This window comes from Neomonachus schauinslandi, chromosome 8, assembly GCF_002201575.2.
Source record: "Neomonachus schauinslandi chromosome 8, ASM220157v2, whole genome shotgun sequence".
NCBI lineage: Eukaryota > Metazoa > Chordata > Mammalia > Carnivora > Phocidae > Neomonachus > Neomonachus schauinslandi.
The window spans coordinates 54,154,319-54,442,676 of record NC_058410.1 but is presented as its reverse complement, the minus strand read 5'-3'; the positions used below and the strand labels follow the sequence as shown (position 1 = coordinate 54,442,676).

The window sequence follows — 288,358 nt, the reverse complement described above, 5'->3', positions numbered from 1 at the left end:
GAATGAAAATAACAATCAACTCCTTAAATGTTTACAAGCCTCCTGGGCGATTGCACATGTAATTTAGAGCCGCCATCTTGTCTCCTTCTCTCTCTCTCTCTCACTGGAATGGAATGTCCTCTCCCGCAATGTGGTGGCTGTCGGAACACGAGGAGGAGAAGGCCCTTTGCCTCCAATTTTCTAATGGAACCTGGGTTGCAGTCATCTTCGGTAGCAGGTTGTTTGGGTTCTCATGGCTCCGAGACACTTCCTCTTACAAGTTTGCTTCTAAACAAATCCTCCCTGCAAGTTGTGCTTGGAAATGGGGCAGGAGGAGGCCGGTAAGAACTCTCACCCAATCAGCACAATCAATTTGTCATTCCCTGAAAATAGAGTCGTCCCTCCAGTCGGTCCAGTTCCTGGCCCCAGCGCTTGGTGTTGGGGATGGGGAGGAAGGCTGGCCTTTGAGCAAGGCCACATTCCAGGGGGAGTGGTTCCTCCACATTCACCACTGCACGCACCGAGAGGGCCCCGCCTGTTGGGCCTCCTGCCCTGTAGCCACCCTTGAAGTGTTGTTGTTACACAACAGCCATGAACTCTGGAATGTCTCTGGTCATTTACAGAGTGACTGTGTCACTCTGTAAATGACACTGTCGAGCTCCAAGGCCCAGAATGAGGTTGGCTTGTTTTTCAGTAGACCCATTTTCTCCCGCCCAGAACAAAGCTTCCAGGTTTTTACAATGTACTTCTTACTCCTTGAGAGCGTAGAAATTCAGGGGAGGAAAATCCAGAGAAAGATTATGAATCATACTCCGATCATCACACAGACACTTTAAAACACACCAAACGATTTGACCATGCTATTTGCTGATAAGAAGCTTTCTAGAAATTAGCTGGTCACTTCTTAGAGTAACTTTTTGTCTCCTCTCACTCTTACCTTGGCTTTTTCCTTCTTTGGTTCATTTCCTTCGTGAGATAAATGAAGAAAGCAACAGATTAAGGTTCCAAAGAGCATATGATTCATGAGTCATGTCTTTTTTCTATAGTGTTCATTTTAAATGGCATTGTTCCAGCAGAAGAAACAGAAAGTAAAAATGTATGCTAAATACTAACCTTGGTGCTTCTGTAATACATTCATAATTATGAAAATAATGCCTTGTATTTGGTCTATACTGTATAGGATATGATGCCCTGCTAGGGTCATTTTCTCATTTTATCCTTACAAATACCCTCTGAGGTAGGTTCTACTGTCCCCATTTTACCTACAAGAAAGCAGAGACCCAGAGAGATCAAATAAACTAGACGATGCAGGAAAATACTTTCACTCACTGCACACAGAGTCTTCCAAAACACTTACTATTCGTAAGTAACTTGCTTAATGCCACCCAACTAACGACTATGACCTGAACCTTCTTAAACCATGGCTGATCACTTCTCTCTGCCCCTCAGCATAAGCAGCCTTAGTCCACAAGATATAAGAGATATCGTTTTCAAGATGTTCTAGAAACTCCACTTTATCATGTACTAGCTACAGAATTAGGGGGCTTGTTGAGGACTCGTACATGTAATTCACAGTCTCGTGTATTTTCGACCCATTTCCCTCCAAGAAAAAATACTTAGAAAATCTTCCCTACTGTTCCTCTTATTTTTACACTTGATCTTAGCCAAAAGGCCGCGAAGCGATCCTCTTATTTTTAAATCCATTCATCAGATGGATGATCCAACATACCAATCCTGAGTTTTGTGGGAGGTTTTTTAGTCTCAAATTGTGGGGTTTTCATCCTAACAATAAAAGATAAATCCCGCATTTTAACTCATACATTCACTCACTTATTCATTCTTAGGACATTTATGGCTTGCCTTCTATATCTCAAATATCAGGCCAAGCTGGGGGTGATGTTCAGGTATGAATAAGACCAAGACCCTATCTTAAAGAGTTACTTGCTTCCGGAGAGAGAGAACTATGTATAATCTGTTTGTTTTGGTTTGGTTTTTAAAGATTTTATTTATTTATTTATTTGACAGACAGAGACATAGCAAGAGAGGGAACACAAGCAGGGGGAGTGGGAGAGGGAGAAGCAGGCTTCCCACGGAGCAGGGAGCCCGATGTGGGGCTCGACCCCAGGACCCTGGGATCATGACCTGTGCCGAAGGCAGACGCTTAATGACTGAGCCACCCAGCCTCCCCCGAACTATGTACAATCTGATTGCTGTTACTCACCTCTTTTAAATAAATTATTTCTATTATTATCTGCTAAGAGGGATCAAATTGAATTAGAAGCAATAATTCCTAGTTTTTATTTTGTAGCATTTAATTTTATAGGTAATTTTGGGTATCTTCTGCATTTACCTCACCTTTGGCTCAAAAAGTTTATTTAAGTAAGAAGAGTGTACAATTTTGGCTATATTTGGGTTTGGATGTCCAGATGAAAATTCCATGTTCCTCTTGTTATATTTGTACTAGCCCCCATGGGGCAATGATAAAACAGAGTATCAGCAAAACTCATTGCTAAGTCTGGCTATGCCTGCAAGGAAAATTTTTAAATTTTTGTTATAAATCAGTAATAATTTAGGAGTTGGTGGTTAGATCCTTGAAATAGGACTGATGTATCATTTCAATATACACCTCCAGAAATGTATTTCTCGATAAGGTCATAAACAAAAAGAGCTCTAAGTCACGGTAGTTTTTTGTTTTATTTTGTTTAGTTTTGTTTTGTTTTAACATTATATAACATACTATACTGGGGCACCTGGGTGGCTCAGTCAGTTAAGCAGCCAACTTTTGATTTCGGCTCGGGTCATGATCTTGGGGTCATAAGATCTAGCCCCACATCAGGCTCCATGCTCAGCGGGAAGTCTGAGCCTGCGTGAGATTCTTTCCCTCTCCCTCTGACCCTCCCCCTGCTTGTGTGCTTGCTTTCTCTCTCTCTCTAAAATAAATAAATAAATCTTTTTAAAAAGATTTATTTATTTATTTATTTATTTGACAGAGAGAGAGCGGCAGGCAGAGGGAGAGGGAGAAACAGACTCCCTGCTGAACAGGGAGCCCTATGCAGGGCTCCATCCCAGGACCCTGGGATCAAGACACGAGCCGAAGGGAACCGCTTTAAATCTTTAAAAAACAAAAACAAAAGAACAGTCTATGCTGAGATGTCCTGGGTTTTATCTTCAACTACCCAAGCACCTTATAAGAATTCGTAAAATGATGTCAGAACATTATTTTATTTCAGAAGAGTTTACTCCCAGAACAATAGCAACAATGCAGGGGGAGGGGAGTTATTAGCGTCATGAAATGGAAAGAACACTCTGCCAGGGGCGGGTAGATGGGGGACAGGTCATCCAGGGATTTAGGCTTACTCCTGGTTTGGCCAGCTGGGTGACTTTAGCAAGAGGTGTGACCTCTCTAGGTCTGTTTTCAGGTTTGTAAAATGCAGTAGTTAAGCCCGATGCCCTCTACGTCCATTTCTACAGATCAAAGAATGTAAAAGCATGTTGCTTATTTTAATAAAGCCGTATTGACATTAAAGGTCTTGTTGAAACCTCAGCTGGTGGCGCTCCCTTCTAGCCACTCTGCCTAGCACAGTGTTTTGGTCAGGGTGCCCAAGGAAAACAGGGTGGTGTTGCCCTGCAGCTCCTAGCCCAGAGCTTTGGGAAGTATTTATTGATGACTCGGCACGTGGCTCTCTGCCCTGTGGGCCAGGGCTCCAGGTGCCCAGGTGGGCCTTGTTATGAGCAAGCTGCCAGCACTTTGGGTGAGGCAGGAACTTGAAATGCAGACCATTTATAACCACTCAGATTCCAGGACACTTTACTCAAGCTTAGGAGTGTCAACCTCCATCCCTTTACCATCTGCCACCTTGGATAATTAATGCTCCTCAAATGATTCTTGCATTTCAGTGCCGTGTGGCATCGATCCTTCCTGTCCCTGGTGCCATGTCATTTGGTTGTTGTCTTCCAACCCATAAACCCAATGACAAGGCTTTTATTGGTTGGGGGTAGGAATGAGGGTGAATCTGGGTATTCTTCCTAGACCCAATGACTTCGGTCTTTGGAGACCCAATGATTTCGGTCTTTGGAGACCCAATCACTTCGGTCTAAGGAGAAAAGAGAGAAAGGGCAAAGAAAATAAGCACTCCAACACTCTTCCCATTTTGATGGCAAAAGACACTTCCTGCCTTGAAGCACTCATGTCAACACTCGAGTCACTCTAGGTAGTTAGGGGGTCTTAGAAATCCTGGAAAAGTTTCCAGGGACGCCTGGGTGGCTCTGTCGGTTAAGCGTCCGACCCTTGGTTTTGGCTCAGGTCATGATCTCTGGGTTGGGAGATCAAGCCCCCTTGGGGTGCCGTGCTCAACGGGGAGTCTGCTTCTCCCTCTCCCTCTGCCCCTCCCCCACCTCTGAAATCAGTAAATTTAAAAAAAAGAATACAACACTCACCTGCATGGAAAACTTTTTGTTTTTAGGGGGTAGTAAGTTGTGAAACTACAAAGCTGTATAATCTTTAAGTTATGAGATGTTGACATAATTGTTTTGAGATCAACCAATCAGACCACACATTTCATACTACCAGGTTATAATGAGTGTTCATGAAACATCATGATAAACATGCCCGCCTTGTTTGCTAACAAAGGGGCATTCTCTTCATGTATCACTGATGACAGCCGATGCAGCCCCAAATCATCTCCTCAGTCCCTCTTTGGCCTGATTGATTCCAGAGTTGTCATACGGTCAGAGAACATTTTTCCTCCACCTGATTGTTTCTCCTTTTCTTCTTCTTCTTCTTTTTTTTTTTAATCTTCCTCTGGGCTGAACTAGATTTCCTCTTGTGAGGAAATGTCTCCCTATTGAACAGTCAGGCACCTTGGGTGATGCTTGAATTTTCCAGGTCACTGGGACACCATTTGGTGAACTGGAGTCAACACTTATCAAGTGGAATTGCAGTAGTTGGAAATGCCTGCCTCCCACGATGGCCGATGTTTCCAGAGGAGTTATTTACTCACCTTGTAGAGTTAGCCAATGGAGTTATCTCTTCCAAGGGTGCATATAAACTTGGAAAAATATTTACTTTTGGAATATATTCTAAATATCTAAAGTATTATTTTCATCTATTTTATTTATTTTATTTTATTTTATTTTATTTTATTTTAATTTATTTTATCAGTGTTTCCTATGCCTGGTCTCTGTGATTTTAAGCAAGTCATTTAACCTTTGAATTACCACTTACTCATCTCCTGAAGTATCACTGGCACAACTAAGGAGCTTTAATTCATTCACCCAGTATTTATGAAACCTGAACCACGTGCATGATGCTTCGCTTTGTGTTTTTGCCATTACAGGACAGCACAATGTCTGCTCCTATTCCCTCGGGATTTACAATCTAATTGAAAAGGTAGACATCTACACGTGCAAATAAAACTAGTAGCACAAGGCGATACGTGATAATGCCCAATGAGACAATGTGTGTACAAGAATATTCACTGCAGCATTGTTTGTTATAACAACATTTTGCAAATGTCTGACTATCCATTAATAGAAGACAGATTAAGCAAATTATGATAATCTATACAGTGGAATACAATGCAGCTATTCAAAAGAAGGAGGTGGGTCTACCTGTACTAGAGTGGAAGAGCCCTAACCTATAGCTTTAAGGGAAAAAAAGCAAATGTGTAACAGTGTGTATCACACTACCATTAATGAAAAGAAAAAATAGCAATATGTATGCAAAGTCTTACGTGTGCATTGAATATCTTAGAATATATACACAAGAATTTGGAAAAAGTAGAAGCCTCTAGGGAAGACAAGGGAGACTAAGGAATGGGGTAGGAGGAAGACTTACTGGAATATCTCCTTGTCTCTTGTGAATTTTGCACCAGCTACACATATTATCAAAATTTTTAATAAAAAATAATATTTAAAATGTGCCTAATCTCAACAGTGAGGGCTGGTAGTCATTAAATAAGGGACAAATAGAGAACTTTTTCCATAGAGGTCTGAAAATGGAGCAAATTCTCTGCACGCAGTCTGGACATAGCTTTACTGGAAGTTCTACAGCTCTGTCCCCTTCAAATCAGTTCCAATCTGATGCTTCTGACATGTAGAACAGGACTGAAGGATAGGATTTCTATAAGCTACCAGTACATTGGACTTGGAGTTATAGGTCACAGTTTCAACGTGGTTGCTCGAAAGATGTGGGAAGGAGGACATTTGGGGAACATGGGAGAGCAGGCTGGAAGCACCATGAGCAGTTCCTCCCCTAAAACTTCTGCGGACTCTCTCACACTCGGGTGTCCTCTGTCTCCTGAACACATGTGGTCACAAAGAGAACTGGCAGCCCTGGCTCTTGTCATATGGAGAGTCATGTCTTCTTGGTTCGAAGTACTTTCTAGCACATTCCCAGAGGGTATGGCAGCTTGTCAGACCTCAGCTACCATCGATGATAGCTCTTCATAGACTAGTAGAATCTCAGAAGGAGGAGGAACTGTGGCCATTGTCCCCAACTCCCTGATCTCACAGGCCACGGAGAAGAGTGACCCTTCCATGGACACATCAGGCATCAGCTGCAAAGCTGCAACTATACTCTTGGTTTTCTAACTGAGTCTAACCCTCTTTTTACGACCCTTCTATGGTCTCAGTCCTCTTTGGTTTTCAGTAGGGGTGACGCTGGGGCCATGACAGCTGTTCCCCCAAAACTGATCGGTAACTGAGGGCAAACTCAACAAGTCAGGCTCAGGGTTTCCCTAAGTCCAGGCTGCTGAGACAGGTTTTGGGGGTGGGAGTAGGGAGACAAGAGGTTCCCTCTTTCTGCTGGAGAGAAGGTGAATGACACAGACCTCCCAGCAAACAGCCGGGACAGATACTCTTCAGGAAACCCAAGCCCCCCACCGTGAATCAAGTCCAACCGAGAAATTTTGGCATCAAAAATCTCCACCCCAAAATGTTTTTCAATTTTTGTCAGTGATGGGTTACAGAAAATCTCCTACAAGTCTCAGACCTGGAAACCATATACTGCAGGACTAAAGAAAGCACTAAGGAAAATAGACAACTTTTGTCCCCTTTTTCTGTGGGGAAAAAAAAATAAAACCTCAATAATTGTAACAACTTTAAATAATGTAATAAGGGCCAAATGTCCTCCTCATTTGATACCATTTCTCTGTTTGCTATTCATATCTCCCTAATCAGTGGGGGCAGGCGTTTGGGCATCAGAGCCGACTGGGTGGGGTGGTGGATGCTCATCATGCCTTGGCTCATCACCTCGAACCCTACTGACAGTCTCACCTGTGGAGCTCTGGCGCCTTTTACTTTCTATTTACTAAAATAAATTTCCCCTTTTATAATGACTGCAGAAAATGGACTGTGGACTTGGTGTTTATAAGGAAAAGAAGCAGCTTATCTTCATCCTGGCCATGAGTCACCGCCTCTTCCCACCCATTTCCACAGACACCTGAGTTAGTTTAGTCTCATCTAATTCCTCTGCTGTTTGCAGTGGGACTTCCGCCACTGAGGCAGCATGAGTCAAAATGGATCATCCCCCTTATCTGACTGCTTAATGAATTGAGGTATTTGTTTGGAGCTGAATGTTTACAACGAAAACCACCAACCATCTTTTTTTTTCATGTTATGACAGCCTGGAAACTGAGAAGCAGGGAGAGGGCCTCCATTCCTGTTTAGAAGGCAGGGGTCTTCTTCTTTCTTTTTTTTTTTTAAAGATTTTATTTATTTATTTGACAGAGAGAGACACAGTGAGAGAGGGAACACAAGCAGGGGGAGCAGGAGAGGGAGAAGCAGGCTTCCAGTTGAGCAGGGAGCCCGATGCGGGGCTCGATCCCAGGACCCTGGGATCATGACCTGAGCCCAAGGCAGCCGCTTAACGACTGAGCCACCCAGGCGCCCCAAAGGGGTCTTCTTATTTCTTGATCTTCCTTGACTACCATTCAGCTTTCATTGAAAGCTTTGGAAGTTCCACCTTATGTCCAGTGTCCCACGTCTTGATGAATAAAGAAGTGTCAGCACCTAAGCTAATCATCTTCATTTCCAGCCACAGTTCAAGGGTTTTGCCGTCTGTCTTTGGAAATGACTCAAGTCCCAGATGGGGGGGGAAGTGCACCACGAAATTAATTATGCCACATCTTCAGGCTTTGTCCTTTCATTTACTGAATCGGTGTTTAATTAACAACTCAAGACTGCACTTCCTTGCACATGAGTTTGCATTTCATGAGATCATAAAATTAAAGAAAAAGTCTGCCAAGCTCGCTGCTTCCTGGCCCTTGTCCCTGGCCTGACCTTGGTTACTTTCATGTCTGACTCTATTTCTCTCGGACTTCCCTCCAGACACTGGGAAAGGATCCCAGAAGGAGCAATGAGCTCTCCCTGCTACACAGGTCCTTTGGGGTATTTGCTTCCTTGGTTCTGTTCCGGTGACTATTTTCACCATCCTCTCACTCTCCCTTTGTCGTTTCTACAGGTTGTTTGCCAGATGTTGGTGGATGCGTGAGTCAACATTTCCATTACGCTTCTGTTCAGGCGATGGTCATTAGACACGAAGAGTCACAAAGTGCCTCCATGGCTTCTTGCCTTCATCCATTTTCACTATCCTCTTTTCTCTTTTTTCCCCTTCCCTGAGGAGGAAGAAGGGGGCAAATGTACTCTCGTTCTGATTCAGAAACTGTCTTCAGTCTTGGCTCATTCTTCTCCCTGCCTAAAAATAAGAGTTCATGTTCACCAAATACTTTACAAATACCAACTCCCATGGCACCCAACAATCGTGGGCTTGTCCCCACTTTACCACTGAGGTGGTCTAATACCGTGCTGCCCTGCCTCTCACCACCTATGCGCTGCCTAATCACCTCTTGGGCAATTAAAACACACACACACATACATACACATACACACCCTTAGATGTAAAAATAATAATTCATTTGGTGTAATTTGGATCCATGGACGTTAACTCCCTTCAATAAGTTGACATCTTTGAGTCTGGGCATTGTCTATTGTGTGGCAAAGTCTGGTGTGGAAAACACTAAAATGTTAATAAATGAGAAAAAGCAACATAGAGCCTAAAATATGACACAGAAATGTTATACTTACCCAAACCATATAAGTTATTTTGATGGGAAGACCCTATCCATTCAGTATACTAGCCTCTGATCCACCAGCAAGGGTTTTCTAGAAGTCCAGTGCTCAATCCCAGTATTTGGCTTATTAGGCAAACCCCTCATTCAGAGTCATTGAGATTCTACTTACTCCTAATTTCTACACAATTCTAAAAGGGCCAGGGATCTTTTTTCTAGTTCATAAAAGGCTAGAAACAACAAATGAAAAGGCAGAGCCCAGAGGGAAAGACACTGGAAACCTGCATCCTGGAGTGGATAGAAGAGGGAGCTGATACCTGGACAGACAGAAGAGCTTTATGAAGGCATAAATGTGAGATCAGTTCGTGTAGGACATGATAGCCCAACCACAGCCTCCTTGACATTGAGAAATGCAGTAATTGTGTAGGGATGACATCCCTTAGTCACTGACACATGATCAACTGTAACATGTTGGAGAGCTTCACAACTTTCCCAAGAAATTCCTGTACATAATGGTTAAAGTTTTTTTACCTGAAGGATATCGGTATCACCAAAATAACAAAAAAATGACTCCCTCCCCAAGATTTCTGGATGGTCAAGTTTTACTTTGTATATTTACAATGCAAGATATCCCTGAGATAATCCACACTGTCACTATTAAACTAGTTTCTGATGACCATAATTTTATATCATCCAATGACAAGTTCTCAGATTATGGAACAATAATTAACCTTAACTTCATGAGTCTCTAAAGTATGTATGATTATTTCAGAAGACCCTGCATTTCTGCTAGTACAGGTTTCATGAATGACTGTGGCAAGAGTTGGAGTCAGCCTGGACCTGTGGTTATTTTTCATACAAGAAAAGTTTGGTAAATTTTTTTGGAGGGCCTGCACTGTGTACATAGATCCCTCCCTTTTTTGCATAATGGTGCTTTACTTCCTGGATTATAAAAATAGTATTTTACTAAAGAGAAAGGAACTGGATTTGTGGCATATTTTTGTGCAATGACTTAATTCCTCATGTTCAAAGTGAATTTGTCAGTTATGAACTGACTAAATGAAATTATATATTTCGCTCTTTTTTCAAATCTTTTTACTCACTCTTCCAATCTGCACAAAGTCAAAAGCCCAACATAATCACCAAACCAGTTTTTGATTAAACAGCATTTTTCAACTTTGTATTATGAAAATTTCCAAGCATCCACAAAAGTAGAGACAATAGTATATGAATCTCCATGTGCCAATCATCCAGCTTCAACTGTTAGCAATATTTTGTCAGTCTTGAACAGTATGAATTAGTGTGCCTACATGAAATGCTTTCTATTTTAATTTTCCAGCAGGCAGCAATATCTGGGGCCAGCCTCCAGCAGAGCAGAGCAACCAGGCATCCAAACAACCACAAAGTGTGATCGGAAGGATGTCAAATGCTCTTTACCCCACAGATGATGAATGCCATCATTAGTGGTTCATTCTTGGTGCTAGCCATTATACGCTCTCTCTGTCTCTGTCTCTCTGTCTCTCTCTCTCATTCTCTTTAAAAATACCCTCCTACTGGAAAAGTCCTAAAATCTTGTTAAAGGTTGGTTTTGTTAGAGTAAGTTGGTTTTTATGAAAGTATTTTTATCAGAAAAGACTTGGGAAGGACAGTATAGCATCCCTGTAGCCTAGGGGTCTATAGACAGGCCCTGAAATGGAGAAAGGGAATAAAATAATGTGAGGTAAGAAAGCCAGGGCTCTCCAGGATTAGCCCCGGTAGTATTTCCTTTAAGAGGCTGCCTTGGAAAAAAGAAACAAACAAACAAACTATAATTCAAACATTTTTAGGAATAATAATCAGGATTTGGCAGTGGTAGAAAGGATAAAGCAGAAAGTCCTTATATCATTAAAAATAGAGTTTAAGTCCACATCATTTTCATACATTTTAAGGTAGGATGACATTGGAAAGTTTCCAGCCACCTTTGAGCAGCTGTCCATTGGTGGGTCACCTTGGGGAGAATCACTTCAGGGGTGATTTGGGGGTTAGTAGGACTTTTGAGTTGCGGGGGGGAAGGCTTGACAAAGGTGGTCCCTGTCCATACATTTTAGGACATTCCTGTAGCAAGGAGTGGACACATTGTCAGAACTACCCGAGAGGAAAGAGATTGAGGTGTTGGCTGTTATTCTTTGAGGTTCGATATTGTAAGAACATCTCTGATGAACTGACTGGCTTCCTAGCAGTGTTATGGAGTTCTCCCGCCTCAGCGGCCATGTCTAAGCTCTTGTTCCAGCGGGGGTATAGAGGCCACCTTTTAAAATCAAGGAGACTGACTGCAGGCAGGCAGCAACAACACATCCCAACAGCTCCGCATCAAGGAACTAAGACCAGAACTGAACAATAGCACTGGGACCAAGTAAACTTCTTAAAATTATCACAGGAAGCTACAGACGCATTTGCAGGATGGGGGCCCAAATCTGATTAATCTTAATGTTAAAAGAGCTGTGATCATTTTGTAGTTTGAACTGGTAAGATAGAACATCATGGTCACAAATACATGAAAAGGAAAAAAGATTTGAAGGGAGTTTATTCATATGTTCATTATTATGTCCATAGCGTGAGTTTGTGGTAGATTTTTGTTTTCTTCCTCGTTCTTTTTTGGGCCTTTTAAGTTCACCTTTCCTACAATAAAAAATGCATTGTTTTCTATTTAGGAAATACAAGGACTACAGGAGTTTTGTGGGGTTTAAAAAAAATTTTTTTTAAGATTTTATTTACTGATTTGACAGAGAGAGACAGCGAGAGAGGGAGCACAAGCAGGGGGAGCGGGAGAGGGAGAAGCAGGCTTCCCGCCGAGCAGGGAGCCCGACGCGGGGCTCGATCCCAGGATCGACCCCGGGATCATGACCCGAGCCGAAGGCAGACGCCTAACGACTGAGCCACCAGGCGCCGCTGAGTTTGGTGTTTTTAACCCAAGCATCCTGTTATAGTGGAATCCCCTTGTCCCCATCATGGCACCCGTACCCTCTCCCTCCAGGGCCATAGCAGAGGCCAGCCCCCACTAGAGTGGCCACTCCCTACCAAGAGGCAACTCTAACAACTCTGGACAGTTTGCGGTGACAGCAGGGTGGGTAGTTTTGGTGGCAGACCATAAGCTCTGGGGACCAGGGAAAGCAAACCGCCACCTCCAGTGCAGATTAGAGGGAGGCAGGGCCGACAGCGAGGGAAGGAGAGGAAGGAACCCCGGGAAGGTTGGGGCTGCGCATGCTCAGCAGCCGTTCTCAACCCTGGCTCAGTTTGCACAAGTGCCCGGGGGCACCCTGGCGACAGGCAGGTTTTGGGTTTCACCCCAGACCTGGTTTGGAAGATTTGGGATGAGGCACGGGAATCCCCAGATGATTCTAACCGGAAAGTAGCCTGAGGGCCTCTCTTTAAAAACCTGCTGCCCAGCCTGGTGAGTACAGTATGAGGAAGAAAACGCAAGTTATGATTTCATAAGCTCGTGTTCACTTTAAATGATGAAACGCCTCACAGCAGCTAGCAAGAAGCTCACTCCTTCTTCTGGTTCCACAGAAACTCCTCGTGGATTTGCATGATGTAACGCTGTGTCTCGATGGGCGATGGCGTCACATCGGTTCTTGCTCCCCATGCTCCCCAGTTGACAGCCGAGGGCGGGACACCATGACTTTGACAGGTATCACCCACCACACTCCGCTGGTGATAATGCTCCCCGTCAGGACAACTTCTGGGTGGCGTCTGAGTCCCTCAAAGGAGAAGAGGAGCCATCGTTTCCCTTTCAGGGCCCTCCCTCTGGAAAGAGGGTCTTGCCAGAAAATCTCAAACATGTTTTTAAAAGTGTTGCTCCTAGGGGCGCCTGGGTGGCTCAGTTGGTTAGGCGACTGCCTTCGGCTCAGGTCATGATCCTGGAATCCTGGGATCGAGTCCCGCATCGGGCTCCCTGCTCGGCGGGGAGTCTGCTTCTCCCTCTGACCCTCCCCCCCTCTCATGCTCTCTCTATCTCATTCTCTCTCAAATGAATAAATAAAATCTTAAAAAAAAAAAAAGTGTTGCTCCTCAATCAAAGAATTCTACTGAGTAAATTTGTCTCTACGGTCTTGGGAGGAATTCACGGGAAGGCTACTGCCATTGAACGCCTTGCACAAAGCCTGGCGGGGGTGGGCCACACCCCGTACCTCGACTCTCTTGCGGCTGCTCAGGCATGGAAAACCACTGACCACGTGGGTTGGAATAGCCCATCCGCTTGTGATGTTTTGTCACCAATAATCTCTGCCTAGACGTCCCTGAGCACCCACCACATGCGGAGCTGCATGGTAGGCCCTCTTGGGGAGGTAAAGACGTGACTCTCATCAGGAGCCTTCACCCGAGGTGGAGAACAGGGTTTAAGGAGAGCTAAGTTATGCTTCTCTAGCCCCGTTCTTCATAGCCATTTCCGAGAAAACAATTATTTGTATAAATATTTCCTCACCAGACAGTAGACTCCAGGGGGTAGGAATGGCGTCTGTTTATGTCTCCAAAGCATGGTAAAGTGCAAGACACATCCTCGGCCTTCAATCTATGTCTGTGGAATGAATGAGTGACCCATCAGCTGGGCTGAACTGTGTGGAGTGTTAGGCAAAAAAAAAAAAAAAAAAAGTGAGGGAAGGAACTGGGGATCAGAGTGAGGAGGGCCTTGAGTCCTGTGGAGTTTGGGATTTATCCTTCGGACAGCAGAAACTCACTGAAAGCTTCTGAACAAGGGAGCCCCATGGAACCTTCCACGGTTCAGGAAGGTGAACGTGCAGTGAGGCTGAGAGATGGAAGAAAGGAGGTCTGCACACAGCGACAGTGGGGGGCTGCTCCAGGAACAAAGGCTCAACAGGAACTCCCGCCTGACCTCCCAGGAACTGTGGTAGAGTCGTGAGCCACAGAGGCAGGTTTTCAGCCACGTCTGCATTAGAAGAGATGTCCCTGCTGGAACTACTTCTGATGCCCAAAAGAAAGGGGTTGCACAGACACATTGCTAGCAATTTTTATATCCCTACACGTGTGCCTCTGCGCATCTGCGTGGAGGTAAGGATGACATCGCCTGGCAGCATACTCCTTCTGCATTAACTCTTTCTGAATTCAAGGTATCATTTCGTTCCCAGACGAGCTCGTTTTACACACACACACACACACACACACGCACGCACACACTCTCCAGCGCCCTGAGCTAATGGGTGCGCATCTCACTTGCAGGGGATATTTCACTCACTCTGGCTCAACAGATGATTACTATGGCTATTATTAATATTGGGCCTAATAATAGCCACAGTAATTAACATGTTTCTTGGGGGCCACTACACTGATAGCAATTAAGGCTTAAGAAAACATAGTCCCTGGGGACCTGTAATATAAGCTAATCAGGCAGTTAGGAAGGATTTAAAAAAAAAAAACTTTTTCCTTTTATCCAATCTTCATTGTGTGGGTGGAACTCACCAGTTGAAGGCTCAGCCTTAAGGCCATGTTCTGGAGCTATTTCAAAGAGGCTAAGGTGAGGCCTTGTGGTCCCCAGGAGCCCTGTGAAGTAATGGCCAGTGTCTCACCCTAGATGAGCACTGTCCGATAGCAAGAGAATCCAAGCCACACGTGTAGTTTTAAACATTCTAGTAGCCACATTGAAAAAAGTGAAAAGAAACAGGTGAAGTATTTTTAATATTTCATTTCACCTACTATGTCCAAAATAACATTTCAACATGTCATCAACACAAAACCGATCAGTGAGACATTTGGGATTCTCTTGTTGTGGAGGTTCTCCATCATAGAAATCTGGTGTATATGTCACACTGAGAGCACGTTTCTCCTTGAGCCGGCCGCTTTGCCATTGTGGCTCCAGGCTGCTGGAGCGGACAGTGCAGGCAGGGCCCCTCCAGCAAGATGCTGGTGTGTCACTCGGCTGGGAACACTGCACACCAGCGACTTGAGGAGGCCCCTTTCCGGCACTGACCACAGGAATTTAGTGCTGGGAGTCAAAGTAAGAAAAAATGTCCAATGCTTGTCCCTCCGGGTGCCCGCTGAGCAAAATAAATACTCTTCCAGTAGAGAAGGGTCGACAATGGAAGAAGTGTTGGGGCAGAGAGGGGACAGAAAGGGTGTGAGCGCCCTTTATGGGTTCAGAGATTCTGAGACTTTGCAAATCTAAGTCACGCAAGCCTTTAGGACCCTGGGCGGTCAGGGAAGAGGCTGACAGGCCCAGGCAGGGCCAAGAGAGGAAGAGGAAATGAGGCAGGGCATTTGCTGCACCCGGAAGTGGCGGGGAGGCCTTTTACTGACTTCAGGACTTCCTTCGAGATGATCCTGACCACTTGGGCTCACAGAGCCTGACAGGGAAGGGAGCAGCCACCAACTGCACCGGAGAGACCCTCATCTGAGGGATGAGAGGAATGCCACTGACCAAGCCCCAGGGGAAGAGCTGGTCAGGGGGCTTCCTTAGACACGACGAGCAGGTGAAGCAAACCGACCATAACTGACCAGTGGCCCATGCTCCCAGTGCCCCGTCTCTAGGGATGAGGCCTTGGCGATGGGTCTCGTCTCCCCTCCAGCTTTCATAAATAAAATGTGAAATAACACAGTGTAAAACAATCCAAATTATGTCAGATGATTCTAAGTGATCAAATGTGACAAAGAGGTGTGTAACAGAGAGTGGCTGCCTGCTTTTCCCATTCTCTGTATCACTGGAATGAATCAGCTTTGAGACTCTGAGTAATGCAGGGCAGGGCCCCCGCACCGAAGCCGCCGTTTCCTACAGTGACCTGGGATCCGTCCCAAACTTCCCAGGCTCAGCCCGGGATCGCTGCACAGGTCAAAGCCACGGCATGCCCTGCAAACACAAGATCTGCCTTCCGCTGCTTGGGAGGAATTTTCCTGTCAAAGGCCATCCATATAAAATGAGGCTTGAGAATTATGCCTATTAAGGGGCGCCTGGGTGGCTCAGTCAGTCAAGCATCTGACTCTTGATTTCAGCTCAGGTCATGATTTCAGGGTGGTGAGATCGAGCCCTCTGTCAGGCTCTGCACGGGGCGTTTAGCCTGCCTAAGATTCTTCCTCTCCCTCTGCCCCTCCCCCCCAACCTGCTCATGCTCTATCTTCTCTCTCTAAAAAAAAAGAATTATGCCTGTTAAAATGAAAGTAGAGTTCCAGGGTCACAAGGTGTTAACCATGGGGACAGAGAGACTTCTGGTCAAACATTAGCCTATAAACTGTCAAGATGACACAGCCTGCGGGCCTGGCAGGGCATGACTCACTTGCCCCCTTCGCCCCCGCCCCACTGCCGGGGGTGGGGGGCATTAGCTCTTTGGGACAGCCGGTATGTTTAGGTACCTGTCTGTTTTCAGGTCCATTTCTAAGAGAAATGACACATTTCTGGTCGTTGGGGTTGGCAAATGACCACATGACCAACTTCCTGAGAGCCCAAAGGAGACTCTCCGGTCTCGCGGCGCTGGGGGTCCCACACAGAGGCCCACCTGGGCCGTGTTAGTGATGTAGCCCTTCCCGGCCAGATTTCTCGGAAGCCACACATATGGTAAACAAACAGGAGGGAAATGTGTTCATCCTGACTCTGCCCCTCATTTCTCTCCCACAGAGGAAACGGCCCACTCCTGGAGTTCAAAGCTACCAACCAGACTGCTCGGAAGCTGGGACAATATGTATCAGCTTAATGGGTGCTCTGCTCCAAATCTGGACGTCTGCACACTGAGGACTGGTCACTCCTCGGGGAGGTGACAAATGAAGTCTGCAGCTAAGCACCCGAGAACAAGGTAGAGGAAGGTTGTTCTGGGGAGCCTGGCTGACCCGACGATTATTTTTTATGACCTGGCACGCATTATGTTGATGGCTTCATTTCTGGTTATTGCCTTCTATTAAAAGGCATCTTGAGTAAGACGATGATGGGGACACCTTATTCCCGCCTCAGGAATCTACTCTCAAATTTTTAGTGACCTGTTGTTTCTCCTGGACATATTATTATTATTGTTCTTGTTATGGTTGTGATTACGTAAACTGCTAGTTGTCCAAATAGCTCTTTTTATTAGCCACTGCTCACAAGCCAATCGCTTTAAGGTAAACTCATATGGGGTGATGCCCAGACAGGGCACAGAGAGGTCAGGCGCCCCAGAAAGTTCTCTCCTGGCAAGAGTTCATCTCCTAGACTGCCTCCCCCATCCCACCCCTCAGAAGTAACACTGTTAATAGTTTAATAAGCATCACTCTAGGTATTTTTCTATGCAGCCAACACCTATTTTCTTTTGTCACAGTTATCTTTGACCTTACGCTTGCCTTCCTTCTAATATCCGTAAGTCATGAACTCCCACTAATTTTTCCTTTATGTTTCTCACATCTGTCCAGTCTTTCTTCCCAAATTCCCATTGTCTTACGCTTAGAATATCAGCATTCCATAGTGACATGAGCAAGGGCTTTGGAACTGAATGACTGAGGTTCAAATCTTGGTTTCTTCACTTGGTCCAATAACTTCCCTTCTTTGCACCTCAGTTTCTTTATCGGCTCAAAGGAGATAATATAATCTACCTGCGAGGTTGGTGAAAATAAATAAGGTTGTAAAGGGCTAGGACATAGTAGGTGCTTAATAGATGTGCACAATTAATATTCTCCTCTGCGTGGCCTCAAGCAAGCCCATTTCAGTTCCCTCCAAGTTATCTTGCATACCATGGTTAGATTAATCTCTCTTAAAACACTTATTTGAATAGTTTCTTGCTCAAAACCTTGAAAAGGCTTTCTGTTATTTATAGTGTGAGTGGCAACTAGTCTTGAACTCACCTATCAACTCCAGCTGATTGGGAGTCTCAGTTTGAGAGGTTGCCCCCAGGTCTTCCCAAGGGGACCTGGACTCAAGGCCGAGGATGGGGTCTGATTTTTCTGGTCCTTGCCACATGTAGCCTAGCCTGGCATATGAAATGTGCTCAGTAAAACCCGGATTGGCTGATCGCTGTGGCCTTCAAGAGGAATCTTACTAAGGCATTTGGGCCCATGAATTGCATCAGATTTGTGCTCAAAGGCTGTGGGTGCACCTCCATCCAATCTGCCTCATTATGGGCCACTTGGTACCCCTGCTGGCCTTCTCCTTCGTAGTTTTCATCAAATCGCATGTTGCTGAGTTTCCTGGTTCCCAGAGACACCTGATGATGGGCTGCTTACCTGTGCTGTTTAGATCTCCACTGTTAGGCCTTCCTACTTTCTGTCTTAGTATTATGTGTCTGTAGGAATGAAAGCATCTAAAGGGCCTAGAGTGTTAAAATTCATCCTGCAGAGGAATAGCGTGGCCCTCAGAGAATCCTGCAGCACAGAAATGATGGGTAAGATGGAGTGTTCCATCTTTTCTTGCCAATGTGGGCAAACTTCCAAGGGAGAAATGATGAAACATTATTAAGTCCCCTGTGTTTAAATAGATTTTTCACTGGTCATTTTTCTACTCACAGACATATTGTTTTAATTGAAGTTTTTTCTTAAGTTTATTTATGTCTGAAACCACATAACATCAACATTGAAGAGCACATTATGAGGGGAAAAAATGTTTTTATATTCTGCCACCCCAACAACTGTTTTCATTTTTTGTGTGTGTTTCCTTCCAATGTCCCTGCTTATGCATATTTTTTCACATAGTTATAATCAGACTTATTTGAGAAAGATAAACATTTTACTGCTAAGGCCAATAATAATAAATGTAAGAAAACCCCAAATATTCTTAGTTCTTACAATAATAGGCTCATTTCCCCCAAATGCCTAGGTTTTAAACTGCTGGGCCTTGAACAAAGTCCAGTGGTATAAAATACCAAGGAAGGTAAGAATGGAAATGCCCATGCCTTACAGAAAGACATTTTACTTGTTCCTAGTTTAGACAAGTCCTTATGGGCTGCAAAAGATAAAACACTTCATTCTGCTCCAATTCCCATTGGATTGGCTTCCATGGGCTTTGAATGCCCAGAAACTATATACAGCCAATCCTCATTTTTTGCAGATTCGGTATTTGCAAATTCGTCTACTTGCTAAAATTTATTTGTAACCCCCAAAATCAATACTCATGGCACTTTTGCAGTCATTCGCAGGCATGCACTTGGGCAGAGCAACGAAGACTTTCAGTCACCTGGTACGCACATTGCCAGCTGAGGCTGAATGAGGCAACGCTCTGCCTTCTTGTCTCAGCTCTCATACTATATTTGACAGAGAGAGACATAGAGAGAGAGGGAACACAAGCAGGCTTCTTGCGGAGCAGGGAGCCCGATGAGGGACTCAATCCCAGGACCCTGGGATCATGACCTGAGCCGAAGGCAGACGCTTAATGACTGAGCCACCCAGGCGCCCCTCAGCTCTCATACTATAAACGACGGACTTTTCGCAGTCTCTTTAATTCCATGTTATTTGCCCTCGTGTGCTTTTTGTTAGTGATGTCCCCAAGCGTAGTGCTGAAGTGAGTGCTGTCTCATGTTCCTACGTGAGAAAGCTGGGATGATGCCTTACACAGAAAATATGTGTATCAGATGAGCTTCAATCCAGCAGGTGTTCTAGCGCTGTTGGCTGAGGGTTCAGTGGTAATGAATCAAAAATATATATATTTAAAAAGGTGTCTCTAAGTAGAAACACACATAAAACAGTTATATGTTGACCAGTCGATGAAAATGTTGTGACCTTGCAGGAAACTAATTTTGTATTTTCTCTAGGAGCCATGATTCAGTGTTCTCGAATTCAGGACTCCCGGCCACTTTATAGAACATAACCCCCCCCCCCCCACCACCACACACACACACACACACACACACACAGCATTGACTGTATAAACTTTCTGTACGTGTACATTTTTTGAGAGGGAGAGAACTATGACTTTTATCAAATTCTTAAGGGGGCACTGAAAAAATTCCAGTCATTGCTTCAGACCCTCTATTAAAAGAAAAATAATGCTGATCCCTCTTGAAAAACCATGGGAGGGGGCACAGGGACTGGATGGATTGGCCCCAAGACCACACTGGCTGGCGTCTCGATCTGTGCTTATCTCAAGGAAAATTTTTAAAAAGAGAGGGAGGCCTTCTAGGCCAAGCCAAACCAGTCGCGCCTCGTAAACTTGGGTTTAGAGGACACACTTAAGCAGCTTGCAGGAATGGTGTGTTTTAGAGCTCTAAGGAAACACAATGTTCCAGTCATCACTCCAATAATCTAGAAAAGATATCCATTTATTTATTTGTTTTTGTATTTTTTTAAAGATTTATTTTTTTTTGAGAGAGAGAGAGAGAGAGAGTAAGAGCCGGGGGAGGGGCAGAGGCAGAGAGGGAGAGAGACAAGCCTAAGCAGGCTCCGGGCCCAGTGTGGAACCTGACACGGGGCTCCAGCTCACAACCCTGAGATCATAACCTGAGCTGAAATCCAGGGTCAGACACTTAACCAACTGAGTCACCCAGGCACCCCACAGAAGAGACATCCTTTTAGTAAAGAAAAACCAATGTGCAAAACTTCAGCATGTGATAATAGATGCTGTTCATTGAATGCTTATTAGGGACTAGTGTTATCACACGTAATCCTTATGACTGCCCCAGGAGGGAGGGCACCATGAGCTCGGATTAACAAATGAGGACATGGAGGCTCGAGGAGATCAGGTGGCTTGCGTAGGTGACATGGCTACGGTGGCCGGCGGGGGCAGGGGGCCAACTGGAGCTCAGCTCGGCAGGACTTGGAAGCCTGCACTCCTGACCACTGGGCTGGGCAGCAGCTACACAGGTGGAGAGGTGACGGTGTGCCTTGATTTTCTGCCCAAGTCCTTAGCCGTTAGGAGCCCCCATGTGTTCAAGGTGCGATTCCCTTGACAAACATCTGTTCGCTACACACTTCTCAGAAGCCCATCAGCCCAGGTGGAGAGCCATGTGACGCTGCCCTGCAGGGTGATGAACTGCAATTCTTTGGGCGCTTCTCGTATCGTGTTGAGGTGGCAAATTCTAGGAGCTTCTAAAAATAGGTGGCAAATTCTAGGAGTTTCTAAAAATAGCAATGGGACTTCTGCTTTGCTAGAGAAGGGATTATTCTGACCTTTAGCTCCACCTCCTGAGGGTGACAATTTCACTGCTTTACATGACATTTGGTTTCCCTCACATGTGGCTGGTAAGATTGTACTTACAGGAAGTCAGAGAGAACCTCTAACCTCCTTCTGCGCTATTTATTGCTTTTCATTCTCTTTCTCTTCTGCTCCTCACCACAGCCCCCCTCCCCCTTTGGTTTCTTGCATCTTTGAGACTCTTCTTAAAACCCCCCCTCCCAGCCAGTAGCCACAGCTAGCCTGTCCTGGGGAACACGAGTCATGGGGAGGGGAAGGCGACCAGGTGACAAGGGCCTGACTCCCACTCCCTGGGCCTGGCATTCCTCTGCTGCCATCCCACCTCGGAAGCAGAACTGCCCCGTGGTCCAGTCCCGGCGCTTCCAGGAGGGGCCCCCTGCAAAAAGTCCTGTATGAGCACCATGGGCCTCTGTGCCCCAATCTAGAAAAACAAGGTCATCACACTTACCTACCAAGGGCAGGTGTTGTGAGGACTGATTAGCGTCCACGGTGCCATGAGCTGGTCAGATGAAAGGCGTTCTCAGGTAGATGTTGGTAGGGGCATGGTTCTTTTCTTCAGCTCTTGGCTTCCCAGCTCGTGACATCCACCGGAATAACTCCAGAGAGGGGTGTTACCATGTTGTTGAGGGAGAACGAGGACCAATCTCCAGGCCAGAGTCCAAAATTCTTAGCATAGGTTGTGCAGCATTTTCTGCTGACAGGACGAGTGAGTGACCTGCGTGATTGGGTGGCAGTTGGCCCCGAGGCACAGCCAGGTGAAGCCTAGCACAAACACCACAGCCTGCACAAAACCCTGCAAACGAGTGGCTACCGTCGCAGAAATCCCTTTCTCCCAAGACCTAGGCCTTCCTTCTTGGACAGTGAGACTGAGCAAAGCGGGGTCCATCAGTGGGTTTTAATGGAGGTGGAAATGAAATTGAGGTTTTCGAATCATGGGCAGCTAACATCGTTCTAAACTAGTCTCATGGCCTGCTGGGAAAGCCTGGCTTTCTCTGTCCTGAATGTGGGGCTTACACACTGACACCCACCTGGATCCTGCTCTCCTGGCAGCAAAGCCCTTCAGTGTGCTTCCTTCTCCCCCCAAGAGCACCGTCGCTGGCTGGCAGGAGCGCCCCCATCACGTGCCTCCACCAGCCGGCCTTCCTCACCTCTCTGGGGCAATTCTATCAGGAGGATGAAAGACCCTGGAACATTTTCACTTCCATTCAGCCCTTAGACTGAGAGGGCTGCCGTGATTAGAGCAACTTAGATGGGATTATGGTGTCTCAATACCCAAAAAATGAAAAGCATGGGCTTCGGAGACAGGAGGACACAACTCAAAGCCCAGCTCTCCTCTCGGCCTTATGTCCCGGGCAAGCCCCTAACCGATCTGTGCCTTCATCCCCCTCCTCTATGAACCTGAGCTTTGAGGCTTGAATGAGAGGCTGTAGGTAACCGTGCTGGGCGCACTGGAGTGCTCAAACCCTGTTAGCACTGCGGAGAAAAGAAGTGGGGGACGGCTGTGATCAGTGATGGGTCCAGGTTTGAGAAGCTAATTTTCTTTTTTATCACCCAGCCATGTGAATTATGCCATGCTCACGCCAGAAAATGCCAAAAGGCTGCTGGTGTCTCTGGGACACGCTTGCCTTACTTCCCACTTGACCGGCGCATCTGCTGCATCTTACCCACCAGTTAGCCTCATTGGTCAGTGGTGTCTCTCCCCTGGATGCTGTTCTCTGCTTTCTGCAGACACTCCAGAACTCTTCAGGATAAAGCCCCTGCTCAAAAGCAAGTGAGGAGAATCAAATCTGCTGGCAGTGCCCACCTCCCTCCCCCACCCCTGCGAACAGAGCCGTGGCCCCAGGAGCGCAGTTCTGAACTGAGAAGGGGCAAGGGAGGCTTGGCGCCAGGCTGCTCTGCTTTCGAGCTCCAATCCAGGCCAGGACCATGCTCTTGCTGCACATTTGAACTTTGATGTATTTGGAAGCTGCAATTTTTTAAAAACTTAGTACATAATAAACTCACTACTTAAAAGAAATCCCACAGCACCTTCGGCCACAGTGCTAGGCCACAGACCTTGGTCAGAAGCGTGTACCGAGTGTGGTGTTAGCTGGATCTCATGGTCATTGAAGAGCCCTTGAAATGATTTCTGAGGCAGCTGTCATCACAACAGCGGGGCCCCTGCTGGGACAAGCTCCCCCCCCGGGTCTGTCATTCAGATCAACCCCCCCCCCCCCCCCAGACCCCACAGCCCTATCTTTGATGGCTTAGAGCTAGAGCCAAGCTGGGCATCTCTTGAAATGCCTGCTTTTTAGGAACTCAAATGGGAGAAGATAACCAGTGTGATGGGTTGAATGTTTGTGCACCCCCAAAAATTCATATGTGGAAATCCTAATGCTCAATGTGCTCCCATTAGGATGATCCTGGGAGATGCTTAGCTCATGAGCATGGAGCCCTCCCTGAAGGGGGTCAATGCTCTCAGAAAAGACACCCCCCTCCCCCAGGTCTCTCTTGCCCCTTGCCCTGCCACAAGAAGGTATGACAATCTGCAAATTGGAAGAGGGCCCTCACCCGACCATGTGGCACCCTGATCTTGGCCTTCCAGCCTCCAGAACTGTGTTCTTTCTGTTGTTCAGAAACCACCACCTGTGGTGTTTTGTGACGGCAACTGGAAGGGCTAAGACCACCAGCAACGCGGGGACTCTCAAATGAGTCTCCTTTGAGGGAGTATCTATCAAAACAAGGAAAAGCTGTGTGGTTGGGGAAGAAAAAGGCAGACTCCACGCTTGTGTGCATATTCACATTTATACACCTATAACAGATCTCTTGCTTTCTGATTACTCTTATCATTTATTTGAAAAGGAAATGTTGGAAAATACAGACAAGGACAAAGAACGTGAAACCACCCGAAGCCGTCACCGCCCGGCAAGAGAGACCTGGTGCTGGCTGAGGCGGGGCCTCCTAGGAAAGCAGGTCTCAGGCTTCAAGCCTCTCTTCTTGACCGGCTCTGCCTGCCGTCTCGCACGAGTAACTGGACTTCTCTGGCTAGTAGCTGTGTCGTGTGTGATGCCGGGGACGGATCCTGAGGCCTTCCTGGTCTTCACATTCTATAGGATGTCAGATTCTAGGATCACAAGCCTCAGGCAGGGCATGGAGAACTTCTCGATGTTGGCCAGTGGCTGGGCCGTCCAGTCAGACCGCTGTGCGGGAACCCGGTGCTCCTGAGGGTGTTTGCTTCGCATGAACACTGTGGAGCCTCTTCACATTTCCTAGCACATTCTGTCAGGTGTCTGGAGTCTGTCACAACCACCTCATGTGTCGGAGGGCACCACTCAGCCCAGGGCTCTGGAGAGCTGGGGTGAACTGGGGCCCCTCCCCAGATTCTAGCTTCCCTGGGGCCCCATGCAAGGCCTCTAACGTCCCTGAGCCTCAGGTGTCCCATCTATAAAATGGGGACGAGAACGTCTGCCTTCCCTAGCCAACAGAGTTACTCTATCAAATCAGCAAATGTGCACAGAGGCATTTAGGAAAAAAAAAAAAAATACAGCCCTAAAAACATGTGAAAGAGATATGATCAGGCGTGTGAGTGAGTCCGTCCGCTAAATGGAAAGTGGGGCTCCACTCTGGGCTCCATCCTGTGCTCAGATAGGGACAGTCTAATCACCACAATCAAGAATTCAAACATCAGCGAACTTACTAAACAGGTGAATGGGAAACAGAGAGGCAGTTTCAGGCCCTGGCTTTCGGTAAATGCTAGCATGACAGCCACAAGGCAGGCAGTGCTTCGAGAGCAGGTGGGAGATGAGGAGAGGTTTCCTGGCCCCTGCCCTTCACCTTGGTCACTGACTCAGTGTGAAACAGCGCCTGCAGGGAGGAGGAGACTTCTCATCCTAGTTCACAGATCAGCCTGCGGCCACAGTGGGGGCAGCGAGCTGAGTTCACGGCAAAGGATGACTAAACAGCCTCCTCATCATTAATAACAATAATACTTGGCATTTATCTAGTTCTTTATGTTTTCAAAGTGCTTTACAATCATTAATTAGTTAACCAGCACTCGCTGCCACCCCGCCGTCTGCTGGCCTGCTGAGCAGACAAAAGAGCCAGGCAGGACCTGCCAGTTTGCCCCTGGGCGGTGGGGGGGAACAGCAGAGCCGGGGAAAGTGAGGGCCAGGGCATGTGGGGTGAAGCGTGGGGGTGGAGAAGGGGCATGCACATCAAGGGCTACATCAGGAAGGAGACAGGACGAATCAGTGCAAGTGGATGTGGCTATAGACTCCTTGATAAGGAGGTCAAGCACAGAGGCAGGGACGTGACCAGCCTTTGAACCATGGGCTGCCGTCCCGGGTGGGTAAGGACAGGGCCCCACAGGGGGCTTAGGATTCCCCTAAAACCAGATTGCTCCTGCCCCGGTCAAGGCCACTGATACAGGAAGTAGGTTGCACCTGGGCCCTGGACAGTCGGTTTCAAACCTTCCAGAGAACGTGGACTCCCTGTGCTCCTCAGAACGTTTGTGGATTTGGGAGTTTGTTTTTCTAAATTCCGGGATTCTGCACACAGCCCAGATCCAGACCTGCTGGGACGGTTTACCCCACTTGCACTGGATACGCAGGGACGAAGGTGAGCTTTCTCCCCTCCACCCGTCTCCTAGACTTCAAATGATGGTGAGGGAAAATGCAACTGAGCCCTGTGGACTGGGGGGGACGTGGCAGAACCCACAGGCGTATTCAGTGAAGCAGGAGTGCCGAATGTCAGCCACCTGCTTACATGGAAATCTGATAACTGTTGTACTTAGAGAGTAGAAACCAAAGTCATAAGCCAAATAAGTGACCAGAGGAAAGCGATTAGTCATCTTTCTTCATGAGTGATCACAATACTCCTGAAGCTTCTCCACCTGTAACTTGCAATTTAGGGCCTTGTCTAATGACAGGGTGAGTGCCTCTTATTGATCTTCAGACTTCTCAGTAAATTAAATGGCAGGGACACAAAGAGGCAAGGGACAGGAGTGTGGCAGCCGCTTCACACCCTTGCTCTGTGAAAGTGAGGCTCTTAAATGAAGCCTGTGGGTCTCTGGGCTTCCCTCCCGAACCCCAGAAGCCAGGGCCTGTGGCTGGCAGGGCCTTCTGGAGCCAGTCCCTTGCAGTGAGATATGCATAATCTACTGACTAGCCTTGATTTATGGCCCTCCTCAGGGCCTTGGGCTGTACCTTGTCAGATCTCAGGAACTAAAAGGAAGGCAAGGGCTTGGCTTAAACTTGGCTGGAAGACCCAGAAATGATAATAATAATTAACACAGCTCCATTCCACTTACACTATAAACAATAATTAATGCACACAGCAGTCCAGTGAGGCATCTAAGTTTGGAGTATGAGCCTTATTTTGCAGACAGGGAAACTGAGGCCAGGAGGTTAAGTGGCTTTTTCGAGGCCACACAGAGACTCGGTATCGTACCTGAAATGAAAATTTGGGCTTCACTATCTCCTGATCTGGGGCAGGGATCACACCTGCCTGTCAACAAAGACTTCAGAGCAACATCAAACTTACACCCCAAAAAAGGCTCCTGGAGAGGAGTTTAGGGGGAAAGAAATGATAGGTGAAGTGTGGCATTGGGCTTCCAGTCCAGATGAAGCCGATCACCTGCTGTCAGTAGACACCCTCCGAGCCAGACAAGAACTGTGTCCGCTCTGGGTAAGGAAAGGGGGTGTTCCTGACAACCGAGTGGAATGTAAATGTTCCCAGCCTGCTCTACTTCCCTTCTTTGCCTCCTTCACTGTGTAGTTGGTTTAAGGAGTTGATAGAGCTAGTTAATTACCTTCACTTGCTACCCACTGAACAACCGGTGATGTTTTCCTGATGATCTAGACACTACATGGGAATCCCTGTTCCTTGTGCTTCCTTTGCCCAGTCGTTGCTTGAGTATTATGAACCTTGCATCAACTTAAAACGCTCAAATACGGCTTGCATGATAATTCTGAACAGCCTCCTTTGAACTATCTCACTCATGTTCATATATCTAATTGATCAATTCAATATAGAATATGCAAAACTACCAAGCAAGTTCTTTTTTTCCAGGAAGATCTTTTTTTTTTTTTTTTTTTTTTTAGTGCAGTTGCTAAAAGGATACCCTTATTGTGGCCTCTTAGTTGTCAGTGACAGGAAATCCTCAAAGTGGCTTAGGCAGTGAATTCCAGGGACAGCTTCAGGTATAGCCGGGCTCCCATAAGAAAACTATGTCTCTCCCTCTCTTGGCCTGGCATGGTCCTGCCTGGGGGCGAAGGTAGTCACCGGAGCTCAGGCTGACTTCCTCCAGTGGGGCGGTCCTACAGGTGGAGAGCCCTTCTTTACCGATAGCGCAGCCCGCAGGTCCCGGGGTTAACCGCGGCTGGCCTGCCGGACTCCATGACCCTCTCTGAGGTCACCGTGACCAGTGGCTGTGCCACTCTTGTTTCCTAGGTCTGGGCCACATGCTTGCTCGTGGAGCCAGGAGACGGGGGTAGCCCTTCACAAACCACTGGTTCCCCCAAAGAAAACTGGGGTACTGCTTGCTAAAGAAGAGGAAAAGGAAGTCAGGCAGGTGAACGAAACAAATCTCTCCTACCTAATGTGCAGAAATTTAAAAGTCAACATTTTACCATGTACACTCATAAAATATTCTTCTAAATGTTATTTCCATGCCCCTCATAAAACCTCGCTTGGCCCTCAAATACTATTGCTAAGTGACAACGCTGCCTTGAGGAACTTAAAAGCAAATGTGATTCTCTTACTAGTCTGTCTCCAGCTCCTCTGGCTGCTCCTGGTCACGGAGCTCAGGTGCACACTCTGGACCCGGGAGAGGCAGACAAGAAGGCAGGTAGCATATAAAGCCCACGGGCACCACATTACCTAAGACCACTGGCAAACGCCATGGGCTTGGTGCATCTTGATTTTAATATAACATTTGACAAAATGTTTTCCAATGTACATCTGCATCATTTAGCTTTTCGTGAGGAGCACAGATTATTTTTGCAATTTAAAAGAAACCAAAAAAATCCACAGAAAATAAAGACGTAGTGGGTAGGCTGATAATGATGTGGCTAGAGGAAGGCTGGGCTGTTTGAATAACCCAGGTGTGAATCCACACCCAAAGCATGTTACTCAAATGCTCGTATTAAAACGTTAAATGTTAAATTGATAGCATCTGAACTCTGTCCTCTTGTGGCTGAGCTCCTCAGCCTCCGTCTGCTGCTCACCGTCAGGCATGTCTCGTGTACCCTCGGCGTCCTGTGTTTTCCAGCCTTTTAGGTCATGCTTTCCCGAGTCATCCATCACTGCCCCCAGCCCCACTCTCGCATTCCAGGGACTCCATGGGCGTAAGACCTTGTTTTCCAACTCCATCTTGCTGCCTTTGTTGTCTCTCACTCTGCTCCTCTAGGCCAGCACCTGCTGCCCCTCTCCCCCAAGGACCCAGCTGAGGACTTAGGCCTAACATAAGGGAATTACAGAGCAGAAAAGGAAACTTCAAGTAGATAATGATCTGCCCTACAGGCCACTGACCTTCCTCATCGCCACTATCTTTTCCTAGCTACCTCTCACTGAAGCACTGGTCCACCACCATGTGGCCGGGAGGGACCATCTCTCCTGGATGGTTGTCCCGTAATATGTAGCTTTATACCTGATATCTTTTTTTTAAGACTTTATGTATTTATTTGACAGAGAGAGACACAGCGAGAGAGATGGAACACAAGCAGGGGGAGCGGGAGAGGGAGAAGCAGGCTTCCCGCGGAGCAGGGGGCCCGATGCGGGGCTCGATCCCGGGAGCCTGGGATCATGACCTGACCCGAAGGCAGACGCTTAATGACTGAGCCACCCAGGTGCCCCTATATCTGATGTCTTTTTAAAAAAGAAAACCCTGAGGGTACCTGGGTGGCTCAGTTGGTTCAGCACCAGCAGGGAGTCTGCTTCTCCCTCTCCCTCTGCCCCTGACCCTGCTCTCTCTCTCGCTCACTCTCTCTCTCTCACTCACTCTCTCTCTCAAAAATGAATAAAATCTTTTAAAAAAATAAAAAAGAAGAAGAAAACCGTCAGGGCGTCTGGCTGGCTTATCGGTTAAACGTCCGGCTCTCGATTTCGGCTCAGGTCATGATCCCAGACTCATGAGATTGAGCCCCAAGTGTGGCTCCTGCTTAGTGCGGAGTCTGCTTGAGATTCTCTCTCTCCTTCTGCCCCTCCCCCTGCTTGTGCCCAAGCTTTCCGTCTAAAATAAATAAATTAAATCTTTAAAAAAGAAAACCCTCACCTCATTAAAAGAGTTCCTTCCAGGGGCATCTGGATGGCTCACCTGGTTTGGCCACCAACTCTTGATTTTGGCTCAGGTCATGATTTAGGGGTCCTGGGATTGGGCCCCACATCAAGCTCCCTGCTCAACAGGGAGTCTGCTTGAGGATTCTCTCTGCCCCTCCTTCTGAGACAGCCCCTGCTCTTGTGTGTTCTCTCTCTTTAAAATAAATAAATCTAAAAAAAAAAAAAAAAAAAAGAGTTCCTTCCAGACAAAAGGACAAATTAAGTTCAAGGGCTAATTTCCTTCTTCCCTAGAATGCAAAAATCACTCACAAATCCAAAATGGAAATTTTTTTTGATTTCAACCATGTCAGGGTCCAACTAATGGTAACAAGGAAAAACTCCTGGCAAATTTGAACATAGAATTGTTGGTTCCTGTCACATCAGGATGAAGACCAAAAAAAAAAAAAAAAAAAGTATGTCTGCCAAATCTGTGGATAGCCAAACATGGAAATAAAAACCTCTGTCCTGAATGACAGAAAAAAAATTTTGACCTGAACATTGTGAGTCAAGTCAAAGAGGACACACTATGTCTCCATGATGACAAGATCTTGAGTGGCTCAGGTAGAGATTGGGAGAGACTGGCTTAATTTCAGTTGGGGGGGTGGACAAAGAACTAGGGGGCCTAACTGATCACGGGTTAGGGCATGGTGGCTGTGGGATCTATCTCATAATAAATGATCCTGGTTGAAGGGTAATGTTGTTGCAGCAGAGGGAACAAGTGTGGTCAGATCAGACCCCATCAGGGCCATTGGTCCTTGTCCAGGGGAGGGCATCTAGCAGATGAGGGGTGTACAAAAAAAAAAGTACCCACACAAGACCATGGGTACTTAATCTGGGGCAAAGAACTTGAGCTGAGGTATAGCAGTGACACAAAGGGGTTGTCTTCAAGTATTTAAAACTAGACTTAAAACTTGCTCTGTGTTGGTCCAGTTGGACAGAAATTGGAGCAGTTGGCGAAAAATTACAGGGATGCAGGTTTTTATTGGAGTTCAGTACCCAAAACTGGCTTATTCATAGAGAGGCTGCTTGGATCCCATGCCTGGAGGTGGAGACTTCATGATCCCATCTTGAGGCTGCCTTAGTGGGATTCCTGCCTGCATGGGAGGGGGCACAGGATGACCTGAAAATCCCTTCCTGCTCCAGGAGAACAAGCCCCAGAGGAAGAAATAGAAGATGGTCTGTCCCAGTCCCTCCCAGGTTATGTGCAGTAGGCCCAGTTCTATCACAGAGATACTTGCAGGGGCCTATGAAACTGTTTTAATCTTGTTCTCATATCAGAAAAAAAATGAAAATTTTAGGGCCCATAAGAATCAATTAAATTTTGATAAGGGGTCTGATTTGAACCATCAAATGAATTTCCCAGCTCCCCCTCAGGAGTGCAGAGCAGAAAACCACCATCGCTAGAAAGATGGCCTGCTGGGCTGGGGCGTTCATTCACACAGGCCTGGAGGTGCTGGGTGCTGGAGGCAGGAATGGTGGGGAGGGGAGCGGAGCCAGCATGGGCATGCCACGGGACTCAGCATCTAGGCATCCATCGGTCCCCAGTCCGGGCAGTGTGGGGATAGGACTGGACTGGGCCACAGGACTTGACTTCACCGGAGTACATACCAAAAAAAAAAATCAATTAAATTTTCCCTAAAAGAGATACAAATATTGAAGTAGTTAAAGTTATATTAAAAATAAATTTTTATATCGATACTATTATGGTGGGAGGGGGCCACGAAGGCAACAATGCCCAAGGCCGCCCCTAGGTAAGGCGTGACTGCATCCATGTCCTGGCTCTCTCAACGGGTCCCTTTCTGGTGTAGGCCCAGCCCCAGCTGTACATTGTTACTTCTAGCTCAAAGACTAACCTCCCCAGTCACCATTCTGTGGATCTGGGGATGATCTTTTCCTCTTTTTTAAAAAAGTAGGACTTTCTCCAAGTCAGAGGCAACCGCTTGGTCTCAGCAAACTAAAAGAAAATATAGGGCGCCTGGGTGGCTCAGTTGGTTAAGCGACTGCCTTCGGCTCAGGTCATGATCCTGGAGTCCCTGGATCGAGTCCCACATCGGGCTCCCTGCTCGGCAGGGAGTCTGCTTCTCCCTCTGACCCTCCCCCCCTCTCATGTGCTCTCTCTCTCAAAAAAAAAAAAAAAAAAAAAAAAAAAAAAAAAAAAAAAAGAAAAGAAAATATAAAAAGGACTTGACCACACACATTTTTCCTTCTCCTTCTCATCCTCTGGAACACTGAACATCAGCCACTGAATGCAGCATTCACTAGTTGGGGACACAGAACTACAATTGCTCGCCACATTTCTGAAGTAGGCTCCACTGTTAGGGCCTCTCACCCCACCCCCTGGCCTACCTCTAACCCCTAGGCAGGTGGAAGGTCAGGGGCTTGCTGAGCCCTGGGCCCACGGGCTTGTTTCCAGCAAAGACAGGACCCCATGACATCACACTCCATGAGGCACGCATACGTTCTTATTCTGTTGAATTGAAAATATTGCTAGAAATGGTGGTCCTAGACTACAGGAGTAGATTGGAAATAAATTGATGTTTAGTTACTCTGCAGGGAACTAGCAAAAATCATTTAGAAAGAAATCTCAAAAAGAAAAAAGGATGCTGTGCACTTTTCTACCTCTCCCCGGTATCATTTTCCTCCAGATACGTGTCCTCCCTAGTGCTCTGCATTGTGTTTCCTTCTAATTGGGGTAAGATAAACATAACATAATATTCATCATTTTAACCATTTGCGAATATTCAAGTTAGTGGTATTAAATATATTCGCGGTATTGTGTAACCACCAACAGCTATCTCTACCCAAAATTTCTTCAATCATCCCCAACAAAAACTTTGTACCGTTAAACAATAACTTCCTGTTCTTCCTCCTCCCAGCCTTTGGTAACCACCATTCTACTTTCTATCTCTATGAAATTGCCTATTCCGAGGTATCTTACATAGGTGGAATCATATAATATTTAGCCTTCCAGGTCTGGTTTATTTCACTAAGTATGTTTTTGGCATTCCTCCACAGGTAGCTTGGGTCAGAACTTCATTCCTTTTCAGGGCTCAATACTATTCCCTTTGTATGGACATACCATTTCTGTTTATCCATCCACGTGTGGATGGACACTTGGGTTGTTTCCACCTATTGACTATTGTGAATCATCCTGCCATGAGCATCAGTGTGCAAGTATCTGTTCAATCCCTGCTTTCAGTTCTGGAAGAGTTGAACTGCTGGGCCATATGGTAGTTTCTGTCTAGCCATCTGAGAACCTGTCAGTTTGTAATGTGTTCTGAGGGCAATGCTCAGCAGTTAGGTAGATCTCTTGGATGGAGAGAGTTAGGATGTCTGGGCTGGGAGCAAAGATGAATAATTGTTGCAGCTTGACATCAGGCCAAAAAACCTGTGAAAAGCATGGCTGTACCTCAGGCATTCTCAGCCCGCAGTGCTGACAGGCCACCTCCAGACACTTCCCTTGTCAGGGTGGCTGTCCCATGGACAGAAACCAGAAAATCGTTTGACAAACAGAATTACTCCCTATCCTTCCCTGACCACATGAGCACAATACCGTTGGCCATCACCCAAGACCAGGAAATGGCTTCCTTAGAACTCTTGCTCAATGGCTTATATTTTTGTAAATTCCAAAATATGTCACATAAACAAAAAAGGGAAATAAGTATAGATTAAATAATAATAAAATGAATGCCATCAAACCCCCCACCCAGCTTAAGAAATAGAATGTGACCAGCCCTTCCAAAGCCTTCCATTGCCCTCTTCCCGAGCACATTCTCATTCTCTCCCTGACAAGTAACCACTGTCCTGAGTTCAGTCTCTCATCCTCTCATTTTTCTGTATAGTGTACCATATGCATCTGTAACTCTACATAATATGTTGTCCAATTTTGCATGTTTTTGAACCTCACATAAGTAAAATCATCTGGTATATATTTTTCTGTGACTTGCTTTTTTCATGCATCATTATACTTTTGAGATGCATCCATACTGAAATATGTAGCTGTAGCTCATTAATTTTCACTGCTATGCTGTGGGTCCCATTTTATGCACATTCTTAATGTATTTATTCTACTGAAGATGGGCCATTTCGGTTGTTTCCTCAGAGTTCAGTCTAATCAGGCTTTTTATCCTCACAGTAATTGGCACTAAATGAGCTTAATTGTCTGTCTTCTACATGTGCAGGTTATGTCTTCAGATTGTGAGCATGAGGGGGAGAGGTATCACATCTCTTTTCTTTTGTTGGATTACTAAATACTGAGTGGTCCTACTCCATCACCCACATACTTTTTCTGAACATGAGCTCTCTCTGACCCAGCAGTCATATTTACACTCATGACCGCAGCTGATTGGGCCAGATGAGGACACTTAACTCAAGCTGGGCCAACCCTATGTTCTCTTTTGAGAATTTTAAACTAGTACCAAAAGAGAGTGATTTCTGTTTCCTTGGGGTTGGCCCGGTTAAAGTTGAAATTGGGAAGCCTGGGTTAACTATTTTTTCCTTACCATGTGTATGGAGGGGAATAGGAGGACAGGAGGGAGGGCTAGAATATAAATGAGAGGACAGAAAAGGATGGATAGTTTTGTTTTGTTTCGTTTTTTGTTTTTTTTTTAAGGTGGAGGGGCAGACCGAGAGTCCTAAAGCCTTCCAGGCCTCAGCCCCAGCCCTTTGAGGAGGGCTAGCCATTGGGTCCCATGAGATCCCCCTGCTGACTCTCTATAATCAATTGACCTTTCCGACTTAAATTAGTTTCAGTTGTTTTCTACTACTTGTAATCAAAGACCCTAACTTATCTATTCAATTTGCTTCTTCCCAGCCATTCGAAAGAACTGCAGAGCTGTCCAAGGACCCCTATTAACCTGAGAATAAGTTAAATTCTTTCCCTGCCTACCTAGAGATAGGAAATTCTCCACGTCCAGAGGCAGCTGGCTTCAGAGAGTTAAAGAATGGAGTGGTTAGTTAGTTGCTATGCTACTTTTATGTCACCAAGGTATAAATTAGCTATACTAGTTTTATCTCATCAAGTGATTTTGACCAGCTCTTAGAAATGACTGAAGAATTTTGCTTTTACCTTCCAAAAACAAAAAACAAAAAAACTATAATAAAGATCCCCCCTCCCCATTATCTTCAGGTGATTGGAGGGTAACCATGAATAAATGAATTTTACAGGTAATCCCCAAACCTTATCTAAACTCTTATCTTGACTAATAGCTTCCTCTTCTGCTGTTTACCAGAGCTGTGGACAAGAAGCAAATGGACTGTGACAAGCCGAGTTTTTATCTCCTTTTATTTCCCTCACGTCTCCAGTAGAGATGCTAATGAACAATGACAAGGACAACAAGACAGGTGGCAGGAGGGCAGAGAGAAGAAACAAAAGCCCGGATGGTCTGAGCCCTAGCCAGGCAGCTCCCAGGACTCATATTAAGGAAGCTGGGGGGCTTCAGGAACATCTATCCCTGAAGGCGGGGAAGAGAAGTGACGGGAACCTAGAGTGTGATCTTGCCTGGGAGCCTTGCTCCACAGCTCACAAAACGCTTTCCCCAAGTTTGGAACAGTGCACCTACAGGACAACATACTCCTTCCAGGTAGCTGAGATTCTGAAGATGGGGCCCTCTCTAAATGGAAGAGAAGCACGCTTTCCTCCTAAATTCAGTGTTGTTTAGAAACTTTTATCAGTCTGTGCAGCCCCCCAAGGCACTGGAATTTTGATTCTAGCCTCTGCCAAGTGGTAAAGCCCATCCGCACCCCCATCTCACTTGAGAGGTAGCCGTTTGGCTTTGATGTGTAATTTGAGGCAAGCTATCTTCTGCCTCCCCTTTCTTTTTTTACTGAAAACCACTGTACAGCCACAAAGCTGAAGTACAGAGCCGGGGTGGGGGTGGGGTGGGGGGGGAATGGCTGCCCAGAAGTGCCATCTTAGAACGGGGGGCGGAGGGGGAAGGACTCGGTTGCTTAAACCTCAGACAACTGAATCAGATAATCCTTTGTTATATTCCAAATGTAATATTTCAAACTTGCTCTGAGAAATGGTTAGGTACTCAGTGCTGAGACCCTGAATTTGGCAGGTGATAGCGGAACATAAGACTGCTAGCCGAGGAAGACAATGGTGTTTCATTATTCATGGGAACATGCTGCTGGTGTGCTTCAGATTGAGCTTTTGATGAACAGAAAGTGTGCTCCAAACTTCTTTTCCTTTTTGTGAAATCCTGACACAGCATTTCTGGTTTCAAAGGGAGCTGTATAAAAAGACCAACAGAAACCCCACAAAATGAGACCACCTTAAAATCAAGTTTACTGGCCAAATGGGATTAAGCTAGAGTTGTGTTTTAAAAAGAATAAACCAGAAAAAACAAGTCTTTGCTGCATGGTGCCCACTTCTATCTAAACAGCTCTGAAGTCCAGATGCAAGCTGTCACTGGAGCATCTCTGGAGAGAGCGTGGGAAGTTAAAAGTCAGTGTTTTTGATTAATTAATAATCATCCTCAGCTGTGTTGGCAAATGATAAAAACAAATTGTCTGCCTTTAAAGTAAGGGTGGAAGATGTGTGCTTACCCAGAACTGAGGGGGAAGGAGGAAGAGCCTTGTTGGCCTAGTCTGCCCTTGACTGGTCTCGCGGTGGTTGAACAAAAACGACGTTGTATGTCTCTTACCTTATAAAACCATGATAACAACCATAGCCTGGGCAGTCAGGGAGGGAGGCGAAGGAAACCAGCGTCTAAGGAATGGCTCAAAGGACAATTTTATGGCTACCAATTTGTCTTCTAGACTAACCCAACTAAGCATTTGCAGGAATAACTGTTGCTCTGTTTGTCATTGTGAAAGTCATACGGGCATGAGTCAGCAGGCTCCCTCTGAGTGTGTGTGTGTGTGTGTACCGGGACGAGATGAAGTTTTGTTGGTAGCCTAGAGGAGCAATGCACAGCCCCCTCTCCTTTTGGATATTCTACCTACAAGCAAAACAATGACTCCATGTCATTCTTTCCTGAAGACTGTGGCTGTGACTGGGTGCCATCTTTCTCCCTCTTGAGCCTGTGGTTCATCAGCCATGTTTCTCTTATAGGACTTGCCCTTTAACCCTGGTACCACAGCCATTCTCATCTCCTCAAATGTAGTGACACTTTGCCTTTTGGGCAGCACCTCCTACAGGCTATTGGCTAGAGCAGACAGATCACACATCTGATATACTGTAATGAACGAAGGCAGGCAGGACCGATGGGTGGACCTGCACTGGATGCTGTATTTGTTCTGTGGTTTGGTCAGTGGAAGTTCTACCTTCCCCAGTGGCTGTTAGTTCTTCTCCTTCCTTCTGTCCCTACTGCCAGAGCCATGATGCAGGCTCTGGTTAATTTTTGCTCATTCTACTCTTATGGTCTATAAATAATCCCCATCTCCTACCTGTCTCTACTTTAACCCATCCTGCACACTCAGTCCACCTTGATTCTATCCCACCCAAGCCTCCAAACTTTCCATGGCCCTCATTTATCATCAAAAAACCCCCACACACTACTCCCAATGATTCAAGAGCCTTCACATTGTAGACCCAGAATGCTATTTCCATCCTAACCATACTACCCCTGATTCGTCAAATGTCCAACACAGTTTCTCTTATTCACTTTTAATTTCCTACTTCCATCCTTAAGGTAAAACCCCACTCAGCCTTCAGGGCTCTCGACAAATGTCACTTCTTCCATGAATTTTTTAATTTCGCTCATTGGATATGATTTCCATTCTCTTGATCTCTGAGCATTCTGCTCCATGTCTCCTCCTCCCTCTGTATTCGACTATGTGCTCACTTAATTACTAGATTAGAAACCCCTGTGGGCAGGAAGGCCAAGTTCATCTTTGCCCCAGAGCAGGCAACAGAGTGCTGGGAATCAAGCAATCCCACTTGCAGCTGAATTATATTCAGAGGGAAACCAGGTGGCCAGTCTCTCCTCCTGCTGGGAGTCTGTAACCGATGGCTGACAGTCCACCCAAGTGTGACTGCAGCCCCTCAGCTAAGACTGGTGCCAGGATGAGCACGGAAATTCCACAACTCTAACATGACTGAATGACTATTCACTTACATTAGTTTCTTACTGCTGCCTAACAAATTACCACCAACTTATTGACTAAAAACAATGCCCATAGATTAGTTCACAGTCCTATAAGTCAGAAGTCTGGCACAGCATGCCTGGGTTCTCTGCTCAGGATAACACAGTGTTGAAATCCATGTGTTAGCCTTACTGGGTTCCTGTCTGGAGGCTCTGGGGAAATAGTCCACTTTTAGCACTTTCTTATTTGTTGGTAAAATCTACTTTCCTGTGGTCATAGGACTGAGGTCCCTACTGTGATTAGGTTATGGTCACTGATAAATCTCCTTTTCTTAAGGTCAAAAAAAAAAAACCTGTGCCATTAAACATAACCTAATCATGGGAGTAAAATCCATCATATTCAGTGGGGGTGCACACAGGAGGGGAAACAGGAAATCTTGGGTCCATTTTAGAATTCTGCCTACCACATACTGTAAGTAGCAATTTGAGGCCTCGGTAAGAGTTGAGGCCAAATCCATTTTGATCAGTTTTGTGGGCAAATGGTGGATGGAGAGATCACCATGTTTCTTTAATGAGTATAGAAAGATATCACAGAGAAGGGAAACAGGAATTCTGGAAAAGTTGGGAGAGGTCTAGAATTCCTGAAGAGCCTTGGTGGTCTGAGAAGGGGAGAGCTTTCCAGGCAGAGAACGGACATAAGGAAGAGGGTGCAGGAGTGGATGACGTCACTGCTGAACCAGAGAGACCAGTGTGGACAGCAGAAGCAGTAAGGAAGGAAACATGCCTGGGAGCCCCAGTCAGAGCTCTAATTCTGAGCAAAAGTGTGTGGGGAAGTTGCTGGCATGGCCAAGGCCAAGGGCCTAGGGGATCACCTTGGTGGATGTGCTGGAGCAAGTGGGCAGTCCAAATGGGATGAGTCAACAAGAGGTCTTTGGAGTTGGACAGCCCATGAGATGGCCAAGGGGTGGTATGAAGGGAGACTGAGGAAGGCAAGGCCTTGGCTGTTGAGCAAACCTGCAGAGAACAGGCAGTATTAGGGTAAGTTTTCATTAAACGGGTATCACAAAGGACTCTTGCTATGGATAAAGCGGGAATTATTTTCTGAGACCATGGAGCCCAAGGCAGAAACCAGTGCTGGCCCAGGAGGCACAAGGTTTGAATTCTTGGGCCCAGTTTACTGCTGACTCACCCTGTGATAGTAGGTGCCTTACTGGATTTTTCAATGCCTTTGTTTCCTGATCTATAAAAATGAAAACAGACAACAACCTGCTGGCTGCTTAATTAGTGCATAGAAATACCTTGCCATCCCTGGCTCTTGGGAACAGGCCTTTTCTCCTTCCAGGGCTCTGTGCTGTGGCTTCTGTTAGTGAGTTAACGACTCAGTGCTGAGGAGGAGCACAGCATGGGTGCAGCTTGGCCTCTTACGGCCCACCTGTGGGTCAGAGACCTCCTCCCAAGCGGGCCCTGGCCCAAGGAGATTTACCTCCAAATCTGATGTGAATCAGCTAGTAATTCTTGTTCAGGGGGCTCCCTTTAAGCTCTATAATAGTCCCCTTTCTAGAGGAACTCTTCCAGGGTTTCCAGGGTGAAGAAGTCTCCAGAAGTCACACTGACATCACCACTCTCTTTCAAACCCTGTCATTCATGTTGGCACAAGAGCCAAGCACTAGCGTTTAACCCATGTGTCCTATAGATGTACTTGGGACATCACTAGCGGTATTAATAGGAATCTACAGAGAGGCAGAAGTCCATTCCTACACCAGGCCCAGATCAAATCCTAAAACTCTCAAGATAATATCAAGAAGTCATTGCCATGTCCTAGCATTTTCTGGCCTCCAACTAAGTACTTAGAAAGAGCTGGGCTGCCTTTTCAAGGACTTTAAGGAGCAGTCAGTGATTGGAACTGAGGAGAAACCCAAAGTTAAAGGGTTCGATGAGGGCTGTGACTTCCCAGAAGAATCCAGGACAAACCCTGACCGAGAAGTGATGTTGCCGAGGCTGCCTGACAATGCAACCAAACCTCAGAGAGCAGTCAGAACCAACCCATGGGATTCTGCTCCTACCTGGAGGGCACACAGTGTCAGGGGCTCCTTCAGTCCTAAGCAGAAAGATCCTTCTGTGACAGAACACATCTTGTGGCCTGAAGGTGCTCCATGGAGTGACAAACATCTCCTAAGGTCTGGTCTTCTCCCAGAGCACAGTCAGGCCAAGTAGTTAGGCAGTGGGTTCCCAACATGGGACTGCTCTCTGTGGGCCCACCTGCCTCCCCCTCCCCACTCTAGGATAGGCCATGGGTCTATCCTAGGAAGTACTGATTTGTTTGGATCCTGTCCAGAATCTCCTGTGGTTTCCAGGTAGATAGGCTTATCTTGATCCAAGGTCTCCCAAGGTCTCCTGTAGATTCTCAAGGAATCTCTGAATGCAGTCAGAGCTTATGTCAGAAAGGATCCTCCTCTGGCCTCTCTGTCCAACCTGGGAATTTCTTTCAGTATTGTTCTAGAATTGATCAGTGTCTGGCCATGTCTTCAATTCCAAGTGGCTTTGCCTATAATAATTTTTGGTGTCTGTTTTTGTTTCTGAACACATTACCTTTGACATCTAGAACTCCATTATACCCCTGCTCCATGAGTAGCAGGAATTCACCTTTTAACAGAAGGCCCTTCTGCAGCTTGGGGCTCTGGTTTACTGACTTTGGGGAAGTCACTGAGTTGCTTTGGACCTCAATTTCCTCATCTACATAATGAAGAAAGTGGACTAGAACAGCTCTAAGGTGCATTTGGGCCCTAACATCCCATCATCTATGATGTAATCATCCTGGGGCTTCCTTGGAGACCTTCAGTGATTCATTCACACATGTTCATTCAGCAACTCTTATGTGACAACTTCTGTGCTAGGTCCTGGGGATATGCTGTGAATAAGATATGTCCCTTGCCCTCAAGGAGTTTATAGTCTAGTAAAAAAGTCACCAAACTTTATTTCTGTAAACATATATAACTACTTATTAAACAATGTGAACTCAGTGTTGTAGGCTAAGGCAACTGGAGAGCTCACCTCACTAGTTCCCTGAATTTCCAGGATCTCTTCATTACCTGATGTGTCGTGTCTTAAAAACGGTTGTTTCATATATTGCTTTTTTAATTTTTTTTTTTTTCAGACCAGAGGGTGAATTTGGTCTCTATTATTCCATATTGGTCAGAAGGAAAGGTCCCCCCAAACATTTTTGATAATCCAATCCAATAAAAAAAAAAATTAGAAACTGCATCCCAGTAAAATTTATATTTCTTTGTATATTTTATATACACATATACTTGTGCATTAGTAAATAGTCATATTTATTACTAATAGTAAAGCTTAACTTCTTTCTTCATTTTTAGATTAAAACATAGATATAAATAGAAGTTAAACTATTTTCTTCTTGCACTTCATTGGATCTTCCGGGTACCCCGCAGGTCCTGACGAGAGGGCTTCAGGAGTCTAGCTCTGTGAACTATCAAAATCAATTGAAAAAGATATCCAAGATACTTGGTATGGGTAACATTACACATTTAGTTCTAAAATAAAACAGTCAGAAATAGGGCCTGGGCATACTTTGGCTGAGACCAACTAAAGCTAAGAGACAGTTCTTTAAAAATAGAGTTCCTAAAAATGGCATCCCTTGATCCTGTTTGGCAAGTTTCCTTTTATATTTTCCCTTTACCTTGGTCAGGCCATATTTAAATGTCAAAAGGGTCCGGAGATATTAAACACATTCTCAGCACTATACTAGGTAATGTGGGCGGCCCTCTGTGTACAAATGCCCGTCTTGAGTTTAGCTCTATTTGCTTCCCCACCTGTGTCATGGCTGAGCTGTCCCCGTGGGTGGGCTTTAACCACTTGCACCTGAAGAAAAAGGAAGAGCACCGGGATTGGGTCTGCATTTCCCTCCCGGTGCTTGAGAAGGTGCCATGAGATGTGGCTTACTCCTTCCCCCCACCGGCCAGCTCAGCCTGGCTCACAGGGTGGCGGCAGCAAGCTGGCAAGAGGGGGTAGCGCTGGGGCAAGGGCGCCTGCAGAGCTCAGGTGGTTCATCACTTTCACCCTGCTGTTGGTGCTCAGCGGCTGCAGCCCCCGCCCCCGCGCCCCAGAGGGTCAGTGCAACAAACCAGTAGGAAATAGAATGGTCGGCAGAAAGGGTAAGAAAGAAATTTATCCTTTCTCAGACAGGAGCTGTGTTTCCACCCTGGTCCACGGCTTCAAAGGGCAGCTGTTTCACAGGGAGAGTATTTGATCAAATCTGGTTTGCATGTTTGAAATAAGAAGGCCATTTTTCTACCTCTGAGGCTGAGTCCTAGAAGGCCATCATTCCCAGCAGCCTTGACACTCTCCCTCACGCTCTGGCAGTCCGGGCTGTTCGGGCTGTCCCAGCTGACTGCGGACCCTGCAGGAAGGACGGGGTGGTGGAGAAGCCCAGACCCATCCTCCACTTGGACAGTTTTGCAAACCTTTGCATAAGAACAGATTGCACAGGGCGCCTGGGTGGCTCAGGTGGTTGAGTGACTGCCTTCGGCTCAGGTCATGATCCTGGAGTCCCGGGATCGAGTCCCACATCGGGCTCCCTGCTCGGCAGGGGGTCTGCTTCTCCCTCTGCCCTCTTCCCTCTCGTGCTCTCTGTCTCTCATTCTCTCTCTCTCAAATAAATAAATAAAATCTTTAAAAAAAAAAATCACAACACCTAAAATTAAAAAAAAAAAAAAAAAAAAAAAGAACAGATTGCACAAGCCTGCATGTGTGAGGTTAAGGGAAGAAAAAGGGAAGAGTGTTTTCTGCTTATGACTGGGACCCTGTTATTCATTGGCTTGGCTGTTTCAGCTGAGTTTTGTGGATTAGGAGGCCAAGTCATGCAAGCACTAGAAACCTCCCTGGTCTCAGTCATATGCGCTACCCCACCTCTTCCCCGCAGCCCATACCGTTCCTTTAAGAGAACCCTCCTTGTTTCACGCTTTCACAGAGCAGAGCTGTTCTAAGTGGTGTCTTGGGTGACACCCCGCTCACGCTGCCCAACAGAAGTTGAGAAGAGGTCCGGGGCCCAGCTCTGCAGCCTCCATCTTCTGCCAGGCTCTGGCTTCCTGGGCTGGGCAGGAAGCAGGACTCACTGGGAGAGCCGCAGCTTGTTGTCCGCGCCTCCATCCTGCCTGGTGGTTCGGGGAAGGAATGTTGGTCACATGGAAGCCGGGGTGGCTGTGTAATGTGGGAGACAGTGAGTGCCATGTTCCCACACTGAAAGTCATGATGACACTGTTGAAAATGACTGGTGGGTGGGGGAAAGTGAAAGAAAAAGAAGAGGGGGAACAGAAACCAAAGTGAGCCAGAGAAGGATCCAGCAAGAGTAACGGCCAATGCATGAAGAGAGGCCAGGGACGGGATGGGCCCAGAAAAGAAACAGGGAAAGGCAGGTGATGAGACGCTGGGTAGGAGGTAAGAAATTAGATCAAGGAAAGCACAATGAGACGTGAAGAGAGAACACGTTCACTTGTCTGAAGAAACGGTAGGTAATCTGGCAACACATACACCAACACGGTGTGTTGGAGGCCAGGTTCAGGGACACTCTTGGGTGCGTCAGCCTTAAGGCCTCACATACCCAAGAGGTGAGACCCTGACAATAAACTCTGTGTCTCTGCTTACTCACGGCCTAACAACATTCAGGCAGAAAGGGCCCGTGAGACTCTTGGGAGAAAAGAAAGAGGATATGAGTGAGGGGAAATGTCAGGGAGAGCCATATATGCAGTCACACCCTTCCCAGAGCCAATCCCCACGCATCCCATCGTGTTGCAGGTGATGAGAAGTAGAAGCCATGGCGTTTGGCCTCAAGACGTTCACAGTCCAGGAGAAGGGACAAGATGTCATACACAAAGCCATACAGAGCGGCAAATATTCCTGGTACTGCTCAGATGAACACGGTCAGAGAAGGCCGGTTGAAAGAATGAACGTATAAGATAATCAAAGAAATGAAATACAGAAAGGCTTTCTTAACAATGTCCCCTTGTGGAAATAAAACAAAAAAATGCAGGAATTAGGTTAAACGATGTGGATCAAATTGGATGAAAAAGCCAATTTTCTTCCCCGAGCTGGAGGACAGCACATCACAGGCTCCAGGTCCAAGCAGAGAGCCGGGGGCCCAACTGCCAAATCGAGTCTTCCAGGTGAGTCAGATCTACAGAGATATGCTATTCAAGTCAATATTCAACATCTTTTTTTTTTTTTTTTTCAATTGACACCCCTAGGAGTCCTATTGAGCATTAAAAGGCCACAAGGAAAGACTGGTGAGAAGGCCCCTGGAGGGGGACAGCTTGCTGGCATGGAAGCAAGACTTGCCTTGGCCTGAGACACATGTTGGAAGACAACCTGAGATTAAAGATCAGATGAGTAACTGAGGTTGGGGGGCGGCCAGGTAGGGGAGGAGGGGGGTTGTATGTATCTGAGTCAAAGAGGCAAGGGCATTCAACTTGCAATTGAGAAAAATGGATAGTGAAGGTGATGATAATTACAACATTTATTGAGTGCAGACTGTGTGTGTGCCAGGTGCTGTTCTAAGCACTTCACATGCATTAGTTTACACAACCCTCACTACCACCCCATGAGGTATTTACTATATTGTTATTTGCATTTTATACGTGAGGAAGCTCAGACACAGAGAGAACAGGCAATTACCTAATGGAAGTTAGCCCAGGACTCTAATTAATTTCTATAACACTCTCTCTGAAGCCACGGAAAATTCAATGTCTCTGTTTCTCCATCTTCAAACTTTGGTATCTAACCCGATCATAGAGACCTTGTGGATGATAAAGACTTTGTGTTGGCATTTTGAGAGTATTGGCATTATTATTAAGGCACTGCTTTTTCCAGCAACACTGCATGCATGCTCACTTTCTCATGCAATACCACAAAGCCTTTAAGAAATTTACAGAGGCTCATCAAATAAAGAACACTCCATGTTCACCACAGACAATGATACCAAAGGAATGTTCTCTCAAGAGAAGAGAGGTCTCTTTCTGACACACCTTTACAACTCTTATAAGGTTTAGGGGATGACACTCTTCTTTCTTATAAAAAGTGTCCCCACTGAGAACAGCCAGCTTCTTGTCCTCCCCAAAGCCTCTCCCACAAAGACCAAACCAGGGGACCAAGCCAACTCAGAAATCAGGTTTTGAGTCTAAAAGGTAGCAGATAGAGAAATAGATAGCAAATACATCTGTTTTCACAGGAGCCTGTTGTTCTCTGTACTAACTGCTATAAAAACGACATGAAACTAGCCACACATTAGTTTTGGTTCTCGTGACTAAATCAAGGAATGGCATGATGGTGCTGTGTCATTAGAAATGAAACCAGTTCTTAAACAAGAGAATAGGGCCGACATTTTAATAACATGAACGATTTCATAGAAAAATCAAAGCTGAAACTTCAACACCCCAGCCCTGAACACCTGCTGCTTGAGTTTGGTTCTGAACCAGTGAAACTTCTTTCTTGCATTGAAGATATGAGATGGGCCCTGACTTGCCCAGTACTCATGGTGGCCAGGGAAGTCTTCCTTCCAACTGCTGTTCTGCTCGGCAAAACATCAGCTCAATCTTGGCTATGACGGGACTGACTAGATTTGGTACTTTAAGGAAATACAAAAAAGTACCTCATGTTTTACTTTTATTTTTTCAAATATGTAACCTTATATATTTTGATATATATATATATATATCTATGACATATTCAGATATATGAATTTGACCTTCCCTGAGGTGTCATCCACATCTTTTCAGATAAAGAAATTGAGACCCGAAGAGGTTAAGTGACTTACCTAGAAGCAGGCAAACTGGGGTTCTGAACGAAAGTTTTCTTATCTCTATCTGCATTGCCTCCAATTTGGCTTTTATCACAATATTAATGATGTTGATGTGCTAAAAATACCTAGGTTGCCTCCTCAGGGTCCATTTCCCCCTTCTCCTGTAACAGCACCCACATTCTGCCTTAAGGGAACCTTAATTCCTCCCCTTTCTCCAGCACGTGGATACATCCAGCTCCCAGGTGTGCACCCTGACGTGCTTAAGCCAATCAGAGCGGCCATCACCTGGCCACAGTGATTGGCTCAGAGGTGGGCATATGCCCCAATTCGGGCCAATGAGGTTTGAGGAAATGTTTGCTAGAGCTTCTGGGGAAAAGCTTCCTCAACCTTCTGTTGGGTGACCCCGGGGAACCGTCCTTCTTTTCCTGGATGGTGTCTTAGAGAACACAAAGTCCAAAATTCCCTCAGTTGTCTGTGCCACCAAGAGCAGCGCCTACCGAAGGATGAAGCCAGCACGCAGAACAGGCATTGCCATGAACAAAACAGATATGGAGCTGGTACTGTGAGGAGGGTGTCAATTTGAGATTGCACTCTGGAGTTTTCATGCTACAAGCCAAGGCTTGATGCCTTTGTTTGCTTAAGCCAGTTCGAGTTTGCTCTTCTGTTATATGAAAAATCTTAACCAATGCAAATACCACTGGCATCACTTCCAGTAACATCGGATTATTGCTCTGGCGTCTCAGTCAACAGCGTAAAACCCATTTGACCAAAATGACCAATCCTTCAAAATTAATCAGCATTTCTGGAGCATGCCCATCTCCAGTGCCAGACTTTTCAGAGAGGACTCACAGTTTTCTGTTCCCAGGATGTGGCTCTTTCACCTTTCTGCTCCGTGTTCTCTCGGTCTATGTGCTTCCAATACCCTCCACAGTGACAGGAGCTGCCTGAGCTCTGCTGAGGGAACCAGCAGGGGAGTGGGCAGCCAGCTGCAGATCTTGGGCACCACCACTGTCAAGAATAGTAGTGCCAAGGCAGGGTTTTGCCACAACATATTTTTAATATAATGTAAAATCAGATGGGAGGTTCTTTGGAACACAGTTATATAAACGATTATCTTGCCAGTTCTTTGCCAGAATGCCAAATTCCAAGGCATTTTGGCACCCCTCTGAGGATCTTTATTTGCTAGTAGTTGACTCTCACAGGGGTTCAGAGATTGGGCATCAAAGATTATAAAGTCCCATGGGTCTGAAAATCTGATAGGACTGGTTTTGCAATTCTACTCAATCTTGGTTTCTCTTGAAAAATTCTGTTATTGCCAGTTCTGGCCAATATGACTAAGCAGAGGCAGAACCACAGTCTAAACAGTTAGAAGAATCCTGTAGCTATCCTACGTAGTCCAACAGTAGAGAAAGAAAGCATAAGCAAGTGCAGAGGGATTAGGTGTGGGAAGGAGGGCTCTCACTCTCTTCCCCCTGCCCATTTCCCCCACACCCAATACAGCAGCAAGACTTGCAGTATGTCTTGACTTAAAGATTCTCTCCATCTTGACTACAACCATGTAACTTATTCATTCAACAAGTAATACTGCAGGTATGCTGTGTTCCAGGCATTGTTCTAGTGGTTGAGAGAACAAAACGGACAGTGGAATGTGTACCGCATAGTCCAGCGACCCTTGTTGCTCAGGCGACTGTAGGAGCCTTCTCATGGACTGGCCCTGCTTCTTCTCTTGCCCTCTCCTTCCATTCTCCACATAGTAGCCTTAAAGATCTCTTTGAAGTGCCAATACTTCCCTGTTTAAAACCCTCCAATGGATTCCCATCACTCCTTAAATAAAATCTTGTCTCCTCAGCCCCTCTGGGGGGCTGCATGCCTCCTTGCCTCTTTGGCCTCTTCTCACATCCCATGTGAGTTCCTCACAGGTGCATTGGCCCCCTGGCAGACTCTCAAATATATTAAAGCCTTTTCTCTTTTCAGATCTTTCAAGCTATTATTTCCTCCTAAAACAGGCTTTCAAACTTTTTTTGACGATAATCCCCAGTAAGAAATGCATCTTATACCATGAACCAATAGATACATCAGCCTATACCAAAAGGCAACATTACTTTTATATGATAATACTTATGGTGTTTTCTATTCCTTTTTTAAAAAGCTAGTCAAGCCCCACTAACCTGCAGTGTGAGAACACTCCTATCTTCAATTTTCTCTCTAAATGTTAGACAGAACATTCTGTGGCCTTCGTTGGCCCCCTGGTCTAAACCAGGCCTGATTTAGGTTACTTCTCATCTGAGTCCCTGTCCCTTCCCTTCACAGCATGGATCAGAGTTATAATGATATTCCTCATTGAGACTTGTTCACCATCTTGCACACTGCACTGCTACCTTCTGAAGGCAGGGAGTACTTGTTCCCCATCGTATATCAGCATCTGGCTCAATCTGTATCAGAGTAGAATATACATAAATATTCACTGACCAACTGACTGAGTGTCCAAGTGGGTGGGTGGGTAGGCGATGCTCAGGCCTGCGTTTCGAAGTAAGCCTCTCCAACAAAAGGGAACAGTGCTTCTTGGAGAAATGACTGATTCTAGGGTGAGGGCAGGAAATACATAAATTGTGCCAAAAAGTAGAGAAATGCTCAAAAAACAAAAGGATGGGGCATGTCAAAAGGGACACAGGAGCCAACCGGAAAGAGCTACCAATGGCCACAGCTGGAGTAATTTGAACAAATAATTTACTATCAGATTATAATCCAATGCATTCAGTAAATATCCATACACAAATCTACACTGATAAAAGTAAGTGGTTGACTAAATAAATACATAGGGTAGAAGAGATAAGTCTTCCTTACAGAAGAGTTTCAAATAATTTATATAGCTACTACCCCCACACCCAGGAAGTAGAGCTTAATTCTCCCCACCCTGCCTCCACCCCCTTAAGGGGCTGAGGTGTGCACGAGTGACTTGCTTCCAAACAACAGAGTAGGGGAAGGGGGAACAAGATCACCTTCTGGGGGGGAGTGGCAAACAGTTCTTGCCAGATGTTCAAGGTTGCCGTCTCTATCACGTCCCCTGCTTGGCACATACCCCCTGCCGTGGTGTAATGCCAAGGGCCCTTCACTTCTGTGGGCTTCCTCCATTACCCGTAGCCCTGGTGTAATCCATTGCGAAGAAAGCACCAGACAAACCCATATAGAGGGACACTCTATAAAATACCTGACTAGTCCTCCTCAGATCTGTCAAACTTCATGAAAAACAAAACTAGAGACTGTCACAAGGCCAGAGAGATTAAGGAGATATAAAAGTCACCTGCCATGTGGTGAGACCCTGGAACAGAAAAATGAAATTAGTGAAAAATCTAAGAAAATCAGAGATTCAAATTTTAATTACTATTATTGGACTTTAAAGTATCAGTGTTGGTTTATTAATTAAGCTATTATAATGTAAATATGCCATTATAATGTCAGATCTGTGCTAACAACAGGAGGAACTGGGTGAGGATAGGTATGTGAGAACTCTGTATATCTTTGCAACTTTTCTGTGTATATCAAACTAGTCTAAAATTCAAGGTTTACTTAAATAAAAGTTTAGGCTTAATGCCAAGAGCAGGGCCTCCATTCAGTTGGTTTTATGGAGTACTCACAAAGCACTTCAAATCCTGCTGGACACAAGGAAGACACTTAAAACCCTTGGAAGATGAGTAGATGAATATAGACGTGAAGACCATGAGCAAAGCATTCAGGTTTACAGGCTGACTACAGAGGAAAGAGGGGTGTGTGTGTGTGTGGGGGGTGGTTATGAGAGAACGTGAGGCCAGGCTTGGTGGACTCAGATATGCCCCCCTGAAACATGAGTTCCTTGAAGGCAGGAACCTTGTCTGCCTTCCCATCATTATGTCCCAGCACCTTGAACTGTGCCTGGAACATAATGAATGTTCAAAAGTGTGTGAATGGGGAGTGACTGGATCCACGGACAAGGAAGGTCATGCTGGAACTCCAGTTGAACCCTAGAACCACTGTTGTCAAGTCAGGTCTCCCAGGTGCCTACTGGATTTGCATTTTTGTACATGGTGATGATTGTGTTTGCATCATCAGAGGTCCTCTGGAAAACATGCAGATGTTAGCCTTGGTTTGAATGGTCCTAATGTCATCTGCAAGCACCGAAGGGCCAGGATATAAGCTTAGTTCCTTGAAGCATGTCTTGATGGTATCAACTGGTAGGTCTGCTGACAAGCAGGAGCAAATGTCATCTTCTCCTTACCCTGTTCTGGTGTCTTGTTACACCCAGCAGGGGCTCATAGCACTGTGGGAATGGCTAGAGTTAGCAGGGGCTTCAAGCTTGCAATATGGTCTCAGGAAGTGTGAAGAGATAGTTTAGAGGGATATTGGATTTTCCTGTAAGCATCTACTGACATTCCTCCTTAATGGTCCTAAATGCTCAATATATTTATTTGCATATATCCTTGTTTATGAAAAAATTCACATTTGGGGAAAATTATGGAAAATCATACCCAATTATGTACCGATTAATAAAAATAGAGCAAACTGGGTATTTGTATAAAACAATATATAAAGTAAAAATAGGAATTACAGAACAGTGAGTATAGCATGTCACCCTATATATGTGGGGGGTGTGTATATCACACACAGGTGTTATAAATGTCTCACAAGAAACTGGTGAACAGGGGGGAGTTCTGTGAAGGAGACACAGGAGGAAGGAGAGAGACCTTCACTGGACATTCTTGGAACTTTTTGAATTGTGTACATGTACATTGTATTCGAAACTAAAAATGAACTTTAAAAAAGGATCCCAGAGGAAGAAAAATTTGAGTTTTGGCTACAGGTTACAGTAATCTCTTTTTCTGATTTATGCTTGAATTATCTCTGAGCCTTTTGCTTTCTGCAGGACCTGTCATCACATGTCCAGTGATGGGCAGGAGGCTATTCTGCCTCACAAGTCCTAGCTTTTAACATCCTCTTCAAATAAGGCTTTCCACGAAGTGGTAGAAGTACACGAATGGATTGAAAAAAGGCGGTGTTCCTCATAGTTCATTAATTCTAACGTAGGAATTAATTATAAAAATAAATCCTACAGTTATTTTGTAAATAGCACACTTGTATTATATTGTGGTTTTCTATTAAAAAGCATTACTCTGTTAAATGTAAGCATTTAAAAATCATCTCAACCATTAATAATTAATCATACTAATACATCTGTAGGAGATTTCCCTTTGAATGAATGAACAATAGATCCCTCTAATAAATAACTGATCAATAATTTACTATGGATAAATATTTCACTAAGATCACTTTCTGCTTTTAAGCAATTTTCTGTTTTCTCACATTCCAAAGCAATACGGTTTCAAATTCCAAAGGTAACTCCTTTCTTAGTTCTGAGGGAATTAATGCTTGAGATACACATAAGCAAACTGAGTTATTTAAAACTAGAGAGTATTTATGAGAAGATATATTTCAATCACAGTTCAGCTAACTTCAGGAGAAAGGATATTCAATTTCTCTTGCATAGATTTCACTACTAGGTTAAGCCAAATGTAAAACATTTACATTCAGCTGCCATTAAAAAAAAAAAAGCTTCACAGAGCAAGGACGGCGATCTAAGAACAGTAGCAAGAGCACTCCCTGGGTGTTTGCTGGAAATGCAGAAGCTCAGGTGCTGGCCTACCTACTCATCACAATCTGCATTTAAAAAAGAGTCAGGTGGTGATCACTATCCTGTTAAAGTTTGAGAAGCTCTGGACTAAGAAACCTTAACTTATGTCCAAATTCAGGTTATATCCTTCAGTGAACGCTATATAATCTTAAGCAATGAAGACAGTATAACTTTTTTGAGATGAGAGAGTCACAATCAGAAAAGACTGTAATAGTCATTGTTCCCACCCTCCTCTTACTTGTGAAAACATCCTTCCTCTTTTCTGAATTCATCCCCTCCATGCCTTCCTAGACCATCTATTAGCCCTTCTACCAGGATGACCCCCTCTTTTTCCACTGCTTCCTTCCCTTTCACCAATGACACAAAGGTCTCCCTCTTGCATAAAACATACACATAAGCACACATTTCCTCTCCACCATGCTAACAGCTCTGCTACAATCTTTTTTTCCCCATCACTAAATTTCTCAAGAGCGGTCTGGTTACCCACCAGGTAATATCAATATGAAGCAATTAATACAAGTGAGATAAATACCAAAAAAAGTAGAGTGAGCTGGGGGCGGGGGGAGTGTACAATAATCCATCCCTTATCCACAGTTTCACCTTCCATGATTTCAGCTACCTGTGGTCAGCTGTGGTCCAGAAGCAGATTATCTACTTTCTGACCTAGCCTCAGAAAGTCAGTAGTAGCCTAACACTATGGCGCAATACCTATATCATTCCCCTCACTTCATCTCATCACGTCATCACAAGAAGGTTGAGTACAGTATATTAAGATATTTTGAGAGAGGGAGAGAGACCACATTCACATAACTTGTTATTACAGTATATTGTTATAATTGTATTTGATTATAATTACTGTTAATCTCTTACTGTGCCTAATTTATAGATTAAACTTTATTATAGCTATGTATGTATAGGAAAAACATAGTATACTTAGGGTTCGGTACTATCTAGTTTCAGGCATCCACTGGGGATCTTGGGATGTATACCCCGTGGATAGGGGAAACTAACCAAGTTTAGGGAATAGTGTTACCAGATAAAATACAGGACATCGAGTTAAAGTTGAATTTCAGATAAACAACAAATTCTTTTTAGTATAACTATGCCCCAAATATTGCATGGGATATACTTATACTAAAAATAACTTATCTGAAATCCAATTTTAACTGGGCATCTTGTATTTTTTTTAGAAGATTTTATTTTTATTTATTTGAGAGAGAGAGAGAGAGAGAGAGAGAGAGAGAGAGAGCATGAGTTGGGGGAGGGGCAGACTCCCTGCTGCGCACAGAGCGCAACGTGGGGCTCAATCCCAGAACCCTGAGATCATGACCTGAGCCAAAGTAAGACGCTTAACCGACTGAGCCACCCAGGCATCCCAGGCATTTTGTATTTTTATCTGCTACATCTGGCAACCCTACCAGGAAGAGATTGGTCAATTGGAGAGGAAAGTCCTTAGGAATTGAGAGAAAGGATGAGTAGGAATTAGCAAGCAAATGAGAGTGATAAGAGAGGGGAGATATTCCAGGAAGAGGAAGTAGTTCAGGCAAGAGTTTGTAATAAGAGAGAGTTTCATGCTTTTCAGAATCTGAAAGAGCTATAATATGGTTGGTTCATGAAGAAGAAGAGTATTGGGAATTAATCTAGTGAGGAGAAGCCAGATCTTGCAAAGACAGCTTCATGGCAAGGATTCTGGAGTACCCTAAAGACAACAGGAAACCATTTAAAGATTTCAAGCAGAGGAGAAAATGGACCTAAAATGGTCCTGGTTACCAATTCCAATGTGGTGCTGTTGGATGGGGGTTTTTTGCCCACACCACCAAGAAGCAATTCTCTGGACACCAACAGGATGTCAGTACAAGTCCACTCAATTCTGACACTATCTATACTGCATCAGATCGTGTCATATTCCACAGGTTAAGGGTTTATCCCCACAAGACTGTCTCCCTACCCTGACTTCAGATGCCAGTCATAAGCCCAGGTTGTCACCTGTTCTTCTGACAAACCAGCTGTAGATGGGAGGTTCCCATGACCCCCTCCTCACTGGATTCAATTAATTTGCTAAAGCAGCTCACAGAACTCAGGGAGAAATTTTACTAACTACATTACCAGTTTATTTTGAAAAACTAGAACTCAGGAATAGACAGATGGAAGAGATGCATAGGGCAAGGTGTATGGGAAGGGGTGCCTCTCACCCCCAATCTCCATGTGTTTACCAACCCAGATGCTCTCCGAATCTCCTTTTGTATTTTTATGGAGGCTTTATTACATAGGCCTGACTAAGCCTTCGGCTATTGGCGCTTGATTCAATCTCCAGCCCCTCTCCTCCCTGGAAGTTAAGGGAGGTAGGGCTGAAAGTTCCAACCCTCAAATCACATGGTTGGTTCTCTTGACAAGCAACCCCCCTCCTTGGGTGTGGTCGCCTCATATAACAAAAGACACCTTTGGGGTGCCTGGGTGGCTCAGTCGTTAAGCGTCTGCCTTCGGCTCAGGTCATGGTCCCAGTGTCCTGGGATCGAGCCCCATGTCGGGCTCCCTGCTCAGCGGGGAGCCTGCTTCTCCCTCTCCCACTCCCCCTGCTTGTGTTCCCTCTCTCGCTGTGTCTCTCTCTGTCAAATAAATAAGTAAAATTTAAAAACAACAACAACAACAACAAACAAAAGACACCTTTATGGCTGTCACCACGTAGGAAATTCCAAGGGTTTTAGGAGCTCTGCGCCAGAAAGGGAAGACCAAGCATATATTTCTTATTATAAATCACAATACCACAGGACCAGAGCTAAAGTTTTCAATGATCTTTCCAGCTACCAGATGAAGAAAGGAATTGCAGGGGCAAGAGTGGATGTAGGAACTCCATTTCTGAGGCTACTGTGATAGTCAAGACATGTTAATGACTTGATCATGGCAGCTTTCTCTCACGGGTCCCCAGACTCAGCCTGTTCTAAACCTCCCTACACACTGCCATCAGCATCATCACCTCAAAAGGTTGTTCTGAACATATGCTCTACTGAAAATATTCAGTGGCTCTTAACTGCACACCAAAAACAATCTCATCTCCTTAGCATGGTACACAAGACTTTCTATAATCTTGTCAGAGCAGAACATATCTTTCCTGTCTTATCTTTCCCTCTTTCCTGCAAGTGACAGGTTCCAGCCTTATTGGTCATTTTAGCTTTTATCATGCGGCTCTACCTGGCTCACTGTCACTCACTTTCTTTCCCTCTCTTCCCAATTTCTTTTTTCTTTTTCTTTTTTAAAGATTTACTGTAGAGAGAGAGAGAGAGCATTCACAAACACATTAGCACAGGGGGAAAGGGCAGAGGGAGAGAGAGAATCTCAAGCAGACTCCCTGATGAGCGCAGAGCCTGAGGCAGGGCTTGATCCCACAACCCTCAGATCGAGACCTGAGCCGAAATCAAGAGTCAGATGCTTAACTGACTGAGCGACCCAGGCACTCCTCTTTCCAATTTCTTAAAGAATTTCCCTTTCTTTAAGCTCCAGGTCAAAAGCCTTCTTCAGTGAAGGTTTTCATAACCTACCCAGATAGATGTTATAGAAACTTACACATTCAATTCATATTTAGTAAGGCCTCGTGATAGGTCAGGCAGTGTTAGAGGTATGAAGCTTACATTCTGTTGTGAGACCAGAAGCAAGCCAAGGCTCCTGTAGGAAATGGACCCTGGGCCCATTCTGCCTGGGTTTAAATCCTGGCTCTATCACTCACCTCATAATGTTAGTAAAGTTACTTAAATTATCCCATGTCTCAGTTTCTCCATGGGGATACTATCAGACTATCTCCTAGAGCTTTGAAATTAAATGAGCTAATGCTTGAAACAGTCCCTGGGACACTGTAAACATTCAATAACTGTTAACTACATAGCCATATATATGTGGAGGCCCTAGAGGAATGAACTTGCCATATTCAAAGGACAAGATGAGCAAGGAGGCCGGTGTAGACATAATAAAGTAGCAAAGCCTGAGTGATGAGGTCAGAAGCAGGGACCAGATCAAGCAGAATTTGGTAAGGATTTTAGATCTATTTTGTGTGTCACAGAAAGACCCTGGAACATTCTGATCAAGGAATGGCCATGATGTCACTCATGTTTTGAGGTCACTTTATTTTGAAGACTGAAAAAGAGCAAGAATGGAAGCAATGAGACCAGACGGGAGGCTCTGCAGTAGTCCAAGTGAGACGGGTACTTAGACTTAGGTGGCAATGGTGGAAGTGGTAAGAAGTAAATACATTCAGGGTATATTTTAAGGTAGGCTCATTAGGACTTGCTGATAGATACGTATGTGAAGAGGAGAGAGGAAGTAAAAATACAGGCTTTGGGGCTGGATAGTGTTTATTAAGATGGGAAAGGAAGAATACAGGTTGAGGGGAAAGTCAGAAGTTCTGCTTTGACCAAATAAAATTTGAATTGTCTATGAGACATCTAAAATGGGTGTCAAACAGGTGGTTGGGTGTTAAGTCTGGAGCTCATGGAAGTTAGTATCAGAGAGAACATACGGATGGTGTCAAAACCATGGGATGAGCTCATGTATTGACTGTAGCTAGAAAAGAGGACCAAAGCCTGAGCCCTGAGACATTTCAACACTTAGGGGTCAGGAAGAATCATCAAAAGAAACCGAGAAAGGGGTTTGAGGTAGGAGGAAAACCAGGAGGGTGTGGTGCCCAATGAAGAAAGTGTTTCAAGAATGGAGATGTAATCAACAACTGCCAAAAGCTTCTGAGAGGTCATGCAAGATAGCATCTAGTTAGCTTCAAGTAAATCAGTTTTCTCAGCTCTATTTTCTCATAGTGCTTTATTTGTACCTTTCTCATTGCAATTTCTAACTGTTATGTTCTATTGTTATTTTTGTCTTCTCTTCTCTTATAGAGGTTCCTTAAGGTCAGACACCGTGTTTGATTCCTCCCAGAGCATCCATGATTTATTGCTCAATAAATGTTAAATAGATGAATGAATTGTGTGGAATTCTATAAAATCTGGGAGATTACACTAATACAGAATTAGCAATTAATAACTGGTTTTAATGAGATGTCCTAAATATTCTTCTTAAAAACTAACGTGTGGGCTTTGGTCTGCCTATAACGAAGTATGTCTACCATACATCTGGGTTGGATTATTACTAATCACAACTTATCTGACATTTCTATTTTTTTTTTTTACTCTAATGGTAAAGCATGGTACAGTCCAAAAGTAACTTAATTTTTATTTGATTTGCTCCACATGATCTTTGTATGTATGTGTGTACACACACACCCAACTTGGCTTTTCCTCATCTAAAGTTGGCTCCAGTTGATACCTTCAGAGGTCTTTCTCTGTCACACCTGAATCTGACCATCATCACAGATCAGAGAGACCAGGATAAATTGATATTTCATATTAAAATTATAATTCATTTCAGAACCATGACAAAAGGAGCTATAGAAATACGGGCACTAGGAATGACCAAATTCTTAAGGGAGGTGTGGTTGAGATGGCATACCCAGAAAAAGGCCAGCAGTCAGGGGATGAAATTCTTCTCTAGGCCTGCACAAAATGGATCAGATACAGTTAATAGGTCACTGAGTTACTGTCTCTGGAAAAGAAAGCTAAAAACCAACAATTCTGAGTAACAAAAATACCAACAGCTAGGTTAATGGATGTAAGCTTTCAGCAACATAACTTATTTGGAAAATGTCCCCTAGACAACACAAAAAGACAGTTATCCCATCCCACACAAGTACAGTATCCCCCTAGAAATCAGAAGTGCCTGCCATCCGCCAGGGCCAGATACCCACGAAGCCAGCCTTCTCTGCTTGGCCTTAGGCATCCCCTTTGGGGCTGTTAGTGATTATGTTCCTAGAATGCCACATTTCAGCTCCATAGCTCTTTTGGCTAGCTCTATGGTGGCTCCTTGAGAGAAATTATTCACCTCTGATTTCTACTTAACTCATACCTAAGGACTGAGAAGTGAGTTTTCTCCAATCCATTGACCACTTATCTTAGTTTTTATATTTGAACATTTTGTAGAGAACTTTACGGTTCTCGGCCATTTTACTAAATCTAACTTTGAATGTGCGCTGCCAAATTATAGCACTGACGAGCAGCTGACTGCCTACCCTGTACTGGCATTATAAATCCTAAACTATCGCATCCTCTCTCTGCACACACTTTGACATGTATTAGATACCTACTATATGCTTGCTGACTGAATTTTAAGAGCAACACTGACAAAATGGGGGCATATCTAGAGGAAGGAATGAATAGTCTAGTGACATTTTGTTTGTGGAGTCAGAAGCTTGAGAGCTTCTTTCAAACAGAGTTGTCAGAAAAGGAGGAATAAGCCTTCTGCTATAAACTCTAGGTCATTACATTTTCAAACTAGTTTTCAATATGATGTGGTACTGGGCCGGGGGGGGGGGGGAATCCTATAGTGAAAAAAGTTTGGGAGATGCTGGATCAAATAGCTCTCATAACCTTACAACTTCTCACTGCCTTTAACATGGCAATGTATTTTGGACTCTAAAAGTGAGATATGTCATACAGGTTTTTCCTCAACAAGTATTTTCCTCAACAAGTATTTAGTACAGTCCATTGTTTCAGGTACAGTGCTGGGTCTTGGGAATACAATACTGGGCCAAACAGACCTGGTCTCTGTTCTTATGGAGTTCATGCTCAAGTGTGAGAAACAAATTCCACACAGATATTTATTATAAACCACAGTAAATGTTATGGAAAAAAAAAAAAGACAGCATTTTCTAAGTAAATGCTAAAGCAGGTAGACCTCTTCTTTCACCCAATTTAAAAGATTGAAAGCTATGTATTTCTTTTAAAGCTTTTCATGAACAGGGTTCTAACAGTCTACCTTGCTCACAGGTCTAACATTTCCCTTGCTAAAAATGTATTACATTTTCAGAAGTAAAGACTGGAGGCAAGAGCAAGACACAAACCACTCATCTATGAAAAGGTCAAAATTAATAAATACGTCCAGATGCTTGATGAGAATAGCTCCAGCTTTAGGGGCTGCTTAAATTAGAGTGATGTAGAAACAAAAGCTATGTACTGTGGTCTACTCTGCAACTAAAATGAATGTGGACTGATGCAAGGATCTGATCCACAGTGGTTCCTGCTGAAAGTAGCTGGTTTGAGTCAGCAAGTCTTCACAGTAAGGCAAACCCATACCAACTGTACTTTGTATGTTGATTTCTGAACGACTAGGTTCTTCCTATTTTTATAGTGGGTATTTTTAGCAGAAAAATACAACACTGATTTTAAAGTGTCATTAAATAATCCTGAGTTAATTTTTTCTTCTTTTATATACATTTGCAAAGCACCAACTATGTGCTAGACACTCTGCTAAGAACCAGGGAAAACAAAGAGGAAACAGCCTGGTTGTGTTTTATTTATCCTTGTGAAGTGGGGGTGGGGATGCTACAGAGGGAAAGCCAAATTCATCACTTTCAGAAGAACCAATGGTTATATCAAAGCATACCGACATTCCTAAATCTTCAGATTTGTCTTTATCTCACTGTGGATCATTATAACACACTCTCAGTTAACAAGAATAGTTAAGTATTTAAAAACCTAAACACTTAATGAGCGCATTTAAAGGATCTAAAAATTGAGTCCTTTTACACTCTATGATTACTATGCTTATGAGATTCCACAGTAGTATTACTTTTGCTAATAAGTATAAAGAATCAAACTTTGTGGGGGCCTGGGTGGCGCAGTCAGTTAAGCATCTGTCTCCTGGTTTCAGCTCAGTTAATGATCTCAGGGTCATGAGATGGAGCCCTGCATTGGGATCAGCACTCAACAGGGAGTCTGCTTAAGTTTCTTTCTCCCTCTACCCTTCTCTTCTGCTGCACGCACACACTGTCTTTAATAAATAAATCTTAAAAAAAAAAGAATCAAACTTGTAATTCGCACTTGAGAGAATTTAAAGGATTCTTTTGTCAAATAAAGCTATATGGTAAATGAATTTTTATAATTACAAAGTGTCATTCAATCTCAAATTATCTAAAAAGAGGCATGCTTCTCTCATTTTCAAGACTCCCATGGGTAATTTTTAATACTCTCAGACCTGGAAGGGGATAAATTTAGAAAACACTTAGGAGGATAGAACTCAAGAGAGACAGATAAGTATTTTGACTTGATTCCATCCCACTGACTATGAATGGGATTGACTACAAATACCATCACAGTTGATTTTTTCCTATCATACCCCAAGATTCTACACTTCTATTTCAACGTTAGCACATCTAACAGGAAACCAACTTACCTCAGACCTAAATATCAATAGTATGATAAATAAAAAGCGAGACTGTCATTCTTTGGCATGACCCACATAAACCAAGTTTCTGAAAACTGAAAAAGTTATCTCATCCAGCCTATAAAAAATAAACACACCCTAGAAAGATTGCCAATAAAAGTTACTATCACTCAATATCAAATCTTGTATATTGTTTTCTTAGCAAATGAGCAATTCCTATCTAGTTTGCAGCAAACGGGGGATAAATACAGCAGGACTAATGCATTCGTTGGTTCACCTTTGGCTGACTGGAATATGGTCTATACATTACCACACTATAGACTGGGAGGTCAACTTTGTTTAATTACAAGCAGGCTACTTTGGGTCTCTAGATACGTAAGGTGCTTGTCAATTCAACTCTATCCATGGTCAGAACTTAGGTCATCCAAATGAAAGTCAACACTATGACAGACAAGCAATGATTTACTTTATTTAGGCTGAATTTATACCTTCCTAGTTAACAATGTCAATAATTTTAAAACATATTTTCATTTTCTTGGGGGGGGGGTCACTACCAAGAGTGAGTTATAAACAAGCATATAGAGATCTGTGGCCCTCTCCAGTTTTCTTTCATATGTTCTTCCTTACACCTCATAACTTTTACTTCTTTGAGAAACTTCTAGACAAGCATGAGACTAAGGAAAGTTAAATCAGTTCGCCAATAGGTAACTTGCTTTATATAAATTCAATTTCCAACTTCTGGAAATAATGACAGACACAAAATTTTATTTAATTTTTTAATAAACCATAAAATTTAAATATTCAAATAAAAAGAAACAAAAATAGATATTTAAGCCAGCACTAATTTCTGTGTTTATTCTTCCTCTGGGGATTGGGGCTTGACTTACCTGGGACAAGAGCAGAGTATTACAGTTATGATGCTGGTGCAATAATGAACTAGTAGCAACGGGTAATGGCTTGATAAAATTTACTTTCAAATCTGGAAGTAAAGATCAGCAGCTCACTTGAGTCCACTGCAGAAACCTCAAACTAGTTTTGTCTGTGGAAAACTACTATGGCTTACCGTTCTTACCACACTTTCTTCTTCAGAGCTTAGCACTCCCTGGCATTTTGATCCTTTTGTTCACTGAAGCTCACTTCAGTCTGTCAAAACATCAAGGGGGAAAACCCCCAAACTGAATAGACGAATAAACACTTTTAATGTGAATAATCATATTCAGATCAACCTCTTTTGAAAAAATACAAGTCAGTGGGTTTTTTGTCCTTAAGCAGCTCAAATATTGTTATTTTTTTCTGCCTTTGCTAAAATGGCACTTTTCATTTTATTGACATTTGCCAATTATGTTGAATTTTCTCACGTTGGTACCCTGTTTCTCTTGATTGAGGCTTATCCATTCCACTCCAGAATATCTGATCTTTGACTAACTTTATCCCATTCTGTGAATAAATATACTATTATTAATCAGTGGAAATCACAAAAGGAAAAAGGAAGCAGTGAGCACTAGCAGGATCTCACTTTGACATTTGTACAATTTTTATAAGAAAAACATTCATTTTTATTATGGAATCTAAAACCATTATTGTATGATACTATGTCTTTTAGCATATTCAAATGGGTAGACATTCCATGTGGACAGCAAGCTAGCTCACAAGAAACAGTGTGATGCACAAGTATGTTCAGCTGGTAGAACCCCAGCAGCATGGTAATAAAGTGCAGCAAAAATATCCTTATACTGAATAAGAACTTCAGGAACCTCTGAATATTTTTGGTAAAGTTGAGGAAAAGCTACTACAGTCAGGAGATTGGTAATCTTTAGACGTCAAAGACTGGCTGCCAGGGGACACAGTGAAATATTAGACCTGAAGCCAATGAAAACCACTAGCTTGGAAAGGACTGGGTTTTCCCAAAGAACCAAAATTATCTTATACAGATGCTTAGCATACTATGATTTGACAGGTTTACAGTGATAAAACAGCAAAGATAAATGATAACATTTATACCTTTAGCATGTAAAGAACACAGACTTAAAAAGTGGCAGCAAGAAATTCTACGACAGCTCCTGAGACAAGTTATCCTACGTCCTCCATCTACTTCATGTCAGTGACGACCCGCCTGAATGGTAACACAGAGTAAAAACAGTGATCTACTGTATGTGAGTCAGAAAGTACTGGAAAAGTGACAAAATCGTATGTTATTAAATGACAAAACATATTTAGAGGCTTTATTTAAAAATCTCTCACTGTTCATTATCAAAGTTACAAGATTGTTTGCATACCAATAGACAGACTGTAAACATAGGAAATTTTCATTAAGGAAAGATGGGTTTACTGTAATTGGATCTTTTACAAAAAATTACTGCAAGTTATTGGTAACAGAATTTCTCTTTTACTTTCTTAAGTCTAATTCTCTAGAAAATTAAACCAATGTTTCCACTCCCTTGAGCTCAAGTTCAATCATGGTCACCTTAGGAAATACCCCTGTTTATTTGTTAATCAGAAATACAAATCAAGTGGCACATATTTCCATTTTCTTCTTAGGCCAAAGGTTTCGGCTTCATTATATTTTACAAGAAAACAGAAGACTTGCAGTGGTCCTGTGAAGTCTTTCATGTCGCAGCTGAGGTTTAATGACGGCAGTGGAGGAAAGCAGTGGTGATGCAAAGTAAGACCAGCCCAAGTGCCCTTATCTGACATGGAATCATCTTCCTGTTTGGCTTGTAGTAGTGTTTCTGGTCAGGTTGCCTCCACCAAACCTGACTGAAACAGAAGGGTGACATGCTCTGGTAAATCCTGTTTAAGGGTGATTCCGTTCAGGCACAGAGTTGATCCTTCAGTCTGTTGGTTGTGGGATGATACTAATATGAAGAAAATTATCTGGGTAGCTCAGATGTTCACTCAGCCACTGCAGAGGTGTTTCCAACATTGGCTCAATTCCATGAATCATCACTTGATTCTTTTTTTCTCCATCTATTCCAAGAAAGAAATCCAACAGTAATGAGGAAGGGTCAAGACAGAAGAAAAAATAATCTGTTGCCTTTTGAGAATCCTTGGTGAGGTAAATGGGTTTAACAGCTTTAACAAGTTAAACGTGGTCTGTCTCCTGAGCAGGAAATGTGGACATGGAGAAAGTTCAAATGTTGCAATAGGTATCACCCAAAACAGAAACCTGAGGGTTGCAATGAATTCTGATAAAAATTCTGTTGCCATATGTGAAAGTATTCATTCTTTCTTAATTACTGTGCTTACCTAAGATTGACGTTAATGAAACTATAGTGGAGAAAACAGCCCATTGTACCCACTGACCAAAATTTATTTTAGTTACACATTAAAAACTGTACTATATGGTTATTAAATATGACAGGTATATGAAGTAGGTCAATACATATTTAAAATATGTAAAATAGAAATATGACTAGAAATCATCAAAAATAAGATCAGTGTTTAGGAAGATGTTTAATGAAACAGATGGGAGCTGTAGGTTAATTTTCAATCAATTTGTTCAAATATATATCAGAAAGTTTTAGAGACACGGAGTTACAGTTCTAATGAGAAGGAACTAAGAGTCTGACTCAGGATTCCTGTTTTAGAGTCACGAAAACTGATTGATTTCTGTTAACACCCGTTTGCTAATTAAAAGAGTGCTGCAATTCACACTTTTCTTTCAACTTCAAATTTTACTACAGATTTAAGGTAAATTGTGTGTCTTTTATGATTCTGATATGATGTACTAACAACTTTTACAGTAAACAGCAGTTCCCTCCTAACCATTTCTTTGGTTGTTATAGGAAAACAAAGAAAGCAAAACCAAATTCCCTTTTTGAAAGCAAAACAGAACCTTCAAGAAACTTTGTGTCACTCCTCCAGCACACTTCTTGGTTTGTCTCTCTTAATCTCTCCAAAATACAATGTCTAAACCTCTCAGCTTCCTGGAGACAAGAGACAAGGAAGGAAACAGAGCTCAGGGAACTGCAGGAGAGGGAAATACCCTCCTTTCCCCCTTTCTTCTCTGTTCATCCCTAGTGCTCTAATGCCCAGGCAAGATGGGCTGATGAGGTATGGTGAAAATGGCGTGGCTGGCACCTGAAACAAGAGACCCTTTTAAAGAAGTATTTAAACTTCCCCTTAGAGGCAGCACAAGTCCTGGGAGGTGACAGTCAACAGATTGACAATAAGAGAAGACACAAAGACACTACAGGGAATTGATAAAATGATGCCAAATATACAAAGCTTTTAATAAACACACTCTCAATCCCAAACATGAGCAGAAGTCCCAAAACAAACCCCTGAATCACTGCCATACTTTAAAACAATTTTGGAAAAAAACATGGCCTCCTAATACTTCTCCCCTAAAAAAAGGCTTTCAGGTTTTGATTTTTCTGACAATCTTTGTTGTATCTACACATACTTTTTACACAGCTGCGATCACAGTGCTAATACAATGACTAATTTTCATAATGATGGGAATCATCTATAATAAAAGATTAAGCAATATACTATAGACTATAGAAAGCATGGTATTCGTACTCTGAGAATATTTTAAATTGTTGGTATTCAAATGGGTAAACCCTCAGCTATCTGGAATGATTCATTCTTTGTAAGTTCTAGATTGCCAAGGTTTCACTGCATTAAATCTTTCTTAGAATATTTGAAAACACTTCCGGTATAGTTCTCTTCATATTCTTATGTATATTTCTTTGAAATATTTTAATATTCTCAGAATCTTCCTCCTACTTAGCACTGAGTCAAAAAATGAAAGAGCAGTGGTATAAGAGTTCCTTAACTGTAAAATTTTTCCTTAAGCCAGAGCTACCTTTGGATACTCTGAAACAGAGTATAAGAAACAAGTCTCAACTCAAGATCCAAAATATTATTTCTAAGGCAATATTTAAATGTGAGAGCAAATACAATATGGCATACAATCCACTCATGCATAGTGTGTTTGAAAGGCAAAAGACCAACCCTGTTACAAAAGTATCGATGGGAGTCTGAGTTGTACAATATAAGGTGGAGAACATCAGCACTATTCAAATACCTTGTAAAACAAACCTAACAAATCATGTTATCAGAGACCTGAATAGGCAGCACTGATTCTCTGGTTTAAATTGGGGCCACTTTTAATATGTAACATAGAAGTGTCACTAAACTCAGACAACTATGGAAATGCATCTAGGACTGTCATATTTCCCAACACAACAGTTTAAGATCTTAAATATATATTTTGTCACTGCCTACATTTATCCAAATACTTCACTGTGTATATTTATCTTTGTTGTTTTCAAACTTCCCCCATTAACACAACTGCCACCAGAGGAATACCTAGAATGGAAGAGCAGTTCCCTTGGAACTCTTAACTAAATTTTCCCTCTTATCCATCACTATATCCCCAGTGCCTAGCATGGTGCCCAACACCTAGTAGTAATCAGTCAATGTTTTCAGAGCTTGGATAATCTTGTTGCTGGCAGAAGACACCACCAGAAGACACGACCAAAATTAATGTGTAGAGAATAGTTTCTGATGGCTGCCACTATTAAGTAGAAGAGCTCTACCTATAAAGACTGTTTTGGTTATTAAAATAATAAAAAGTCAAAATGTTTCCAGATAAGCCAAGAAGTACATACACCATCACCTGAACTCATACTACCATAAAGAACAACAGAGCATGATAGACATTTTGGTGATAACAGAACAGAACAAAGCAGTGAAGAATTGGCAAGATGTTTCTTGTTTTCCTAAGAGTAGAAATGAAACACTTGATATTGTTAAAGTAAATCATGTTTTTGGTAAATATGTTTTTGTGTTTCAAAATGGGAATCTAGAGAATTTAATACTTGGGAATTAGAAATATATCACTACAAAGCAAATGACTCAGGAGAAGAATGTTATACCACACCTCACCCACTCAGATTTTTTTAAAAAGGTAGCGTGATGCTTTAAAAGTAGGCAAACATTTGAGACAGTAATCAAGTGAACTAGTTCTATATGAAATTCTCTCATACAGAGCACTTTTGGGGGGTAACTCTGATTTTGATATAATTTCAAACTCCTGGAAAAGTTGCAAGAGTAGTACAAGGAATTCCCCTTCACCCAGATTCATCAACTGCTTACATTTTGCCCCATTTGCCTTATCATTCTGTATGTATACAATTATTTTCTGAATCATCTGAGAGTAAATTAGAAATACTGAGCCCTTTCCCCCTAAATGTTAGTGTGTACTTGCTAATAAGGATATTCTTTTACATAACCATAATACAGTCATCAAAATTAAAAAATTAACTGATATAATATTACTGTGTAAGCATTTCAAATTTTATCAACTATCCCAATTATTTCTCTCACCTATCTAGGATCCAGTCCAGGAATCACACATGCATTTAATAGTAGATAGTTTCTGTTTTCTTAACCTTGACAATTTTGAAAAGCACATGTCATTATTTTGTAAGATGTTCACGTAGCAATTTTTAAACCTAATTGTTTTAATTCATCTTGTAAATGTAAGGATAGTCTTCATAAATACTTTGGGTTTATAAATTAAGGAAAGGACAGAAAAATAAAATCAGAGACACTATTTTCATTAGTTAGAGGAGGAATTCAACTTACTTTAAGAGTTAGATATTAAGTCCAAGAAAATCATATATCAACACAAAGAATATAATAAAATTTCATTTCTGGGGCAACTTGGTGGCTCAATCATTAAGTATCTGCCTTTGGCTCAGGTCATGATCCCAGGGTCCTGGGATCGTGCCCCATACTGGGCTCCCTGCTCCGCGGGAAGCCTGCTTCTCCCTCTCCCACTCCCCCTGCTTGTGTTCCCTTTCTCGCTCTGTCAAATAAATAAATAAAATCTTAAAAGAAAAATTCATTTCTTATATTTATCTTACTTATAAATCTAAGGATTCTAAAAGAAGATAAAAATGTAAATATATCACATAATTTTGTATTATCACCAACAGCCTAATAAAAACAAACCCAATTCTTAACTACCATCTACTTTAAAGTGAACATTTTTAGAGCTGTGTGACATTTTAAGAAAAATATATTCAGACAGATGTTGGTTGTATGATTAGAACGGTAAAGAATTACATATGGAAATAAAAAGAAAATTTGTATTAGCCACACAAGTCATTAATGAAAATTATGAACTTAAAACAATGGTAACTTACGTATATATAAAAAAATGATGCCTATATACAGGTGTGTGTATATACAAAATATACACTATGACTATAATGATATACATAATATAAATGAGACATAAGGGCACCTGGGTGGCTCAGTCGGTTAGCATCCAACTCTTGATTTTGGCTCAGGTCATGATCTCAGAGTCGTGAGACTGAGCCTCGGGTGTCAAGCTCCATGCTGGGGGTGTGGAGCCTCCTCGGGATTCTCTCTCTCCTTCTCTCCCCCTACCCCCCCCGGTCAAAATAAATGAAATTTAAAAAATAATAAAAAGATTAAAATATATATATAAATGAGCCAGAAAGGAACAAGGGCCAACTCTGCACTGTTGGTTAACAAGGTGCTACTGGAAGATGAATCGGGAGGCAGGCAAGCTGAATTCCCCTTCTGGTAATGAAGGACTCTTGAGTAGGCCTCAGATCTCTTTCAGGATGTCTCCTTATATATAAAATGAAGGAGTCTGTGTACATCCATGGTTTGCAAATCTGGTTGACGATCAGAATCATTTGGGAAATTTTAAAAAATATATAAGCTGGGCCCCTCTCCAGACCTTCTGAATCAAACTCTGGGATAAATGTACCCTTAAATAAATCTTACGATAATAAGGGTGTAGAATTGTCCTTAAATAAAATCTTATGCAGAAACCCGGTATATAATACAGGGGAGGGTGGGGCAGCTTTGGCTGATGTAGGATTGCGCATCTCCCAAATCCTGCTGCTTGCTGACTTACAACCCATGGTTAATTCCTGATATGACTCCATGGGTCAGTTTGTAAACCATGTTCTACAATAGAGGATCACTAGCATGTCTTACAGTTCTAGTATGAGTCTTTTATGCTTAAACAGCAAAATATTTCAGAGTTCAAACTAGCATAATTCACTAGTTTTGAATTTTTACACAAATCATTTAATCTTCTGAGTCTCAGTTTCCTCCTTTCATAGTGTGGATAAAGAATTCTAATCTCCAGGGTTGCATGGAGATTAAGTGAGATATCCAAGTAGAGCACTTAGCACACAGCCTAACACAAGGCTTGGACCCAGTAGGAACCCAGTGAAATTACTGACTTTCTTCCCCACTCCTCCCTCCTGCTCACTCCCCCAAAACACAAGAGTGTTGAAAATATTATAGAGTAAGTGAAGACAAAAGACTAGTTTTTAAAAGATCATGGTTTAGTAACAAAAAGTAAACACTCATTGTAACTCTTTTCCTATAATACAAAGTCATGGGAATAAGGTAATTCTTTCAGTACTAAGAGGTATCAAAAGATATATAAAAACCATGGATTCAATTATGTGATTAGCATGCAAAGTGCTGTGAGAATTTGGCCTAATGTTAATATACACTCTGAATTATTCAGTCCCATTATTATGCACTGTGGCACATAAATTTTATGAATGTGCTAAAAAAAAAAGATTACAACAAAAACCCAAACACTCAATTATTATGCAAACAACAGAATGACAGTTTAAAAAATTCCTTAAGCACTGTAAACCCTCTGAATTAAATTAGTAGTGCTCTCAACATGTATATTTAGTAAAGCATATCACTGACAAGTCAAATGAGCCCTACTGTGTTACTGTTATGTTATTTAATAGACTTCAGATAACATTCTTATTTTTTTATTTTTTAAGAGGCAATTATTCAGGTAGGGGGAAAAACTTTACAAAAAAATCTTTGTTATATATCTAAAAATATATTATTTGAGAACTGACAATATGTGAGGAATCTGCCTTTTAGAGATTTCTATTAGCAATGGCTCAAATCTTCCCCATCTTGATCTGCATTTTAGTCCTTATATTTTGGCCAATTTTCAGTAAGGAATATGACCTAAATGTCTTTAAAAATAGGTTAGCTGAGATTCTAGAGAGATGCATGGGTTTCATTTTTCCTTTTAACTAGTATACTAAATATGTATATCTAATTGAATTTAAAGGAAGCTAAAGAAATGGATGTTATACCTTCAAAGGTAAATGCTTTAATCAGAAAATTTCAGTTTAATTTTCTTAGCTCATATTTGTGAACATGGAATAGTAGAAATCTAAGGCTAAATGCTATAACCATTGTGTTTAGCTTTGTGGTTTCACATTTATATTTTATAATTCAGCAAAACACGATTTGTTATCTTGGAATGTGTGATGCTGAAGATAAACTTTGGAAAAATACTTAATACTTCTGAAAAAGTTTTAAACAAATGAAGAGATGAGCTTTTGGATTACCACTAGTCTGAACAATTTTGTTCCGTCTGACAAATTCTTTAACCTCTGATATGTTCATTAGTAAACGCCAACTAATTGAATCCATCGACATGAAAAACCACAGGCAGAAATCTGAAGTGCATACATCATGCTGAAGGATTTTGACTCAGCCTCAGCAGTAATAGTCAGTGAGGTCAGGTCAAAGAGGGTTAAACCAAGCCAGGATATAGCCAAAGGAATACATCAAACGCTGATTTTAAAAGGGCAATTAATCTTAGACAGAAATGCTTCCTGGGGAATGAGATCTCAATCTTAAGAGCACACTACATGATGTAGCAGTAAAAATGAACATATACAAGCTTACAGAGCTTTTATCCTATGATCACAAACAGAAGGAGAGTGCTGTTTATCGGAGAAATATAAACCCATTTAAAAATACTTACATTAACTTCTTCCGGATCTATACTCACTTAGCAGTACAGGTCTTAATGAATATATAATATCACAGTTAATATATGCCACATATCTCTTTCCATGTGTAATTTTTATATTTCATATATTTTAAAAATTATTTCTGCCCCAAATATTCCCAGAACATTCTAAACAAGATTTTCAAAACATGTCCATGTTAATTTTTTCATGGACTTTTGCTTATAATCTTTATATTTCTTAATGAGGAGAACATAAACCAAACTTTAAACAAAAGTAAATTTGCTAGATAATTAAAAGAAAATTGCATTAAATTAAGAGACTGTTAAGACCATCTTAAACTGATTAAAAGCCTCCTGGTAATTAGATAAAAATGTGATAAAAGTTAGAAATTTAAACTTATTCTTTTAAACTCAAAAAACAAAACAAAACTTTAAAAATATAGGTTCAAATGTTTTTGATCTGCTTTCATAAAATGACCCAGTGTAATTCTAGCTGAGTGTAACAGGGACCATTAATATTTGTCAAGTATGAATTACAAGATAGTTCATTGTTTTATTTAAAATGTAAGCAATAATTACACTTATATATGGTTTGAGTAAGGTCTCACAGGACTGTATTAATGAAGAGATAACTAGTTTTTTTTTTTTTTTTTTTAAGATATTTATTTATTTGACAGAGAGAGACACAGCGAGAGAGGGAACACAAGCAGGGGGAGCGGGAGAGGGAGAAGCAGGCTTCCCGCGGAGCAGGGAGCCCGATGCGGGGCTCGATCCCAGGACCCTGGGATCATGACCTGAGCCGAAGGCAGACGCTTAACGACTGAGCCACCCAGGCGCCCCGAGATAACTAGCTTTTAATCACCTGCATGTGTTATTATTTTGTTAAGGGAATTTTATTTTCTAGTGTTAAAGATGAAATTGTGCAAGTGTCTACACCCACTTTTTAAAAAGTCAGGTTAATTCATTTAACTTCTTGAGATTTAGATAAAGAACAATAATTGAGAGGAAATCAGAAGCATCTTCTGACAGGTACAGTAATCTCATCTCCACTCAGGGAGAATAAGGAAAATTAAGTTAATTATTTCTTTGACTTCAGAAAAGATATAGGTCAATGGACTAAGTCATTAACAGATTCTGTATCACCAAGATTCGTCCATACTGTCCATGTGGTGGGAAAAGCACAAAGACAGAGGGAGAGTGAAACAGTCAAGGCAAAGAATTTCCCTCATTTTAGTTTAGAATTTGATGGCAGAAAAGAAACTATATTATAACTACCAAGTTTAAACTGAGCCTAACAAATTGCTTCTGTCCAAACTTGAGTACAGTAGATTTTTGCCCAGGAGGGCTGTATTTAAAAGAGCTTCTTGGGCGCCTGGGTGGCTCAGTTGGTTAAGCGACTGCCTTCGGCTCAGGTCATGATCCTGGAGTCCCGGGATCGAGTCCCACATCGGGCTCCCTGCTCAGCAGGGGGTCTGCTTCTCCCTCTGCCCTCTTCCCTCTCGTGCTCTCTGTCTCTCATTCTCTCTCTCTCAAATAAATAAATAAAAATCTTTAAAAAAATAAATAAATAAATAAAAAATAAAAAAAAATAAAAGAGCTTCTTGAACTCCCATTGTGAATGCACTAGGTCACTCTTTCACATAAAATCTGCATCCAGTGAGGGAGAGAGAACAATGAAGAGCAGGGAATGTCAGGATGAGACTGAAAGAGCCAGTGACCAGTGACTCAGTCCCACAGACCAGACTCACAGTATCTCAGCAGAGCTATGAATGGGTCTTCAATGATTACTTGTGATTCGCTGAAACTTCGAATAAATGTGGGAACTACTGCTTAGGGTCTTCAATGAAAAACTTTCACCAACAGCAACACTTTCAGACCCTGCTACCTTTAGATTTTTACATTAAATATATTTTAACAAGCGCATGATAACTGAGCTGGCTGCAATGATTAAGTAGATGCCCTAGCTTCTTTCTTTCTTGCCAGAGCCAGATTTTGGGCATATTCTAATCATTTATTAAAAAAAAAAAAAGTAAAAATCACTGGCAGAGAACTCTTGCCATAATCTGATATATAAGCAGTTACAATATCAGTTTACATTTAAAGGTCATCATAAATTTATACCTTCTATGCATACATCAGATATCAAGTACCTGTCTTTGCAGAGTGGGATTATCAACAAACAAGAAAAAACTGCTTCTTTCTAACTCTACTTTGTAACAATTTCTTATGAGTACAGTTATTTAAAACAAAAAAAAGAAAAAGAAAAAAAATTTAAAAAACTGCAGGAAAAAGATGTTAACTGGAAAACCCTGGAAAAATATGATTATTAAATCTCACTTCAACAAATTCATTGTTTAAGCCCTATAACCAACCTATGAGGCTGGTAGCAGGAACTATCATCCGTATTTTACAAAATAAGAAACCTGGATCCATTAGAAGAAAAAAAGAAAGAAAGAAAGAAAAAACAAACAACTCAATGATCTTCCAAATCAGTGTGAAGGTAAAAGGGATATTACAATGAAAGCAAATTCTAAATGAGTGAAAAAAGAAGTACTGAAATTGTAAAACCTATTATTCTTACTCCTAAACCCTAGTTCTGATGAAGTTTGGGGGTTTGTAGGTTTTAGGTTTCTGTGGCATGAATTTGAGAACTGAAATACCACCTCTTTTGGAGGGGGTCAACATCAGCATGCCAACGGAAGTGACTACTGCTGGCTCAAGCCTCAAATCACAAGATATCAATCAACCAGCTTTAATTCTAACACTCAAAGGGTCTGCCTCATATGAATAACATGAGATTGTGATGTTTCTTTTCTCTAATTGCTCTATGTCTGAAAAAAATTATAACCTCAAACAGTTAATTCACTTTATAAACAACCTAATCTTAGGTTACAGAGCAAAGGAGAAAAAACGGTGAATGCACTATCTTCCTTTACTTTTTGTAAAGATCTATTTTGCTGCTTCTCATAAAAATAAAGCAATATAACTTTTTAAAGATTTTATTTATTTGAGAGAGAGTATAAGCAGGGGGAGTGGCAGAGGGAGAGGGAGAAGCAGACTCCCCGCTCAGCAGGGAGTCAGAAGTGGGGGTTTGATCCCAGGACCTGGGGATCATGACTGAGCCAAAGGCACTTAGCCTTAACCGACTGAGCCACCCAGACACCCCTAAAGCAATATAAGTTTTAAGTTAGACTACCTAAATGGAGTATAATTACCCCAACCCCAGTTGTTAACATTATCTTCCAATGTACTAACCAAGCAAATAGTCAATCACTTAGCTCCTCAGTGCTTTTCCCACATCTCTGACGTCACTGAAAATTTTCTTCACATTTATGGGAGAGAAGCAGAAAAATTTGGCTAGTCCCTCAGTAAACAGAGTAGGGAAATTTTAGACGAGCATTTTTGACCAAGTATTACCCCTAGCAACCAGCCCCAGGTAGCTGGTGAAGGATTCTACTTCTATGGTGCTCCTGTGGTATGTCTGACCTGGTCTCTCCTTTTCATCTAATTTCTGCTCATCTTTTAAGACAGCTCAGTCTTCACTACCTCATCCAGAATAGATAAGAGCAATTCCAGGTGCTTCCTAATATTCTTTGCGTATCTCCAGTCCTGCACACACCACATCTGGGCATCTTTCTGCCCATTCCAACTGCACCAAAGTTTCATAAAGGCAGGAACTATGTCTCATACCTCTTACTGTCTCCAGCGCCAGAAGTCAGTATGACGCAAAGGAAATGACTGACAAAGAATAAAATCCACAACATAAGATGGAAACCAAAAGTTAAATGGTAGTCTGGAAGGGTCTCAAGGAGTAAATAAATTCCCAGGAAGCAGAGCAGAGATGGAAATGCAAAAAGCCAAGCGGTTACAGGATTGTACTTGTTGCTAAGAGAGATGCCGGGAACTTCACCGATTTGCCATGGAATGTAAGCCTTGACCTACACATACACTCTATCTGTACAATAGCATGTATGAATTCAGGTTTGAACCAGCCCAACTGTGACAGAGGACTGATCACCTGGAACCCTGATATAAACTTATCAAAGTGAAAATGGACATTTTTATTCTCGTAAGCCTAACTTCCTAGATTCTTATATATTACATCAGAAAACTGGGAAATAAAATATGATTGGGCAAAAGCTTATCGGTGTTCTGTATTCTCTAAAGTAAAAGAATAAAAGCTATGTTTTTAAATTTCTGTTATTACTTTTTTGTAAGTTGTTTTTAATGAACAAAGCAAGAAGTATTTCACTTCAGGTCTGGTACAGAAGCTTAGCTCTGAGTCATTTTAACTACAGCTGACACCACAAAACAAATTTACCTGAGCTCACCTTTGGTTATCTCCTGTGACCTCTAATTTGGCTAACTCCTCTAGCCACTTACAAAACAAAACAAAAAAAGGAACACACAAAGCAGCTCATCATTAGTTACCCCACGAGAACAATGACCTAATAAGCACGTCTTCATAAATATCAGTACATTCTACTTTCATATGATGAAGTAAGGCAAAATTCCTTCACGCATGAATCACTTGTTGTAAGGAGCAGTAGACAATGGTGCCACATAACATTTATGAAATACTTTCTCTTTTTATCATGTGATGACAGCCACTTCTTATCCACACACACCCAATCTTAAAGTCTTTCGCTTTCAACTTAAGTCGGGCACAGGTGTTTCAAAATGCTTCACATTTGACAATACCACAGGTGTACTGAACCAGACAGTAAACAGTTCTTTACTGAAACAGTGACTTGATGTTTTGGATACCCCCACAGATCCTGAAATGACAGTTATTTTCCAATATGAGGTTACAAAAGGAAGAGGCAAATAAAAGTTTTTCCAAAGATAAGATACCGGTGTTAGAAACGTGGCCTCCTCTGGTATGCAAGGTACTATCAAAAGTACCTCAAAAGTATAGGTCTATTTATATCATTTCAATGAAGCATGTGTATAGTATGTGTGTGTACTCTAATCAATGTAAGCATGTGACAGCTGGGAAGTAGTCTGTCACAAAATTGCCTAAAAGGCAGATTTGTGGATTACAGTTGTGACTGGCTACCTCACTGGCCCCCTTCAAAAAAAATGTAAGGGAAATCACACTGTCTGTTCTCCAGGGATGGATGTGCAGGTTGGGCAGGCTACACATTTAGGAGACCTAAAGAGCCTTTAAAAGAATAAAATGCTTCACAAATTTGTGTGCCATTACTGTGCAGGGCCACACTAATCTTGTATGTATAGTTGTGATCTGGGTGTAGGAATGGTAAATGAGCACAAACATACATTCTGACAGAGTGTGCCAGCTCAAAGCACGTGACTGCTTTTCATTTTCATGTCTGAGTGTCATAGCCACCATTTTATAAGTTCAACAAGAAAAGTGGCCAGAATTACATACAGGAACAAACAAAAGAACAAAATGGACAAAACAACAGTAGAAGTTCAGGTTCCTAAGATCATACCAGTAAATACTATAGGAGAGAACAGCATGAAGGCAAGATCAGGTACTCAAACATAAATCATAGAATAAAGAGTTAGGAAAAAGCAAACATTTCAGAATGTTATTTTAAAGTAAACAAAAAAGTTAAAAGGTTGAAAAAGTGAAAATGAAAACAAATGGAAGCACGCTAAAGCAAAAAAAACCCCACGAAACCAGAAGATGGAGATTTGAGTTCTAAACCTAGTTCTGCAACTAAGAAGCTAAGAGATCCTTAGCTACTCATCTAAGAAATCAAGAGACTGAACTAAATTAACTTTAAGGCTTTATAATTAAAGATTCTTTAAAGATGTCAAATACAAAATTAACACCCAACCAATTTCTTCCTGTTCTCTAGTAAATCTCCCCTCATCACTCTGTGTCTTTGTTAATTTCGCTGCTGTCTGGGGCATACATCATTACAGAACAGTCTTCTTCCAAGGGTTTGAGTTTCTTTGTGATGTTCTCACTCAGTAGGCAAGGATCTTTTTTTTAAAGATTGTATTTATTTGAGAGAGAGAGAGCACACAAAAGCAGGGGGAGCAGCAGACAGAGGGGGGAGGAGAAGCAGGCTGCCTGCTCCCGATGCGGGGCTCGATCCCAGGACCCCAGGACCATGAACTGAGCTGAAGGCAGACGCTTAACGACTGAGCCACCGAGGTGCCCCAGGCAAGGATCTTATAAAGAAGTAAATTTTAAATGACATAAAGTTTTTCAAAGTAGACTGTCAAAAAATATCTAAGAAAAGAACAGTAAAGGGGCATCTGGGTGGCTCAGTTAACTGTCTGACTCTCGATTTCAGGTCAGGTCATGATCTCCTGGGTCCTGCGTCAGGCTCCATGCTGGGTGTGGGGCCTGCTTAAGATTCTCTCTCCCTCTGCCTCTCCCCCTGCTTCACTCTCTAAAAAGAAAGAACAGTAAGGTAGCCATTTCAATATAAACTTAAATTTCAATTGCTCTCTCTCTCTTTTTTTTTTTTAAACTGAAGTAGAGTTAACATAGAACATATGAGTTTCAGGTGCACAACACAGTGATTCAACATCTATATACATTATGAAATGATCATCACCGTAAGTCTAGGTACCATCTGTTACCATATAATTTCAATTACTCTTAGCTGATAAAAGCATTCTAAAAAAGAACAAAAAAAAAAGTACAGAGAAATGAGTAACTGAAAGCCAATGCTTGCAGATGGGACAGGTATGAAGTCTATGAGTCCGATTTCTGTTAGGAATAAAAACGATTAGTACCTTAATTATATTTCAAATGGAAAAACTAATCTATATTCCCAAATCCTCAAGAATGTGGCAAAAGAGACATTAAGCAGATTTAAAAAGAAAACAAACAAAAAACCAATCCTTATGGCATGGAGAAAATCAAATGGAATGGTAAGATTATTCCTGAATCAATAAAAGTTACTGGGAGTTTCTCAGTGAAAATTTCTGTAACCTTAGTTCAAAAATAAAAGTTTACTTAAAGAGCTCTATAAGGAGATACAAGAAAATGGCAATACTGGTTGTCCCTGGAGAAGGGAAACTGAATTAGGGTTTGGTAGATATAGGTAGGGTGAGAGACTTTTCAATAAATTCCTTTATGTACTTTCTGATTTGGGAACAATATAAATAAAATTTTTAAAATTATTTAACTGAAGATAATACATAAAAAACTTTAATAGGGCCTCATGAAAATGAAATACTTTTACTTTTCAAAAGAAAATTAAGACATGTCATAGACTAGGAGAAAATAATTGCAAATCATATGTCTGATAAAGACTTGTATCCTGGGATGCTTGGCTGGCTCAGTCGAAAGAGTCAGTGAATTTTAATCTCAGGGTTGTGAGTTCGAGCTTCATGCTGGATATAGAGATTACTTAAATAAATAAGACTTAAAAAGAAAAAAATACTTGTATCCAGAATTTACAAATAACTCTCAAAACTCAGTAGTAAGATGAAAACTCCATGAAAAAATGAGAAGGGCATCTGAACAGACATTTCACCAAATATATCCACAAATAATAATAAGCACATGAAAATATATCAACATCCTTAGTCATTAGGGAAATAAAAAATAAAACCAAGACATACCACTACACAACCACTAGGAAGGCTATAATAAAACAAAAAATATGTTGCCAAGGATCCAAAGCTGGTAGGACGGTAAAGTGATGCAGCCACTTTGCCAAAATTTAGCAGTTTCTTGAAAAATTAAACACAAACCTACCACACGACCTAGCAATTCCATTCCCGGGAATCTACTCAAGAAAAATGTAAACGTATGTCCACACAAAAACCTGTACGCAAATGTTCATAGCAGCATTATACATAAAAGTGAAAAGCTGGAACAATCCAAATACCCATCAGTCAGTGAATGAATAAACAAAATATGATATATATACCCAACCAAATACTACTCAGTAATAAAAAGGAACAAACTATTGATACATGCTACAATATGGATGAAACCCAAAAACATGACACCAAGTGAGAAGAACCAGTTGCAATGTCATACGATTGCATTTATGCAAGACACCCAGAAGGGGTACATTACAGAGACAGCAAGCAGACCAGTAGTTGCCTACAACTGGCAGTAGGGGCAGAGATGAGCTGCAAACAAGCACAAGGGAATTTCTGAAGTGATAGAAATGTTTTAAAACTACATTACGGTGACAGCTGCACAACTTACAAATTTATTAAAACTAAAAATTGAAATGCAAAAAATTATTTAACTGAAATTCTTACTGAAAACTAAAATTACACAGCAATAAAGACAGACTACGATTCTCCAATAGTATTCTAATCAACTTAATGTTAACTGTGCCAGATCTAACGATCCTAAATAGGGTTTCAGGTAATGACACAAGGAAAGAATTCAGTATGTGAAATACTGAGTAAACATTTTTACCCTAGCACAAGAGATATGAGGATGTGTAAGACACCATCCAAACCCTTGCCTATGGAGTGTAGTAGAGCACAGTGATGACAAATGATACAGTAAGACCTTATACAGTAATATTTATAACCTCTTAAACCAATGAAACTTTTTAATTTCAACAATTCTGAGTAGCAGTCAATGATCTTTTTCATCAATCCCTTCTGGTACTGGTTCTGATGGTATCTTAGATGCCCCCCCCTTTACTCCTCCTATTGAGCATTTGTGCACTTTAGAAGAGCTAGATACAGGAATGCCAAGAAAGGCAAAGCAAATTTGATAAAGGGAAATAGTTACAGTCATAGACGAAATGACCTATTTTGAGTTCCATATTCTTTGTTTGGTCATTTAGGCTGAAATACCAACATTCCCCTAGTCCCACTTTGTTTCCAATTGTGGTTGTTAGGCAAACTATTTCCTTAGACACTACATGCTTCTTGAACTGTGTGATATAGTTAATTAGTTACATAAGTAATAATACAATTACCCCAACTTAGAGTATGTTAATAATATTAGAAACATACCATTATCTACTGAAGTTATACTGTTATAATAATATTATTTATTATGCCTTACCTCTTTCTATAAAGGACAAAGTAGCAAGTTTAAAAATTTCTCTGTATAATAAATACAAGTCTGTACAACATATTAACAAATATAGTAGCATTCCACTGAAATTTCCCCAATAGCTTGGTAACCAACAGAACTATGATTGCAAGTCATTCAGTTAACAGGGTGATGATCATATTATGGTACATTGATACGAAGGACCATAGTGCTGCTATTTAAAAAACAGCTTTAAAGAATTCTTAATGACTAAACCTATGCTCATGTTGTTAGGTGAAAGATGCAATAGGACATACAATTTTACAAACACATGTACACCCCTCTCAAATAGTCAAGTGTCCAAATGCATGTGTGTGTCAATTGTGGTCTCTATGAGTTAGGGGACGATAGCATTTTTCTTCTTTTATTGTTTTTGCATTTTCTTTGTCTTCCTTATATTGCAATTAGGAAAATAGAATCCAGCAATTTTTATATTTTTCCTTTGCCTACAGGAAATTAACTTTAACCTAAGCTACAAAATGAGGACTACAAAATAGGATAAGTTCTTAATTGCACATATGAAATGTCAATGCCTAAGCGAACAATGCTGAAACATTAGGAAGTGGTAGAAAATTCAAATAAAATACTTATCCGTTATTCAGTATTTTGAACTTTAAAATATTAACCAAATGGAAGAAAATTTTTTTACCATCTCTTATTCCTTTTGAATGAGGAGACACAATGCAAACTGTAAAATAGTACTGACCAGAACTGAACCCATAAATGAAAGACCCAGGACACCAGATATGTGGTAAGAGAGTAATTAAAAAGCACTATTATTTTATTTTGCCAAAGAGAGTCAATTCCTTATTTTGTTAGTGTCAATAATTTATAAAATAATAAATAAAATATTAAGCGTTTCTGTTTCAAAAGATTGTTCCCTACGAGATAATGAAAATATTTTCCTCAAGTAACCAGTAAATGTTATTTATAAATGCAGAATGCTTATGTTATACCTCAGTAACAAAGAGAAATGAAAGAAATGTTTTCATGTTGCTGACTATATTACCTTCAGGAGCAATTGCAGAAGGACAAACTTCTTTGAGGAGATCGCCTAGTGTATGCAATTGTCCATCTGCAGCCACAGGACGAAAAAGCTTCTGCATGAAAGGTCGTTCGGTTGTTGTCTATTTAAAAAATGAAAAAAGAATTCAAACAATTAAGTCTTTGTTGCTGTGAATTACAAATTAATAGATCAGAAATTTAAAGCTGGCATCAGATGCCTTCTGATATAGTGTAATCAGAAGCATACAATATCACAAATGTGGTAATATTACCAAAAATGCTTAACATAAAATCAAGTAAATCTAATCATGAGGAAGCAATCAGACAAATCCAAAATGTGTGACCCTCTAAAGACAACCGGCCAAAAAAGAAAAGGAGAGAAAAGAAAACACAAGACAACTGGCTTCAACTCTTCAAATAAGTCAAAGGCAGAACAAAACAATACAAAAAGATTAAAAAGGATTGGTGAGATATAACAACTAAATACAAAAATAAATCTCGACTGAATACTGGGTTGGAGGGAAAAATCAGCTATAAAAGACATTTTTAGAATAACTGAGGAAATGCAGAATGAACATTAGATAATATACCGAATTAACATCAAATTCTTAATGGTTATAAGGACAATATCCTTTAAGAAATTCATGCTTACATATTTAGGGATGAGGAGCATGCTGTCTGAAACATACCTTCAAATGGTTGAGAGAGAGTGCGCACGAGCGCGCATGAGCACAAATGTGGGATAATATTAACTACTGGTGAATCTAGGTGAACGGTATACAGTCTTAGTTGTTTTATTATTTTTTCTATACATTTGAAAATTTTTAAGAATTTTTTCTCATAGAGAACAAACTGATGGTTGTTAGAGGGGAGGAAAGTGGGGGAGTGGAAAAAGTGGGTGAAGGGGACTGGGAGATATAGGCTTCCAGTTATGGAATTAATAAGTCACAAGGATAAAAGGTACAGCATAGGGAATACAGTCAATAGTACTGTAATAGCATTGTGTGGGGACAAATGTAACTACACTTGTGGTGAGCACAGCATAATGTATAGAATTGTCAAATCATTATGTTGTGCACCTGAAATTAATGTTAATGGTGTGTATCAACTATACTTCAATTTAAAAAATTAAAAAGAAAAATCAGAATCCAAAAAAATTTTCAAAATACCAGATATAGCATTTCCCCTGACAACTGTTATTAGCACTATGTCAAAATTTACTGCTAATACTTTCAATGTATTGCCCACTTTTAAAATTCAGCTTCATTTACAGGAGCATGACAGCAACGAGGAAAGCATCAGGACACAGTGCAGAGGCCCTGGAATCAGCCAGTGTACGAATAGTACTATTATTTATGCACTCTATGATTCCACATCCAGTTTCTTTGGAAAATTGGGACATTCTGTATCTCTTAAGTTTGTTGTGGAAAAGAGTGAAGAACTATGCCAAACACACAGAAAGACAGAGACATACAGAGAGAGAGAATGAATGCGCTAATGTTAAGGATAATAAACACCCTGCCTCCAACTGTTATTTTATTTTAAGATGTTAAGTTTTCATATTTTAAGTTTCCAGGGATGAAAAATCATAAAAACATACAAGAAGAGAACAATGCCTTATATTTTATAAGTAAATATACTCATATACTCATATTTACATATAATATTTACATGCAGCATTTAAAAAAATTTTTACATTTTTATACATTTTCATATAGTGCTTTATGAGAAAATGATTTCAAATACCTAACCATTAAAGACAAGTTTGCTTGTTTTTTAATCACAGAGTGTAGCTCAATTTCTTCAATGTAACTATTATAGATTTGGTATAAAAAATAATGTTTTTAAGTATGGACATAAACTAAAATGTAAGAAAAATAGACATGATACACTACAGTGAGCTACCTTTCCCAGCTTTTTTTTTTTCCTTTTTAACTAGGCTCCACACCCACAATGGAGCCTAACGCCAGGCTCAAACTCACGACCCTGAGATCAACACCTGAGCCGAGATCAAGAGTTGGACGCTGGGCGCCTGGGTGGCTCAGTTGGTTAAGCGACTGCCTTCGGCTCAGGTCATGATCCTGGAGTCCCAGGATCGAGTCCCGCATCGGGCTCCCTGCTCGGCAGGGAGTCTGCTTCTCCCTCTGACCCTCCTCCCTCTCATGCTCTCTGTCTCTCATTCTCTCTGTCTCAAATAAATAAATAAAATCTTTAAAAAAAGAATAAAAAAAAAAAAAGAGTTGGACGCTTAACCAACTGAGCCACCCAGGCACCCCTACCTTTCCCAGCTTTATGCTGTGTATTCAGTGGATACATAAATAAATGTTAAAAATTGTATTCCAGTAATAGTTAAGTATCTGTGGTAAGTATGTAAAAAAGCCTTGATACTTGATAAAATCTTAATACGCATTAAATATAAAGCAATTCATTTCACTAATTGAATTCTTTATGGATTTTTTTTAAAAAGTATGACTGATAACCTTCAATTTAGGAAGTTCATACATTTTACACAAGATGAAACTGAGAACGATGTGATGCACAATCAAGGATTAACTATGTGAAGATAATAAGGGTTAGGGGAGTTCAGAGAAGAAATAAATTGAATAGAGGACTACAGTAATTATTTAAAATAGCCACCACCCACTTAGGGCTTTCTATCTTCCAGGCAATGAAGAGGCTTTTAAGACTTTTTAGCAAAGGAAGTGACGTGATGAAAGAGGCTTTTTCTGAAGGCTAATGGAAAGCAAGCACTGTGTACGATGACTTGGTTAAGAGGTAACATCAGGAAGACGGGTGAGAGGCTGTCTGAATAATGCAAGCCTATGTGATGACAACTGGGGCTGGGTCAGAGGAAAAGGAGGGTCAGGACTATACCACCAATTAAAAAAAAATAAAGTTAACATGTATCATCCATGGTCTGATCTGAAAACACTAAGATTTTCAACAAAGTCAAAAAACTTTTCAGATTCATTCACCCCCTACTTAGTGACAAAATTGTGAGGTGAAGGCTATAATAATACATATTAAAACAACCTGAAAACAATAGGCTAAAAAGGCCCCAAGTGGGCTTATTAGCTAGATATTAAAAAAGAGAAAGTGTCCTCCACTCCCATTCCTAGAAAAATGGCCTATAATTTCCCTGTAGCTCTCTTTCATCTACTCTCCCAAATCTGAGTAGTGATAATAAAGGTATAACTTCAACAACCTCTGTAACGATGTTACTTGCTTGGGTGAAGGAGAAAAGGCCATGTACTATTAACATATTCTAAGTAAGTTCTGTAGAATAGTAACCAAGAAAACTCTCATTAAAGTGCTGTTTCTCATGTAACAAAAACCTTACTGTAAAAGAACAATTACCCAAAATACCTCAATCAAAAATGTAATAAGCATCTTCTATTTAATATTTATCAGACCTTTATATTCTTATTCTTTAAAATTTAGTATTCTAGAAAAGAGCAGTTAAGTGTCTGAGTAAGTTACACCAAAGATTATGAAAACTACTCAATTTTGGGAGTTACTGCGCCTTAAAACAAAAGCCCTTCACATATAGATCATGCCTTCAAGTACTGTACAGAGGTTCGGAAGGGCAATGGGAATGGAGGGTAGATTCATGCAAATTTCTTGGCAGATCTCATTAAACCTAAGCTGAAGTTCAGCAGAGAAGATTAAATTATGCTAGAAGTATTTAAAAGCAATCTTCATCTTGAATATAGCAAGAATTTTAAAGATAGAAAAAACTCCACAAACATGAATTCTGCAAACTTTGATTTAGTATACATGAACTGGACAATGCTAACAATATCCATGTAATCTGAATCTTAGCCTGACAGACAAGAAAGCTGCTCTAACAGTAATATAATACAATATTTACTTAATCTAGCCATTTACTTGTAAATATGCAAACTATTTTCAGTGACTTCCAAGAAGCAGTATTGCTCTCATAAGAAATAATATGACTTCAAAAAGTCATCTTTGAAACTGCCCTTATTACTTTAACAAATATGTTACTCATTTCTTAAATACACCAAATAGAATATAAAATTGGGGTGCTACTGGCTGGCTGCCCCTCCTCCCTCCTCTACTCATGTACCCCCACCAATTAAACAATAACTTTTCCTATATGGAAACGTTATGTGGTTGATTTGCCTTGGAGATATACTGAAGAGAGGCAAAGGAATCAAATTTATAAAAATGATAAATCTGTAGAAGTTTAGTGAATCTTATATATTTTCTTCAAGTGACAGTTCAAGAGTTACACTCAAATTCTTAGAGAGGATGTGTGTTACAACTATAGTGTAAACTGCAGGCTAATCATATTACTAATCTTGTATCTAAGGAACAAGAGACAGAGAAAAGGTTTATTTCCAACACAGCCAAACAGGTTAACCCAACAGGTTAACATTAAAACTGATAAAACAAGAAATGCTGACTTACTATGTTAGGCTGAAAGATAAGATAATGTATGAATGTTAAGAGTAACAGGCACAATGGATATATCATTAAGACCAAGGTTGATTCTTATGAGTTACATAAAGTACATACTGCAACAAAAACGCAAGGCAGTTGTTGAAGAGTACAGGCTTTGGAGCCAGAAAGAACTGGCTTTAAGTCCAGGTTCTGTCATTTATTATAGATCCATTGGCACAGTTAGCTGACTTTCCTGAGCCTCAGGAATAATTATATGTATGTACACATACATGCATGGGCATAAATGGAGATAATATCTACATTGTAGAGTTTTTGAAGTAATAAAATGTAAACATAGCACAATCGTGGTACATATGATTACCTAAATACACATCCTAAAACATGTCAACAGTTTTAGTTTTATCCCAATTTAGCAGACTTAAGTTTATTCAAATCTTATTTTCTCTTAAGTTCACTTGTCTGGATGCTAAATCATGAAATTCAGCTTAAAGGAAATATTGATACACTAGACCTCATGAAAATAATTTAAAAAACCCTTTTGTTCTGTAAAAGATCCTATGAAGAAGATGAAAAGACAAGCCACAGATGGGGAGAGAATATCTGTAACCACATTTCCAATAAAGTTCTTATATCTAGAACACATAAAAAACTCTAAAATGCGGGGCGCCTGGGTGGCTCAGTCGTTAAGCGTCTGCCTTCGGCTCAGGTCATGATCCCAGGGTCCTGGGATCAAGTCCCACGTCTGGCTCTCTGTTCAGCAGGGAGCCTGCTTCTCCCTCTCCCACTCTGCCTGCTTGTGTTCCCTCTCTCACTGTCTCTCTCTGTCAAATAAATAAATAAAATCTTTAAAAAAAAAAAACAACTCTAAAATGCAACAGTAAAAAAAAGCAAAGAATTCAATTAGAAAATGGGCAAAAGACAGACATTTCACAAAGAGGATATACAGACGGCCAGAAAAGCACATGAAAAGATGTTTGACACATCATTAGCCATTAAAGAAATGCAAATTGCAATACCCCAATGCATTACTACACACCTAAAAGAATGTCTAAAATAAAATGCTGGTGAGCTTGTGGAGACACTAGATCATTCCTACATGGCTGGTGAAAATGTAAAATGGTAAAGACCCCTCTGGAAAAGAGTATGGTAGTTTCTTACAAAACTAAACATGTATCTACCATATGACTCAGCAATTGTACACTTGAGTATTCCCAGAGAAATGCAAACTTATGTTCTCAAAAAGCTCATACATAAATGTTCATAGCAGCTTTACTTGTAATACCCCCAAACTGGAAACAATCCAATATCCTTCAGTAGGTGAATGGTTAAACTACCTATGGTGTATCTATACCATGGAATTCTACTCAGCAATAATAATAAAAATAATAATAATAATAGTAATACCCTATTAATATATGGAATAACTTGTACGGAACTTGAGGGAGTTATGCTACATGGAAAGAGCCAATGTCAAGCATACATACTGTATGATTCCATTTATGTAACATTAGTAAAATGATAAAATTTTAGAAATGAGAACAAATTGGTGATTGTCAGAGGTTAGGGAGAGGAAGAAGTGAAGTAGGTGGCTGCAGCTATAAAAGGGTAGCCCAGGGGTGCCTGGGTGGCTCAGTCGTTAAGCGTCTGCCATCGGCTCGGGTCATGATCCCAGGGTCCTGGGATCGAGCCCCACATCGGGCTCCCTGCTCAGTGGGGAGTCTGCTTCTGCTCCTCTGCCACGCCCCCCCCCCCGCCCAAATGCGCGCACGCGTACGCTGTCTTAAATAAATAAATAAAATCTTTAAAAAAAAAAAGGGTAGACCAAGGAATGTTTGTGTTGGAACAAAATTAATGAAATATGAAAAAGGTTTGTGGGTTGTATCAATGTCACTTTCCTGGTTATGATATCATACTATATATAATTATACAAGATGTCAAGAATGGAGGAAACTGGGTGAAGGGTATAAATATCTTTCTGTATTATTTTTTAAAACTGCATGTGAAGATTATACATGCTAAAATGATGTAAAGCATTTAGAACAATGCCTAGCACATAGTAAATGCTCAATAAGTGCTGTTAATGTTCTCATTAAATGGGACTTGACACACTCAAGAGAAATTTACTGAACACAAATATGTATTTTGTATTGAGTCATAATACAAAACATGCAGGATTATAAGATACACTAATCTCACAGCCATTCTGTCACTACATAGCATTACCAATAATTTTACTGTTTTGGTCATATATATTATATTAACACATAATACGAATCAGAAATGTCGGTTTTGTCAAAAATGACAATTCACAGCTAGAAGGGTACATATCTGGCTCACTGACCATGGAGTGAGACCATGGAGTCAATGACCATAAAGAGGAGGAAGAATCCCATCAGACAGTAAAAGGAGATTCTATTCACTGAAACAAAGTGAGATTAAAGTTATGAAAGAGAAAAACAAAAATTCAGCAAGGATACACAACCTAAAAGATGCTCAGTAGGTGCATGATGATTCACTGGGTTGTGAACCTTAAAAATGGCCTTAATTAAAAGGCAGGAAGGTGGGGAGGAATATGGGGTTGGGGGTCTCCCACTGAAACAGCAGGCAGAACCTGATGACAAGACACCTGGTTGTTATACAAGTTGGAAGAATCAAGGGCACCTGCATGGCTCAGTCGGTTAAGTGTCTGACTCTTGATTTTGGCTCAGGTCGTGATCTCGGGGTCCTGAGACTAAGCCCTGTGTTGGGCTCCTTGTTCAGTGGGGCATCTGCTCGAGATTCTCTTTCCCTCTCCCTCTGCCCCTTCCCCCACTCATGCTCTCTCTCTAAAATAAATAAATAAATCTTAAAAAAAAAAAAAAGTGCTTGGACAGAATCATCCTAGAAGTAGTATCCAGGTTCAGGATCTCCAACCACTGACCTCAATCACTGTAAACTGATCATTTGCTCCAGTGAGCCTTAGATGGGTATTCTTAAACAAGTATTTTATTTATACTTTATATATGTTGCATTTTCCCAGGTGTAACAAGTTTCTATGTCATCAGTTACTTTGTGTGTATACTTTGTAAGTTCTCTGAAATAGGATGATTAATGATTCACCACATTTGTAAGTATAATTTATTTGATTTATAAGAGTTCTATAAGTATAGCAGAGGGTTTCATGTGTTAGATTTGTAGGTATTTTTTAAAAGTCAGCTATACTGAACTATAACAAATTAGCAAAGTCTGTGTTGATTAATAAAGAATGTAATTTGATTTGTTTCATTAGCTATATAAGTAGTTCTATGTCTTATAGAAGAACTGAATCTGAAGAAGGATAAATTAGACAAATAGTAAGAAGTAAAACAGATTACTCTCATTTGTATATAAAAATTACTATATTTATAACCAGCATAAATTAAACTGAAAGACATTATAAAAACTAGATTTTACAATTTACAACTCTAACATAATGCAAATAACTCTTAAGTATGTCATCCACACACAAAAGCTACCTCCAATATCAACAAGCTCACCAACAAAATCAGTGTACCTTCATTTGACACACAATTTTAAAATATGAACTAAATTTAATATTTGAAAAGCTTTACATGATAAGTAGTGAAAGTTTCATTGGTAACAATGATGAAGACCAATATAACTTTTCTTACAGATCCTGGGGTAAAACAACAACAAAAAACCAAATCCACAATATAATACTTCACAGAATCACACAGTCACTGATACTCCATTAACAGTAGTGACAAGCATTACAAAGATATAAAGATAAATAAATTACAATGAAAAATACTGTATTTATTTCCTGCCTATGTTTAAAAAAATTGAGAGTGCTTATAACAAAAGCATGTGTATAGTGACAAGAAAAACTATTAACACATATGCAGTTTGAATAAAATTATCCCAATAGCAGTACCCATGTACAGGACCTCTGACTAATGACATTTACTGAGTACTTACTAGGGCATTGCTGTTGGTAGGAACAAAACGAATAAAGTACACATAAATAATTGTAATACAGTGTTAAATGATAACAGAAATATGTACAAAGTGCTATGAGAGAAAATTTAAAAGCCTGAGCACAAAATTTAACCGCACTTTTTGGGCAGCTAGATCAAAAACAAAAATAAAAACAAAAACGCTATAACCGGTTCTGTGATTTCCATCTTCTAAGAGTGGAAGATACATACCAGTATGTACAAAGGAAAAGATGCTAAATGTGGTAGAATGTAACGTATGAAAACAGTAGGGAGTTTCAAAAGAGGATGAAAACAAAGGAGGGAATATAAAAGGTTCTGAAGCTTCCAATTTGAAATACTAATATTTTTTTAAATAGAGAAAGAGATAAAGCCATTTCAGGCAGAGTGCAGTATCAATCCTTTCTTTCACATGTCCCCTCCTCACTAAAGGATTCAGAGAGCAGCTGCCGTATAATGATACCTGTGAGAAATGAGTGAATGGGGGGATAAAAGTGGGCTAAGAGCTTAGCATCTAGAGCTTAGAATTCCAAAGGTAGTGAAAATAACAAAGCCTTGGTGGAGTACCAACTCACAACATGACTGACTGTATACCTTGGGCAAATTACATCAGCCTTTGCGAGTCTGTTTCTGAATTTGAAAAATGGCAATAATATGTATCTTTGAATGATTGCCGTGATAATTAAATAAGATGAGATACATAAAACACCTACTGCAACAGGTGCTTAACAAGAATTGATTTTCATTCCTCCCTTTTAAACCACTGGTAACTGTGGAACCAAAGAAAGGTAACATTAGTCCTCATAGATTCAGTAAGAGAGAAAATGAAAAATAATTGGTATTCAAGCATCAGTTCCCTTTGAAGTCTTGTTAATTAGAATAAATATGTGGCAGAAAGAAAAAGAAAACAGGGGTTTACACAGGATATGCTGCCAGATATTACCAACAATGACACATGATATGTGCTTCAAACTGTCACATGCATATTTGGCCTAAGATATATTCATGCATGTCAAATTTTGTATCACAAGCTTTACAAAAGAAGCCTCATATTAAAATTAGCTTAAGAATATACACAATTATAATACCTCATTAAGTAAAAAGAACAGACCATTTTCAAATGAATGCTTTTAGACCTTTACAGTAAACGGTCTTTTGGGGGGGGGGAGGGGGGGGGGGGGAGGGGGGGCAGGAATTCTGTAGTCTTAATCAGACTGCTTTTATCCTCTATGTAGGGATGTAGACTTGAAAATAAGCACTTTCTGTAGTTATGATACCAGAGTCTGAAGTCCACTTTTAATATTCCCAACAACACTAAAAAATAATAATTAACATTTGAAAAGCTGTCATTATTACAGTCAGGGACACTTACTCCTCAAAGCAGTAGTATCTTAATTGAGACTATGATTAAATGAAAACACTCATCAGAACTATATCCATACATCTGGTTTGAAGTTTGTGTTTTGTGTTATTTAAATTGTTGTCTTTATTATAATTCTGTCTAGACGATGCCAAGTATATTTTGTCACATAAATGGTTAAGACAAATTTTCTTCAAATATAAGCAACAGTTTGTGTCTTCCTCATATCCATTCACTGAATAAAGTATGTTACAGGGAACCACTATTTCCCTCTTACTCAAGATTGAGATCAATTTAATGCTACATAAGAATCGATTTATTTATTTTTAAAGATTTTATTTATTTGACAGAGAGAGACAGAGCAAGAGAGGGAACACAGCAGGGGGAGCGGGAGAGGGAGAAGCAGGCTTCCCGCCGAGCAAGGAGCCCGATGCGGGGCCCGATCCCAGGACCCTGGGATCATGACCTGAGCAGAAGGCAGACGCTTAACAACTGAGCCACCCAGGCACCCCTAAGAGTTGATTTATAAAACAAGTTATGGCTTTTAAATTTTTTATATGAAATTATCAGTAGAGTGGCCAAATGAGAAGCTTCCTTCATGAAAGTGCTAGGATTAATGTTTTTAGTAATAATTATCTTACTTCTTCTAAGGTTTCTTCCAAAAGATTTCAAAACATACCAAGGGAATCATAGTTTAAATTTCATGATCTATAAGAGCTTTAAAATATCTTTGCTAATTTTATCTAAAGCCACACTAAAAAGGTGCATACAAGAGTGATGCAATTAATAAACTGTTTTCTACTGAAGAATAAAAGGGCACTTATGTATACAGACTATTTCTATCTTTACGGTATACTTACATAAAATAATTAGGTAGCACTCTTAATTTGTGTAAAGAAAGAAATCAAAGGAGCAAGAAAAAACATCTGAGTAAAAGAGGTTGTACTGACCAGAGAACTGAAATTCTGTTCTCCTGATGCTCAGTCAAGTGTCTCATCCATTAGAAAAGTGCTTCTAACACTGGGCCAGAAGCTAGTGAAGCTCTACAAAGATACTTAACCCTCTTAGCATGGTCTGTGGGTTTTACAGTGACTGCTAAATAAAGTTTATAATAAAATGTGGGAACGTGGATAACTATGTTTCTGACACAAATAATTTAAAAAATTCGTCTCACTGAAGTATCATCAAAAGTAGTTTTTGTAGGAGCACCTGGCTGGCTCAGTCAGTACAGCGTATGACTCTTGATCTTGGGGTCATGAATTCAAGCCCCACGATGGGTACAGAGTTTACTTAAAAAAAAGCAGATTTCATAAATTCTGATTTTTTTTTTTTTAGAAGTAGCAAATGAAAACAAGTGACAAATATTTCACAGATCTCCCTGCTGAAGTAATCTGGTGATTAACAAATTCAAAAAACATAGCACTTGACTACGCTGACAAATAAATGAAAAAAAGCAATGTAGTAAAGCTATAAAACTCTTAGAAGAAAACACAGGCGGAAATCTTTATGGCCTTGAATTATGCAATAGGTTCTTAGATATGACAACCCAACAGCACAAATGACCAAAGGAAAAGTAAGCTAGACTTCATCAACATGAAAAAATCTCCATACTTCAAAGATATCATCAAGAAAAGGAAAAGAAAACCACAGTATGGGAGAAAATATCTGCAAATCATGTCTCTGATAAAGGATTCATAACCAGAATAAAGAAAGAAACTCTTGGAATCAATAGCAAAAAGACAACCAAATTAAAAAATGAGCAAAGAATTTGAAGATATTTCTCCTAAGATGACATACAAATAACCAGTAAGCACATGAAAAGATGTTTAACATCATTAGTAATTAGGGAAGTGCAAATCAAAACCAAAAATATATACCCCTTCATACCCCATTAAGGCAGTTATACTTAAAATGATAGAAAATAACTGGTGTTGGCAAGGATGTGGACACACACAAATGGGAACCACTGAACGTTGTTGGTGAGAACGTAAAATGGTTCAGATGCTTTGGAAAACAGTCCGGCAGTTCCTCAAAAGATTAAAAACAGAATTACCATATAACCCAGCAATTCTACTCCTAAGTATCTACCCAAGAGAAATGAAAATATATGTCCACACAAAAACTTGTACATTAATGTTCATAGCAGCAGTTATTCATAAAGCCAAAAGGTAGAAACAATCCAAATGTCCATCACTGGTGAATGGATAAACAAAATATAATTTTTTCAGGCAATGGAGTATTAGTTGGCCATAAAAAGGAATGTACTGAAGCATTCGACAACACTGATGAACCATGGAAATATAATGCATGTAAAAGAAGCCAGACACAAAAAGCCATATATTATAAGATTCCGTTTACACAAAATGTTCAGAACAGGCAAACAGAGACAGAAAGTAGTTTAGTGGTTGCCATGAGCTGGAGGAAAGGGAGAATGAGGAGTGATGCTAAATGGTATAGGGTTTCTTTTTGGGATGATAAAAATGTTCTAGAATTATACAGTAGTGATGGTTGCACCAACTCTCTGAATATTCTAAAAATAAAAGGGAAAAAAATAAATGAATAGTACACTTTAAAAGGGGAAAGATGATATCAAACTTATACCTCAATAAAGCTGTTATGAGAAAGGAAATAATGGAAAAAGACCTCATATGGATTGTGAGAGGAATCCTTCTGAGATTCATCATAGTTTGATTTATAAGTATTTATAAGTATTCATCATACCATATGTTTATTTCATGATTTTTTAAAAAATGATAATTATATTTCCTCTCAAAATTAAAAAAAAATTTTAAAGGAGGTCAAGAGCCCCCAAACAATAAGGATAAGAGAAATATTCCCACCCTCATTAATTAAAAAAAAATTACAGGTTTTTCTTTAAAAAAGAAAGCTTTTCTCTAAAAGCTGTAGAGCATAATGTCAATTTTAAAGTTGTCCATGGAAATTTAAAAAACTTTGCCTTAAATGTTCACCAAAACTCATTTAAAATTTATGCTCTGATACTTAAAATAAAGCCAAAAGGTTCTGAAATTTAAAAATGCTAGTTAAAAGGGGGTAAGGTTTACTGAAATAGATACAGAATTTAATAATAAGGGGTTATATAAAATAGAAGTAGTCTATCTTACCAAACACAGTGTCTGGATCATAAAAAATGCCCTTATTGATAAACTGCTACCCAGATTGTAGACTCATATGTCTACTGTTTCTGAGCTTTTTCAGAAACCTCTCTACCAGTCAGGGTAGCAAAGGAACTGCTCATCTTCCTTCGTCCTTCCTTACTAGCTTGGAACCCCTGATTGCCATCCACACTGCTATGACCTGAATGGGGAGGAGGGACTCTGCAGTAACTAGAGGGAACTCTTCCTCTTGCAAATTCTTGACTTAGAATCTAGAATGGTGGGGCACATGGGTGGCTCAGTCGGTTGAGCATGGGACTCTTGGTTTCGGCTTGGGTCATAATCTCAGGGTCATGAGATAGGACTCTGTGCTCAGTGGGGAGTCAGCTTGGGATTCTTTCCCTCTTCCTCCCCCCCACCTCCCCTGAATACAAGCCCCCATCTCCCAAAAAAATGTGAAATTCTGGGAATATAAAATGTGTAGAGAACTGTCTATAGAATCCAAAGTAGGCTGATGTATTCCAAGAGTATTTTATTTCAAGATAGTAAATATTCCAATACCCCCAACTCAGCAAGTCAAATTACAGGTTTCTTTTTCATAAATGGGAGTTTTAAAACAGCACAAACATTTATTTAGTACACTGAAGTGGTGATTTTTAAACAGGGTTCTAAGAGGATCATATACGTCAAAGATGAATTCTTGTGTAATTTAGGTGAGTTTATCTAACTGAGAAATGGAAAGGAGACTGGTGAGGGTAGGCAAGAGGCATTCTGCTTCAAAGAATTCACTAGCAAAAGAGAATACACTGTGGCTAACAGCTACAATCACTGTACTTACTTTGAAGCCCTCTTAGGAACCAGGTCTTAAAAAATGATAAACTTGGTGGGCCTCATGAAAAGTATTAGCCAAACTACAAAATGAGTGAGAGCACGGTATTCCAACTTAAAAATACAGTGCTTTATTTAAGTAGTTTTATTTACTCTTCCAAAAGCAGCATCATTATTCCCCAAAATTATAATTATAATTAAAGGAAACTTTCCTTATTACACAGAATATGGACTTCAATAATATTTAATATGGGCATTGTTAAAACACTCCAAAATAACAAAACTATTCATTTGTATATGATATGACTTAGGAAGTCATGGAAGTCAAAAAATTTTTAAACTTTACAATGATAATATGTTAGGGGGAAAAGCAAATTTGTTACTTCTACTCCATTAAGGATTCCTCAAGCAATGTAAAAACTGAGTTCAAGTTACACTTTGATGTGTACATCCTTTTGAAAGCTACTCTACCCTGTTTTATATGAAGCATCCGTCGCTAAAATGAACACCTAGTGAAGAGTATGGATGCTGCATTACATAAGCAGACGTCAGAACTGGCCCAAGCTGATTCTAAGTTACTTTAAACATGGACACAGAGTCAGAAATTAGCTATGGCTTACTTCTTAGAAGTAAGAGATAATTACCCTCATCACGATGAAAAGGATTTTCAATGTAAGCTAATAGAGTTATTTTTCCTATAGCAAAGCTCTCCTTTTAAAAATAAACTTCAAAACTTTAATTAAAATAGGAAATGCTTTACTACATAGTAAAAACACTTCTCAGTTTAGTGAGGCAGAGAAAAGGAAGGACTCTGTGAAGGAGTAAAAGTGGGACAGAAAGATGAAGAAAAAGAAAAGGGAAGGAGGAAAAGAAAAGGGAAAGGAAGAGTAAAAGGACCAGACGGACCTATTGAAATATATTTCTCTCAAATTTTAAACTAGCAGGAGAAATTCTTTCCTTTTATACACATGAAAAGTTCCTCTTATATATGCTTTGAAAAATCTAGACAAATAAAATGTTAAGAATCTTATTACACTAGATTTCTGAGTCTTCAGTTTTGAAAGCATGCTATTTCTTAATTAATATGTTAATTGTCTACACTACAAATGGAATTTCCATTAACAACGATGTTTTAAAGACAAGTTTAATATAGTGTAAAACATGGTTAAACTAAGTTCAATAATAAGTAACATATATTAGTTTGACTTCTCAAATTTTTATGCACATTAACTTAGCCATGTATCTAATATACAAATCACTTATTAGTGAACTCAATAATCATGTGAAATCCTCAGCTTATTAATTCATATCATTTCACAACTAGTACAATTTTATGTTGTGTACAAAATTGTGTCACAACATATGCATGTAGATAGGTGACTTTTTAAAACGATTTTGTTTCTTTGAAAGAGAGAGAGAACAAGCAGGGGAGGGGTAGAGAGAGAGGGAGAAGCGGGCTCCCAATAAGGGACTCAATCCCAGGACCCTGGGATCATGACCTGAGCAAGAGAGATGCTTAACCAACTGAGCCACTCAGGCGTCCCAACAGGTGACTTTCATGAAAAGATCACAGCCAAGGTATATCTATGGTTTATCAAATATGGTTTCTAAATGTAGACTCAATTCTGTTGAGCTCATGATCAGATACATCATTCCAGTATAGAGACCTTTCCCTCCTACCTGCTCCCTGCAAACAATACACTCAAACTGCTGAACAAGCACTTAATTTCCTTTAAATTTTTAGCCTTTTTAGAAGCAGACCTGTGAAAGATACACCCTGTTTAAAACAAGATATATTCTATAAAATGCCTCCAAAGCATCAAAGTAAGATAATACATACAACTGAATGTTTATACTTGATCATATTTCTTAACTGAGAATTAACATTTCAATTTATCACAATCAATCCTGTAAAAGAAGTAACTTGCCTAAGGATTTAAGGAGTTTCAAATATGTATACATCAATATCTGTATCTATATGTAATATCTATATAATCAATACACATATCAATATACCTATATGGGTTTTTCTGAATGTGTATTATCTCCTTAGTACTTACTACTATAAACAATATGCATGGATAACAAAGATTATATAACCCCCAATAAAACCTTGAAAATTAAAAACAAAACAAAACAAAAGTATGACCCAACAACTAAGATATATACCTCATCAAAGACTATGATACCAGGAAATGAAATGTCAAACAAAATTTGCCAGGCCCAGGGCAGACATAAAGAAGAGGAGCTTAGTCTTGCATTTTTCCTCACTGGTTTTTCCTTCTAATATTCCTAAGTATTCATCCTATTTGTTACCTACTTGAAATTACTAGTAAGTAGTTATTTTAAAAGTATGAGTAATTAAACCAAAAGCAACTGTCATATTTACCCAAAAGAAGGAACCACTACTAAGAATCAAAGCCTAGTAATTCTGTTCTTAACAGACAGGTGTTGTGTGTTCTGGCATGTTATATGAAAATCATTTATGAGAAGAACAGAAAAAAAAAATCAGAAGGTAGTTTTCACTATTGGAATAGATACGTGATTAAGCAAATTTTTTTACACTGTGAAATTATCAACAGATTAAATGACCGCCCTACAGGGCATCATTTCTGGATGCTGGCATTCTCTGAGATGGAAGGAAAGGGGACTGAATGAAAAATGTGATAGTCACACAAAGAAACCAATTTGGGTCTCTGATCTTTTTCAAATACTAAGTTAAAGGAACATTATTTGGGACTAAGTTCAGGCTTGCAACTGCCAAGACCCTCTTAGGTCAGCAGTAATTTGGGACGCTAAAACCCATGTCAGGGAAAGTTAGGGAAAGATGGGAAGACAAGTCAATCATTAAAGCAGCAGTAAGACTGTGGCTGACCATCCTAAGGTATAGGTTATGTCTGGCATATATTACCAAGGTTGACAATTTCCCCAAGAAACTCAAACATTAACTGTAATCTGAGGTGCCTTAATAAATACATAATAATAATCAAAGATTTAATTTGATATAAAAGTATTTTCTTAAAAGAGTTATATATGAAAATCATAGCTTGTGATATAAATACTACTGAACTTAGGTATGAAAAAGCTCTATTTTCATTTTAGCCAATAATTATAACTTTTTAAGCCATCTCACATTTAACCCAAGCTTTTGTCAAATTTCAAACTTACCAACTGGTCAAATTTCAAACTCACTAAACTAACTTATTTTTACTAAATCTACTCACATTCTCAAAGAGGTATTAAGGACAGGTGAAATTATCAAAAGCAGAGAATGAGTTATATACCAATAAGTGACAATAAGGCTAATTTTTATAACATTATCATAAAAACACTAAGCACTGTATTACAACCAAGAATTCCTTTGTGGAGGAAGCTAAAAAATCATTTTTAGGGGAATAATTAAGACCATCTTATCACAATCCATCTCTCTTTTAAAATGATGTGTTTAATATTTTGGCTTTTAAAATTATCCATACTACTACATGCTTAAGCATGGGGAGTAAAGTTCATTCTATTCCTAAATTTGAGAGTTCAGGTTTTACTAAATTTTACTAATTTCACTAAAAATTGCTTAATTGGTAATTAGAAAAAGAACATTCTAAAAATAAAAGAGAAAGAAGACCACACAATTTTGGCTATCTGTTTCAATCACTTCACACTAAATGTTATGTTTTTACTTTCTGTCCATGCATTTTCTCTATTAGAAGAAAAAAAGGACTAAAGGCAGGAAACAACCAAAAGGGTGGAGTAATAAGACACATGATGTGTGTAAAAACTGGAAAACAGTCTCAAATGGAAAGTTACACCAGAACAGAGTAAGAAAATAAAAGAAATGAATTTAACATCTATCACAGGGAACAGTGATTGAGAGTTTGGGCTCTGGAACCGGGCTACCGGAGTTCAAATCCCAGGTCTTCCACTTACTGAGTGACCTTGAGCAAGTTTCAGTAACCCAGCTTTATCTCAGTTACCTCATCTACACAACAGGGACAGCACCAGCACATATCCCAGAGGACTGCAGTGAGAACTAAATGAATTAAAAATGTAAAATATTTAAAATAGTATCTGGCACATAGCACTCAGTAGATGTCAGCTATTACTGTTATTTGTCTACAGTTTAATTACCACCAATATTTTTTAATCTTGAAAGTATTAAATGAAACAATGACCTAGCTCAGTGCAACAAATTAGTATTTAGAAAATGCTGACTTTATTTAATAATAACTTTAGTAGCTTAGGATAACAACAATTTTGCATATCTTAATTTCTTTAGCAATAAGTTAGGGACATTTGCCACCAGATTATCTGTGTAAGAAATTAATAAATAAAGCAAAATTTTAAAAAGCTCAAATAAATATCATTTGCTCTCTCATCCAATGCTTTAAAAATAAAACCGCAAATCATGTGCATCAAAAAGTTCCCATTCCTATAAATGACAATTGTTTTAAAATATATCCACCAAATAAGCTTATAATTTATAGTTGCTTTCATTTTTCAAAAATCCACATAGGAAGCAATTTAAGTCTAAGATGATCTCATAGTAGCTAGCTTATTTAGCAAGGGCAATCAAAACTTGCTGTGTTGGGCTGCCCCCTACAGGCCTCAATTCACCAATATCTTTTAAAAGGTGCGTAAGTAGAGAGTATCATTTGAGTTTTAACATTAAGAATATTAATACTAAAGGAAAGTATTATGTCTCCATTCATTTATTCATTCATTAATTCTAGCAGGAAACAGTCTTTGAGAAACATCTGTAAAGATACAGTGAGAAATTAAACAATTCCTTGTCCTTCAAGAATTCAAAGGTTACTGCTTACAGAGAAACTACACAGATTTCAGGATCCACAGTGAAATATTGCAAAATGACTTAAGAAATGTCTATGTTATATCACAATGCTGTGTATAGAAAAAGAACTAGGTTCTTAACCATTAAATTTAGATACATGGATTTTGTAGAAATTTGGGGAAGAAAGTAAAGACTGAAGAGTTTTCTAAGGTTAATTTTTTAAACTCCTATCTCTGCCATCAAATATCCATTTGAACTTTGGGTAAGAGTTTTGCGCAAGCTGTCTTATTTCTAAAATTAGAGGTTTGAATTAGATGATTCCTAAGCCTTCTGTTGGCTCTAATATTCTATAATTGCATTTGTCATAATAAAAAGTAGAAGGAAAAAAATTTTTTAGAAGGATGTTTTAAAACAAAGTTGAGAGAAAGAAAAAATAATTTCTACATGATACGAAGGGTTGAAGCACATATAGAGAAATCAAGAAAGACTTCTTGGGGGAGATGACATTGAATTGAGTTTAGAAGCACTCTGGGAATAAGGCCAACTCCCAGGACGAGCGAACAGAGTAAGAAAATAAAACATCAAACATGTTTTGAGGAACAACATGTGATACTATTTGGTTGGAGTTTAGCTATGTTTTACGAAAATCAAAGTAACAGAAACTAGAAGTTAGTGAAAATGGCCAGAAGGTAATAAATGCAAATGGTTCTGGTACATTACAATGTACAATTCTAGAAATGGATCAAAAGTGATTCCAAGGTATTGAGTCTAGGACCTTGAATGAAAGTGGTAAAGAAAGAGGGAACTGAAACAAAAAGAGGAGGTTATAGGAGTATTTGGTAGTGAGGAGAAATAGATTTTGAGGGCCACGTAGAGCCTCACAGAGAAGACCATGCTAAGACCAGAAATACACTGATAAATGGAATGAGCTATTTGTCAGATATGTCACACCAATCATAAAAATAAGAGAACACAGGAGGCATGGCAAGCCATCATCGTTGCTGATAATTCACAGCAAAACTAATGACTTACATCAATAACATAGTAACAAATTACCTACTATGTATCAAGCAGAATACTGTATTAAAAGTAATACATTTAATCTTCACAACTCTGAGATTATTATCCCTATTTTACAGATAATAAAATTGAGGTCCAGAGATGTGAGATGAAATGCCCCAAATCACACAGCTAAGATATAAACTTAATAAAACTGCCTAACTGAAAATTCTCCATCTTAATGTTACAGATTCAATTCTTTCAAAGTTATTTATCAGAAAATCTATGTGGGAAATTTCCGAAATAATAAAAAATGTACAACTTTACAAAAAATAATCATTTACAGCAATATTCATGCTCAAGCAATATACTGGGTTAAAATTTTTGTATTTAGAAATAATTAGGAAGAACAGATCTCTTTTAAAAAATAAAAACTTAGAAAACTCTTCAGTCTTTACTCTCTTCCCCAAATCACTTTCCCAAATTTCTACAAAATCCACCTATCTAAATTTAATGGTTATGAAAGGGCACCTGGGTGGCTCAGTCAGTTAAGTGTCTGACTCTTGATTTTGGTTCAGGTCATAATCTCAGGGGATCAAGCCCCACATGGGGCTCCGGGATCTGTGCTCAGCGCAGAGACTGCTTCATCTCCCTCTCCCTCTGCCGCACCCCGCCCTCTCTTAAAAAAAAAAAAATCATTATGAAGTGGTCATGTCCCCAACAATGGTAGAATAAGGATCTCAAATATCATCTTCTCCATAAAAGTAACAAGAACACTGACAAAAACTGTCAAAAATCTGAACAGATCTGTAACAAACAAGAGAATGAATTAGTAATTTTAAAATCTTCCCACAAAGAAACACACAGGACATATGACTTCAAGGGTGATTTCCAACAATTACTTAAAGATTTAACACCAATCCTTCACAATCTCTTCCAAAAACTTAAAGAGGGAACACTTCCAAACTCATTCTATGAGGCCATTATTACCCTGACATCAAAACCAAAGACATTACAATGTAAGAGTACTAGAGACTAATAATCCTTATGAATATAAAATTCTCAACAAAATTCTCTATATTCTAAGAATACAGAATTCTCTACAAAATTCTCAACAAAAACTAGCAAACTAAATCCAGTTACATATGTTATATACCATGACCAAATGGGATCTACCCCAGGAATATGAGGGGGGTTCAACAAAGAAACTACATATAGAAAAAATATCTGACAAAAATCCAACCCTTTAATGATAAAAATACTCAATAAGATAGGAAAAGTAGGGAACTCAATCTTTTAAAGGGCACCTAAGAGAAACTTACAGGCTAACATCATACTGCAAGTGAAAGATTGTAAGCTTTCCCCAAGATCAAGAATAAGACAAGGATGTTCAGTTTTGCCATTTCTATTTTGACACTATACTGGGAATTCTAGTCAGGGAAACCAGGCAAGAAAAATAAAGAGCTTTAAAATTGGAAAGGAAGAAGTAAAACTATCTCTTTTTGTAGTGACACGATCTCCTAACAAAGAACATTCTAAGGAATCAGAAAAAAACTATTATAGGTAATAAACAAGTTCAATGAGGCTGCAGGATATAAGATCAATATACAAAAGTCAGTATTATTGGGGCGGCCTGGGTGGCTCAGTCAGTTAAGCATCCGACTCTTGATTTTGGCTCAGGTCATGATCTCATGGTAGTGGGACTGAGCCCCGTGTCGTGCTCCCCACTTGGCATGGAGTCTGCTTGTCCCTCTCCCTCTGCTCCTCCCCCAACTTGAACTCTTTCTCTCTCAAATAAATGCATAAATAAAATCTTTTAGGGGCGCCTGGGTGGCTCAGCCGTTAAGCGTCTGCCTTCGGCTCAGGTCATGATCCCAGGTCCTGGGATCGAGCCCCGCATCGGGCTCCCTGCTCCACGGGAAGCCTGCTTCTCCCTCTCCCACTCCCTCTGCTTGTGTTCCCTCTCTCACTGTGTCTCTGTCAAATAAATAAATTAAAAAAAAAAAAAAGAAAGAAAATAAAATCTTTTAAAAAAATCAGTATTTTATATACACTAACAATGAATAATCTAAAAATGATAAAAAAACAATTGGATCAAAAGATATAGGAATAAATTTAACAAAAGAAGTATGAGATTTATATACTGTAGACTACAAAACCTTGCTGAAACAAACTGAAGACCTAAATAAATGGAAAGAAGTCCTGTGTTCAAGGACCGAGATTTAATATTGTTTGTTAAGACAGCAATACTCCACAAATTGATCTACATGTTCAATACAGTTCCTATCAAAGTCCCACATTCCTTTCTTGCAGAAAATGATGAGCTGATCCTAGAATTCATATGGAAATGTAAAAGATCCAGGACGGCCAAAATAATTCTGAAAAACTGAACAAAGAGGACTCATGTTTCTCAATTTCAAAACTTACTACAAAACTACAGAATTCAAGACAGCGTGGTAATGGCACAGATTAGATATCAGTGGAACAGAAAGGAGAGTCTACATATAAAAACCATACATTTGTGGACAATTCATTTTCAGCAAGACTGACAAGATAATCCAATGAGGAAAAGAGAATTCTTTTCAACAAATCATGTTGGAAGAACCAGAACATCCATGTACAAAAGAATGAAGCTGGACCCCTTATCCCACACTATGTACCAACATTAATTCAAAATGGATCAAAGATCTAAATGGAGGAACTAAAACTATAACACTTTAGAAGAAAACATAGGAAGAAATCTTGAAGATTTTTACAGGAAATCACCTTGTATTAGGCAATGGTTTCTTAGATATACAACAACATAAAAGCATCAGAAACCAAAGAAAAAATGAACTGGATTTCATCAAAATTAAAACCTTTTGTGTTTCAAAGATACTGCCAAGAAAGTAAAAAGACAATCCACAGAATGGAAGAAAGTATCTGTAAAGCACGTATCTAGTAAAGGTCTAGTATCCAGAATATATAAAGAACTCTTATAAATCAACAATGAAAAAACAACCTAATTTAAAAATGAGCCAAGGACTGATTGTTTTTTATTAATTCTATTTTATTATGTTATGTTACTGACCATACATTACATCATTAGTTTTTGATGTAGTGTTCCATGATTCATTGTTTGCGTGTAACACCCAGTGCTCCATGCAATATGTGCCCTCCTTAATACCCATCACTGGGCTAATCCATCCCCCCACCTCCCTCCCCTCTAAAACCCTGTTTGTTTCTCAGAGTCCAGAGTCTCTCATGGTTCGTCTCCCCCTCCGACCCCCCCCTTCATTTTTCCCTTCCTACTATTTTTTTTTTTAACATATATTATTTGTTTCAGAGGTACAGGTCTGCGATTCATCAGTCTTAACAATTGACAGCACTCACTATAGCACATACTCTCCCCAGTGTCCATCACCCAGCTACCCCATCCCTCCCACACCCCACCACTCCAGCAATCCTCAGTCTGTTTCCTGAGATTAAGAGTCTCTTATGGTTTGTCTCCCTCTTTGGTTTCATCTTGTTTCATTTTTTTCCTCCTTTCCCCTATGATCCTCTGTCTTGTTTCTTAAATTCCTCATATCAGTGAGATCATATGATACTTGTCTTTCTCTGACTTATTTTGCTTAGCATAATACCCTCTACTTCCATCCACATTGTTGCAAATGGCAAGATTTCATTGTTTTTGATGGCTGCATAATATTCCATTGTATATATATACCACCTCTTCTTTATCCATTCATCTGTCAATGGACATCAAGGCTCTTTCCATAGTTTGGCTATTATGGACATTGCTGCTATAAACATTGGGGTGCATGTACCCCTTCGGACCACTACATTTGTATCTTTGGGGTAAATACCCAGTAGTGCAATTGCTGGGTCGTAGGGTAGCTCTATTTTCAACTTTTTGAGGAACCTCCATACCGTTTTCCACAGTGGCTGCACCAGCTTGCATTCCCACCAACAGTGTAGGAGGGTTCCCCTTTCTCTGCATCCTCGCCAACATCTGTTGTTTCCTGACTTATTTTAACCATTCTGACTGGTGTGAGGTGGTATCTCATTGTGGTTTTGATTTATATTTCCCTGATGCCGAGTGATGTTGAGCACTTTTTCATGTGTCTGTTGGCCATTTGGATGTCTTCTTTGGAGAAATGTCTGTTCATGTCTTCTGCCCATTTCTTGGATGATTTGTTCTTTGGGTGTTGAGGTTGGTAAGTTCTTTATAGATTTTGGATACTAGCCCTTTATCTGATATGTCATTTACAAATATCTTCTCCCATTCTGTCGGTTGTCTTTTGGTTTTGTTGACTGTTTTTGCTGTGCAAAAGCTTTTTATCTTGATGAAGTCCCAATAGTTCATTTTTGCCTTTGTTTCCTTTGCCTTTGGAGACGTGTCTAGCAAGAATTTGCTGCGGCCGAGGTCAGAGAGGTTACTGTCTGTGTTCTCCTTTAGGATTTTGACGGATTCCTGTCTCACATTTAGGTCTTTCATCCATTTTGAGTCTATCCATTTCTAATTTAAAAATCTAAAAGGAAATTCATTTGATCTGATAAAGGCTATGTATCATTCTAAATGATGAAATATATTTTTTAAAGATTTTATTTATTTGGGAGAGAGAGACAGTGAGAGAGAGCACAAGTGGGTAAGAGAGGGAGAAGCAGGCTCCCCGCAAGCAGGGAGCCCGATGCGGGGCTTGATCCCAGGACCCAGGGATCATGACTTGAGCCGAAGGTGGACACTTAATCGACTAAACCACCCAGGCCCCTCCAAATGATGAAATATTAAAACCGTATCAATGAATACCAGAAACCAAGCAGAAATGTCTGGTAGGACCATTATTGTTCAATAGTGTCTTAGCAATGTAATACTAGCAATACAATGAATCAAGAAAAACAAATGGTTGATAGAAAATAGTGGGGAGAGGTGTTTTTTGTTTTTGCTTTTTTTGGCTGATGCCATAAAACAATATGTAGAAATGGAAATGAAAGAAAGAAAGATAACACCTACAAAACACCTGAAATAAATTAAAAAGAAAAGTACAGGGCCTATTTGAAGACTTAAAAATGTAAAATTAAAAATAGAAATTTAATGTATTTCCACTTATAAATGAACAAGAGGCTATGGGGAGTTGATAAAATTATTTTAAAAGTCATGTGAAAAATTAATGATAAAATAAACATGAAAAGTATTAAAAAAAAAAAAAAGGTAAGGGGTGAATTTACCCAGCAGGTATCAGAGGACTAAGTAAAATCAAATAAAAATAATATGGACTTAAGAATAAACAAATATACCAATAGAACAAAACAGCGAATCCAAAAACAGATCCCAGTAGTCAAAATATTTTAATGTAAAGCAGAGGTGGCATTTTTATCTAGTAAGAAAAGGATAGTTTGTATCCGGAGTCAATACACTATGGCCTGCAAGCCAAATTGTGCCCTACCCCTGTTTTTGTAAATAAAGTTTTACTGGAACACAGCCATGTCCATCATCTGCAAATTGTCTGTGGCTGCTTTCAGGCTACAGAGTTATACAGGTGCAACAGAGACCATCGGGCCTGCAAAGTAGAAAATATTTACTATCTGGCTCTTCAAAGTTTACCAGACCCCAGTTTATTTAATAAATGATCTTATTACAATAAGCCAGCAGATGGAAGGAAAAAAAGATGTACCTCTGTATTTCACACAGTACATAAAAATAAATTCTAGATGAATTAAAGATATACATATATAAGAAACATCTATCTTACAAGAGAAGCTAGGTCAGATAATGATGTCCACAACCTGCAGAGAGGGGCTACTTAACAAAAAAATACATGTACTACTAATTTAAAAAAAGATAAAACTGGCTATCTTTCATCTAAAAATATTATCAAAAACAAACAAAAACCAAAAAACAAAATAGTAAGTGCTGGTGATGATGTAGAGAAATTGGAACTCTTGTGCACTATTAGTAGGAATGTAAAATGGTGAAGCTGCTATGGAAAACAGTATCCTGTTTGGATGGCAGGTCCTCAAAACTTAAAAAACAGAAGTAACCATATGATCCAGCAATTCCACTTGAGTATATATACCCAAAAGAACAGAAAGCAGAGTCTCAAAGATACCCACACACCTATTGTGATGGTAAATTTTCCGTGTCAATTTGGTTGGGCTGTGGGGCCCAGATAAATACAGTTAAATATATATTATAAATTACTCAGTATTTTTTTTTGAAATGACTGAAAAACAAAATTAAAGGCAAAAGGTTTACCACCCATTACGTCCCTGCTCTTTTTCTCTGGCCTCTTCTGTTATATGTTACTGTAAGATATCAACTAAAATGGAAAATATCGGAAGAAAAGAATCTCAATTTCTCACCCAAACTGCCACAACCCTGGAGGAGGAGGAATCCTAACAAACACCACCATAATTTGCCACACAGTTTTACTGTTCTCACTTTTCAAAATTCATAAATCAGCATTTCTGAAAACAATCTAAAATTCTGACTCCTTCTTCAGTCTAGGAAGTGCCAAGTTAATCTCTGACATCATTTAACTGATAAACAACTTCCAAAAACAACTAAGAATCATGTTAACTTTCTTAGAAAACAAGTACTATTTATCAGCTTAAAACTAATACCGTTAGGTTGTTTCTAAGAGGATTCTCTGAATTTATTTATAACCTCTAGAATAACATACAGAACAAAGTAGATGATTAAGTAATCTTTATTGAATAAATACGAATGGATATTCAGATTACTAAAAATCTTCAGAGGATAAAAAGAAAACTTAATATGGTCTAACCCTTTCATTTGCAACCTTATTTTCCCCAAACTCTGGGCTCAAGACTTACAATGTCCCCTGTGCCTACAAAGCTCTTCTCATCACTCTTTGCCTTCCTTAATTCGACCCATCCATCAACTCTTCAAGAGACATTACACTTCATCAACAAAGCCTTCTCTGCCCTCCCAAACTAGATCAAATTCTCCTTAGAGGATTTAGGCTTCTGTTGTATTATACACCTCTGCTTCACAGCACCAATCATTCATAGTGGTGATTTTACATTTGTTTGTATACTTACTTGATTAGTTTCTTTCCACCTTTGAACTACAAGCTCTACAAAGGGTGATGTATAATATTAATCAACATTTGTATCTCCCATACTGTGCTTGCACAGAGCATGGGATGCAAATATCTATGAGTCAATGAACTCGTTGAATGAATAAATGAATAAAATAAACTTCTCTTACACGAAGTATATTGGCAGCATAACATATATGAATCCATTGCTTCTTGAAAGACATAACAAAATGTGTCTAATTTTCACTCTACAACCTAAATACCAATGCCTGAGGACTTCACGGTCACTTTACAAATCTTTTTAACAGATATCCTCATTCACCATCTGTTTACATGTGCTATTCTAAATAACATTTAGGTTACATTTCTGAAACACTTTGTGCCATCAACCTCATCTCTAGAATACCAGCTAATATGAAGCACCTGGATTTCAGGAACACAGACCCGAAACTCATACACCAAACTAAACTGTTATGTAAATGACAGAAATGACACATTTTGGTCCATAATTGATCTCTAGACTACTTTTGTACCTATTTTACTTGTACCACTAAAAAGTCTGTCACTAGATTATAGTCATTTTGAGCCCATACAATCAAACTACAGATGAAAAACAACTGAAGTTTTCCAACAATCTGAACACAAGGCAGCCTTTAGAGAGTCTTGACAGTTAGAGGTCTTCAAGGTTTCTATCAGTTTATTTGGTCAAGGTGGACTTCACTTTATATGATAAGTATGTCCTGAAAATTCTGTAAACTTAATTATACTTTGTAAGTCTTACCTAGGTCTGATTTCTAGTTCTTTCACGTTTCATTTGTGTGCCCCTGAGTCAATAACTTAAAATCCCTCAGCTTCAGCCTCCTCACAGGTAAAATGAGACAATGATCCCTACTTCATATCGTGGTTCCGAGGCTTCAAAAGATGTAGTGAGCCTGACTCAAGGATGCTCAGTGCCCTTCCTTTTCATACCCCTTGCTACACAGGAATTTTATTATGATTTTGCAAAGAAAAATATTTTAGTAAAAGTGGTGTCTTTCATTTATCTTAACAGACCTAGATTTTCAGGTTCTGCTTAAATTTATTATTAATTTAAGGTCTCAAATAGCACAGAGATTTATATCTAGTATGTTAAAGAAATGAAAGGTTCAGATTCATCAAAATATTGCATAAGTAAAAGCTACACTGAATGGAATATCCTAACCATACAAACGAATCTGCTATAAAGAAGTCAGCAACAGAAACCTGCATTACCCTTTAGACCATATAATTACAAGAAAACAAAGCAGAGCCCATCTTTCTTTGGTCAAGGCATGAATGAAGATTCAAAAATATAAAATAGAGAAATGGAAAAAGCCAAGAATGGCAAAAGAAAGGAAATGGGCAAAAACTAAGACTTCTAAATTTTTATATTCACATCGCTTCTCGGCCTTTTGGCTAAGATCAAGTGTAAATTCTTATATTCACTTACAAACCTTACTCCTAAAATTTTAATCAAATTCAAGTAAGAACCTAGCTGGAAAGGCATAAAGCTAACAGGAAAGTTGGCTCCTCCTGTTTGAGGAAAAACTACCAACTTCTTGGCACAGGAAAGATCAGGCAGCAAGCTCTTTCCTAACAGAGTCCCCACCTGGCAGCCATGTTTTGTCAAGCACATTTTAAGAATTCTCTAGCTTCCCACTTTCAATCTAATTATAGAACTTTATAAAACCATTTTTTCTCTCTCTTACACACATTCTCTTTCTTTTCCCTCTCCCCTCACATTCTCTCTCTAAATCCTTCCTCTGTTGTGATACCACAAAGAGAGGTATGAATACATCTGACAATTTTTCCCTGAACATGTTGATAAATATTAAAAGAACACCTCCACTCTGTGCATCTGCACCATGATTCTAACAATAATAACCCCTACAGAATAAGTAACGATAGTATGATATACTTTCCCTATAGGAGCTTAAAATATTCACAGTATAAAAACCATAGTAAAGTATATATGCCAGAACCTGCCTATCCAAGTAAGTACTAGGAGGTATATAGCTCAGAATAGTTTGGAAACTACTCTTTGGGGAATGTCTTTAGAGTTTGTGTTATATTTTATTCCACAAATAAGCTATTTTGCTAGGATCCGGGAATGCATTATAGTACATTACTATGGAACTCATGGTACAACAGAATAGCCCCAAATCAACTACTGATGACAGATGGAATGATTTAATGAATTAACAAATATTCACAAATGCCTATTACATGTCAGGTTCTTTTCTAGACCCTGGACAGACAGCATGAACAAAACAATTACCCTGCCTTCATAAAAAAGATAAACCACCTTCATTTTTAGAAGTGATTAAAAGTCATAAAGCACTGTAAAGGAAATGTTTGCTGTAAAAACAATACATTTGCTCTGAAGTCAGGAGTTTAAAAAAAAATAAGAGTGTCACTGATAGAATTATATAAACCTGTAATATGGCTTCTTTGAAGAAAAACTTTAACCAGATACATAAATTCACACAGTCATGCCCCTTTCGTTTTATGGATGAGGAAACAAAGGCCCAGCCAGGCGGAGTAACCTGCTGTGGATGCACAGCTTGTCAGTGTCAGACCTCCCACAGAGCTGTGGAGGCCCTCCCTTCTAGTTCAGTGCTCTTTCTGGAAACACAACTTTTTTTTTTCAAGGACAAGTGCTTTAGCCTTTATGTCTCCAACATTTTCCAACCTTCTGAGCTCAATGAGGTTTACATGTAGTCACAAACTGTCAGACTAGGAAACACAAGCAGAAAAAGGTCAAAACAATTTTCTACTAAGTGAATAAAACAAAATTGTGATATGGACACTATTGTACACTGTTTTTTTTTAAAATTTTATTATGTTATGTTAGTCACCATACATCATTGGTTTTTGATGTGGTGATCCACGATCCATTGTTTTCGTATAACACCCAGTGCTCCATGCAGTACGTGCCCTCCTTAATACCCATCACCGGGCTAACCAATCCCCCCTCCCCCCTCCCCTCTAAAACCCTGTTTGTTTCTCAGAGTCCATAGTCTCTCATGGTTCGTCTCCCCCTCCGATTCCCCCCCCCTTTTTCCCTTCCTTCTCCCAATGTCCTCCATGTTACTCCTTATGTTCCACAAATAAGTGAAACCATATGATAATTGACTTTCTCTGCTTGACTTATTTCACTTAGCATAATCTCCTCCAGTCCCATCCATGTTGATGTAGAAGTTGGGTATTCATCTTTTCTGATGGCTGAGTAATATTCCTTTGTATATATGGACCACATCTTCTTTATCCATTCATCTGTTGAAGGGCATCTCAGCTCTTTCCATAGTTTGGCTATTGCGGACATTGCTGCTATGAACACTGGGGTGCATATGGCCCTTCTTTTCACTACATCTGTGTCTTTGGGGTAAATACCCAGGAGTGCAATTGCTGGGTCAGAGGGTAGCTCTATTTTTTTTTTTTTTTTAAAGATTTTATTTATTTATTTGAGAGAGAGAGAATGAGAGACAGAGAGCATGAGAGGGAGGAGGGTCAGAGGGAGAAGCAGACTCCCCGCCGAGCAGGGAGCCCGATGCGGGACTCGATCCCCGGACTCCAGGATCATGACCTGAGCCGAAGGCAGTCGCTTAACCAACTGAGCCACCCAGGCGCCCCAGGGTAGCTCTATTTTTAAATTTTTGAGGCACCTCCACACTGTTTTCCAAAGTGGCTGTACCAACGTGCATTCCCACCAACAGTGTAAGAGGGCTCCCCTTTCTCCACAACCTCTCCAACATTTGTTGTTTCCTTCCCTGTCCATTTTGGCCATTCTAACTGGTGTAAGGTGGTATCTCAGTGTGGTTTTGATTTGGATTTCCCTGATGGCTAATGATGATGAACATTTTTCCATGCGTCTCTTAGCCATTTGTATGTCTTCTTCAGAGAAGTGTCTGTTCATATCTTCTGCCCACTTTTTGACTTGATTATTTGTTTTTGGGTGTTGAGTTTGAGAAGTTCTTTATAGATTTTGGATACCAGCCCTTTATCTGTAGTGTCATTTGCAAATATCTTCTCCCATTCTGTGGGTTGTCTCTCTGTTTTGCTGACTGTTTCCTTTGCTGTGCAGAAGCTTTTTATCTTGATGAAGTCCCAAAAGTTCATTTTTGCTTTTGTTTCACTAGCTTTTGGAGATGTATCTTGAAAGAAGTTGCTGTGGCCGATGTCAAAGAGGTTATACTGTGTATGTTCTCTTCTAGGATTTTGATGGATTCCTGTCTCACATTGAGGTCTTTCATCCACTTTGAGTTTATCTTTGTGAATGGTGTTAGAGAATGGTCGAGTTTCATTCTTCCGCATGTGGCTGTCCAATTTTCCCAGTACCATTTATTGAAGAGACTGTCTTTTTTCCATTGCATGTTTTTTCCTGCTTTGTCAAAGATTATTTGACCATAGAGTTGAGGGTCCATATCTGGGTTCTCTATTCTGTTCCATTGGTCTATATGTCTGTTTTTGTGCCAGTACCATGCTGTCTTGGTGATCACAGCTTTGTAATATAGCTTGAAATCAGGCAACATGACGCCCCAACTTTGTTTTTCTTTTTCAACGTTTCCTTGGCGACTGGGGGTCTTTTGATTCCATACAAATTTTAGGATTGTTTGTTCCAGCACTTTGAAAAACGTCATTGGAATTTTGATCGGGATGGCATTGAAGGTATAGATTGCTCTGGGTAGCACAGACATTTTAACAGTGTTTATTCTTCTGATCCATGCGCATGGAATATTTTTCCATCTTTTTGTGTCTTCTTCAATTTCTTTCATGAGTGTTTTGTAGTTCCTAGAGTATAGATCCTTTACCTCTTTGGTTAGGTTTATTCTGAGGTATCTTATGGTTTTTGGTGCTATTGTAAACGGAATCATTTCTCTAATTTCTCTTTCTACAGTTGCGGTGTTAGTGTATAAGAAAGCAACTGATTTCTGTGCATTGATTTTGTATTCTGCCACATTACTGAATTGCTGGATGAGTTCTAGTAATTTGGGGGTGGAGTCTTTTGGGTTTTCCACATAAAGTATCATGTCGTCTGCGAAAAGAGAGAGTTTGACTTCTTCTTTGCCAATTTGAATACCTTTTATTTCTTTTTGTTGTCTGATTGCTGTTGCTAGGACTTCTAGTACTATGTTGAACAACACTGGTGAGAGTGGGCACCCTTGACGTGTTCCTGATCTTAAGGGAAAGGCTCTCAGCTTTTCCCCATTGAGGATGATATTCGCTGTGGGGTTTTCATAGATGGATTTTATGAATGTGAGGAATGTTCCCTCTATCCCTATACTCTGGAGAGTTTTAATCAGGAAAGGATGTTGTATTTTGTCAAATGGTTTTTCTGCATCAATTGAGAGGACCATATGGTTCTTCTCCCTCCTATTAATGTGTTCTATCACATTGATTGATTTGTGAATGTTGAACCACCCTTGCATCCCGGGGATAAATCCCACTTGATCATGGTGGATGATCCTTTTAATGTATTGTTGGATCCTATTAGCTAGGATTTTGTTGAGGATTTTGGAATCCATATTCATCAGGGATATCGGTCTGAAATTCTCCTTTTTGATGGGGTCTTTGCCTGGTTTGGGGATTAAGGTAATGCTGGCCTCATAGAATGAGTTTGGAAGTTTTCCTTCTGTTTCTATTTTTTGAAACAGCTTCAGTAGAATAGGTATTATTTTGAATGTTTGGTAGAATTCCCCAGGGAATCCATCAGGCCCTGGACTCTTGTTTTTTGGGAGGTTTTTGATCACTGCTTCAAACTCGTTACTGGTTATTGGCCTATTCAGGTTGCCAATTTCTTCCTGTTTCAGTCTTGGCAGCTTATAGGTTTCCAGGAAGGCCTCCATTTCATCCAGATTGTTCAGTTTATTGGCATATAGTTGTTGATAATAATTTCTAATAATTGTTTCTATTTCCTTGGTGTTAGACATGATCTCTCCCTTTCATTCATAATTTTATTAATTTGGGTCCTTTCTCTTTTTTTTTGGATAAGTCTGGCCAGTGGTTTATCGATCTTATTAATTCTTTCAAAGAACCAACTTCTAGTTTCGTTGATCTGATCTACTGTGTTTCTGGTTTCGAATTCATTGATTTCTGCTTTAATTTTAATTATTTCTCTTCTAATGCGTGGCTTAGGCGTCGTTTGTTGCTTTTTCTCTAGTTCTTTAAGGTGTAGAGTTAGTTGGTGAATTCGGGATTTTTCTATTTTTTTGAGTGAGGCTTGGATGGCTATGTATTTCCCCCCTTAGGACCACCTTTGCAGTATCCCATAGGTTTTGGGCCGATATGTTTTCGTTCTCATTGATTTCCATGAATTGTTTAAGTTCTTCTTTGATTTCTTGGTTGACCCAAACATTCTTGAGCTGAGTGGTCTTTAGCTTCCAAGTGTTTGAATTTCTGCCAAATTTTTGTGATTGAGTTCCAGTTTTAGAGCATTGTGGTCTGAGAATATGCAGGGAATAATCTCAATCTTTTGGTATCGGTTGAGACCTGATTTGTGACCCAGTATATGGTCTATTCTGGAGAAAGTTCCATGTACGCTCAAGAAGAATGAGTATTCTGTTGTTTTAGGGTGGAATGTTCTGTAAATATCTATGAGGTCCATCTGGTCCAATGTATCATTCAAAGCTCTTGTTTCCTTGTTGATTTTCTGCTTAGATGATCTGTCCATTGCTGAGAGTGGAGTATTGAGGTCTCCTACAATTAACATATTGTTATCAATAGGACTCTTTATTTTGGTTAACAGTTGGCTTATATAGATGGCTGCTCCCATGTTGGGGGCATAGATACAATTGTTAGATCTTCTTGTTGGATAGACCCTTTAAGAATGATATAGTGTCCTTCTGTGTCTCTTATTACAGACTTTAGTTTAAAATCTAATTTGTTTGATACAAGAATTGCTACCCCAGCTTTCTTTTGAGGTCCGCTGGCATGGAAGATGGATCTCCATCCCTTCACTTTCAGTCTGGATGTATCTTTAGGTTCAAAATGAGTCTCTTGTAGACAGCATATGGATGGGTCCTGTCTTTTTATCCAGTCTGCAACCCTGTGCCGTTTTATGGGAGCGTTTAGGCCATTCACGTTGAGAGTGATTATTGAAAGATATGAATTAATTGTCATCATGTTGCCTGTGAAGACGTTGTTTTTATAGATTGTCCCTGTAAATTTCTGTTGTGGATCACTCTTGGGGTCTTTCTCCTTTTATAGAACCCCCCTTAATATTTCTTGCAGGGCTGGCTTAGTGGTCACATATTCTTTCAGTTTCTGCCAGTCATGGAAGCTCTGCATCTCTCTATTCATTCTAAATGACAGCCTTGCCAGATAAAGTATTCTTGGCTGCACGTTTTTCTTGTTTAGTACCCTCAGTATGTCTTGCCAGGCCTTTCTGGCTTGCCAGGTCTCTGTGGATAGGTCTGACGTTATTCTGATGTTCCTCCCTCTGTACGTAAGGAATCTCTTCCCCCTAACTGCCCTTAAGATGGTTTCCTTGGTTCTAAGATTTGCAAGTTTTACTATTACATGCCGGGGTGTTGGCCTGTTTTCCTTGATCTTGGGAGGGGTCCTCTCTGCCTTTAGGTTTGTTTCATTCTCCAGATTAGGGAAGTTCTCAGCTACGATTTGCTCAAATACATCTTCTAGTCCTCTCTCTCCACTCCCTCCGGGATTCCCATTATTCTGACATTGGGATGCTTCATGGTGTCACTTATTTCTCTGATTCTATTTTCATGGATTCTGAGTTGTTTTTCCCTGGCCTCCTCTTTTCCCTTTTTATCTATTATATTGTCTTCCAGGTCGCTTATTCGCTCTTCTGCCTCACTTACCCTAGCTGTTAGATTATCTAGATTGGATTGGATCTCATTGATAGCATTTTTAAGTTCTGCCAATTCACCTTTCATTTCTGCCCTTAGAGACTCTATGTTGCCATTAATTGATTTCTCCATTCTAGCCATCATCTTCACAATTGCTAGCCTGAATTCCATCTCCGACATCTTGGTTATATCTGCATCCATTTGTAAATCTGCAGCATAAGTCATAATCTCTTGAGTCTTTTCTATTTTGGGGGCTCCTCCTCCTAGTCATTCTGTTGATGGGTGTTTGAGGGAACGCATAGAGTCCAAATTATTGACCAGAACCCAAGCAAGATGCACCTGTTTTCTTGGGACCTTAGGGTTGCTGGCCTCTTGTTTTCCCAGCCTGTCTTCTGTGGGAGGGGCCTGCCGCGCTGTTACTCAGGCAACCCTGTTTGGGCGGAGTTGCCCTGCCCCACTGTGGTGGGGGATGTGCTCAGCGGGAATTAGTTTTTGGGGCTTTTGTTCTCTGGCGGCTTTCCCTTGTGGCTTTCGGCGTCTCTTCCGCGAGTCAGAGCAGAAGAGACCATTTCCAACCCTCTGCCTCAGAGCAGGGAGACCCCAGTCTGTTCTTCAGTGAGCTCTCCAGGCACACCGTCTCCGCTTCTGTCCGTGCTGCTATAAACTGCAGCGGCCTGGGTTGTGCGCCCCTCCGCAGCGCTCCCAGTCCTGCCTCCAGGTCGGAGCACGGCTCTGCCCTTTGTGCTTCTAAAACCGCCAGCCGCTCCCAGTTCGGGCGCGCGCAACCCCGCTGCTCCAGGTTTCCGACCTGGGGGCTGCAGTTTGCCCGCGCGACCCCACCGCTCCGGGTTTCCACCCCGGGTGCTGCCCTAGAGTCCTTTCCCCGCCAATACCGGTCTGCAAGTCTGTGTCCCATCTGTAGCGCACGAGGCTGTCACTCACTGGCGGTGTAGGATCCCCACGGCCAGGCACCCTCCCGCTGCCGTTTATCTGCCGGCGGAATCACGGCTCCCTGCTTCGTACCTCAAAACCAACTGACTGCGATATTCTGTTTGTAGAGATCCAGATCTTCTTACATCTCAGGCTGGTTTCCTGGGTGCTCAGAGTGGTCTGGTAGATATCCAGCTCAATTCCGGGGACCAGGTGAAATAGGGTCCCCTACTCCTCCGCCATCTTTCCCCCCCTCTCCGTACACTGCTTTTTCAACCCTTCTAACACTTCTAGCTCTTTTTCACTTTCTCCTGCTCTTCTCCCCTCATTTTAATTTTATTTATTTTTTCAAGATTTATTTATTTGAGAGAGAGAAAAAGAGAACACACATGCATGGTCGGGGGGTAGAGGGAGAGGAAGAGAGAGAATCTCCAGCAGACTCCCTGCTGAGACTGGGGCCTGAGAAACATGGGGCTGGATCCTAGGACCCTGAGATCATGACCTGAGCTGAAATCAAGAGTCAGACGCTTAACCGACTGAGCCACCCATGTGCCCCTTGGTTAATTTTAAAAGTGTTTTGTTCTCTTAACTACTACAGTAGCACTATCCTTTAAAGTCACCATACATTTAAATCCAAGGAAAACTGCTAACTTTTTCAGTTTGGGATTATTTTTTTTGTTTTATTTTATTGTGTTATGTTAGTCACCATACATCATTAGTTTTTGATGTCGTGATCCACAATCCATTGTTTTTGTATAACACCCAGTGCTCCATGCAGTACATGCCCTCCTTAATACCCATCACAGGGCTAACCCATCCCCCCACCCTCTCAGTTTGGGATTATTTAACTATAAAGTCTATTTTTAAGCTTTAACATTATATGAGCTTCGGTGACTTTTTTTTTTTTTATCTTTGGTGTTTTTAATACCCTATTAATTTAATACTTCAAATTAAGTAATTATGAAGTACTCACAGTATATGAAAGACTGTGCTAAATCCTACTACACAGATTTTTTTTTTTTAATCCAGCCTTGCCTTCAAAGATACCACTAGCATTTTGAGAGTATTATTGCACTCTGGACGCAAGCTATATCAAGAACTAACTTGGGCAAAGTGCCTGAATCCATCTAGATTGAGAGGTGACTTTCAAATTGTCAAGCCCCAGGAGGAGTGGGGTCAGGCCACCTGAGCCAATCCCACTTGTCCCCACCCAACCTCCCCTTCTAAGCTTGGCCCTAAAGTGGGCTGCTGCTTAAAAACCATTTCTGAGGGGGGCCTGGCTGGCTCAGTCAGTAGAGCATGCAACTCTTGACCTCAAGGTTGTAAGTTCAAGCATCACACTGGGCACAGAGCTTACTTAGAAAAAATTTTTTTTTTAATTTTTAAAATCCCCTCAGAAACCTTAAGGACTACTCTGAAATTCTATAACCTTTTATTGTTTTTAATATGTACTTTAACCACCAATATCCACATCAGTGATGGTGAAGAAGTAGACTCTCTCTACAGGGTTTATAGACTACATGAAGAATCCTACTCACTGTAGGTATTATACTTAGTCCATAAAATCTGGCTCCATTTTGGCTTTTCTCTGTGGAATAACTAAAAGCATATCACTAGTGAATCTAGCTCTGTAAAAGTTTCTCTTACAGAATGCCTAGGTGGTCAGTACACAGGCATCTAATGTGAGGTATTTCTTCTCTCATACAACTAGGCTTCCTGCCATCTTTCTCACATCATTTTATGCAACTACAGGAACCATTCTATTTGCCCACTGTCAAAAAGAACAGTTTTCCAAAACTGTTGCACCCCTCTCTTTTCAGCAGATGGCTTTATTACTCGTTACACAGAAAAGACTTATGCTTTCCCACATGAGTAGCAACAATTTTTCCCCTCCTATTCCTTAACAGTTAGTTCTCTGCAAACCTCTCGTCTGCTGGGTTAACCTTCACTGTTAATCCTGATCCCCAAATGCTTTGCTCCACCAATTACTTTCCTTCTTATTTGATAAACACATTCTTCCATAAAATAACCTAAAAGTCTTTTCAGTCCTAGCCTTCCCATGCCTGAGAAAGTTTAGCTTTCCCTAATAACCTACTAGGTTTTCTCCTTATGTATAATAAAAAAAAAAAAATGTTATCACATTTCTTTTCCCTTGCTCTGGCTACAAAAATACTTGGGGTCAAATCTGCAGGTCAATTTTAATAAATCTGAGTATCTCACTCATTCATAGCTTACGTAATTTCATGCTGAGTTTCCATTTTTTATTTTCAGTAGTTTTGATTTTAAATTCTTTTCTATTTTGTGATTATAAATTCTTGTAAATTACATCAGATGTTTTATGATATGTAGCTCTGACTTTAAATTCTTTTGTTTTCTAATTATTTGTGTTAATTGCCTCAGATTCTTCATAATACAAGATTATGTATAAATAAATAAGCTGTGGTATTTCCAAACCCACTGTATAATATCTGTGATTAACAAAGACTTGTGGAATTAAAAAAAGGAAGCAGAGAAGTGTGGCTAATTAGATCATCTGGTCTTATTCCAACAGGAATTTTTCTCATTTTATTTCTATTGTACATATTATGAATCCATGATTTAAAAATAATCTAGGGGTGCCTAGGTGGCTCAGTCAGTTAAGTATCTGTCTTCGGCTCGGGTCATGATCCTGGAGTTCCAGGATCGAGCCCCGCACCCGGCTGCCTGCTCAGCAGGGAGTCTGCTTCTCCCTCTATCCCTCACCCCGCTCGTGCTTGCTCTCTTTCTCTCTCTCTCTCTCTCTAATATATATATATATATATAATCTTAAAAACAGTCTATCTACCATTATGTTAATGAAATCAATAACAAGATACCTTATTTAAATCAGAAACACTTTTCATTCTTTGAGTATACTGGGATTTTTGTTTACTTACTTTTAATTAAACAAACTGTTTTCCTCTTTAATACAGTTATATGATTGATGCCTCTATAAAAGATTTAAAAAATTGGGGCACCTGGGTGGCTCAGTTGTTAAGCGGCTGCCTTCGGCTCAGGTCATGATCCCAGGGTCCTGGGATCGAGCCCCACGTCGGGCTCCCTGCTCAGCAGGGAGCCTGCTTCTCCCTCTCCCTGCCGCTCTGCCTACTTGTGCTCTCTATATCTCTGTTGAATAAATAAATAAAATCTTTAAAAAAAAAGATTTTAAAAATTACTATAGAGTCACTATGAGTAAAGACTGTGGGACACTGAAAATGGCTACAAGGGGAACTTATGACACAGCCTCTCTGAGTTTGAATGGAAGTTCTGCTTGATTAGAGCCCATGTCTGTGATATTATGTTTCCAATTTCTATTCTCAACTGCTTTTTCTCTAGAGATAGTAAGTAACTTACTTTCTGGAATACCATTCACTCAACAAATATTTACAAAGTAGTTGCTATATGCAAAGCACCTAGAAATTTTATTTTATTTTATTTTAAGATTTTATTTATTTATTTGACAGAGAGAGACACAGCGAGAGAGGGAACACAAGCAGGGGGAGTGGGAGAGGGAGAAGCAGGCTTCCCGCGGAGCAGGGAGCCCGATGTGGGGCTCGATCCCAGGACCCTGGCATCATGATCTGAGCCAAAGGCAGACGCTTAACGACTGAGCCACCCAGGCACCCCGCACCTAGAAATTTTAAAGCACTCTACAGAAACAGGAGTTTCTTCACCCCATGAAACTGTGCTATAAGGAGACTCTACTTACCTATTTTGTTGTACAACACTAAAGACTCACCATTTAAAACAAATACATCAATTCCCCTCATCAGTGGTAGCTACGTTTTACAAAGTCACTGCAAACACTGAATTAGCAAATACTGAGCCACTGTTCCTGGAGGAAATATAGGGTTGGGTTACTGTGTGTCTCTGGTCACAAAATGTTCTTCAACTGACCAATACATAACCTTGTTTTATGTGTGTTTCTTTCTCTTTTAATTTATTTATTTTGAGAAAGAGAGAGAGAGTGCACACATGGAGGGGGGGCGCAGAGGGTGAGGGACAGAGAGAATCTTAAGCAGGCTCCACACCCAGCATGAAGCTGGACCAGGGCTTGATCTCACAACCCTGAGATCATGACCTGAGCCAATCAAGAATCAGATGTTCAACCGACACGGCCACCCAGGCGCCCCATATGTGCATTTCTTTTTAAAGACGGCACTTCAGCACTACTCTTGGGAACCATTTTAAACAACAAAATCATCAATAAAAAGCACAAAAGTGTAAAAAGCATAGCACTAAACAGGGAAAAGAAACTTGTTTATAGCAGAAAAACAGAAACAAGAAGGTACAGCACTGCGGAATATGTGAATGTTGGGTGAATCAAACTTTCTGTAGCTTTGCACACTTCCATGAGAGCGCTGCTGAGTACTGACTCTGGCTTACAAATAAATTTTAGAAAGCAAGCAAATCTGCAAATAAAGAATCCGCAAATAATGCGGATCAACTGTGTATGAGTCAAATATTTCAGTGTAGTCTCTGACTTGATTGTCACCAAAAGATAAGCTCTGGAAAGCCCTAACAAATATCCTTCAGTTACTACGCAAATTTAAAGAGTTTTAGACTACACTACTTCAAGAAGTAAGATGTCTGAGGCATTCACAAGTTGGTATTGTTAAAAATGTTACTTCCTACCTGATATATTCTAAAAGGGATAAAACGAAATCCATTTTCTTCTGCAGGATATTCCATGAGTTTCCGGTTGATGGCCCAAAACTGGTCAAATCTGTCTGTAATGATAAATTATTTGTTATTAAAAATGAACAGTATAATTTAAAACCTCACATGAAGAAATGAAAGTTGTTAAACATCCTCTTAGAAGTTTCTGAAAAAGCATCATTTATATATTATTTTTTAAACTTATCTTTCCATAACTAAACGGAAAGCAAAATATAAATTTTTTTACATTATTGCTTCCTCTTCTAGATATTTGCATAGACATTTCATCTCATAAGAGAAACCCTGAACAGATGACTACTTGTGTCATCAAGGCAAAAAACATGAGATAGGGATGAATGTCTAGATTCTCTATCCTATTGCTTACTGTCTAAACAATAAAAGGACAGCTTCAAGTGATCTAAGTCTTTTTTTTTTTTTTAAGATTTTATTTATTTGCAAGAGAGAGAATGAGAGACAGAGAGCATGAGAGGGAGGAGGGTCAGAGGGAGAAGCAGACTCCCTGCTGAGCAGGGAGCCCAATGTGGGACTCAATCCCGGAACTCCAGGATCATGACCTAAGCCGAAGGCAGTCGCTTAACCAACTGAGCCACCCAGGCGCCCCAAGTGATCTAAGTCTTTTTTTTTTTTTTAAAGATTTTATTTATTTATTTGACAGAGAGAGACACAGCGAGAGAGGGAACACAAGCAGGGGGAGTGGGAGAGGGAGAAGCAGGCTTCCCGCGGAGCAGGGAGCCCGATGTGGGGCTCGATCCCAGGACCTGGAATCATGACCTGAGCCGAAGGCAGACGCTTAACGACTGAGCCACCCAGGCGCCCCCAAGTGATCTAAGTCTTAACCAGAACTTATTTAAAGAAACAAAATCAAAACACCAAACACAATAAACACTAAACAGTAAAAAAGACAAAATTACAGGAAAGGGTTTGAAGGAAATGTGGAACTGACACTTAAGCATTAACTGTCGATTGCAGCTTAATCTCAGTGATTAAATAACTCCTTTTTAAGTTTTTTGGGCTCAATTTAAAAAAAACCACTTTACTAAGATATAGTTCACATATCATAAAATTCACCCTTTTAAAGTGTACAACTCAGTGTTTAGCATATTCAGAGCTGAACAACCACTGGCAGTATCTAATATCAGAACATTTTATCCTCCCAAAAAGAAACCCATACCCATTAATAGTTACCCATCTTTTCCTCTCTTCCTATCCCCCTAGAAATCACTAATCTTTATTCCAGACATTTCGTATAAATGGAATAATACAATATGTGACTTTTGTATCTTTTTCCCTTCGCTTGTTTTCAAGGTCCATTCAAGTTGTAGCATGTCTCAGATTTCATCCATTTTTATGGACAAATATTATTTCATTGTATGGAGATAAATTTTTTTGTTTTGTTTACCCATTCATCAGTTCATGGAAATTTGGGTTGTTTCTACTTTTTGGCCATTATGAATAATGCTACTATAAACATTCACATGTAAACTTTTGTATTGGATGTGTATCTTCAATTCTCTTGGGTATAAACCTAGGCGTGGAAATACTGACTTATATGATAACTGTTCAACTGCCATATGGTAACTATGTTTTCAGAAACTGCCAAACTGTTTTCCAAAGAGGCTACATCACTTTACATTCCCCCCAGAAAGGTTGTTGGGTTCCAATTTTCCACCTCCATGTCTATGCTTGTTACTGCATATCTTTTTTTTTTTTTTTTTTTAAGATTTACTTATTTAAGAAAGAGCATGGACAAGTGGGCCTGTGAGGGGGAGGAAAAGAGAAAGAGAGGGGGAGAATCCTCAAGCAGACTCCCCACCAAGCGCAAGAGACCAACATGGGGCTTGATCCCAGGACCCCAAGATCAGGACCTGAGCCAAAATCAAGAGTCGGTGGCTTCACTGACTGTGCCACCCAAGTGTCTCCCCACCCTTTTATTAGAGTCACACTAGTGGGCCTGAAATGTTATCTCCTTATGTTTTGGTTTTTTTTTTAAAGACATATTTATTTGAGAGAGAGCGAGCGAGCACGCGAGACTGGGCTTAGGGGCAGAGAACCTCCAGCAGACTCTGCGCTGAGCATGAAGCTCCAGGCAAGGCTCAACTCAAGACCCTGAGATCATGACCTGAGCTGAAATCAAAAGTAGCTGGATGCCCAACTGACTGAACCACCCACGCACCTCTCTCCTTATGGTTTTGACTTACATCTCTCTAATGAGTAATTATGCTGAGCATCTTTTCATTTGTTTACTGGCCATTTATATATTTATTTTGGAGAAATGTCTATCAAATTCTTTGTCCCCTTTCTAAGTGGGTTGTTTGTCTTTTTTACTGTTGAGTTGCGAGTTTTTTTTTTTTTTAATGTATTCTGGCTAGAAGCCTCTCACTGATAAATCTATGCAAATATTTTTTCCCATTCTGTGTTTTTTTAAGTAACTCCTTTTTGACTTACCCAGAATCCTACCTTAAAATTATTTTTTATACTCAGAAATTTATCTCAGAGTCAAATCTCTGTAAAGTACATGAATAGCACCAGAATTTCAGATCAGCTTGGTATTAAAGCACATTCTCTACTATTAGACTCGTCTCAATCCAAAGTATTGCCAATGTGTTGATACAGTTTAGGTCACTATAATTATATAAAACAATAAAGTTTAGTTGTTTTTTTTTTTCTTCTATCCTTGTCCTAGAAGACTGGGACAGTCTCTAGGCCTTCTCTATTCTCATTTTCAACTTCAATCTGGAAGTTCATACTGTATCAGAACTGGTAGGATAGGTAACTCAGAATCCAGGTAGTCTAATGTAATTTCACAGATGATAATGAAGGCCTAGGTTGTTATGAGTTTCATGAAGAACTAAGACCAGACTCTCAGTCTTCAAAGCCTGATTCAAAGCCCACAACCGTTTCAACAGTTGCAACCACAAAACTGCATCTTAATGCTAAGAGTAGCTCCTTCAACCACAGTCCTTCCATATATGAATCAAATATTCTTTCAATGCTTTTTAAAAGGTATCTTTCTATCATCAAGTATCAAGCAAGAGTGTGATAGCTAAATAAAATGATTCTTCATGATAACCTGAAATTTTACTCACTGCCTCATCATCAAATCTCTAGCACCTACCAAGGTGCATGCATAACATACACTCTTAAATCAAAGAACAAACAAGAAAATACTACATATATAACCTTTTTTTGAAAACATTTTGGGTTCCAATCCTAGGTATGCAACTAAATAGCTACGTGACTAGAAACAAATCAAAATTGAAAATTCACTTATAGATGAAATACAGAGGTTCAATTAGTTTCTAATACCTGTTCCAAAAACAAAACTTTGTAATTATCTAAGATACCCTCTTTTATTAAAATAGCATTTGCTAAAAACCACAAGCAAACCTTTATTACAAGAGAGATCTAGATTGTTTTTAACAGAGTGCTTTTTATTTTATTTTATTTTTTTAAAGATTTTATTTATTTATTCATGAGAGACAGAGAGAGAGGCAGAGGGAGAAGCAGGCTCCCAAGGAGCAGGGAGCCCGATGCGGGACTCGATCCCAGGACGCTGGGATCATGACCTGAGCCAAAGGCAGATGCTTAACCATCTGAGCCACCCAGGCGCCCAACAGAGTGCTTTTTAATAAAAAACAGTGGTTCTTAACCAGGAGAGACCTTTGCTCACCAGTGGGTCTGGAGACATTTTTGGCTGTCACAACTGTTTATGTGTGATACTAGTATCTAGTGAGTAGAGGTCAGGGGTGATGCTAAACATACTACAATGCACAGGACAGTTCCCCACAACCAAGAATTATCTGACCCAAAATGTCAGTAGGAAGGAAAGCAAACACAAACAATAAAAAGTACAGAAAGGCAATTAGTCAAGAGTTTTTACATACCTATACGGCAAAAAAAATAAACTGGAAAAAGGAACATTATTGTGCCCATTATCATTTAATGACTCTAAGCTTCAAAATGACCCTTTAACATATGTCCTGCCATAACAGACACAATTGAAGCATTCCTTTTCTTTCTGCATGGGTGCCCACACGCGTGAGCGGGGGACGGGGGGGGGGGGCGGGCAGAGGAAGAGAAAGAATCTTAAGCAGGCTCCATCAATGCAGGGCTCAATCTCATGATCCTGACATCATGACCTGAGCCAAAACCAAGAGTCAGATGCTTAACCGACTGAGCCACCTAGGCGCCCCTGAAGCATTTCTATTCTTACAACCACATTAAGCTTTCTCAGTAGAGGGCTAAAAGGACACTGCAAGGAGAAAGAGCTTCCTGCTTGCATAGGCACACTGAAACCCCTAGACCCTGTCAGTCCCTGATTTCCTCTGGAGGCCCACAGGGTGGCTTACTTGCTGCTTCCCATACAACTGCCACTCCCTCTGCATGCCCAGACCACTTGTTGCTAGTGGCCTGCACTCCAGTTGTCCTGACTGCCCGGTGACTGCAGACCAGCTCCAGTCTGGGCAGAAGAGTGAATTTCTCTACTAATCCAGTGGATTGAACTATATATCCCCCCACAAGTTCTAAATCCAGTCTTGGCTAGAGGATCCTTGTAAGTGTGACTTTCCTCCCTTCGCCCTAGAGTACCATATGCAGTTTTCTTATATCTTATAGTCACTCTTTCATCAGAGTTTAATAATTCTTCATATGGAACTTACCCTGTTTAACCCTCTGATTTCTACCTCCTGACTGGACCCAGTCTGATACAACTATGTTTAAAAGGAATAAAGACATAATAAAAGATATGTATTAATTAATAGTAGCTTTCACTCTTCTTTTATAAGAAGGTACTGAGGAAATAGGTATTTCCTCAATAATACTAAAGACATTCCAACCAAGAATAATCTAGCTTTTATAAGTCAATGTTATTAACAAGACACAAGTAGAAGGAACTAAAAAAAAAGCAGTCCTGAGATTGAGTGTATAACCAATCACCTTTCACACTGAATTCTGTAGTATCAGTATTTCTTCTATCCCCTAGTCAATAACTAAAATAAAATTGGAGTTAGGATGCATTACTACCTTCCTACATATTGATGAATCAAGAACATACTAACTTGTTACCAAGGAATACTTTGAATATAACTATGCTATTAGTTATTACAATTAAGTCATAAAAATTATCAGTCATAAAAGCAATACCTACAAGTAAAAGAAGCATAATGGTCTTTATCTGTTCGTTTTTTTTTTTTTTTTTTAAAGATTTTATTTATTTGAGAGAGAGAGAATGAGAGACAGAGAGCATGAGAAGGGGGAGGGTCAGAGGGAGAAGCAGACTCCCCGCCGAGCAGGGAGCCCGATGCGGGACTCGATCCCGGGACTCCGGGATCATGACCTGAGCCGAAGGCAGTCGCTTAACCAACTGAGCCACCCAGGCGCCCCTATCTATTCGTTTTTTAAACTAAAATTGTAAGTAAATATATATCAATTTCAAGAACTTTCACGTTAACTTAGTTCTAAATCTAAAACAGAACAACTAAGTCGGAGAAAATTAAAACTATCAGTCACTTAGTTTATTCAAAGAACTGGAGAAGGGAAGATAACTTATATCCTTCTTGCCAGAGCTATTAACAATATGACTAATAAGTTGGTTTCTGTTTTTTAAACTTAGCTTATTCATTTAGGAAGGCTACAAAATTAAGAATCACACAACTGAAGGACTGCCTTATAGAAAGTGAATCTAGTTTTGTAATAAAGATATTAAAAATAGAATTCCTCAAGATCCTGGTGGTCACCAACTTTTCTCTCTCATTACTGAATTAAGCTTCTATATTGGTCTTGGAAATTTTTTAAAATTCAGGAAAAAACATGTTTAAAAATCAAAATCTCCCGAAGAAGCTTAAGAAATAAAGTTTTCTTTTCTCCTCACGTGGAAAAAACTGCAAGAAAAAAGTGGCAATTTTAAACAATGTATCTGTTCTTCCACTTAAGCCTTATGAGTGGCAAACTCAAGGCAAAATAAATTTTAACATTCTAATGTCACAAACAATACATGTGTCTAAAAGCTCCCCAGGAGACATGGAGGACATCTAAGGGACTACAGGGACTGCTGTTTAGCTTCAGTTCAGCAATGTGGCATTGCTGGCTGGGACCCTCAAACTATAGGAAAGGAGGCAGCCTCCACATGCATGCTCTATCCACTTCCTAGTCTTTTCACATCTGTGATGTAAAAAAAAACATATTTACAGCATCCCGAATAAGTGTCAGCACATAAAACATAGACTTGAAGCTTTTCTTTGAAGAGAAAAGCAAATAGTTGAAAATCACAGCTTCAGAAAATTTTGCATTTATCAACAGTATTATTCGAATCAGTACTACAACTGACCTTGTAATATATGTAGTGTTTTGACCAGAGGCTTTCAAAATACATAACAGAAAGTATATCCAAGTAGAAATCTATTTGAATTACTTTCTTCATATGTAATATGTAAACATCTTTGTAAAGCAAAACAAAACAAAAAAATGAATAACTTGGTACGTTGCCAAACACAGGTGCATTAAATAGGCGACCTGTATCTTCAAACTCATTTGTCTTCTAAGTCAAGTCAAATTAAGAGAATCCTAGGTTAATAGGGTGTTTAGCTGAGCCACGGCACGGAGCATTCTCTCTGTGGCAACAAATCCACTGGTGCTTGGATGCTGCTCAACAAACTACACCCACACATCTCTACGAGCCCTTCTCTTTGAGGTTTAAAGTTCCTGAGCTGTATCGGTCGGGAGGCCCTTACCAAAGCAAAGAAGCTTAGGGAAAGCTTAGGGGCCCCTGAGAATTCATCATGAAGGTAGAAGAAGGCAAGACCAAAGGGCTGGCCTCCACATTAAGGCTGAGAGGAGTGCCAGTCCTGAAGAAGGCTAATCCCGAACATAAACAATCATCTTGGCAAGAGGATTGTACCCTGGGGGAATTTGTTGTTTGAATGAATCAAAAGAGTAATAAAACCTGGATCTCAGGAAAATTTCAACCTGGGCTACCAACTGTCTCATAATAAACTGAGCGATGACATTTACTCCTTTGCCCTACAATAGAAGTGCTACCATCTGGAAAACTGACATTAAGGAAAGTAATCAATATAAATACATATTTAGGGTGTAATTTATTCTCTCTGTATTCACTGCCACAACTTTTCATAAGCACTGAACCACGGTGACAACCTAATTGGACTCTGTCCTTCCACTTGTATCCCTGCTACAGAGCATTCAGAATGGTCTTATAAAACATAAATCAAATTGTATCATTAATGAGTGATTTTCCACACATGTTTCTAATGGGCCATGGAATAATGCTTTATGATGTACTTTAACAATATGGTTTTAGAAGTACTAGAATCATTACTTAAAAATCCACTGCACTCACTTTCTTATTGCCTGCAACGGGGGAGGACTGCTCTTTGCCCAAACTGCATGTGAACAACTAAAAGGTCTTTCCCTCTCACCCCCTGGAAACGCAGGTGCTCCTGAAGTCCTCTGAGATCTCACTGCCCATCAATCTGTTCACTTACTAAGCTCCAAGTCATATGATTTTTCTTTTCTGTCCCTAGAAAACACCAAACTTGTTCCCATATCATAGCTTGGAATCCTTGCTTTTCTTATCTTCACAAAGCTGCTGCTTTCTGATCATTCAAGTCCCAAGAGAAGTAGCACCACCTCCTCAGAGAAGATCCCCTCAATTCAAAGTGAGGCATTGTTCTATTTTCTATCTAGACATTTTTGAAATTGAATTTTGAAATTACCCAACTCACGTGTCTAATTATTTCTTGTCTCTCTCCCCCAACTAAATATAGTTCCATGAGAGCAAGGCCTTTGTCTTCAGTCCTAGAAAGTTCCTGGCACAAAGTAGATGCTCAATCAATGTTTAAGCGACTAAATAACGATATGACTGACTGATTTAGGGAAATGGGGAACAACAAAAAGAAGGAATTCCAAATGTAGCATGGCATGGTGGGAAAAAACAGACATTCTGGAGCCACACTGCCTTCGTCTGCTTCTTAGCTTTGCCATTTAATAGCCGCCGGAGTTTGAGCAATATACTTTTAAACTTTGTGTCCCAATTTCCTATAAATGGAACTGCCTGTAAAACGAAGATATTAATAGTACATATTCATAAAGTCATTGGAAGAAATAAATTAGTTAATACATGCAAAACACAACAGTATCTGGCACAAAGTAAGTATTACATAAGTGATCTTAGGCTGCCTCAGAATCAACAAAAGAAGACACTGGGAAGATTCAGCAACAAGGTAAGTGAACTGTCAAAACCAGTATGGGAAAGTGGTTCTGCCAAAACCTCATCATCAGAAGACTGCTGGAGCGTTCAGTCTGGCTCAGGGCCAGAGAGCTTGCACCACTCACATCAAATTCTGTGTGAATGCTGCCTCCTGGAGTTATGCAACTGAGTGGCCTTTGTTAACCAGGTGGGAAGACTGAGAGCCATAATACAATCCAGCTGCAACACTTTACAATACCAAATTCCCTTCATATCCCCTTCTGCTTCCTCCAACCATTTCAACTACCATATAAGCCCTATCTTCTCATGCTGTGGAAACAATTTAGTTACATTTACCTTCCATCCATTTTGATTGCATTAATCTCCAGAAATGGGGAAATGAAATGGTGAAATGGTGGTGGGAGCAGGAATGGTGGCCCAAGAACACCTAGGTCAACATCTGAGTCCTCAAGTCTTGGCAGGCTCATCTGAGTTCTATCTCTACTATCTTTAAGATCTAGTAACAATTCCTTCTCAACCCCTCCCTCTCCTAACATATCTTAAAATATTACAACAGAGGGGATAAGCATGGTGGGAAAAAAAAAATGAGGTTTCTTGTTGATCTGGGAAGATGAGAGGCTCAAAACTGTTATACTTTACAGCACAGGTCTATAAACAGAGCCAGTAAAAACCAGTTACTTCATAAATGGTTTAAAAAACATTGCTGGAAACTTAAAGAAAACTAATCTTAACTGGAATTTGAAAAAGCAGATTGTAAATTTTAATTTCAACATCACAATAAACCATAACTGCAAGTTATAACATCTCTAATGTATTCCAACAGTCAATCCCAGTAACTGACTTTATTTTTACATCGACAGAATTCAATAACTGTATCCCAGCCAATTAAGAAAAGTTTATTTCAAATTGGGCCAATAAAAGGGCCTCAAAATTCAAAAATGTCATGATGCTAAAAAAACAACTATTCTATGTGCTCATGTTAAAATTAAAAAAAAAGAATGATCTTCAATTATAATTAAGTCTTCATTTAATCTAAAAGACAATCTTTAAAGTAGCTTGTTTCCCAAATAGAGATTTACAGAGCTGTAGCACCGTGGTAGGCCAAGACTAATTAACTGAATGCTTCCCTGTGTAAATCACCTATAGATTTATAACCAATAATCTGATTTATTACCTTTCAAAGCTACTATAAATTGAGAAAATGTTTTTCCTCTTAAGACTAAATTACAGTTTACTACTTTCCTCAAGTCAGAGGACCAGAAACAAATTCAACAAGTAATCAAGCTCATTTTCACTTCAGAGAGCCCACCAGAATCCTAAGACAAAAACAAAAATCTATTTTAATTTTTGAAAGACTGACAGAGGAAAAAAAAAAAAGATAGTCCATTATATTCACTGTATCTTTGCAATGTTTACTATGCAGGATATTCTGTCTTTATTCTAATACAAACCCTGCATGCTTTTGATGAGAAAATCCCGTTAATACTCACTGACAAATAACGAAAGCTTTAGAAACGGGGGGGGGTGGGGGGGGAGGCACCAGTGGTCAGGAGACACCATGTGCAGTGCAACATTCCTCAGCTTTAGCTGCTCACTTGGATCACCTGAGTTTACAAGAAGACAAACGTCAGGGACCCACTCCATACCAATTATTTCAGATGCCCTGGCAACTGTACTTTTTAGAAACTTCCAGATGATTCTAATATGTAGCCAGAGTTAATAACTCCCAGATGTAATGGAAAACACAACCATTTTTTTTTTAAAGATTTTATTTATTTATTTGACAGAAAGACACAGTGAGAGAGGGAACACAAGCAGGGGTAGTGGGAGAGAGAGAAGCAGGCTTCCCGCTGAGCAGGGAGCCCCATGCCGGGCTTGATCCCAGGACTCTGGGATCATGACCTGAGCCGAAGGCAGAGGCTTAATGACTGAGCAACCCAGGCGCCCCAAACACAACCACTTTAAAATCAGAGATCTAAGTTCAAATCCTTGTCCCATCTCTTACTAGCTCTGTAAGCTCATTTCCTTGTTTTCAAAGTTGATAATGTTTATCTAATTCATGTGAGAAATTACTGAGACAACACATATAAAAATATCCAGGCCTAGGACATCACAAGACTTCAGTAAATGTAATATAATTCCAGATAAATTCTCTTCTATTTCAAATCCATCTAACCTCTCCATGGTAAGTACATGAAAAATATCTCCCTTTACAAAAAGTTCCCCATTGCAAATGGTTCATACCATGAATCTCCAGTTTAATTTTAGGGAAGGAAGAGGAAAGAAAGGGTAAATCAGTTGACAGAAGGAATGGTGTGCTCAAACAAGTTTTTACTTTGTAGGATCTGCATAGAGTTAAATCTATCAAACTATCTGCTCCATTTTATGTACCTAATTAAGTACTGGGAGCTGTAGAGAATTTTAAATTAAAACAAAATAAAACAAGTACATAACAGGTTCTTTCCTTCACTTAATATGTAGCTGGAGAAGCAGACTAACATACATAAAATTATCACAATTTCTAATCGGTCTGATTTGTCCTTTATCTTGCACTGGCAGTGAGTGCTTAATGGTTCAAGCCCTCTCCACCCCACCCCCATCCTTCAAATGGCAGATAACCAAGTGATAGATGCTTAAGTAAAAAGCATGTTAGAAGTTAGGCTGGTAAAGAAGTGGTATTAAACAAAAAAATATACTGAAGTGAAGCCAGAGTGAAAAGTTGTGGGTTCTGATTATAGTAAAACCTCGGAGGTGGGTTTTATTAGTAAAAACATACTTGTACAGAATTTAGCTATTTTTAAAACCCTATATGGGTTTCATATTGTTTGATTTTCACAGCAACTTACTGGATAGTTATCCTCATTTTACACAGGAGGAAACGGAGGTTCAAAGCAGGTAAATTATTTACCTGACATCATCAGGCCAGTTGTATCAGGGATACAATACCATAATCCATGTTACGGGAAACTTTCAATTTTATTTCTATGAATAAAAACACTGCTTGCTTGGTAAAACTCCAAGTCAATTCAATAACCTATAATTAACAGGAATCTGGGAAACTAATAATGAATGGAATGTTCATATTTTCAAAAAGTCCAGAGTTCTGGACTTCAAAATTCACGGTAGTGTCAGGCATAATAGTTTAACAAATCTTGTCTCCTTTCACAGTTGCAGATGACGAAACTGAACACTTAGCAGTGGGTGCTGCAAAAATAAATACTATTTGCCTCAGCACGTTCATCTAAGGCACAATTTTTCTTTTTTTTTCAAGATTTTATTTATTTGACAGATTAGAGACACAGCGAGAGAGGGAACATAAGCAGGGGGAGCGGGAGAGGGAGAAGTAGGCCTCCTGCTGAGCAGGGAGCCCGATGCGGGGCTCGATCCCAGGACCCTGGGATCATGACCTGAGACGCTTAACGACTGAGCCACCCAGGTGCCCCTAAGGCACAATTTTTCAATGAGAACAAGCAGAAATGCACTGTGATAACCAATGGAAAACATCACTCAGTTAGGAACTACCTCCTAAAAGAAGACAACAATGATGACCGAAACTGGAAAATTCAATCATAGTTCAATTTTTAGCTAAAAGGATTATTCAGGTGGCATTTACCGCAAAATTAATTTATTTAAACTCATTACCAAAACAAGGTTGATTCTTGGGGCGTCTGGGTGGCTCAGTGGTTAAGCGTCTGCCTTCGGCTCAGGTCATGATCCCAGGGTCCTGGGCTCGAGCCCCGCATGAGGCTCCCTGCTTGGCGGGAAGCCTGCTTCTCCCTTTCCCACTCCCCCTGCTTGTGTCCCCTCTCTCACTGTGTCTCTGTTAAATAAATAAAATCTTTAAAAAAAGAAAAAAAAACCAAAACAAGGTTGATTCTTAAAATTATATACATACCTCAAAAAATAGGGCCCACCCAACATTTTATATATTACATTTTATTATTTCCTATAATGAGTTCATTTTGGACTAAATACTATTATTTTAAATGTATTCAGTAGCTTTTAGTGATAAGTGATATACACAATGTATCCTACAAGGTAAAAAAAAATTTAATCACATTTCTAAGAATCCTAAGGGTCAAACTGAGAATGTTACTAATATTTGAAATTATTCTACCAGTGTTTTTCAACTTACTGATTTATAAATCAAATATCTAAATCCCACAGAGTATTCTTTTGAGTGTAATAACACCTAAAAATAAGTTATTATAAAGATATTGGTGACAAAACTTGTAAATGTAAAGCCTTTCCCCTTAATTCAAAAAGGCTATGGAATGGTCTTCTTTCTCTTCCTACTTCCTAGATATTAGATTTCCACTGACTGTCCTCTCTTCCACCCCTTCCTTATATTTTCAGTGGACAAATATCAATACTTTTTATCTTGCAAAAAATATGTAAAAGATGCTTTCATAGAGTTTTACAATCCTACATAAAAGTAATTTCACCTTAAAATACCTGGAAAGTCAATGCAGGTTAATACCATAATACCTGTAGGAAAAAAATCCAAGTAGTATATTTAAAACCAAGAAGCTAGCTTAAGAAAAAGAGCCACAAAATCTCGGACGTTTAGCTTTCAGTGTGGCTTATAGTAATTTAAAATGAAGTCTTTTTGGCTAAATCTTTTATGAAATTAACTGCAATTAAAAATGCTGTTGGGGATATTTTATTGATATCCTTCCACTGGGAAAGAAAGAAAGAAACTAGATGTCAAAAAAAGGATAGCTTGGATCCTAAAGGGACCCTGTGGCAAGTAATGCTTCTTATGTAGAAAACCACTTTGAAGATAATAATCAAGACTTGACTGAACACACTGCATCTTAGATGAAAAAATTTGTTTATTTTGCACTCGATTTTTTATGAGCGATTTCTTTTCTAGTTTTGGGGTTAAAATCTTGCAACTCTCTGAATGCTAATCAAAACACTGGCATAGTTTAATAGTATTTAAATGTGTTTTTCACATAGAAGAATTTCTGAATCTTTTACAGTTCCTAAAGTGATAAAAGAGAAGAGACATGCCATGAATAATAAGAAATTAGCACTGCTATAGAGCCATACTCACTTCTTTGGTTCAAGAAAGGACTAAATCATTAATACACAGAATTCTGACATCCAAAACTCATTACCACAGCCACTAATCAAAACTGGTCTGCACAGGCAGAGACAGAGTAAACAGAATGTCATAGGGATGGGGGTAGGAGTGTGGGGGAGAAGGGGCTCGAAACTCTGAAATCTTCAATAAAATAATTTCTAGGTCTTTGTTAAAAAATGCATGAAAGAGGTATCTGGGAATAGGTAACACATTGGATGGCATTAATTACAAACTGTTCAACTAAAATGTAAATATCTGGCCATTAAGACCCTAAAAAGATAAATGAGAGGTAGGAGAGAGGAAAAGAAGTGCTAAGATATGCAGAACTACAACAAGTGCCCCACAGAGAGCTGGAGAGGGAGATGGAAGGAAGCAAAAGAGGGAAAAGGAAAAACATAGAAGACACATGTTACTTGAAAAATGTAAGCACAATTAGTCTCACTGAAATGACAGAATGCTATTGATTCATTGTCATTTAATAGTCACTAGAGCAAATATAAAATAATCGCCATCCAGAAATAATTATGGCTAAGTGTTACGATAAGAAGTTCACATGGCTAGGATTCCAGATAAGAAGAGTTAGCTGGTTAAAATAACTCTAATTCATTTATATGCCGAACTCCTTTTGTTCCAAATACACCCTAAATGAGTCCCTGTAACAACGGAACACCCAAGCTCAAGTGCTGTGCCGGCCAAACAGATGAGAAACTTCCTAAACGGGCTGGCCCAGCCAACAGACCTTCAAACATATGTTGCAAGGCTGCTCTGACGACGACAACAATTCATGTAAAGTGCCAAGCACAGAAATTGGGTATCCAATTAGTGGTCACTGCTACTCTCGAGGAGAAGCTGTATTATCCATTAACTCTATTATCACTTCTCTCTAGAGCAGTGGTTCTCAAAATGGGTCAATTTTGTCCCTGGGGGGATATTTTGCAATGTCTGAGATATTTTTTAATGTCATGATAGACAGTGGGGAGCAGTGTGCTACTGGCATGTAGTGAGTGGGTAGGAAGACCAGGAATGCTGCCAAACACCCCACAATGCATAAGGTAGCTCCCTCCCTGCCAATGCCCCAACACCAAAGAATTATCCATTCCAAAATATCTATACTGCTAACGTTGAGAAATCCCGCTCCAGAAAACTAAAGTTAACTTTAGTGCATCACAATCACCTGGAGGGCTTGTGGAACCATAGGTTGCTCCGACCTTTTGCTGAGACCTCAGAGTTTCTGATTCAGTTGGTCTAGGGTACATTTCTAATCAGTTCCTAGGTCATGCTGATGCTTCTGACCCAACTCCCTACACTTTGAGAACTAGTACTCTTAAGAAAAGTGATGAGGAGCTAATGGACAAAACAAAAAAAAAATATTAGGAAAGTAAGTACTTCTGAGGTTTTCTGTGATTTTCTTAAATCATGACTTTCTTAAGTTTCAAAACAAAATATTCATTTAAAAACAAAGTAAGTTAAACTACATATGCGTATAAACCTGTGTGTGTGTAATTTTCATTTTTTAAGAGGAATTGTGCTATAAATTTAAATAGTAATGACAGGCCATGACTCCAACAGTGAAAATCATTTATGAGACAGACGTTTGTTTGCATTTCCTCTATATAGTGGAAGAAAAGCTTCTTTTTTTTTTTAAAGATTTTATTTATTTTTTGACAGAGAGACAGTGATAGAGGGAAGACAAGCAGGGGGAGTGGGAGAGGGAGAAGCAGGCTTCCCGCTGGGCAGGGAGCCCGATGCGGGGCTCGATCCCAGGACCCTGGGACCATGACCTGAGCTGAAGGCAGACACGTAACGACTGAGCCACCCAGGCGCCCCTGGAAGAAAAGCTTCTTAAACCTTCCCACACCTACTTTACAGGAAAAAAATGACAGTATGTTAAGAGGTATAAATTTAAAGAAAGTTTTTTAACTGGATCAAATATAAATAAAAGATATGATAAAGCAGCATTTTACTGTAGATGGTTTGAAATTAAAAGGACATTACAAACTAAATCTTTGTGTTCCTATAACACTAAAAATTCACTAAAAGCATTTTCAATTATTAATCAATCAACCTAGTTATACAGAATTATACATATATCAACTGTATCTCATATGTAAAATATATTCCCTACCACTGGTGAACTCTGGGATATACAACCATTCACTGTTATTAATGGACTCTTTCCAATAAACTTATGTTAGGATAATGTATAGCATATTATGAAATAACTGTCTAAATGTTTTCACCAAGTTTTATTAACCATGATGTTCACTGCCAAGTCTACCCAAAGAACTGTAAGAGGCTATGATCCAAATTATTACCAAATTTACTTATTCATTTAAATCATGTAATTTCATGAGCAATCTTTCTCCAGAAGTCTAACAAAGTATCTGTATAGTTTTATATGAAAATGCAAATACATAAACTTTTCAGATTTCCATCATTATTTTTAATTACAGAAAGTAGAACATGGAGACTGATTTAAAAGATGTAATATAATAGAGTAAAATGCCTATCTGTTCCACAGTAAAACTTAATTGAATGCTCCAGCAGGTTACAAATTTGCTTTAAGCAACTTTCTCACAAAGTTGTAGATTCTTGAATGCCACACACACAGCTTTATATTGAACTTATTCACCTTCCTGTATTGCAGGCAAAATAATGGAAATGACTAACTCAGCTGTGCGTAGAAAAGAAAGCACAAAATGGCTAGTGGATATAAAGAACTGCCAAACATTAGGAATATATGGAATTGCTCCACATTTCACTGCCTTACGTCACTGGGAACATTAACTGTCATATCCTTAAGGATGAAATAATAAAGATGGTACTTATGAAAGTAAATGAGAATGAGATTAGAAGCTGCAGCTTTCAAATTTATTAAGCCATCTCCATCTACTGACACACACCCGCAATACTTAACTCTAGCAATACCTAACGCAATATATCTCTACATCAATGTCTCAGAGACATCTCAAACTTTCAGCCTCAAAGTTGACCTTCTCAACGGCTTTGTTCCCCAACCCAAACCTATTCTCCATCTAGTTATTTCATATCACAGTATAAAGCACCACTATCCATCTAGCTGTCCCTTTTTTTCACCCTAACCTTATAGCCAATCTAGTGATAGATTCTGTCCATTCTACCTCCAGAACAAACCCCAAATTTAATGACTTTTCTCCATCTCTAACCACTGTCACCCTAGAGGCCACCATCATCTTACACCTGGACCTACTGCTATAGCCTCTCCACTTCCAATCTTGGCTCCTTCTTCACATATTTTTGCATCTTATCGCTCTCCTGCTTAAAAATTCTCCAAAGGCTTCCCACTGCACTTAACATCTGAATTATTTTCGTTGGCCTATACGAGGCCCTATATCATCTAGCTCTTTCCTATCTCTCCAATCTCATCTCATGTCACCCTTCCCTCTTGGTCACTATTTCCCACAGTGGCCTTCTTTCGGTTCCTTAAAACATACCAAACTCTTTGTTGCCTCATGTCCTTGAAACACGTTATTCCCTGAAATAATTGGTTCTCTCCCATCCTTAAGATTTCAGGTTAAATATTATCTCTTCAAAGAGGTCTTCCTAACCACCTTAATATAAATAGTTCCAATCTCTCCTCATATCTGTTCTTAACACTTTGTTTACTGCTTTCAAAATAGTGTAAAATCAACTGCCAAAAGGATGCTTTGTGTCCCAGGAGACTTATGGAAAGAACTAGATATTAAAAAAAGTGTCATTTTTGCTATATAGAATGTTTAAAAAAAAAAAAAGCGAGACTATAAAGGTAGAGGGAAAATATGACAAGAAGACTAGAGAAGAAGGGGTATCCCAGGGGAAAAAAAAAACTTAGATTATCTGCAACTTCAAAAAGCTATGAATAGGGTTAGATTCCTCAAAACTGCCTAGCATTCTCCCACCTCAGGGCTTTGCCCTTGCTGTTCCCTCTCCTAGGAAGGTATTAACCCTAGATAAATGCATAGTGCTGCTTTGGATCTTTATTTAATGTCACAAAATCAGTGAGACCCTCCATGACCATTCTAATTAAAATAGTAATGCCCTATCCCAATACAGTTCTTTCTCATCTTTCCCTGCTTTACTTTCCTCCCATAGCACTTACTATCATGACACATAAAAATATTTTACATGTATATACATATATATACACAGATAAGAAATACACACACACACACACACTTCTTATCTGTTCTCCCCCACAATAATTTTGGTTGCATAAGGGTAGGAATTTCAGTCTGTTCTGTTCACTGCTTTATTTCCAGCATAGATTCCGTAACACTAACTGAATGAACTCAATGAATTAACATTAAAATGATACTCATAAAACATGGACCGAGTTATAGCAGGAATGTGATAGTTAATATTACGGGTCAACTTGACTGGCAATGGAGTGCCCAGGTTAAACATCATTTCTGGGTGTGACTTTGAGAGTGTTTCCAGATGAAATTAGTATTGAATAGGTGAACTTTCAGTAGACTGCCCACCTTGATGTGGGTGGGCATCACCTAATCAGTTGAGGACCTGAACAGAACAAAAGGAAGGGGAAGAAGGAATTCACTCTTTTCCTGCCCCACTGATTGAGCTGAGACAACTCATTTCATCTTCTCATGCCATCGGACTGGGATTTATACCACTGGCTCCCCTGGTTCTCAGGACTTTTAACTCAGATTGAATTACATGACTGGCTTTCTTGGATTTCCAGCTTGTAGAGGGCAAATCATGGGATTTCTAAGCTTCCATAATCATATGAGCCAATTCCCCATAATAAATCTTTTATGTATATATTCTTAAAATTGGTTCTGTTTCTCTGGAGAACCCTAATACAGGAACATGTAAGAGTAGCAGGAAGGCCAACACCAAGCCTAAGACGAGGCATATAAAAAATAGTAAGGAAAACAAAATGCGCTTCATAAACTATGTTTGGCAAAGAAAGAACACATGGAGGGGCGCCTGGGTGGCTCAGTTGGTTAAGCAACTGCCTTCAGCTCAGGTCATGATCCTGGAGTCCTGGGATCGAGTCCCGCATCGGGCTCCCTGCTCGGCGGGGAGTCTGCTTCTCCCTCTGACCCTCCCGCCTCTCATGTGCTTTCTCTCTCTCATTCTCTCTCTCTCTCAAATAAATAAATAAAATCTTTAAAAAAAAAAAAAAAAAAGAACACATGGAAAAAATTACTGGGGAAGACAGTATCATATTAAGAGACAGAGAGAAAGCTCAACTTCTAGACTTCTGTTTAGCTTCCATCTTCTCTAACACAGAATGATCTTCAAAGAAGAAAAGTGAAAAAATATAGCCAAAGTGACAACAATGCCTCCACAGGCTCAGAAGTAACAGCAGCTACTCTGCTTTTGTAGTATGCTGCTTTAAGTTAATGCAAGTCTTCAGATAAAAGGGAGTTACTTCAGAAGACATTAAAAGAACTATAAGGATTATGAAACACCAATAATCTTATGAAACAATGGTGAATAGGAGAGGTGCTTGAGGTCAGGAGACAGGCAAATGTTTCAACTTAAAAATATGAGTGGATGTTATCAACTAGTAAGCCTGATGTCAATCCTAGGCAAAATTTTATGTTTTTCACCATTCAGAAAGTAAAACAGTAATATCAGAAATCAGCAGACATTTTAAAATATGTATGGCATCAAAGTGACCTACAATTCCTTTTGTAACAGTATTAAGGAGGGGTGCCTGGCTGGCTCAGTCGGTGGAGGGTAAGACTCTTGATCCTCTCTTGATCTTGGGGTTGTGGGTTCAAGCCCCACATTGGGTGCAGAGATTACTTAAAAATAAAATCATAAAAATAATTATTTTTTTAAGATTTTATTTATTTGACAGAGAGAGACAGTGAGAGAGGGAACACAAGTAGGGGGAGTAGGAGAGGGAGAAGCAGGATTCCCACAGAGCAGGGAGCCCAATGCGGGGCTTGATCCCAGGACCCTGGAATCATGACCTGAGCAGAAGGCAGACACTTAACAACTGAACCACCCAGACACCCTTAAAAAAATTTTTTTAATTGTATTAAGGGACTGGGCGTTAAAAAGTGATATCGTAAATATAACAATACAGCACAGATCTACTTTTGGATAGTATGTGTAAGCTGCAAAAGAGTAGTTAGGCGCACTCAATAGTTTCCGCAACATCTGGGAATCAACTTTGACAGTTCTCATTCTATTACCTGTCACAATAAACCAAATACTCAGTCTTAAGAGTTCTATATCTCAAATATAAGCCACCATTTATAAACAATTGCCATGTCTCACCTAACCACTGGAATAGACTCCTAGTGGTCTTTTAATTCCATGTTTGCTCTCTTCGAATTCATTAACCATACTGCATCCAAAGAGATGCCTTTTAAAAAGAAAATCTGATTCTGTCATATTCTTGCTTAAAATCTTTCAATGGTCCCCTATCTATCCCACCTCAATTCCTGGGGATTAAGTTCAATATCATTAAAATAGCCTATAAAGCCCGGAATACATAGGGTCTCACTCTAATTTGCACTGCCAGGCCTAATTTGGACCATTTGCTACTTTCCACTCAATCTTGATCACCATGCTCTTGTCAAAATGGTCTCCTCTAAGCTCTCAGAAGCTTTTTTTTTTTTTTAAAGATTTTATTTATTCATTTGAGACACAGAGATACAGAGAAAGAGAGAGCATGAGCAGGGGGAGAGGCAGAGGGAGAGGGAGAAGCAGGCTCCCTGCTGAGCAAGGAGCCCAATGCAGGGCTCGATCCCAAGACCCTGGGATCATGACTTGAGCCAAAGGCAGACGCTTAACCATCTAAGCCACCCAGCTGCCCCGATCTCAGAAGCTTTTTTCTGCCTAACCCAGATCATTCCATGTGCCTGGAACACTTTCATCACGACCACCCTGCTCTCTATTCCTTCCTCCTTCCTCTACAACTCAAGCTATAAATGTAGTAATTATTTAGAGGCTGTTTAATGTCTGGCTCCCCTAGATACAGAGTTGAGTCTTAAAGTCTCTTCTCTCTCTGTTTTAGTACTCTTTCTATGACACCACACATTTCTGGTAAGTTACCTTCCACCTAAGTCCTACTTCAAAGGGACAGGAGAGGGAGAGAGAAAAAGGAAGAGGGAAGAAGGGAAAACGGAAAAGGAAAGAGAGGGAGAGGAAGGGGAAGGGAGAAATTATCAACAGTAATTCTTCTTCCAAGAAGTCCTTCAGAATCCGTTGAAAACATCTAATCATCAGAATGAGATATATGGGATCACCACTTTATAGTCCTTGAATGCAAGTCTCGGGAAGTCTTACCACATTCAGTTTATAAGGAACTCCAGCTTACAGAGGAAAGTGATTTGCCAGACCACACAACTGATATGAGGTAAATATCAGGTCCTTCTCAGACCAACAGACTGTCAGTGCAATACTTAATCTACTATATGTACCTGATAAAAACAAAGCAATGCAATTACAACCCAACCGTCTCTATCATACAAGCCTCCAAAGAGCTAAAAACCATTGCAATTATCTTTTACATCACCTAGCAAACAAAAGTATTTTCAAAATATTATGACTTGTTATAAAAATCACCCTTCACTAATCACTTTCCTCTTAAAAACCTGTTTTAGGTTAAAACCAAATAACTGACTGATGTAAATTTTCAACAAATTTGGCAGTCAAAACTTAGATTTATTTGAAGGACTATGGAATTTATTTAATGCTATCTTTTCTTTTTTAGTATACTCAAAAAACCAAGGCTGAAAACTAAGTCATATATTATGTTAAAAATATTTTTTAGAGATTTATTCAAATCTCTAGCTTATAAGAAAAACAGCTTGACATTTAATAGAAAAGAGCCTGCACATGTAGTGACAACAGCCTCATAAATAATAAAAATGTTACTTTCTTTTCTTTTTTGTGGTCATTAACTTGGTTTCACAAGGAGGTTAAATACTTTTATATCTAAAATGAAAACCCATAAAAAACACTGAAAGGCACAGTGTGTCTTAAATGAGTTTTCTTGGTTTCAAAAGTTTTTCTTATTTCTCTTTCACACAGATCTGAAAAATTAAAATTAGCATTTGAAAGTATTCAAAAACTGTTTAAATCGTTGTCCAGCTGTTATGATCTACAGGTGCAGTTCTGAATGAAAGAAATTTACCATCTGCTATGCCTCAACTTTGACCAGTTTACAAACCAAAGGTAAAATATCTTTGTCTTCACAAATTAATAGGACCTTCTTTTGGATTTTCGTAAATAAATTCAAACAAAACACTTCCTCTATTTTATAGCAGTATTAAACTATGTATAAAAGGCTGTTAATATTATTTCCTTACAGTATTAAAAAGGAATAAAACATTCAGTTAGTATTCATTTTATCAGCTCTATGCCTAAGACTGGACTAGGTGCTAGGGATTCAAAAATGTATAATATACACTCTATGCGGTGCCTGGGTGGCTCAGTCGTTAAGCGTCTGCCTTCGGCTCAGGTCATGATCCCGGGGTCCTGGGATCGAGCCCCGCGCATCGGGCTCCCCGCTCGGCAGGAAGCCTGCTTCTTCCTCTCCCACTCCCCCTGCTTGTGTTCCCTCTCTCGCTGTCTCTCTCTCTGTCAAATAAATAAATAAAATCTTTAAAAAAAATTTTTTTTAATTTTTTAAAAAACCAAAAATGTATAATACACTCTAACCAGGAAAAATTTATATTCTAGCAGAATGACATAAACCATAACTATACCAGAGTGCGATAAAATATGAGAGCAAAATGCATATAAATGGACAAGGAGACATGGCACCATGAAAACATGGATAATTCTGCCTCCTTGCCACCATAAGCTCCATAAAGACAGGATGCATGTCTGTTTTATCACTGCTGGATGATCACTAACTCCTAGCAGAGTGTCAGGTTCATGTTAGATGGTCTATAAATATTTGTTGGCTAAAAAAAATTAAAAAAAGAAGGCTTCACATAGCAGGTAACAACAGAGATGAGCATTAAAACCTAAGTAAGAATTAGACAAAAAGAAAGAAAGGGCATTTTAGCGGCACCAGGGTGGCTCAGTCAGTTAAGCGTCTGCCTTTGGCTGAGGTCATGATCCCGGAGTCCTGGGATCGAGTCCCGCATAGGGCTCCCTGCTCTGTGGGAAGCCTGCTTCCCCCTGTCCCACTCCCCCTGCTTATGTTCCTGCTCTCGCCGTGTCTCTGTCAAATAAATAAATAAAATCTTAAAAAAAAAAAAAGAAGGCATTTTAGGCAGAAGGAAGTACTACACCCACCTTTCACCAATTTACTTTAATGTAGGTAACATTCAGCCTTTTATCCCAAAATATATTTTTTTTCAAGATTTTATTTATTTTTGCGCACGTGTATGTGAGAATATATGAGCGAGTGCATGAGTGAGCAGGGAGCAAAAGGAAAAGGAGACTCCCCACTGAGCAGAGAGCCAATGCGGGACTCAATCCCAGGACTCTGGGATCATGACCTCAGCCGAAGGCAGATGCTTAAAACCACCTGAGCCACCCAGCCGCCCCCAAAATATATTTTCTACCAACATTTACCTAGCTAAAAATTTCCTAAATGGGTATATTAGTTTTTTAAAAGTAGAATAAATAAACTACCAAGGTCTCCAGTACCCACAGGATCCTATACAGGAGATTTTGAGTGTAAGCTCAATCATTACCAATACAAACAAAACCAAACATAATAGCTAAAAACAAAAAAAAAACTATAGCTAAAAATTAAAATTGAATAAAGTACATTTTAACCACATACCATTTTAAGTCAGATTTAATGAAACTCAATTTGAAAAGTAATTTAAAAAAATTTTTTTAATGTAATAAAATTTAACTTAGCAATGCTAACTTTAAAACAGTTGTATAGGGCGCCTGGGTGGCTCAGATGGTTGAGCGTCTGCCTTCGGCTCAGGTCATGATCTCAGGGTCCTGGGATCGAGTCCCGCATCGGGCTCCCTGCTCCTTGGGAGCCTGCTTCTCCCTCTGCCTCTCTCTGTCTCTAATGAATAAATAAATAAAATCTTTAAAAAAAAAATAAAAATAAAACAGTTGTATATCCAAGAAAGAACAGGAAGTAGGACAAAAATAGGAAAAAAGGAATATTATGCCAAAAAATAGCAATGAAGGCAGTTATTAGATTAAGTCTGATACATTAAGTTATACCAAGTTCTGAATGTGACATTTTAAGTCATGCGTTAGGTCAACGATAAATACGAGGTGTTGGTCTGGTCAACCTTCTATGAGCTCCCAAATGGTTTTTTTTTTTTTTTTTAAAGATTTATTTATTTGACAGAGAGAGACACAGCGAGAGAGGGAACACAAGCAGGAGGAGTCAGAGAGGGAGAAGCAGGCTTCCCATGGAGCAGGGAGCCCGATGCAGGACTTGATCCCAGGACCCTGGGATCATGACCTTGAGCCAAAGGCAGACGCTTAACCGACTGAGCCACCCAGGCGCCCCTGCCAAATGTTTTCTAAAAGGGTCAGAGAGAGTAAATATTTTAGGCTGTGGGCCACATGGTCTCTGTCAGAACTATTTAACTCAGCTGTTGTAGCATGAAAGCAGTCCCAGACAATACACAAATAAATGGGTGTGAAAGGGTTCTAATAAATATTTATTCACAAAAACAGGTGGCTGGCCCATGACCACAGTTTGCCAACCCCTATTCTAGGGTCTCAAAGTGACTTCTCAACAATTCTTTTTATCGAGACAGCTTTACCTCCTTTCACACACTTTCACATAAACTGTGTTAGTGTTTCGTTAAAGCCTCCACCTATAAAAGAACATAACAGATACTCTCTTGTTTTACATATAAAGAAACTGAAGCTCAAAGGGATTGAGTGAGTTGCCCTATGGAGCTGCTAGGAGAGCTGAGACTAAACTTTTTTTTTCCCCAAGATTTATTTATTTATTTGAGAGAGAGCGAGCATGAGCAAGAGGGGCAGAGGGAGAGGGAGAGAGAATCTCAAGATCACAACCTGAGCTGAAACCAAGTCAGATGCTTAACCGACTGCGCCACCCAGGTGTCCCTAAACAACTCTTAACCACCACCCACCACGCCCACGCTTCCAATGCCCCAAGTGAATATTTTAATCATTTTTAGAATCCTCTGCTGAATCCCAGAGCTCCCTGTAGCAGACTCACCACATTCACAATAGATTTCAAGAACACCTACGTAAATACCCATTAAAATTATTTACTTCAATTCTGAAGCCGAATTATTCTTAGATCCCTGCTTTCTTGGTAAGATTTGGCCTTCTTCCATTTAGGTTATCTTCTTATTCACAAGTCTCCTAAAATTTCAGTTCATCTTCAAACAGCCAGCAAGAAAAAGGAAAAAGTACACCTTCTTAAAGGGTCGTAAACTCTTTTAATTATTTAAATAGGAATTTGTATACTCAGTAAGATAAAAGAAGAGGCCTGCCTTTGCAGAGCTTGCAATCTAACCAGACATACAAATATAAAACTAAGGAGCAACTCAGGGCGCCTGGGTGGCTCAGTCGTTGGGCGTCTGCCTTTGGCTCAGGTCATGATCCCAGGGTCCTGGGATCGATCCCCACATTGGGCTCCCTGCTCCGCGGGAAGCCTGCTTCTCCCTCTCCTACTCCCCCTGCTTGTGTTCCCTCTCTCGCTCTCTCTGACAAATAAAAAAAAAAACAAAAAACTAAGGAGCAACTCCATGTAACTCAAATCTAAGAGACTTAAAAGAAATGAGAAAATTTAGAGTAACAGTGTCATAAAATATGTACCTTTTACATTACTGAAGTCTCAGATAATGCCGTTTTGCATAATGAAACTTTAACAAATACTAAATACCACAAACACCTCTTTGATATGGTAATAATATAGTCCAAAAGATAAAAATGGATCACATTTTTTAAAATTATGGTTTTTTTTTTTTCTGGGGGGGCTTGAGGGAGAAGGTGGGTCTTCTACTTTATTCTAGTTATTGCCATGAAAGTTCAGCTTATATTGAACTAATTTTCTATCCAAAAACAACTATAAAAGATGGATAAAACATAGGCAGTCCTTGCTTTATACAGTTGTGCAGGACTGGAAAAGTGATCATGAAACCACGCAAAGTGATCTTAATAATCAATGGTGTGATCTTTAAAAACTGTCCAAACATTAAAAACTCTGTTATAAATGTATAAGAAAATGAATAAAGTAAATAAAACTAATGTATTTAGTACACTGTAATTTAAAACATTAGAAATGCTGAGAATGCAAGTGCTTTATTTATTGCTCTGTAAAAACTTTAAGCACGGTTTCAATCGTGCTTGCTTTCTTGACACATACCCTACAAGGAAGCATCTTTCCTAAACCTTGCCGAACTGTCATATTCTTTTCTAAGTCCAGATCAACTTCCAAACATGTTATCATTCGCACTTCCGATGTCATGAAATATCTCTGAGAGATCCTTTAATGCTAAGTTTTTTGCCAGCATCACTTTCTCTGGGATAAACTCACCCTTTTCGTCACAACCGCCTACCTCATTTATGTGGAAAAGTTCACCTTCGCTAAGTTCCTGTGGCTGCATATCTAGTCTCTCAAAAGGTGACAGTGTCAACATTCCCACAGTCAGCTGTTTCTTCTATAATTCCATTATTCCAGTAAAATGCCGCTGTCGGCATTATTACTTTTTGTTTCTTTGCCATACTTTCATCTTTCTTGGCCAATTCCCTCTTTCAATTATGTACTTTTATAAAATGTTATGTGGACTTACCACTGAAGACAAGGAGGCAATACAACCACATGCTTTGCTGTCTGTGGGTAAACTAAATAACAGATGAGTAATGATGATTAACTGACAGACACTGAAAGAAGTGATGTGACTGGTCTTTAATCATGATGCATATCTGTTGTTAAATGACTCACAGACTAAACAGCTAGCAATACAGTTTGTACTTTATGTAATTTCAGTTAATATACGGTAGCAAGTGAAACTTGAACCATACTGTTAAGGACCTGGTATTATTTAACTAAAGCATGTTACCCGAAATTCATGCATACCGGACCCATGTAAAACAATGGCTACCTGTATGTAAGACAACTGTGTTGAAGGCATTGGAAGACAATCAATGCAGGCAAGATTAAGGAGCTATGATCTCTAAAAGATGGAGAATACAGAGGTGAGCTGCAGATTCCTCTCAGCTTTTCCCTTGAGTGTATCTTCTAAATCCCAGCCAGGAGAGACAGAATCCAAGTACAAAGCAAGTCTTACTATTCTGAGAAAGCAGGGGTTGGAGTTTGTGCCCTACCCAAGGGGAGGTACTTTGGTACACACACAAGGTACTCAGTTGTAGTTCCAGAAAGATCATGACTAGCAATAAGGGCACTTTCTCCAGAAGCTAAACACAGGAAGTTTATACCGTCTGATGTTATGGGCAAAGCAATTCTAATGCTAAAAAATCCATAAAGAGAAGGATGTTGGAAGAGTACAATGTAAGGGATGACTAAAGGCAGCTTCTTTGCAAATTTGTGTGTAGAGGCTGGAATTTAAACTGGTACCACCAATTCTAAGATGTACCAATTACTCACAGGATTACAGTTATTTCATACTTTATAAAGTGGTAGTCGGAAGTTAAACTGCTATATTTACCATTTTGTAATCCCATCCAGAGCTGCTTATGATCTTTTTTCTGCATTTCATTGATTACTTGACTTTTATGCTTTAATGCATCAGCTTCTTTCACACAAGACATAAAATGAGCTTCAATTGCATCCTTAGATGGACAGTGCAGAAGGTCCTTTTCTGGAAAACTCTACCAAAGGAAAAAAAATACACACATAAAACAGGTACACATATTAGAAAATTAGCTTCTTAAAGAACTGTATCTCCCCCAATTATCCAATATTTTTAGCAAACCATCTGTTAACTTCCCAGTAAAGAGATTAAAGTACAATTCCAAATAGTTTTTAAATTTGAAGTTAAAGATCTTTAGCTACCCAGCATATTTTGTACTTTTTCCAAATAATCCTTATGTAATATGATATGTATTTAAAACAACATAAAAGAAAAGAACAACAACATAAAAGAAGGATATGAAAGAGTAATAACTTTAAAAATAGCTTTTTGACCTGCCATTTAGTGCTGACAAGAATGTGGAAGAGAACTGACATACACTGCTAGTAAGGATGTAAAACAGGACAACCACTTTGGAAAACAGTTTGGTAGTTTTTTTAAAAAAGGTAAACATATACCTACCATCAGATCCAGTCATTCTACAACTAGGTAATTACCTTAGAGAAACAAAAACATCTATCCACACAAAGACTTGTGTGTGAATATCCACAGTGGCTTTATTTGTAACAGCCAAAAACCAGGAAACATCCTAAATGTCAACAGGTAAATGAATACATAAATTGTAGTATAAACTTATCAAAGTGTATATTTTAATATGTATAGTTTGCTGTAGGTCAATTAGACCTTAATAAAGCTGTTAAAACATAGCTTTTAAGGTCAAATAGCTAAATTTACATCTTATACCTACACTGAATCTTTTAGGCAGTTGAGGCAACGATCACTGGACAGATAAGCAGTTATGTAAATGAGATGACTAATGAGCTTTTCACTGAAAAAAGATAGTAAGAGCCAACACTAACTGAACACTTATTGTGTGACAGACATTGCACTAATGCTTTTTATATGGACTATGTAATTTCATCTTCATAACAATCCTTAAGGTAAAAAGTATTGTTATTGCTATTTCACAGATAAAACAATTAATTAACTAATTAATTAAAAAGCTCAGAGAGTGGATAGAGTCCTATGTGGTCAAGCTAGGATTATTCTGACTCAAGAGTCCCAGTTTTTAACTACTACGCAATACCACTTCCTCCATAAGACCTAAATACTTAAGATAATTATATTTGAACATTATTTTACCAAAAAGTCATGGTTCTGTAAGTCCTTTGGTAAAAACTGAGACAAATAATATGGGAGAAAAAAGCCCTTAGTTATAGCCTATTTGGACACTATTAACAGACATTAAATTATCCAAGTAATGGAAAGCTCCAGAATGACTAGGAAACTTAAGTACATGCCCTCCTACCAAAAGAAAAGGCACTTGATTACCTATTGCTATTTCCTAAAGTATATTTGTAGATGCAAATAATCAGTCATACCACCTGTTTTTATAGAGTCTGATCTCATAGATGTGCTGAGTAAAAAGGTAAGCCACTATTTAACTACCCACTGGTCACAGCTGCTGGGGGGGGAGGGGGGAACAGCTGAGACAATCAAATTGTCTCTCTAGGTACAAAGGGATTCTAAATTCATGGTGCTCTTAAACTAAAAACCCATAAAGAATGAAGGTAGATGTTTTCAGACATAGGCACACAAGGGTAAAGAATATGAGAAAATATAAAAGTCTGTAAAACTGAAAAGACAAAAGGAGAGTATGAGAGAGAGAGAAAGACAAAACTAAAAGATGGGAGAAGATATGGATGGCAGAGAGAGGGTCCCTGCCTTAATCAACTTTACAATCAGTTGTATTCGCTTTGCTTAGGCTAGATTGAAGCGATTTGTCCTGACTTCCTGACCAGGATAAACAATAACATGTACATCATACCAACTCTATTTTATTCAAATGGATTAGCATTATAATTATTATTTCTAAACTTTGTTATACTTGATCTCTAAATTTAGAATGGCTTTTTTGGATATTGTGCAGTTCTCTATACTGCTAATTTAATTGTCCATTTTGGTTATGTATGAGTGGCAAAAAATATGAAAGTTCATATTCCAAAGAAAATATTATTTTCATGTTCTTTGAATTTATGACCTATTTAAGCTTATGTACTGTTAGAATTTCTTAAACTGTATACAATCTGATTATGAAAAAAAGGAGTCAGGGTCTCTCAAAACAGTGGTTTGAGAAATCAGGGGGGAAAACCCCACCATTTTCTAGTGTTGCTTCAGCACAGGTTGCTGTTCCCCTCAATGACTCCTATAATCAGAGAAGGTACTGAAGTTTTGCTTTTCCCAGATTTCCATTGTTTTGCAGGTTTCTAAACTTAACCAATGGGGACACCGATAATTGATAGCTGACAATTACAAACAACTAGTCTTAACTGCAAATGAGGGGTCTATCAAGAGATTAAACCTATTTGTATACATATGCTTCAACAGAATATTCTACCTCTCTAGGAGGAAAGTGAACTATTTAATGAAATGAACTCAAAGGAAATATGAGAGCAGTAACTGAAAGAGGAAATATCTACATAGGCAGTCACAGCAACTGAATTAATCGTGGCAATGAATAAAGTGACAGATGTCTCAGTCAAAGCCCCCTCAGCTCCTATTTATGAGATGTTCCTCCTTCCATGATTAGGTTGGGCAAAGTTTGTGCAAGAAATCTTTTTTCAAAAGCTTCACAATAAGATTCCAGACAGACTCTTGATTCATTACATTTCTAATATCTTCTTACATACATTAGCAGTTGTGTTTAAGTGCATATCTTTTCAGTACAAATTCTTGCAAATAAAGGTAGTGAGTTTGACACCATGTTTATTTGCTTTCATGAATCTTCCAAGTCAGAATGCCTGATAAACTAATCTAACTTCACTTTTACAGAAGTAATCTGGAAAGTACCATTTACTTAGATATTATTACCAGCGTCCTTTAATTAAAATATTAATCCAAACAGTCTGATTAGAAATAAATGTACAATACTACACTGAAACTACTTACAAGTGGAAAAAAAAAAAGCCTTTCAATTTATTGATAATATTGCAAGCTTGGCACCAAAAGCAAAGACAACAAAAGCAAAAAAACAAAAAACCAAGTAGGACAACAACAAACTAAAAAGTTTGTGCAAGCAAAGAAAACCATCAACAAAATGAAAAGGCAACCTACCGTAGAGGAGAAAATACTTGCAAATCATATATCTAGTAAAGGGGTAATATCCAAAATATATAATGAACTCATATAAGTAATCAACAAAAACCAAACCTCCAATTAAAAAAATAGGCAGAAGATGTGAAGAGAGATTTTTTCCAAAGAATACATACATATGACAAATAAGCACATGAGATATCACTTCATACCTATTAGAATGGCTATTATCAAAAAGAAATAACAAATGTTGATGAGGATGTAGAGAAAAAGGAACCCTTTGTACTGACGGAATATAAACTGGTGCAGCCACTATGGAAAACAGATTGGAGGTTTCTCAAAAACTTAAACATAAAATAACATATAATCCAGCAATTCCACTTCTAAGTATTTATCCAAAGAAAAAATCGCTATCTCAGAAAGATGCACATGCATCCAGGACATGGAGACAACCTGTCCATTGATGGATGAATGGATAAAGAAGATGTAGTATATGTATAGAATGGAATATTATTCAACCATCAAAAAGGACAAGATCTCAACATTTGTGACAACATGGATGGACCCTGAGGCATTATCTAAGTGAAATAAGTCAGAAAGAGAAAGACACATGCCATAATGATCTCACTTATATGTGGAATCTAAAAGGGGTAAAAATAAAGCTCATAGATATAGAGAATAAACTAATAGTTGGCCAGGGGCTGGGGGTGGAGGGTTAGGCAAAAAGGATGAAGGGGATCAAAAGGTATAAACTTCCAGTTATGAAATAAATAAGTCATGCAGATGTAACGTACAGCTTGATGACTATAGTTAATAATACCATACTGCATATTTGAAAGTTGCCGAGAGTAAATCTTAAAAATTCTCATGACAAGAAAAAAATGTTGTAACTACGTATGGTGATGGATGTTAACTAGTGATCTTTTTGCAATATATACAAATATCAAATCGTTACATTGCACACTTAAAATATAATGCTGTATGTCAATTATACCTCAAAAAAATACTGCAAGTCCTATAAAGAGAGCAAAACAAACAAAAATTTTCCATATATCCATAAAGAATCTAATATCCCATTAAAAATGCAGGAGTTGCTAATATAGTGTTATGGATTCAATGTTTGTGTCCCTCTAATATTCTCATGTTAAAGCCCTAATCCTCAGTGTGGCTGTATTTGGAGATGGACCCTTAAGGAATCAATTAAGGTTAAATTACCAAGATCCAATCTACAAAGTTACCTTCAACCAGTCATTTGCTTCCCTCCTGGTACAATCTAAGGAATATCTCCCATCCTGTTTGCTAGATCCCATTTTGTGCATCTCTGAAACCCAGTTCAATTAATTATTCCTATTTCTTTCTATAATTATCTGTAACCATGTTCTTTCTAATTACTGTTTCTCATCAGTTGTTCCTAAAAATAAAACAAGCACCCGAAGAAAAACAAAAAAACTTCCTTCAACCTCAACTTCCTTCTGGCTCCAGTCCTCTCACTTCACCCCTTCAGAGCCAACCTTTGAGGTGACCAAGCTGGCAGTCACCTCCTACCCACGCAATCTGTCTGCTACCCTCACCACTCTTGTAAACTGCTGTCTTGAAGGTCAACAATGATACCTTTCAGCCTGCTTTAAGTCCTCACCAAACATCTAACACCTTTGAATATACTCCTTGAAGCAGTCATCCTCGTCTGTGACACCACACTTATTTTTCTTTTTTCTCATTCTCATTTGCAAAAGCCTATTCTGGTACCATTCCTTAAAGGTTTTGGTTGGTTGGTTGGTTTTTTAAGATTTTATTTATTTATTAGACGGGAGGAGGGGGGAGGAGGAGCAGAGGGTGAGGGAGAGAATCTCCAGCAGACTCCATGCAAGGGCGGAGCCTGACACAGGACTCAATCTCACAACCCTGAGATCACAACCTGAGCTGAAACCAAGAGTCGGATGCTTAACTGACTGAGCCACCCAGGTGCCCCAAATGTTGGTATTTTTCAAATTTCTAGTCTAGCACCTCATTGTTTTTCATTCCACATACTCACCTTCATAAGCTTACCTACTTCCACATCATTTACAGACTAAAAAGTCTCAATATCTGTCTCCAGCCAAGATCCTTCTCATGACTAGGACCCATACATTCATTAATCTAGAAGATACGGCATTAGGCATAGGAGACATCAACAAATCCCAAAGAAAAGAAGTAAGTTTCCCCCCTTGACTCCTCCTCCCCATCTCCTACATTCAAGCAAGTTCTATTGAGTCCACATCCTAAATAGATCTGAATCCACTCACGTTCAACATTCCCGAGCTGCTTTCCTAGTACAAACTAACAACTATCGGACATTTCTGAAAAACCTTACAGCTGGGTCCCATGCCACAAATCTTAACCCCTTTAATTCATTTTTCACATTTGGAGTCACAGGGATCTTCCTAAAATGCAAATCAGATCTTCTCACTCAGCTGCTCTGCTCTTTTATAATAAAATCAAACTTCATCCAAAGTCTTCAAGGTTCTAAATGACTTACATCTTCTGCTAACCTCTTCATCATAATCTTCTGCTCCCACTTCACATATTCCACTTTCTTTCCCTTGTCCCACACACACATTCTCTGTTCCAATGATCTTGATTATCTGTCACCTGCTCATTCTTTCAGCCATACTCTCTCATTTCTGTGCCTCTGCACAAAATATCTCCTTTGTCTAGAACACTCTTTCTCCTTGCCTATCACTTGACCACTTACACAACTACCCCAAAATATCCTCCTCCATCTTCAGGTTCAGTTTTGACATCACTTCCTCCAGGAAATTTCTTACTTCCCAAGTGTAGGTTAAGTTCACAAAGTTCATATACTTGACTCTATAATATCATTTATATTCTTAGGTCGTACTACTCTTACCCTCCACAAGGCAGAGACCATGACTGTTCTCACCTGTGCTTTCTCAATAAACTTTCATTGAGATACAATTCACAGAGTGAAATGCAGAAATTTTAAGTGTACAGTTAAATAAATCAATACTGCGTGTCAGCCCAAACAAGATATAAAATATTACCATCACACCCAAAAAGTTCTTTGGTGCCCTTTACAATCAGTTCCCTCATTTAGACCCACCCAGCTGATCTGATTTGTATCACAAGATTAGTTTTGCCTGTAATATAATCACATACAAATAGAATCATATAGTACTATGTAATCTAGCATCTTTTACTTATTAGCATAATGCTTTTGAAATTCATCTATGTTACTGCATGTATAAATGGTTCCCTTTTGCTGCTCCGTATTATATACCATTGGATTGATAAACCAGTCTGTTCACCCAAAAACCTCTTAGTAGACATTAAGATTGTATCCAGAAGGATGCCCAGTGGCTCAGTCAGTTAGGCATCTGCCTTTGGCTCAGGTCCTGATGCCAGGGTCCTGGGATCAAGTCCCACATCGGGCTCCTTGCTCAGCGGGGAGCCTGCTTCTCCATCTCCCTCTGCCTGCCACTCCCCCTGCTTGTGCTCGCTCTCGCTCTGACAAATAAATAAAAAGCTTAAAAAAAAAAAAGACTGTATCCAGATTGTGGCTATTAGTGTACAAGTCTTTTGTGAATGTTTTCATTTTTTTTTTTTAAGATTTTATTTATTTGACAGAAAGAGAGAGCATGCGCACACAAGCAGAGGGAGCGGCAGGCAGAGGGAGATGGAGAAGCAGGTTCCCTGCTGAGCAGGGAGCCTGATGTGGGGCTTAATCTCACAGCCCTGAGATCATGACCTAAGCCAAAATCAAGTCGGACACTTAACTGACTGAGCCACCCAGGTGCCCAGAGCACTCACTGTGATTTTAACATACACTTCCCTGATGGATGAAGGTATTGAACATCTTTTCATGTGCTAATTGTTCATATAAACATACACATATATGAATATATATTTATGAACAGTGTGTATACACACACACACATTTATGTATATATTTAAACTGTTCAAGTTTTTTGGATTTGTTCCAAAGGAAATCATATATTAGGGAACAATTTGAGCAATGTGAATTTCATATTTAATTTTGTAAATACTGTCCACAAGAAATACTAAATGAACATAGAAATTGCACCCAGCTAAACTGAGCCACAAAATACACAAATGCACACCTCAGCAATAGACCTGCTACCTCAATTCATGTTATAAGCTATACTCACCCACATTCGATGCTACAATTTTGTCTGATTTAGTAACTTTCCTTTCACCACTTCGCAATAACTGACAAGCTGCAATCCCTTCCGATCCTCATCTCTACAAGCAAACTTAGTCTTCTCAATATAAAGCGCCAAACTTATTGTAGTATTTATGTATTTAACCATTTAACCTATGTAAAACTGTCCTTTTATTAGGTTCCTATCTTTTTTGTCACTAATAAAGTTTTTGATTTTGTGCCCTTAATGTATTTTCCCCATAAGTCCTGTGATTTTTAACAGCACCTTGTTTTTTAGGAATACCTATTTTGCAGTAGAGCAAAACTACCCATAGAAGTGGTAGGAACAGACATCTTTGCCTTTTTCCTGATCTTAGGGTAAAATATTCAATAAACCACCATTTAGCATGATTTTAGCTGTAGACTTTTCATATTCATTCTTTGTCAAATCGAGGAGATTCCCTTCTATTCCTAAGTTTGCTAAGAGTTTTGGAGACAAATGGGTACTGAATTTTGTCAAAAGCTTTTTTGGTAAGGATCTATGTGATTGTATGATTTTTTTCTACTTTTTTCTGTAAATGTGCTGAATTACATCAATTCATTGATATGTGAAAGTTGAATCACCCTTATATTCCTGGGACAATCTCAACCCGGTTGTGGTGCACTATCCTTTATTGAAGATTCAGTTTGTTAGTATTTTCTTGAGAGTGTCTGCATTTATGTTCATGAGGGATATTGGGCTGTATTTTTTCTTCCTTTAATATCCATTACACGTTCTTGTATCAGTTACTCTGGCCTGTTAAACAAACTGGGAAATTATTCCCTCCACTTCTATTTTCTGAAAAAAGTCTGTGAAGACTAGTACTATTTATTCCTTAAATATTTGATAGAATTCACCAATGAAACTTGGTGAATTTCACTTTGTGAGGAATTTTTTGTGTGTGAGGAATTTTTAATTACAAATCCAACTTCTTCATACATTTAGAGACTATTCATACCTATTTATTGTGTCAGTTTCAGTAAACAGTATTTTCGCTGAATATGTCCATTTGTCAAATTTGCTGGCATAAAGTTGTTCATTATATTTCCTACTATCGTTTTAATGGCTGTGGGATCTGTAGTGATATCCCATTTTTTGTTCCTGATATCAGTAAGTTGTGTTTTCCTACTACAGAAAGTTTTTAAATCCCTCTAAGCACAGCTTTATGTGAAGCCCACAAAATTTAATTCTGTTGTGTTTCCATTATCATTTAGTTTGAAATATTTTTAAACTTCCCTTGTGATTTCTTCTTTGACCCACAGTTAACTGAGGATTCAGTGACCCCATCCTTTAGGCAAATGTGGTCATACATTTTATTTATACAGACACTATACACCCTTCTTTAAAATTATATTATTCTTGCTTTTAATAGTCATTTGCTTTAAAAAAACAAAAGTTAAAGGAGGTAATCTCTTATATTTATCATTTATTTACCATTTCTAGCGTTCTTCACTCCTGTCTGTGGCTTCTTTTAGTGCTTTAAGGTATCATTGCATTGTATTTTGATCTCTCATAAGACAGCAGCCATCATTCATCATCACTTATTGTTCTCTTTAATGTCATGTTTCTTTCTTTGTATAGATTTTCTATATTGGCTTTCACTAGTCTGATTATGATATGCCTGTGTGTTTTTCTATATATTTACTTGCTTTGAATTTCCTGAGCTTCTTCAACACACAGATTAATGTTTTCTCCCCCAAATATGAAAATTAACGATTATTTCTTTTAAATTGAGATATAACTCAGATACAATTTACTTAAATTTACCATTTAAAAAAGTACATTTCAGTAGTTTTTAGTATATTCACAAGGTATACTAGAATCACCACTATCAAATTACATAACTCCAGGAAAAAACCTCGTATTTATAAGCAGTCACACTAATTTACTTTCTGTCTCTAAAGATTTTGCATATTCTGGACATTTCATATAAATGAGTCACAGTATGCATACAATATGCAGCCTTTTGTGTCTTCCTTCTTTTACTTATCATGACATTTCAAGGTTCATCTATGCTATAGCATGTATCAGTACTTCATTCCTTTTCATGGCCAAATTATATTGTTGACCCTCAAACAAGTGGTTAGGGGTGCCAACCCACATCTCTCCCCATGCAGTTTAAAATCTGCATATAACTTTTGACTCCCCCCAGATTTAACTACTAATAACCTGTTGACTGGAAGCCTTAGCAATAACATAAGCAACTGATCACATATTTTGTATGGTATATGTCTTATACACTGTATTTTACAATAAACTATAGAAGATATTAAGAAAAAGAAAATATTACAGTACTGTACTATATTTATTAAAAAAAACCTGTATATAAGTGGACCCACGCAGTTCAAATCCATGTTGTTCAAGGGCCAACTATATTCTGTTATATGAATATACATTTTGATTATCCATTGATCTGTCGATGAGCACCGGGGGTTGCTTCCACTTTTTGGCTATTATGACTAATGTTGCTATGAACATCCCAGTACAAGTTTTTAGGTGGACATGTGTTTTCAGTTCTCTGGGGTATGTAACTATGACTGGAATTGGTGGGTCATATGGCAAGTCTATGTTCAACTGAGGAACTGCCAGACTGTTCTCCAAAGCAGTGCCTCATTTTACATTTCTAATAGTAACATGTAACATAGGAGAGTACCAATTAATCCACACTCTAACACCTGTTATTACCCAACTTTTTGATTATAGCTATCTTAGCAGGTTGAAGGGGTAACTCAATGGAGTTTAACAACTATTCTGAGCATCATTTCATATGCTTGCTGGCCATTTATATATCTACTTTGGAGAAATGTCTACTCAAACACTTTGCCCACTTTTTCTTTTTTTTTTCACTTTGCCCATTTTTAATTGGGTTATTTACCTTTTTATTACTGAATTCTAGGAGTTCTTTATATATTCTGGACACTGGACCCTTCTTAGATATATGATTTTGCAAATATTTTCTCTTATGGGTTGTCTTTTCACTTCCTTCAAAGCACAAAAGTTTTCCATTTTGATCAAGTCCAATTTACCTGTTTTTCTTTTTCTTTGGTTGTTTGTGCTTTAAGTGTTATACCTAAGAAATCACTGCCTAATCCAACATTACAAAACTTATTTTTTTTCTAAGAGTTTTATAATTTTAGTTTTTACATTTAGGTGTCTGATCCATTTCTACTTATTTTTTTATAGAGGTCACTTTCATTCTTTTACATGTGGGGATCCAGTTGTCATAGCACGATTCTTTCCCTCACTGAACTGTCTTGGCACCCATATAGAAAATCAACTGCCCAAATATGTATGTGTTTTTATCTTGACTCTCACTTCTACTCCATTGATTTATATCTGGTGTTATGCCAATATCACGGAGTTTGGGTTTTTATAGCTTTGAAACCAAAAAATGGGAGTCTAATCATTATTTCTTAAAAACATTTTTCTGAATCATCCCCTCTTTCCTCTCCTTCTAGGACTCTTAAGTACATGAATGTAAGACTGCTTGACATTACCCTAGAGGCCATCAGGACAGTCCCCACCCACCACCAGCATCAATTTTCTTCTCTCAATTCTTCATATTGGATAATTTCTATGGATCTGACTTCAAGTTCACAGAATCTTTCTTGTGCCATCTCCAATTCACCATTAAGCCTATCCAGTGAATTTTTCATTTCAGATATTCTTCTTCTCAGTTCTACAATTTTGTAATCTTAAGTCACTGATTTAATAGTTGGTTTAATTCATTTTTCCTAATTCCAAATGTGGGTTATCTCAGGGTCAGTTTCTATCAACAGCATTTTTTCCCTTTGATATGGTTCAAGTTTTCCTGCTTATTTGCATGTATAGTAGACATTGGTTGTATGCTGGACATTGTAAATATGGTGTGAGGATTCTAGATTATACTCTTTCTTGATGAGTTTTGTTCTGCTTAGTGCCTCTCCTTGATCCCAAAAAGGCCTAATTTTAGGCTTTATTAGAGCAGATCCAGAGCAATCCTTACTCCTAAATAGGAGTTGACAAACTTTTTCTGTAAAAGGCTCAGTAGGCCAGATTTAGCACAGACCATAATTTACTAATCCTGCTCTGAGATATAATTCTTACTCCTATAGCATGGTCTTTCTGGTCTCAGATAAATGTTTAGTATGTTAACTAGGTCTCTCTCTACCATGGATGGACTAGGATCCAACATCTCCAGGTATAATGTGGCTTGTCCCACTCTAACATGCATTCTCTTATCTGACCTTGAGGAGTATTGCCTATGAATGTGCAGCCCAACTCTCAGTAAAGGACTTTTGGGAAACTCACACTTATGCTTTTCTGAAACCCTGCCTAGCAAATTCCAGCTGCTTCAGTAGCCCAGAACTCCAATCTCTGCATCCTTAACTCAGCAGGACTTCCCTGCTCCGCTTGAGTTCCACTCCCCAGGACACAGTCAGGACACTGCCCTGAAACACAGAGATGGGCTAAATGTGGTGCTCACCTTGTTTGTTCTCTTTCTCTCTAATGTCCAGTGCCTGAAAAGAGCTCTACTTCATATATTTTGTCCAGTTTTATAGCTGTTTATGGCTGGAGGAAAAATCCAATCCAATTACTCTGTCATAGCTGAAAAGCAGATGTTAACCTCAATAAATATTTGATGAATAAATTAGTGACTAAACAAACCATACTTCATAAAGTTTTAAGTATGCATGACCCTCCATCCTCTCCACTTCCTTCACACCTTTCTGTAATCCCTTCCCATTGGGCTATAGGCAGGATCTTGATTTGCATTTAACCAAAAGAATACAGCAAAGGCTATGGGATCTTACTCCTGTGATTAAGTGACACTATATAAAACTCCACTCTTGCTAAAAGACTAGCTCTAGAGACTTTCTGTTGACTGAATGAAATAAGCTGCCATACTGGGAAAGTCCACATGGCAAGGAACTTCATGCAGTCTTTAGGTGCTGCGTGCAGTCTCTAGCTGACAGTCAACAGAAGAAAGGGCCCTCAGTCCTACAATCACAAGGAAATGAATTCTGCCAGCAATATAAGTGAGCTTAGAAGATTCTCAGTCTCCAGGCAAGAATGTAGCTCAGCCAACACCACAATTACAGTGAGGCCCTAAGCAGAAGATCCACAGAAATTGTGAGATAATAAATTTGTGTTATTTTAAGCTGTTACATTTGTGGTGATCTGTTACAGAGAAACAGATAACTAATATAATACAGTACTGATAGATACTACAAAACAACTACCAATATTTAGAGCTGGCAAGTACATGCAGCAGAAGCATGGGAATGACCATGAAGTGCACTCAAGAACAAGGAAAGCTACCTCAGACCTATGTCTTCAACACACAGTAAAAAAAAAAGCAGAAATATAGTAAATTACCTCAGGAAGACACAGTGGCTCTTGGCCTAGCAAGAAAGAACAAGACCATCAGAAAAGGGGTGTGGGCAGTCATACAAATATATTTAAAGAACAGTCAGAACCAGTGGCAGCGCCTTCCAAACACTAGGAAAACAGTGAATACCTTGATCCAAAAACCTAATTTTGTCTAGTCACAATCATTCAGCAGTGTTTTGCACAGAAGCACTTACCTTAACGCTGACCCTTTTTTACCTAGCAAATGCGAGCTCTACCACTAATAATCACTATCAAAATTTAAAATTAAAATCTATGCTCTTATCAAAACCAAAATACACCAATTTAGCACCATGTTATCAGGAGACAAAGAAAGAAAAACACCAAGGTACTGTTGACTTTGTTTACTCATTAAACTTTATTTAGGATATGTAGTAGAACTTGGCATTTTATTTTATTTTATTTTTTTAAAGATTTTATTTATTTATTTGAGACAGAGAGAATGAGATAGAGAGAGCATGAGAGGGAGGAGGGTCAGAGGGAGAAGCAGATTCCCTGCCGAGCAGGGAGCCCGATGCGGGACTCGATCCCGGGACTCCAGGATCATGACCTGAGCCGAAGGCAGTCGCTTAACCAACTGAGCCACCCAGGCGCCCGAGAACTTGGCATTTTAAAGAACCAACTATGTTCACCTGATGCTACTAAATTTTTGAGTCATGTAACAAACTTCTCTTTTTAAAAATTCCACATACTGTAAGCAACTTTTTAATTATAATGCAGCTTTGCAAGCAGCATACCCATAGGAATAATGTAAATATTAAAGGAAAAAAACAGAGAAAGAAAAAGCCAAAATAGCAAAATGTTAGCAACTGGCAAATCCAGGTGAAAGGTATGGGGATGTTCACTAGACAACTCTCAACTTTTCAAATACAGATTTAAATTTTTTAAAATAAAAAAGTGAAAAACAAGAATAAGGTAAGTTTCTCAGTAAGCTAATGAAGTTTATGGATCATACATGTTCTTGACGCTAATTAGAAAAGTCTGAAGAAGTTACCATTTTCACTCGTTTTGGTAAATGGACAAAGCAAATATCCAAACCTACATTTTAAAGCAGTAAACACTTTACAATTATGTAATGTTTCTCTCTCAGAATTCCAAAAATAATATAAAAATTTCTAAAAACATTATTTTCTGAATCATCCTTTCAACCTTTTGGATCTTTACACAATATTAACTTTTAAATCTGCACTGTTTTCCAAACTCTTTATTATTCAAGATGTGGCCTGCTGAACCAGTAACACTGCATTACCTGTGAACTTGTTAAAAATACAGAACCTCAATAGCCAAACTATGAAAGCAGCCCATGTGTCCATCGATAGATGAATGGATAAAGAAAAAATATGTATATATATACATACATATATATAATGAAGTATTATTTAGCCATAAAAAAGAATGAAATCTTGCCATTGGCAACAACATGGATAGAGCTAGAGAGTATAACACTAAGCAAAATAAGCCAGAGAAAGACAAATACCATATGATTTCACTGATACATGGAATTTAAGAAACCAAACAAGCAAAGGAAAAGAAAGAGACAAACCAAGAAACAAACTGTTAGCTACAGAGAACAAACAGATGGTTACCAGACGGAGATGGCTGGGGGGATGGGAAAATAGAGGATAGGTATTAAAGAGTATACTTATCATGATGAAAATCATAAATATTTATATGTTCATAGCTTTAGGATCACTGATGACCCATAGTCTTTACAGTGAGGGAAGGATTATTAATTTCATCTATTATATAATGAAATTGTAGTGATGGTAAGACAAGATTAGGATAGTGGCTAGAAGAATAGTTCAATCTGTTTCTACCTCTTGTGTATCTCTTGTACTTGTGTGTTAGGTTAGCTGTTAACTTTAATGAAATAATGTAAATCACTAAGGAGCTAATGAACAATCATTAATGTATGATCATGAAGTGTAAAAGTTCTTCTACAATAGGTGATGTTGCATCTTGGAAACCTAGCTGGAATGGATATGTCACCAAGATATAAAGTGTTTGGACCCATAATTTCACTTTGACAAAGTTATATAATTTTTACTAATACCTCACTAATTGAGAAACACATAGTAGTTACGATACTGGCTTGGCACAAGCTGGAGTAGGTTTGATTCCTTCCCTTCTTATTTTACATTTATGTAAGAAGATTCTTCAAATGTATGATATGGGGGGGGCATCCATGTAGTCATTTGAGACAGGTAGTTGTTAATTCTACTATTGCTATTTGTGGCTTAGATGCAACTTCCTCTCAAATGATGAAAATAATTAATATTACTGCTATTAATGAAATGAATGAACCTATGGTGGATGAGATGGTATTTCATGTTGTATACACATCTGGATAATCAGAACCAGCTGGTGGCATTCTTGAAAAGTCAAGAAAGTGTGACGGGAAGAAAGTTATGTTAACACCTTTGTGTTTGTGAAATGAATTTTTGCTCAGGTTGAGTTAAATGTATACAGCCTGAAAATAATGGGAGCTGGTGAACAAATTCTCCTATACTGGTAAATAATGCTTCTATCGATAAGATGTAATGAAATTATGCTACTACATAATATGCATCATGGAAACAAGGCCCAAGGATCAATTAGCCAGAAGTTGAGTCCTGTCAGGTCTCCTACTGTAAATAAGAAAATAAAACACAAGGCTCAGAGTATGGCTGGCGATCATTTAATATTTCTTCCATGGAGGGTTGTTTGTCAACTAAATACTTTTACTCTTATAAGAATGGCAATCATTATGGCAGCTGATATAAAACATGCTCATGTGTCGACATCTATGCCGACTGTGAATATATGATGAACTTGTGCAATAAAGTCTAAAAATCCAATGGAAAAAAATAAAAATAAATTAAAAAAATAAAAATACAGAACCTCTGCCCTCAGCCCAAACCTACGGAATCAGAATCAAAATGTGTTCCTTAACAAGACACAAAGGTAATTTGTATGCACATTAAAGTTTCAAGAACACCGCTCGAGACATTAAAATTCATTTACTAGAAACATTATATATCTATTCAAATGATAAGCAGCAAAGTCCGTTAAAAATTAGAGAAAATATCTGAAAGCTATTTAACAGGTATTCTCCCCCAAGAATTCAGTCTGAATCACAAAATGATCAAATGTGTGTGCGCGGTAGAAGCAGAGGGGGGTCTCTTGGAGAGTTTATTATTGCATAAAACCTAATCAAAATCAATTAATATCTTTGATAGCAACTGTAAAACAAATAAATTCAAGCTGTCTGGTTAAAATACAGCTATCATTTGACATACTCAATATCATAAAAGATAAAATACATCAACTGACATAAATAAAGTCGTTACTTGATAAATTCAATCTGCTGATAAACTATTATCTAGAAACTAAAGACAAAACAAAACCCTGCTTCCTCACTCTAAAAGCATTTGCTTTTCTAAGTGCAAATGTCTTACTCAGTTTCATTATAATCAATCAAAAGTCATAAAGTAGTACAACAGAAATGGGCCTAAATTAATCAGTATAAGCCATCAATTAAACACTTGGGGACAACTTTTGAGGAAAGCTAAGTCGTATAACCCTAAATAAAGGGAACTTAGTATACAGAAAGAAATCTGGGCAATAATTTTCCCCCAATATGGGCCAGGGGCAGAAAGTGTAAGAACAGCTGATAGAAATACACTGGTGGCTTGAGCAAATTTAACACCCCCTCTATAATATCCTTATTAGCTCTAAGATTCTGCTTTCTATTTGATTTCTCTAATAAACTTCCCATCTGGGAAGAAAATGGTGACCCACCAAAGACCTCAAAGAGTGATTCATTTAAAAATACCAAGAATATACCCATTACATGTAACACAAAAATAGTATTTTCTGTGAAAAATAACTATTTTCTAGAACAAAAATAAAACCTTAGGGAGAATACTGACACTGTTTTACAGTTTTGAAAATATCTTTAATGTTTGGCTTTGTAGAAAACAGATTAATTATTTGCTTCTACATTCAATGCTCTATATTGTTGTTTTGGCTAACTTATATAAATATACAGGCTTATAAAAATATGTGCTGGAAAAAGGAGTAGCATTTTAACAGACTTCAGATTTGTGGATATTCCGTTTTGATACCACACCAGATTCAGTAAGTATAGTTTATAACATTAATGTAGAATCTGAAAGCTTATCAACAAACATTTTGATCTCTGTTACATAAAAATCCCTGATTTGACCTTGCATTTTGAATAGTTCTTTTTCACATGCATTATTTTGTAACATCATGCATTGACCATTTGGAAAATATTTGTTTACTGAATTAATGTAGATCTTCTCTAAACGTTGACACATTTCATTACATAAAATTTTTAAAAAATTAGATCTGTTAAAATGACAAAAAATCTCAACAGAAAACTGTTTTAAGAATAATAAAGCTTTCAAGGTCATGGTAGCAGATACGTTTTCCAAAATTCTAATTTTCATTTAGAAGTTCACATTTTATCGACTGGCAACAAATACTGTTGTCCTTACAGTGAGAGATTCACTTCATTTATTTTAAGAAACTGTCTTACGAATATGTAAGTCTGATAACCACACTTTATCAGTCACTCTTTCAAATAAAAAAATGGTGTTTTATGAAAAAAGTGGCTTGTTGAGCTTGCCCTCAAACAAGGGCATAAGTGCTTTTCCTTAAGACAACCATCATATTTGACATACAGCAGAAGTGCTTTGTATGTACTCTCCATTTCAACACACAGATTAAAAAAACATGTACTTAAGATTAATAATAATCAATAATTCGTACTGCTTCATCCAGAACAGTCTTAAGTGAAACTGATATTCATTCTACTGCAAGTGTGTGGCAGTGAAGAATACAATAACCACCTGCAAAGTGTGGTACACCGCCCTGCTTTGTGCTATGGTGCCCACAGTTTTACCCATCATCTCTTTTGCCGATCAGTACAAATGTAAACACAGAGGAAAGGGCAAATAGCATCTTAATATTATTATGGAAATAGATTTGACCTCATGGATTCTTTCCAAGAGCTTCGGGTACACCTGTGGGTCCACGGACCGCTTTGAGAACCACTACACTAAAACAATCAAAATAGTTCTAAGCCTTTCCTACCATTATTACACTGCACTGACTCACTCAGTCAGTAATTACAGAGGGCTCGGTATGTAGTGCCAGGTAGGTACCGTAAAGTGTCTCAGTGTTTGAGTGTCTTTGTGTCATTCACTCATGTACCCCAAGTATCTAGAATAGTGCCTGGCTGGCACACAGCAGGCTTCTGGTATTTGTTGAATGAATACATAAATGGGTAGCTATGATATATTTTAACCTAGATTCCAAAGTCTTAGAGTGCATCCCTCGCACACAAATAATCTAATTACGGGAATTATTTCAACATAATGGGGAAGACTAACGTGCTAGGCAATACAGAACCTCTACATTCATTATGCTTGGAGTAGTTTTATCTTCATACCCTTCTAAACTTAAATTATTATATATACAGGCAGTCTTTGCTTTGCATGGTACCATGGTAACTGAAAGTCATGCATATCAGAACCATATCCTCACTCTGGTTCCGTGGTAACTAAAATCTGTGGTAACACGGTACTGTGAAAAGCACATTAGCGCAAATGAGAGGAAAATAAATGCCAATGACCCATACACTCAATTTTAGTAAAATGGGAAGGAAAGCATCTTAGGAAAAATGGGTGAGCAGCCTTTGGGCAGTGACTTTGAATGAGTGCCCCTTACAGGAAAGCAAATTAGATACCTAAAATGACTTTTCAAGCTACTAACATGCTTCCCCTCCCAAAGTCCATCGCCCTTTGAGAATCACTGCCTAGTGATCAAGTAAAAGAAGTATTACAATCCTTCAATGGTATTTGTGAATTGCTTGGGGAGCAGGGGTTGAAGAATCAAGGTGGTTAAGGGGAAAGACCACTTTATAAACTATTAAGACAAAACTAAGTTACAATAAATCTGGACTGGTCTTAAAAACTACAGGAATTAAAACTTCTCAAAACACACTCAGATCAAGTCTTTGTAGAGTTCTGTCTCCAAACACTTCTCACAATTCAATCAAAATAGCCTCAGAGGTACTCAACAGCATTAAGTTGTACCCCTCTCCACTCCCATGCCCACGCCCACATCTAAACTCATGATTTTGTTCTTCCTATTTGAGATTTTTTTTAATGAATATAAATATTCCAAAATATTACAAATTTTAAACAGTGTATTCAGCTCCAAAAAAGAGGCATTCATACATTAAATGTTTAAATGGCTCTGCCAAGAGTTAGCAATAAATCAAAAGACATATGGATAAATACTAGTGGCAGCTTAGCCACTAAAAAGTGTCATGGGAGAAGCAATATACAACTTCACTTAAAAAAAAAAAATTCTAGTCTAAGTCTACTGACTAAATACCACAAGTGGGAGAAATGGGAAATGCTATTTATTTAAACTATACCTTAAAATGTACTGTGATGTTCCAAGGAAGAGCTGAACTTGATGCAAGAAGATCAAACAGCAAACCAATTGGATAATGCCTAAAAATGAAAAGAGTATGTTTTAAGAAAGAATATTTTAAAGTTGTAACTACAACTCCAAAATAAATTTCAGCACATACTGTAACATCAAATATCAGGGGGCTTTAACCACAAATCATAGAATGATAACATTTTACACAGTTACTTGCCCAAGCTAATATGGTATAGTTTCCAGGTATCAGTTTTCTTCTAAGCATTTCATTCATTGAAGCCTCAATATACATAATAGGATTGTGCTAAAGCATCTTTTATCAGCCATGACCACTGTTATATCACAGTACTGCAGTATCTGATTATCATCCCAATATTCACATTGGACAGTTTATTAAAGTTTATTTAAATATATTTTTTTATTTTTAAAACAACTTAAAATATTAGAAAATTTTAAGAAGAAAAGCACCTTAAAAAAGCATGCAATCATCTATTTTGTGGTTATTACTATTAACGCTAAAGAAAGTGAGTCCTTACACGTATGCATACATATGTAAATATAGATTAGGCTTATCCTTTACAAAACACTATAACCTGCTTTTTCCGTATAACAACATGTCAGCATTTTCCAAAGTCACTGAATATTTTTCTGCAACCTCAGACTAAAGCTTTTTACAAAAACAAATTTTGGACTTCCTAATTTCCAAATATAACCATTACTTATAGTGAAGCAAATTATTTAGCAATAATACAAACCTTGCAGATTTCAACAAACAAATCTTATTTTTTAAATCATCCTTTTAAAGACTCTAAAGTGGCTTCAATAATGAAACAGAATTAAACAATACTTCCAACAAAGGCAAAAAGAGGACTACTTGGTGTCATGTACAGTCCTGTTCTTTATATGTTAGTGAGTTATTCCTAGATTCAGAAGCTGAAAAATTTGGAAATACATCTAATTCCCCTCAAAATGAATGACCCAAAATACTCCTAACAAAGATTCAAATATTGACTAATGCTAGTTATGTTTGTTTACATCTACGTAATACAATTGGTGAAAAGTCATCAATCACTAGAGATGTTATTTAGAAAGAATTTAGAATGAATGCCCTGCTAGTAAAATAAAACAGTGGGTAGTTTTAGTCATATATGTGTTGTATCTCTTAATAACCCTTAAACCTCTCTATTTGAAAGTCAGCATCTAATACGAATCTTTCATAACCAAATATGAATACTGAAGGAAATTTTGGACTATCTAAATAATAGAATGTTTCCTTCAGAAACATTTCAGACCCAGAAAAAAACCCTGGTCTGTCAAAAACTAAAATAAAAATAATTTGAGGAACAAAAATACTGCATTACAGAAAAGTTACAGATTCTATCCAATTCTGATCCTTCCCTCTTAACTTCTTAAAATTGTACAAGCTCGGGGCGCCTGGGTGGCTCAGTTGGTTAAGCGACTGCCTTCGGCTCAGGTCATGATCCTGGAGTCCCTGGATCGAGTCCCGCATCGGGCTCCCTGCTCGGCAGGGAGCCTGCTTCTGCCTCTGACCCTCCCCCCTCTCATGGGCTCTCTCTCTCTCATTCTCTCTGTCTCAAATAAATAAATAAATATCTTAAAAAAAAAAAAATTGTACAAGCTCTAAATAATGCCTTGTATTTTTACAAAACAGACCTTAGTTAGTCCTCATTCTATTCCAGGAATTCTACTTCATCATTCTAGGAATTATTTTATCATTATTTATCAATTATTCCCAACTGTGCTTAAAAAAAAAAAGACTAAAATAGTAACAATTTGGAAGAATAATGGCATGCCTAGAAGGATGATACAACAATGCATCCTTCCATTTTCTCATTGCTTCACCTAGAATATTACATCATATTTCAAGGAAATATAAAATAAGGATGCACACCCCATCTTTGGAGTCTGCTTTTATCTATCATTAATACAACTGAAAATTCAAAATGTCTAATTTTCCATGCATAATGGGAAAGAGAGGAAAATTGGCAAGGGAAAATGTTACACAATTATTACATAAATCAGAAGGTTTTTACAGAGACAGCAGTACTTTGGACTTTAATGACAGTGGCAAAATTGATCATTTAAGTGAAATCTCAGACTATGAGTCATTAGATGATATTCTAGGTGAACTTTACAGAATTCAAAAACTAATGAATGAACAATATATTTCTAAAAACATGGCATTCTTAATCCACCTAGTCATTCAACGGCAAGAATTTCATCATACAATATTTTATGACAAGAACCTGAACCATTTTGTTAAAAAGATGTGTGATGGTATTTTTTCATCTTTTATGCCATTTGTGCACCGCAATTTACCTGATAGTAAGTGAGCAAGAGCTAAAGGCAGATTTGTACCAAAGATGACTAGAAGGAATTATATGATGTAGAAATGAACAAGTATTGACTGATCATTCTAATTGGTGTTTACTAATGGAAACAAGTATTTTACAACAAAATCATGATCTGTCAAAGGTTTAAAAATTTCTTTAAGCATTGTTGTTAAGCACAAGAAGAGCCAGAAGTCACAATAAGCTAGAACCTCTTAGAGGTCTATTTGAATGTATGACAACTAATGAGTAGTTAGTTGCATTCGGAAGACATGGCCCATTTCCGGTATCTATACCTTCAAAACCAGAAAAATATGGAGCATAAATCTGAATTTGCTGTATCTAAATGCTTTTTAAAATTTCTAATAAAGTTGTCATACACTATTCTTTTATTTTTCTCTAAGTTACTTATAAAATAACTTACATAGATATATTTTTAAAGTTCACTGGTCTCAGATGGTAAATGATGATTCTTTTTCCCAATATACTAAAGATTAGGATGAAATTTAAATATTATGGTTGCTAATACTTACCTTTAATGATAAATGTATGTAAAGTACCAACATAAAAGCATTCTAAATATAATAACTAATAACTATCCTGTAATGATCTTTAAAAATAAAACTGCAGCAGAGAGAGTTATTTACTTCCTTCTGTTATCAAAGTCTACATGTATAGCTTGTATGTAGCTCAATGCAGATGTTTATGTCCAAATGATTTTGATGCAAGGATACTAACTCCAAACAAATATACTATCTGAATTAACTGGTTCCAAGACTGCTTATTTCTGATAAGTCTATTAATATGCAAGAAAATCTGTAACAGAAAACAGAACTGGCAAGAATTAAAGGTACTGAATTTCTCTTACACTATAATCTAATTTACATCAAGGGTTTCAAAAGTACTAATTTGTATAACTCCTCTAAACAGATACTCTACATAGTTTTGTCAAGAGGCTCCTAACCCACAACATAGAAACCACATAAGCCATAACTGTAAGTAAATCATAATGTAACCATTTATCTGTTATGTTGCTACTCCTGCCAATTTAACCTAAATTTAATAGAAAAGGAAGTGGTGAGGATATGAACCTGGAATAAATCCCAGAAGGGGGCCCAACTAGTAAAGGTTCAATCTATACTGCCCGATAAAAATTCACTGTACCAGAATAGCGTTAGGTCTATTTTCACACTTTACTCATTTTCTTTCTCTTCCTTACATTGCTCTAGTCTTTTCTAAATTCAATTCTCAAAATGAGTAATATTTTCATTTTTCTTTGCATAAGGTGTTTCTTCTTTACCCTTTCATTACTGCTAAAATACATACACACATACTGGTCACATGTATAGCAATAACGGATATGTTCCTAAGTCAGCCAAGGGTGCTCTCAGTACTCTAAACATCTGCAGTCAGATAGCAAAGCAGTATTCTAACATCAGCATTGAAAGAAAGCTTCCCCATATACTAGAGAGACTATCATCCTACTCCATTTCATTGAAATAAATGCATCCTATTCATAAGTCTACTAGTGATTCACTGGAAACAGGATTATATTTCATTGAATAAAAAAGGGTACAAACTGGGGCACCTGGGTAGCTCAGTTGGTTAAGCACTGGACTCTTGATCTCAGCTCAGGTTTTGATCTCAGGGTTACAAGTTCAAGCCCCATGTTAAAAAAAAGGGGGGGGTGCAACTCAATGTACACCAAAGTAATTTAATGTTTACAATCAATTTTGCCTTACTTTACCTATGGAACTAACACAAACAACTGTAAATTAGCACGGTGTTTCCACAGCTTTCTAACCCTATTCTTAGGCATGAAAAAGTACAAAACAGACAAGGGGATACCACCTGTCTCAAATGCTATGTAAATCACATTGCAAAATTCAAGTTTACAGAATTTATAAAATTTTAGAAATTCACAAGCTTAGAAAAAAGAGAATCCAAAAAGAGTCTGCACAGTATTTATAATTAAGAGGTTATTTTGTTAAAATTTACTTTTTTTTTTAAAGATTTTATTTATTTAGTTATTTATTTATTTGAGAGAGAGAGAGAACAGCATGAGAGGGGAGAGGGTCAGAGGGAGAAGCAGGCTCCCAGCTGAGCCCGGAGCCCGATGTGGGACTCGATCCCAGGACTCTGGGATCATGACCTGAGCCAAAGGCAGTCACTTAACCAACTGAGCCACCCAGGCGCCCTGAAATTTAATTTTGAAACCAGATAGACACAGTATTAAATCCTGGGTCATTCTGTTACATCTATGTTTAAGATCAACATCAGTGCTTGCTCCTTTTTTTTTTTTAATTCAAAAGGTAGTCTCAACTTACTTTCAACAACCAGTCCTGAAAATAAGTCAGTTTACACAAAATAATAATACTCTATTAGAGACACTTGCTTTTATAATTGACAGAAAGAAAAGCTTTTTCTAAAATTTATACTGAAGGCCTAAGATCTAACCAATATTAGGGTATACAAACAAAGTGTTCTTTAGAAGAACCAGGACCTGTTCTCTCAAAATAATTCTAATATAAAAGTAACAAATACAAACTTTAAACACTTGATTTACAGTAAAAAGAACCTTCACCTTTTAAAATGCAATGTTAGAGCACCCTCTGCTGACTAATCAACTCAAATCACTCTTAATAAAAAAAAAAGAAGAAAAGAAATCCTTGCATTTGAGTTAGACCAGTCCTTTCCTTTTGCCACGCAATTTTTAAAACTTAAGGACACAAAGGACTGTAGAGGATAAAACGGTAATCAAATAAAGCCTCCTCAGATTCTCTCTACAAATCAACAATATATTACTAAGTATTCATTATGTGTATACAACTGTTCTTAAATATCTTTCTATTCTAATATGGACAAATAATATAAGCAATTTAGAGAGAACCTACAGAATTGAAGAAAACAACAAGTAACAAATAGAATATCAGCAGATATGGTGGAAAGAGGCCTGAACTGAGACTTTCAAAATCTGGTCCTACTCACTCATTTGAACAAGTTATTTTATTTAATTTGGCCTCATTTTCTCAATAAAAAGAAGGAATTATTTAGATTCATTCACCCACTGAACAAACATTTACTTAGCACCTCTTATGTACTACTGCTTGAGGTACAAAAGCCCATGCTCAAGTATCTTATGCAGATATTTAAACAATTATAATAATAAATACGAACAGCAAGAGTTACAGAGTAAGAAGTAGTATCAATTTATGCTCTTTCTACCTTCTTTTATGAATTATCTAAACTGGTGTTTGATTTCCTTTCTCACTTGAATTTATTTAAAACTCCAAAGAATCAAGTATAAGTCCAAGTCCTACAAAACTTCAGTGGTAGCTGCTTCCCTATAATGATTATCCTATCATATGAAGCCCACTGCTTAATGCCAGATAGCTACTGATAGTCTATGACTCCTTTAACACAGGAAGAGAACTCCTTTAATGTAGGAGAAAACTGCTATAGTTGGGAGCAAAAAGAGGAAAAATCAAGACTTAGCCCAGAGGTCCTGGATTATATTCATGCCTTTGGAAGCTATTCCTTCCTCAAATATATGGAGTACCTCACAATATGGTAATTAGTCTCCCCTTATATAGGGGGATATGTTCCATATCCTTAGGGATATGCCCTAAGGATGCCTGAAACCACAGATAGTACCGAAGTCTACATATACTACACTTTCTCCTATACATACAGACCTATGATAAAGTTTCATTTATAAATTAGGCACAGTAAGAGATTAACAACAACTTATAGTAGAACAATTATAACAAAAAGTTATAAAAAAGTTACGTGAATGTGGTCTCCCTCTCTCAAAATATCTTACTGTACTACGCTCACCCTTCTTGTGATAGTGTTAGATGATAAAATGCCTACGTGATGAGATGAAGTGAGGTGAACGACATAAGCATTGTGACACGGTGTCAGGCTACTACTGCCAACCCTCTGACGATATGTCAGAGAAGGATCACCTGCTTCCAGACTGTGGCTGACTGAGGGTAAATGAAACTACAAAAAGCAAAACCACAGATAAAGGGGGACTACTGTACTAAAGGAAAAGTTTTATCAAAAGCCATTAAACACAATGAGCTTATAGCAAGACATACCTATGAAAGTGACATCATGCATAAAAAGTTAACACCCCAAAACCTAAAGCAAAGATACATGAATACAATTACTTTCACATAAGCGCTCTAAAAAGAAAAATTTTAATTTTTTACTCTTTAATAAAAGATTCTCAGAAGAGATAATACTGACAAAGTAAGAACATGATATATTTAAGCCAAAATCATTACTCTGTGGTAACAGAGAGAAATGGGTCCAAACATTATTTACTGATAAATAATACAAACTTACAGAATACAAGTCATATCAAATACAAAAAAACCCACCATACAGGATGGATTAAAACAGCAGCTGAAGAATGATGACTGAGCACTCATTTACTTATAAAAGTTAAATTGAGGTTTCCCATCTTTTCCAGAGTTTCTCAATTGAGGGTGGTTTTGTACCCCTCCATCCCAGGACATCTGGCAGCATTTTTTATAAGCACAACTAGAGGGAATGCTACTAGCTCTAGTAGGTAGAGGCCAAAGCTGCTGCTTAAAGTCCTACAATGTAGGTCTGGGTGGCTCAGTGGTTAAGCATCTGCCTTCGGCTCAGGTCAGGATCCCAGGGTCCTGGGATCGAGTCCCACATCGGGCTCCCTGCTCGTCGGGAAGCCTGCTTCTCCCTCTCCCACTCCCCCTGCTTGTGTTCCTGCTCTCGCTATCTCTCTCTCTCTGTCAAATAAATAAATAAAATCTTAAAAAAAAAAAAAAAGTCCTACAATGTACAGGTTAACCCTCCCACAACAAAGAATTACCTAGGTCAAATGTCAATAAAGCCCTTTAAGAAGCCCTACTTAACACTGATAAAACCGAAAAGCCTAGTGTCAGTCACATGAATTCTTAACAATAATGTGTATATAATACACATAGAGCAATACAATTTCAATATCCAACTATAATACAGACAAAATTGTCAAGAATATAGATATATCCTATTGCTACTCACCCACAATCTCTCCCCCTCCTTCCTTTCCCTCTACTCCCCTGATCCTTGCTCCTCTTATACTTCTTTTAAGCCACCTTCCCATTCCAAAACCTCCAATTCTTCTGAGAAATAAAAAGAAACAGAAAACATTGACTTATCTATGCTGCCTGAGGTCTAGAACTATTCAAGAGTTATAATGAGTCTGATATACACGATCATGAAGCTTGTCAATACTGTTTTTACTTAAAAATGAATGCTATAAAGAACTTTGTCATCCTTTCCCAGAACTGCCTCAAAAGGTTGGAGACGTGACCTATAACTCAATACAAAATCCCCTTGTTTCCAAAATCAATACAAAATATCACTTTGTGTATTTCTAAACTGTTATGAAAATCTACTCACTTGTGGGAATTCATCAGCATGAGGTGAGTTCCAAGAGTTCACTCCTTATTTCTAAGTAATGCTTATATTCAAGTCAGCTGCACTTATTAAACATCTACTAGCTTCCTTTTTTATGAGCCTCTTTTAAAACTCTTCATTTTAATACTCCAGATTTAGAAAGTAAGCCCACCTCTAACCTACTTATATTGTTCATATTTAAGTCTTGACTTTTTCATTCAACTACATTCACATAGCAGCATTTCGACACCTACATCCCAGCATACCTTGAACCATTTTTTATATTCTTCTCTGTAATTTCTCCAGTTTCATTAAATATTTTTGGAAGCACAATTTACAAAACTCTCAGTAACAGAGGAAATACAAAAATACATCATCTGAACATGGATAAGCCCACATTTAGGATTTATTTTCAGTATGTTTCTTAAGAATGATATAATATCAAAATTATTTTTCACATAAAAAGGAAATCAATATATTTTAACTTTTTAACCAACTGAGCCACCCAGGCGCCCCAGAAATCAATATATTTTAAATACTAAGCCAAGGCTAGATAAAATGTGCATATGGCACTAAATGTGGCAATCAGTTTGAAAGATGCCATTTTAGGTAATCATGTGTATATAAAGATCTGTTACAAAAATTTTGGAGATAGACACAAAATTGCATAGTGTCACAGAGTGACTTATTCATTAGGGAGTCTTAAATACATCTGGGAAAAAAAAAACCATAACCAAATACACTATTATTATGCCACTGAAAAATCTATTGTTGAAAATATATACAAATTTGTCCAGTCTCCCATGCATCCAAAAGAAGGCAGAAATATTTTCAATAAAATATTTAAACAATAGTTTAAAATTCACTGTATTATATGAGCTAGACTAGTGATTTATTTCTTTATATAACTTTTTAAAAATTGCCTCAGGGCACTATACCTTCATAAAGCTAGCATATACTCAATGCTTAATAATGCAGAAAAATTCACTCACCATTTCAGTGGTGTGCCTTCATATTCAAACCATATCTCACTAATGTCTTCTTGTCTCATAACCTTCTGAAAGTGCTTTTTCACTTTGTCAGTTACCAACGTCAAATAACTTACTCTTGGCAAAAGCAACTGAAATGAAAATTTGTAAAACCATATTTATTTACTATTTTTTCAAAAAAATATATACTAAATAGGTCTTTGAATTTTAAGGAAAAACAGCCATGTTCTTTGCATTTTTTTGAATATTCCACACAAAGTCAACTGCTTTTTATAGCAAAAAAAGCCTAAAGGTTAAGATGTTTTAAATTTCTTATGAGGTCATTACTTTAAGTAGGGCTTATAGCATAAGTACCTAGAATAAACAACACAATCTACGTACAATCTTTCTGTAATACTTTCCTCCAAATAAAAACACAAACGTAATCAGATGTCATGCTATTTAGGATACTTATTACTTCTATCAAATTCAACTTAAAAATCAGTATGATTCACCTGAATTAATTAAACTGTTCTGAGAAAATAATCGACTCAGTCCTAAGGTACATCTTGCCTTATCAATCAGGACTTCTCAATTGGTCCATCATGTTTTGATAATCTACTATGTATTCGCTTAATCGCAACGAAGAACACCAAGACAAAGATATAATCTGTCCCCCTCCATATGAGGCTAAAATAAAGGTAAAAAAAAATTTATAAAAAGTACTTACAAAAATACTTCACTGCAGCAACAGAAAAGACTTTAAAGATCAAACAGAAATTTTCATTTGATGAACAATAGGGGCCCACTACAATACAATGAATAAAAGGATGGCAGAATGAGAAACAGTATTTGAGGAATATTCTAGTAGTGGTAGATATAAAGAAGATAAGATTATAAACTGGAAATCTGTTAAGGAAATATTACATGAAGGGACGGGCATGAAAGAATGGAAAAATGAGAAAGGTCTGAAAATCAGTCAGAACAGATTTGGTTATTACTAATCAAGAAAGTGAAGGAAAGAAATAAGTTAAAAATGACTGACTGTTGAGCCACACATTTAGATCTTTAAAGGGCAATAAGGCACCAAGTTTAAGGTATGATGCTGGTAGACTGGTGATCTGCCACTGTTCAGCAACTCCCTCAATCCTGTCTTTACGGAGCCTGGGCCTACTTGGACTTTGGAGAGAAAAGTCTGAGAGGGAATGATGGGCTAGGTAAAACCTCAACTGGCATAGTTATGAAGGCCATCATTGTTTCTCCCCCACCAAAGATATCCAGAAAGAAAACATAAGAGAGCATTTAAGAAAACTGGTTAGAATTTTATAAAGAACACATATGAGTGGATAAAAGGAGGAAAGTGGCAAAACTTCATGTTTTCCCAGGACATACTCTAGCCATTTCTTGCTTTTCTAAGCTTCTGTCTTTTGCTGGTAAAACTGTTTTATTACTCTCAGGTGCTTTTGAGAGGCTAATTATGCATCATTTTCATGCTGTTTATTCAAAGTTATTATGTCTTTTGGTCAGTAAATCAAGTAGAATTACAGGGCTGGGGAATACTTACAAAGAGAAATATTCTGGATAAAGGAACTAACCGAAGATCAAGATAACAGGCCCCAACTAGGGAAGAGAACATGACAGTGGTCCTGGGGACAACAGGGTACAGGGGATGGGAGGTAGCTGGCATGCTCCAGTGTGGAACAGAACATACTTACTAATACTAGAAACAAGCTTTTGAAGAGCAATGTGGATTCAACAAAACATAAGTTCCTCTTTTATAAAGAAACAACCAGAATGTGGATTAGGGAAGAAGAGAAAAGGGAAACTAATACAGTGTATAAGAAAAAGCACTAGATGATTCACAGGCAATATTATCACCTCTAGTTTACACGCAGTTTAAATGACTTGCCAAAATCATATTCTATTAAATAAATGGCAAAGAAATGATTCATTAAAATCAGAAATGACAGAATCAAATATAGATGTAACATGAACATCTCTAAGAAATTAAAACAGCATGATTAATCAACCATTTTTTTAAAAATAAATAAGTACACAGTTGACCCTTGAAAAACGTGGTAATTAGGGGTGCTAACCCCCACACAGTTCAAAATCTTCACGTATAACTTTTGACTCCCCAAAAACCTAACTACTAATAGTCTACTGTTGACTAGAAGGCTTACCAATAACATAAACAGTCAATTAACAGATATTTTGTATGTTATATGTATTTTATACTGTAGTCTTACAATAAAGTAAGATAAAGAAAATGTTATTAAGAAAATCATAAGGAGGGGCGCCTGGGTGGCTCAGTTGTTAAGCAGCTGCCTTTGGCTCGGGTCATGATCCAAGGGTCCTGGGATCGAGCCCCACATTGGGCTCCATGCTCAGTGGGAAGCCTGCTTCTTCCTCTCCCACTCCCCTTGCTTGTGTTCCCTCACTCGCTGTGTCTCTCTGTCAAATAAATAAAATCTTTAAAAAGAAAATCATAAGAAAAGATAATACATTTTCAGTACTAAACTGTAAAAAAAAAAAAAAATGAGCATATAAGTGGACCCACACAGTTCAAACCTGTGTTAAGAATCAACTGTAATCTATTAGTCTAATAAGTTCTATACTAGTAAGTCCAGATAACTTAAAATGTCTGTTGGGCATTAAATAGCAATCTATTCTATAGAGCATATTAACCTACTAACCTATAGAGATTATAAAAAAAGAGGACAGACACATCAGGACTGAGGAGCATGGGTATCAGCTCCTGATTTTGGGGTGTTGTACTACATGCGTAGGGTTCAAAGTTGCTGAAAAGTCCACAAATGATTTTCATGAAATGAAAATTTCTTCACAATAAGGAATGAGGAACATTAAAATGTAAGCTCCAATAAGATGGGAATTTTTGTTGGTTTCGTTCACTGCTACATTCCAAATGCTCAAAATAGTGTTTGAATCACAGATCCCAAAGATTAAGTGACAAAAAGCCAAAAATGATAATAAAGGACAGAATCTACACTGAAATGTACTTGAAATCTTCTGTTCTAAATTAGCCTGTTGAAGTAATTTGTAAATAAGTATCTATAGTAGCATTAAGAAATAACACTAAGATTTGAGAATGACTATATTAAAGTATAGATACAACTTATCTAGTAAATAAGTAAAAATAAAAAAAAAATAACAGTAAAATGACATCATCCTGTCTTCTATATCCAGATAGTACCACTCACTGATTTTCTTAGGTGTATCTCATTGGTTTACTTTCTTTAATTATGGTAAAATGTATCTAGCATAAAATTTGCCATTTTTAAGTGTATACTTCATTGACATTAAATACATTCACACTGTTGTACAACCATCACCACTATCCATCTTCAGAATTTTTCATCATCCCAAGCTCAAATTCTGTACCAATCAATCAGTAACTCCCCCAATTCTCCTCCACAGGCCCTTGGACTATTCTAGATACTTCGCATAAGTGGAATCATGAAATATTTGTCCTTTTGTGTCTGGCTTAATTCACTTCCATTAATGTCTCTGAGGTTAAGTTCTTTTAATATGAAAAGGGTTAAACCCCTCTGGGGAAACTGTCAGCTACATGGAATCTTTTGTTCTCTCATTCTTGATTTAGCACTATCAAGTATTCAGTGAGTACTACACACGTGATTTTTTTTTTTCTATACAGCTTGAAAGGAATACATGTTTTATACAGCTGTATAGATTACTTATGGTTCTGAAAAAGGTAGCTGTAATATTTGTTTATACCAAATCCTAATTTTTCCACCAATTTTCAATTCTAAAATTAGGGACTTTTTCACCTAGAACAAAAGTAGAATTAAAATATACTAGAATTCTGTTCCATTTCAATGTGTGAGGCATCACACCAGGCAATGAAGATAGAGCACTGAATGTCAAGACAAGAGTTCTTGCTCTCACGGAGCTAACAGGCTAGAAAGATAGAAAAACAAAATTACAACTGTGATGAGTGCAAGGAGAAAGTAAAGAATGTTACAAGAGCAAGTAGCAAAGGAATTTAACCTCATCTAGGGGCTTAGGGAAAGCCTGGACAGGAAGTCTATGGTAAGGCAACAGCCAGGAGGTAAAGAGGAATGAACCAAACATGGGTGTTGTGGATGTCGGGTTGTGAGCAGGGGTGGGAGATCCTGCTGCTCATTCCAGACAGAGAAGGCATGGAATGAATACAAAAACAAAGACTGGCACAAGGAGGAACCATAAGAAGTTGAAAATGAAAGGAATGAAGAGGGTTGAGGCAGAATAGTACTGAAGAAGCAAGGGATGAGATCATGGAGAACGCTATAAACTACACAAAGGATCCTAAAGATGATGAAAGGCTACTAAAGGTTTTAAACAGGCAGGTGACAGGATCAGATATGTGTTTTGAAAAGATGACTCCAACCGCAAACTGAAAATGGAAAGAGGGCAAGAATGAAACCAGGGAAATTACTTAGTACTATGAAATCCCATCAGTTTTTAAATGGTGGTCTAAACTAGGCTATAGCAATGGGTATGGAAGAAACTGGGTAAGTTTCAAAGATATTTGAGATGTAAAATCAGATGGACTAAGTTACTGACTGAATGCCTGGGATATGGGAGAAGGAAGCAGTAAGGATGAGTCGTTTCTTAATTACTGGTAAGAGTAATTAATTAACTGGGTCTACTTGCAAAAACAGGAAGGGATTACAGCAGATGACCAGTCTGGAGGTAACGATGATGTGTGCAGTTTCAAAACACTCAGTTTGATACCCAGCAGGAAGACACATAGGTCTGGGGTTCAGGAGAAAAATCTTAGGAGTTGTCAAAATAAATACAAAGAGTTTTATCTCAACAAAGAGATAAAAATGGATGATAACTCCAGGGGAAAGTGAAGTGGGGGTGGGGGAGGCAAAGCCCCAAGGAATGCCAACATTGAGGAACAAGCAAAAGGAAAGACATCTGGCAAAGGAGACCAAAAAACCCCCCCCAGAAAGGTAGAAGCAAAACCAGAATTATGAGACATTGCAGAGCAAGAGTGAACAATGCCACAAAATGGAGAAAACAGCCAACAACAGTATCAAAACACCACTGAAGAGATCAAGCAAATGAAAATTCAAAAACAGACTCAAGGTTTGGCAAAAAAAAAGATGTGATTAGTGACTTCAGCAAAAACAGTTCTGTTGTAGTAGTGTGAAACTGTGATTCCAGTAAAGTAAGTGGGAAGGAGACAACGAGTACAGACAACCTTTTTAATAAGTCTGGCCATGAAGGGAAAGCAAGAGGGTGAAAAAGAGATGGAGTCAACAGATGATTGTTTTAGGGTAGGAAGGACTTAAAATAATATAAATGCTGCAAAAAAGGAGCTGGTAGGTAGAAGTTGAAAGTAAAAGAGAGAGAGAAGGCAGGGGTGGAGGTAGGAGAATATCAGAAACCCCCAGCTTCCTGAGGAAGACCATGGATGGGATTCAGAGCACAGAGAGAAGGTTGGGGCTTGCCAAGGAGGAAGGACACCTCTTCCATTAAAACAAGAGAGAAGTCAGTATGTGTGAGCACAGATATGTTTAGAAGACTTGGTGGCAGAAGGTTAAGGAAGCAGAAAGCAGGACGTGAGTTTACCTGTTAAGAGTGAAAAATAAGGTCAGGGCTCAAAGACATAGTCTTAGAGAAGAACAGAGACAGCTGACTAAGGAAACATAAAAGGACTGCAGTGTAATGGTTAGGGTCCACTCAGATTTATGATCAGGTGCATGACTGAGTGATTTCCTCTTGTAACAAGTCACAAAATATGAATGTAAATTAGTATGTTTTTACATTAGATAATCTAAATGAAAGGCAACAGTTTAAATGAATGTAAGAAAAACAACAGAAACTGAAAGACTAGTTTCTAACAGTTTTTCTTCCTAATATTCCCTGCAGAATAAGATATAATGCTCTGACATAGATATGGGATGTAGGCTGAAAGGAGATTTATGCAGAGGCAACAAATCAAAATGCAGAAATAAACAGGAATATATTTAACATTAATATTCTTTTCCATTGGAAACAGGCTCTTTGAATAATAATTTAATTTATAAATTTGGTATGAGTAAATATTTTTAAATCTAGTTTCTAAGAAATAAGGAATAAGCGCTATAAAAAGTAAACTATAGAGGCACCTGGCTGGCTTAATCAGTAGAGCTTGTGACTCTTGATCTCAGGGTCATGAGTTCAAGCCCCACGTTGGGTGCAGAGATTATTTAAAAATAAAATCTTTAAAAAAAAAAAAAGCAAACTACATTTTCATTCACCTATCCTTTCTACACATCCACCTGAACAAGACTGGACTTTGCAGGCCATGGTGATAATCCTGTTAATCACCTCACTTGAGCTTTGAGAATGTCTGGAAAAGAGGTTTACTGGCACCTAGGCTATGATATTTTTACCTCATTTCATCCAGAATCTTTACAATATTGTCATTATTATTAACTAAAGCAATTAAAAGTACATTCAAGTGTAATTTACAACCAAGACACATGTAAACTAAAACCAGACTAGCACTACCATTCTCACCTATAATTCTAAGATAACCACTGCTGATGTTTTTGTTTGTTTTCTTCCTGCATGTAGTAACTTATACTTAAGTATGCATGTACATATGTATGTAAAGAGCAAAATCTAGGTGATGCCACATGGTTTTAAACTGTGGTTTTTGTTTAATATTTATTATATGCCTGTCACCTGATATTTTTCAAAAACATAATCATAATTACCATATGAGTTTCTTTTGAGTGAAAAATGACGGAAAAATATATTTTAAAAAAATTATCAATTAGACAAAATAACTTTCTTCGTTCTATAGATATCCCCAATACTTGCTGCCATTTTCAATTCAATTAGAGACAACTAGAAAACAACTTACACTCCACTCTCACAACAATCTTTTTATATTTAACAGATTCATACATAAAGAAGGAAAAAAATTCATACATAAAGAAGGAAAAAAAGAAAGAAGCCTCTTTACTTAGATTAACTGCAGGAAGCTGTCAAACATCATATTCTGACTTAAAAGTAAACAGACTTAAATTACATATTTCTCGTATCTGCCACTTTGACCAACTAGACACATACATTCCTTTGTTTAGATACGATCAGAAAGGCACCAGAGGTTAAAAGTTTTAATTAAAATAACAGAAACTAGTTTGGAAACAAAACATAAGTGATATCCTACACATATTACAGAAGGAGAAGCAAAAAAAAAAAAAAAAATACATCTAACAAGTGAAATTCTTCTAAAAATAAACTGTGACCACATTTTGTTTTTAACTATGGAAATTTTTCTAAAGGCAGGAAAAAAAACTGCTGAGATTTCCAAAGTTAAAACGACCCAAAAGTATATGTTCAGTTATGATAACCTAAGTACTAGTAACCAAAGACTGCCCAATTTCTCTGAAATTATTTTCAGTAAGAAAACCCAAAGAGACCATTTAAAACAAAATCCCAACATGAATCTATAAGGCTTTCATGCACTGAGTGTCTACCGCTTGCATGACCTATGCCAGATGCTGAGGATACACAGAGTAAAATGAAACTGTTCCTGTACCCAAAAAGTGAGTGCATGGGGCTCCTTAAGTAGGTTCCTCCACCAGTCTGACTTCTCATGGCTGGAGCAGGTTGAGGAGCAGTGCTACCCCTCAAACAGACAAGGGAGAAAGCAAAGGGCAAGCTTTATTAAAGTGAAAAAAGAAAGTCCAACACCACAAATAAATTTCCACTTCTCCAGATATTCCTAGGTAAACAATATTATGTGTACCTGAGACAAAACTAAAATAATGACAACTGAGAATGTCTTTGTCTATTAGGACCTATTCAGTAAAAAGGCAGGATACTACTATTTCTGACTGACAGATGCTTAAGTTTGGGTTATATATGCACTTAGAAAAGGAAAAAAAGCAGGCTAAAATCAGAAGATATTTGATATTGTTTTCTAAAACAGACGACACTAATTCAAACGTACAAGTTTTTATTATATTTTATATATTGTTATATATATATATATTTTATATACATATAAATATATATATTTTTTATATAATACATATTAGTTTATCAACATATGAAAACACACACATTCATATGTTCATTGAGCTATAAAAAAGAATTTGGTAAACAGTTGCTTGGAACCACTTACATAAGGAAGAATCAAATCTGAGCCTATTATTTTCAAAATTGCTCCTATAGCACATAACTTATAATTCCATTATCACATATTATATATGTATGTATTCATGAGAAAAAGTCAAGACGGTCCCATAATCAACATGTCAACAGTTTTTTCCCTCTGGATGGTAGGATTAGAGGTAATTCTTAATTCCTTCCTTTTATTGATCTGTGTTTTCTAATTTTTTTCCGTAATAAGCAAGTATTAATTGTATATAAAATGTTGGGTAACAGCCTCCAGGTTCTTAGAGCTTCATTTACAAAAACGGACAAAGTTAGATATCCCATTTTTCATCATCAACATACTTACATAATATGGTTCTGCCTCCCGTTCAGTTATCTCATCCTGATACAGGGTGAAACAAGTTGGAATTCGTCCAAACCACACATCTCGAAGCACATCTTTGTCATCTGTCATTCTTCCAATGGTTAAAGCAGTGCATATAGGCTAAATTTTTTTCTCACCCAAAGCCAAACTGAAAATAAAATGAAGAGCATTAGTCAGATCCTTGCAAGGATAAATGAACACACTCTAAAACAAAGAAAGATTATAGGAAAAATGAATGCCACAACAATCATTCATTTCAAAAAAGTGTGTGATCAGCATTCTTTAGAACGAATGAAAAATCAGTACAATAAATTCTAAAGGCAGAGCTATTATTTATTTAAAAGGATCATACAAGTAAGTAATTCAAAATTACGTGTGCTAACTTAACTTATGCGACTAATGAACCACAGCCAAAGTGAAGCTATACTCGTATCATTCTCTCAAGCCCCAGGAGAGTCTATTGCTCATCTAAAGGGAAGTCTTCCTATATCCTTATGGTCCCTTAGAGGCCAACTCCAAACTATCATCCCCACAATTATCCCTGCCCCATCTAATATATTCAACCTCTCCTACTCCATCTAGATAGTTTGCTTTTGCTGGGGGGGGGGGGGGAATACACACACACACACACATCCTGGTGTATAGACTTTGTATAGACCTATTTTCATCCTAAATTTCTAAATTTCATCCTGTCCATGGTTTGATTCCACCAATATTTCCAATCTTATTTACTATACTTTTTATAAACCCTCTAGCAAAACTGGCAATTTAAATACCTTGCTCTCTGTCCTACCATCCCCCGTGACTAATATGCTCATCTCTCACCTGTTCAAATCCTACCCACTCTGCAAACCCAGCTCCCAATCCTCTGCCACCATGAGTAGTATTAAATGCTTCTACTCTGAACTTAAAATATTCTTTATACCACAAATTTGGCACTAAATCTGCAAACTGAAATATTCTGGGTATGATAGAAGAATATGGCTTTTGGCCTCTGTAATATCCAAGTGTCTTCCAGCACTAATATTCCACAACTAGGTAACAATGCAATATACAGTATGAGTAAATGCAGAAATAAACACTGTCAGTACCTGGATACTAAGATTCAGTATCTTTCTACTCATGTATTTCTTTATATATATATTTTTTTCTTTATAGGCTAGCATACCCTATGGAAACATTTTAAATAACCATATCAGTTTAGCCAAATACCAATTACTAACACTGAATTATTCAAAGAGCTTTTCTCTCTTTTCTCGTCCACTGACCAATGCCAAGTGCATCAGGACTGCCATTAATTAATTAGCCAAAGATAAAAAAAACCAAATAGAGTTCTGAATTTTGTATCACTATACTTAAATGCACCTTGGAGGTCAATTGGATGCAATATTATCTACAGGTAAATAAACTGAAAGAGGTGAAAAAATCTGTCCAACATTACAAGAGCACTAAGTAACAGTTAAACCAGGATAAACATTCCAAGACCACTAAAGTAACAGTGAAACCAGGATAACAAATCTGGTCACTGAGTTACTGAACTGAGTCTAGTGCTCTTTCTGGCATATTACAGGGTTTTAATTTTTATTAAAGCATATCCATAAAAGTCACCATTTTAAGCAAATGATATAAGCATTCACATATCATATAATTCCACCCTGATACACTTCAAATTCAAACAACACATTGAGTTTCTCTGCAGAGAATTCCCAAGTTTACGTATCACACAAAATTAACTCACTGAAAATAGAGAAGACCTCACTACTTCCAGATTACATTAATACTTTGTTCTTTATGAATAAATTTACTGATGACAGGAAATAATGAAATCTAAGTTATGGCAAATAAGTAAACCTAAAGCTGAATCCAATACAGAGGTGGTAAGCAGTCGTTTCTGTAACTATAATACAGCCCATTAACCATTAGCTACAACTAAGATTCCTCTCTCGCTCACAAAGAAAAAAAAACTTGAGGCAAAGAGCTCCTTTCCTAAGAGATTTTAAGAACACTGAAATACAATTTTAAAGTTGAAAGTCACTATCAATATTGTCACATTGGATAATTTTTCTGCCTCAGAAAAAAATAGGTAGACAATATAATTCAAAAGAAAATTAAAAGTTAAAGTGAGTATGGCCACTTAAATAAAGTCCATTTCTACAAGTTCTTTCCTTCTCTCCAACCACTGTCCTCTCAAGAAGGAATAATCATCTGATTTGCCAGAGTCCAGGACACCATTTGAGCCTTGTTTATTAACAGGCAGGGATTACCATAAATAAAAATATCACGGATTTGGGTATGGCTCCATTCTCTCCCCTCTACTCTGCCAGATGACAATACCTGACCCCCCTGCTGTTTCTTTCCATGGCATTTTCTTCTGCTTCTTCCTTTCACGTGTCAGAATCAGTAAGAAGAAGTGGCCAATGTCTTCCTTTTCTCTGTTTCTGGGAGTCTCTCCCCAACAGTGATAGAAGTATGGACTTATCTTTTACTGGCTTTATACCTAAAACCCCACTGCAGAACTTTGGTAAACTGGGCTGGAACATAAGACTTTACCAAAGTTCGAAGGTAGGATTTTAGGTACAAAACCAGTGAAAGAAAAATCAGTACCTTATTTCCCATATACCACTGTTTCTTATGTATATATTCCTTGCAGGGAAGATCTGACTGAGCCAGGGCAGCTGAAGGTGTCATGTGGTAGTCAATACAAATTTTACAAAACAGTAGAAATTTCTAAACAGATTTATGAAAACTTCAAACAAGGCTACTAACTGCGTCAAAATACACAGATTTATAGCATCGTAAAATGTTAGTCTTTCAATATTAATAAATATTCACATATAATGAATTATGTAAGAAAGCATGCAAATACACTTAACTCAAAAATGTGCCAAAAAACTAACTGATACATGGATAAAACTAAAAGATGTATTAAATTATCTTTTTTAAAACAGAAGCAGAAAAACAAAATTTAACTCTTGAGAGGCACTACAATGTGGGGGTTCAAAATACAGAATATGGAGCCAGATTGCCTGGATTCAAAACCTAGTTTTATCACTCTGTGACCTCAACTAAGTCAATTAACTTCTCATGTCTTAGTTTTCTCATCTGTGAAATGTGAATAACAGCACTTACCCCATAAAATAGATAAAATTAATACATGTAAAGCACTTAGGGCAATGCCTATAATATAGTATTATAAAGTGTCTACTATAATTTACAGAACCAATAAGAGCATGTCTCAAAATTGAACACTGGGAGACGTCTGGGTGGCGCAGTGAGTTGGGCATCCAACTCTTGGTTTTAGCTCAGGTCCTGATCTCAGGGTCCCAAGACTGAGTGACACATCCAGCTCCTCACTCAGGGCAGAGTCTGCTTGATATTCTCTCTCCCTCTCTCACTGCCCTTCCCATTCATGCTCTCTCTCTCTCATAAATCTTTTAAAAAAATTGAACAGTGCTATTAACACTCAATATAAAGTCAATCAATATTTGATCATTTGCTATGCCCAGCTGTGTGGCAGATGCTGAGGACATAAAAGATGATGATGGTAGTGACAATAACAACTTTTTAAAAACCTCAGGCATTGTCCAGAAGATATTATCTCCTAATCTATTAAACATACCATAAACTTTCATATCTTTTCCATGGCTCTGCTCATGCTGGTGGTTCCTTACCCTAAAGCAGCCTTCCCTACCTTGTTTTCTGACTTAAAACATCCTTTAGGACCCAGCTCAAGATAGCCTTTCTTTTATGCATAACTCAGGTGAAACCTTTCTTTTCTCACGGCACTTCTACTTTTACAACACTTATAAACTTACAGTAAAGACTTTTTTATCTGATTTCAGATCTCGTATTTTCATTTATGTCATACGGTTGCCAGCATCCCTTCCAACTCCAAAATGTCCATGGTTATAATTAAATGCTATTTTATGAAAGCTTTCATAAGGGAGGAGGGTGGAAAGGAAGAAGACAAATATTAATATCCCCTATAGTGTTCAGGGAAGAATTTAAAAGATATGGAACTTGAAGAATGTGTAGAATATAAAAGAATGAGTATATGCAGAATGGGTAGAATTATTCACTAGGTAAAATATGGAATAAAGACGACAAATATTCCAAGCAGGGCAAAATAGCATCAATAAAGGCAGAAAGTATGCAGGAGCAATGTGCGTGCCAATTTTTTAGGAAACTGAGTTGGGAGGGGTAGTAGATGATGAAAGAACTGATATTGTGACATGTTTTAATATCACCTGGGATCCCAGCCAAATCACTTTACTACAATTTCCTTACCTATGAAATTCATCAGGCTGTTCTGGAAAAAAAAAATCTATAGAATATTTGACATGGTACTGGACACATAGTAAGTGCTGAGAAATAAAAGCAATTATTATTTCTTTACTGTCAAATCTGTAAATGTAAAGTGAGACTAGATCATGAAGCATACCAGATAGAAGACTGTGGGTTCTCAATTTCATCCAACAAGCCTACAAAGCCTGTAAGGTTTTATAACAGTGAGATTAAAACTACCTAGTAGCAGTGCACAAAAGGAGATCCCAAGTCAAAGAGAGGGTAGCCAGGAAGCAATTTCAACACTAAGGCATATAATAATGAGTGCCTAACCTAGACTGGTAGTGGCGGATAGATGAGAGACAGATACGAGGTCTTTCCAAGGAAGAATGAATAGAAGTTAATGAAAAACTGGCTCAGGGATAAAGAACAAGGACATGGAAGATTTAAATGCTGACAGCAGGCAATACAGACAGAAAGTTAAGGGGTTTTGAAATCAGAGTGACATGGGTTTAAACCCAGACTTCTACCTGTGAGCTGTGTCCTAGTATCCTGACATCTTTGAACCTTGTATTTGTAAACTGAAGATAATTCTAATTTCACAAGGCTGTTGGGTGTTTAGCACCTGGTGACCACTCAATAAATGATATATGTATTTAATACATGATTTCCTCATGCCTCCATGACCTGTCTCCTTAAACATCCTTGTCCTCTTATTTTTGGCCAATTCTTAATCCTCTTTTAAGAGTCAGCTTAACATCAGCTTCTTGGGAAGCTTTCCACTAAGCAATCTCCAATCTAATTACTTCTATAATAGCATGTTATAACCATGTATTGCAGTTACATTTATCTTATCTGTCTCTTGCCCATCCCCACAATGAACTGTGAGTTCACTGACAGCCGAAGCAGAATCATATTTACTTTGTACCCTCAATATTAGCATAATTAGCACATAGCAGACTCTGTAATTTTTGTTAAACAATTGGAAAAATGTATAAAATATATATATTGAAAAGTTACACTAGCTACTTAAGAAACTTTTCTGCCTAAACTCTTCTCCAAATCAGTACAATCACACTTTAAATACAGCAAATTTCATTATTTTGCAAGAATATTTTCCCCTCTCATAGATACACTACACTTTCATCACCATGCATCCAATTAGAAGGCAATATTTTTCAAGCACAGAAATCACAACCCATGATGCAGTCTACTAGAAGTAAGCTTGTGGAGGACAGGGCTATTTCCTGACTGCTGAATTCTCTGCAACTAATTCAAGGCCTGGAACAATGCAAGTTCCCAGCCAACAACATTTAGCAAACAGCACAGGAAGTATAATAAAAATATAATGCACAATTACTAGTCTCTTTCACACCACAAACCAAGAAAGGCTAACCTATTACTTGAAGCTATTCTGCTGACAAAATCCCCAACTACCTAGAAATTACTTAAAATATCAAATACCTACTGGTAGTAATTTGAAAACATCTAAAAATAATCTATGCTGGCTGGTCTCCTTTTAAATTCATGAACACTAACCTCAAAAGTAGGCCCTGAGTACTGTCCAGCGTTCCTGCATTTCCGGAGTCCATTTATTCTCCCACTGTCCTAGATCACCATTTCGTATCTCCTCTCTCCCCTAATTTTCGCGTCTCCTTCCTCACTCTCTCACAGCTAATGAACTAGCTTTCTATTTCCTTCTATCCTGTTACGAAGGATGAGTGGTTATCAACAGGGGGTTTAATGAACAGCCCAACCCCCATCCTGGAGGAATAGCTCCTAAATATCTCCAACCTCCTACCAATCTTGAAGTGCACCTTGAACCACACCTTTGGAGATCTCTCATGGCTTTAAATATCATTTACACAGTAACAATTCCCACATTTATATCTTCAGCCCAGACTTCTCTTCTGAACTCCAGTTTCATAGACACTATGCAATATTGACATTTCATTTGAAAATTCAGCATGTGTAAACAGAAAATGATTTCAGACCTTCCTCCCTCATCTCCCTATTATTCTGTGGTCTTCCCCAAATCACAAAGTGGTAACTGCTCTCTAGTTGCTAAGCCATAAATCTTGGAGTCATCCTTGACCCTTCATACCTACTGCTTTAGCTTAGACACAAGTTCAGAATTTGGCCATTTCTCACCATCATCACTATTATCACACTGATCCATGTCACCTTGACCTTTAACCTGGATAAATGGCCTACTAAGGGGTCTCATTATTTCTGCCCTTGCTAGAGACAAACAACATAGCAATCAGAAAGATCCTTTTAAACACAAGTCACATCAGTTTACTCCTTTACTCAAACCCTACTATCTCATTCAAAGTAAAAACTAAAGTCCTTACAAAGTCCTATAAGGCTGTATATGACCCGCCGCATTCTGACCTGATTAGCTACTTCTCCCCCTTTTTGCTCACTCAGCTCCAGCCAAACTAGCTGGTATGCTCCTGTCTCAGGGACTTTGTGATAGGTCTAATGGCTCATTCCACTACATCCACATGAAATCCTTCTTTATCACTTTCAGTTCTCTACTCAAATATCATCTTTTCTAAAGCCACCACTGCAATTTCCTATGCAGGCCGCTGACATTCCTTGTTACCCTTCACGACTTTATTCTTTCTCTCTAGCACTTTTCACCACCTGACATATTTTTAAATTAATTTTTTAAATCTTTTTTTTTTTTAAGATTTTATTTATTCATTTGACAGAGAGAGACACAGCGAGAGAGGGAACACAAGCAGGGGGAGTGAGAGAGGGAGAAGCAGGCTTCCCACTGAGCAGGGAGCCCGAGGCAGGGCTCGATTCCAGGACCCTGGGATCATGACTTGAGCCACCCAGGCGCCCCTTAATTAATTTTTACATTAATGTCTTCCCCTCCCACCCTCAAAGTGAACTATATGATGGCAAGAATTTTTATTGTTTTGTTCACTGTTTATTTTTATATTTACTTTTTGTTCAGTGCCTGGCACATAACAGGCACTCAGTATTTGTTAAATTAATAAAGCAAACCTACACTTGAGTATGTACATTATTCTAAATAGTCATAGTCATATAGTATCATTCTGCTCATTTCCCCCAGTTTTAACCAGCATATCTTTGAAGATCAGGGCACATACTCAAAGCTGGCATAAAACTATAAAATTCCCCTCAACTACTACCCTCAGCCCAATATCTTTAACTTTCAAATTTAAAATTCAACCAACAAATCCATGTATGGAAATCACAAACAATTAAGTTCAAATGCAAGTACCCGAGCTCAAAAGACTCTGAGATTTATCACGTGGATTCTGGAAGGCCTTGGAAGTTCAGAGATGTCTGATAGTCTCTTGAGTTCTGATTGTTGCTGAAGACATGCTGTGCCTCACCACCCCTGAGGAAAATCTAGAACCAACCCAATTTCCCTACGTTCCTCCAGTTTCAGGTATGATTTGAAAATAATCCAAAGTATAAAGGATGTGAAAGTTCTTTGCCAACAGAAAATGACTTCGTTAGAACTAAATATTATTATTAAAATTAGAATGAATGCCGTTGAGAAAAGAAATTGGAGGAAACACCCACTAAATTCGGACAGAATCGAACTGCCTGTGAAATAATTACAATTTAAGTAACTGTTCCACGAAAAATGCACGTCTTAAACTAAATTCTAGAGCCTGCGATAAGACGCTAGGCTTCCTACTTTAATAAGGAACTGACATATTCCCGGAGAGAGATCACACAGGCTACACCCTCCGGCCTGCCCAAGGTCCTCGGGGGCGGCGCCTGGCCAACCCCACCTCCCCCGGAGGAACCACCTCCACCCGCCACCGCCGCCCGGGGGAGCGCTCCTCCAGCCGGCTACTCGCCCCTCCCTCTTACCACACCTACCTAGCACCTCCCCAACCCTTCTCCTCCAGGCATTTCTCCACACTACGAAAACGGGGAGACGGAGACACACACACACATACACAGTCACACACACCCTACCAGAAACGCCAGCTCCTTCTCCGGCTTCCCGCACCGGTGAAGACGCTCGGATCCCGGGTTCTGGCAGGGCGGCGGCGCAGGGTGCTTGACCCACTGTCCCGCAGAGCCGCGCGAGCCCGGAGTCCCGAGAGCCCGCGCAGCCGCAGAACGCAGCGGCGCGGAGGTCGGAGCCGAGCCCTGCTGCACTTCCGCCCTCCGGTATCCTGCCAATACAACCCGCAGCGCCGCGGGGCCTTGGAAGCCCACAGCAAGTCCAGTCACCCTCGGCGCCCGGAGATGACGTCACGGGAACCCACGTGGCCCGCACTCCACCCTCCGCTTTCCGCCCAACCCCGCGAGGAGGCCCGAGCCGCGCTGGAGCATGCGCAGACAGAGCGGAGTGCTTGAACAGGGGGTCAAACCACTGGCAAGTTTACAGCTAATACCCTGTTAGAGGAGTCTCGCGCCTTTGGCATTGTTGGTGTTCGGGGAGGCTAATGTAAGTTCTGTCAGAGTAGAGAGTTTTTAAAAATACTGAGACGCTGCCCCGTAGAGCTTGACCGCAGCCTCTCTTGCCTGGCTTCACAGAATCATATTAATAAAATGTTGGTTTTCAAAGTGTTTTCTTTTCTCATTTGATCTTCTCAACTTTGTCAGACCCACAGCAGGGATTAATAGCCGTATTTAACAGAAGAAGACTACACATGAGTAGTGAAGCCCTCTCATCCAACCAATAGGGCATACCTTTATGTTTGTGAAAATAAGAGCAATTAAAAAACTAACTCCTAAAGAGTGTTTGAATTTGATCTATCCATAAGTCTTAGCTGGGCATTTAACATCTTTCTCTTAATTATGCATGACATATAACATAATTCCATACATGCCAGGTAAATACTGTGCGGACACTCAAAATAGGTTCCTGATCATTGGAAAATTTAGATAAATCCTAGTAGTAGCTACAGGATTCTCTTAAAAAGATGAATCTTCTTGGAGATCGACTAGTCCAATGATTTTCAAATGATGAGTCACAACCCATTGGTGGCTCATCAAATCAAGTTAATGGATCATGACTGTCTTTTTTTTTTAATGAAATAAAGTAAAAAAAATATTGGCATCCTTCACACGTTAAGGGTAAATATTGTTTCCTGAAATTTCTACTTCAGAATGTATGTGGATAGGAATGTGAAATACATTTCTTGGTATAAATAGCAGTCCAAAAAGTTTGAAAGCCATAGTCTGGTCCACTCCACCTACTCAGTATCCCCAATAGTCGGCCATTAGCCTCTGTAAAAAAGCTCTTGGAATTAAGATGCCCCACTGTAGGAACCAGACTAACATCCTCTTGGACGAATTGGCCATGATGACCACTCTGTGACTTGAAGCCTTCTTGAGCACATCCTCCACACATACATTCTTTCTTTTTGTTTAACCATACTATATTCCCCAGCCTCTAGGGTTATAAAAGCAGGTCTTACAAGAGGTGAGGTCTTGTAGCCACCCAAGACACGCTTCTGCCGGTAAGTCCCCTTAATAAATCATTTCTCATCAAGCTGGACTTACGGCCTTTTTCTTTGGGCTTATGACTCCTTAAGCCTTTGGAGGTCATTTGCCTATACCTCCCTTTCACAGAACACCTACCTTCCCCACGGTAGCCAAAACTACATGGAATTTACTTGGAAATACATCCAAAATGTTAGGTGGTTTTATGGGTGGATAGAGGAATGGGTAGATAGATAAATATGTGATAATGCATAAAATGTAAATAATAGAATCTAGGTGGTAAGTATACAGGCATTCACTATAGGATTCTTTCAACTTTGCTGTATGTTTGAAAAATAAAATAATAATAAAATGTCAGGGGAAAACTATGGAGAACCTAATAGGAAGAAAGTTATTACATCAAGTTAAAATCCAGCTTCCTGTAACTTTTAAGAATTGACCCTATTTTCTTCCTTTCTCCCCTTGTCCGTTCCCAACCTTGTGACTACAATGTACAATAGAAATATCTAACCCCTATTCTAATAGACGGCACTTCAGATATGAAAAAATAGCTCTCATGCTCCATAACTCACTTGGGGCTAACAAATGTCAGTTCTTTCAGCCAATCTTCACATGACATACCTCTCCTCTGGATATGGTCCAGTTATCAGTGTCCCTATTAAATAGTTGTACTCTTTCCCATCTCATGATTATGTTCCTTGAGCAAAAATTTGGAAATAAGAGGGACTCTATATTTGTTCTCTGTCATTTCCATTTGTCAAGATTATGTCTTATCTCTCAGTGGCACTATATCTTTCAAATTGTTGTTCTATGAAGATAACTTTTAAAGAGGTCTTTTTGACCTTACCATTTCCCCCAAGACTCAACTCATTCCGGGTTACTCTCAGGCAGCCATTTGAATTATGTGAACTTGCACATAAAGTCCTCTAAAATTCTGGATTCAAAGGAGAGACTCCAGACAAGTCTCTGATAATAACATGCTTTCTTTACTTCTCATCATTAATAGTCTGCACTTGTAAAGCCAGGGTTTTATTTTTGCATGTCTCACAACTTGTAAGACTCAAAGCTGTGGGATCACAACTTTCTTTGCTCTAAATTTACTTAACTTTGCTTTCCTAAACTCTAAGATGTCTCTACTATCCCCGTGAACTCTAACGTGACATTACTTCCTGACCCAAAGGTCCCATCTACTGACTTCTGTCTCCAACCTGCTAGTTTCAGAGGATGAATTAGTTAAGCCAAATATAATTCTTCCACTTCAGCTCTGACTGTGCTCCAACCATGTAACCTGTCTCCCCAAATGCCCTCACTTCTGGTTTCTTTCTTCAGTCAATGGACATACTCAAGTGTGCTCCCATCCTATTAAAGTCCGTCATCACTCTTTACTTAAGCCTTCTTGAGCACATCCTCCACACATACATTCTTTCTTTTTGTTTAACCATACTATATTCCCCAGCCTCTAGGGTTATAAAAGCAGGTCTTACAAGAGGTGAGGTCTTGTAGCCACCCAAGACACGCCACCCAAGACACCAGTTAGGATAGCCTCCTAACTGGTCTCCCTGACTCCAGCCTTGCTCCATCTATATTTGACCTTGATTTCAACCAGAGTGGATTATAGTCACCCCCACTTATCCACAGAGGATATGTTCCAAGACTCCCCGCTGTGGATGCCTGAAACCACAGATAGTACCAAACCCATATATACGCTATATTTTTTCCTACACATACATACCTATGATAAAATTTCATTTACAAATTAGGCACAGTGAGAGATTAATAACAATAACTAATAATAAAATAGAACAATTATAACAATATACTATAATAAAAGTTTTGTGAATGTGGTCTCTCTCAAAATATTGTAGTGCACTCACCCATCTGGTAAGGATGTGAAATGATAGAATGCCCACATGATGCGTTGAAGTGAGGTGAATGACACAGGCAATGTCCTGTAATATTAGGATATGTTGACCTTCTTCCGACAATATATCGGAAGGAGAATCATCTGCTTCCAGACCTCAACTGACCGCTGGTAACTGAAACTGCAAAAAGTGAAACCATGGATAAGGGAGCACTACCTTATGCATGCACTCTAACCATGTCACTCTGATACTTAGAACCTTTTGGTGATTCCTTCTGGGCAAATTCCTAGTTTCTTTGCGTGATCAATTGGTTCTTTCCCTCCTTTCCCAGTTCTCCTTGTTTTGCACTTCAAACTCTAATAGCGTCAAACACTTTGCAGTTCTGTGCACCCAGGCTATGTCAGGCTCTGTGCTCTTGATCCCTCTGTCCTGCTGCCTGAAATGCTATCCTTCACCAGACACTTCTTCCCTAAAACATCATCCCCCATGTCCCTTCTTCCCCATTTGGCATACGCCACTCATCACCCAAGATTTAGTTCAGGTGTTAGAAAGTTTTCCCAGATCCACCCAATTTGTGTTAGGTGCTCCTCATAGTTTCCTCAGTCTTTTTTTGAATCCTCAGTGCCAGCACAATGCTGGGCATTCAGTAAATGTGTGTTGAAATAAACTAAGCTGAACATGAGTTTTCTTCCATGATTCCTATCACTCTCACCTTAGGAACTAAATTCTTCCTCATAGCTTGGAGTTTAAGCAGAGAGCAATGATTTCTGTTATTACTTTACCAATTTCAAAATTAACAGCAATGAAAGTTGAAAGTGATCAAGGTAAACAGTAAGGGTCTCTACCACTACTGCATCCTATCTCCGGGCCTGTTTGCCGATCTGTGTGGGGAACGTGTCATTGCTGCATGCTCTCTAGTGTATCCCCAGAACACAGCCATATTTCTGTTCTTCTGTTCTACTCAAATGACTCCTCTCAAAGGATGCTAGAATGAAAACTCCTAGAAAGCAGGAATGAATTCTTACATGTGAAAGGCTGCAAACCAGAGTTCCAGAGGCTGGAACTGGATGACTGGGATGATGCTGGAATGTACTCTCACCTACTTTGGCATACACACCATAACAGTATGCATGTGCTAAGTTAAGCTTCAATTCTAATTGCCCAAACTGAGAATTCCATGCTCCAAAGGTGGTCAGGTACCAATATCAGAAAGACCATACTCCAGGAGCAGCTGTCACAAGGATGTCTGTTATCACTGTGTTGATCCACACCACATGGTTTGATAGCATAGTGAATGTCAGAGATGGGTTTTTATTTTTGACTTGCTCAAAAGTGTTAGAAATTTAGAAATGGGATCTCATTTATGAAATTAGCAGTACTTAAGATAGGTAGAATGACTAAAATATTTTAGAGATTCTTGCCAGCCTTGCATGAACAGAGTGTAGAAATCCATGAAGCCTGCAGCTTGATCCCTAACTTTTCTTATGTCTTCTATAAAAGCTCTAGAATTCAGCCTCTGGAATGGTGTATCATACCTGCCTTAAGAGAACATTTCTTGCAAGGAGATATGAGAGCATCTTTAAAGGGCAGAGAGTTGCGGTATCATCAATCTTATAGAGAAGGTTATATGAACTGTTTTGTTTAATAAATGTCTGCATGTACATAGGAATTTGGTCTACGACTGGCTTCCATTATAATCTCACATCCGGATTAGGGGAAAGTAATTAATCCTTATCCATCTCAGTTTCTTTAGTGGCTACGGTTATCTATGGAAAAAACCTAAGACTTATACATGATCAAATTAGTCTTGGTCAGTTAACAAGAGTGGCAGATATATTCTCTTTGTCCCTTAAAATATTTTTAAAACTTAAAAAAATTTAATGGTAACAGTTTTCACAAAGCAATTTGGATTTCTGGAATCTGATAATTGCTTGAAAAGTTGGGAGATATATATATATATATATATATGTTGATCCACACCACATGGTTTGATAGCATAGTGAATGTCAGAGATGGGTTTTTATTTTTGATATATATACATATATATATATGTATATATACACACACATACACACACATATATCTGTATATGCTTTTTTTCCTCTCATGCAGTGGGAGAATATTTGGGGGATCCAAATATTATTTCAAGGCTTCCAGTGATCAACAATCATAGGAATTCCATTTGTATCTACTTAATTGGCATTCTAAAATCTATCTAGGAGCTGGATAGATAGACTCTTACAGCTTTAACGATAGCCTTTCATGCACTGTGTTAAGTTTCCATTCATTCAACTATTTCTTAAGCCTACATTGTTATATGCTTGGTAAAATGAAAATAACTCTTAAGCAACATCAAAGGAACCCCCAAATTTAAACACCTGCATAAATATGTATTTTAAGATCACAATTTGGGACAGTTTTCTTAAGAGTACCAAGTCAACTATAAGTACCATATATAATTCTATCACCACAACAGATAAAATGTAGGTTTCTATTGAAAATACTGTGTTATAAAACTATATGATTCTGGTTACTCAAAACACTCTACCTACTTGTCTACACAGATGGAGTCTGCAAGAGTGAATTAAAGCAATATGCCAAATAATCTTTGGCGAATATATGTGTACATTCGTAATTCTTACATATTAGTGTTCTAATCTTTCATCCCATAAACTAGTATTATTCTTAAAAAATCTCTGAATTAAATTACTTGGCTCTTCCCATATGAAACATTTTTTTAAGGATTTATTTATTTATTTGAGAGAGGAAGCAGCAGGGAGGGGCAGAGGGAGAGGGAGAGACAAACTCCAAGCAGACTCTGTGTGGAGCGTGGAGCCCCACGTGGTGTTCGATCTCAATACTCTGAGATCACAACCTGAGCCAAAACAAGAGTCGATGGCCCAGCTGACTGTGCCACCCAGGCACCCCCCCCCATATGAAACAATTTGTATAAAAAGTTCTTATTAATAACTGGGACAAATAAATCAAGCTGTTTTTTAACTTTGAGTTTTCAATGAGTACGAAAGGAAAAATAGTCTGGGAAGTGTATAACTTAAGGGAAAGTTAAAGAAAAAAAAGGCACAGTCTGATTCTTGAAATAGTAAAATCCTTGCAATAACACATTGTTGTCACCAGGTGTCACAATCAACCTGATGTAAAGCTCAGAGCTCCTCAGCCTCCAGGGCCAGTCCTGGGCATCCTCAATGATGTTACAGTGTTTCTCAACAGGAAACTTCTGGTTAGCTCAAGAGATCTTGTGAAATCCTAAAAACATTCTCACAACAAACTTATTTTCATTTGAAAAAAAACCCACCTTCTAAACCTTGTCAGTGCTAACGAGATCTCTTTCATGTCTGTTCCCTCTCCTGCATATTCTATTTGTTCTTGGATCATAAGCTAGTGTAGACTAGCACAGTCACAGACGTAAGCTCTTAAATCCTGTATCCTACATCTATTGCCTGTGTGGCCCAGACAAAATTATTTAACCAGCACTAGCTGCATAATTTGCAATGTCCAGTGCAAAATGAAAATGAGGTCCCCTTGTTTAAGTCAGTCAGTTGAGCATCTGCCTTCAGCTCAGGTCATGATCCCAGGGTCCTGGGATGGAGTCCCTCATCGTGCTCCCTGCTCAGCGGGAAGCTTGCTTCTCCCTCTCCAGCTCCCCTTGCTTATGACCTCTCTCTCTGTCATATAAATAAATAAAATCTTTAAAAAAAAAAGAAAAGAAAAGATAGCAACAGCAGATGGTTAAACCAAGGGATGTGCAGTTGCAGAGGTTACACGCTCAAGAACCTGGCTCTTAGCTCTTATGTAATTTCTCCAAGCTTCCACTTCTCCATTTTCCTTGTGGTGAAATGATAATGATAGCACCCGCCTCAGATTCATTGTGAAGATTAAGTAGGATGATGCACATAAAACATTTCCTACAGTGCTTGGCACATAGTGAGCTCTCAGTAGATGGGAGCTGCTGTTTTTATGTCCTTCGTCAGACTCATGCCACCCCTTCTCCTTGGCCAACCCATTTTACAATCCGCTGCCAGAGCCATCTTCTTCAGCACCATTCTAATTATGCCTCTGCCTGTTTTTTACAAAAAACAAATCCTTGCTGCCATCAGATTTTTCTCAGTCTAGCCCTAATCCAGCTTTCCAGCTTCTTCACCTCTCTGGCTCCCTGGTCTCTCTCTGACCTCCCTGTGCCTTTGCTTACCGAATTTTATTTTTTATTTTTTTTTTTAAAGATTTTATTTATTTATTTGAGAGAGAGAGAATGAGAGAGAGCACATGAGAGTGGGGAGGGTGAGAGGGAGAAGCAGACTCCCTGCCGAGCAGGGAGCCCGATGCGGGACTCGATCCCGGGACTCCAGGATCATGACCTGAGCCGAAGGCAGTCGCTTAACCAACTGAGCCACCCAGGCGCCCCTTGCTTACCGAATTTTAAAGAGCAGCTAACATATCTTTTTTAATTAATTGACTTTGTTTTTTAGAGGAGTTTTAGGTTCACAGCAAAATTGAACAGGAAGTCCAGAGAGTTCCTATATATATGTATATATTCCCTGTCTACACACACATACACACATACGCACACACACATGCACACACACGCACACACACACACAACCTGTTCCTTATTGATAGATAGCCTGCACTCCAATGATACATTTGTTATAATGGATGAACCTACATTGACACGTCATTCTCACCTAAAGCCCATAGTTCACATTATGGGGTTGTTTATCCTATAGTTTTGGCTAAATTTATAATGACTTATGTCTACCATTACAGTGTCACACAGAGTGGTTTCACTGCCCTAAAAATACTCTGTGCTCCACCTACTCACCCTCCCGCCTCCCAATCCCTGGCAACCACTGATCCTTTTGTCTCCATAATTTTTCCTTTTCCAGAATGTCATATAGTTGAAATCATAAAGCATGTAGCCTTTTCAGATTGGCTTCTTTCATTTAATAATATGCAGTTAGGTTTCCTTTGAGTCTTTTCAGGTGCAGTGTTTTTTAAAATAAAATTTTAAATGTAAGTCCCATTTAACTACACAGAGCAGAATATTCCGATGATTTATCCTTTTTACTTTAAAATGTACTTAAAATTAAATACAGATAGGGTGCCTGGGTGGCTCAGTCGTTAAGCGTCTGTCTTCGGCTCAGGTCATGATCCCAGGGTCCTGGGATCAAGTCCCACATCGGGCTCCCTGCTCGGCAGGAAGCCTGCTTCTCCCTCTCCCACTCCCGCTGCTTGTGTTCCTGCTCTCGCTATCTCTGTCTCTGTCAAATAAATAAATAAAATCTTTAAAAAAAAAAGTAAATACAGATATATCAACAACTATTGTACTGGGGACCTTTCTGTGGGATCATTAGCCCACATATATTAATTGTGAGAATTGCCATCCCAGAAATGGTATGTTCCTAAAGACTCTCTGAATTTTAGGGACAAGCAGTATGGTTTAAAATACCTAAGGTCTTTTTTTTTAATGAAGGTATTCAGGTTTACCTCAAGAAAAAAAGTTTATTGTGGATTAAGTGCTGAATTTTTTTGAGTAGCTCATTTTATAAATCATTACATTTTTTTTTTAAAGATCTTTTATTAATTGGGACACCTGGGTGACTCAGTCAGTTAAACATCTGACTTCGGCTCCAGTCATGATCCCAGGGTCCTGGGATCAAGTCCCACATCAGGCTCCTTGCTCTGCAGGGTGTCTGCTTCTCCCTCTGCCTGCTACCCCCACTGCTTGTGTACTCTCTCTCTCTCTCTGACAAATAAATAAAATCTTAAAAAAGATTTTTATTAATTTATTTGACAGAGAGAGCAGGAGCAGGGGGAGGTGCGGGCAGAGACAGAGGGAGAAGCAGGCTTTCTGCTGAGCAGGGAACCCGATGTGGGGCTCGATCCCAGGACCCCAGGAACATGACCGGAGCCGAAGGCAGATGCTTAACCAACTGAGCCACCCAGATGCCCCTTATAATCATTACCTTTTGGCATTCACATCCCAAATCTGATGGCACAGCCAGCCTATACCTTCCTCCTTTATCTTTCTCTGTTACCTTTCTCTGTTGGCCGTATCACTACCACACACAAGCCATCATTTACTTCTCATGTTTTTCTAAATCTACAACAGAAATATTCTCTATCCATCAGAGTTTCTAAGATCCATCTATTACCCTGGGATTTAAAGACTGGCATGGTTTAAGAGCCTGAAAGAGAAGGGAAAAGCATAGGTATTTTGGGAAAGGAATAAAGAATGATCAAAAGCAGGGACAAACCAATCATGTCATGCTGGGGTGTTGTGAGCCTATTTTATCCTGCAAATGTAAGACACTGTATGTCAGGAAGTTAGAAACATCAGCATGTATCCACTATTTGGTTAGTTAGTTGAGACAAATTGAGCGTACTATGAGCTGGGCACAATTCTATAACATTTTTCTAATATTCTAACCAGAGTCTCAAGGCTCATACAATTCGGAGGTCCCCTTTGAAAGCACACATACTCATAAATAATTTACAAATATAAAATCAGATGACTTCCGAAAGGGCTCATGCAAGTGTAGGGCTCTGAAAGTTTAGCTTCACAGTAAGTCATCTCTGTGTAACTATTGAGAGACTGCAGTTCAGAAGTAGCCTTCAGAGTACTTGACACTTCCCCTGTCTCAGGTATCCAAGACTGCTTCTGGCTCATGATCTAAACTTCTCCTTAGAAAAACTGTTCATCTCGGTTGGATTGCCATTAGAGCAAAGGGCAAAGTTAAACAGGAATCTTTCATGTTCTGTCTGCCACACATTTCCATGCACCCTTGATGCATCCTTAGTCTATTTGCAGCCTTACCTTAGGCAGATCTTCTAACATTCTTTTCATCCACTAACCATAACACGAAATTTCTATATTCCTGAGAGACAGATTCAAATAAAGTATCATTTTCTCCCCTCCACCAATGCTTTCCCAGCAATTTATAGAATGATTAGTGTTCTCACAGAACAATGTGTTCATTCATTTAGTAGGCTTTTATGTGCACAGCTGTGCAAGGTACTCAGGATACTAAGATACATCAGAAATAATTTCTTTTTTTTTTAAAGATTTTATTTATTTATTTGAGAGAGAGAATGAGAGAGAGCACGAGATGGAAGAGGGTCAGAGGGAGAAGCAGACCCCCCGCCAAGCAGGGAGCCCGATGCGGGACTCGATCCCGGGACTCCAGGATCATGACCTGAGCCGAAGGCAGTCGCTTAACCAACTGAGCCACCCAGGCGCCCCCAGAAATAATTTCTTCCCTCAAAGAACTCCCATTCCAGGGTGGCTGAGAACTGAAAGTAAACAAATGGCCACAACAGTCCCTAACAGGCTGTAATAGAACTATTTACAACTGTCCCTGGGACCTAGCTTCAAGAACAAACCAGTAGCAATGTATAAAAGGAATCTTGGAGGATAAATAAGATACAACAGGGAGACAAGGAAGGAAAGGACTTTAAAGCCAGGGTCTCTTCACCAAGAAGTCCATGGTTCAAATTCAGGGATTTGAAAAATTTGTATGGGAAAATAATTACATCTTAATTTTCACTAACCTCCTCCCTTTGAAATTTAGAATTGCCTTCAATTATAAATACAGGCCACAAACTGGAGTAGTATTAGCAATACTTGTAACTTGTCACCAATGGAAACATAGATATAGTCAACTGACATTGCAGTTGACTCATGTTCTTGAAATATTGTTCACATGTATCACTACTTCAAAATTACAGTAGGTATTAGATCCACTGTCAGACTATATTATTTATTGCATTAATAAAGAAACATACTATAAACAAACTTGTTTTTTGGATATTTGGATAATTTTACATGAATATAATCGGGTCTCTGTAATAATACATATGTTTGTTCATTTAAATACATTTTTTCTGAGAAAGATTCCATAGACTTCACCAGACTAAGGGATCTACTACAAAAATAAGAATAACTGCAAAAATAAGAATAAATAAATAAGATTGAGAACCCACGTTCTAAGCAAAGGAAACAGAACATGCAGCAAGTGTAAATGAGGAGGACTTGTTCAAGAATTCTATCACCAGTGCTGTCTTTTCTTCCTCCCGATTCTAAATTCTTTCTACTTCTTTCCTCTTACTCACTTATTGACACTACCCTGGCTTGGGGCCCCCTATCTGGCCCTCCTCCAATCCATTTCCCACACTTCTGCCAGAATGTTCTATATCAAATGCTACAGGGAAGGAAAAATTCTTCCTCTGCCCTTCCAGGTCTTCCAGCTGGACTAAAATTTACGTGAGGAAAATGAACAGGAGAAAAAAACCCAAAGTCTTATTATGTAGAAACTGAGGCTCAATAATGAAATTGAGACCCCAAGAAATGACCAAGCAGGCAGTTTTCACACTTTTTAGACGAAGAGACAACAAACTCATGAGGAACCGACAGGATAAAGAAAACAGGTGTTTGGGAGTTTCAATTAGTAAGAATTCTAACTAGAGTTTGGGCTGAGGTCATAGATTAGCAAAAAAGTAACAAGGTTTGTTTCTGTAGCTTTCTCCACTTAAAGCTCCTATCTCTGGTGATAAGGGTATCTTTTTACTTCTTAGTACAGAGAACAAATGCTTTATATGGAAGATTTCCTGCTTTTCGGGGGGAGCAGAGGAGAATCTGAGCGTCCTTGCACTGGTTGCCTCCCAAGTAACTTCAATTCAAAATAATCAGTATGCTCTTGTGGTACATTTTGGGTGGCCTGCCCTTGGCCCCTACCATGTTAATATTGTGCTATTCAGGTTGAAGGGGATAAAGAGAGTCCAACCTGCTTGACCTTTATCTTGTGTCTTTCTACAGTCCCCAAGGCACCGTGGAACCAGTAGGATCCCTAAGACAGATCTGAAAACCCCTGCCCTGAAAGAGTAGTTCAACACCTCTCCATCTTCATCTCCTACCGTTAAGGTCCTGGGCTCTGTCTTGCAGCCTCACTGAAACACTTTTCACTCTTCAAAAACATACTACCCTCTTTTGTCTCTGGGGCTAAGAGCAAGCTATTTCCTCTGCCTGGGACCCTACTCACTGTTCCTTTTTCCTGGTTAATTCTGACTTATTTGTTAGGTGTCTCTTCTTCTGGGACGTCCGGTCTACTCCCCCAGGAATGGCCGGAGTACACACCCTATGTGCTGCCCCAACATTCTGTATTTACCTTCATTTTATCATTAAATGTTAATAGGCTTTTCACTGGTCTGTGTTTCACAAAATACTTCACTCTCTTCTCTGGTTGGCACTGAGCCTTTATTTGCTGTTCAATTCCCCACACAGTGCCTGACAGGGAGTGGGCCTTCGGAGGCCCACTATCTACTGGTGAGATGGATAAGTGAGTGAAGCCAAAATTGTTGTGGGAGGTTTATCAGGAGAAGCCTTGGAAACCAAGATAAGGAATTTGGATTTTATCCTCTGGACCAGGATTTTTCAAATTGTAAGTTCCGATCTATTAGTAGATTATGAGGTCAATTTAGTGGTCTTCAGTACTTGTTTTGTGTGGAATAGATTTTATAGAACAGAATACAATAGCATAAAGTAGAAGATATCAGAGTGCATCACAAGTAGCAAGGGTAAATTTTTCTCATGAAACTTGTACTTCAGATATGCGTATTATGCATATACGTGCCTCTCCTATATAAGTATGTGTGCATTCTGCTGTGATGTAGTTTCTTTCTTCCCGTGGGTCACCTCAGGAGGGTTCTCAAGCTGCTGCTGTGACCTCAGGGGAGCCATTGAAGCGTCGCAATTAAGGACGTGATATGATCAGAGTTGTGGTTTTGGAAGCTTCCTCAGACCATAACATGAAAGGTACTTTGACAGAGATGACTCTAGAGGTAATGGGATCAAATGAAAAGCTACTACAGTCAACTAAGAAATGATAAAGATAGCAGCAGTGGGATGGGGAGGAGAAATAGTTACTGATTCGACTGAGAGTGTGTGTGTGTGTGTGTGGGGGGTTAGTTAATGTTTATGGCAAGATTGCATACAAAACGGAGATTGCCTGTGAAGAATCCTTGTGGAAATTTCTGGTAACATCTAAAGCAATCTAGAGTTTGAGAGAGAAGTCCAGACTGAAGGCATTTTCTTAGGGAATCATTTATCATTTGTGTTAGTCTGGATCCTCCCAGAAGCAGATACCAATATGGTATTAAACTTACAAAGACGTTATTAGGAGAATCCCCGTGATAGAAAATGGGGAGGGGCAATAGGAGCGACTGGGAGAGCCATCAGTCAGCTAGTGCAGCCCAAGGAAGGTGCAGCAAGGAATGTTGAAGAATCCTCAAGCCAGTCATCTATCAGAGAAGCAGGTGTCTCCCAGGATTAGGACTGCCATAGAGCCTGGGCCACGCTCCTTCATTGGCCTTTGCCATGAGCAGCATGTGGGAGACGTGGATTTCAGAGTCCACCCTGGGCCCTTGGTCAACTACTTTCCCTCACACCTAAGGGTTTTGAGGGGTATTCTTCTGGCCACTGCACTTTATTGAACAAATACTGTCATTGAATGCATATACATCAGTATAAATACAAGTACAATTTTGTAAACCACCCTTCTCAATCAAGAAGTTCTGGGGCTGCCTGCGTGGCTCAGTTGGTTAAGCGTCCAACTCTTGGTTTTGGCTCAGGTCATGATCTCATGGGTCATGAGATCAAGCCCTGAGTTGGCTCTGCGTTCAGCGGGGAGTCTGCTTGAGAGTCTCTCCCTCTCCCACTGTCCCTCCCCCTACTCGTGGATACTCTCTCTCAAATAAATAAATAAATCTTTAAAAAAAAAAAAAGAAGAAGAAGAAGTTCTGAAGGGCAGTCAGTAACTTTGCCTCTCCTGGTGACGATTTCAGACCCCTCCTCCTCCCTTTTAGATTTGTCTTTCATTCCTGGCACTCATTTACTGGATGTTTAGGAATTAACAGTTAAACCTGTTCATCATGAATTCCTCCTGCCTTGCTTTTCGTTGACATTGTTTTGTGAGCTAATACTTTCTCCTCTACTTATCTTTGGGCAACTCTCTTCTGCTACTACTCCTTGCCCACATATTCCTAGACTAGGTCAAATTTCTATCCTGTCCTTCTGCATTTAGGCATAATCTTCTCTGGGTATGGAGTCATCGAGGGAAGAAGGGAAGATTAAGGAGAGGCACAGCATGATGTTAAGAATCCCAGGTCCGTTGAAACCCTAACCCCCAGCACCCGAGAATGTAACATTATTTGGAGATAAGGTCTTTAGAGGAATGATCAAGTTAAAATGAGTTCTTGAGGGTGAGCCTTAAACCCTTAACTATGACTGATATCCTTATGAGTAGAGAAGATGAGGACACAGACACACAGATGACATGTGAGGACACAGTAAGAAGGCAGCTAGGAGAGGCCTCAGATGGAACTGACCTGCTGACACCTTGATCTTGGAAAAAAACCAGCAAACGAAAAAACAAAAACTGGAAATCCCAGCCCTACCACCAATTAGCGGTGTAACCAAAGGCAAATTATTTAACTTTCCCAAGCTTCATTCCTCTTACCTGTAAAACAGGGATAACAATAAGGATAGCAAATAATCCTACCCTATAGGATTGCTGTAAGTAGTAAGTGGGGTATAGATACCGTACATATAACACATAGCACAGTGCCTGGCATATGGTAAGCACTCAATAAAGATTAACTATAATGATTATTATTAATAATATCATTGCTTTTACCTTCCTGCTATTAGATTCTCTCACCTGCTTTTTAAAAAATGTTTTCTATTTTTTAAGTAATCTCTGCACCCAATGTGGGGCTCGAACTCATAACTCTGAGATTAAGAGTTGTACGCTCCACTCACTGAGCCAGGCGGGTGCCCTTCTCTCACCTGTTTTCATGTCAATTAATTAATAATTAAAGCTTTCCTAAAATAGTTCTTATTCACCAAATCTCACATAGAATAGCTACCATTTTGGGGGCAACCATTTAGGGTACTTTATTGTGTGTGTAACTTGCAGATGGCAGAAAACTCAACCAAGACAGAGATGTATTGTTTTTCACATTAGAAACCTAGAGGTAAGTAGCTAGGCCTGGAGTAGTGGTCCATAATGGCATCATTGTCCCAGGATGCTCCTTTCTTCCTGTCCTACCATCCTTTGGGCCATAAGGTGGATTTGGCTTCTTTGGCACAACATCCATGTCCAAGGAGATGAACAGGATGGAATCCTGAGGCTTTTTCCTCTTAAAGATTTATTATTTTATTTAAGAAGGCAAACCCACCCCAGGGGCATCCACCTATATCCCACTGGCCAAATGGTGTCAAATGGATACTCCCAGCTGGAAGAGAGACTGGAATATCAAGTATTTTTAGTTGGGTACATTCCTCACCTCAGGTATAATCAGGTTAATGTTTTAAAGAAGGGTAAATGGATATTGGGGTGGACAACTAGCCATGTCTGCTACATGACCTCACTTCTTTTTACTTTTTTAAAAAAAGATTTATTTATTTATTTATTTATTTATTTAGGGCAAGGGGGAGGGGCAAAGGGACAGGGAGAGAGAGAATCTCAAGTGGACTCCACACTGAGTGCAGAGCCCAGCACAGGGCTTGATCTCATGAGCCTGAGATCTTGACCTGAGTTGAAATCAAGTCAGATGCTTAACTGACTGAGCCACCCAGGTGCCCCATCACTTAATTCTACTTTTTAAAATGACAATCTGGGGTGCCTGGCTGGCTCAGTCAGAGGAGCATGTGACTCTTGATCTTGGGGTCATGAGTTCAAGCCCCATGTTGGGGGCAGAGATTACTTAAAAATAAAATCTTAAAAAAATGACCATCTGTTACAGATCTGATACTATGGACTTGAATCTAGAATTCAATAATTTAGGGAATGGCTACATTATAGCCAACGTTAATTCAGTAGGAGGAAAATCAATGACACCGAACTTTGCATTGAATCGACTGATCCATTTAGTCAGAACAATTACCTCACATTGATATGGATTGCTCTGGATACTAAATATAAAAACTCATGGGCTAACTTGTCTCATGTATAAATTACCCACAACTATCAAGTTAAGCAGTGTTAAATCTGGTTCCTTAAACATTTAAACTACTTTTATTATGCTATTACTACAGTGTATAAAGTTATAATCCACATTCTGAGTAGGGAAACAAACATACACAGCCCACTGCTTATGTATTATCTACACTTCACTCACCTGCTTCAAATCCTTTTTCGGAACATGGCAAATACGAATTAAAAATCCAGAGATATATAGTTCAAACAAGTTAGTAAGCATTACAAATGGGAAGAATTATTATTTTCATTTCTTCATATAATAATTAAGTCCTCTCTTGCAACGTCCTTACGCATCTGAAAGAATTATGTAATGATCTCAATTTACTGTGGAAGGGCAGTGCTTAACCTTTGTGGTATGTAGATCTATCATGTCTTAGTTGCAGGATGGCACCTCATCCAAGCAATTTGAATGTTTCAATAAATAAAGTATTTAGGTTATTTAGGCCATGCTAGAAAGAAAGGAGGAGTAATAGTGGACTGAGGTGCAGCCAAGGAATAGGACAAAATAAAATGTATTCATTTTATTCACTAGATTAGTAAGCTAATGATAAAATGATAATTAAAAACTTATATCAAAGCAGCAGCTTCTTTATATTGTCCTCAAATCATTTAATATTTATTAGTCTTCTGTGTTAAACTATGTGTTAAACTCCTAAAGGCTATTTGGGTTCCCACATAGCACTTAACAGTGCCCTAGCCATGCTTATGGATTGACTGAGCATGCATATATTAAAAAGCCCAGTGTTAACTCCCAGTTTCCAGTAAATTCTCTTTATAGTCAAAATGAATAATCTGAATTAAGGCCACTAGCTTAAAGGTATAACTAAAAAGTTGGGTGACCTTTTCAAACAAACATAATGGAATATAAAATATGTTGTCCTTCCTCAAAGTTGAAACTCCGGAAGGCAACGTATCTGTTGAACAATAATGAAATTACTCAGAACATCAACAAGACTCTTTTGCAATTACCTTTAAACCCAGTTAAAGAAATACACAAGGAAAACACTTCACATTACTTTATAAATACAGCTAATTTTTACACACCCCTCCCCTCCAAAAACCCCAAACTATTTGGATCATCTACTTTATTCACCATTTTTTTGGCTTTAGATAACTCTTGTCTGTGTTTAAAAAAAAAAAGAACTGTCCTTTAAGAATAAATTTGCTGTCATCAGATGTACTGAAATAAACATGACATGATCATTCTAATACATTAAAACTCCATATTGAGAAATTCTAAACTATGTACTCAAGCTTTATTTATGTAGTGAGAACCGTCTATCATTAACTAACAAACTACACTCTCTAGGCATTCTTAAGTTTGTTCAAGCATTAATATTAATAATATACTAATGAAGGGGAGAATTTTCAGCATGTGTCTCCTAGGACTCAAAGTTGGCTAATGGCAGTGATGTTTGTAATAATAGTATTACCAGACTCCATAGAGGTTTGGTTGAATGTAGACTGCAGAATAACTAAATTTTGTGACTACAAGCAAACATCTAAGTACAAAGACACGTGTTGAATACAGATATATAATTAGCTCAAAGCAACATATTTGGCTTTAGATTGTGCAGTGGAAATATTGGTCCACTCCTAGTGTTAAAAGCTTCCTTGATAAAATATAAAAGGTTTAAAGGCAATTGCAAAAGAGTTTTGTTGATGCTCTGAGTAATTACACTATTGTTCAGCAAGTGAGCAGCCTTCTGGAGTTTCAACTTTGAGGAAGGACAATGTATTTTATATTCCATGTTTTAAGGATTGTTAGCTTATATATTTCTAAAGCAGACTAGGTTTTAGTGGTTAACTAATTAATTCGTTGTTTCCCACAGCTTGAGGCTGACTTCATGGAAGAGTGATAAAGTGGATCTGACCCTCTGGCTGACCTCTGGCTTCCGCTGCTTTTTCAGTTCTGCAACTTTTGGTAGCAAGGGTTTTGGAAATCGGGAAGACCAGAGCAGAACCAGGGTCTAGCTATAGCTACCATCGTGTCAGAACTCTAAATAAAACCATGATGCAGATAATCATTTTATCTGTGAAACTTGATGGTAAGCTACATGAGGACAAGAACGATCTGGGTCTGATATGTCAGGCAGGCACCAACTCCCAAATTTTATCCTAGGATATTTCTAGATACAAGTGACTAATGGGAGTCCTCAATTGTGAAGTAAAGTTAAAACTCAGACTAGACAAGTATTTATGACCATATTAATGAACTAAAAACGTACTTGCTTTAATCTTGTGTAAAAAGAAAGCGTAATTTGACATAAAATTTATCTTGCAATTCATTTACCATATTCTTAGTATTTTTTAAAGGTTCACGTTAATTACCTCTTCTTGTCACAACTCTATGGTCATTTCATTGTGTAACAAAATGGGAAATACAATGCTGAACAAATGGAGTACCACAAACTTATAATGGCGTGCTGAGTACTTGAATCATGAGATTTAGAGTCAGACAGACCTTGGGTGGTATCCGAGCTTTGCCACCTACTATGTAACCCTGCCTAAATTACTCAATTGCACTTAGCTTCAGTTTTTCGTCCCCCCCCAAAATAGGAATGGTAAATATGAATACCTAAAAAAGTAGTTAGGAGGATTAAATAATATGTGTAAAAGGGACATAAGAGGATTTTTAGGGCAAGGGAAATATTCTACATCATGACCGTGATAGTAGTTACACAACCATGTGCAGTTGTTAAAATTCATACAGCTATACACAAAAAGGTATGACTTCTAGTGAACATCAAGTATGCTTCAATAAATCTGACTTTAAAAAATAAAATAATAGAATTTTAAAATGCATGTATTCAGTACAGTGTTTGACAATTAGGAAGTGCATTTCAAAATTATGAAAAATTAATTCTTCCATTGCCACAAAAATAAGTTCTCTCCATAGTTACTAGGTTTTTACATCTTGGTGTACTGAACTGGAGATCAAATCCAATATTCCCTGTAATCCTCTTCTGCTCTTTAAATGTCAAAGGAAATTACAGAAGGAACAGTGAAATTGAACAATTGAATATTTTCAGTTAACAAAGATCTTGTACACTCCCACTAAGAGCCTTCGATGGCATACAGAGAAACATAAAAGAGATACAGGTGTTTCCCCAACTTAAACACTTGATATATTCTCCAAATATTTTGGGGGGAAATATGTATGTGGCAAGGACTTGCTAGATTCTGGGAATACATTTGGCGTTAGAAGGAAACTCTACCCCTGTGAAACAGTCTCATGGGAGAAATGGACTTTAACCCAAGAATTACCCAAATAAATATCAAGTCACAGAAATAAATGTAAAAGGACACCTGACTTGGAAACATTCATTCACACAAAAGAATAATTGACTGAAATTCAGCAGAGATGAAGAGTAAACCAAGAGTTTTCTTTCTGTGGTTTAAGGAATGTGACAGGAACGTGAAAGGTATAATGCAAGGGCTAGGGAACTTCCTTCTGAGAGAGATTCCCAATTTGTGGTTCAAAACATGTGTTCTATGGACAAATGGAGATATTTATTAGATGATAATATTATATCAATGAAATTTTCTAAGTGTGGTAATTATATCGTGGCTATGTAGAAGATTATCTCTGTACCTGGGAGACACATGTTGAAGTATTTATGGGTGAAGTACCTTGATGTTGGCATACTATTTTCAAATAATTCAACAAAACTAATGTTGAATTACAGATAAGAGAAAGAGAGAGAAAATAAAAGTGGTAAATTTTTAATAATTGGTGAGCCAGAATGAAAGGTATATGGGTGTTCATCGTATTTTTCTCTCTCCCTCCCTCCCCCGCCTTCTGTATGCTTCCATTTCCCATCTCTGTTCCTTTGTACTATTTTTGTCATATCTTTTACTCTTAAATATGTCATAAACTTCTTAGCACATCATTATGATTTTTACTCTAAACAGTCAACTTTCTTTTAAAATTTTTTTAAGTGAGGAAAAACAGTCTTCTGTAAGGTACCTATACGTTTACCATTCCTAGTATTTTTTCGTTCTTTCACATAGATCCAAGTTCTGTCTGGTATCATTTTCCTTCAGCTGAAGAACTTCTTTTAATATTTTTCTTTTTCATAGTGCAGGTCTTTGGGTGATGCATTCTCTCAGGGTTTGTTTCTCTAAATGTATCTTCACTTTCAAAATATATTTTCACTGGATAAAAAATCCTAGGTGGACTTTCTTTTTCTTTCTGCACTTTAAAGACATTCTGTTGTCTTCTGACTTGCCTGGTTGTCTGCAAACAAATTGTATTCACTTCTATCTCTATTCCCCATGCACAATGTATTGTGTTTTTGTTACTGTTGTTTTCCTGACTGCGTTTAAATTTTCCTACTTATCACTGGTTTTCAGAAAATTTATTATGATGTGGCTTTCTTTGTGCTCATTCCATTTGAGATTCTCTAAGCTTCCTGGATCTGTGGATTTATAATTCATTAAACTTGGGAAAATGTTGCCATTGTTTCTTCAAATTTTTTTCTCAATCTCCCCCCCACCTCACCCCTCTCTTCTAGAACTCCAATTACATCTTCGCAGACCACGTGATTCCACCCCACAGTTCACCAAGGCTTTTTTTCCTCCTCCTTCCTCTGTCCCTCCTTCCCTTTCCTCCCTCCTTTTCTCCTTTCCATCCTTCCTTCCTTCTTTTATCTTTCATTTACACAAAAACTATCTGGAGAGTTTCTATTGCTATCTCTTCAGGTTCTCTGATTAGTTCCTCTGTGGTGAATCATCTGCTGTTAATCACATCCAGTGGGAGTTTTTTTTATTTTTTCATTTTAGATATGAATTTTTTAAAATTCTTGTCTATATTTCCCTTTTCTTTCATTGTGTTCATGTTTTCCTTTAAATCCTTGGGCATATTTGTAATAATTGTTTCAAATCCTTATCTATTACTTCCATCATCTCTGTCATTTCTGGATGAGTTTCTATTGACTGAATTTCCCCCCTGCTTATTTACCTATTTCTTTATCTGTCTAGTAATTTTTACTGGATATGGAGCATTGTAAATTGCAAATATAGCAAATTTAGCACTAAATTTGTTTTAATTGAAGTATAGTTGTCATACAATATTATATTAGTTTCAGGTGTACAATGTAGTGATTTGACAATTATATACATTACAAAATGCTTGCCAAGATAAGTGTAGTTACCATCTATCACCATACAAAGTTATTACAATATTATTGACTATATTCCCTATACTGTACTTTTCATCCCCATGATTTACTTATTTTATAACTTAGTCCCATCACCTACTTTGTCCATCCCCCCTTCCCTTTCTCCTCTGGCAACCCTCAGTTTGTTTTCTGTATTTATGAATCTGTTTCTGTTTTGCTTGTTTGTTTGTTTTTTTAAATTGTTTTGTTTTTTAAATTCCACATATAAGTGAAATCATATGGTTATTTGGCCTTCTCTGACTTATTTCACTCAGCATAATACCTTCTAGGTCCAGCCATGTTGTCATGAATAACAAGATTTCATTCCTTTTTATGAGTAAGTAATATTCCAGTGTATATATATACCACATATTCTTTATCCATTCATCTATCAATGGAAACTTGGGTTGCTTCCATATCTTGGCCATTGTAAATAGTGCTCCAATAAACATACAGGTGTACATATCTTTTCAAATTAGTGTCTTCATTTTCTTCAGGTAAATACCCAAAAGTGGAATTGCTGGATTGTATGGTATTTGTATTTTTAATTTATTGAGGGATTTCTGTATTGTTTTCCATAGTGGCTACACCAATTTACATTCCCACCAACACAGTGCATGAAGTTTCCCTTTTCTGTTGACTGCTAAATTTTGTTTTCCTCCTCCAAAGAGTTTCAGGTTGTTTTTCTGGGATGTGGCTAAGCTACTTATGGATCAGTCTTCCTGCAAAGAGTGTTGGGCTTTGTCCTGTTAAATTACTTATGGATCAGTATGATGCTTTTAGGCTTGTTTTTAAGCTTGTTTTTTTTAGAGTGGATTTTCAGTAGACTTTGCTTTGAGTGAGGTTAGCCCTTCTACTAAGGTGTAGCTCTTCTACCAGCTCTGTTGAATACCTGGGTATTCAATGAGGACTCATTACTCTGATTGGTTGGAATGTGAGCATCTCCCAGTCTTGTGTGAGCTCTGGAAATCATTCAGCTGACTGGTTGTTATTTGCTTTTTGCCCTCTTTGTGGAGCTTCATCTTATACATGCACAGTTTGATATTCAACAACAAATTCAAGGGATTCCCTAAGCGTATTTCTTGATTTTTTTTTCTGTGCAGCAGCTTCTACAATTCTCTGCTCCAAAAAACCAGCCACTTTAGCCTTCTTAAAATTCAACCTCTGCCCCTCACCTAAGTAAAACTGCTTTGCATCTCTTAGGAATACCACCTTCTGATGCCTTCCAGGAAGTGCCTCCATGCAGAAAGCAAGGGCAATTGGAATGCTTACTTCATTTGTTTTCCTCTTCTCATAGATCATAGTCTTGTCCTAGCTATTGCCCCAGTATCTGTGAACAATATATTTTTTTTCATTTATTTTATTCTGGTGGCTAGTTGTTCATGGTGAAGGGTCAGTCCTGTTCAAGTTACTCCATTGTGGTCAGAAGCAGAATTTCCTTCATTGTTCCATTTTGAGACTTTTCTGTCTTTTTGACATTTTTCAAAATAAAACATTTTGTTGGGGCGAGGGGAGCACGTAGCCAAGGATGGAGGATCCTAATAGCTGAAATTCTCAGTTGAGTCGTTCAGGTATCTAGAGCTTGGCTGACCCCCATGTCTGAAGGTTCCAGGCCACAAGAAAGAGACCCTAGGCTCAAAAGGGACTGAAAGTAAACTCAGATCCTCCAGGATCTCAGTTTCTCTAGTCACTCAGTCCTTCTGGAACTGAGTGATGGGGAGAAGGCAAGAAGAATTGGTTCCTGGCCTTACTGCATCCCTGTTTTACCACATGATAGTAACAGTTTCACAAACATAGAAACAGTTTTACAAACGGTGGTGGCAGGTTCTCAGGCAAGCCCACCAAGTCAGCACTATTAACAAGAGAATTATGTTCTATGGCTTTGCACTGCAAATAAGGTATTTGGGCCCCATCATATGTCAGATTAACTCCTGTGGGCTAGTCTATGAAGTGGCCCTCTAAATAAATCTGTTTCTGAGACAATGTGTTCCAAATTTCAAATAATTAACTTACAAAGTATAGCTAATTTGTACTTGGAGATTTCAAGAAGATGACTTGACCTAAATAATAGTTGAAGAGAACAGATTTTAATCCTCTAGTATCTGAATCACTTTCTATTATCTATTGCTGCATAACAAACTGCCCCAAAATTTAGTGGCTTAATTGAACACTATCTTTCTAATATAGTACAAGTGTACTATAAAGATGGTTGTGCCGTTAAGGCCAGTTTGAGGATTCCCTGTTCCATCTATTTAAATGATTTTTAAGTAGATTTTAATTCATGTAATTCAGGTAAACACTTTGCAACTGCTTTGGGCTAAGGTGCATTTTCTTATTAAGAAGTTTGAATATAATTGAATTTTTATGTAGTAGTTCAGGATTTTCCCCTTGCTTCCATTCATTGTACATCTCTGAGGCTAAAATAGCATGGTGTTTGCAACTGAGTTGGCTGTTTATTGACTTAATGCCAGACTTAAAACTGTTTTTTGTTTGTTTGTTTGTTTGTTTTGTGTTGTTGTATTCTCTCCAACAAATATTTTGAGACCAAAAAATTAATGGCTTAAAACAACACCATTTAGTTGGCTCATGATTCTGCTGGGCAGTTCTGGTCTGGGACAACCTCCACTGATCTCCGCTAGACTCTCATCTGTCAGGGACCAGTTGGTGATTTAACTAGGGGCTGGCTAGTCCCAGATGGTCTCACTCACATTTGTGATGGTTCTCTATCTGTTGACTGGGGCTGATGGGGGTCACTTGGCCACATATCTCTCATCATCTAACAGGCTACTCTAGGCATGTTCATATGGCAGGAAGATTCCAAGAGAAGCAAGGAGGAAAGCCCAGTGTGCAAGCTCTTTTCAAGTACTTCTTGCATTACTCGTGCTAATGTTTCATTTGCCAAAGTAAGTCACGGCCAACCCAGATTTAGGGAGTGAGAAAATAGACTCTGCTTCTTTATGGAAAGAGTGGAGAATTGTGGGCATTTTTACAATCTACCATAATGTCAACTTAAATTCAGACAGAAAGTGTAACAAACAACCAGAGAAAGAAAAAAAGTCACTGTAGGTTAGAGGAGTTGGCCCCTTGGAGGATGAGGAGAGATCGGAAATGGACCTCAGATTGCTGGATGGAGGGAGAGGAGTGCAAAGGGCATTATAAGATAGAGGACTCTACTTCTGTCTATCTATTAAAATCTTAAAGATAGAAATCACATGACCTTGCCAAGGGGATACACTCTGTGCCAGATATCCTCCTACCTCTTAATGTTAGTTACTTAAATGTTAGCATTACTCAGAGTTTTGTCCTTGCTCCTCCTTTATTCTTATTCTACACATTTGCGTTGGGTGATCTTATTCAATTTCGTGGCATCAACTCCCACCTATTCAATGACATGTAGCTCTGACCTATGACTTCCATAACTGTATTTTTCAATGAATTCTTAAAAATCTCTGCTTATATAGCCTCCAAGTACTTTAGCCTCAGTATGTTCAAAGCCAAATTTATTTTCATGACCTAGTCTTTCTCCTGTTTTGCTGTTTTTAGTTACTGGTTTCACTTCCATCCTTTTACCTAACCTGGAAACCTAATTTCTTGGTCATCCTTGTTGGCTTCTCCGTCTTCATTCACCACAAGTCCTAGTGATTCCGTCTCCTACGTGTATTTTCTATCTGTACCCTCCTCTAGATTCCTACCCCATTGCTTTGGCCTGGGCTCCCAATGCTCTCCCCTGACCTCTGGCAGCAACCTCTTAATGAGTCTACCTCAAATAGTTTCACCCTACTCCACTCCATTCAGGATACACTTTATAAAACCCAAGTTTGTTTATTTCATTCCTCTACTTAAAACTGTAATCTCAGTCCCTATTGCCTACAAAGCTAATTCCTTAAAAGCATGGCTTACCAAGTGCTTAGCAATCTGGCCCCGCCTGATTTTACCATCATCATCTCCTGCCACTCTGCCCCACCCCATCCTCCTTCTCTCCAGCCTCACTTAGCTTCTCACTATTCCCCACCAACAATGCATGCCCTTTCACAATCCTGGGACTTGGCCCATGTTGTTTGCTCTTCCTGGATTGCTAGCCCTCTCTTCTCCATCTGGCAAATTCTTATTCATCAGCACAGCTCATAAACCCATCACTTCCTTGCTGATGACTTCCTGGAGCCATACAGAGTTAGTCACTTCTATGTTCTAGTAGCCTTTTCCTCTTTCCTTTGGCAGTGGCCATCTTTCATGCTTTTGAGGGCCTAGACTATTTTATGTGCTATGGGGTGTGCTATGTTTGGCAAGTTTTTAGCCACATGAATTCCATCTCTCTGAAGTAACACCCAGAAAACTTAGATTTCCCTTGCAGCTAGGAAGCTGTTAAATGACCCAGGCTCCCCCCATCAGATGTGCCTTCATAAAACTCTTCCTTTAGAAGGGAGCAGTATATGTGTAAGTGGGGTGAGGTGGGGGGCTGATCTTCTATCAAGAGTAACTAGAACAGGCCTTTGATTCTTGGGATGTAAAAATGTAAAAATCACAGCAGGATTGCCTGTGTGAAGCCCCTGGTGTGGAGAGGTGAGAATGGTATGGCCAGACCAGCTCTCTCGGGTGGTTGGGCATGTTTAGGTTTCAGAGTCTGGCTCTCTGGCTCTGTGGCCTATCCTATGAGCCACCTAAATGCTGTGATAAATTAATTTATTGCTCAAACAAGTCTAAGTAGATCTGTTTTTGCAATGACTGAAAACTAGCGTAACACCTTGGTTAGAACACTTATCAAGTTTTATTGGACAAGTTGTAAATTATTTAATCAAGTTGTGTTGTATTTAGGTGCCTGTTTCCCTCATTAGATTCATCACAAGTGCTGTATGTTATGCTTTTATGCATAGCTCTGATTTCTTATATAATTCATCTAAAAATATACATTGAGTGCCTACTCTGTGCCATGCACTGTGCTAGTCACTGGGGATATAATTGTGAAAAAGAAACACGTGGTCTTTGCAGTTACAAAGAGTGCAGTCTAAAATATCAATGCCTGAAACAGTCTAGGTATTCAATGAAGTTAGTATACCAATTTATTTGATTATTTCAATTAATGAACATTTATGTCTTAAAAATATAAAAATAAATGAGAAATGTCCTTAAGTTTCTCTCGGGCTAATATGGGACACAGATATGTAAATAAATAACATCCATGCCATGTGAACAGTGTGATAACTGAAATATGTTCCAGATTCACTGGTGGCTCAAAGGGGGGATGGCTTGAGGAATTCTGCTTGGAGGAATCAAAATGAAAGAATGAATTTCCGAACTTGTAAATATTTGAGTAAATGTGCATAAAACTTCCTCTTTCTCTTTTCCCCCTTCCCCCTTTGCTTCTCTTCTCCTTTCTTCCTCTTCCCTTCTCTTCCCCATTCCTTGTTATTCCCCTTGCCCTTTAAGGGTCAACTCAAGGGCCATTTTTGTAATAAATCTTTACTAACTGCTCCTCTTCCTCCCTCCCAAACTCCCAGGCTGAGGTAGTAATGTTCCCAAACTCCCATAATGCTTTGCACATTCCTCTACTAATTCTCTTCCCTTTTGATGTATATCATCAATGTATCTGTCAGTCACGCCCAACTGCTGCCAAGTCAGGGCTGGGCACATAATCAGCTTACAATAAATTCAACAAATGTTTCTTGAGGAAAACATAAATTAAAATTGTAATAAAAAATAAAATTGTAATGAGATACCACTACATACATCCTCATCAGAATGGCCAAAATAAAAAGGATTGATAATGTCAAGTGTTGGTGACAATGTAGAAAAATTAGAGATTTCAAACATAGCTGACACAACCATTTTGGGAAATTACTTGGCAAAATTTACTGAGCTGAACATATGTGTACGCTATTACCCAGAGATTGAAGTCTTGGGTATATATCCAAAAGAAATAAATGCTTATGTCTAAGAAGGTTCATATCAGCTTGATTCATAACAAACAACCTAAATGCCCAACCACAGATGGGATAAATTAACTGTGGTATATTCATATCACAGAATAGAACACAATATTTTTTATTCAAAACGAAAAACTGCCACATGCCACAAGATGGATGATTCTTATAGACTAATACTGAGCAAAAGAAACTGGATACAAGAAAAGTACATATTGTGAATCCATTTATATGAACTTCCAGAAGAGGCAAATTTAATCTCTGGTGATAAAGTTCAGACTAATGGTTATCTTTTACCGAAGGGAGGGTAAGACACTAGAAGGGGATAGAAGAGGGACTTCTGAAGTTTGGGAAATACTCTGTATTTTATAATGGTATATTTAAAAGCCACACACAGAAGGATTTTCTGGGACAATGTTAACTGCCCTTCATTAAAACCATTTTATACCCCCAAGCGCATAAATGTTTAAATATGTAAACATTTGAGTTATATACTTATGATCTGTGCATTTGATTTACTGGATGTAGGTTATACCTGATAACAATATAAGTATTTAAAAATTAAATAAAAATAAAAGTTCTTTAAATGAGTGAGTGAATGAGTAAATGAGTTGGGTCTTTAAAGAGAAAAGAAGGTATTACAGTGTAAGAGGGACTCGTACTGCATTTAATTTTTAAGCAGCAGTGCTTGGCTCTTGAGCTCTTTATACTCTAATAATGCCCCAAATAATTGCTCATGTACTTCTTTTGCTTTAAATATTAGTTGCCTTTGATATTTAATCACAACTGTGAGGTTAAGGAAAGAAAGTCATTAACAGTAAAGCAGATAATGAGAACCTCGTGGGACTGGCATTTAATTCACCGTGAGGATTCTATTAAGCCCTTTGGGAACTGGGGAATATGCCTAATTCTCTTCTGTTTTTTACCCTTATGCACTTTATGAGATGCAAATACAAATTAATTATTTAGACTCTTGAAGGGAGAGGAGAGGAGTTGGCACGCGTGTTTACAAAAAGGAACGGAAGCCACCCAGCGTGTGACATTGCCCAAGCCACCCAAAGGTCAGAGTGGAATAATCCTAATTGCCGGGTGGCCCCGCCACGGGATGCGCCTCTCCCATCCTTCTTCAGGCGGGGCTCCTGGGTAAGTCACTCATTCTGCCAGCCTGACACAGGCCAACAAGTGGCCAACAACTCCGCAGGCGACGGATGGCACCTTCACCTGAGGCGCTGTCGAAATCTGACCCAGCTCTGGCTCCCAGCCCAGAGGCGGCGGTGCAGCGTCAGGAGACGCAGTTCCGAGGGCGTCCAGAAGGCGTCGCTGCCCCGCGGCCGCCGCACGTACCCAGACCCGGGACGGGGGGCGTGTCGGTTCTACCTGCGGCGCCGGGCGCGCGCGCCGCACCTGGGCTCGCACCTGGTGCCACCCTCGCCGCGTGGAGGCGCTGCGCCGCGGCCAGGCAGTCGCCTGCGCCCAGAGGGCTCGGGCGGCTGTGCTGCTCGCGCTCCGGCTCTGTCCTCGTCCTCTAACCCTCTGCAGTGCCCCGCACCGGCGACGAGGGGGCGGGGTCCGACGGCGCGCTGGGAAAGGCGGGCGAGCTGGCGCCCAGGTATGTTCTTCCACAAGGGCCGGGCGGCGGAGGAGGAGGCGGACAAGAAGATGCCACTGTCGCCGCCACCTCAGGGCCACCACGCGGAGTCCAGTCCATCCAGGACCCCCAAGAAACACACCCCTTTCCATATCTGGCGCTCCAAGAAGAAGCAGCAGCCTCTGCCGTCTGACTGTGGGGTGTTCGTTCCGCACCCGCCCCCGGCGCCCCTCTGCGAGGCCAGGTAAGCTCCTCGCCCGAGCCCTCGAGTCTCCCCTTCCCTCCCGTCATCTATCCCCAGCTCTGCTGACCCCGAATCCTCACCGCACTCGGAGGAGGGAAAGGGCCCGGGGTGCGTTTCCCCCTCTCAGGAGTGTTAACAGGGTCCAGAGGGGCACAGGCTTGGCCTCTGCGGGTTCCTCGTGGCCTCGGGTTCCTTGTGGCTTCTGGCTCAGGCCAAGCACCAGCGAGAGGAACGTGTGCCCACCCATGTGGCTTTTACTTTGACTGGCAAAGACTTTAGGCAAGAGTTCTATCTACACTAACCTGCTAAGGAGAGCAGGAGGGTAGTGAAGGATTATTGCTATAATGAATGATAGGAACTCTACCTTGGAATTATACAGTACTTTGGACAGTGGTGCCTTTATTGTGAAGATCTCCACTCTTACAGATCTCCACTGACCTCACAGGATCCGCAAGGAGGAGGAAGTGGCAGGGATGGTTACCCACATTTTACGGGTGGAGAACCTGAAACCAAAAGGTGAATGGCTTGTCCCCGTTGGAACCAGTGTCAGAACTAGGCAGCACTAGGCAGCCCCTAGTTATTAAAAATGTAATTGCCGTTGTGCTTTTTAAATTTTTATCAAAACTTTGTATTATTCAATTATACTAGCTGAACAGATACATTCATTGAACAATAATCAATTTGAAGTACCAATCTATTTATGTGGTTTGGAAGTATAAAATATTTTTAATGAAGGGCAGTTGGCAATATCCAGTAATTCCTGCTGTACATATTTTTTAAATACACCCTTATGAACTACGAGGCTCAGAATAAAATAGTGCAAAATTTGCATTTTAGATATATTTTCCTTTTATTTCTACAAGAGTCTTAATTCTGCAATATATTTTCATTCACTTAGTAAAATTTTATTGGGCATCTTCACTAAGTGCTGGGATATAAAAAACAATGAACATGGCCCCTGTAATCAAAGAATTCTTAGTTTCCCGTGGAGACCAATAAGTAAAGAGTGGGATGAATCCTACAATAGATGTTAGCACAGAGGTGGGGATCCAGGAAGCCTTCCTGGAGGAGGAAGGCTGAAGTAGTTTAGTCAGAAAAGGGTTGCAGCAATGACTTCCAGGTTGAGATGGCACTATGAGCATCACCAACACTAGGAAGAGCATGGCACTTCCTGAGAAACACAAGCCCTCACGGGGCTCCATTCCCACCACCCCGAGACTTATTGACACTTAACTGACTGAGCCACCCAGGTGTCCCCAATTGAAATTTCTTTAAAAAAATGTTACTTAATAATGATGTACCCTTCATTGAAGTATTTTTCCTATTACTTCTGTAAATATTTTAAACACTTCCTTGATGGTTTTTTTTATCTGACATACCCCCATCACTTCCTGTCTATCAAAATGTAATCATACACAGTTATAGACAATGTATTCAAATCCAAGTACATTTTAGACTGAAACTTAAAATAGGAGCTTTTGCTTCTCTCCTCAAGTATCTTGTATTTTTGTTCAGTCTTGAAGCACTCTATTCTTTCCTTTGGGACTGTGATGAACTTTGTACTAACAAATGTTCTGAAAACTAAGCACACTGGTCTGTCTTTGGGATGTTTTCCTAGTTAGATCATCTTCCTAAATATTTTGTTTACTTCTGAGACAGTGTACCTGTTTCTAGTCTAAAGAGTGTGGCTAAAGCACACTTAGGTTTCTGGCCCATCTTGACCAGTGTGGCTCTCTTGAACCGTCTGACTGAGTCCATTCACTTCTGTTCAGCACTTGAGGTGGTGGAAGGAGGCAAGATGTGCCGCGCTCGCTGTTGGTCTTTGTCTCTGTGTGAGGAGCGGACCCGTCGGGTGGCCACATGTTTTTGCTGGGCATATACCATTAATATTATGGGCTTTTAGAGCAAACAAAAAATGAATTTATTATCCTGGCTGTGTGACCTTGGGCAAGTTACTTCACCTTTCTGAGTCTCCATTTCTTCATTTCAAAAATGGGAAAAACAGTAATATTGACTCTGTAGAGCTGTTGTGAGTATCAAATGATAGTTTATGCTTTAAATGTAAAACTTTTATCAGACTTCTGGGCACAAAGTAGAAACTCGGTAAATGTAAAATCATCGTCCTTATCATCATTATCATTGTAAATGCCAAGATCTAATGGAAGAAATAGGGTTGGATGGTGGGGAAAAATGCTTCTCTTCCTGCAAGAGCTTACCACTTCAATGATGGTTTAAAGTTTACTGAGGTCAGATTTCTGTATTCTGCAAATATTTGCAGCTTTCAGTGTAGATGTTCTAAAAATCAATAAGGGTCATTTTCTTTCTTTATGTAAAATAATTTGAACACTGGCTGCCTCTCTTCCTAAAATTCACCCTTACGATTTTTTTCAGCTTGGTCTTGGTAAACGTGTTAATATGTTATTTTTCATAGAAAGAGAGCTGTTGCCCTCCTCGGCAGCCCGTCTCCTGTGTAGTCCATTAATCTTTAGCCATCAGGGGGCCCAGGGGAGAGGACACAGTTTGGGCATTGGGAGCTATGGCCTGACTTGCGTTAGTAGCCAATAGTGGTACTCATTTATGATGTTTTGAATTATACTCCATTTTTAATTTTTTAATTTTTATTTTTTTGAAGACTTTATTTATTTATTTGACAGAAAGAGACACAGCGAGAGAGGGGACACAAGCAGGGGCAGAGGGAGAGGGAGAAGCAGGCTTCCCGCCAAGCAGGGAGCCTGATGTGGGGCTCGATCCCAGGACCCTGGGATCATGACCTGAGCCAAAGGCAGATGCTTAACCGACTGAGCCACCCAGGCGCCCCATACCCCATTTTTTAAACAGTTTATTCAGAGGGGGGATTCTCTACCTGGGTTTAAATCCCTGTTCATCTACTTACCGTAACAGCCATGTCATCCCGGGCAAGTTATTAACCTTTTTGTGCTCCAGTATTCTCATCCATAAAAGGGGCATAATAAGAGTTGTTATAAAAAACAAGTTAACGCATGTCAAATGCTCAGAACAGTGACTGGCATATTGTCAGCGCTAGTAAGGGGGAGGTTGTTTCCCTTTTTTCTCACTAGTATCTTGCCTACACCTCCTTTTTAGTAGTAATTTTATGTGTTTATTTTCTGCTATATGATGGAAATGGTGCTTCCTTTTATATATTCCCTTATGGAGCTCTTAGCTAAAGGTCAGTGCAGTGAAGTGAAAATGATTACCCTCAAACTAAACTGAATCCCAAACCTAGAAAGCAAGCGTTAATGTTCTCTGCCAGAGAGCCAAACCCAAGTGGTGGGGAGCCTTGTAATCCTCGGAAAATCTGCAGACCTCATTTCCTTTGGAGGAAAAATGCAGCCAGTGCCGGAGGGCAGAGCATCTTCACTGGGTGGGCAGAGACCTACCTTCAAGTCAGGGTTTGCAGGCTCAAGTTTCTGCCCTGTACACAGTCCTGTTTTTCTGTACTGCAATGGACCTTACCCTTCTCTCAAGGGAAAACAACTTACTCCCTGTGTATATCACTAGAATGTTGTCAGGATAAACTTTTTCCTTCAGAAAAAGAACAGTTGTTTAAAATGTTATTTGAAAGCGTTCTGGATCTGTAGAGTGTTAGTCTTTATGACTTAAAATTGATTCTAGTTTTCAGTCTTGTGTGGCTGGTTTAGTGTTTAGGACTCTGAACAGGTTGAATTATTTTCTAACATAAAGGACATAGCTAGATAAGTCTAGTTTGGTTTTATCTAATGTTACATCTAAGCCGGTTAACACTGGGTTATTTTTCTTACTTATCTTTCGTCAAAGGCAAGAGTTTGAAATTTTAGGTTTTATTTCACCACTGATAAACCGGGAATTTAAACTTGAGCTCTGTCATTTACTAGCTGTGAGCTTCTTGGGAAGTTACTTCAGTTTAATGATCTGACACCCACCTCTAAGCATTGTTTTTGAGACTTATTTATTTAAAACAACTAGCATCGTGCCTGGAAGAGAACAGATGCCCAATAAGTAGGAGCTCTGACATCAGGCTGCAGTGAAAAAGGCACAGACGGTGGTGTTGGACACACTCAGTTTCAAATCTGCCTCCACCATTTTTTTTTTCTTTCTTTTTTTTTTTTAAAGATTTTATTTATTTGACAGACAGAGACCCACAGCGAGAGAGGGAACACAAGCAGGGGAGTGGGAGAGGGAGAAGCAGGCTTCCCGCGGAGCAGAGAGCCCGATGTGGGGCTCGATCCCAGGACCCCGAGATCATGACCTGAGCCGAAGGCAGACGCTCAACGACTGAGCCACCCAGGTGCCCCCTGCCTCCACCATTTGATCCAAGTTTCCTTAAGCCTCGACTTCCTCCCCCTCTAGAAGGGAGACGCAGCCACTCCCCTCACGGGGCTCTAGGAGAATTAGATATCACACCCAAAACACTAGGTGCCAAGCCTCGCCCAAAGCCGGTGCTGGAGAGAGGAAAGGTGAGGGAGGCAGGAGGGACAGGGACCGTGACACCTGTGGTTCTTATCTTCATAGCAGTGGTGGCAGCTTGAATAGATATGCTTTTACACTGTAAGTGAAGACAAGCAACTTCAGGAGCCCAGAAGTTGTAACCAGGCCTGTCAAGCCCTGAAATATCTTTGAGTATCTGGATGTGCCTGTTCGTCTATTGAAGGGTGGCCCTTTATGCATTCGGTGACTTAAAATTCTTAATACATAGGACTGAGGAAGCGAAAGGTCAGCTTTCTACTTGAAGCTAGAGGAGTTTCTCCTGAAGTGATTTTGGAGTCTGAGTTTGGTGTAGGCTAATTCTTTGCTGCTTCTCTCTGTCATTGTATCACTACTCACCCCCTCTTTCTACACTTTCGGTCATGATCTTCTTAGTCCATACACAAGTGATGTACATGCTCTTGGAGACCTTTAGAACTTCTGGGCTTGGGTTCACTTCTTTTTTCTTCTTCTTTTTAAGAAAGATTTGTCTATTCATTTGAGAGAGAGAGAATACACACAAGAGCGTGGGGGCGGGGGGGAGGGGCAAAGGGAGAGGGAGAGAGAGTCCCTAGCAGACTCCGGGCTGAGCACAGAGCCCAACGCGGGGCTCGATCTCACAACCCCAAGATCACAACCCGAGCTGAAGCCAAGAGTTGATGCTCAACTGATGGCACCACCCAGGTACCCCTTCTTTTTTCTTCTTTAGCTTTAATTATAAATCTTATTTGTAAGGATGAGACAGTAAATCACAGCTTTACTATTCGCCTATGATTAAAGCAATGCAGCAAAGATATTAGATATTGAAATTCACTTTCTAACTCCCAATATTCATTCAAAATGTCCATCTTACTATGAATATTGAAAAGACTTACCTGTCTTAAAGTTTGAGTTCACCTAATGGGTCACTTGTGTTTCAGGAATGCTTAGCTGACTGAGCCACCCAGGCGCCCCATACTCCATTTTTTAAACAGTTTATTCAGAGGGGGGATTCTCTACCTGGGTTTAAATCCCTGTTCATCTACTTACCGTAACAGCCATGTCATCCTGGGCAAGTTATTAACCTTTTTGTGCTCCAGTTTTCTCATCCATAAAAGGGGCATAATAAGAGTTGTTATAAAAAACAAGTTAATGCACGTCAAATGCTCAGAACCCGTGCGTGTGATTGGGGTCAAGAGATAAAATAACATATGCTAAATAAGATAAGGAATGAGAGGAAGCATTTAGTTTATAATAACAACTTCAGACCAGGTCTGTGAAAACGTTATCTTCCATTAAGATTTGACGGAAAGATGCAGTTTATTTAATATACACAGTATGTATCAGACACTGTTCTAAGCGCTTTACAAATATTAACTCACTGCAATTAATTCATAACATCCCTTGGAGGTAGGTACGTACTATTATTATCCCCATTTTGAGAAAAAATGAGGCACGCTGGGGTATGGTAATTTAGCCAATGTTACAGAGCTCATAAGGTCGGGGCTGGGATTCTCTACCTTGTGGTCTTGAGTCTTTCAGTTAATCACTACAATGCAGAAAAAAAGTGATTTATTTATTTTTAAAAAATTGTTTCTGGTAAGACCATTTGAATCTTAAATTGTATATTTCTGTTTATCTTGAAAACTTTATCAAATAATTGCTTAATCTGTATTTCATGTTGTACTTACTGTACAGAAGATTTTAGAGATCTAGTTCATGAAAAGCAATGCAATCTGACCTATAGAATCATTTTTCTAGGATTAATAATAGATTATTCTATGGCACAAATTCCTTTCTGGATCTTCTTATTGAAATGTTTATCAGTCCAATTTTAGAGAAGTTTCTTATGATCAACAAACAGAGAGCCCTTATTCTGTATTAGACCCTGGGAAATAGAACAATAAAATCAGAGACGATCCCTGCTCCTAAGCATCTTGCACAGTAGTGGAGTGTGGAGCATACAGCTGAAAATGAAGAAAGTAGCATACAATGCATGAAGTGCAGAAATAGAAGACTTAATCAAATGTATGAGGTCAGAAGAAGGATTATCTTGAAGAAGCAGAAGTTTTTTTCTGATGAAGAAGTTTTACTCATATTGAATAATTAATGAGAAATTTTGTTCTCTGATATGAAGATCAGCAAAGGTTCCAAACCTTCTTGAGGTTATAATCATCTTAAATTATATCCAGTGCCCATGGAAACTTATCTTCGCAGTAGCATTTAAGTCAAAGAGAATCATGTATTTGGTATTGTGCCTAAATAATTTTCTGCTGTTTCTTAAAATACCTAGAGCCTGAGACCGTAATATTTCAGCTCTTCTGTCATATTTTGACACCCACGAAGAAAGATTGGGCTTGGAATGTGACATACTCATTTGAAAACCTTAGCTGAAATTCTAAGTAAACATGATGTTGACATTCTAAAATTATAGGCTGAAAATAAGTGGTTCTTAACATTCTTTAAATAGATTTACAAATCCAGAGAGCAAACCTGGTATCTACTCAATCTTCGTCAAAGATTCTGGAGAGAGTCCAGCATAGCCTATCTTCTCTAAGCAAGGTGTTCTTCCTTAAAAACAACTTATCTTTATTTTCATACCAAATTGCCAGGCACATCCCACAGGTCTCTTTCTATACATTCACTTCAGAAAAATGAATTCTCAGCTTTTACCTAGGATAGATTTGAAATGTGAATTCAATACCTTGTCCCAAAGCAAGTTTTCAAGATAAAGTATGTATGAATGTCTGATATTTGTGGGATTTGGTAAGAAAAGCAAGTCAGTTGAGTTTCATTAGCTCATTTGTAGTTCCCTTAAAATATAGCCGCATTGGGCTGACTCAAATGCCTCATCAAAATCCCTCTAAGGATTCAGATTTATGAGAAATCTTCATTCTAGAGAATGAGCACTTGCTTAGTGCTGTCTTTACAGCACTGAACATCTCCTGGATGGGCATGTTCAGTGGAAATGAAGCAATGACAGAGACCCTTCATCACAAGGGAGCATTTTGACAAAGTGCCAGGAGACCCCAAGGACATACAAGTGACTCAGAGAATCCAAAGTCCATTGTGGTGTCCCCAGTTTCTCTCATCAACAAGTTGTAGACAAGATGAGTGCAGGCTAAACCTGTAGCTAACTCAGAAAAATGAAACACAGAATTAACAAGTGCCTTTTGTTTTTTACCTTCCCATGATGGCAGTTAAACAAGTAAAAGTAAGTCGCTGTTAAGCTTGGCAAAATATCCTGTGGTGAATGAAGAAAGTTGGCGGTTGTCCGTATTTATTATTGTAATGTGCCATTTCAAACCAGCAATCCTAACTGAGTCTCATTTATTAGAAATTAGGGTTATGGTATCTGAAGTTAATATCAACAGCTTGTATAAGAGATTTGGCCAATAGGTACATAAAGACACCACATGTAATACACCTTCTATTTTTTTTCGAATTAGTTAATAAGGAGTGGCATAAGCTCCTAATAGTTCTTTGGATTCTCTAGTTGGATAGTTCTTTATCTTGTGATTGGGGTCAAGAGATAAAATAACATATGCTAAATAAGATAAGGAATGAGAGGAAGCATTTAGTTTATAATAACAACTTCAGACCAGGTCTGTGAAAACGTTATCTTCCATTAAGATTTGACGGAAAGATGCAGTTTATTTAATATACACAGTATGTATCAGACACTGTTCTAAGCGCTTTACAAATATTAACTCACTGCAATTAATTCATAACATCCCTTGGAGGTAGGTACATACTATTATTATCCCCATTTTGAGAAAAAATGAGGCACACTGGCGTATGGTAATTTAGCCAATGTTACAGAGCTCATAAGGTCGGGGCTGGGATTCTCTACCTTGTGGTCTTGAGTCTTTCAGTTAATCACTACAAATTGAAATCAGTGTGGTTAATGCTGCCTTCTTTATATTCCCACGATGAGTATATTTAGGTCTTCAGTTTCACAATGAGAAATTATAACATATATAGGAAATCAAGTTAATTTTTGGTACTAGACAATTTTTGTGTTAAGTAGTGGAGAGAAAAATATGTAAATTCATAGAAATGTAAGTACATTAAAATTTTAGAAGGAAAAACTATTTTAAAGAGAAATTCTAAAGTGTGTGTGATGCAAAAGTAATGTGTCTAGATCCTGTGTTTGGGGCTTCTGCCCAACCTTTGCCAGGAAACAACATAACCAAGATGTAGGCCTAGTTTGTATACCCTCCTTCCTCTCCCAAAGTCTTGGCACAGGCAGTTGAATGGAAAACGGGTGGTCCTCAGACTTTGCAGTTGCTGCCCAGGCTCAGTGGGGATATCAGAATTCCTCAAGCAGAGCTGCTAGGAGCAGTTCTAACTTTAGGTCTCTAGAAGTCCTGCTGCTTGAACCATTTGATTTTAGTTCCTGATTTATCGATGACGAGTCTCTGACATTGAATATATGTTTTACCTTATGTTGGCTTTACACTTCAAGAATTATAAACCATTGCTGATATTTTATCCCACTTGAGGCTCATAATGGCTCTGTGCAATAAGCCCATGCCCTCATTTTATAGGTGAGGAGCCTGAAGTTCCAAGAATGCAATGCGGATGAAGGAAGTGGGACTAAAACAGGTTTTCTGATTTCAGAGCAGCTGTTCTTTTTGGTTCTCTTGGATTATAGACTGCGCCTCCCTGCTCCTGGCCTGGACCCACCTTTGACAGGAGCCCAACTGATTCATCTAACTTCCTGGTGACTATTCTCCTGGAAATCTTCACCCCGTTTCATAAGCCAACAACTATGAGATTGTCTGATCGCAAGATTGAGTTACTAGCTATTTAGCCACTGTATACACTACAGTCCGGTTACTGACATATTGAATGCTTTCAGAGTTTCTGCTATAATTAGTATTTTACCTACTACCAAAAAAAAAAAAAAAACCAAAACCAAAAAACACCCCACTAAAAATAACTGAATTCATGTTTTCAAAAAATTTTTTAGATTTTATTTAATTTTATTTAAATTCAATTAATTAGCATACAGTGTATTATTAGTTTCAGAAATCAAAAAATTGTTAAACTTGCACAGCCATATTTTATAATGACAAAATGTCAATTTGAAATTATAGGGTCTATCCATATCATACTCATGCAAGAACTCCCTTTACAAGGGCTTGAAGTAATGCTGCTGCTATGACATGTAATGTACCTTATTTATAATTTGTCATTTAAATATTTTGATAATACTGACGGATTCCTAAATATCCTATGAAAGCACAGCTTGATTATTTTTGCATCTGCTGTTTGGAAAAGATATGACAGTCTACGGCCATACCACCCTGAACACGCCTGATCTCGTCTGAGAAAGATATGACAGTCGAAACAAACTGTTGACATTCATGTGGAAATACAGTGCCTCCTTTATCGTGACTGCCATGTGCAAACCTAAGAACTGGCCTGGCCCTTTTCAAGCCTGTGCAGTGGAGGCTCCCCCAGGCATTGCCAGCCATTCTTGGCTCTCCCACCTTGCAAATGTTGGCTTGCTCTTCCACTGTGTAGCTCCCACAAACTAAGAGGTTGTTATTGTCTGCAAAACAAGACAATGTAGTTGCTTCAAAGGTGGGATTACAAAACTCTTCTCTTTTCATATTAGCTCCCCAAAACAATTTTGTCTGGAAGAGATTCGATTACTGATTAGGAGTCCTTCATTGGAGCATATCTAGATTGAAAAGAGAGGCATTTGTATTACTATGTGTCGGTAAACATGTTTAAACAAGCTAGTTTAAAACTAGATTTTGGATTTTTTTCAAGATAAAAGTAAAGTATGACTGAATGTCTGGCATTTGCTCAATTTTTTACTTTTACCAGTTGGCATTTTGTGATTGTCCTAATTTCACCGTGTGAGAAGTTTCAAGTACTTTGAAATCTTAGTGGCCGGTACATAGCTGGCAATTAATTGTACCCTTCCTTGTTATTTCACTTTTATTAAAAGCTTTTTTTTATACCCATAAGGGGACAACCAGCCCCAGATCTAGGTGATAACTGCTGAAGATGCATTGAGGCTTTGGGTCCTTCATCATCATGTGGTTTCTTCCTACAGAAAAGCCCTTCAGGAATTTAGGCATCAACTTCCTTGCTCAGGACAGGTTTCCTGGTTGCTTTTCTCTGTGTGAAAACAGACCCTGCTTACAAACCCATAAATTTACAAAGCTTGATGTTAAACAAAGAGGAGTACCAATTTTTACCTTAGTGTCACTCAGTAAATGATCATAAACAGCAAAAGTGACAGCCAATTGGGTTTAGGCATGTTTTGTTTTGTTTTGTTTTTCAGGGGCAAAGAGGAGGGCATGTTTTCTGAGGAAAGCGGGTGTGGCATGGGGGAATGGGCTTTTCAGCCTCCTAATTCCCCACCTCTCCTGTCAGTTGAGTAAACACAAGAAAACTTTTGTCAAGAATAAATAGGACAAAGGGCACTAATGAACTGAGTACCTATTATGTGACAGTTGCTTTCATATTCAGTGCATCTCATTTAATCTTCATAATAGCTCTGCTAGGTAGGTAGTTTTTCTCCCATGTTTACAACTGAGAAAACTGAGTCTGATAGTGTTCGTAAATGCCAGAGCAGTATTTGAAACCAGGTCTTTCCAACTCCAAAGCTGGTAATATTTTCTCCAAACCATGAGAAAACTAAAGCTTCCCGAATGAGTAGTTGATAGAGGGTGTGGGGGGGGGGCGGTGGATGGGTGTATGGTAGGTAGTTAGCTAAAGAATGGAAGTATCCAATACAAACGTAGTTATCCACTTGCTCTCAGAGCTATCATCCTTTCAAAAACCAGGAAAGAAGGGCGCCTGCGTGGCTCGGTCGGTTAAAGGTATGACACTTGATTTCAGCTCAGGTCATGATCTGAGGGTTGTGAGATGGAGCCCTGTGTCAGGCTCTGCGCCACTGAGCATGGAGTCTGCTTGGGATTCTATCTCTTCCTCTCCCTCTGCCCCTCCCCCCACTCTCTCTCTCTCTCTTGCACATACACACACACACACTCTCTCTCAAAACAAAAACAAAAACAAAAACAGGAAAGAAGCATTCTCCTTGAAATGCTTGTCCACTGTAGAGAAGGGGAATATCCAAGAATGAAGAATTCATATGTGTTGGGAAGTCCGTGGGGCACCCTTGTTTTCCTGGGAACCCTTGACTTGAGATAATTCTGCCAAGAATCAGTGACTCAATCCCTGAAGTGTTAACTAAACTTGTTGCTCCTGATTTCCAGTCTACTCTACAAGCCAGAGTTTTACTACCTGTTTCTGGCATGATTCACAGAATATGTAAAGAAATCTAAGGTGAAAATGTTGAGGGGCGCTTGGGTGATTCAGTTGTTAAGCGTCTGTCTTCGGCTCAGGTCATGATCCCAGGGTCCCAGGATCGAGCCCCGAGTCGGGCTCCCTGCTCAGCGGGAACCTGCTTCTCCCTCTCCCACTCCCCCTGCTTGTGTTACTGCTCTCATTATCTCTCTCTGTCAAATAAATAAAATCTTGTTAAAAAAAAATGTTGAGGATTTTTTCACTCTTCATAGAAGTTAATCACAGCCCTAAAAGAGGGAAGAAATTGCTGGTGACCCAAACTCCAAATTTATAGGAGATACTGTTGGCTTGAAAGATGTAGATCTAGAGAGTTTGAAGTAAAGGGATTATGAAAATCCTTTAAATACCCTTTGTCTTTTAGGAAATAGTAAGTTTGTCGTTAGTGCCCCTTTCTCTGAAAATTGAATATTATTTTAACTTTTATGTATTTGAGGGGTCTAAAAAATTATATTTAAGAAAGCTCATTAATTTCTATGAGTATTATTAAATGCACAGAATTAACTCACAGTAGGTCATAAAAGAGAGTAAGTTTGTTTTTCCATTATGCTAGACTAAAAACATGCTCTGGCATAAATTATGATAGTCATGAGTACTGCTCAATTTCTAGAGTACAACTGAAAATTGACTACTTTATCTTAAACCACAGTTCTGCTTATTGTAGGCTTTCTCTAATTTTAAAAACAATTATTCAGTGATAATGGCAATTGAAGCATCAGGTTTGCTTCTTTCATTTGTGACTCAGGTAACATAGCAGATGTTACCTCTCTCAAAAGCAGTCTTGATGTATGTCTTTAGGGACTGTGTTTTTCACACTCAGGAAGGTAAGTAAATGTAAGTGTGAAACTGCACCAAGGTAATTAATTTATTAAACAAACACTCTGGACACCTGCTGTGTGGGAGGCCATGTGGTGTGGCCTGGCAAGCCAGTTCAGGCTCTCTTGTTGGGAACTGAGTCCCACTTTCCTGTCTTTTAGAGAAACTGCAATGTTCACCATTAAAATAATAAAAAGTTTCCACACTTACTGTTTTAATAAGAAAGAAGAGATAATATTCAAAGAGGTACAAGAAGGAGGCTGAGAGATACAGGAGGTTCAACCTCACAGGGGTTGGAGAATTTATAATCCTTCACAGCTCTCAATACCATCACTGATACACTGGCTAGGGTATATAAAATCTCTATATTAATGGTTATATTTATATTTGTACACACACACATTCTAACACTAAAGTACTTTATTTATACAGATGGCCTCCTATTCACAATGAATGGTTCACTTATGATTTTCTGACTTATGATTTTTCAATTCTACTATGGTGCAAAACTAATGTGCATTCAGTAGGAACTGTATTTCAGATTTTGAATTTGGATCTTTTCTGGGCTAGCAGTGTGCGGTGTGAGACCAGCATCTCTCATGATGCTGGGCAGCTATAGTCCCCCAGTCAGCCACGTGCTCACAACCCATATGCTCACAACCATTCCAGACACATAGAGCCCTTCTGTTGTTCACTTTCATTACAGTATTCCATAAATTACACAACACATTCAACACTTGATTATGAAATAGGCTTTCTGTTGTTAGATGATTTTGGTTAACATAAGTGTTCTGAGCACGTTTAAGGTAGGCTAGGCTAAGTTATGATGTTTGGTAGGTTAGGTTTATTAAATGCATTTCTGATACGATATTTTCAACTTATGATGGGTTTATCAGGATGTGGCCCCATCATAAATTGAGGAAGATCTGAATCTGTATTCTGTGCTGGATGACCTACTTGTTAAATTAAGCATGTGTTTACAACATCAGCAAAGCAGGGATGAGAGAGAAAAAAAATCCAGAATATGCCTGGAGATTAATGCTATTTCAAGATATTTAAATTTTGTTTCAAGATTTAGAATTGTTCTTATTTTAAATGATATATTGGGGGTGGGGGAGACATAATCTTTTTAGTGGTTAGAGTGATTATAATACAGATCTCTCTATATATCTCTATATACCTTGTTTAAACAGCTGCTGGGGGGAATGAGAAAGTATGATATGAAATATGGAAAGTAATAAAGAAGCGTGCCCAATTTATTATCGTGTTCCTCGCATGAGTTGGATTTCAGGCCCCAAAGTATCACTTTATCTTCCCTGAAGAGGTTTGATTAGTTGATGCCACTTTTATTTTTATTTTATTTTATTTTAATTTTTAAAGATTTATTTATTTGAGAGAGAGAGAGAGAGAGTGCATGAGTGGGGGTGGGGTGGGCAGGAAGGGGCAGAGGGAGAGGGAGAAAAAGAATCTCCAGCAGATTCCCCACTGAGTGAGGAGCCCAACATGGGGCTGGATCCCACAAACCTGAGATCACGACCTGAGCCAAAATCAAGAGTCAGACGCTTAACCAACTGAGCCACCCAGGCACCCCTGATGCCACTTTTAAAATGTCCTGTCCATTTCTATAGAAGTGCTCAGAACAGTGAACATTCTGAGGCACTGTTCTTTTATAACTGAGATTCTCATTTTATTGATTGATGTAGTAGTCTACAATTGCCTTAGCTATTTTGGCAGCTTTAACATATAGTTATAATAATCCATAATCTCACTATCTGTGAATAACATTATTAACATTCTGTTCTTTTTCTGTGCATATTTTCATACACATTAGCCCTAAAGATGATATCACAAAGGCAGCAATTTAGATGCCTTTTGTCTCCTGCTTTAGTTTTCACTTAGCATTATCATTAGCATTTTCTCACCTCATTAAAGTATGTAAAATGCCCCTCTTAATGGACATTTAGGTTCTTCCTAATTTTTCACCATTATAAATACTACTTCAGTGAACAGCCCTGTGGGCAACCTCAGCCTCTGGATATTCTCTGTCTGCCCTTCCAGATCCACTCTTCACCCTCCTCTGTGCTCCGTAGAACTGTATTTAGAAACTGCATGGACCATGCTCTCTTGCAATCTGGGTTCCAGTTTGGTTCAGGCAATGGGAGGCTTTAGAGGAGAGCACAGGAGCCGGAGTTTACATGGGAGTGTGGTGGAGGTTTCCTTCTGCCATTGAAGGCTACAGCCTCTGATGGGTGGACTTCTTCTACAGCTCAGATCTTGCCAGTTCCAGCCTCTTGTCTCTGCATTCAGGGCTGGTAGGCTTCCCGCTTTTGAGAGCCCGGACTGCTCCATTATTCCTACTGATGTCCCCTCCCTGCCCACATCTTGTAAACTGTCAGTTCTTTAAACACTTCTCGATCATCTCTTTGGTGTGTGCCATCTGTTTCCTGCTGGGATTCTGACTGACTGACATCATCTAAATCTAAGGGGTATGCTCTTTGTATTTTATTTTGTGTTTGAGTTTTTATACTGCAGGAGTTTATGGTAAAAGACCATTCAGAATTGGGTAGGAGAGTTAAGTTAGGTCAGGTCTGAGCTGGTATTAGTGAATAATGGCCATAGATTGGATTAAAGTACTCTCATAGAGATAGATACACATTTCTGTTGGGAACAGAGGGAAGGGAGCAATAAACTCTTTCTGCACAGGACACCTGTTCTTCAAAGACGAGGAGGATACCTTAGCTGCCAAACGTTTCCAGTTTGGTTTCATTTGAATATTATTGGTTCAATTGTTTCATTGCTCTTTTCATTGTGGCTAACCCCTTGTCCTGTTCTTGGCAGTTTGCATATTCATATGTGCAGTCTTCTATATCCACTTATATATATTCCTTCATTTACACATTTGCTGAGAACCTCTTCCTTATAGAAAGCACGATCAGGATTTTGTGAGCTGAATGGATACTACCATGTTTGGGGCATTCCTCCATATGTGAGTGATAACTTCTCCTTAGTCTTTAAATGAAAAATAAAAATCACATAGCAAACAGTTAACTTCATTCACTTCTGCTTCAGTTCTAGATATCAAAGTCTATAATTTTCCAGAATAAATGCCAAAGCAGTCAAAGCAACTAGGGGTTGTTAACACTTCACAGGTCATTTAAATCGAATGATAATGTTTTCTACGTTTACTGGGTCATCACTGACAGGATCTCTGACTGATAGAGTATTGAGGCTTATTCAAGGACTCACTGGATTGCTTAAAAGGCCTAGCTCTTGTTTTGTTTTTAAGTAAATTTTATCTATCTTTGGAAATGTTTTTGTTGATCTGATATTCAGATTATATTTTATGCTCTTAAAAATGTGAATTACTATGAGTGTATTTTACTACAGGTATAAAATGAGGATAATTCACTTAAAATTCAACATATAAAATTCTCACCATTTACCAATGACCAGTGATAGCAGAAAAGAAAAAACAAAAACAAAAGCCTATTGGCAATAGAAATGAGAGAGCTTGGGTTTTAATTCTAGATTTCTCAGTTACAAATTAGGTGACTTTGGGCAAATCATCAAGCTCTTTGTGTCTCAGGGTACTGATCAACAAAATGGGGATGATACCAACCTGCCTGGCCCCCCACCAAGCTGTTGAGAGGCTCCTTTGAAACATGTGAAAGAGCAGTGAGAACCATGAGTCCATAGGTAGTGTGACTTCCATCACCCCTTGACTCATCTCTGGCTCTCACTGCTTCTTTTCTAAAAGCCTGGTACATACTTTTCTCTCTTCCAGTGGTCTTTTCAGAAGTGAGTAGCTACATGGCAATATTTGCTTTTCCCCATCTTTTCTCCACCTTAATCTCCTCTCTGTGTATTCCTCCTTATCTCCAGAGTTCTGGTCTGAGGCTGGTCTGGGGCCTCCTCATCCATGTCCCTGCACAAAGCAATGGGTTGAAGAGGGGGCCTCTGTGGGTCTTGTTGCTGCTGGTCTGCATCACTCCCTCTTTCTTGGCTTTTCCCCCCAGGTGCCTGAGTTCTCTGCTACGTTAAATGCCTGTGGGAATTGTTTAGCTGGATAGACACGCCCATATTTCCTCCCCGCCACTGCCACCAGGTTGCCTTCCTCTTACAGATGCGACTTATTTCACAGAAGAAGCTCATGTGGGTTTCCCAGAGAATTCAGGGAGGTAGTTAGGTTTGATTGTCTCCATTTTGCAGGTTAAGCAATTGAGGCATTAGGTTGTTTAATGAGAGTCAGGACGATATCCCAGGACTCCCGAATTTTAGCCAATGCTTTTTCTGTTATAACGTCACAATACAGAATAGATAGAAATCGAAAAAAAAAATGTTTTGTAGCTTTCCTGGTTTATTGCAATGTCCTTTCTTCTTCTTCCCTTTTTAAAATTTAACTTAGGTAATGTTAATGACATAAAATGACATTGAAGTAGAAGAGGAAATTGAGAAATGTTTGATTAGTAGAGTAAGATACTGATACATTCTAGTTAAAGATCACACTACTATGAATATTAAAATTTGAATGTAACATTTCTAAGAAAATTCTATAGGTAGAAAACAGTGGATTTTTGCTAGTGACAAATGGCCAGCTGTTGAATTCTCAAATTTGACTCTTACCTATTTTAAGTTTTTTTGAAAGACAGTTGTCTCTAGGGCATTTCAATGTTTGGAGCTTGATAACCAAAGATATTGTCCTGACTTGTACAACTTTGGTGGAGCAAAACCCCAGCATTTGTTACCCCACCAGACACTTTTCCCATCAGAGCTACTCATGTTCAGGTCCTAACATGCACACACCTTTCAGTTTTATTTCTGAGGTGGAAATTTGAGTAACATTGAACACAAGGTATTTAGGAAATTTAAATATTGAACAATTTAAAAATATCTCTAGAGTAATTTCCTTTTGGAACTTGTGATTTGAAAAGGTCTCTGATTAAATCCTCAAGAGATTCTGGTGCCCCAAAGCCAAGGCTTGGGCATGGGACAGGAACCCTGAGTAGCTGCAATCTAAGCTCCCTGAGGCGTCAAAGCTTGATGATGGATCAGAGGGCTGAGGGACTAGCCACCTGTCTTGGTGGTTTATGAGCACAGAGAGGAGAGTGTGAGCAGGTGATGTAGCTGTTTCTATTGTAGCCTCATAACCTTTGGATCCTTGTTTGGATGATAAGTTCTAAGGTCACCCCACCGTAAACCTGACTGTTCACTGTGACTACTTTTCCTAAGTTTAAACTCAAGCTCTTGTTGCCATGCTGGTAGAGTGGTAAATTACATGCACTTCTTTCCTGTGTATATTGAAAAGCTTCCCTAGAAGTCTGAAAATCACTTTGTGGATATTCTTGCTATCTCCATCTTTGCACCTCCAAATATTTCTGGGTCCTGAACTATCTTGGGGCTAATGCAAGAGCATTGTGTCTTCCTGACCTGCACTTAAATGTAAAGAAGGAAGGGGAGATTGAGCCCTTTTTCCACCTACCCCTTCCCTCCAGCCCAGCCCAGGACCTAAGTATTCTTCATGAATTTGGGGTGATTGTTTAATTGAATTGCTTCCCTCTAGGTCTGTTATTAGCCATTCAGGAGCAAAGGCTCTTATGGTTTAAAACTATGTTGAATATATAATTTTATATGTATTAAAAAGTTTCATTTTAAGCACTAGCCTCTTAAAAAGGGGGAATATACTTCGATTCTATAGTCATTTGTGGTGTCAACCATCAGTGTGCAGAGAAAAGTACCATCTGATATATGGCCTCATGAATTATGCTTTTCACTTTATAGTTCAGACTGGCAAGTTTATTTCTCAAGTAATTTCTTTTTATGTTTTCTCCTGACAATCAGAATAAGATGCTACCATATAAGAAACAGTATTTGGTTATAGGCATCTTGTAAAAATACTAGCTTTATACCATAGAGGTGGCTAGTTAAGAGAAAAATCAGTACTCTTGACATGACAGTTTTACCCATTTTTTTTAAAGATTTTATTTATTTATTTGAGACAGAGAGAATGAGAGACAGAGAGCATGAGAGGGAGGAGGGTCAGAGGGAGAAGCAGACCCCCTGCTGAGCAGGGAGCCCGATGCGGGACTCGATCCCGGGACTCCAGGATCATGACCTGAGCTGAAGGCAGTCGCTTAACCAACTGAGCCACCCAGGCGCCCCAGTTTTACCCATTTTTAAAAACACAGAATTCTTTATTATGACAGCTAGGAATATTTAGTACTACTAAACTTTTAAGAAAGAAAATACCTAAGCCAAAAAGTAAACACTGGCATAAAATTGGTACCAATTTCATCAATTTCTAAATTGCCAAAGTTTAGTTTGTGTTTCTGCTCACCTATTTATCCTGGCTTAGTTGCACTTGGAAACGAAATTCCTTTCCCCAAGTCTTCCTTCATAGTTTCATCTGTAACTTTTATAAATTAAAAAATCTTTTCCATTTTTTAGGTAAAAATTTACTTTTTGCTGTACGATTCATATGTGTTTGATTACTATGGAAGGAAAAACAGCCTCATAGGCTTACTGGCTATGTATTTGTGTTTCTTCTTTTGTGGAATGTCCATTGCCCATTTTAATATTGGTGTGTTTGTGTTTTCTTATTGATTTGTTAGAGTTCTGGAATAAAATTAAAGTGGGCAGAGGATGTTAACTGGCAATATGCTTTTTCTTAGGAAGGTAAATTGCTTCAAAATTTAAAGCATTCTGGTAGAAGAGAAATTTCATTTTTTTAAGTTTGTCTTCTGAAGTCATATTTTAGAAAATAGTAATTATTTACCTCTGTTTCAGAAGTATGAGTTTTCTTTCTTCTTCTTCTGATTTTTAGATTTATTTATTTGAGAGAGCTAGCACGCAGGGAGGGGCAGAGGGAGAGGGACAGAAGCAGGCTTCCCATTGAATGTGAAGCCAGATGCGGGGCTAGATCTCACAAACCTGAGATTCAGACCTGAGCCAAAATCAAGAGCCCAGTGCTTAACTGACTGAGCCTTAGGTGCCCCAGAAGTAAGTTTTCGCTCTTGAGCAGGAATTTGAGGTAAGCTTATGCAAGGTATGTTAGCTGGATATTTTTTGTGTGTGAAAGAGATGGTTGAAACTTTTCTGACATTTACTTTTCGAATATATGTAACAAAAGCATCTTTTATCACTTTTATATTTTTACATAATTTTCTAGTCTAGTTAACTCCTATAATGAGAGGTTAAGTTTCTGTTGTATTGTGATATTTTGGCTTTTTTCAACTGCTATTACTTATCATTAATGTTAATATTGACTCTATTTTATAATAGCTATGAAAATAATGTAGGTGCTCATTCTTTTGTCAGAAGATACATTTTTGAGTAAACCTTTGAGCAAATTGTTATGTTATGTCTGCAATTGATTTAAATTGAAATTAATCCCTGGGTTTAGGTAAATAGTTTAATTAATTTTATCCATGAAGCTGGTTATTATTCAAGGACAAATAGCATTAAGATGAATCACCTGTAAGATAGACCTGTAAAGAAAATACGTTCTGCTCACACCTACCAAAGGACAAATGTTCTACTGTTTGGAAATGCTAAGTTTTGGGGACTTGGTAACACATCAGAAAATATTATTATATTAGTATTATAGAAATTATCATAGGTTCTTTGATGCCTCCTTATTAAATCACAGTCTGATCTTCTCTCTTTTCCCCCCCCATCCCTTGTCTGTCCTCCTTCACCTCCCTTTCTTCTTCCCTCCTGTCCTTTCTAATGGTGGTATAGCTTACACAGAGCAGAGTACAAAAATATTAAGTACACAGCTCAATTAATTTTTATATATGTATACACGCATGTGACCATAACCCAGATAATACACAATACTGTCACCCCAGAAAGCTTTCTTGTCACTGTCCTTACCACCTCCCCATCATAAAAATAACTACTATTCTGACTTATATTTCATTATGGGCTAATTTTATTGTTTATATCTTCCCATCATTGGAATCATATGGTATATATCTGGCTTCTTTCACACAATATTATGTCTATGAGAGTCATCCATATTTTGCTAAGCAGTAATTTGTTGTGTAATATTCTATTATACAACTGTGTCATAGTTTATTTTATACATTCTGTTGTCACTGGTCCTTTGGATTGTTTCCAGTTTTTCACTACTATGAATAAAGTTTCTATGAATATCCTTGTATGTATCTTTTGGTGAACATAAATATGTACTCATTTCTGTTGGGTATACACAGAATTTGAATTGCTGAGACATATGGCAAACATATGCGTCATTTAGTGGATACTTCCAAATTATTTTCCAAAGTGACTGTGTCCATTTACACTCCCATCAGCAGTGTTAGAGGTCCAGTTGCTCATCGGTCCTTCTAATTTTAGCCATTCTTGTGTGCCCTGGTGGTTAATAGTGCATCTCATTGTGGTTTGAATTTATCTCTCCCTAATAACTAGTGATGTTGAACAACTTTTCATAAACTTACTGGCTATTTGATATCCCTTTTTGGTGAAGTGACTGTTTAAATATTTTACCCATTTTAGAAAATGGTCTTTCTTCTTTACAGATTATTGTTTTATACACATTCTTATATATATATATATATATAACTATATTCTTTTATAATATAAAGAAGGCATATATATAAAGAATGCACATGCATATATACAAATATGATCTAAATATATATGTGATTTCTCAGTTTGTAGCTTCTCTATTCTCTTGATAGTGTCTTTTATTTTTTTAATTTTTTAAAAGATTTATTTATTTATTTGAGAGAAAGATCATGCGGGGGTGGGGGGGAGAGGGGCATAGGGAGAGAATCTCAAGCAGACTCCCCGCTGAGCATGGACTCCCCCCGCCTCCCCGACATGGGGCTCAATCTTACGACCCATGAGATCATGACCTTAGCCGAAATCAGGAGTCGGAGGCCTAACTGCTTAACCGATTGAGCCACTCAGGTGCTCCTTGATAGTGTCTTTTAAATTACAGAATTTCTCAAGTTTAAAAAGGTCTAATAATTTATCAACCTTTTCTTCTATAGTTCTTTTATTTTCCTTTTTTGGAAATCTTTGCCCACAATGGAATAGACATTTAATAAATATATATATATTTTTTTTTAGAGAGAGAGAGAGAACATGTGTGGGGAGCGATGGGGCAGAGGGAGGGAGAGAGATAATCTTAAGTAGGGTCCATGCCCAGCATGGAGCCTGACGTGGGGCTGGATCCCACAACTCTGAGATCATGACTTGAACTGAAATCAAGAGTCAGACACTTAACCAACTGAGCCACCCAGGTGCCCCAGACATTTAATAAATATTTAATAGATGAATGAGCTATGGGAATGAGTTGTCCACCCTTTACAAGTAGTATTTCACAGTGCCATTTAGTTCTGTCTGTAGTGTGGTAGCTATGTTATGTATATTCTCTCTCCAGTCTTCCTTCATGGAAGGAAACTAAGTTCTGTAATGTACTGATTGCCATTTCCCTCCAACTCCGTGCCACTGCTGTATGGGAATGTCTCTTGCCTGTGTCAGAAGGTTGGAAAACTGACAAGTCTGGGTAAAGTGCTGTGTGTTAACGTGCAGCTGAAAAAGAGCCAGTGTTTCCTTCTGCAACATTGATGAGTCACCGCTGTCTACCTGGCTCCTGACTGAGCAGTCAGTACCCTCCACATGTAAGCACTCCATACTTGGGTGTCTCCTGAAAATGTCACCTTTCCTCTCTTTTTTTATCCAGTCTTTCCAGAAACACCTCTACTAGGAACTTCTGTCCAATCTCTGCTGAAATGTTAAAGATAATGGAGGTTTCCCACACATTATTGTCGAGAAATCAAAATAAAGGACTGCATGGTCAGATGAGCTAGGACTAACAATACCCCAGCTCCGTGGTCTGGGAGAACCAACAAGATGAAAACAATGAGATGTGGGGGAACTGGTTGTAAGCTGCAAACCAGAAGGGATCCTGTTTTATTCATTGCTCAATCCCCAGTGCTGAGGGTGACAAGATCACTTAAGCCAGCCCAGTTTTGAGAGTGAGGAGCTGTTTGTACAATTTTGCCAGTACAACAGGCATAAACTGTACTCACAGGCAAAGGGGGATGTGTGGTCATCCGACCCCTACCCAGTCTATCTGAGGAGCTCAGTGAGGAGTTCCAAGAGGAGGAGGGAGGAAGAGAATACAGATGAGCTGAGGACATTTTCCCAAAGTCACCCTCTCATTTGTTTAAAACTTCATGTTTGCCTTTGAATTTCTGCTCACATCTGCTGCTCTTGACTTTTTCACTAGTCTCCCCAACACTTCTTTAAGATAAAAGAGCTTCACGTCCTGATCTTGCTTCTTTTTCCATTTAAAAAATACAGACCTTTATCTATTGTTTTCATCATTCCAATTTCACCTCAATCCCCCCCTGGCCTGATTGATAATTAAGAAGTCTAAAAAGAGATCTTCCAGTCGTGTGTGATAGTGTAAAGGAAAGCATGAGAATTATAAACACAAAATTCAGTACCTCTGGAGATGGAGGGAGAGAGGGGGACACAATCAGGGATGGGACACAAGGGAGCTTCAAATATTTGGGTAAAATTCTATTAAGCTGAGTTGATGAGAAGACAGGTGTTGGTTTTACTATGATATTATAAAGTGCACATGGACATAATGTTGCCTATTGCATGTATGATATGCTTCATAATATTAATAAGTAAGCAAAAATTAAAAAAAAAAAAACTTTTGCATGGGTGACTGCCTGAGGCTGACTTAGATTCAGATGCTGGCTCTCTATTCAGATGCTGTGACTTTGGGCAAATGATTAAGCTTGTGTGTGCTTACGCTTCCTCATGTGTGAAATGAGGATGGAAGCGAAGACCGCACAAGACAGTGTGTATAAGAGTCTCCACTGCAGCCCCTTTCCAGGCAGGGGGTAGTCCCACACGGCACTTTTCTTTCCTTATTGCTTTCCTGCTGTCCAGCCACCACTCACTCTCTTTTCTCTATCTTCAGATACAAAATATTCTTTTTTGGAGGCTCCATTTTTCTCTCCCATTGTCCTCTGTTTCTAGTTGAAGATAAACTTTGGAGAATGAGAAAGAAATTGGAGGTTTTGCCCCCAATTTTAAAATTTATAAAGACATCCCCCCAGTAAAAGATCCTGTTATTTTCACCTCTGTCTCTAGCTTCTTCAACAATCTTTTTATATCACCCTCCTCAGAAACAAAACAAAACAAACACCCTTATATTTCATGCAATGAACAAACAACAGAGTTTTTACTGGGGAGGGGGAGACTTTCCCTGAAAACCCAGGCCCCCAAAAGAAAAATCTTTAGAGTATGAATTCTGCACCTTTGTGCCCAATTATTCTGGAAGATAACCATTTTTATTTATGAATCATCAGAGCCTGGGAGAATTGGCGAAAAATCAGCTGGCACAAATCTCTTTTAGGCTATAATTGATATGAAATTAACAAAATGATGCAGTGCAGTTAAGATAGATCTGGAATGTATTTCTCAAATGAACATCGAAGACAGAGTTACGCATAGCTCCTTGCTACTCAAAGTGTAGTCTGCGGGTCAGCAGCTTGAATATCTGTTTGAAAATGCAGGGTCTTGGGCTTCACACAGCCTTGCAACTCAGAACCATACACCAAGTAATTTCTATTGGCACATATTTTCATGGCACAGTTGGTAGAATTGGTAGCTACCATTACAGCAGATGAGGCACGTCCCTTTCTCCACTTCTCCCAATAGTCTGCTTTTTGTGGAAGTTTTCCCAAGTGCTGATTAGCTCACCTGTGAGTTGATATTCCCCAAGCTTGACTGTGATTTTGATGACGGTGGAAATGAGGAAGGGGAGGAGCAGATGATGAGTCTCTGTGCACTGCCATCCACAGGCTGCATGCCAGCCACCTCCAATCTGGACAGGGGGCATGGTTCTCTTCACTCCTGCTTTGGAAAATCCAAGGAGGAAGTGAAGGACAGTTTTCCCCTCTTCACCATGGAACTAGAAAGGGAGGGAGGCCTGGCTCATTTTAAAATCAAATTTTATTCTAAAGTCAGTTGAATGCGTACACAAAAATGTGTACATGTTCATGGGGTTATTTATAATTGCAAAAAAGTGGAAAAACCCCCAATGTCCATCAACTGATGTGTGGGTAAATAAAAGGTGGCATATCCACACAATGGAATATTATTACTCGGTTGTAAGAAGGAATGAAGCACCAATACATGCTGCCACAGGATGAACCCTGAAAATATCATGCTAAGTGAAAGAAAACAGTCAAAGAAAACCATGTATTTTATAATTCCATTTATGTGAAATGTCCAGACTAGGCAAATCTATAGAGATAGAAAGTGGATTAGTGGTTGCTTAGGGCTGAGGGGAAAGGGAACAGGAGTAACTGTTAATGGGGATGGAGTTTCCTTGGGGAGTAATGAAAATGTTTGAAAATTGACTGTGGTGATGGTTGTACAACTCAGTGAATATACCCAACCCATTATATTATAACACTTTAAAAAGGTGAATTGTACTATATGGGAATTACATCTCATTAGAACTATTAGAAAAGATCAATTTAAAGAATTCCATTTTGGGGCACCTGGGTGGCTCAGTCATTAAGCGGCTGCCTTCAGCTCAGGTCATGATCCCAGTGTCCTGGGATCGAGCCCTGAATCGGGCTCCCTGCTCAGCGGGGAAACTGCTTCTCCCTCTGACCCCCCCCCCCCCCCCCCCCCCCCCCCTTGTGCTCTCTCTCACTCAGTCTCTCTCAAATAAATGAATAAAATCTTAAAAAAAAAAAAAGAATTCCATTTTTGAATTCCGTGTTGTGATCAGCAAAAGGGACTGCCATTTTGGCCACATGAAGTGAGGGAAGAGTGAAGAGAAATAAATACACAATGGTTTTGATGGCTGATACAAACTACGCTGATGCCAACAGACAGATACCCCTGGGTTCTGCCAGGATACTGCCCTGCTTCATTCTTACACGCCAGATTCCCAGCATTAGAGGCAGGCCCGCTGACTAGACCACAAAGGTGGTTTCCAGAAACTCACTATAACAATGTGTGTGTCTGTGTTTCCTAAGAAGAGAACGAAAGCAAAGGAGCTAAGCTTTCGGGAAAGCCTGAGCAGCTGTGAGTGTTCAGGCTGGTTCGTCATACTAGCTCATCACCAGCCTAGAAGGCACAAGGAGGAGTCCTGATGGAATGGGATTTCGTCCAGGCACATTTGTGTGGCCTTGGGAGCTATGAGGGGGAATGGGAATGCCTCAGGAGCGGAACACACCTGGGTCCTCACCTGTTTGTTTGGTGTATTGTCCTTTCCTTTACTCCTCAAGCCTGCTGCTCCCCTTCACGTACATGAAATAGTAAAAGAGGAAACCTACCTCCTTCTCCTGAAAAAGGCAATGCCATGAAAATGGGGACCTACTGTTCCTTGAGAGAATATTTTTCATTGTCTAACCTCTCTCATCTCAGGATAACACAAGGCAAAGAATCAGAAATACACGGGAGAAGGGCACGGGACAAAGAGAAGAAAGGGCTTAGGGAGACCAGATGGAAGGAATAGTATCTTGAAGTATTGAAAATTAGATCACGCACAATGCACTGGTAAGATTACTTTTTCCCCTGTAAGACAAAGTAGAAAGATGAAGGTAAAGGGATAATGGCAGTGAGAGCTTCCACAAATAAGTCACCATTGTGCAAAAGGGCGGCTCCGCCCTAACAAGCCCATCAGGATTGTTAGTAATTTGAAAGAGCAATAAATTAAGTGCAGCTTGTTTTTGTGTTGTTTTGTTGTTGCTCACCAGGAATGTGTCCTTGTCTTTTAACATACAGGCATTATTTGAATGCTATCCTAATGTCTCTTGAGCTATGCTAAATGAGTCTAACACACACACACACATATTTATGTTGTGCATTTAGTGATTGGAATAATTGTGTAACAATCTGCTTCATCACTCTTGGGATTCCTATTATATCAATTCTTAGATACCTCACAGGTGGTATTTTATATACAAAAGAAAGAAAAAGATTTTGCTGGTACTATATAGCAAGGATTTCATAGACTTGGGAATGTTCAAACTCTAACTAATGTTTTGTTTCTACAGATTCATCTTTGTTCATTATATTAGCTGAAGAGAATTATTGTGCCTCACATTCATAATGATTTTCCTGAATTAATTTTTTAAGTTTTTATTTATTCATTTATTTAAGTAATCTCTATACCCAACATGGGCCTCAATCTCATGACCCCAAGAACAAGAATCACATGTTCTTCTGACTGAGCCAGCCAGGTGCCCCTGGTTATCCTGAGTTATTGAGAAAAGGCTAAATCATCCTTTTTGAGAAGGCCATAAAAGTTTATAGAACACTTTCTTTTAAAAGAAAGATTTCCTTTTAAAATATTTACAGTATAGGGCACCTGGGTGGCTCAGTTGGTTAAGTGTCCGACTCTTGGTTTTGGCTCAGGTCACTATCTCGTGGGTTACGAGATGGAGCTCCTTGCTGGGCCCACACTCAGCAGGGAGCCTGCTTGAGATTCTTGCCCTCTCCCTCTCCCTTTGCCCCTCCCCCCCCTCAAGTACCCTCTCTCTCTCTAAAAATAAATAAATCTTTAAAAAATATTTACAGCATAAAATAAAATATTGACAGTATAAAATATTTTAATACTTACAGAACTAAAAACCTGTTTGTTTTTTAAGTTTTTATTCAAATTCCAGTTGGTTAACAGACAGTGTAATATTAGTTTCAGGTGTACAATATAGAGATTCAACACTTCCTTACAACACCTGGTGTTCATCACAAGTGCACGCCTTAATCCCCATCACCTATTTCTCCCAGCCCCCTGCCACCTCCCTCTAGTAACCATCAGTTTGTTCTCAATAGTTAGTCTGTTTTTTGGTGTCTCTCTCTCTCTTTTTTTTCTTTTGCTTATATGTTTCATTTCTTAAATTCCACGTATGAGTGAAATCATATGGTATTTGTCTTTCTCTGACAAATTCATTTCACTTAGCATAATACGCTCTAGGTCCATCCATGTTGTTGCAAATGGCAAGATTTCATTCTTTTTTATGACTGAATTATATTCCATTTTTTATACGTACTACATCTTCCTTATCCATTCTTCAACTGATGAACACTTGAGCTTTTTCCAGAATATGGCTACTGTAGATAATGCTGCTATAAACATAGGGGTGTATGTATGCCCTTGAATTAGTATTTTTGTATCCTTTGGGTAAATATCTGGTAGTGCAATTGCTGGGTCATAGGGTAGTTCTATTTTTAACTTTTTGAGAGTGGCTGGACCAGTTTGCATTCCCACCAACAGTGCAAGAGGCCTTCCCCTTTCTCCACAACCTTGCCAACACCTGTTGTTTCTTGTGTTGTTGATTTTAGCCATTCTAACAGGTTAATAATCTGTTTTTTAAAAATTGTTTTAAAAAGAGCTATGCAGAATAATTCTAACCCTGAAAACTCTGACTAGCTGAGGTTTCTATAGTATTTATGAAAACTGAGTATTGTAATTGACATTCTTTTATATGCTGAGCACTAGTGGACAATAGGTACCCCACCCCTCCATTTTTTTTTTTTTTATCATTGACTAGCTTGCTTATGTTTACTGCTAGGACTTCTGTCATGCTATATAATAATTTAGTGACTGAATTTTTTGTTTAAGCCACATGTACAATTTTCAGGTTTCAGAGCAGTAAAGTCTCTATACTAGAATCTTGTTTGTTCCCAGGTATTGTTTTAGTTCTAGAATACGCTGATGGTTTCTAAATTGTCGATGTTGGGCCAGCTCCTCAGAGTTCTGAGAGGGAGCCCAGCAGAGCTGTGGTCATTTGTCTAGAAGGCAAGGCTGGTGACACGGAATGATGCTGCCTGGGGAGTGCAGGAAAAATGGCTGAAGTGCTCTCTAAAGCCCTTCGAATCGGGGCAGGTAGCACCCACCTGTGGGCATCTGTGCAGCCTCATCATTAGGATATTGTAACACTAACACACCAGTGAGTAAGCAGATGCTGTCCAGAGCCCTCTGGGTGTTCCTCCTGCACCCCACTCCCTTGACCTTCCCTGAATTGGCACAGCAGGGGGACCTCCAGTGCCTGAGCCTTGCAAGGATTGGCAGGGATTACATGGTGCTCAGTCCTTACCTGGGCTAAATGTTTTGAGTATTACCACTACTCTCAGACCTAAAGATTTATCGTTCTCTGTTGACTACCTACTTATTCCATTTGTGTATAATAAAGCTGTATCTCTTTACATTGCTCCTCCTTTCCCTCTTCTTTTTTGTCTTTTCTTGCCTGAAGGGTATTTGATTCCTGATGTATAGCATTTTTTTCAGAAATTGAGTAGAAGGGTAGCTGGTCAATATTGGGTTCTAGAACTGCCTGGAATAATCTCTAATCCATACAAATAAAATTTATCCAGGCCACAAAGCCTTAGGTACACTGATTCAGCTTCCCTGACACCATATTTTGTTGGCATCTCTGAACACAGCTTGTTAATAAGTGTCTCTAACATAGTTTAACCTTCTCTTTATCCTCTTTACTGTCATGTTTTCTGCAGATTCTGAAGGAAGGTTTCCCATTGCTTTCTACCTTATGCATATAAAACAGTGTCTTACCTTCATGGGGTTTTGTTACCCATTAAGCGTTTACTAAATATCTATGTTTTCTGTGTCGTGTCCATTTTCATTTATCACAGATAATTGAAAACTTTTTTTCTTTCAAACCTCCAAACTTCCCTTATGTACTTATAAGATTGCTTAAAGTTGTTATCAAGGGATTTTTTGAGAAGCTAAATTCTAGGAAAACTGAACATCAGAGTGCGGCATTGTTAAGCACCCTATCTAGCAAAAAGAAATAAAGTGATTTTAAGTTATTTCCAAAATTTAAGCTTTTTTTTTTTTTTTAAGATTTTATTTATTTATTCATGAGAGAGAGAGAGAGGCAGAGGGAGAAGCAGGCTCCCAAGGAGCAGGGAGCCCGATGCGCGACTCGATCCCAGGACCCTGAGATCATGACCTGAGCCGAAGGCAGACGCTTAACCATCTGAGCCACCCAGGCGCCCCTTAAGCTTGTTTTTGAAAGCAAAGCAGTTTCTAAACAAGTTAAGTTTGTTTCATAATAGTGCATCCAAATGAACCATGTAATTTCTGCTTATGGATGTTAAGTTTATTTTTTTATTATTTTTAAAGATTTTTATTTATTTATTTGACAGAGAGAGACACAGCAAGAGAGGGAACATAAGCAGGGGGAGTGGGAGAGGGAGAAGCTGGCTTCCCGCTGTGCATGGAGCCCGATGCAGGGCTCGATCCCAGGACCCTGGGATCATGACCTGAGAGGAAGGCAGACGCTTAACGGCTGAGCCACCCAGGTGCCCCAGGATGTTAAGTTTAAAAGCAAACATTGTTTCAAAAAAACTTGACAGGCTTTATCTTTCAAAGATGAAAAAAACCACAGAGTATCCTAATTGGAAGTGCAGTCAGTGCCTTAGGGAGTTGATAGCAACAGTGTGTTACATACACACAGCAAGAATTGATACCAATCACATTTTGAAGTGTTCTTTCTGAAAATATTTACACTTCAAAGAAAAAAGTGCAGAAGCACTTGAGATCTGACTAAGACCTTAAATATAGCTCAGTGTATACCTGATGATTTATAAAGAGCAACTGAGGAAAAGGGATTACCTATATCAACTTCTGAAAGGGTAAACCTAGAAAGTTCCTTTCCTTGAATTATTCTTGCTATAGATACTACAAAATTATTACTTATTATTATTATATCATAGTTTTAAGAGAGCTTTAAATATGGGATCTCCTTTGAAATTATGGGTATGTTGTGAAGTTCCAAAGAGTGCTAATACACATCCATGTCTTTCTTTAGAACTGTTTTCTTTTAAATTATTCAATATGCATTTCACACACACAAAATAGTTTGTTAACAGTTTGCCATATCTGTCTCCTTCCCTTTTTTTAAAGAAAAAAATTAATACAGATATGTTGTAGGGTTTTTATTTATTTTTTTGAGCGGGGAGGGGAAGAGAGAGAGGGAGAGAGCCCAGCACGGAACCTGACTCAGGGCTTGATCTAATGACCCTGAGATCGTGACCTGAGCTGAAATCAAGAGTCGGATGCTTAACCGACTGAGCCACCCAGGTGCCCCAATAGATACGTTTTAAGACTGCCCCCATTCAGTCCATTTCCCTTCCTCTTTTTCTAGCTGTTACTATTAAACTGAAATCAGTGTGTATCCTTTCCACTCATGTTTTAATGCTTTTATTGCATGTGTATGTGCCCATAAGTGGTATATATTATTGTTTTAAATTTTTTAAGTTTACATAAATAGTATATTGCTTTTATCTATCCTTTTACAACCTGCTTTTTAAAATACTCAATATTATAGTTTTTGAGATTTATCTCTGATGATATAAGCAGGTCTGGTCTATTTAACTATGACAGAGATTTATATTTTATGCAATACCATACTTTATTTATCCAATCCCTTATTAATGGACATTTCATTTTTTCAGTTTTTCTAATTTTTCACCATGTGAAAATACCACCCTATTTGGGTGTGAATACTGAATGAACTCATAAATTCAGTGGGAAGTAAAGAGCACATCACAATCCTTCTGTATTTAAACATCAAGTAATTACAATATTATCATCTGTGTGTGTTTGACTTAACCAACTTCTAGCAAAGGAGAATTCTACAACTTTGCCAGAACGTGTAATTTCAGTTCCAGCATTTCAAGAAAGACCCGTTTATCCTCTTTGACAACTTTAACACCCAAGTCAGGAAAACCAGCACCTAAAATCTCCGGCATGCCACTCCTTAGCATGGGTCAGTGGAAAGGTCAAGTTGAAGAGGTTGCCTCTTGACCAAATGTGCAAACAATGTGGCACCCTTGTCTAGACTTGCTAGGTAATAGAATGTGTGTATTTTTAACCTTACCAGAAAGTATGAAATTCTTCTCCAATGTAGATTTGTCAAAAGGTATGAGTTCCCACCTTTCACATCCTCACCAACATTTGATATTATCCAACTCTTAAATTTTTGCTAATCTGATGGATGCAAAATGTTATCAGAATATAGTTGTTGGGCTTTTTATTTAAAATTTTTTACTTGGGGATATTTTCAAACTTATGGAAAAGTGGAAAAATGGTACAAAGGACTTTCAGATACCCTTTATCCAGATTCAGCAATTGTTAACATTTTGCCTCATTTTATTTATCTTTCTCTCTATATTTTTTTTTCTGAATCACTTCAGATTAAACTGTGTGCAGTATGTGCCCTTATGCCCAAATATTTCAATGTCTATATTCTAAGAATAAGAACATCTCTTATATTATCCAAGTATAATGATCCACTTTAGGAAAATTAACTGGACTTTTATCTAATCTACCACCCATAATTTTTTCCACTGACTAATCATGTCCTTTATATCATTTTTCTCCCCCGTCCAGGATCCATTCCAAGACCATGTGTAACATTTGTGGTCACATCTTTAGTATCCTTTAATCTTGATCAGTTCCTCAGCCTTTCTTTATTTTAAAGAATACAGTCATCATGTTTTAATAGAATGTTCTTCATTTTGAGTTTTAATGTAGTTTAATCTATATTTTCCTGATGAGTAGTAATGTTGAGATCTTTTACTATGTGTGTTGGTTATATAAACTTCCTCTTCTGTGAATTAATTATTTTTTGCCCATTTTTCTTGTGTTGTCCTTATTAAGTTCTTTCCATATTCTGAATACTAATCCTTTACTTGTTATATGTACTATAAATAACTCCTCTCCAACTGTGCCATTTTTGTTATTGCTTAACTTTTTTTTGAATTGTTTTTTTATTAACTTTTTAATGATTATGTAATGTAGAAGTTTAAAATTTTTGTTAAAGTATAATTAACATACAGTGTTATATTAATTTCTGGTGTACAACATAATGATTCAACAATTCTAAACACTACTCAGGATTCACTGAAGTTTACATTTTTTAAAAGATTTATTTATTTTAGAGAGAGGGAGTGAGTGGGGGAGGGGCAGAGGGAGAGGGAAAGAATCTCAAGCAGACTCCCTGCTGAGCACAGAGCCCGTCACAGGGCTCCATCCCAGGACCCTGAGATCACGACCTGAGCCAAAATCAAGATTGGACACGTAACCAACTGAGCCATCCAGGTACCCCTGAAATTTACATTTTTAAATGTAATAACATTTATCAATATCTCCCTGTGAGGTTTCTTTTTAGTCTTCCCCAAAATTGCCTGGGCTATTTTTGGCCTTTTTCTCTTCCATTATAAATTTAGGATCAGCCTTGTAAGTTTGTTGAAAAGATCTACTGGCATCTCTATTAGAAAAGTAGTGGATTTATAGACTAATTGGGAGGAAAAATGACCTCTTTATGATGTGAATTATTTTCATCCATAATTATATCTCTTCATTATCTTAGGTCTTGACTCATGTCCTTTAGGAAAGAATATAATTTTACTCTTGAAGAACCTGACCATTTTTCTTTGAATACCATGGTACGTTTTGTTTTTTGTTGTTGTGAATAGGATTTAATTTTTTTACATTTTCTAATTATAATTTTTGGTATATAGAAATACTACTGATTGTTATACATTGATCTTAATGTAACAACCTTGATAAACTCTCTTATTTCTAATAGTTTGTAGGGTGCCTTGGATTTTCTTAGATAATCATCTAGTCTATACATAATGACAATTTTGTTTCTTTCATTCTAGTGTTTATACTACATTTCTTGTTCTTATCTTTTGCACTGGCTAGAAACTCCGGTTCATTGATAAATAGATACAGTGACAGAAGGTATGATTGTCTTTTTCTTAGCTTCAAAGAGACTGTTTCTAACATTCCACTATTATTTAATGCTCACCGTATGCCTTTTGTAGATACTCTTTTTTAGGAAAGAACTCCAACCCCATCAAGAATTACAAAAATTAATAAGACTGCGAAAGAGACACATGCCAGCCGATTGTCTTGCCATAATTCTATGGATGCCAGAAGTAGATCATGAGACTCAATGGATCAGAGCAAGACAGTTTAGTATTCACAGCAGAGCAAACAGCATGAGCATATGGTAACACCAACTCTCTTGACCCTAAGTCCCATGGTGTGATGTGGTGGCCCAGTGTGCCACAACTAGGGAATCCAAGGCTAGGGGCTCAGCACCTGTCGTATCAAGCAATAAGCAAGGCAGTCCTCCTCCCCTGCAGGATGAGTGGTTACACTGTAGTCATGTTATGATTGCCTTGACCTATTTAATTGTCTACGTAGCTAGCTACAGAAATGGCTCAAGGACAGGCTAGTTAAAGCCTTCAGAGTTGACAGACTCAGAAAGGACATGTAAAGATGTTTGGAATCCATGGCAGACTGCCTCTCCTAACAAGAATCTCTTTATTTGGTTTGCTAGAGGATTTTGACATGAATGGCTATTGAATTTTATCGAGAGATTTTTCTGTATATACTGAGGAAACCATGTAGTTTTTCTCCGTTGTTACCCTCCTATGTTATATTAACAGTAATATTAATTGTCTAATGTTAAACCAGATTCCTGGGATAACTTCTTCTTGGTGAATATATATATATTTTTTACACATTGAACAATCCATTTTGCTAATATTTTATTTAGCATTTTTGTAACTATACCTTTAGTTGAGATCAGCCCATAGTTTTCCTTTACTTTATAACCCATTTCTGTTCTGGATATCAAGGATATGTGAGAATCATAAAGTTAATTGGTGAGCTTTCCTTCTTTCTCCATTCTCTGGAACAGTTTATATAAGAGGGGTTATATGATGAAGGTTACCTAAAACTTTAGTAAAGCTTACTTAATGTAAAAATATTAGGGCCTAGTAACTTCTGAGTAATCTTTGGAGTACTGTTTAAATTTCCTTAACTTACTAGGACTTTAATCAGTGTGTCTATTTCATCTTGAGTTGATTTTGGTAATTTATATATTTTTAGAACATTTTCCACTCTCTTGAAATTTCCAAATGTATTGGTGTAATATTTTTCATGGTTTAAAAACCCATTTCTGTTTGTGTAGCTAGGTTTTGTCTTTATTCCTAATGTTTCTTTTTCCTCTCAACTGTTTCTTTGTTTTCTATTTCATTAATATCTGACTTATCTTTATACTCACTTTCTTCCCATTTGTTTGAGTTTATGCTATTCTTTTTCTAGCTTCTTGAGTGAATGCTTAGTTAATTAATTTTTGGTCTTTCATTTTTTTTCTAATATACACATTTAAAGCTATAAATTATCTTTAGCTTTATACCTTTAATTTGTTATATAGTATTTTCATTGTTCAGTTGTGTTTTACAATTTCAGTTGTGATATCTTCTGGAACCCATGAGTAATATAGAGGTGAGATTATAAATTTTCAAAGATATAGCATTTTGTTTTGTTTTCTCTAAGTAGTGGTTTTGCTTTTGCTCTCCCTGCAGGAATCTTATCTATTCAAGACTAATTTTTATATTAGTTTCTTAGCTTGTGATTATTGCATTACAAAGGTACTGTAATTTCAGACCCCATATCTGTATAGATCATAGGCTTTGGTATTTTGTTTTTCATGGGGGGCTTTTGTCCCTGTCCTGAGCCCTGGACTCATGGCAAGCTTCCTTGTTACTTCCCTGGGCCACTGGAGACTGTTACTACTTCCATTTTCATGGAGGAGGTATCCTATCCACGAATCCAGCTTTATGACAGGGTCTCATTTCCAGCTCTCTGCCGTGCATGGTCCCACGGCTATGTCTCTTGTCTCCTCAGAGTCATTAAAGCCCTGGTCTCTGGATATTACAGCTTATTTCTGGATCTGCTAACCACTAGGATGCCAGGGTGCCAGCATGGACATTTCCTGCTTTTGGTTTGAGTTCTTTCTTTATTTCTGATCTCAAGGCACTTCTTTTTCTTTCTTTTGTGCTCTTTTGAATTTTAATCTATTAAATTTTATCTCACATTTCTATGAGTTTATAGTGAAAAGGTGTCAATCTTTGATTAGCCCCCCAGCATCTTTTCCAAACAGAATTTTGACCCCTCTTCAGTGCGAGCATTGAATGAACTCCTAAATTTAGTGGAAAGCAACAGCACATCACAATTCTTCCATATTTAAACATCAAGTTAGCTACAGTATTATCATCTATGTGTATGACTTCACCACCTCTAGCAAAGGAAGATTCTACAACTTCTGTGGGAATATATAATTTCATTTCTAGCATATCTACCAGAACATTTATCCTCTTTGACAACTTTAGTACCAGAGTCAGAAAAACCAGCACCTAAAATCTCTGACATACTACTCTTAGCATGGATGAGTGGAAAGGTCAGGTTTAATGGTATTGCCTCTTGACCAAATGTGCAGATTGTGGACTTACTAATACCCTGTTCTGCCAGAAAAACAAGACCGCAGACAAACACCCACTATTTGAACACTGACATTTTTGACTGATTGCATCATGGTATGCAAAGATATCCACACTAAAGTTGCTGTGGTATTACGTGAAGTCAAAGCATTTAAAAGCTATGTTTTTCCAAATGACTTTTATCTTGATTCATTTAAATATGCATGTGACTATAGATTCAAAGGAGACTTGGAATCAGTGGTTTAGAAATCGCCTCAAATAAGACAAACATCAAATTAGAGTTTAGGAGCTCTAAGAGTTTGGGTACTTTAAATGAGCTCAATTCAATTATGCAACATAATCCTTTTATAATGTTCAGCTTTGAGTTCCTTATCTCTGATAAAGGAGAGGGTGTGACCAAAACACAGAGTTCAGGAGTTAGGGCATTATGCCCAGACTCAGATGGCTTGGGGTCAGTGGAAGGCTACAGCCGTACCTGCCCCTATGAAATCAGTGGGGTGTATCACCACTAACTCCTTGACCACCACTAATCTCTATAGCTGGAATATTTCTTTCTTTCTTTTTTTTTTTTTTTAAGATTTTATTTATTTGAGAGAGAGAGAATGAGAGACAGAGAGCATGAGAGGGAGGAGGGTCAGAGGGAGAAGCAGACTCTCCACTGAGCAGGGAGCCCGATGCGGGACTCGATCCCGGGACTCCAGGATCATGACCTGAGCCGAAGGCAGTCGCTTAACTGACTGAGCCACCCAGGCGCCCGATATAGCTGGAATATTTCTAACAGAGAATTAACTAGAGATAAATTGTGATGGTCATCTACTCCCTGTATAATTCCGGGAAATCCTATGTTTTTAACCCTTTTCTGACATAAACATGGGAATTTGAGCCACTGTATCTCTGTATCAATCTCTGAAGCCTATAGGTATTGACCATCTCTATATCAAATTTATATGGCCCCACATTTTCTAGCATTTAGCATCATCATGAGAGGTACTTATCTGGCAGTTTATCAGTAAGTGCCAAAATTCTAAGTCTCATTGAACTATCATACACAATTGTTTTTCATTTTCTTCTCCAGGAAGTTTTGAGGTACAATGCATAGATAGAACCTTTACCCATCTTCTCTACTTTTAAAGGTTGTCATGCATGTGAAAGTGAGAGAACAGTATAACAGCGATAACAATCCAACAAACCAACAACCAGTGGATTCGGAAGCCATTTCAGCAGTTGATGGCAAAAATCTATCTCCTATAAAATATACAGGAAGTACATTCTTTTGAATACTGAAATGTCTCTAAACATTCAAAAACTCTGTTGAGTGGCTTTTTTTCTGGCCTCTAAGCTGTCCTGAATTCTTACTCATTCATTTTCCTATCCTACTTCTCAATTGGAGAAGCTGGAATGTTATGTCAGAGTGCTACCTCTTCCATGAAATCTTCCTGGTTTCCTCCAGGCAAAAGTGACCCCTTCCTTCTTGTTTCATGTTTTTTGAATCCCTCTGTCACAAATCCTATCATGCTTTTTTGCATTTGTCTGTTTACACGCCTGGTTCTGGCAGAGTGTAAGCTTCTTAAAGACTAGTGCCACCCATTTTCCCTAGCACCTAGCATGATATGTAGCACATTGGACGTATCCCATAAAGATTTACTGAATGAATAAATGAAGAGTAGAGTTCATCTTAGTGTTTTCTTACCTGGGTTCTATTACAAACTATGGTTCACCTTTCATTAAACCTTCTCAGTGAGGAAGTTTTCCCTGAGAAGCAGTTTATTTTGCACAGTAGAAGCATCCAACAAGTATATATGCATACATAAAATACCCAATTTCATTCCAAGTGGAGTCTCTGAATTTAAAAAAATAATCAAAGAAGTCTGATGAGTCACCTTACCACTTCCTGTGAAAATCTCTTCACCTCAGAAAAGCCTTTTGGTCAGCACTTCGACAATTTTGTGTGTAGAAAATCCTGACATGAGTCAATAGATCAAACATTGTAGTCAATTTTCATAATCTGCTTAAAAGGAATTTCAGTTTTTTGCCCTTTGTCTAAGTTGCAACTTGTCACATGCTTTAGTTTGCCCTTCTAATTTTCTAGACCAAAAAAGAACTCATCACTATCTTAAAACCTGTTTGGTGCTCTTGTTGCATATCAATCATTAAATATCAATAACTTAAAAAGTTAAGTTCATGTCTTTGTTAGAAGGTTTTGAACTTGCTGAGAGCACCAATTTGAATAACTTTTTAGATGTAAAATATAGACATGGGAAAAATTTTAAAGACCATCTGGGCCCAAGGAAGTAAGCTTTAAGTATTCTCTTATGGCTTAGAAGGAATTTTCTGTGTGATAAATTCAGCTTGGGTTTTCTAGGTCTGTCCTTTAAGATGCAATATTAATTAAATATGTACCTGCACATTATAACAACAGATGTTACCAGATCTTACTTGAGGCTATGCCCTTTTTCTTTCATTTTTTATTTTAGTGTAATTGTGCCTGTGTTTTCTCCATCTCTTATTTCCTTTACTGGGTCCTAGCAATGGATGGGAAAAATATTCCAGAATAGGAATAGAAACAGGTGCAGCAGGAGAAGCTTGATCACGAGTGAGGGCAGAATATTTTTAGGTAGTCATGGAAAGATTTGCCTTGGTGTTGGAAGAAAGGGAATGACTTAGCAGAGCCCTTTAAAAGTAGTCTCTATAAATATGCAATAAATATGGAACACAGAATAAACACTGGTAAGTGTCAGGCAGAACCAGAAGTGGATATAGAAAAATGAATATGCTACAATTCCTGCCTTTGTGGACCTCATAATCTAGTGGGATAGACAGACACTGAGCAACTATCTGCAATGCCATGTGAAAATTACAATACCTGTATTGTTTATGAATACACAGGGGGACGTGATCAGTGTTTTGAGGGAAAGTCAAAGGTTTCACAAAGGGAACATGTGAGCTAAATCTCTACTGGGTAGAGAAGGGTGATGGGAAGAGCACTTGAAGCAGAGAAAACAATGTGACCAGAGTAAACGCATGGTGTTCTGGGAGCTACCTTTCTTGCTAGCTAGTTGAGATATGGATCCGTGGCCTACCAGGCACTGCCTTTCCTCCTCCAAGATCCTAGATCATCTAATGACCCTCTGGTTGTAATTAGTTTTCAGGTAAAAAGGGGTGTGAAGGATCCTTTTTTCTTTATATTAAATGTAAAATTGTAAGGATCCTCTAACCTCTTTTCCACCTACAGAACAAATAAGAGAGCTGGATTCATTTGTAACAAGTGACTCTGGTAAATGCTTTGGACTTGACTTGTATTTTATATGTGCTATCTACTATGAAGAGAATTTAGCTTCCAGTTTGCTTCCCTTTAATAGGAAATTAGATTCTGAGAATTTTTCAGTTCTATTTTCTATCACTAATGATATCATTATTCTCTTGTCTTCTGAATAAGTCTTCGAAACTCACTCATGATCTTTCAGTGAATGGTGGGGACATGTTAGGGACGGTGACTCTGATGCCCTTGATCTGCGGCCTGAGGAAGAAGTGATTTTTAGCTCAACAGTATGTGGGATGGGGGTGGGGGAGGAGGGGGAGAAGATTGAGAGCAGTGTGATGTCCCCGCCCACGGTAGCAAGGAGCAGGCTGCATTCAAGTCCTGGCATGTAAGCTCTGTGAGGGCAGGAAAGTGCTCTGTGCTATCTCATGCGCCTAGAACATTGTCCGACACGTGACAGGTTCTGAACCGAAAAATGTTGGAAGAGGAATTGAAAAGATCCCATTGTTGCTGGGGCATGGGGAGCAAGGGACTGCATGGAACAAAGTGATTCTGAGAGCTAGTAGGACCCGTAGCTCGCCTTGAAGATAGTGGGCTTTGTCCCTGGTAGTGGGACACCATTAAAGGATTTTAAGCTTGTTGAATCACTATGTTGTATACCTAAATCTTACATTGTATGTCAACTATACTTCAATAATAAAACTTAAAAAAAACCAGATAACAAAAGGATTTTATTTGATTTGATTTGTTTTAGAGATTTTATTTATTTGAGAGAGCGAGAGAGAACAAGCAGGGGGAGTGGCAGAGGGAGATGGAGAAGCAGGCTCCCTGCAGGATACAGGGCTCCATCCCAGGACCCTGAGATCATGACCCAAGCCAAAGGCAGATGCCCAACTGACTGAGCCACCCAGGCACCCCCCAAAAAAGGATTTTTAGCAAAGGGATGACATGACAGGATTTGCTCTACTGCGTAGAGCAGTGCTTTCCAACTCATCGATCATGACCAACAGTGAGAAACACATTTTGCGTTGTAGCCTAATAAAACACACATACACACACACACAAATAATTTTTTGTGAACAGTGCTTAACCTTATCAAATGTAATGTGTTACATTATTTTCTGTTCTATTTTTTAAAAAGTAGTGGTCAAAAATCAGTATAACTCATGGGTCATAAGTACAGTTTGAAAAACTCTCCTGTGGGGAATGGATACTCTGATGATGAAGGCTACAGGCATAAAATTAAAGAAACAGAAAACAACTTCAGGTGATCTAAGAAAGGTCACAACATGAGAGCTTAAAAACAACATGCAAAATGGAAATCTGGAGAGAGGCTAGTTCCCGGGGAGGTCATAACAGAGTGTCAAATGTGGGAGGGAGTTCAGAAGTTACAGAATCCCAGGTGAAAAGCATTAAAGTCGAGTCAACCTGCTTCAGGGCACATGAGGTCCTACTGGAGGACTAGAGCTGGGATTTCTCCCACATCTGTGATCTTCCCATGATTCCCTTCATCCTCCCCATCAGGACTTCTCACAGCAAGTGTGAGGTACTGTGATGTCATCACCAGGTTACAAGTCTGGAAGCCTTGAGGAGGTTCCGTGACTTGCAGCGAGGTGAGATGCCTGTGGAGAGGACAGTGCAGGGCCGGATTGCAGGCCTCTTTATGTCTGATCTGGCGATCTCCCCATCACACCAGTGCTCCATACATATGCAGGAAGGAGGAAGCCGGCTTACAAAGTGACAGGCAGCATTTTGACAGGCATACGACTCCCTGCTGGACTGGAAGAGTTCTGCTGCTAATACTATGTAATCGGTCTGGATTAAAATTTTAAATTGAGGTGTATGAACGGCTTCCTGGGAAATGTAGGAACATCATGGTTCATCTATTTCAGAAAAAGAAAGATTACATCTGAACATCCAAATCTTAGTCGCATCATATCTTCATTGATATCTTGGCTCAAAGAGTGGGAGAGCAAATCAGGAAACATATTCAACATAAAAATGCTTATTGGAGAAAACCCCTGGGAGATTGATCTTAATCTTAAGAATCAGGAAGATGAAAGATAAAATGTGGTTAATAAATAATATATATAAATTAGAAAGCATTTGTGGATGTGGATGTGAAACAATAAAATCAGTTTGAAATACATTTTCTATCAAAGCTGCTGTGTTTCTAGAGCAAATTGACTTCTGGAACTGTCACAGGGCACTTTGGGCCATAACAAAATATTCCACTACTATTGACCTACTTTGACTGGGGAATTGTTTCTGAGATGAGCTTGTCTGGAGCAGGGGTTGATTTCCATGGGAGTCCTGTCTGTGCCCGGCCTGTGGTAGTGAACCCAAGGGGCAGTGTAGCATTTGCCTACAGGCTTCCTTAGGCCTCGATAATTTCGATGTTAGTGTAGTTTCTTCACGCAGAGCTCCTGCCACCACATATCTGTATCTACACAGGCTAAGGGTCTTCGGGTATACATTGGTTTTGAATGATTTTTTTCACCCTAAGTTTTCTTCACATCTTGTCTCCAGGTAAAATTCTTCTAGTCCTTGTTCACAGATGGGCCAGTTTTCAGCACTTGTACCTGTGTGGGCTCAGTTAACCTTCCTCACTGTGAGCACAGGGGCCTTCATACCCATCCTGGTGCCGGCATTAAAGACTCAGTTGTAAGGAGAGTATTTTGGCCCTAACACCACCCCTTCCCCTACACCAGGCAGCTTCATACTGCTTAGGCTGATGGTTTGAGTTTCCTCTTCCTTTTTAATACCTTAAAATTCTCTCTCTTTTGAGTATAATTATGTATGTTAAATAATTTATTATAATTTATCCAGACTCTCTATGTATTTAGAATAGGAGGAGAGTGGCTTCTTAATCATCTCAGCTAAAGTCCTATTACTTTACAATTTGATTTTGTTAGAAAAAAAAATGGGTGATACTAGACTATTGTGTTTTTTTTATTTTATTATGTTATGTTAATCACCATACATTACATCATTAGTTTTTGATGTAGTGTTCCATGATTCATTGTTTGCGTATAACACCCAGTGCTCCATGCAGAACGTGCCCTCTTTAGTACCCATCGCCAGGCTAACCCATCCCCCCACCCCCCTCCCCTCTAGAACGCTCAGTTTGTTTCTCAGAGTCCATAGTCCCTCATGGTTAGTCTTAGATTATTGTTTTGTCCCACATGTTTATGGATCACTGTGGATTGTTACCAAAGGGTGTGGTGGTCCTTTTTGTTAGGTTATAGTGTCGAAAATAGTTTGCTACTGACAGGAACTAAGGAATTTATACCCTGTTCTTATGATTAGGGATATCTGTGTTTGTTTACATTGGCCTAACATAAGTTGGGAAATGTTAGAGCAAAGAAAATAAGACAAACATTATTATCCCCTATTTTCACCTTCAACTCTGAACCTGATGAGAGGTTCAGTGCTTCTTGTGTGTGGCAGAGTTCTTACCAGTGGACACGTGAAGCCAGCAAAGCTGAAGAAGTGCCTTATATCTGTCCATCTAAGGATATTTTGGACCTTTTGTGTCACTCATGACTCTTTCAGTTTTAAGTACAGTAATCCAGCTCAAATTCTAAAAAACAAAACAAAACAAAACAAAAAAAGAACTTTACTGATTCACACACTTGAAAAGCCCAGGGTTGCTCTGGCCATAGGAATGGCTGGGTCCAGAGGCTGAAGTCATACCACCCTCACCCAGCTCTGTTTTCCTCTGCAAGGGCAACATTCACAGGTAACTGTGCTCCCACTCCCTGCCATGAAGTGGCCCCCCTTTGGCCTTGGGATTACATCACCTCCCAGCGAAAAGAGAACCCCTGTTGTCCACTTGTTCCAACAAAAGATTTGGGCTTGTGTCTCATTGGCCAGGTTTGGATTATGCATCCATGCTTGTGAAGTCAGTATGTTCCATCCTCCTGGCAGTCATGCCTATGATGAGGGCTGGGCATTGGGTCGGTCCCAGCAGAGCCACACAGTCAGAGTGGGGTGGGGTGATTCCCCCAAGAGTAATCAATGTGCCGTAACTGGGGGGGGAAAAAAAAGAAAGAAAGAAACAGATGAAATTCTGGGCCAGCAAAAATAAACAGATGCCCACTATAGACGGAGCAGATCTTCTTTATGGAAAGAACGAGAATTGTTAAAGGATTCAACTTGATCAAAACTTAGCTTCACTCCATCACAAGAGCCCTGTTTTTAAGCATTGTGAAAGTTCATATGCAAAAGAAAGAAGCCACACTCAATCAGAAAGACCGTGGTGACACTGTGTGGTCATAAGATTTACAGGCTGGTTTGGGGTTTGTTGCAGAGAAAGAAAACTATACCCGAATCTCTGTCATATTATATACTCCAGAATTGCTGGTATTTCCTCTAATTTTTAAAAGCAGATTTGGGAGAAATTGGCAATTATCTCATTTCCTTTAGCATCCAACTGAATGAAATTGTTGCTATCTCTTAGTACAACCAGCTCCTGGTTTTCCTCCATCCTGAGTATATTCTTTCACCTGATAAGAATCTGTTTTGTGAGCCCCTTTTGGATACTTCAAAGAGTTACATTGTCTTTGAAATAAGGAAACGTGACTTTTCTATACCACTCTTTAACTGGAAGTAAATCTTGACCTCCTGTGCTCCAGTGGAACTCCTTCAAGTCTTAGCAACATACCTAGTTTTCGCTCCTTTGTTGAGGAAGAAACTCTGCAAACCATGATGGATCCCTGACATCTACACTGGCATGGATTGCCACCATGGGCCTGGCCAAAGATAGGCTTGTTGCTACCACTATTTGCTCTTCCAGAGCCAGACCCAGAATGGCCTCCTCTTTGAGAAGTTTTTCCCAAGAACTGAATTAGGAATAAATGAATGTTTATCTCAGAGTGATTTAGAAAATCAAAAAGTCTTTCTCTACTACACAGAGGGCCACTGGCTCTGGAAGCCACATTTGAAGTGCTTAATTGACTTTCTTCAAAGTTTCACTTTCTTTTGAGAGAAAGATAAGAAAAAGTCTACTCTCAAAGCAAGTTGACTGGGAGCAGTAAATGTTTGGCTTGGCTTAACTTGATGTGTATCAATCATGCAAACCTTGTTATTCAAAACCCTGCAGGCAATGTTAAGGATGTTGTGAGTGGAGCAGAGAGAAATATGGTTGAGATTAGCTACAGCTCCAAGCTGCCTCTCTGGAAGAAGAACCCGATTGGAGGCGTGCAACTATATGTACTTTCTAGGATTGCACATGGATTTGAGGCAGGCTTTCACTTTGTCTGCAGGCAAAGATCACCTAGAAACACTATTGAATTCTTAAAGAGTACTTTTCAACCCACACGATTTAAACATCGGAAGTGGATTTATAATGTCTTCCTTTATAATAGAAGGAACATCAGTGACACAGACCTGGCCAAAGCTGACCTCATCAACTGGAGGACTAAAGAAAGAATGCAAATCCATTCAACTGGCTGAATTTTGAAGAAACCTTGATCTTTTTCCACATAAATTTGCCTTTAATTTGGGAAAGTGAGAGATAAGAGCTCTGATTCTACCTCTTCCTCCAGCCTGTATGAATCCAGTTTTTCTGCTGTGATTATCATTAATACGCAAACCCAAAACTGATAGAATGTCAAAGACCATCTCATGCTTTCAAGTTAAATAACATCAAGCTTCTCATTAAGGTGTTTGTTTATACATTTTAGATGTATTTAATTGCTTTCAGGAAAGAGCCTTTACTTTTTTGCATAAAAAGCAGATGACATAATTCTGCATAAAAAATCTTTAAAAATCTGTTTATATATGAGTACTCTCCAGGGCTCTTTCTCCAGCTCTGCCCTCAAGGGTGTGTGTGTGTGGGGGCGGGGGGGGTTGAAGGAAGAGGGGCAAAAATCCTTCTATTTTGCTTTCCATTTGACTGTCCTCTCTTAGCCTTTATATATGGCAGGCATTCAGATGCTGGCTGTTTCTCTCTTGGGGTGTTTTGTGGATTCCTTGGGGACTCCAACAGGTGTTTTGACTCTGCATCATTCCCTGATGTAGACAATGACGTGGTTCCTCTCTTAGGATCCCTTCTCTGAACTCTGCCCAGAGTTTACCCCATGGCCTTTTATTGCCAAGTTCTCCTTGCCAGAACAGGCAGGCCTCCCAAGCTCCCTTCCTTGTCCTCACTGTTAGAGGGACTCCAGTTCCTCAGTTTTCAGAGTTCTTCCTCCAAGAAGCCAGCAGTGCCCTCTGGTTCCGTGCACATTCCCAAACTGCAGGGCATACTGGCCAGACCCTCCCAAGAATGCTTCTCCCATAGACCCATGGCAGCTCCAGGGCCCACATTCCATAGCGCAATAAACATTTATCAGAGGAGGAAGTACTGTTTTTTCTTCTTGCAAGGCACTCCTAATTTCTGATTTTGGTTTTCTTGGGGCTTCGCTTACTTGGTTTGCTGCAGTAGCGGGGAGAAGCCCTCTCTCCCCCTCCCCCATGAGGGACTGGAAGGACACCCAAGCATAAGCTTTACTTTGGTGGTATCCTTCAGTCTCCACTCAGATTTCTAGTCTTGTTTTATATAAGTCTGAGGTAAAAGACGGGGGTTGATAGTTGCTAGACTGGTTCTGCTGTGTTTTAGTAAGTCTGGCTCAGGTTTTTCTGATATCTTTCTTCAGAATGTGTTGCCCATTGTTTGCAAATGTGGGACTTCAACTGGAATTTTGAGAAAAGGAGGAAAATTAGGAATAAATGAATGTTTATCTCAGAGTGATTTAGAAAATCAAAAAGCTTCAACCATCAAGTAAGTCCTTCAATCAAGGATTTATGAAACAAATTATGGTATTCATTAAACACATGTGTTTGTGGATACAGACGATACTCATGATACAATTAAGTAAATTAAAAAGAACTATATGTATAGTCTGATCTCAATTTGGTTGAAAAACATGTTTGACTGTGTGTGTGTGTGTGTATGCGTGTGGACTGAAAAATCTTTATAATGGTTATCTCTCAGTGTGGCATTATGGGGACTTTCATTTCCAACGTATTTCTGTGTTCATTTTTTTCCCTTCTTTCAGCTTTATTGATATAATTGACATACAGCATTGTATAAGTTTGAGGTCTACAGCATACTGACTTACAACATTGTGAAATGATTTCCCCAATAAATTTAGTTAACATCCATCATCTCATATAGATACTAAAGGAAAAGAAGTGTTTTTCCTTGTGGTGAGAACTTTTAGGATCTACTCTCTTAGCAACTTTCAGATATGCCTTAGAGCAGTGTTAACTACTGCAACTGCTATTGTGTTGTAGGTTACATCTCCAGTACTTATTTATCTCATAACTGGAAGCTTGTACCTTTTGACCACCTGCTTCCAAGTCCCCCTCCTCCCCTCCCCCACCCCCTTGCCTCTAGTAACCACAAATCTGATCTCTTTTTCTATGAGTTTGGTTTTTTCTGTTTTTAGATTCCATATATACTGTGTTTCTTGAATTGTTTTATATTAAGCATGTTTTACTTTAACAGAGAAAAAAAGCAATAATAAAATTTACATTTTAAAAAAACATGATTAAAAAATTTTTAACATAAAAAAGTATTTTAAGAAAAGGGCTACAAGCTGGCCACTGAGATGTTGAAGTGTGAGGAAGAGAATGCTGCAACAGAGCGGGGACTGGGGCGAGTCAGGAGAGACGTCTGGGTGTAAAACACTCCACTCGCTCTCAGTGTCATGCAAGTGGCCTCCGAGTGGCTGCCTCCTCTCAGTCTGCACACAGATGCCTCTCTTGCCTCACCTGGTTCTAGCCCTGGATGTCGGAAAGAAATCCCAAAGAACAAAATGTGGGAGGTATTGCTCTATCCCTCAGACCAGCACATAGGGGCATGTACGACTCCTGAAGTGTCATTTCTGCAAAGATAATCAAAAGCTCTTAGCCTCTTTCTGCTGTTTTATCTTCCATCAGTGATGGAGGGATGAAGTGGAGGTCTTATCAGTTCTTTACCATTAACAACTCAAATTCAGTTCTAAATTCCTTTCCCAAATCCACTTTTGGGCCCTTTCTGCAGAGCCTCACTTTTGGGCCCTTTCCGCACAGCCTCACTTCCAGTGGACGGTTATTTTTCCAACCTGTTAACTGCCGTGGGGACAAGATGTTGGTGATGGGCTGGGTCCTTGATGATGACTTCAGTGGACATTTATTACATGTATACAATAAGCATAGTACTATGAGAGAGATAAAGAGCTATGAGAATTAGCATCAGCTCTTCCAAGGTTTAAAGTGACAAGATGGTCACACTGGAAATTTCAGCACAGAAATGTTACTCAGCTAGCTCAAAAGATGGCTTTTAGCAAGCTCAACTCTGATTTATTGCCAACAATCCCAAGGCAGGAAAAAAAATTCCCTGAGCAGCAAATATAGCTGTTTTGAAGTTTCTAGTCCTTTTTTCTGTACAGGATGCTAAAGCCATCCTTAAAGACAGACCATATCATTTTAGCGTTGTGTCTCCAAAGGCGCGGATCTAAAAAACTTTGCTCTCTGATTTGCCCTTCAGTTCTTTCTCAGCCTAACAGATCAGAAACCTTTAACATCAGCTCATAACAAGAGATGAGACCATACAGACATCTTCCCAGCCAGCTCAGACTGAAGTGTAATAATTTTGTACATTTCAATATGATTCCAAATACTAAAGGAAAAGGTGAATTACATTCAGCATATTCTGAGGGCAAAGAAGCATGTACTTCATCTGGCAAAAATTGCTGTCAAAATGTTTGTTTGTTTTTTTTAAGATTTTATTTATTTATTTGACAGAGAGAGAGACAGTGAGAAAGGGAACACAAGCAGGGGGAGTGGGAGAGGGAGAAGCAGGCTTCCCGCTGAGCAGGGAGCCCGATGTGGGGCTCGATCCCAGGACCCTGGGACCATGACCGGAGCCTAAGGCAGATGCTTAACGACTGAGCCACCCAGGCGCCCCCAAAAGGGTTATGTTTGTGATAAGCGTCCATTTTCTAGTACTAGTACTTTCACTTATGGGGAAAGCCTCCTTTGCTGATAATGCCAAGTACCAGAGGGGTTAGGGTGAGAGTAGGACGTGCCAACAGAGCAGCGAGGAGGGTTAGAGCCACAGACATGTGCAAAAAGGGGAGATCGCTGAGGAGACTTCCTGGAGTTGTGGGAAGGCTTCAAAAGTGGAGAGAGTCCACACAGCCAGGAAAGCAGGAGTAAAGTGGGCTGGGAGGCCAGGGAAGGTGAGCAGGAGAGATGATTGTGGCTATTCAGGCCTCAGGGTATAAGATCTCCGATCTGGGAGGCAACAGTGCTGCTGTGGAAACGAAGACTTGCATATCAGCATGCCAATGGAGGGAGAATGGTTACAAGTTAGCAGTTGACTGGATATAGGTAATGGGAGCGTAGAGGGGTAGAAAATGATTTCAGGGTTTCAAGCTTGAGCAATGAAATTCCCCTTGCCATGTCCTGAATGGAGCTGGATGTAAAATCATTTTTGGCAGTGGGGGAGATGGGGTGGTGGAAGCCGAACTTCGTGATCGGTGGTGAGTTCGAGACGGCCGACGCCCACACCTGTGTTCCGCGGTAGGCTGGCCCCTGATTGCTGTTAGGACCACTGGAGCTAAGGCGGAGAGGGGAGGGCTGCTAGCCTTCCTGAGGGGTCCTCTGCAGCAGAGGGCTACCCAAAGGATGGCATTTGGACTCTACCTCAGATGTGATTCAACGTCTTGTGCTATTTCTCTGTGGACTCGGATCTCAAAATCCCCTTGGTTTGGGGTCCTACTTTCACCTTGACACCCTAGATTCAGCTTTCTTTCAGTATTCTGTGGCCCCACAGCCCTTTCTGCACTTAGTCTCTGTCTGTCTCCTTTAGCCTTTTGATGGTGCACTTCTGAGGACAGGAGCCATGGTTTTGAATCTCTAGTGTCCAGTCTACTTCCTGGCAGCAGAGGATTTCAGTAAATGTTTGTTGCATGACAGAATGGCTGAATGGCATCTGACTTAAGTGCCTGTTCCCGTGTTCACTGTTCATCTCTCCATACCCACTTCGCAGAGGGGCTCCTGCAGGGCAACTCAGGACAGAGAGAGGGCGAAGCATATCGGTGAGTGGAGAATGAAGAGGAAGCCAGAGAGCCTTGAGGAACTCATTTTGGAGGTGGGAAGTAGAAGCGGGACAAGAGCCTGAAAATCAGAGTTTATCAGCAGAAGAGGCCTGGGAGCTGGACCCACAGGAAAGAATTTTGAGGATGAAGTCAAAAAGTGCAGTGAATTCAGGAAGAATAAAGACTGAGCAAAGACACTGAATTTAATGATTAAGAGATCATCAGAAACACTTGAGAGTTGGATTTCTGTAGAGTGATAGGGCCCAAAGTTGGCTAGTAAGAGGCTAGAGTGTGAATAGGTCTGAGGAAATGAGGCAGTAAGTATAAATGATGCACTTTACAAGTTTGGTGATGAAAGGAAAACAAGGAGGACTTTGAAGTGTAATAGTCAGGTTCTTCTGTTTTTGGTAGGGAAGGAAAATACAACCCAAGAAGACTGGTGACTGACACATTTTTAATCCCATTCTTTTAAAATAAATTTCTTCCTCTTAAAAATAACATGTTCTTGGGGTGCCTGGGTGGCTCAGTCAGTTAAGCATCTGACTCTTGATTTCAGCTCAGGTTATGCTCTCAGGGTTGTGAGATCAAGCCCCACATTGGACTCTGCACTGAGCATGGAGCCTGCTCAAGATTCTCTCCCTCCTTCACCTTCTGCCCCTCCCATTCCCTCTCTATAAATAAATTAATTAATTAACTAATTAAAACATGTTCTTATCTGTCAAGTTGTATAAATGCAGGAAGGTGAAAAGAAAAAAAATTTTTTCAGGGATAATCATTGAATCATTCTCAGCATTTTGGTAGGTTTTATTTTCCAGCTGTGTCCCCTATGCATATTGTATCTTATATTTTTGAAAAAATACTGGAATGATTCTGTATTGTGCATATATGTTTTTGCATATATGTATAAATTACAATGCTCTTCATTTTTCACTTAAAATATATTATGAAAATTTTCCACATGATTAATTATTTCTCAAAAGAAAAGTTAACAGATGCAAATTATTTCCTTTTGTGCAGAACCGACATATGGCAGTTGCCCGGCAATGAAATATACTGGTCAACTTTCGTTTGAATTGATTGGCTGTTTTAATTAGTGAGCATCTAACTGGTTGTTAAATAATTTGAATTTTATCCCTGACCTAATGAGTAAATTATGTCTACTTCTATACTATGAAATATAATAGCTTAACCAAATCCAAATTTTAAAAAATCATAGAACTTAGCTTATTTCAGAATGATACCCATTTCTCTTATTTCAAACTGTGATATGACTTGAAAAAATTGATAGCTCGTATTTCATATTTTTTTTTAAAGATTTTATTTATTTGACAGAGAGAGACACAGGGAGAGAGGGAACACAAGCAGGGGGAGTGGGAGAGGGAGAAGCGGGCTTCCTGCTGAGCAGGGAGCCCAGTGCAGGGTTTGATCCCAGGACCCTGGGATCATGACCTGAGCCGAAGGCAGACACTTAATGACTGAGCCACCCAGGCACCCCTTGTATTTCATATTTTTAAGAAGTTAGGTAGATTTTATATAAATATCTTCATGGCTTGGCCCTTAATTAGGTGTCCTATCAACATTATTTTTATTAGTGTTTCAAACTGTATTTTTCTGAATTCAAAATTGTAGTAGCCTTTTAAAAATAATTCTCCTGGGGCACCTGGGTGGCTCAGTTGGTTAAGCGTGGGCCTTCGGCTCAGGTCATGATCCCAGGGTCCTGGGATAGAGCTCTGCATTGGGCTCCCTGCTCAGCAGGGAGTCTGCTTCTCCCTCTGCCCCTCACCCCGCTCTCATGCTCTCTCTCACTCTCTCTCAAATAAATAAAATCTTAAATAAATAAATAAATAAATAATAAAAATAATTCTCCTGTTTCCAGATAATCATGCTCCTTGGAGTGCCTGGGTGGTTCAGTCAATTAAGTGTCCAACTATTGATTTTAGCTCAGGTCATGATCTCAGGGTGATGAGATTGAGCCCCACTGCAGAGCCCACTTAAGATTCCTTCTTGCTCTTCTGACCTATTCCATTTCTTTCCTACCCTGCTCTCCTTTTTAAAATAATGTAGAAGTTTGGAATTCCCTTAGAAGCACAATATCCTTATTAAAAGGATATGTTAACTATTATTTGGGAAACATGGGCAAATAAAATTCTTCAGATGGCAAGACTTTAGTAGCTAGATTTTTGTTTTGTTTTGTTTCAGTCTTCCTTCTACCCCTGTAATGGGACAATTCATGCATGTCTTCATTTACTGTCTATTCCATAATGTTCATTATAGAAACTTCAGATGATAAAAGATGGCCTCAAGTAGTTCTTTTCAAGTAATTGGACCAAATCAACAGCTAGATAAGGAAGTGATAATACTATCAAAAAGCCCAGGAATTAGGTGCCTAAAACTAATGCCACTTACAATATTCCCCCTTTCAGGAGCTTCATTTCAGAAAGTGATGTCGCAGTGGTAAGGGAGGTGAAGAGCAGGTGCTTTTGAAAGGCCTTCAGAAGTGGATGGTGGCTAGCATACTCTAGAGTGAGTTGTTCCTGTAGCTAAGCGCAACAAACTCTGGGAGGCTACTAGACCCCCACCTGGTGCAGTTCTTGGTGTGTGAAAGAATGCCCTGAACTGCCCCCAAGACCTTCCCCTGTAGCCTCTGCAACTTGGGTGCATCATCAGGAAAATGCCCCCAAACTCTCCTTGGGGTGCCCCTCAGAGCATATCCTGGATTTCCCCCGAGGACATTATGTTTCCCGAATGCCTCTCGGGTATTGGATGTCTGCTCTCTCTCAGTTCTACCTCTCACTGGGGAGGAGGTGTTCTCCTGCTCTCTTTGCTCATTCCATACCATCGCTCTGCCTGCTTCCTCAGCCCTGTGGAGGCATACACCCCTCCTTGCCAGTCCTCCTGCTCGCCCCCACTCAGCCAGTGCAGATCCAAACACCTGGGTCATCATCTCCTTTGCTGGCACTATTCCCAGCATGGCTCTGGGTGACTTCAGTATCCATGTGGATGGCCCATCCCGGCACCATCGCCTCTCAATTTGCCGTCCTTGTCACCTCCATCATGCCCACTGTCACTCCCTAGGCCTTGTTATTACCAGCAATTTCACCACCTCCCAAACCTCAGTTTATCCCACACCCTGACCTTCAGCTTCAACCCCCTTCTAGCATCCCACCTCACTCCCTCCAGTGTAGAGTTTGGGTCTATTATAATCACTCCTTTGCCTACAATCCCAGACACCTTGCTCTCGGCCCATTATATTCACCTGAGAAAGCCCCAATACTGACAAAATACAGTTCCCTAACTAAAAACATTTTCTAACTGAGAGCAACTGGAGAAAAATTCACAGCTGTGCTGACTGCTTTCAGTTCATGAGGACATGTGCTACATAGGCCCTGGCGCTGACCCAGCAAGCCTGTTCCTTCCATCCTTTGTTCTCCTGTATCATCGCCGCTCCCCAGATCTTCAAACCCCACTCCCCCTCAGCTGGTAACCTTGCTTCTCATTTGAAGAAAGGAGAACCAGTCACGTAGAAATCCCACACCCTCCTACCACCAATTTATCTTCATTTGTACCCATATCCTCAACTTTTCTCCTATTACTATGGATGTCATACTCCTGTCTAAAGCAAGCCTTCCCCCTGGGCTCTTAATCCTATCCCTTCTTACCTATTCAAGGATTTTTGCTCCATGACCCACTTCTCTCCCTCTCTCTATCGCGTCATTCCTATCTGCATGCAAACATACTATAATACCGTCTATCTTAAAAACGCATGCACTTTCTGTAACCCTATATCCCCTCTCATTTCTCTGATCCCCTTCAACAGAAAGACCCTATAAAAGAGTTTATATTTGCTGTCTCTACTTCCTTTTCTCCCATTTTCTTTCCCCTGAAGCCCACTCCAATCAGACTCCTCTGAAACACTGTGAGGCTCTTGGTCTCCAGGAGGTACCTAATTAATACCACGCGATTTTCTTGCATGGATTCTGTACAGATTAGGAGATCTCAGGCCTCCCCCCTTGGGCAGAGAGCCTCCCCTTGCAGAAGTGGAGAATACTTGCTCCCTGTAAGCAACCAGCTCCCAAGAGGAGGAGGAACGAACCAAGAGTGCCCAGTTAATTCTGCCCCAATTGGAGAGGTCACTCTCTCCACAGAGGTGGAGTGAGGAAAGGAGTACAGAGGCACCAGGAGTCCCACTAACTGAATTCCTTCCACATGGGACGAAACATGAGATTTAGGGGCTACCATGCTGCCAAATTCAACAATCAAATTGTAGACCTCCTTTGACTCAAATTATCAGCATCCTTTTGCACACCTCCAGGCTGCCTTCCTATTTTCATTGGACTCCTGGGACACTAAACTCTCTTCATTTTTCTTCTTTCTTCATAGAATCTCTTTTCGCCTCTTTAGCTGGTTACCCCTCCTCTTCCCAATGTTGGAGGTTACTCTTCCTCTTCTAAATGTTGGAGGGCCTGAAGGCTCAACCCTTGGAGCCCTTTTCCCTCCCTGAATTTACTTTCTAGGTGTGCTATCTGGTCTCACAGCTTCAAAGCATGTGTATGCGGATGACTCCCACATTTATGTCTCTAACATCCGCCTCCCTCCGGCATCCCAAGCTTGTATGTCCAACAGCCTCCTCAGCGTCTTCATGTGAATGTCTATTGTGCCATTCTAACATAACAGGTACAAACCTACCTCTTGATTAGCTACCCCCCCCAAAATCTGCTCCTTCCCTAGTGTGCCCCTAATAACCCCATAATTCTTCTTCCTACTTTGGCTTTAATTTGTTCTTCTTTTTCTAGTTCCTTAAGGTGTAAAGTTGTTTATTTGTGATTTCTTTTTCTTAATGTAAGCATTTATTGCTATAAACTTACATCTTAGAACTGTTCTTTTTTTTTTTTTAAAGATTTTATTTATTTATTTGAGAGAGAGAGAATGAGAGACAGAGAGCACAAGAGGGAAGAGGGTCAGAGGGAGAAGCAGACCCCCTGCTGAGCAGGGAGCCCGACATCTTAGAACTGTTCTTGCTGTGTCCCATAACTTTTGGTATGTTTTGTTTCCATTTTTGTTAGTCTCAAGATACTGTTTGATTTCCCTTTTGATTTCTTCTTTGACCCATTGATTATTTAGGAGTGTGTTGTTCAATTCACACTTGTGAATTTTTCTGTTTTCCTCCTGTTACTGATTTCTAGTTTCATACCAGTGTGGACAGAGAAGATACTTTGTATTATTTCAACCTTCTCACATTGGCTGAAGCTTGTTTTGTGACCTAAAATGTTCTATCCTAGAGGATGTTCTGTTTACACTTAAAAAGAATGTGTATTATGAGAAAGACAAATATCATTATGATTTCACTTATATGTGGAATTTAAGAAACAAAACAGATGAACATAGGGGAAGGGGAGGAAAAATAAAATAAAATGAAAACAGAGAAGGAGACAAACCATAAGAGACTCTAGGAAACAAACAGGGTTGCTGGAGGGGAGGGGGTTGGGAGGATGGGGTAACTGGGTGATGGGCATTAAGGAGGACACTTGATACAATGAGCAGTGGGTGTTCTATGCAACTGATGAATCACTAAATTCTACCTCTGAAACTAATACAGTATATGTTAGCTGAATTGAATTTAAATAATTTATTTTTTAAAAAAAGAATGTGTATTCTGCTACTGTTAGGTGGAATGTCCTACATCTGTCTGTTAGGTCCATTTGGTCTAAGATATAGTTCAAGTCCAATGTTTCCTTATTGGTTTTCTGTCCGGATGATCTATCCATTGTTGAAAGTGGGATACTTGGGCGCCTGGGTGGCTCAGTTGGTTAAGCGACTGCCTTCGGCTCAGGTCATGATCCTGGAGTCCCTGGATCGAGTCCCGCATCGGGCTCCCTGCTCAGCAGGGAGTCTGCTTTGCCCTCTGACCCTATCCCCTCTCATGTGTTCTCTCTCATTCTCTCTCTCTCAAATAAATAAATAAAATCTTTAAAAAAAAAAAAGAAAGTGGGATACTAAAGTCCCTATTACTGTATTGTTGTGTATTTCTCCCTTCAGATCTATTAGTATTTGCTTAATATATTTAGGTACTCTGATGTTATCACTTTATCTTCTTACTCCACCTCATTTTCTTTGTGGACCTCATCAATACTTGGGGTAATAATTGATATCAGCTGGTTTTTGTGCTTCTCCTATGCCTCTCATTCAAAATGTAAGCTTCCTGAGGGTATTTTATTCATTGTGGTAAGTCACACAATGAAAATTGTTTTTTTTGTAGAATGAATTAATGAGTATATCTATTGAATGGCAAACGTATATTATAAATTGATCAGGTCTGAAAATTAAATGTCTACACTATTCTGGTTTTTGATGTGCCTGTTTAAACAACCAACATGACATATGATAATATTACAGTATATTGTCTTTGGAAAGCTGAAAATAGAACACTCATGTAATATATAGTGCAATGTTCTTATAAGGTAAGAGACCTTATAATAATTAAAATTTGTAATAAGCTTTGCCGTTTACAAAGTGCTTTCACAAATACCATCTCATGTAAATCTTATAACAACTCTGTAGCATGTCATATCATTATCCTTATTTTACAGGTCAATAATTTAAATATCCGTCAGATTAAGTGTCTTGCCCAAGGTGATACAGTTAGATGTGGCAGAGATGGCATTTTAATTAAGGTCCTCTGATACCAAATCAGATTTTCCTTTTACTCTAAGGATGCAAGGTCACACAAATATTTGGCATAAAGCAAGCCTATCATTATCTTTCCCACACATCAAGCATCATCCTAAATTCTTGTGCAATCTGGCAAAGCTGAGAGGCTATGAAGATTCTTTGTGGAAGTAACAGATCAGGTGTTTTGAGGTATTGTGGCTTCTCCAACGTTTTATCAGATAAACAAGAGTATCCTTTTCCTTGATCTTTTGTAAAAGGAAGTTGCTTGTTGAGGCTCTAGAAGCAGCCCAGCCTAGCCATTCACTTGGTTCTAGAACAACTCTTTTGGGGGAGTTTCACCGTGTTTTAGACTTTGAAGTAGAAAATCGTTTTGTAGAGCTTGAAGAGTTGATAAACTGGAAAATTAACACTTTGACAAAATTATGTTCCCTTCCTTTTCTTTCATGTTCTGGCTCTGTGTGCAATATATCACCATCTACAGCCTTGCTAATCAAGGGTATTCAGTATGTGCCCTCTCTGAATAATAAAAGGACGGCCTGTATTCTTATGGGGGAGAGTGTGTGTGTTTGAAAGAAGGGAAAAACAGGTGGGGATGGGCAGGGCCAGCTAAACTAGAGAGAAAATCAAATGCCAGAATTCACAGGAGGCCTGGCCAGGATAAATTGACCAAATCAGAGAATTGTGCCTCAGTTCTCCCTTTTATATAACAAACAATCTTGTAGGAAATATAAGATAACCTAACAAAAGGATGGATGTCCACACTGTGTATGAGAACTTTTCCTATATCCTACCAGAATTATATAGCATGAATCTGACCAAATCCCATAGTTGTAATGCAAAAGGATGCTAAACTGCATACAAAATACTTTGAGTCACTTATTTAAGACCAAAATATGGTTTTATTTTTAGCTGTGATTACTGTGGGACACATTCCTCTCTGAACATAAAAGTATCCAAATAATGAAATTATTTTATAGTTAAAGGTTCAGGCCAGGTTCAGAGCCCAGCCCCACAACTTCCCAGCTGTGTAACTTTTGGCAAATTGCTTAATCTCTTTGAGACTCAGTTTCCTCATCTGTATAAAATGCAGTAATAACACCTTTCCCACAGGTTTGTTGTAAGGACTAAATGAGAAAATAGCTGTAAAGCACTTAGCACAGTGCTTGGGATATAGCAATCATCCAATAAAAAATAGTTATTGCTATTAAACTACAATTATTTCAAGTGCTTTGTACTGCTGGGTTGATTCTCTATTTGTCTTCTCCTGCTGCTCTATTCATTTAAAATAAGATAAAAATCACTATATATAATAAATGTATATAATATATATATTCTATAACATACATATTACTGTTTAAAAAAAAAACAACCCTCCCTGAATCTTTCTATCATTTCTAAAGTGTTATCTATTCAAATTTCAGTCTTTACCTAATAAATTTTTTGAACAACTGAGTTTTGTGTGGATGATTACTGTAAGAAATCGTAAACCATACCATTTTTTTAAAAAAAATAGATTTGAACAGAAGGCTATGTGACGTTAGCCTGTTTTAGTTATTGATTGTTGCATAACAGCTATTCTGGCCTAAACAATCATGTTCTTGCTCCTGATGATAGGAATTTGGACAGGACATGTAGGATCAGCTTGTCTCCACTCTATGGGATATCTACTGAAGCTGAACCTTCTGAGGCGGCTTCTTCAGTCACATGCCCAACAGCTCAGCAAAAACAGCGGAGCGCTGGCAGGAACAGTTCTCCTGGGGCCTATGTCCAGGGTCTCAGTTCTTGCTGTTGGTCAGGTTCCAAGGTCATCCCCTGCATCCCCTCCCCAGGTGGCCTCTCCCCCAGGGTAGCTGCCCCTCTTCTGAGACAGCTCAAAAGGAGAAAAGAACTCCACCCCTGGATGTGAGGAACAGCATGTGGTCCCATGAGAAGAGAAATTGCTGGGGCCACCTTTGGAGACTAGTTCCTAAAGCCTTCTAAGAATGTATGCATCCAGCCCTTGGCCAGTTAGTCTCCTGATCTCTGCTGTGGAATAAACCTCCCCCTGAATGGCCTACAACCTTTTGCAGTGACATATAAACACATTCCTAGGTGGACACTAATCTTTCATTCAATCCAGATATTTTCTCCACAGTCTTTTTAAACTGAAAATACACAGATTCCAAACCATCTTGGAAATGACATCTGAGGCAGACTCTAAAAGGAGGGGATTATAGACCCAGATGGGCAAACAAATTGCCCATTTTGGTCAAAGAAATAAAACAACCTGATAAAGGGCATTGAGTTCTATTTTATGGACTTTATCTTCCCACCTGTGGGTGGGCCTATTACACCAAGATATATGCAGAAAGGGCCACACTGCTTTGCAGTTTGTTATATTTTTGGTTTTGAGCATGTGACATATTTTGTCATGGGGCTTGTCCTGTGAAGGTGCCCAGACTTACTTGGAATGTTTCTATAGCCTGCAGCACCTACTGTACTGAGGCTTGGCTGGTTCCCTGGGCATTCCATCAGGGCTCAGAGCTGCTAGGGGGCCACTCTGGACTCCCGGAACTGGATGTTTTCAGTGGGCACACATGACATGATAAATTTGCCGCCCACAAGGTTGTGTGGACATGGAAGGGTTTCTTTACATTGTTCGCTGGGGCATCAATTACATCACAAGTGCCCTTGTTTATAGGCAACATTGCTATAAATACTGATTATGGTTTTTTTTTTATGTTATGTTAATCACCATACATTACATCATTAGTTTTTGATGTAGTGTTCCATGATTCATTGTTTGCGTATAACACCCAATGCTCCATTCAATACGTGCCCTCTTTAATACCCATCACCGGGCTAACCCATCCCCCCACCCCTCTAGAACCCTCAGTTTGTTTCTTAGAGTCCATAGTCTCTCATGGTTCATCTCCCCCTCCGATATCCCCCTCTTCATTTTTCCCTTCCTACTATCTTTTTTTTTTTTTTTTAACATATAAAGTATTATTTGTTTCAGAGGTACAGGTCTGTGATTCATCAGTCTTACACAATTTACAGCGCTCACCATAGTACATACCCTCCCCAATGTCCATCACCCAGCCACCCCATCCCTCTCACCCCCCTCCACTCCAGCAAACCTCAGTTTGTTTCCTGAGATTAAGAATTCCTCATATCAGGGGTGCCTGGGTGGCTCAGTCGTTAAGCGTCTGCCTTCGGCTCAGGTCATGATCCCAGGGTCCTGGGATCGAGCCCCACATCGGGCTCCCTTGCTCAGCGGGAAGCCTGCTTCTCTCTCTCCCTCTCCCACTCCCTCTGCTTGTGCTCCCTCTCTCGCTGTGTCTCTCTCTGTCAGAAAAATAAATAAAATCTTTAAAAAAAAAAAAAAAGAATTCCTCATATCAGTGAGATCATATGATACATGTCTTTCTCTGATTGCTTATATCATGTAGCATAATACCCTCTAGTTCCATCCACGTCGTTGCAAATGGCAAAATTTCGGGGGTTTTTTGATGGCTGCATAATATTCCATCGTATATATATACCACCTCTTCTTTATCCATTCATCTGTTGATGGACATCCTGGCTTTTTCCATAGTTGGGCTATTGTGGACATTGCTGCTATAAACATCGGGGTGCACATACCCCTTCAGATCACTACATTTGTATCTTTGGGGTAAATACCCAGTAATGCAATTGCTGGGTTGTATGGTAGCTCTCTTTTCAACTTTTTGAGGAACCTCCATACTGTTTTCCAGAGTGGCTGCACCAGCTTGCATTCCCACCAACAGTGTAGGAGGGTTCCCCTTTCTCTGCATCCTCGCCAACATCTGTTATGTCCTGACTTGTTAATTTTAGCCATTCTGACTGGTGTGAGGTGGTATCTCATTGAGGTTTTGATTTGGATTTCCCTGATGCCAAGCGATGTTGAGCACTTTTTCATGTGTCTGTTGGCCATTTAGATGTCTTCTCTGGAAAAGTGTCTGTTCACGTCTTCTGCCCATTTCTTGATTGGATGATTTGTTCTTTGGGTGTTGAGTTTGATAAGTTCTTTATAGATTTTGGATACTAGCCCTTTATCTGATATGTCATTTGCAAATATCTTCTCCCATTCTGTTGGTTGTCTTTTGGTTTTGTTCACTGTTTCCTTTGCTGTGCAAAAGCTTTTTATCTTGATGAAGTCCCAATAGTTCATTTTTGCCCTTGTTTCCCTTGCCTTTGGTGATATTTCTAGGAAGACGTTGCTGTGGCTAAGGTCGAAGAGGTTACTGCCTGTGTTCTCCTCTAGGATTTTGATGGATTCCTGTCTCACATTTAGGTCTTTCATCCATTTTGAGTCTATTTTTGTGTGTGGTGTAAGGAAATGGTCCAGTTTCATTCTTCTGCATGTGGCTGTCCAATTTTCCCAACACCATTTGTTGAAGAGACGGTCTTTTTTCCATTGGACATTCTTCCCTGCTTTGTCGAAGATGAGTTGACCATAGAGTTGAAGGCCCATTTCTGGGCTCTCTATTCTGTTCCATTGATCTATGTGTCTGTTTTTGTGCCAGTACCATACTGTCTTGATGATGACAGCTTTGTAATAGAGCTTGAAGTCCGGAATTGTGATGCCACCAGCTTTGCTTTTCTTTTTCAACATTCCTCTGGCTATTTTGGGTCTTTTCTGGTTCCATACAAAGTTTAGGATTATTTGTTCCATTTCTTTGAAAAATGTTGATGGTATTTTGATAGGGATTGCATTAAATGTGTAGATTGCTCTAGGTGGCATTAACATCTTCACAATATTTGTTCTTCCAATCCATGAGCATGGAACGTTTTTCCATTTCTTTGTGTCTTCCTCAATTTCTTTCATGAGTATTTTATAGTTTTCTGAGTACAGATTCTTTGCCTCTTTGGTTAGATTTATGCCTAGGTATCTTATGGTTTTGGGTGCAATTGTAAATGGGATCGACTCCTTAATTTCTCTTTCTTCTGTCTTGTTGTTGGTGTATAGAAATGCCACTGATTTCTGTGCATTGATTTTATATCCTGCCACTTTACTGAATTCCTGTATGAGTTCTAGCAGTTTTGGGGTGGAGTCTTTTGGGTTTTCCACGTAAGTATCATATCATCTGCAAAGAGTGAGAGTTTGACTTCTTTGCCAATTTGGATGCCTTTTATTTCTTTTTGTTGTCTGATTGCTGTGGCTAGGACTTCTAGTACGTCCCTGCCATGTTCCTGACCTTAGGGGGAAAGCTCTCAGTTTTTCCCCATTGAGAATGATATTTGCTGTGGGTTTTTCATAGATGGCTTTTATGATATTGAAGTATGTACCCTCTATCCCTACACTCTGAAGAGTTTTAATCAAGAAAGAATTCTGTACTTTGTCAAATGCTTTTTCTGCATCTATTGAGAGGATCATATGGTTCTTGTTCTTTCTTTTATTAATGTATAGTATCACATTGATTGATTTGCAGATGTTGAACCAACCTTGCAGTCCAGGAATAAATCCCACTTGGCTGTGGTGAATAATCCTTTTAATGTACTGTTGGATCCTATTGGCTAGTATTTTGGTGAGAATTTTTGCATCCATGTTCATCAGGGATAGTGGTCTGTAATTCTCCTTTTTGATGGGGTCTTTGTCTGATTTTGGGATCAAGGTAATGCTGGCCTCATAAAATGAGTTTGGAAGTTTTCCTTCCATTTCTATTTTTTGGAACAGTTTCAGAAGAATAGGTATTAATTCTTCTTTAAATAGTGGAATTCCCCTGGGAAGCCATCTTGCCCTGGGCTCTTGTTTGTTGGGAGATTTTTGATGACTGCTTCAATTTCCTTAGTGGTTATGTGTCTGTTCAGGTTTTCTACTTCTTCGTGGTTCAGTTTTGGTAGTTTATACATCTCTAGGAATGCATCCATTTCTTCCAGATTATCTAATTTCCTGGCATATGGTTGCTCATAATATGTTCTTATAATTGTTTGTATGGTTTGGTGTTGGTTGTGATCTCTCCTCTTTCATTCATGATTTTATTTATTTGGGTCCTTTCTCTTTTCTTTTTGATAAATCTGGCCAGGTGTTTATCAGTCTTATTAATTCTTTCAAAGAACCAGCTCCTAGTTTCATTGATCTGTTCTACTGTTCTTTTGGTTTCTATTTCATTGATTTCTGCTCTGATCTTTACTATTTCTCTTCTCCTGCTGGGTTTAGGTTTTATTTGCTGTTCTTTCTCCAGCTCCTTTAGGTGTAGGGTTAGGTTGGGTATTTGAGACCTTTCTTGTTTCTTGAGAAAGGCTTGTATTGCTATATACTTTCCTCTTAGGACCACCTTTGCTGCATCCCAAAGATTTTGAATAGTTGTGTTTTCATTTTCATTTGTTTCCATGAATTTTTTTAAATTTTTCTTCAATTTCCTGTTTGACGCATTCATTCTTTAATAGGATGCTCTTTAGCCTCCATGTATTTGAGTTCTTTCTGACTTTCCTCTTGTGACTGAGTTCTAGTTTCAAAGCATTGTGGTCCGAAAATATGCAGGGAATGATCCCAATCTTTTGGTACCAGTTGAGACCTGATTTGTGATGTAGGATGTGATCTATTCTGGAGAATGTTCCATGTGCACTAGAGAAGAATGTGTATTCTGTTGCTTTGGGATGGAATGTTCTGAATATATCTGTGAAGTCCATCTGGTCCAGTGTGTCATTTAAAGCCTTTATTTCCTTGTTAATCTTTTGCTTAGATGACCTATCCATTTCAGTGAGGGGGGTGTTAAAGTCCCCTACTATTACTGTATTGTTGTCAATGTGTTTCTTTGCTTTTGTTATTAATTGCCTTATAAAATTGGCTGCTCCCATGTTAGGGGCATAGAAACTTACAAGTGTTACATCTTCTTGTTGGATAGACCCTTTAAGTATGATATATTGCCCTTCCTCATCTCTTATTATAGTCTTTGGTTTAAAATCTAATTTGTCTGATATAAGGATTGCCACCCCAGCTTTCATTAGCATGGTAAATGGTTTTCCACCCCCTCACTTTCAATCTGGAGGTGTCTTTGGGTCTAAAATGAGTCTCTTGCAGACAGCAGCATATTGATGGGTCTTGTTTTTTTATCCAATCTGATAGCCTGTGTCTTTTGATTGGGGCATTTAGCCCATTTGTATTCAGGGTAACTATTGAAAGATATGAATTTAGTGCCATTATATTGCGCGTAAGGTGACTGTTATTGTATATTGTCTCTGTTCCTTTCTGGTCAATGTTACCTTTAGGCTCTCTCCTTGCTTAGAGGACCCCTTTCAATATTTCTTGTAGGACTGGTTTTGTGTTTGCAAATTCTTTTAGTTTTTGTTTGTCCTGGAAGCTTTTTCTCTCTCCTTCTATTTTCAATGACAGCCTAGCTGGATATAGTATTCTTGGCTGCATATTTTTCTCATATAGTGCTCTGAATATATCATGCCAGTCCTTTCTGGTCTGCCAGGTCTCTGTGGATATGTCTGTTGCCAATCTAATGTTTCTACCATTGTAGGTTACAGACCTCTTGTCCCGAGCTGCTTTCAGGACTTTCTCTTTGTCTCTGAGACTTGCAAGTTTTACTAATAGATGTCAGGGTGTTGACCTATTTTTATTGATTTTGAGGGGGGTTCTCTGTGCCTCCTGGATTTTGCTGCCTGTTTCCTTCCCCAAATTAGGGAAGTTCTCTACTATAATTTGCTCCAATATACCTTCTGCCCCTGTCTCTCTTTCTTCTTCTTCTGGGATCCCAATTATTCTAATATTGTTTTGTCTTATGGTATCACTTATCTCTTGAATTCTGCCCTCCTGATCCAGTAGTTGTTTATCTCTCTTTTTCTCAGGTTCTTTATTCTCCATCATTTGGTCTTCTATATCACTAATTCTCTCTTCTGCCTCATTTATCCTACTAGTTAGAGCCTCCAGTTTTGATTGCACCTCATTAATAGCCTCTTTGATTTCAACTTGGTTAGATTTTAGCTCTTCTATTTCTCCAGAAAGGGTTTCTCTACCATCTTCCATGCCTTTTCCAAGCCCAGCTAGTATCTTTATAATCATCATTCTGAACTCTAGTTCCAACATCTTACTAATGTCTGTATTGATTAGGTCCCTGGCAGTCGGTACTGCCTCTTATTCTTTTTTTTGAGGTGAGTTGTTCTGTCTTGTCATTTTGTCCAGAGGAGAATAGATGAATGAGAGAACAAAATGCTAACAGGGTAACAACGACCCCAGAAAAATATACACTAAACAAATCAGAAGAGACCTGAAACTGGGGGAAAAGAAAGGGAAAGAAAGAAAAAAAAAGAGAAAGGAAATAAAAAAAAGAATATACTCAAATACGATCAGGCTGGTGAACAGATCAGTGCCACACACTAGGTTTTGGGCGTATTTTGGTCTGTTAGAAGAAACTGCCTCCCAAAATTTTAAAGAAAGAAAAACTTAGATATGTACAAAAATAAGGGTAAATATGATGAAGGGATGGAATATGACTGTAAAGATGAAAATTACAAAAGATTTTATAAAAGGAATTGATAAGATAAGAAGTTGGTTGAAAAAAGAAAGAGAAATTTAAAAAAAAAAAGAAAAAAAGGAAAAGGGAGAGAATGTGATCAGGCAGGAGACTAGAACAAAGCCATACACTAGAGATTTATCGTATATTTTGGTCTGTTAGAAGAAACTGTATCCCAAAATTTTAAAGAGAGAACAACTTATATATATACCAAAAATAAGGTTAACTACAATGAAGGGATAGAATATGACTCTAAAAATGAAAAATAAAAAAGGTTTTTTAAAAAGGGATTGATAAGATGTTGGTTGAAAAAGGGAAAAAGAAAAATTAAAAAAAAATAGAAAAAGAAAAACAAGAAAATTTCAAAAATTAACTTTTAAGAACTAAAGAATCATGGGGAAAAAGTCATGAATTCTATGTGCAGTATTCCCCTAGTTCTGCAGTTCCCATTGATCGGTAAACTTGGTCTTGGTGTTGGCTGGCTGTTCTTGCTGATCTTCTGGGGGAGGGGCCTGTTGCCATAGTTCCCAAATGTCTTTGCCGGGAGGCGGAATTGCCCCGCCATTGCAGGTTCCAGGCTGAGTAATCTGCTCGGGTTTGTTCTCAGGAGCTTTTGTTCACTGCAAGCTTTCCGTACAGCTTTGGAGGACGAGAATGAAAGCGGTGGCCTCCCAATCTCCGCCCCGGAGGAGCTGAGAACTCGGGGCCCTGCTCCTCAGTGTGCCCCCAGAGAAAAGCAGTCAGTCACTCCCATCTCCCCGGTCTCTGGCTGCACTCCGTGCTCACCCAGCCTGTGACTGAGCGTTTCTATCTCTGGCACCGGACCCTGTGTGGAGTCTCCAAACCCAGCAGATCCCTGCAGTGCACTCCCGCGCTGCTCCTCCCGGGGGAGGAAGGGGAGTCTCCCTGGATCTGCCACTTGTTGGGTCCCTGCTGGAAGAGCAATGGCCCGACTGTGCCGCGGATCACGGTTTATGGCAACCCTGAGCTGAGAGTCCGCTCCTCGGCTCCATCTCTGCAGCCGGCTTCCCTGCTCCAATACCTGGGAGCTCTGCCACACTTGGGCACCCCCGGGGTTTCTGTGACCCCGAGGGTCCTGAGACCACACTGTCCCACGAGGGTTCCACCCCCCGCTTAGCCACTGGAGCAACGTCCCTCAGCGGAGCAGACTTCTAAAAGTTCTGATTTTGTGCTCTGCGGCTCTATCACTTGCCAGTAGCGGCTGATGGAGGCTCCCTTCCCCGCCGTCTATCCTCCCCAATATCACCACGGATTCACTTCTCCGCACATCCTACCTTCCAGAAAGTGTTCGCTTTTCTGTTCAGAGAGTTGCTGCTATTCTTTTCTTCAATCTCCTGTTGAGTTCGTAGGTATTCAGAATGGTTTGATCCCTATCCAGCTGAATTCCTGGGACCAGACAAAACTTAGGTCTCCTACTCCTCTGCCATCTTGCTCCTCCTCACTGATTATGTTCTTAAAAGAGCAGAATATTAATTTCAGCATGGCAAAATCACTGCTGTCTTCTTGATGCCTGTTGTCTGTGGAAGCACTTTGAGAGTGAAATTTTCAAATAAACAGTCTCTTAACTGTACCTCATCACCTAGACTGCTTAGGAGATGAGTCACTGCTAATTCAAAAGGAGCTCTTCTCCCCTACGTTGTACTTCCATTAATGCTTTCTGCCAGATTTTGTGCGCTTCTATTTTAAATAGACGGAGGTCCATCAAGAGAAATTACACAACTTTGTTTAAAATACTTTGTAATACCAGGGCATCTGGTGCCTCAGTTGGTTGAGTGTCTGACTCTTGGTTTTGGCTCAGGTCATGATCTTAGGATCGTAGGATCAAGCCCTGCATCAGGCTTCATGCTCAGCATAGAGTTTGCTTGAGATTATCTCCCTTTCCTTCTCCCTCTGCACCACCCCGCCCCTGTGCTCTCTCTCTCAAATAAATAAATTTTTTAAAAAATTAAATACCTCGTAATACAATAGGTTTTGTAGGTTGAGGAAAAACATATTGGTACTTTTAGCCCCTTCTTTACTCCCTTCCTCTCTTCCTCCCTACTTCCCTTTCCCACACAATAATTGAGTGCACTGGGTGTTATACGAAAACAATGGATCGTGGATCACATCAAAAACCAATGATGTATGGTGACTAACATAACATAACAAAATTTAAAAAAAAAATTGAGTGCCTTCTATGTGAATTCCATATATTACAAGCTGTTGGGGTACAAAGATGAAGGATACCCAGCACCTGCCCTCCAGAGAGTTAAGTTCTCAGGGTAATCAGTGGGTCATTGGAGGGCCTGACCAATTGAGGGTCAAGAGTGTGATACTCTAATCCCAAAAAAGAAGTTATTCTTGTGAGTGTACCCTGAGTTCTGAACCATTGGGGGTGGAAATGGAATTCTCTGGGAGATTTGTGGTAATGGGTCCCACAAGGTGCACCTCAGCCTGTCCCCATTTGGCCCCTGATTTGGCTTTTGAGGTCCCTCCACTGAACTTCTGGACTCTGCATATAATTATATGCTGTTTTCTATTCTTATACTAGTATTCTCTCTCTTCTTTACAGAATAAAAGGGGACTCTTACTTTAAATTTACAAGTCAAGGTTGCTGTGAGGATTAAAGATACACATCAGAAGCACTACTTTTCAAATGACAATGTGTGACACAAATGTAAAGATTGTTGCTACCGTTCACCTCTCTGGTAAAAGTAGCAAGGAGACTCAAAGCTGTCTAGAAGCCTAAACTGGTCTGAGAAGCTTGAGTTCTTGTTCCCCAACACTTTGGGAGTTTTGTTGTTGACAAGTTCTGGGGGTTTTCAGTCCTCCTGGTGTAAAGGTTGTGTTGTTTCCTGGTACCCACACATGATCTCAATCATTTCAATCTTTGACTCCTGTCACTATGGCCACAGAGTGGAATGTTCAAGAGCAGCTTTTAGGGCTGACAGTTTTTATAGTATAGAGAAAAGTCTCCGATTTGCTTGATATTTATATTGTGTCCTGAGCTAGATCTAATTCATGGTCCATTTCAAGCACAGATGGCTTTTAAAAAATAGAAACTGCAATATGTAAGTGGTGGCAGAGGTAAGCATATTCATTTTCTATTGCTGTGTAATAAAATACCCCCAAATTCAGGGGGCTTAAAACAACCAACATTTATCATTTCTCAGTTTAAGCAGGTCAGGAATTCAGAGGCAGCTTAGCTGGGTGGCTCTAGCTCAGGGTCTCTGTTAGGTGGCAGTCAAGCTGTTGATCAGGGCTGCAGTCAGACAAAGGGTTGACTGGGGCTGGAAGAGCCATTTCCAAACTTACTCTTGTGGCTGTTGTCAGGAGGCCTCGGGTCCTCCCTGGGGACTGGTAGAATTTCATTGCCATGTGGACCTCTCTATAGGATGACACCAAAGATGGCTTCCCCCAGAGCAAGTGATGAGAGAGAGACAGAGAAAGAGAGAGAAGCCACAGATTTATGACCTAGTCTTGGAAGTGAGATATCATTTGTGTGTGAGAGGCAACTATACAAAGGCGTATATAGCAGTATATACCAGGGGGAAAGGATAATGGGAAATGTCCTGGAGGACGTTCTCTTCCTCCTTGCCTACTGCTTTATTTCTTTAAAATAAGATAAAAAGGGGTACCTGGGTGGTTCAGTCAGTTAAGTGTCTGCCTTCGCCTCAGGTCATGATCCCAGAGTCCTGGGATTGAGTTCCATGGCAGGCTATCTGCTCAGCGGGGAATCTGCTTCTCCCTTCCCCTCTGCCCTTCCCCCCTGCTTATGCTGGCTCTCTCTCTTTCAGATAAATAAATAAACTCTTAAAAAAGTAATAAATAATTAAGATAAATATAAAATATATATATTTTAGTAGTCAAGAAAATTAAATAAACCAAAGAATTATTCAGATTTAGACCTATATATAAGGTTGTGGGTGAATTTTTCCTGTCTTTGAATTTATCCAGACTTGGGTAAACCTGAGCTTCTGTTATAATTATCTGATAATATCTA

General features: G+C 39.3%; 2 protein-coding genes and 1 long non-coding RNA gene across 5 annotated transcripts in view; 1 reads left to right on the top strand and 2 right to left on the bottom strand.

Annotated features, from left to right (window-relative positions):
* Positions 1–61,354: 61,354 nt before the first annotated feature.
* On the bottom strand, positions 61,355–191,039 carry ATG5 (autophagy related 5). Of its 3 annotated transcripts, none has more exons than XM_044917688.1 (8): positions 190,697–191,039; positions 182,389–182,554; positions 173,922–174,049; positions 165,138–165,216; positions 145,860–146,022; positions 118,916–119,010; positions 78,980–79,097; positions 61,355–62,131 (listed from the first exon to the last, which is right to left on the bottom strand). In XM_044917688.1, the coding sequence occupies exons 2-8, from the start codon at positions 182,494–182,496 to the stop codon at positions 61,995–61,997; spliced, it is 828 nt and encodes a 275-aa protein (XP_044773623.1). In that variant the 5' UTR covers positions 182,497–182,554; positions 190,697–191,039; the 3' UTR covers positions 61,355–61,994. The 3 variants fall into 3 exon arrangements, with proteins under 3 accessions (XP_044773623.1, XP_021549360.1, XP_021549361.1); XM_021693685.2 differs by having other exon boundaries at positions 190,663–190,946; XM_021693686.2 differs by lacking the exons at positions 173,922–174,049; positions 190,697–191,039 and having other exon boundaries at positions 182,389–182,561.
* Positions 191,040–219,774: 28,735 nt separating this feature from the next.
* Positions 219,775–288,358, top strand: part of CRYBG1 (crystallin beta-gamma domain containing 1) — a 193,149-nt gene continuing 124,565 nt past the window's right edge. Inside the window, 1 exon segment of the mRNA XM_021693066.2 lies at positions 219,775–219,967. Coding sequence (XP_021548741.2) covers positions 219,795–219,967 — 173 coding nt within the window. The 5' untranslated portion in view covers positions 219,775–219,794.
* On the bottom strand, positions 260,934–263,113 carry LOC110583634. Its single transcript, XR_002480518.1, has 3 exons — positions 262,952–263,113; positions 262,608–262,731; positions 260,934–261,031 (listed from the first exon to the last, which is right to left on the bottom strand). It is a non-coding gene; the product is annotated as an uncharacterized LOC110583634 (long non-coding RNA).

Excerpts from the sequence above, each read along its gene's own strand:
- ATG5 (XM_044917688.1), bottom strand. The coding sequence starts at position 182,496 with ATGACAGATGACAAAGATGTGCTTCGAGATGTGTGGTTTGGACGAATT. Across the intron at positions 174,050-182,388 it reads GGGAGGCAGAACCATATTAT|TTGCTTTTGCCAAGAGTAAG; the intron begins GTAAGTATGTTG and ends TTTTCATTTCAG. Across the intron at positions 79,098-118,915 it reads TCCCTTTTAGAATATATCAG|ACAACAACCGAACGACCTTT; the intron begins GTAGGAAGTAAC and ends TTTTTTAAATAG.